At 59.7% G+C, this 279,560-nt stretch overlaps 4 protein-coding genes and 6 long non-coding RNA genes across 11 annotated transcripts; 2 read left to right on the top strand and 8 right to left on the bottom strand.

The window, feature by feature from the left end:
- Window positions 1-47,039: 47,039 nt before the first annotated feature.
- LOC118501416 lies at window positions 47,040-69,458 on the bottom strand. The gene is made up of 3 exons (XR_004904065.1): window positions 69,361-69,458; window positions 57,651-57,653; window positions 47,040-47,050 (listed from the first exon to the last, which is right to left on the bottom strand). It is a non-coding gene; the product is annotated as an uncharacterized LOC118501416 (long non-coding RNA).
- Window positions 65,509-79,176, top strand: LOC118501415. Its single transcript, XR_004904064.1, has 3 exons — window positions 65,509-65,679; window positions 73,317-73,320; window positions 79,166-79,176. It is a non-coding gene; the product is annotated as an uncharacterized LOC118501415 (long non-coding RNA).
- Window positions 79,177-91,380: 12,204 nt separating this feature from the next.
- LOC118501405 (butyrophilin subfamily 3 member A2-like) lies at window positions 91,381-100,675 on the bottom strand. The gene is made up of 6 exons (XM_036029849.1): window positions 100,587-100,675; window positions 95,715-95,847; window positions 95,155-95,496; window positions 93,286-93,567; window positions 91,830-92,030; window positions 91,381-91,619 (listed from the first exon to the last, which is right to left on the bottom strand). The coding sequence occupies exons 2-6, from the start codon at window positions 95,791-95,793 to the stop codon at window positions 91,585-91,587; spliced, it is 939 nt and encodes a 312-aa protein (XP_035885742.1). The 5' UTR covers window positions 95,794-95,847; window positions 100,587-100,675; the 3' UTR covers window positions 91,381-91,584.
- Window positions 100,676-102,546: 1,871 nt separating this feature from the next.
- On the top strand, window positions 102,547-105,008 carry LOC118501419. Its single transcript, XR_004904068.1, has 3 exons — window positions 102,547-102,756; window positions 103,392-103,520; window positions 104,917-105,008. It is a non-coding gene; the product is annotated as an uncharacterized LOC118501419 (long non-coding RNA).
- A 2,626-nt stretch (window positions 105,009-107,634) lies between these two features.
- On the bottom strand, window positions 107,635-136,189 carry LOC118501414. The gene is made up of 4 exons (XR_004904063.1): window positions 135,263-136,189; window positions 128,119-128,126; window positions 111,755-111,759; window positions 107,635-107,645 (listed from the first exon to the last, which is right to left on the bottom strand). It is a non-coding gene; the product is annotated as an uncharacterized LOC118501414 (long non-coding RNA).
- A 4,713-nt stretch (window positions 136,190-140,902) lies between these two features.
- On the bottom strand, window positions 140,903-145,248 carry LOC114499205 (butyrophilin subfamily 3 member A2-like). The gene is made up of 6 exons (XM_036027610.1): window positions 145,212-145,248; window positions 144,649-144,990; window positions 142,780-143,061; window positions 141,290-141,534; window positions 141,161-141,181; window positions 140,903-141,019 (listed from the first exon to the last, which is right to left on the bottom strand). The coding sequence occupies exons 2-6, from the start codon at window positions 144,947-144,949 to the stop codon at window positions 140,903-140,905; spliced, it is 966 nt and encodes a 321-aa protein (XP_035883503.1). The 5' UTR covers window positions 144,950-144,990; window positions 145,212-145,248.
- Window positions 145,249-160,687: 15,439 nt separating this feature from the next.
- LOC118501403 (butyrophilin subfamily 3 member A2-like) lies at window positions 160,688-270,957 on the bottom strand. Of its 2 annotated transcripts, XM_036029845.1 has the most exons (8): window positions 270,678-270,957; window positions 267,626-267,758; window positions 246,215-246,556; window positions 244,345-244,626; window positions 211,984-212,129; window positions 210,818-211,830; window positions 208,269-208,273; window positions 205,553-205,567 (listed from the first exon to the last, which is right to left on the bottom strand). In XM_036029845.1, the coding sequence occupies exons 2-6, from the start codon at window positions 267,702-267,704 to the stop codon at window positions 211,129-211,131; spliced, it is 1,551 nt and encodes a 516-aa protein (XP_035885738.1). In that variant the 5' UTR covers window positions 267,705-267,758; window positions 270,678-270,957; the 3' UTR covers window positions 205,553-205,567; window positions 208,269-208,273; window positions 210,818-211,128. The 2 variants fall into 2 exon arrangements, with proteins under 2 accessions (XP_035885739.1, XP_035885738.1); XM_036029846.1 differs by lacking the exons at window positions 205,553-205,567; window positions 208,269-208,273; window positions 210,818-211,830; window positions 211,984-212,129; window positions 246,215-246,556 and adding exons at window positions 160,688-160,757; window positions 243,142-243,347; window positions 267,071-267,412 and having other exon boundaries at window positions 270,678-270,897.
- LOC114499207 (butyrophilin subfamily 3 member A2-like) lies at window positions 188,055-205,288 on the bottom strand. The gene is made up of 9 exons (XM_036027609.1): window positions 205,113-205,288; window positions 200,909-201,039; window positions 200,352-200,693; window positions 199,163-199,444; window positions 197,855-198,193; window positions 197,588-197,651; window positions 191,602-191,675; window positions 188,294-188,464; window positions 188,055-188,113 (listed from the first exon to the last, which is right to left on the bottom strand). Exons 2-9 carry the CDS (start codon window positions 200,985-200,987, stop codon window positions 188,055-188,057), a joined length of 1,410 nt encoding a protein of 469 aa, XP_035883502.1. The 5' UTR covers window positions 200,988-201,039; window positions 205,113-205,288.
- On the bottom strand, window positions 213,619-215,888 carry LOC118501413. Its single transcript, XR_004904062.1, has 3 exons — window positions 215,798-215,888; window positions 215,243-215,584; window positions 213,619-213,653 (listed from the first exon to the last, which is right to left on the bottom strand). It is a non-coding gene; the product is annotated as an uncharacterized LOC118501413 (long non-coding RNA).
- On the bottom strand, window positions 220,502-226,262 carry LOC118501417. The gene is made up of 3 exons (XR_004904066.1): window positions 226,252-226,262; window positions 223,034-223,039; window positions 220,502-220,611 (listed from the first exon to the last, which is right to left on the bottom strand). It is a non-coding gene; the product is annotated as an uncharacterized LOC118501417 (long non-coding RNA).
- Window positions 270,958-279,560: the final 8,603 nt, after the last annotated feature.

The raw sequence follows: 279,560 nt of genomic DNA, 5'->3' as shown, positions 1-279,560 counted from the left end.
TCTACAGCATCTCTGAAAACTGCCCCACAACCTCTCTGAAAAATGCCCACTGTCTGTAAAATGCACCTCAGCATCTTTGAAAACTTCCACTCAGCCTCCCTTGAAACTATACCTCAGCCTCTGTGAAGACTGCCCCTCAGCCTTTGTGAAAACTGCCTGTCAGCGTCCATGAAAAGTGCCCCTCAAGCTCTGTCAAAACTGCCCCTCAGGTTAGCTGAAAACGGCCCATCAGGCATTCCAAAAACTGCCCCTGAGCCTCTCTGAAAAATGCCGCCTAACTGTATGCAAACTGCACCTCAGCATCTTTGAAAACTTCCATTCAGCCTACCTTAAAACACTACCTCAGCCTCTGTGAAAACTGCCCCTCAGCCTCTGTGAAAAATGCCCCTCAGTCTCCGTGAAAACTACACATCAGCCTCCCTGAAAACTTCCCCTCAGCCTCCCTGAAAACTACACCACAGCCTCTGTGAAGATTCCCCTCAGCCTTTGTGAAAACTGCCCCTCAGATCCCTGAAAACTGCCCCTCAGCCTCCCTCAAAACAGCCCTCAGCCTCTCTAAAAACTGCCCCTCAGACTCCATGAAAACTGCCCCACAGTCTCCCTGAAATCTGCACCTCAGCCTCTCTGAAAACTGCTCCTCGGGCTCTCTGAAAAGTTTCCCAAAACCTCTCTGAAACTTGCCCCACTGCTTCTGTGAAAAGTGCCCTTCAAATTCCTTGTAAACTGCCCCTCAGCTGGCCTGAAACCTGCCCCTCAGCCTCCCTGAAAACTGCCCCTCAGCCTCCCTGAAAACTGCTCTTCAGCCTCCCTAGAAACTGCCCCTCAGTCTCCGAGGAAACTACACCTCAGCCTCCCTGAAAACTGCCCCTCAGGTTCTCTTAAAACTCTCCCTCAGTATCCCTGAAAACTGCCCCTCAGCCTCTGTGAAAACTCGCCCTCAGCCTCCCTGAACACTCCCCTTCAGCCTTCCTGAAAACTGTCCCACAGGCTTCCCGAAAACTGCCCTCAGCCTACCTAAAAACCGCCCCTCAGCCTCTCTGAAAACTGCCCCTCAGCCTCCCAGACAACTGCCCCTCAGGCTCTCTAGAAACTGCCCCTCAGTCTCCAAGAAAACTATACCTCAGCCTGCCTGAAAACTGCTCCTCAGGTTCTCTTAAAACTCCCCCTCAGTGTCCCTGACAACTACACCACAGCCTTTCTGAAAACTGCTCCTCAGCCTCTTGAAAACGGTCGCACAGCCTCTCTGAAAACTGCCCCACAGCCTCCCTGAAAACTACCTCTCCGCCTCTCTGAAAACTGCCCCTCAGCCTCTCTGAAAACTGCCCCTCAGACTCCCAGACAACTGCCCCTCAGGCTCTCTAGAAACTGCCCCACAGTCTCTGTGAAAACTGCCCCTCAGCCTCTGTGAAAACTTCCTCTCCGCCTTTCTGAAAACTTCCCCTCAGTCTCACTGAAAACTACATTACAGCCTCTGTGAAAACCGCCCCACAGCCTCCCTGAGAACTGCCCCTCAGCCTTTGGGAAAATTGCCCCAAACGGCCACGAAAAGTGCCCCTCATCCTCTATGAAATCTGCCGCTATACATCTCTGAAAACTGCCTCCAATCCCTGGAAACTACCCTTCAGTGTCTCTGAAAACTGCCCTTCAGCCTCCCTGAAAACTGCCTCTCAGCTTCCCTGAAAACTGCCCTTGTCCACCTCACTGAAAAGTGCCCCCAAACTCTCTGAAAACTGCCCCTTGTACCCGTTGATAACTGCCACTCAGTGTCTGTGAAAACTGCCCCACAGCTTCTCTGAAAACTTCTCCTCAGTATGTCTGAAACCTGCCCCACAGCCTGACTGAAAACTGCCCCGGAGCCTCTCAAAAACTGCCCCTCAGCCTCTCTGAAAACTGCTCCTCAGCCTCCCTAGAAACTGCCCCTGAGGTTCTCTTAAAACTCCCCCTCAGTCTCCCTGAAAACTACACCGCAGCCTCTGTGAAGACTACGTGTCCGCCTCTCTCAAAACTGCCCTTCAGTCTACCTGAAAACCACACCTCATCCTTTGTGAAAACTGCCCCACAGACTCTGTGTAAACTGTTCCACAGCATCTCCGAAAACTTCCCCACAGCCTCTCTGAAAACTGCCCCTTAACTGTCTGCAAACTGCACCTCGGCATCTTTGAAACTTGCACTCAGCCTCCCTTGAAACTATACCTCAGCCTCTGTGAAAACGGCCCCTGAGCTTCTCTAAAACAGCCCCTCAGCCTTTCTGAAAACTGCCACTCAGAATCCCTGAAAACTACACATCAGCCTCCTTGAAAACTGCACCATAGTCTCCCTGAAAACTACAGCTCAGGCTCTGTGAAAACTGGCCCTCAGCCTCCCTAAAAACTGCTCCACAGCCTCCCTGAAAACTACCTCTCCGCCTCTCTGAAAACTGCCACTCAAACTCTCTGAAAACTGCCCCACAGCCTCTGTGAAGACAGCCCCACAGCATGTCTGCAACCTGCCCCACAGCCTCCCTGAAAACTGCCCCCCCAGCCTACCTGAAAACTACCTCTCCGCCACTCTGAAAACTGCCCCTCAAAATCTCTGAAAACTGCCCCACAGCCTCTGTGAAAACTGCCCCTCAGGCTCTCTGAAAACTGCCCCTCAGCCTCCCTGAAAACTGCCCCTCAGCCTCCCTGAAAACTGCTCCTCAGCCTCCCTAGAAACTGCCCCTCAGCCTCTTGAAAAAGGTCCCACAGCATCTCTGGAACCTGCCCCATAGCCTCCCTGAAAGCCACCCCTCAGCCTCCCTGTAAACTGCCTCACAGCCTCCCTGAAAACTGCCCCTCAGTCTACCTGAAAACCACACCTCATCCTCTGTGAAAACTGCCCCACAGCCTCTGTGTAACCTGTTCTACAGCATCTCTGAAAACTGCCCCACAACCTCTCTGAAAAATGCCCACTGTCTGTAAAATGCACCTCAGCATCTTTGAAAACTTCCACTCAGCCTCCCTTGAAACTATACCTCAGCCTCTGTGAAGACTGCCCCTCAGCCTTTGTGAAAACTGCCTGTCAGCGTCCATGAAAAGTGCCCCTCAAGCTCTGTCAAAACTGCCCCTCAGGTTAGCTGAAAACGGCCCATCAGGCATTCCAAAAACTGCCCCTGAGCCTCTCTGAAAAATGCCGCCTAACTGTATGCAAACTGCACCTCAGCATCTTTGAAAACTTCCATTCAGCCTACCTTAAAACACTACCTCAGCCTCTGTGAAAACTGCCCCTCAGCCTCTGTGAAAAATGCCCCTCAGTCTCCGTGAAAACTACACATCAGCCTCCCTGAAAACTTCCCCTCAGCCTCCCTGAAAACTACACCACAGCCTCTGTGAAGATTCCCCTCAGCCTTTGTGAAAACTGCCCCTCAGATCCCTGAAAACTGCCCCTCAGCCTCCCTCAAAACAGCCCTCAGCCTCTCTAAAAACTGCCCCTCAGACTCCATGAAAACTGCCCCACAGTCTCCCTGAAATCTGCACCTCAGCCTCTCTGAAAACTGCTCCTCGGGCTCTCTGAAAAGTTTCCCAAAACCTCTCTGAAACTTGCCCCACTGCTTCTGTGAAAAGTGCCCTTCAAATTCCTTGTAAACTGCCCCTCAGCTGGCCTGAAACCTGCCCCTCAGCCTCCCTGAAAACTGCCCCTCAGCCTCCCTGAAAACTGCCCTTCAGCCTCCCTAGAAACTGCCCCTCAGTCTCCGAGGAAACTACACCTCAGCCTCCCTGAAAACTGCCCCTCAGGTTCTCTTAAAACTCTCCCTCAGTATCCCTGAAAACTGCCCCTCAGCCTCTGTGAAAACTCGCCCTCAGCCTCCCTGAACACTCCCCTTCAGCCTTCCTGAAAACTGTCCCACAGGCTTCCCGAAAACTGCCCTCAGCCTACCTAAAAACCGCCCCTCAGCCTCTCTGAAAACTGCCCCTCAGACTCCCAGGACAACTGCCCCTCAGGCTCTCTAGAAACTGCCCCTCAGTCTCCAAGAAAACTATACCTCAGCCTGCCTGAAAACTGCTCCTCAGGTTCTCTTAAAACTCCCCCTCAGTGTCCCTGACAACTACACCACAGCCTTTCTGAAAACTGCTCCTCAGCCTCTTGAAAACGGTCGCACAGCATCTCTGAAACCTGCCCCACAGCCTCCCTGAAAACTACCTCTCCTCCTCTCTGAAAACTGCCCCTCAGCCTCTCTGAAAACTGCCCCTCAGACTCCCAGACAACTGCCCCTCAGGCTCTCTAGAAACTGCCCCACAGTCTCTGTGAAAACTGCCCCTCAGCCTCTGTGAAAACTTCCTCTCCGCCTTTCTGAAAACTTCCCCTCAGTCTCACTGAAAACTACATTACAGCCTCTGTGAAAACCGCCCCACAGCCTCCCTGAGAACTGCCCCTCAGCCTTTGGGAAAATTGCCCCAAACGGCCACGAAAAGTGCCCCTCATCCTCTATGAAATCTGCCGCTATACATCTCTGAAAACTGCCTCCAATCCCTGGAAACTACCCTTCAGTGTCTCTGAAAACTGCCCTTCAGCCTCCCTGAAAACTGCCTCTCAGCTTCCCTGAAAACTGCCCTTGTCCACCTCACTGAAAAGTGCCCCCAAACTCTCTGAAAACTGCCCCTTGTACCCGTTGATAACTGCCACTCAGTGTCTGTGAAAACTGCCCCACAGCTTCTCTGAAAACTTCTCCTCAGTATGTCTGAAACCTGCCCCACAGCCTGACTGAAAACTGCCCCGGAGCCTCTCAAAAACTGCCCCTCAGCCTCTCTGAAAACTGCTCCTCAGCCTCCCTAGAAACTGCCCCTGAGGTTCTCTTAAAACTCCCCCTCAGTCTCCCTGAAAACTACACCGCAGCCTCTGTGAAGACTACGTGTCCGCCTCTCTCAAAACTGCCCTTCAGTCTACCTGAAAACCACACCTCATCCTTTGTGAAAACTGCCCCACAGACTCTGTGTAAACTGTTCCACAGCATCTCCGAAAACTTCCCCACAGCCTCTCTGAAAACTGCCCCTTAACTGTCTGCAAACTGCACCTCGGCATCTTTGAAACTTGCACTCAGCCTCCCTTGAAACTATACCTCAGCCTCTGTGAAAACGGCCCCTGAGCTTCTCTAAAACAGCCCCTCAGCCTTTCTGAAAACTGCCACTCAGAATCCCTGAAAACTACACACCAGTCTCCCTGAAACTGCCCCATAGTCTCTCTGAAAACTACAACTCAGGCTCTGTGAAAACTGGCCCTAAGCCTCCCTAAAAACTGCCCCACAGCCTCCCTGAAAACTACCTCTCCGCCTCTCTGAAAACTGCCACTCAAACTCTCTGAAAACTGCCCCACAGCCTCTGTGAAGACAGCCCCACAGCATGTCTGCAACCTGCCCCACAGCCTCCCTGAAAACTGCCCCCCAGCCTACCTGAAAACTACCTCTCCGCCACTCTGAAAACTGCCCCTCAAAATCTCTGAAAACTGCCCCACAGCCTCTGTGAAAGCTGCCCCTCAGGCTCTCTGAAAACTGCCCCTCAGCCTCCCTGAAAACTGCCCCTCAGCCTCCCTGAAAACTGCTCCTCAGCCTCCCTAGAAACTGCCCCTCAGCCTCTTGAAAACAGTCCCACAGCATCTCTGGAACCTGCCCCACAGCCTCCCTGAAAGCCGCCCCTCAGCCTCCCTGAAAACTGCCCCACAGCCTCCCTGAAAACTGCCCCTCAGTCTACCTGAAAACCACACCTCATCCTCTGTGAAAACTGCCCCACAGCCTCTGTGTAACCTGTTCTACAGCATCTCTGAAAACTGCCCCACAACCTCTCTGAAAAATGCCCACTGTCTGTAAAATGCACCTCAGCATCTTTGAAAACTTCCACTCAGCCTCCCTTGAAACTATACCTCAGCCTCTGTGAAGACTGCCCCTCAGCCTTTGTGAAAACTGCCTGTCAGCGTCCATGAAAAGTGCCCCTCAAGCTCTGTCAAAACTGCCCCTCAGGTTAGCTGAAAACGGCCCATCAGGCATTCCAAAAACTGCCCCTGAGCCTCTCTGAAAAATGCCGCCTAACTGTATGCAAACTGCACCTCAGCATCTTTGAAAACTTCCATTCAGCCTACCTTAAAACACTACCTCAGCCTCTGTGAAAACTGCCCCTCAGCCTCTGTGAAAACTGCCCCTCAGCCTCCCTGAAAACTGCCCCTCAGCCTCCCTGAAAACTTCCCCTCAGCCTCCCTGAAAACTACACCACAGCCTCTGTGAAGATTCCCCTCAGCCTTTGTGAAAACTGCCCCTCAGATCCCTGAAAACTGCCCCTCAGCCTCCCTCAAAACAGCCCTCAGCCTCTCTAAAAACTGCCCCTCAGACTCCATGAAAACTGCCCCACAGTCTCCCTGAAATCTGCACCTCAGCCTCTCTGAAAACTGCTCCTCGGGCTCTCTGAAAAGTTTCCCAAAACCTCTCTGAAACTTGCCCCACTGCTTCTGTGAAAAGTGCCCTTCAAATTCCTTGTAAACTGCCCCTCAGCTGGCCTGAAACCTGCCCCTCAGCCTCCCTGAAAACTGCCCCTCAGCCTCCCTGAAAACTGCTCTTCAGCCTCCCTAGAAACTGCCCCTCAGTCTCCGAGGAAACTACACCTCAGCCTCCCTGAAAACTGCCCCTCAGGTTCTCTTAAAACTCTCCCTCAGTATCCCTGAAAACTGCCCCTCAGCCTCTGTGAAAACTCGCCCTCAGCCTCCCTGAACACTCCCCTTCAGCCTTCCTGAAAACTGTCCCACAGGCTTCCCGAAAACTGCCCTCAGCCTACCTAAAAACCGCCCCTCAGCCTCTCTGAAAACTGCCCCTCAGACTCCCAGACAACTGCCCCTCAGGCTCTCTAGAAACTGCCCCTCAGTCTCCAAGAAAACTATACCTCAGCCTGCCTGAAAACTGCTCCTCAGGTTCTCTTAAAACTCCCCCTCAGTGTCCCTGACAACTACACCACAGCCTTTCTGAAAACTGCTCCTCAGCCTCTTGAAAACGGTCGCACAGCATCTCTGAAACCTGCCCCACAGCCTCCCTGAAAACTACCTGTCCTCCTCTCTGAAAACTGCCCCGCAGCTTCTCTGAAAACTGCCCCTGAAAATCTCTGAAAACTGCCCCACGGCCTCTGTGAAAACTGCCCCTCAGCCTCTTGAAAACCGCCCCTCAGCCTCCCTGAAGACTGCCTCTCAGCTTCCCTGAAAACTGGCCCTTGGCCTCCCTGAAACCTGCCCCACAGTCTCTGTGAAAACTGCCCCTCAGCCCCTGTGAAAACTTCCTCTCCACCTTTCTGAAAACTGCCCTTCAGCCTCCCTTAAAACTGCCTCTCAGCTTCCCTGAAAACTGCCCTTGTCCACCTCACTGAAAAGTGCCCCCACACTCTCTGAAAACTGTCCCTCCTACTCCCTGATAACTGCCACTCAGTGTCTGTGAAAACTGCCGCTCAGCCTCTATGAAAACTACCTCTCCGCCTCTCTGAAAATTGCCCCTCTGTGTACCTGAAAACCACACCTCAGCCTCTGTGAAAACTGCCCCACAGCATCTCTAAAAACTATCCCACAGCCTCTCCAAAACCAGCCCTGCAGCCTCTCTGTAAACTGCCCCCTAACTGTCTGCAAACTACACCCCAGCCTCTGTGAAAACTGCCCCTCAGTCTCCCTGAAAACTGCCCCTCAGACTTTAGACAACTACTCCTCAGCCTCTCAAAAACTGCCCCACAGTCTCAGTGAAAACTGCACATCAGCCTCCGTGAAAACTGCACGATAGTCTCTCTGAAAACTGCAACGCAGGCTCTGTGAAAACTGCCCCACTGCCTCTTTGAAAACTACACCTCAGCCTCTCCGAAAACTGCCCCTCAGCCTCTTTAAAAACTGCCCCTCAGTCTCCGTGAAAACTACACCTCAGCCTTCCTGAAAACTGCCCATCAGGTTCTCTTAAAACTCCCCCTCTGTCTCCCTGAAAACTACACCACAGCCTCTGTGAAGACTGCCGTTAAGCTTCGCTGAAAACTGCCCCACAGCCTCCCTGAAATCTGCCCCTCAGTCTCCCTGACAATGGCCGCTCAGCCTCTGTAAAACTGGCCCTTGGCCTCTCGGAAAGCTGCCCCACAGCCTCTCTGAAAACTGTCCCTACAGCGTCCTTGAAATCTGCTGCACAGGCTCTCTGAAAACTGCCCCTCAAAATCTCTGAAAACTGCCCCTCAGCATCTCTGAAAACTGTCCCCACAGCCTCCTTGAAATCTGCCCCTCAGCCTCCCTGAAAACTGCCCCTCAGCCTCCCTGAGAACTGCCCCTGAGCCTCCCTGAAACTGCTCCTCAGCCTCTTGAAAAGGGTCCCAAGGCCTCCCTGAAAGCCGCCCCTCAGACTTTTGAAAACCTCCCCACAGCCTCTCAAAAACTGGCCCTTGGCCCCCCTCAAACCTGCCCCACAGTCTCTCTGAAAAGTTCCTCTCAGTCTCTCTGAAAACTGACCCTCAGCCTCTTTGAAAACAGGCCCTCAGTCTCCCGGAAAACTGTCCTACAGCCTCCCCGAAAACTTCCCTCAGCCTCCCTGAAATCCGCCCCTCAGCCTCTCTGAAACCTGCCCCACAGCCTCTGTGAAGACTGCCACAGCATCTGCGAAACCTGCCCCACGGCCTCCCTAAAAACTGCCCTGCAGCCTCCCTGAAAACTACCTTTCTACCTCTCTGAAAACTGCCCCACAGCCTCTGTGAAAGCTGCCCCTCAGCCTCTCGGAAAACTGCCCCAAAGCCTCTGAGAAACCTGCTCCTCAGCCGCCCTGAAAACTGCCCCAGAGCCTCCCTGAAAACTGCCCCTAAGCCTCCCTGAAACTGCTCCTCAGCCTCTTGTAAAAGGCCCCACAGCATCTCTAGAACCTGCCCCACAGCCTCCCTGAATGCCGCCCCTCAGCCTCTCTGAAAACTGTCCCCACAGCCTCCTTGAAAACTGCCCCTCAGCCTTCCTGAGAACTGCCCCTGAGCCTCCCTGAAACTGCTCCTCAGCCTCTTGAAAACGCTCCCAAGGATCTCTGGAACCTGCCCCACAGCCTCTCTGAAAACTGCCCCTCTGACTCCCAGACAACTGCCCCTCAGCCTCCCTAGAAACTGCCCCTTGGTCTCCGAGGAAACTACACCTCAGCCTCCCTGAAAACTGCCCCTGAGGTTCTCTTAAAACTCCCCCTCAGTCTCCCTAAAAACGACACCACAGCCTCCGTGAAGACTGCCCCACAGCATCTCTGAAAACTGCCCCACAGCCTCTCCAAAACCTGCCCGGCAGACTCTCTGTAAACTGCCCCCTAGCTGTCTGCAAACTACAGCTCATCCTCTGTGAAAACTGCTCCTCAGCCTCTTGGAAAACTCCCCCAGTCTCCTTGAAAACTACACCACAGCCTCTGTGAAGACTGCCGCTCAGCTTCGCTGAAAACTGCCCCACAGCCTCCCTGAAATCTGCCCCTCAGCCTCCCTGACAACGGCCCCTCTGCCTATGTAAAACTGGCACTTGGCCTCTCGGAAAGCTGCCCCACAACCTCTCTGAAAACTGCCCCTCAGCCTCTCTGAAAACTGTCCCCACAGCCTCCTTGAAATCTGCTGCACAGGCTCTCTGAAAACTGCCCCTCAAAATCTCTGAAAACTGCCCCTCAGCATCTCTGAAAAGTGTCCCTACAGCCTCCTTGAAACCTGCCCCTCAGCCTCCCTGAAAACTGCCCCTCAGCCTCCCTGACAACTGCCCCTGAGCCTCCCGGAAACTGCTCCTCAGCCTCTTGAAAACGGTCCCACAGCATCTCTGGAACCTGCCCCACAGCCTCCCTGAAAGCTACCCCTCAGCCTCTCTGAAAACTGCCCCTCACCCTCCCTAGAAACTGCCCCTCAGTCTCCGAGGAAACTACACCTCAGCCTCCCTGAAAACTGCCCCTGAGGTTCTCTTAAAACTCCCCTCTGTCTCCCTGAAAACTACACCACAGCCTCTGTGAATACTGCCCCTCAGCCTCTCTGAAAACTGTCCCCACAGCGTCCTTGAAATGTGCTACACAGTCTCTCTGAAAACTGCCCCTCAAAATCTGTGAAAACTGCCCCTCAGCCTCCCTGAAAACTTCCCCTGAGCCTCCCGGAAACTGCTCCTCAGCCTCTTGAAAAGGGTTCCAAGGCCTCCCTGAAAGCCGCCCCTCAGACTTTTGAAAACCGCCCACAGCCTCTCAAAAACTGGCCCTTGGCCTCCCTCAAACCTGCCCCACAGTCTCTCTGAAAAGTTCCTCTCAGTCTCTCTGAAAACTGACCCTCAGCCTCTTTGAAAACAGGCCCTCAGTCTCCTGGAAAACTGTCCTACAGCCTCCCCGAAAACTTCCCTCAGCCTCCCTGAAATCCGCCCCTCAGCCTCTCTCAAACCTGCCCCACAGCCTCTGTGAAGACTGCCACAGCATCTGCGAAACCTGCCCCACGGCCTCCCTAAAAACTGCCCTGCAGCCTCCCTGAAAACTACCTTTCCGCCTCACTGAAAACTGCCCCACAGCCTCTGTGAAACCTGCCCCACAGCCTCTCTGAAAACTGCCCCACAGCCTCTGTGAAAGCTGCCCCACAGCCTCTCAGAAACCTGCCCCTCAGCCTCCCTGAGAACTGCCCCACAGCCTCCCTGAAAACTGCCCCTCAGTCTCCGTGAAACTGCTCCTCAGCCTCTTGAAAAGGGTCCCACAGCATCTCTGGAACCTACACCACAGCCTCCCTGAAAGCCGCCCCTCAGCCTCTCTGAAAACTGGCCCTCAGACTCCCAGACAACTGCCCCTCAGCCTCCCTAGAAACTGCCTCTTGGTCTCCGAGGAAACTACACCTCAGCCTCCCTGAAAACTGCCCCTGAGGTTCTCTTAAAACTCCCCCTCAGTCTCCCTAAAAACGACACCACAGCCTCCGTGAAGACTGCCCCACAGCATCTCTGAAAACTGCCCCACAGCCTCTCCAAAACCTGCCCGGCAGACTCTCTGTAAACTGCCCCCTAGCTGTCTGCAAACTACAGCTCATCCTCTGTGAAAACTGCTCCTCAGTCTCTTGGAAAACTCCCCCAGTCTCCTTGAAAACTACACCACAGCCTCTGTGAAGACTGCCCCTCAGCTTTGCTGAAAACTGCCCCACAGCCTCCTTGAAATCTGCCCCTCAGCCTCCCTGAAAACTGCCCCTCAGCCTCCCTGAAAAGTGCCTCTGAGGTTCTCTTAAAACTCCCCCTCTGTCTCCCTGAAAACTACACCACAGCCTCTGTGAATACTGCCCCTCAGCCTCTCTGAAAACTGTCCCCACAGCCTCCTTGAAATGTGCTACACAGTCTCTCTGAAAACTGCCCCTCAAAATCTCTGAAAACTGCCCCACAGGCTCTGTGAAAACTGCCCCTCAGCCTCCCTGAGAACTGCCCCTGAGCCTCCCGGAAACTGCTCCTCAGCCTCTTGAAAACGGTCCCACAGCATCTCTGGAACCTGCCCCACAGCCTCCCTGAAAGCTACCCCTCAGCCTCTCTGAAAACTGCCCCTCAGCCTCCCTAGAAACTGCCCCTTGGTCTCCGAGGAAACTACACCTCAGCCTCCCTGAAAACTGCCCCTGAGGTTCTCTTAAAACTCCCCCTCTGTCTCCCTGAAAAGTACACCACAGCCTCTGTGAAGACTACCCCACAGCCTCTCCAAAACCTGCCTGGCAGACTCTGTGTAAACTGCCCCCTACCTGTCTGCAAACTACACCTCATCCTCTGTGAAAACTACCCCTCAGTCTCCGAGAAAAATATACTTTAGCCTCCCTGAAACTGCCCCACAGCCTCCCTGAATTCTGCCCCTCAGCCTCCCTGACAACGGCCCCTCAGCCTCTGTAAAACTGGCCCTTGGCCTCTTGGAAAGCTGCCCCACAGCCTCTCTGAAAACTGTCTCTACAGCCTCCTTGAAATCTGCTGCACAGGCTCTCTGAAAACTGCCCCTCAAAATCTCTGAAAACTGCCCCTCAGCATCTCTGAAAACTGCCCCACAGCCTCCTTGAAATCTGCCCCTCAGCCTCCCTGAAAACTGCCCCTCAGCCTCCCTGAACACTGCCCCTGAGTCTCCCTGAACTGCTACTCAGCCTCTTGAAAACGGTCCCACAGCATCTCTGGAACCTGCCCCACAGCCTCCCTGAAAGCCGCCCCTCAGCCTCTCTGAAAACTGCCCCTCTGACTCCCAGACAACTGCCCCTCAGCCTCCCTAGAAACTGCCCCTTGGTCTCCGAGGAAACTACACCTCAGCCTCCCTGAAAACTGCCCCTGAGGTTCTCTTAAAACTCCCCCTCAGTCTCCCTGAAAACGACACCACAGCCTCCGTGAAGACTGCCCCACAGCATCTCTTGAAACTGCCCCACAGCCTCTCCAAAACCTGCCCGGCAGACTCTCTGTAAACTGCCCCCTAGCTGTCTGCAAACTACACCTCATCCTCTGTGAAAACTGGTCCTCATACTCTGTGAAAACTGCCCCTCAGTCTCCGAGAAAAATATACTTCAGCCTCCTTGAAACTGCACCATAGTCTCTCTGAAAACTTCACCTCAGCCTCTGTGAAAACTGGCCGTCAGCTTCCCTGAAAAATGCCTCACAATCTCTCCAAAATCTTCCCCGCAGCCTCTCTGGAAACTGCCCCCTACCTGTCCGCAAACTACACCTCAGCCTCTGTGAAAACTGCTCCTCATCCTCTGTGAAAACTGCCCCTCAGTCTCCCTGTAAACTGCCTCACAGCCTCTTAAAGCCCCCCTCAGCCTCTCACAAACTAGCCCTAGGCCTCCCTGAAACCTGCCCCACAGCCTGTGTCAAAACTGCCCCTCAGCCTCCCTGTAAACTGCCTCACAGCCTCCTTGAAATCTGCCGCACAGTCTCTCTGAAAACTGCCCCTGAGCCTCCCGGAAACTGCTCCTCAGCCTCTTGAAAACCGTCCCACAGCATCTCTGGAACCTGCCCCACAGCCTCCCTGAAAGCCTCCCCTCAGCCTCTCTGAAAACTGCCCCTCTGACTCCCAGACAACTGCCCCTCAGCCTCCCTGAAAACTGCCCTTGAGGTTCTCTTAAAACTCCCCCTCAGTCTCCCTGAAAACGACACCACAGCCTCTGTGAAGACTGCCCCACAGCGTCTCCAAAACCTGCCCGGCAGACTCTCTGTAAACTGTCCCCTACCTGTTTGCAAACTACACCTCAGCCTCTGTGAAAACTGCTCCTCATCCTCTGTGAAAACTGCCCCTCAGTCTCCCTGTAAACTGCCTCACAGCCTCTTAAAGCCCCCCTCAGCCTCTCACAAACTAGCCCTTGGCCTCCCTGAAACGTGCCCCACAGCCTCTGTGAAAACTGCCCCTCAGCCTCTGTGAAAACTGCCTCTCAGCTTCCCTGAAAACTGCCCTTGTCCACATCACTGAAAAGTGCCCCCAAACTCTCTGAAAACTGCCCCTCGTACCCCTTGATAACTGCCACTCAGTGTCTGTGAAAACAGCCCCACAGATTCTCTGAAAACTTCTCCTCAGTATGTCTGAAACCTACCCCACAGCCTGACTGAAAACTGCCCCGGAGCCTCTCAAAAACTGCTCCTCAGCCTCCCTGAAAACTACGTGTCCGCCTGTCTCAAAACTGCCCTTCAGTCTACCTGAAAACCACACCTCATCCTTTGTGAAAACGGCGGACAGGACTAACACCTCCAGGGCCAGGTTTGGTGCTGGGAAGAAGGGCAGTCCCTCAATGAGGCCCCGCACAGGGCCGGGAGGAGCCCCAGCCAAAGAGTCAGAGAGGACGCCCTGGGACTGCAATTTGCTGGTCCGGACCAATGACCAGTTCCAAGCAGGCTTAGAGGAAGGGACTAGAGTGGACGGGCCGTGTGTTCCAGGCAGAGAGGACTGTCCTGCGAGTGACCCCAGGAGAAGGCAAGATGCTGACAAACTCAGCGTGACCACGGGACCCACGTAGCAACGCCAGCAAGAGTTTGGGACTTGAGGGGCAGGCTGGGGCTGGCAGTTCCCCTGAACAAATCAGGAATGGCAGGACCCTCCCCAGGGTGGGGTAAGGGTGGGTGGCGGGGAGGGTGGTGGCCAGATCTGTGCTCCCACCCCCAGTCCAGCTGCTAGTGGAGGAGACTGGACTCGGGGAGGCTGGAGGGGGCCAGAGTGGACGGAAGCTGAGTCACTGACTGGCAGCAGCATGGAGGGAGGCGGGGCCTAGGGGGCTGGGCACACAGGTCTGGGAGGGACATGGGACAGTCCCATCCTGTGGTACTGGGGAAGAGGGAGGAGATGCCTGTGGGGATGACGCCCAAGGGTCTGGACGGGACAGGCTGGCTGGAGTGGCGTGGACTTCGCCGAGGGACTGCGTGGGAGCTGAAGGTGCTCGATGCCCCATGGGAGTGCGGGGCCCCGGGTGGGCACCTCCAAGGACAGGTGCTGTTCGGGGTGAGTGAGAACAGGGCAGGGTGGGTGCGTTCTCAGGGGAGCGCTGGACGGATGGTGCTGCCATTCCCAGGGACAGAGGCCCGGGGGACACCACAACTCGGACAAGAGGCCACTCCAGCCTCTGGTCCCCGATTCGGGGCCCCACACCCACAAACCACACCCGAGGCTCCCCTGACTGTGTGCACCACGTCACCTTCCCAGGACAACACACCCGAAATTCTCCACCCAACAGGAATGAGGCAACACCATTTAGAATATAAATTTTACTGGGTGAAAAAAATTTTACAAATGTATACACACTATGTTACAGAAATTTTAACACAAATAAAACTGTAAAAGCACCTATGGTTAAATGTGTAAACAAGTGTACAAAGGCCTCCATAGCTGGCATGTGACAATAACTGTCCCCATGCCCTACCCCAGCTAACCTAGTGACAGCTGAGTGCCCGCTGGCTTGTCTGTCATGGAGTGACTTATAAGTGTCACCCAGCTATGGCACTCCCAAGTGGAATCCGGGACATCGCAGTGCCTGAGAGATTGACAAGAGAGCTGCTGGGGTCACACACAGGACCAGTCAGCCCTCCTGGCGTCTGTTTCTGGAGGAGACGACGGCTCGTGGGCCCACCGAGCACAGCCAGTGGGTCCCTTTCCAAGCAGCTCAGGGCCCCCGGAGTCCCCTGAGAGGCAGCCTGTAGGCCACATGGGCTGCAGGCAGAGGGGCCCCCGGCTTGCATGGTTCTCCCCATTGGAAGCTTCCAGAAGAAGCTCCTTGGACACGGAAGGGCTCCGTCCCACCTGTGAAGGCGCCCACGGGAAGGGACCTGGGGAAGGTCAGCACCCAGGATGCTGCTAAGTCACAGTCATTGCCCAAAGAGCTGACTCCAGTTTGGGGCTCTGCGTCCTCACGACCTAAGATACCTTCTGCAACCAGCTCGTTGGTAACATTCTCCAGACACTCCCGCAGCCGCATCTCACAGAGGGCCTCCATGAGCCTGCAAGGGGACGAGGCGCGCCCCAGCTCGCTTTGCCAGCGCGGCAGCATCCTGTGGTGCTGCTCCGCCAGGTTCCCCGGGTTCTCGTGCTCACAGATGACAATGTCGTTCTCCTCCAGTCCCGCGAGCCTCATGAACATCCTCCAGCTAGTTTTGGGAACCTCCTGCCCGAATTCAAAGTAGATCCTGTTCGTGGCTGAAAAGAGAAGATCACGGAGGGAGACTTGGCCTCGTCCCTGGAAGGCAGGTGTGGCGTGTACCGTGCGCTGTGAGGGTCCCAGCCGGCAACCAGGGCCAGGGTGGGGGGAGGCCCTGGGCACCCAGGCTGCCCTTGCAGAAGGGACCAGGTGTGGGGACAGGAGAGCGAGGTAGGACGGGACCTGGCCAGGGTCCTGACAGGCCTGACGCTCATTCATACGGAGCCAGGGAGCCTGGAAGAAGGGCCTGTGGGGCCCGAGGGGGGGAAGCCCCGGGGTGACGTGTCCACTGAGGCGGCCCCCTCCTGTCCAGCGGGACCACAGCGGCTGTGCGGGCAGTAGGGGCGAGGTCTGTAACCTTGCTGGGCTCCCGACTGTCTGACCTTTGGATCTGCCACGTGGGTGGTCTCCCTGAGCTGTCAGAGGACAAGAGTATAAGCAGCACGCGGCCTGTTGCTGGTGCCGTAGGAAACCCTCTCCCTTGTCCCACTGACAGCAGCTGCCAGCCCTTCGGGACTCAACAGACCAGGGTTTATTTATAGGGTTCCCGGGGTTCCTTCGGTGTATGGACTCTAACACCCCCTTGTGCACGGAGATCACAGCCCCTTCCCCACTGGGAGAGCCCACTGCCATGTGCTATCAGTGTCCCCATTTCTTCTCCAGGGCGCTTAGGACTGAAGAGGCTGAACTCACTGAGCAGAGGCTGAGATCCAGGTCCAGGGCAGCTGACGTGGTCACTAACAGGTCCTTGTCCACCCTGCAGGGAACAACGTGTGGAGTCAGTGACAATCTGACCAGGGACCCCAGGATGCACGGGGACGGGGATGGGGACGTACTGAGCTCGTCCTGCAGCGTCTCTGGACATAAACAGAAAAAGAAAAACCATCCAGGGGATGCAGAGAGGGTCCCGGTGTGGACGTGGGTGGGGCAGGGAGGTGGCGACCACCTGCAGCTGGGCCTTACCTTGGGCGCTTCCCTCCTGCTGCAGCTCTGCCCGCGCTGCTTCTCTCTCAGCTCCTACTCTCCCCTCCTCCTGGAACGGGGCCCGGATACTCCTCCGCCCTCGCCACAGCAAGTACCCCAAACGCAATAATAGGGGCCCCACAAGACACAGTGAGGCCAGGAAGAGCACCACCATCCAAAGCTTTGTGTACGAGGAAAAGGCACCTGTGAAGGGGTAGCGGCAGCCCCTGAAGGGATCTTCTGTCCCCAGAGCACCCAGACTATCCCTGTCACACAGTCAGGACGGTTTCCTGAAAGGTCCCCGCCCCCATGGGATGAGAGGGAGCACACGGACGCACACACAGTGTCCCTGACGTCCTCTCTGCACGCCCCCCAACACTGACTATCTGCCCCCAGTCAGCGGAGTCAGGTGACGAAGAACAGACTCTGGGGCTGGGGGCCTGGGTTCCAGTCCCGGGTCTCCTGCCCGACCAGCGCTGTGACCTTGAACTAATGACGTAACCATCTGTTGCTGCGTCCTGATCAGTGAGAGCATTAAGTTAGTGCTTATGCAGTGCCTGACGCAGGGTGAGTGCCACGCAGGTTTCATTCAGTTTTCAAAACTAAATACATTTTATTCTATCTTGTTTACAGCAAAATCAGCCCTTATGCACCTGGCGTACATGCTGTCGGTCTCGGCCTGTGTCTCGGTCACCTGCCTGCTGCAGCACAGCGAGCAGGCCTGTTCAAACCCAGGAGCACCAGCGTTTAAGGCACTGTCTCCCCACAGCCCGCCACCAGAGGGCCCCACCACCTCCTTTTTGCTTCTGCTGGCAATTTCCCAGGGGCAAAATATTTCCGATTCCTAAGATCTGGCGTCGTCCTGTGAGTTTTAACTTTCTCAGAACTCATGATTCCTGTTTTTGCTGTTTTATCCACCGTGTTCCTTTATATTGTAAAGAGATTACCCCTTTCACTGAGATTTGGGTTGTACCTACTTTCCCCTCCTGGTGTGTTTGCTCAACTTTTCCATCTGTCCCCATGTCCCACTGCCTGGCACCATGTGTGGCAGGAAGTGTTCAGAAGGTGTCTGTGACATAAACCGCTTCAGGCAAGAGGCCCTAGGTCCCTGCTCCGAGCCGTCTGTGCCCCCCAGGGACCCAGGTCAGCAGCTTTCTCCCAGGGGCACCTCAGAGCTCAGAGCAGGGGGCAGGGCACTCACCTGGGATGGAAAGCCTGGCTGACCTCTCCTGGCCAAGCAGGGGGTTTCTGATGACACAGGAGACCCCGTCCCCAGAGCCGTCTTCCAGGATCACAGAGGCTGAGGCTGCGTAAAGGCCCTGGGGGTCTGCAGCTGCAGACGCTGCCTCCGAGGGCAAGCTCTGTCCCCTGGCGTCTCTCCATTGGATCTGGATCTCACCTACCACCTGCAGCTCCACCTGGGCATTTTCAAAGAAGTCTCCATCTTGGAAATAACACAGGTAGGTTCCGTTGTCTGAAGCTCTGACATTGCGAATCCGGAGAGCAGCCTTCCCCGCAGTGACGTCCTCTCGTAAAATTGAAGTTCTCCCTCGATACTTCCCTGCCTGCGGGTCCTCCTGCCCGTGTGCGTACACGTGCACTACCTGCCTGGGGCTGGGTCACACCCACATCAAGTCCATGTCCTCAGCGCCCATCTCCGGGGACAGGTGACAGGGCAGGTCTGCATCTTCACCCACCATGGCCAGGATGGGCTCGGGGGGTCCGACCACAGCAAACTCAGCTGGGCATCAGAAGGGGGGCTCCATCAGAGTGAGCAGGCCCAGAGGGCCAGGGGGTATCCCAGGCAGGGAGGTGAGGTGACAGACACCTAGACGGGAACTCAGTCCTCACACAGGTGCGGTGTGGATGGGCCATACCGGGGTGTGGAGTGGGTGGAGTCCAGGGTTCTGGCTGGGCCCGAAGGGAAAGGATGCAGACACACAGACGCACAGCCGGTCCTACCTGAGCAGGGCTGAGCAGCTGGACCACGGCGAGGCACACAGGGAGGGCAGGCAGCTGGGGCACCAGGCACCTCCCCATCCTGAGCTGCTGTGCACAGAGAGGCCAGCAGGGGCTGGGCAGCAGGGACCACCTGGAAGGAGGAGGAGGATTCCACGTGGAGAGGCTGCCTGCCCAGGGCCGACCCGGCCACCACCGCCATCACTGGGGACCCGAGAGCCTCCTCTGCAAATGTCCCCTAGGGGTCTCATCACCTTGGATCCCACCATGGAAATCAGCCATGAAACGTGGGGCAGTAATGCAGGTACCTTATCCCTCGTCAGCAGGGAGCACCGGGCTTTCCTGGGGGAACCTGCTCAGAAGCCCCCTACTGGCCCACACTTCCCTTCCCCAGCTAGGTGCCCACCCCCAGACCACGTTCTGAAGAAGCCAGGCCCCTCTGCTCTGAGTCCCCTTTCCCGCTGCTGCCCCCTGCAGGCCAAGCTCTGCACAGTAGCCAGCGGGTCCTGCCCCGTCACCTCCTCCTGCTCAGCCCCTCCCAGGGGGTAAGAGTCATCCAGGGCAGAAGCCCAGGGCCTGGGGCCCCTGTGCTTTAAATTATCTGAATGCTCTAAAGTCTAAAATTTAGTTTACAGAGTGGGGAACACATTTCCACATATTTTGAAGGATATTTATTGCTTTTCATTCCTATCACAGACTATTTTAAAATATAAGCATAAAGGAATGAAATTTAAATAAATTAGAATGATAATTACATCCTGTCTCTCAGGTGAACGTGAACTCCTGTGTATGTATTTGGCCACATGTACTGAAGGGGCGACCCCAAAAGAGAATTTACTCATAAAAATTCTGCTTTTATTCTCACACCTTTACCCTTCGGTCCCCCTCACATGCTCCCCCCTAGATGGGGGACACCCGTGGGGACGCCCCTCCACCGCCCTGAACACTCTCTGGGCTTGGCGGCTCTGACGCCTCTTAGTGCTTCTGCCATTTTGTTTCACGTCTTACACGTCGGGATGTTTCCCTTTTTGGACTCTTTTCATGTGGTAAAGAAAAACAGTCACTCTGGGTCAGATCAGGGTATAGGCAGGGTGGGCACGTGTGTTTTTGGTCAGAAACTGCTCAACATTCTGCAGGTGTGGGCAGGTGGGCTGGTAAATCACCCGTCGTGAAATGGGCCAGTGCTCTGGGAGAGTCGTCAAAAAAATTCACTGAAGCCCAACACACCCTCTCACAACAACGCCAGCTGGTCACTGATGCACATGGGCTCCTGGAACTTTCACCTAGCGGTGGGAGTCTTGACTATAAGAGTCGCGCCCTCCAGAAGGTAGTTCCTGGGTTTTTTTTTTTTCCATTTTTGGTTCCGTCATTCCTGGTATACCAAATGTCCTGAAAAAGTTTTATCCTTAGCCCCACGGATTACATTGTCAGGAACTGCTGAATGGGCATTAACACAAAAATTCATATTCAATGCTGTTCATTATAGTAAAATCTACAAGAGCACTGTGTATAAATTGCATCCAATTTTGTTATAATTACTTATAAAAATGTGTTATTAAAAACATAATTCCTTCCGTGGCTGGTGTGGCTCAGTGGACCGAGTGCCAGACTGGGAAGCAAAGGGTCGCTGGTTTGATTCCTGGTCAGGGCACATGCCTGAGTTGTGGGCCAGGTCCTCAGTAGGAGGCGCATAAGAGGCAAGCACACACTGTCTCTCTGCCTCCCTTCCACTCTCTCTAAAAATAAATCTTTAAAAAAACCGCAATTTCATACAGTGACACAACACGCAAGGGTGAGAAGCCGAAAGCTCCCTCTCTCAGATCAGGAGGAAGACAGACGCCCACCCTCACCACCTCCCCGCACCAGAGTACTGGGAGTCCGACCAACAGCGGTCACGCGAGACAGAGACAAACAGCAAGCAAATCAGAGGGAGAAGGAGCCTTCGCACTGCTCGCAGACAGCAGGACGCGGTACGTAGGACCGTCTGAGGACCCGCAAACTCCCAAGAGAACGTGGAAATGAAGGCAGTGAGGTCGCAGGACACAACGTGGACACGGGTGCACTTCCGTGCAGCAGTGACGGGTAACCAGAGGGAGGTGTCATCAGCCCCTCCTGCAATTGCGTCCGAAAGCAGAAAACACCCGGGAACAAGGTCAACCAGAGAGCGGACAGCCTGCGCCCTGACGGCTGGAGGAACCGAGAAAGGAGACGAAAAGGGGACATGCGATGGGGGACACACTGAGCTCAGGGTCGGCAGGAGCAACACGGTCACACCAACCTCGCTGCCCACAGCCAAGCCCAGACTCAGGCTGTCCTTGTTGAAACGCTGATGGCCTTCCTGTCAGAAGGACAACAACGAATCCTGAAAAAATTTATTTTAAATCCCTGGCAGTTTATTCGTCACTGAGGCAGCCATGTCAGGGGGGAGTTTGCCGCCTTTCTGACTGGCCTGACCTCCTGCTCAGATTTAAGTCCCCCCGAAGTGCAGAGGACTGTGGGCAGAGGGTCACTGCCCCAGTGGCAGGAGTGCGGGGTAGGAAGCTGGCAGAACCCCAGCCTCTTCACAGATTTCGGGGCACCCAGAGGTGAGGGGTGAACCCTGTGGGTTCCACTCTCGACAGTGGCTCTGCATCCTGGGGGCCTCAGGGGGACCCTTTCACCACAGACACGTGTCATCCTCACAGACACGCATCCTGGCAGCCCGGTCTCCCTTTTCACCTGTGACACCCACACTTGGGGTTATTCCTAGGAGCAAGGAGGTTGCAGGGCGGGCTGTAGGAACCAACGGGCCCCCGCACCTCACTGCGCCCACTCACCCTCGTGGCACTCGGCACCCGGCGGGCACGCGGTCTCCCGGTTGCGGTGGGCAGTGAAGGAGCCGGTTCGCAGGGGCTGCACTCAGTGACACGGTCCAGGTCCTAGTCTCTGCTGACGAAGGAGCCTGTGAAGGGGGGCGCACAGAGGTGAGGTGGGGCCCAGAGCACAGACCCAACCTAGTCCCTGAGGCCTCTGCCTGAGGAGGTGCCACAGCACCTGGGGGCCTGTCCCCAGCACAGCACCAAACCCGCCCTCCTGCCTCCTTGAGACGTTCTTGACTGATTCCTGGGTCCATGTGCCCCAGGGACTGGGGACCTGACTCCCTCGGCTCTTCCAGACAAGCTGCAGCTTCGGGAAGAGGGGTGCCGAATGTGCACCCCGGAGCCTGCACCCAACGCTCACCCCGGGGCTGCTCCGTACCTTCCATGCCAGGGCTCAGGGCAGCCCTAGTCGTCGGAAACTGGAGTCTCCCCAGTCCCACCGGAGTTGATTTTTAGTAAATAAAAGACTGGCTTCTTAAATCTCCGCCCATGCCCGGAAGGGGTGGCTTTGGTTTTGGCAACACTAGTAACACCAACGTCCCAATTTCAGGTCCCTGCTCTTCCAGTCCCCACCCACACGCCCTGGGCTGGGAGCCACTGCTGCTCCCACCCAGAGTCCCGCACCTACACCCTGGGGTTGCAGCCCCGCTACTACCCACCCCCACCCGCGTCTGGTCCGAAAGGGGAATAGTGTTGTTCCCTCACCCTTTCTGTACAGTCAGGGCTCCGCCCGCCAGGCTCCAGGGAGGCCCGGGCAGAACGTGGGCAGTCTCCAGTCCCCCCAGAAAACTGTGGACCCACCTGAGGTGCCCCTCGCCAGTGTGACCTGCACCAGGGCGCGCACCCCACGGGCCGGTCCCTGTCCCGGTGTGTAAGAAACCGGGGCTCGACAGAAGGTGGCCTTGTGTCCGCCCCCGCCGGCCTCTCCCGCAGAGAATCTACGGTCCCGCAGGAATGGGAATCGGGCCGCCCCTGAGAGGGGAGAATTCCCAACACCAGCCCCTTGGACCCCAGTGCGCGGGTGCGGGGGGCGGAAGGGAAGGCGACAGGACTCCCTCCCCCCAAGCTGGGCCCCAGCCGGGCTCGGACCTCTCACATTGCCCCCCTTGTTGTCCAGCTCCAGGCGACACCTGCCCCACTGTCGGGATCTGCTCTGCCCGAGCTTCCCGCACCCACCCGCACCCCGACGGGGAGCAGCGGCAAAGTCGGGAGAGGGGAGGGAGCGCAGAGACCGGAGCGAGCCCCGCTCCAGAGCAGCGGCGGAGCCGGGTGCAATAGTTTCACTTACGCGGCAGCTTGTGTACGTCGTTCAGGCCGACGCAAAGTGGGAACAGCAGACCCGTCTAGGGCGGACTGGCTGCACAAGATTGCCTTCTGTAGGACTCCGCCCCTACAGGACAATGTGATTATGGCGTTGCCTCTGCTCTAGCTGCTTCCTGCGAGCACAGCCGGATCCCAGCGAGTCACCTGTGGCCAAGCCAGGACAAGGAAATGCTGAAAAAGCCTCACCTTTCAGATGGCCGAGGGGCCGATCATCCCTCAGCCTAGGGGCCTGGGGCTCAGCAGAGAAGCACCGGGGTGGCTGCCGGGCTGTTCCCCTTCGGGCGGCTCCGGGCGGGGGAGGGGCCGCAGCAGGGAGAACCCGGAAGACCCCGCAGAGGCCTGGCCCTGTCCTCACGCAGCGCCGGGACCCGCCCCCAGCCCGGGCTGTCACTCACTCTCCTCCAGGGGCTCCGACAGGGAGCGCGCACCATTGGGGGGCCTGCTGCACACGGGCTGGAATCCTCCGTCTTTTGGCTTCTTGACGTAGGCAACGATGATGATGATCGTGATGCCCAGACAAACACGAGGAAGATTAAACAGCTCCCGACCAAACCACCGCTGTCTGAGCTACGACTTCGGGAGAAACAGGAAACGTCTCAGTAAAGTCACATGCTGACATATTTTTCAGCAGACGCGAGACCAAGTCCAGACAGACCGACCCCACATGCACTCGTGAAGGACAACAAAACCCTTGGTTGAGGCACCTGCACCCTGCGTCCACGGCAGCACCGCTCACAAGGGGGAGACACCGACCCTCTTCAGTGAGATGCAGACAGATGGATGGACAGCGGCCCCCTGTGCGCACAGACACACGCACATGCACCCACTGGAACCCGTCACCACGGGAAGAAGGACCCCTGTCATCATAGGACCGTGGATGCACCGGGGGACGGGGGCTCCCTGAGGCACTGAGACAGAGACACCCCCAGGTGACCCCATGTCACATGGACCCCAAACTCCACCCACCATTGTGAGACGTCCCCTCTGACCCTCCAGGGGTTCTGTCGTCTTCAGACCGTGCGGGTGGGTCTTTGGGTCGTTGTGAGTTAGTGTCTGTGTCTGCTGTGACATGAGGGCACAACTCCTCCTGGGCCTGGGGACGTCCAGGGTCCCCAACACCACTAACTGAAAAGCTGTCCTTGTCACAGATGGGGCTCAGGGTCTGTTTGTTTAAAAGTGTCCCCGAGTCCCTGAGCAGGAGAGTGAACACCACCACACGTGTCTGTCTGCACCTACGTCTGAGTGTCCCTCGGCCACACAGAGAGGTGACACCCTGGCAGGTCCCACTGTGACCCAGGGGCTGGGGACACCAGCCAGAACCAGAGAAGCCGGGCACACAAGGCCACGTGTCATTCAGTTCTGTGTCTGTGACCCGTCCTGAACAGGGGGTCCGTCCCAGAAAGTAACTCAGGGTTGCTGGGGGCCGGGGGTGGGGGGGGCGCGCTGCTGGTCCCAGGGCTGATGGGAATGAACGGGAACGGCACTGACTCCCGTCAGACAGTTCGCCCCAGGGAACGGGGTTTTCAGATTATGGGATGCAGGTCCCAGTTTACAGACACGGGTCCTCTCCGTGTGACATTTGCTGTCCTAAAACAGTGCTGACATGTTTGAAGACCAGCGCCCTCTGATACCTTACCGCTACCAGTCCACTTCTGTCACCTGGATTCACGACGACATTTGAAGACCAATTCTCTGTTCTGCGCTTTAAAGAATTTTTGTTTCAACATCGATGTGGGAGAGAAACATTGACTGGCTGCCTCCTGTGCATGCCCTGAGTCGGGATCGAACCTGCAACCTTTTGGTGTTCGGGACAAAGACATGCTCCCGCCCCTGGGCCGCCCAGCCAGCGCAGCGCTCTCAGGGTTTGACTGACACAGAATGTGCCACGGGGTGTGCACAGGGCCCCAGCAGCCCTCCCACCCCAGGTACTCGGGTCCCGGTGGGCCTTCCTGGGACTGGACACACGACCTTCCGCAGAGGACATGTGTCACCCGCAGCTGAGGTCCCGCTGAAGGCTGCGTCCCGAGTGTTAAGCTATTAAATGAGGAAAAGTCTGGGGGAAAAAAGAATTTTCAAGTAATTTCATTATAGGTCGTGTGAGGCCAAATGTGCAAATTCAATTAACATAAGTTAAAGCAAAGAAAACTGACCACAACGGTGTTGAAAATATTTTAAACCTGAAGGTTGATTTCTCTCCGGACCAGATATTCAGAGGCACACTGAGTCACCACTTTCGAGCAAATATTCGGATTTAGTAAAATTGTGGCAAGTTCTAGACTTACCTCCCTAACACAGATACTTAAGAACCTTGTCTCAGCCCCCGCGGGTGCGGCTCAGCCCACCGAGCGCCCGACGGGAGAACGGAGAGGTCGCCGCCACTGGGATCCCGGCCTGTGCTGCGGCCCGTCGCCACTTGGGGGCGGGCGAGAGCCAAGCAGGGGAGGTTTCTCTCTTGGTTGTTTCCGTCTCTTTCTCCCTCTCTTACCCTCTATCTGAAAATAAATAAAATACGTATTTCCTTTTAAAGACTCATGTTTCCATTTACATCACATTTCAGAGGGCTCCGCACTGGGAGCCCGGCGCTGGGCGGCCGGGACGATCTGCCTCTGCGGGTTTCCCAGGACCCCAGAGCTCACACTTTGCTCCGGACTGCGTGCGGGGCGCGGCAAGTCCCCTCCCCGCGCGGCCTTCCCTCCCCGGAGCGGCCCGCCCCGCACGCCCACCTGCGCCCCCAACAGCAGCAGAGGCGGCGGAAGCGGCGACAACGGCGGCGGCGGCAGTCTCCCGAATCGCAGGGTCACGGTGCCAATGAGGCCTGTGACTGGGAAACTCCCTTTCCTAACCTGAGCTTTTGTAGAACAGCACGACCACGTCGCCCCTCCGGTGCGTTCCCGACTCGGGAGTGTGGGAACTTGGTCACCCGCCCGTTTCCGGGGGGGTCCACAGTTTTACGCAGCCGGCGCGCTGGTGGACCAGGTCACTTAAAAGCTGCACCTTTTCCGAAGGGACGGGTCGGCTCCCCCAGCACCACCACCGCGGCCTCCCCAGCCGCAGAGTTCACCCCTGGCAGAGGCAGGGGCAGCGGGGCGGCCCTGAGGGGGGTAAGCTTTTGTGTATTGTTCCCGCAGACGGAGTTCTGAAGTCGGGAGGGAAGGGAGGTGGAGCCGGGGGTTAAAGGAGGCAGAGCCGGGGGCACGGGAGGCTTAGGCCTGTTTTGTCAACTTTGGTAAAGACTCTCTAGGGAAACAGCTCATTGGTGGCCAGCAGGTGGGGGCTAGGGAGGGGACACTTTGGGGTGATGGCTGTGTTCATTCTCCTGCGCGGGTGGCTTCACGAGTGTGCACATCACAGCACCACACTGTACACAGCTGCCTCTCGTGTGCCCCCTACTGGGGACCTGGCCTGCGACCAGCCTGGAAATCCAACCTGCAATCCTTTGGTTCGCAGGCCAGCACTGAATCCACTGAGCCATACCAGCCTGGCCATACCAACTATGGCTGAAGGATTTTCATTTTTTTTTAAATTATTTATTTTTATTTTTATAGAGAGGGGAAGGAAAGGAGAGAGAGAAACATCAGTCTGTGGTTGTGTCTCACACATCCCCTACTGGGGACCTAGCTCACAACCCAGGCATATGCCCTGACTGGGACTCAAATCAGCAACCCTTTGGTTTGCAAGCCCGGTGCTCAACCCACTGAGCCACACCAGCCAGGGAAAGAATCTTCATTTCAAGAGGAAGTCATAGCATTATAACACTTGTGAGGACAAATGTTCAAGTTGAATGTTAATTTACATCGTTGAGTTACTATAAAACATCGTTGAAAAGTGCAATGTCAAGGTTGATTTCCCTCCAAACCACATGTTCATAGGTGAATGCAGTTACCAAGTTCAAGCAAACATTGACATTTACTAAAAAACCTTAAAGTCCTACTACTTATCAACCTAACAGAAAACCGCAGAGATTCTTGTTCCAATTTGTGTCACTTTCAAAAACTTTGCCCCAGGATTCCGGCTGCTGGGTGCTGCCGCGTCTGTCGCCAGCGGTTCCCGCACCCAGAACTGCCCCTGGCAGCTCCCAGCGCCAGCCGCCCGCGGGAGCCTTAGCAGAGCAGGCGGGGAAGGTGCTCCTGCCCCGCCCCTCCCCTGGGCCCCCTGGGCCAGCACAGCGCCTCCAGCCGGCGGGTCCCAGACACACACCCAGCTGTCTCGGGGCTGCAACCTCAGCCCTGGGACCACCCTGAGCCCCGCCGCTGTCCCTCCCTCTCGGCTCAGCGCACAAGGTCTTGCAGCCTCTGGGGAGGAACGATGGGGAGTGTTGGGGGGCAGTGAGGGCTTGGTGATGAGACAATACTCACAGGATCCTCCAGGGGGAGTGACCTCTCCTTCCAGAGGGTGACAGGCACAGCCCTGGCACAGCAGTGCAGAGCTCTACCCGCTTAATTTCCAAAATCTCCTCCAAGGACCCCCACCCCGGCCCACCGCCTGGGAGAGGAGGGACCCACAGCTGGTTGCCCAGTGCAAACAGACCCGGGACATTGTCACTTTTGGGCTGCTCAAGCTGGCAGAGGACACTGAGGAGAGCAGGGGGTCAGGCAGGGAGACGGGCAGGGAAGAAGCCAGCTTCATAGGCCCAAGGAGTCGTCACCCAGCGGGGGCGGGGTGGGGTGGGGAAGAGGCAGGACCACCCGCCTGGGGGGCAGACATGGAGAAATCACAAGGAGACGTGGCACCACAGTCCCGATCGAGGTGAAGATCCCTGTGGCCTAGGTGCTGCCAGCAGACCCCCACTGAGTCTGGGCCGCCCCCTCCCTCCCCTGGCTCAGACCTGTCCCCGCAGACTGACACACACACGTTCGTTCCACGGAGTGGGCCACGGAAGCAGGCCTGGTGTGCAGCTGTGCTGGGGGGATTGGCAGCCAGATCGTGAGGTGTGTGAGCACCCACTTTCCTAAGCCAAGGAATCTCCTTCAAGTTGCTGGGCTTAGGAAGGGAAGAGATGGGGGGACACAGGGCGGAGCTGGGAGGAGGTGGGGTGGCAGCTGTGGCCACTGTCATGGCAGCCTGGTGACTCAGCCAGACACTGGGGTGAGAGACACCCCGAGTGAGAGGCAAAGCCCTCTCTGTCCCTCAGGGCTCGGAGTGGCTCTCCAGTGTCCCCAGGCCATGGCAGGGAGCCCAGGGTTCCTTGTCCGCCACGAGATGGCCCGGTGGGGTCCGGCACCTCCACCCCATGCTCCCTTCCCGGACCCCACCGACGACAATTCGGCCATTGCGTGCTCCTCTTCTGGAATAGTCTGCCCAGGCCCACTCCCCAACATTTCCCGCACGTCCTTAGTGTAGTCCCTGGAGGCCTCAGAAGACCAGACTGGCAGCCAGGGTCACAAGGCCATGGCCTGCCGGGGTCCCGCACCCCTATGCCCACAGGATGCTCCCTTCCTGTGCCCCCGGATCCCAACAGGGCCATTGGGTAGAATCATGTTTCTGAAGCACATTCCCGAGCCCTCCCTGCACGTGCCTGAACGCTTCCTCGGGGGCCCCGGGTTCCCTCTGACGCCATCGACGCTGCCGTTAGCTCCCGGGCCACGGCCCCTCCGGCAGTGACTCTGTGTCTGGGACTGTCCCCAGGTCCTTCCCTTCACCTGACTTGTGCCCTCACACGTGTCCCTGCTGTATGACCCCTCACCTTCCCAGCCTGGTGTGGTCTCAGCTCTCCCGACAGCACCAAGAGGGGCCCTGGGTCCCGCCACCGCAGGGAGCGCAGCTCCGGCAGCCGTCGGAGTTAGCAACCCACACCCGTCCCTGGGTCCTGCAGAGAGGACCCGGCCAGCGACACCCTGGCTTCGGCTCAGCGAGAGCCCCGCGGGCTCCCACCCACAGAGACGCAGGGTGACAGTTGTGCGCTGTGTCAGGTCAGGAAGCGAGCGGTGGGTCATCACAGCGGCAAAACAACACCAGCGAGGCGAGGGCTCCGTGAGAACGCCGCAGGGAGGCAAACGGAGACCCGGGGGGTAAGCCGTGCGGCCTTGAATGCAGACGCAGCTCCACTGAGGAGTGACCGTTACTGCCAGCCCCGGCGGGATGGGTACCGGGGGCACACCGGGAACAGCCACAGTGGCGATGATGAGGAAGAACGGCCTTTCCCCAGGATGCACAGGGGACAGGAACCTCGGGGACCTCAGTGGCGGTCAGTGGTGGGTGTCCCTTTGCTGGACGTGGATTCCATTGCGTCACAGAAATTCCAGCGACCTCCATCTGCGTCTTTCACGCAACACTCCTGCTTCGCTAGGACCTGGAGGGGTGAAGGGGGAGGCCTGGGTCTGCTCTGTGCTCCCAGGTCACAGGGTGCGGTAGAAAGTGGCCGCTGGTCCCTTCTCGGCCCCGGGTGACGGGGTCACCGGGAATTCACCCCCTGGGCCACAGCGACCTGCAGAGCCAGTGCAGCGGTGGGCCGTGGCTCTGACAGTCGACCCTGAAGGATCCCAGTGGGGGTGGCCTTCAGTCACCTGCAGTGCCCTTTACCCTTGGTGCCCTGGGAAGGGACCCTCAGGGCTGCCCGTGACCCTGCCCAACGGGAACCGTCGGCAGCCAAGGGGCAGACGAGAGGGGAGTGAGGGGCGGGGGTGGGATGTCTCCCTGCAGCGCTGAATTCCGTGTGCGTTACCTATGTCACTTAACGTGGGCCTGCCTCAGTTTCCCACTTTCAGAATCGGGCTACGTCCCAGGGTGGCTGTGAGGGTGAGTGAGTGAGGTTCCCCTGGGCAGCTGGCACCGGTGCCCTGGAGTCACCTACCGGTGCAGCTAGGGCTGTCGGGAGCCGGCCGAGCCGGCTCAGGAAGGCTGATTCGGTCTGCACCCCGGGGCCCTCCTCTCCCAGGGAAAGACCGAGTGCGTGTTGGTGAAGCCCCCACTGAGTGTTTGTGGTGCGTGTTTTCTCGCTGCCTTGCTGTGCTGTGCAGGAGGCCGCCCTCGGCTGCAGGCAGGGCAGCGAGAAGCAGAGACGTTTCTTCAGCCTGAGGCCCCCATTCCCACCTGCTGAGCCCGGGACCACCAGGGTCTCCAGGGCGGGGCCAGGCCCTGGGTAACGTACCAGGGAAATAACCCCCCGTTGCTTTCCAGGGCAGACGCATGAGGGAGTCCCAGTCTGGACAGGGACCCTGGAGGTACCTGGGTCTGCAGTGCCGGCTCCCGGGTGACCACCTCCTGCAACTTGACACTGTCCTCAGAACCCTCAGAGGATGGCACGGATAAGCGCTGGTGTTCCGGCAGCAGCCGTGTGCTGTCCGCGCCACCAGCTGCTGGGCCACACTCTGCATCCCGGGACAGCAGACTCACCCTGGGCTGGGTGCCTCCCTGTGACTGAAGAACAAAGCCGTGACTTTTGGCGGCAGGGGCCTGCAGCGCAGCCCTCCCCAACCACTTCAGGGGAAATGCCACCTCGTCTGGCAGCTCAGCTGCGGCCGTGCCGAAGCAGAAAAAAGTACTTTGTGGGGTCAGGTGCAGCCTTGGCCAACACCACCAGGGCATCCCCAACGCGGGGGCTGTAGTTGAATCCAGCAAGACAAGTCTGCATCCAGACCCCTGGGACCTGGGAATGTGGCCTGGTTGGACATGGGGTCTTTGCAGAAAAGGGAGCCGCACTGGACGAGAGTGGGCCCTACGTCCAGTGCCCACTGAGGGTCATCGGGAGACAGACCCCCGGGGAAGAGGCCGGTGAGGACGGAGGCCGGTGCTGACTGATGGGCGCTCACACCAAGGAGCACCCGGGACAGCTGGCCACCCGAAACGAGGTGAGTGCGGGGGAGTGGTGGGACCCCACGCCAGGGCATTGGAGGAAGCCGGCCCCCCTACCCCCGACCTAACACCTGAATCAGACTTGTGGCCTCCACATCCGGGACACGGTCAGTTCTGTGTCTCTCAGCCCCGAGTTGGGGAGGACGTTTCGCAGCCCGGGGAAGCCGTACAAGCCCCGTGTCCTCTGCGCCCCCCTGTGCACCCCAAGGTCTAGGCCAGCAGAGTGGGGTCTTCCCCAGCACGGCCGCTCCAGGCTCTAGTGGGGGGAGCGGACGCCGCCCGAAAGGTTGAGCTGCGCACGCTGGGGACGCACAGGGACGGGGATGGGGGCTTACTGAGCTGGTTCTGCAGCGTCTCTGGACAGAAACAGAAAAAGGAAGTCCCGTCCAGGGGACACATAGGAGGATAAGGGGATTGGCGTACGTGGGGCAGCGAGGTGGCGACCACCTGCAGCTGGGCCTCACCTTGGGCGCTTCGCTGCCGCTGCAGCTCTGCCTGCGCTGCTTCTCTGTCAGCTCGTGCTCTCTCCAGAACAGGGCCTGAATGCTCTTCCGCCGTCGCCACAGCAAGCAGATCACACACAACAGGAGCACCGCAAGAACCACCAGGGTGAGGGACAGCAACAGAGTCCGAGGCTGTGTGTCCCTGAAGAAGGCATCTGCGAAGGGGTAGCGGCAGCCCCTGAAGGGATCTCTCTGTCCCCAGAGCACCCAGACTCTCACTGCCACACAGTCAGGACGGTTTTCCTGAAAGGTCTCCACCCCCATGGGATGAGAGGGAGCATGAGGACGCACACACAGTGTCACTGACGTCCCCTCTGCACCCCCGCCCCGACTACCTGTCCCCCTCAGTCAGCAAAGTCGGGTGACGAAAAACGGACTCTGGGGCTGGGGGCCTGGGTGCCAGTCCCGGGTCTCCTGCCCGACCAGCGCTGTGACCTTGAACTAATGACGTAATGCCTGTTGCTGCGTCCTGATCAGGGAGAGCATGAAGTTAGTGCTTATGCAGTGCCTGACGCAGGGTGAGTGCCACGCAGGTTTCATGAAGTTTTGAAAACTGAATAGTTTATTTCATCCTGTTTACAGCGAAAATACCCCTACGCAGCTGGTGTGCATGGTGTCCGTCCCGTCCTGTGTCTAGGTGACCTGCCTGCTCTAGCACAGCGAGCAGGCCGGTGTCTCTCCTGCAGGGCAGCGCCCACTGGGCACCAGGTCCCCTCTGGTGGGCACCCCAGGCTCTGCCATTTGTTACGGGGATCACTGGTTTAAAAATACCCAGTCACACGGATCACATCCCACCACTGCAGACTGGCCTGTCCAGTTGTCCCCAGAAGTGGGTTTTCCATCAGTGAGCAGTTCGGATGCAGATGGCCCTGCGCCCCCACAGCACGGGTGCCGACCCACACCAACACCATCCAACACCTGGAGCACAGACGGCTACGGGACTGTCCCCCCACAGCCCGCCAGCAGAGGGCGCCCACCGCCTTGTTTGTCCTGCTGCCGACAAATTCAAGATGGGAAATATTCCCCTGTTCCGTCAGATTCCGCATCCTCCTGGGAGTTTTACCTTCCTGGGAACTGATGATTCCCGTTTTTGTTCTTTTATCCACTGTGTCCCTTATGTTGTAAGGAGATTAGCCCTTTCACTGAGATTTGGGTTGTGTCTATTTTCCCTTCCTGATGTGTTTGCTGAACTTTCCCATCTGTCCAGATGTCCCACGGCCTGACACCGTGTGTGGCAGGCAGGAAGTGCTCAGAAGGTGTCTGTCACCTCAACCAATTCAGGGGAAGGAGCCCCAGGTCTCTGCTCTGTGCCCTCATGCCCTGCAGGGACCCAGGTCAGCAACAGACCACCACGCCTTCCCCCAGGAGCACCTCAGAACCCAGGACAGGGGGCAGGGCACTCACCTGAGATGGAAAGCCTGGCTGACCTCTCCTGGCCCAGCAGGGGGTTTCTGATGACACAGGAGACCCCCTCCCCAGAGCTGCCTTCCAGGATTACAGAGGCTGAGGCTGCATAAAGGCCCTGGGGGTCTGCAGCTTCTGTGACCACCTCAGCAGACAAGCTCTGTCCCCTGGCGTCTCTCCACTGGATCTGCGGCTGCGGGTACCAGCCGGCAGACGTGCAGTTCACACGGATCCCTCCAGCCTCGTAGCCCTTCATGTCAATGTGGGGATCAGAGCCCAGCGCTGGGGAGGAGAAGTGAGCCGAATCGTGGGGAGCCCTCTGTACTGGTGGGGTCTCCTCACCAGGGAGGGGCGCCCACACTGACGAGCCCAGCAGGGACTGACCAGGACCTGCTCCCAGCGTGTGCTGTGCAGCAGAGACTGATCCCCGAGGGGCCACTGCCTGGCCCTGGCTGGAACCTCATGCTGGATCCAGGGGGCTCTGGGCCAGAGCAGAGGCTGCTTCCGCCAAGTCCCCTTAGAGACTGCCACAGCCTCCCCTCCCCCCTGCCCCAGACAGGCTGGTCCCTGGCAGAGCCCCTCACCCCTCACTGGGCAAGCATGGAGGTGGTGTCCCTTAGCCTGAGTAGGTCACACCCCACTGCCCCTCGCCCTGCTGCCTGTCCAGTGGGGGCTGTGCGCTCCTGTGAGTAGGAGGAGATAGACGGTGTCCTGCTGCCGCCCGAGCGGGAACTCATATGCAAGGCCCCTCGGGAGGCTCCTGCTGCCCTCACTGCCAGGCTGCCCGGCTCTCCCTGCAGGGTCTCCCCCCGGAAGGGTCCACAGCGAGGCTGTGCAGAGGGGGACCTGTCCCACGGAAGACAGCGGACCCGGGGCCAGGAAGAGGGGAGCTACTGCCACCTGTCCCCACGCCCCTAAACACACGGAGGGGGAGGCAGCCCTCTGAGGACCTGAACACACAGGGTCCTGCAGGGGGGGCTCCGTCGGGGGAGCCGAGGTCTGCAGGAAGGGACAGCAGGCTGAGGAGGGACCATGCGGGGACAAGGCCAGGGGGCCGCGCCGCCCCTGCTCCACCAGCCCCCACGCACTGGAAGCCACAGGGCAGGGCTATGTCCGGGGAAGGAGAACTGATGCCCGGACACAGGCAAGTTTGTGGGGCAGCACCGCGGACAAGGTGCTTCCTCGCTGGGGTGGGTCACGGCCACGTCAAGGCCACTCAAGGGCGGGGTGACAGCACAGAGGAAACAGGAACCGTATGCAGTGATCCACCTCCCTGTGCCGGCTGTGAGTGACCAGTGACACCCGCACCATCCTGACCGCGTCCCGCCCAGAGCCCAGCGCTGCTTCCAAATCCCCCAAACCGTACCGAGTCCTCCCTGATGCCCCCTCTGAGACACCCCGGCTCCCCTGTCCCTAGGGGAGCGTCCTCCCTCGCTGCACCGAGGACGACACAACCTGTTCAACTGCAGCTGTGTTCCCGGGGGTGGGGCAGGGGAAGTGGACCCCACAGGAGTTGTCCTTGCAGCTCAGCCTCCTGGACCCACCACAGCGGGCGCCTGAGGGTCCCATGGCCACGGTCTCAATCACACTGAACCCAAACACCAGGTGGCACCCACTGTGGGGAGGTCTACTCCTCCTTCCTGTCCCCGACCTCCACTCCGCTCTGAGACTGGTGGGTGCCGTGGGGGTCTCTGTACTGGGTGCAGGAGCAAGTCACTTTGGGGGATCCCTGGGTGTGTCACGGGCCTCAGAGGCGCCGACATGGAGGCCAAGGGGGTGGATGCTGCTGAGCAGCCCACATGCTCTGGGGTAGGTCTGCAGCCTCTGCCCCCGCCCACGGAAAGGAGCATGGAACAAGTCTGACGCTCACCTGCCACCTGCAGCTCCACCTGGGCTTCTGCATAGAAGTCTCCATCTTGGAAATAACACAGGTAGGTTCCGTTGTCAGAGACGCTGACATTGCGAATCCGGAGAGTGGCCTTCCCCGCAGTGACGTCCTCTCGTGAAATCGAAGTTCTCCCTCGAAACTCCTCTGCCGGGGTGTCCTCCTGCCCGTGTGCATACACGTGCACTACCTGCCTAGGGCTGGGTCTCGCCCATGTCAGCTCCTTGTTCTCAGCGCTCATCTTCGGGGACAGGTGACAGGGCAGCTCAGCGTCTTCACCCACCATGGCCAGGATGGGCTCGGGGGGTCCGACCACAGCAAACTCAGCTGCTCATCAGAAGGGGGGCTCCGTCAGAGTGAGCAGGCCCAGAGGGCCACGGGGTGTCCCAGCAGGGAGAGTGAAGTGACAGACACCTAGACGGGAACTCAGTCCTCACACAGGTGCGGTGTGGACAGGCAGTGCAGGGGTGGGGGGCGGGCGGAATCCCGGGTTCTGGCTGGGCCCGAAGGGAAAGGACTCACACACACAGACGCACAGCAGGTCCTACCTGAGCAGGGGCTGAGCAGCTGGACCACGGCGAGGCACACAGGGAGGGCAGGCAGCTGGGGCACCAGGCACCTCCCCATCCTGACCTGCTGTGCACAGAGAGAGGCCAGCAGGGGCTGGGCAGCAGGGACCACCTGGAAGGAGGAGGAGGGTTCCACGTGGGGAGGCTGCCTTCCCAGGGCCGACCCCGGCACCACCGCCATCACTGGGGACCCGAGAGCCTCCTCTGCAAATGTCCCCTGGGGGTCTCTTCCCCTTGGATCCCTCCATGGAAATCAGCCATGACACATGGGGCGGTAATGCAGGTACCTTATCCCTCGCCAGCAGGGAGCAACGGCTCTCCTGTGGGAACCTGCTCAGAAGCCCCCCATTTGCCCACACTTCCCTGCCCCAGCCAGGTGCCTGCCCCCAGACCACCCTCTGAGGAAGGCAGGCCCCTGGGCTCTGAGTCTCCATCCGCTGCTGCCCCCTGCAGGCCGCTCTCTGCACAGCAGCCAGCACGATCCGCCCCCTCACCTGCGTCCTGGGCAGCTCCTTACAGGGGTCCTATGTCACCCAGGGCAGAAGACCAGGGCCTTGCTACCCTGTGCTTTAAAATGTCTGACTGTTTTAGGGAATGGCTGGGTTGGGGGGCATAGATCAGGGAAAATAGAGACAACTGTACTTAAACAACAATATAAATAAATAAATAAATAAATAAGGTAAAATCTGAAATTTTTTTCAACGGTATGGCTAACTTTTTTTAAAAAGATTTTTTAGTTATTTATTATTTTTGGAGAGGGAAGGGAGGGAGAAACAGAGACAGAGAGTCAAATCAATGTGCGGTTGCTGGAGGCCGTGGCCTACAACCCAGGCATATGCCCTGACTGGGAATCGAACCTGTGACACTTTGGTTTGCAGCCCACACTCAATCCACTGAGCTACGCCAGCCAGGGCAGTTTTTTAAATGATTTTCTTTGTTTACTGCTAGAGAGTGGAAGGGAGGGATAAAGAGAGGGAGAGAAACATCCCTCTGTGGCTGCCTCTAGCACACCCCTTCCTGGGGGCCTGGCGACAGCCCAGGCATGCGCCCTAGTCTGGGATTCCTCCAGCCACCCTTTGGGCCGATGGCCGGCGCTCAAACCACTGAGGCACACCAGCCAGGGATGGAAAAGTTTATCCTTAGTCCCATGGATCACACTGGTAGGAATTACTCTTAAAGAAAAACTGGCATTAACACAAAGCTTTATATTTAATTCTGCTCATTAGTAAAATCTACAAGAGCACAATGTATAGATTGCATCCGATTTTGTTAAAATTATGAATAAAAACATGTTATTAAAACCATAATTCCTGCCCTGGCTGGTGTGGCACAGGGGATTCAGCGCCAGCCTATAAACCAAAAGGTCATTGGTTTGATTCCCGGTCAGGACACAGGCCTGGGTTGTGGGCCAGGTCCCCAGTAGGGGGTGTGAAAGAGGCAGCCACACATTGATTTCTCTCCCCCTTTCTCCTTCCCTTCCCCTGTCTCTAAAGATAAATAAATCTTTGAAAAAATGTAATTCCTAGACACACAGTGACACAACACACAACAGCGAGAAGCCGAAAGCTCCCTCTCTCCGATCAGGAGGAAGACAGACCCCCACTCTCACCACCTCCCCGCACCAGAGCACTGGGAGTCCGAGCAACAGCGGTCACGCGAGACAGAGACAAACAGCAAGCAAATCCAAGGGAGAAGGAGCCTTCGCACTGCTCGCAGACGGCAGGACAAGGTACGTAGGACCGTTTGAGGACCCGCAAACTCCCATGAGAACGTGGAAATGAAGGCAGTGAGGTCGCAGGACACAACGTGGACACCGGGTGCACTTCCGTGCAGCAGTGACGGGGAACCAGAGGGAGGTGTCGTCAGCCCCTCCTGCGGTTGTGTCCGAAAGCAGAAACCACCCGGGAACAAGGTCAACCAGAGAGCGACAGCCTGCGCCCTGACGTCTGGAGTCACCAAGAAAGGAGACGAAGAGGGGACACTCGATGGGGGACACACTGAGCTCAGGGTCGGCAGGAGCAACACGGTCACACCGCCCTCGCTGCCTAAAGCCAAGCCCAGACTCAGGCTGTCCTTGTTGAAACGCCGATGGCCTTCTCCTCAGAAGGACAACAAGGAATCCTGAAATTTATAGGGAACCAAAAGGACACCACGTGGCCAGAAAAACATCTAAACAGAACAAAATTCAAGGCATCGCATCCTGATGTCACAGCGCTGGCAGAAAACAGACTCGCAGTCAATGTGACGGAACTGACAGCCGGACAGGAAGTGTCACCCACATGGACACTCATCTACAACAGAGGAGGCAAGGACATACAATGGGGGAAAGACAGTCTCTTCAAAAGACGTTGGGACAAGTGGACAGACACGTGCAGGAGACCGGGCTTGGGTCACCTCCTGACACCGCGTACAGGAAGGACCACAAACTGGTGAACGACGTGAATGGGACCCCAAACCAGAGCCCTGGAGGAAACACAGGCCGCGAACCCCAACGCCACCCCTCACACTGTCTCTCTGGGGGTGACCACTGGGGGCAGGTAGGAAATGGAAACCGAACAGATGGGGCCACGTGGAACTGCAGTGTCCGCACAGCAGCGGAAGCAGCAACGCAGGGAGAAGACAACTCAGAGACGGAAGAAGGCCTTGGCCGACCATACGATCAGCCAGGGGTTAGTATCCAAAACGGACAAAGAACACAGATCATTTAACACCAAAAAAATCCCCCCAAACAATCGGATTTTGCCAATGGACCAACCACCCGAACAGACATTTCTCCAAAGAACAGACACGCGGACTGGGGCCCCTCTGTGTTCAGACCGTGTGGCAGGTCCCGGCTCCAACGGACGTGTGTGTGCGTTGGTTCAGATTTGACGTTTTACAAATAACTGTGTCACAGACATCTTTACACGCACATCTTTAAGGCACACACCTGGTAACCCACCCCACTGTCTCTAACACCCTCTCTCAGCAGGTACAGAACGACCTGCCCACCTACATGTGACCGCAGGGACACAGCCCGTGTGCCCGAGAACTCCAGACACGGACTTCACAGGAACTGACTCCCACCCGCAGACATTCAGCTCCCAGACGCTTGCTGGCCTTGAACCAGCTGCCTGAACAGCCTGTGTTGCTTGCACACGGTCCCTCAATGCAGACCCCCAACACCCTCCCGTGCCAGTTTCTCAGGGTCTTTTCCCTTCCTTCTCCCTCCTTACGAAACCCCTGCCCGGAGTTTCCAGGCACTGGTGGGAGGAGTCCGAAGCTGTGTGGGGGCAGGCGGGTCACTCAACCCCTCTGAGCCTCAGGTTCTGGAAAAGCCCTGTCTGGTCCCTCGGGCCCTGGGCCCTCAGGAGATGCTGCACCTGCTGCTTGTTCGTCACTGAGGCAGACGTGTTGGCGGGGAGGCTGCGGCCTCTCTAACTGGCCTGGGCCCCTGCTCACATTTAAGTCTCCCCCCACCCCAGTACGGGGGACTGTGGGCTGGGTCACTGCCTGGGCGGGGGGAGCACTCGGTGGGAAGGTGGCAAAACCCACGCCCCCTCCCAGAGGGTGGGACACACAGAAGTACCGGTGAACCGGTCACCCTGTTCACCTGTGACACCTGCCCTTGGGGTGACTCCTAGGAGCCAGGTCACTGCAGGGCGGGCTGCAGAAACCAAAGGACCCCCACGCGTCACTGCCCACTCACCCTCCCGGCACTTGGCACATAGCAGGCACGCGGTCTCCCGGTTGTGGTGGGCCGTGAAGGAGTCCGGCTCGCACGGGCTGCACTGGGTGCCGTGGTCCAGGTCACAGTCTCTGCTGACGTAGGACGCTGTGAAGAGGGGCGCACAGAGGTGAGGTGTGGCTCAGAGCACAGACCCGACCTGGTCCCTGCTGCTTCTGCCTGAGGAGGCCACCTCTCCCCTCCTGCCCCCGTGGGACGTTTCAGACTGATTCTCGGCTCCATGTGTCCCAGGGACTGGGGACCTGACTCACCCTCGGCTCTTCACGACTTGCTGCAGCTCCGGGGTGAGGGGTGCTGACTGTGCACCCCGGAGTCTGTGCTCACCCCTCCCTCTGGGGGCCACTCCACAGCTTCCTGGCCAGGGCACAGGGGAGCCCAGGTCGTCCAGAAACCAGCATCGCCCCGTCCCGACGGGGTTGATTTTTAGCAAATAAAAGCCCCGGCTTCTTAAGACAAAATCTCCGCCCATCGCAGGAAAAAGGTGGCTTTGGTTTCGGCAACTACTGCAACCGGGCACCAGCGCCCAACTCCCTGTCCCTGCTCCGCCCCTGGAATCTCACCCCCAAGCCCAGGACTGTGAGCCACCGCTCCTCCCACCCGAAACCCGGCCCCTACGCCCCGGGGGTGCAGCTAGGGCTACTACCCACGTCCTCCCACTCGTGTCTGGTCAAATGGGGAAAAGCGTTCCTCTTCATCACACTCTGAACAGTCAGCGACTGTGCCTGCCAGGCTCCACGGAGGCCCGGGAAGACCGTGGACTTTCTCCAGTCCCTCAAGAAAAGTTAGGGCCCACCTCAGGTCCCCCTCGACAATGTGACCTGCACCAGGGCCCACACCCTGCAGACTGGAGGCAGCCCCGGCTGCCGCGGCCCTCGGCTCGGCAGGGCTAGGGGAGGACGGTCCAGGGGCCGCCCGAGCACTAGCTGCCCGGAGACCTGGGGTCTCCAGCCCCGAGGTGCGGACGGGTCCCTGTCCCGGCGTGTTAGGAACCCGGCCACGAGTTGAACTCGGCTGAGCTGCGCGTTCTGTCCCTCCACACCCCACCCCGGGCCTCTCTCGTCGAGAATCTGGGGTTCCGCAGGAGTGGGAAGTGAGGCCGCCCGTGCGCTGGGAGAATTCCCACCCTGAGCTGCTGGGACCTGCGGGTGCTCGGACCCCAGTGCATGGGGTGGGGGGGTGTCGAAACAGAATGCGCTGCTTTCTGCCTGCCCCACCTTCGCCCTGGCCGCGCTCCCAGCTCGCACTCTGTCCGTGAGGTTGTCCAGCCCCGGGCGACACCCGCCCCGCTGTCGGGGTCTGCCCTCCCCGAGGGCCCCACACCTACCCGCGCCCCGACGGGGAGCAGCTGCAAAGTCGGGAGAAGAGCGCGCAGAGACCGCAGGGAGCCCCGCTCCGGAGCAGCGGCGGAGCCGGGTGTACCAGTTACACTAACACCGCAGCCCAGGTGCGTCCCCCCGGCGCAAGGCGGCGGGAACCGCCCCGTCCAGGGCAGCCCGGCTGCAGGAGAGTGTCTTCCCTACGCCTCCGCCCCTAGTGGTCGACGCAATTACCGCCTTTCTTCTGATCTAGCTTCTTCCTTGGAGCACGCTGGGCTCTCAGCGAGTCCCCTGGAGCCAAGCAAGGAAAACAAAATGCTAAAAAAGCCTCACTTTTCAGATGGCGGAAAGGCAGATCGGGCCTTGGGCTCCACGGAGAAGCACCGTCCTGGCTGCCGGGAGGTTCCCCTTCCGGCAGCTCCGGATAAGGGAGGGGCCTCAGTGGGGAGAACTGGAAACCCCGGGTAGAGGCCCGGCCCCGTCCCAGCCCGGCGCCCGGCCCCCGGCCCCGCCCCCAGCCCGGGCTGTCACTCACTCTCCTCCAGGGGCTCCAACTCAGACCGCGCACCGCTGGGGGGCCCGCTGCACACGGGCTGGGATCCTCCGTCTTTTCCCTTCTTCATGAAGACACAGGTGATGATGGTGCCCAGACAAACCCGGGGAACATGAAACAGCTCCCGACCAAACCACCGCTGTCTGTGCTCTGACACCGGGAGACACAGGAAACGTGTCAGTGACACGGTGACATACTTTCCAGCAGCCGCGGGACTGAGTCCAGACACACCCCACGTGCGCTTGTGAAGGGTGTGAAAGCCCTCGGTCGGGGCACCTGCACCCCGAGTCCATGGCAGCACCGCTCAGGACGGGGAGACACGGAGCCCCTCAGTAAGATGCACAGACATACGGACAACTGAGTGGCCCTGTGTGCACACAGACACACGCACACACACCCACACGCACACACACCCACTGGAACCCGACACCACAGGAAGGAGGACCCTTGACCTCGTAGGACCGTGGACCCACCAGGGGACCAGGACTCTGTGAGGCACTGAGACAGAGACACCCCCCAGGTGACCCCATGTCACATGCACCCCAAACACCACCCAACGTCATGAGACATCCCCTCTGACCCTCCAGGGGTTCTGTCGTCTTCAGACCGTGCAGGTGGGTCTTTGGGTCGTTGTGAGTTTCTGTGTCTGCTGTGACGACACAGCCCAACTCCTCCCGGGCCTGGGGACGTCCAGGGTCCCCAACACCACTGACTGAAAAGCTGTCCTTGTCACAGAACAGTCAGGGCTCAGGGTCTGTTTGTTTAAAAATGTCCCCGAGTCCCTGAGCAGGAGAGTGAACACCACCACCGGAGTCACCGGTTTGGTTCCCAGTCAGGACACAGACCCGGTCCCGAGTTGTGGCTGCATGAGCGACAACCACGTATCTCTCAAACACTAGGGTTTCTCTCCTTGTCTCCCTGTCCCTCCATTCCCCTCTCTCCCCCTCCTTTCCCCTCTCTCTAAAAAAGGAAATAAATAAAATCATTAAAAAAATTAAAGACTACTGGAATGCAGAGTGGAGGCTGAGGCCCGATGCTCCCCAGCACCGTGGAGAGCTGGTCACCTGTGGTTGGCCCGCAGGTGCAGGGGTGAAGACGCCATGCCCCTCGCTGCTCCCAGCACCTGCGCCTGCATGTGGGGCTCGTTCAGGAGATCCCAGCACCTGGAGCCGGTAGGGGCGTCGTCTGGGAGTGAGGCAGCTGGGCCCGGGCCACCCTGCGGCAGGAGCCCTGGGTGGAGCAGGGCTGCCCTGCCCCCACCTGGGAACGCTTCCCTGGGGCCCAGTGGGGCCCGCTCTCCCCCGCACTTGCTGGATAAATGCCGCGGCAATACCTAGGCATGAGGCGTCTGCCCTCCGCTCCATGGCCAGTGCCATGGGGTGCGTGTACGCACCTGTGCGTGTGTGTGCGTGGACACGTGTGTGAGCACCCGCATGCGTAGGTGCACACGGAGCCTGAACTCAGTGTAACCGTGATGCCAGCCTGAGAAAGCTCCACCCGCCCCCTTTCTTAGAGCCACCGCTGAGGACGCTGACAGCTGGGGACACACGTCTCTCCCGCCCCTAGTGTCTCCCGGGGACCCAAAGCCACCGCTCCGGAGTGGCACCTGAGGGAAGACGGGCCGTGCCGTCTCTGGGAGGGCAGACTCCCACCTTCGGGGACCAGCCGTGCCGACTGGAGGGCCACAGCCCAGGGACACTCGCCAGCCCTCTGGGACCCCCGCTCCTGCCCGTCTCCACCGCCCGCCCCCTCTGCACAGGTCGGGCGGCGCTCAGCTCTTCTCCGCTGCCACAGCCAGTCCGGAGAACCCGTCCGCACCCCGAGCACGCCCGCGCGGCGCACCTCGGCATGGGCGGCTCGGGACCGGGCGAGCAGGCCCTGTGGCCGAGGGCGGGAGCCTGTCGGAGCTGCCCCTGGGCCGCCAGGCCAGCGGGGGTGTTACAGAACACAGGGGGCCAAGGGGGGCCGAAGGCAATATACTGTCACCCGAAAGGAACCCCCCAGGTCCGTCACGTCCGCCTCCCTAGAAGAAAGACGTCTCTCAATGCCAGAGATTCGTGACAAGGAAAGGAAATGTTTATTTAATGCTGTACAGACTTAAAGTAGTGACCTAATGTCTTCATCAAAATCCCAAGTTCCTTAAACACACCCACAAACACACACAGTCCTTCCTTCCCCCTTTGCCCAGTCTGGGGGACCATATCTGAGGGAAAGAAATATAAGTCCCTGGCTCAGACAGCCCCCCGTTCTTCCCAGTAATCTGTCTCAGCTGGTAGGCCTCCCTCGGTTCCCGGCACCATCTGCTGTGTCCCCGGAATCTCTGCTAAAGCCGGGTGGCGGTTCCCCCTTCTAAAGCTGCGGGGGTCCCCACTTTGGCAAAGCCACGAGGTTCTCCCTTCTATTGCCACAGCCGCGTGGTTCTCCCGGCACAATGGCTGCCGCATCTGGGTTTAAATCCCTGCACCAGTCTTCCTCTGCAGCCCCATTTCTGACTCCTCCTACAATCGGCTACACCTGCCGGCACTCCCATATCCTTCTAGCTTTACTGGGCAGCCATTGTGGGTCTGGGCAGGCGTGGCCCCGTGGCGTGGAGCCGGTCTTCTCCAAGCTCCCACGCAGGCACTTTAACTTGGAGCGCCTGCCCCCCAGTTACATCTTGGTGGGGAAGTTACTTCCATCCCCCTGGCTCAGAGCAAGTCCACAGCTATTTAACATATCTGTGCAACCATTAAAGGTTATAGATATGTTAAATGACCACACCAGAGTGGCTGACCCTCCCAAGGGTGCAGAGGACAGCTGCGAAGCTGTTGCTATGCAAAACAGCTCTCAAGGGCTGTGCTCCCTGTGTCCCTTCCCCCAACCCACACCTGTGGGAGGTGGTGAGGACATCCTAATATTTCCTGGACACCTTGAGTTCTGGGCCCCATTCCAAATCCCTATTTAGGGACCCCCTCTTGGGTGCACCCTGTTACAGGGGGAGCGACCCAGCCCGGCCCCTTTCCCACGGTTCCGTCAGAGCTAAAGGAACTACCGGAACAACCGGGTTTCCACGCAGCGTGTGGCCAAACACTCAAAGCACCAGAGGTGTCCTGGCACTAAGGAAATCGTGGGGGGAAGCTGCTGGGGGACACCCCCTGAGGCCAGCCCCCCCATGCATGGGGGGTGGGGGGCGGGCTCCCAATGACCCACGCCTGCTAAAGCGGGGAGCGTCAGTGCAAGGACACTCACAAGTGTCAGGGCCGCCAGGCTTGGGGCCAGCTCCCGGCAGCGCTGTCACCCCCACTCTGTCTCATCCGAGACACTGCATTCAGCCGGAGGGTCACCCGGGGAGTACCGCCCAGGTCCCCGCTGTCTGGGGCAGCCTGGGCCAGCCCCTGGGAGGGAGGCCAGGCTGGGGGAGGGGGCCACGGGGACCCATGGGGACCCACACCACAGGCTCAGGCTGGGAGGCAGGCGGCAGCAGGGTAACTGCAGTGGCTGCACCTGGTGCGTCTTGAGGAACCGGATCGAAACAGGTCGGCTCTCCAGGCACATGGGTTTGGGTCAGGCTGCGGCCCGGCCACCCGCCCGCCGGGCCGAGGTCACACAAGAGGCCCCCAGCCAGGACTCAGCTGCAGTGGCCCCCAAGCAAACTCCCGCCAGGCCACTGGAAGGGACATCCAGGTGGCCGGTCCACTGGCACTTCTGTCCGGAAACACGTCACGGACGGCCACCTCCTGATGGCAGGAACATCCTACGCGCAGTCGCACCGCCTGCCCAGAGAGCTGAGGCCTGCACAGAGCACGGACGGGATGCACTCGGACGCGGGGACCAGGGCGTCCCTCAGCAGAGGTGCCCAACCAAACTCGCCCCACCCCTGCCTAAGCCCAGGACAGGCTCCCTGAACCACCCCCACCCCCGGGCCCAGCACTGAACCCTGTGCACCTCCCCCTTCCACCCCCACCACCTGGCGCACAGTCCTCCGGTCTCCCCGCAACCCCACTTAGGGGGTCCTGGAGCCCCAGCAGCAGTGGAGCCCTGGGAGGCGCCCAGCAGCACCAGCCATGCCCACCTGGCCCCCCCGCCTCGCCTCCCACGCTCCACCACCTGCCCTGGCCCCCGCTGTCTTCTGCTGCTGCCCCTGCTGGGGGCCCTCAGCCCCCACGGGGGCTCCCCGAGCCGGGGCCCCACGTGCCCAGGTGGCAGGCTCTCCCAAGGGTTCTGAGACAGATACTTCCACAGCCTATCCCAGAGGGCGCAGGCACCCAGCTCTCCACCCGCTGGGCGATGCCACCCCTCCAGGACCCAGGGCCTCCCGACGGGCCCTCTCCTCCCAGCGCCCCCTCTATCCCCCACCCCCCTGCTGAGCACCAGCCCGAAGTCTATTTGTCACTTGTCCCCAGGGTGTCCCCAGGCATTGCATCTCAGTCCGAAGCTGGGCACCAGTCACTGGGAGTGGGTGGCTGTCGTCCCCCCTGGGGCTGAAGCAGGGCACCTCCATTTCTTGCCCCCGTTCTCGGCACCGACCACGGTGCTCCCAGCCTGCCCGGTGCTGGCTCCGGCTCCAGCCACTGCCACCGCGGGTCCTCCCTGTTCTCCCTGCCTCAGACACCTCTCCTCCCGCCCACCCTCCACGTCTGGGAGAGGCACATGACCCTTCCTTCCAATGGTCAAGGCAAGCCCGAAATCCCACAAACGGGCTCAAGGCCCTGCAGACCCAGCGCCCAGACCCATCTGCAGCCCCCCGCACCCTCCGGGCTCAGGAACTTTCTGGAAAGCGACGCAGTGCTCTCTGCCCGGACCCACACCTCTTCGCCCCTGGGCTCACCTGCCCTGCCCCTCCCTGCCACCCCCCCACTCCGAGAGTGCAGAGTGCTGGGGGAGGGCCCGGGTGGGGGCAGGGAGAGTCCCAGACCAGGTCCTCGCTCTCTGGCCCCTGGCTGGGGAGCAGGTTGGTCAGCAGGCCCGCCAACTGCAGAGCTCCCGAGAGGCCCCAGCACCGCATCCTGCCCCGGACGCCTGGCAGACGGTGCAGCCCAGGGGGAAGGGGCCTGTTCCCTGAACAACCTGGCCGGACCTGGCCCACCCAGCAGCACCCGCGCTCGGAAGTGAGTGACCAGATGGAGGCGCCCAGGTGACCTTTGACTTGAGGCTACAAACACGTGCTCTTCCTCTTTCTTTGGGAAATGTGGCCACCCTGTCCGCTTACCCTCGGCCGCCTCCCACTCTGGAAGGGGCCCTTGCTGTCACTCTGCAGACAGCCACCAAACGGAGCCGGGTCGTAGCTGGGCTCCCTGCTGCGGGCGACCAGCCCAGGCTGGAAGGCTGGGCCCTGTGACCGGCTGTGGCCTCGGCCAAGTCACGGAGCTTCTCTGACCCGCAGGCGTCTATCCAGGAGGGTAAGGGCCACACCCTCCACAGGAGGCCGCTAGGAGGGTCGCAGGCCATAACAGGTGTCACAAGCGTCCAGGACCTGCCACACACTCGTGCTGCCGGGTTACTGTGACGACCCTCGGAGGCAAACTGTGCCAGAAATGGAGCTGTGAGTCTGACCTAAGCAGCGGCCGCCAAAGGGCCCAGGGGCTGCAGGGCATGGCCTTAGAGAGGCGCTCCGGTCCCCAGGCCCTCAGAGAGGAGGCCCGCCCCCCTGGAGAGCCGCTCTCGCCTTCAAGCTAACAGGGAGGTTGTGCATGCGATGTCACCCTTGGGGACCACACACTCTGAGTCCCCTTAGGGAAAGTGACCCGAGACGGGACTACTATTCTAGATGGGGGCCTCTGGGGAAGTCTGCAGGGACGGTCACTTTGGGAACCAGCAGCCTTCGCACACTGGGGGCCAAGATGCTCCAGAACCCCGGTGGCTCTGTGCAGCCTGTCCCACCTCCCTGGAGCTCCCATCGTCCACACGGGGACACAGGGGGACCGGGAGTGCGGGTGGCAGAAGGGAGGAGTCTGTGGGCTGTGTCCTGGGAACCCGCATGGGGCCAGGAGATGCCCCAAGGTGAAGGGTCGGGTCAGGGAAGCCTGTCACTCATCGGGACCTCCCTGGTGGCGGGTCCTGCCCCAGGCCTCAGTACAAAACAGGGAGCTTCTCACCAAGACTCGGGAAAGCTGGAGTTCTGAAGCCACAAAAAAGGAATGAAAGACCACAGCAACGTGGTTCACGGTGAAACACGAACCAAGAACCCGCTTAACTGGAGAGACCACAGGAACCCAGCTGCCCTTTTCCACCCGGATGGCCTGTCCCGGGCCAGCGCCCCCTTAAGGCCTTTCTCTCACCCTGCTGCTGGGACCCAGCCCAGCCTGCCTGCACCCCAATTGGCTGTGAACCCCGGCTGTGGGTGGGAACAGCGCTGGCATCCAGGCACCCTTGTCTGTGGCGTGCCGGGTGCTCTGATGGTGGGTGCTGGAGTGGCTCAGCAGCCTGTCACCTGGGTGCCTCCCTGGTCACCGGGCCCCCACCTGGAGGCCCAGCACGCCCTCAGGGGCAGGGGGACCACAGGGGCCGAGGGCCTTCCACAGCTTGAACCGAGGTGCTTGGGGCTGCCGGCTGTCTCAGAGGAGCTGGCCTCTCATCTCCCCCAGCCAGGGGACACACCCACGTGCAGCGTGTGTCCTGAGGGAAGGTTGCCCCAGACTGTCAGAATCCGCGGGTCCCTGGGAACGAGCCTGCAGACGCCCCCGTCTACCCCAGTGATACCAGGGACTCCGTGGGCAGGGCTGCCAGGGCTGCTCACCCAACCCTCCCGGCCAATAAAGGGGTCCTGACGCCCAAATGCGCAGTTTGTCCGCCGCGAAGAATGCCGTCATAAAATCCCGGTCCTTTCTTTTTTTTTTTTTCTTTAAAGATTTTATTTATTTATTTATTTTTATAGAGGGAAGGGAGGGAGGGGGAGAGAAAGAGAGAGAAAGATTCAATGTGCGGTTGCTGGGGGTTCTGGCCTGCAACCCAGGAATGTACCCTGGCTGGGAATCGAACCTGGGACACTAAATCCTGGTCCTTTCATGTCAGCCGCATCCCCCCGGCTTCTGTGGCCCCATTTTCCTAAGTGCCAGGCTCGGGCGCCCTCCACCCACCCCCAGATGACACTGGGCCAGTCGGAGGACCAAGTACCCCTCACACTAGGCTTGTCCCTGTAGTCCAGCTGGGGCAGCTGGCCTGGCCCAGCTGGGGACACACAGGGCCATCATGGGTAGAGGCGCAAGAGGACACTGGCACAGCCCAAGGGGCGACTGAGGCTGGGCAGGCGATGGTCTCTCGGGGCAGGGCCTCAATCCCAAAAGGGTGTCACGAGCTCAGGCCCAGTCTGCTGGGGACAGGCGGTGTCCCCTCCGCCTCCTAGGCAGGCGTCTACCCGGAGTCTCCAGCCACACCGGGCCTGGAACCCGGGCCGCCAAGACACCGGAGGACTCAAGCCCGTCAGTACCGGGTGACCCCTGTCTGACCTGGGGCCAGCCCCTCCGGCTGGGGTCACCCCTCGAACACCCTGTTGTGAGCACTCACCCTGCTCCTGGGAACAACCCACTACCCTAGTAATCCTGGACCCCAAACCACAGGGACTCATTCCCAGAATCTGGTGCGCTTTGTGGGACTGAAAGTCCGGGCCCACCCCACCCAGCCCCTGGTTTGCTAGGGAACAGGTCCAGTCGCTAGACAACCGCCTCAGGCTTCAACACCAGCGTCCCCCCACATGCTGGGAGCTGTGGTGTATAGGTGGACGTGGCCGGCGCACTGGAGCCTTGTCCCTGGGATCACGCAGGGTGCTGGGAAGGACAGTCCCTCGATGAGGCCCCGCACAGGGTGAAGGGCAGAGGTCAAAGTCCCTCTGCGGAGATGCAGGCCTCAGGGACAGGTCATCTCGTGCATGGGTGTTGAAGTCAGAATGACCCCCGTGGTGTGGGGACAATCCCCAGCCAGATGGTCAGAGATCCGCCCCTGGGGCTGCAATGGGCTGGCTCCGACAGAAGACCAGTTCCAAGGAGGCTTAGAGGAAGGGACTGGGGGTGAATGGGGGGCGTGCATTCCAGGCCGAGTGGACTGTCCTGTGAATGACCTGAGGAGAAGGCAAGCTGCTGAGAAACTCAGCGTGACCACGGGACCCACGCAGCAACGTCAGCCAGAGTTTGGGACTTGAGGTGCGGGCTGGGGCTGCCAGTTCACCTAAACGAATCAGGAATGGCAGAGTCCCTCCCCAGGGTGGGGTAAGGGTGGGTGGCGGGGAGGGTGGGGGCCAGATCTGTGCTCCCACCCCCAGTCCAGCTGCTAGTGGAGGAGACTGGACTTGGGGAGGCCGGAAGGGAGCCAGAGTGGACAGAAGCTGAGTCAGTGACGGGCAGCAGTGTGGAGGGAGGCGGGGCCTGGGGGCTGGGCACACAGGTCTGGGAGGGCCAGGAGACCCTCACACCTTGGGGTGAGGGGGACTCGGGAGGAGATGCCTGTGGGGATGACGCCCAAGGGTCTGGATGGGAGGGGCTGGCTGGGGTGGCGTGGACTTCACTGAGGGACTGCGTGGGAGCTGAAGGTGCTCAGCGCCCCATGGTAGTGCGGGGCCCCGGGTGGGCACCTCCAAGGACGGGTGCTGTTCGGGGTGAGTGAGAACGGGGCAGGGTGGGTGCGTTCTCAGGGGAGCGCTGGACGGACGGTGCCGTCATTCCCAGGGACAGAGGCCCCGGGAACACCACAACCCGGACAAGAGGCCACTCCAGCCTCTGGTCCCCGATTCGGGGCCCTGCACCCACAAACCACACCCTCGGCTCCCCTGACTCTGTGCACCACGTCACCTTCCCAGGACAACACACCCAAAGTTGTCCCTGCACTGGGAATGAGAGGCAACACCATTTAGAATATAAATTTTACTGGGTAAAAGGTTTCTACAAACATGTGAATGTTGTAGAAAATCCACCCACATGCGGGGAGACAACGAAGCACAAACTTTATTACCGGGGGGCCCAGAGGGGGTGGTTAACATCCAAATCATCTGAGCACCGATCCTCACTCTCCTGGGGTTTAAACAGTCCCGGGCTCCCTACCTACGTGTCGAAGCAAGGTTACAGAGGCTGAATTCGGAAGTTAGGTCCAGCTACCTTATGTGGGAGACAAAGGGAAAACGCAGGAGGAATTTGCAGAAGCTACAGAGCACTGGAGCTTATCATGGGAGTCTGTGTTACGGCCTTCAGTAACTGGCCGTTGCTTTGGTTACGACTTGTCAGCTTCTACAGTCCTGTGTGAAATTTTGCAAGTGTTACAGATACAGAGCATAAGAAACTTTTGGAGCTTTCTTTTCCTGCCACATGAACACACTATGTAAGAAAAAATTTTTTTTTTAATATTTTATTTATTTATTTCTTAGAGAGGGAAGGGAGAGAGAAAGAGAGAGAAACATCAATGTGCGGTTGCTGAGGGCTGTGGCCCGCAACCCTGGCATGTGCCCTGACTGGGAATCGAACCTGCGACACTTTGGTTCGCAGCCCGCACTCAAGCCACTGAGCTACGCCAGCCAGGCTCAGAAAAATTTTAACATATAAAGAAAATTGTAGACTTCCGGCAAGATGGAGGAATAGGTGGACGCACCGAACCTCCTCACACAACCAAGATTAGAACAACAATAATTTACAGACAGAATAACGCCCAGAACCGACAGAGGATTTATCTGAATGGAAGTCAGGCAGCCAAGAAGTTGAAGTAGAAGCGTTCATCCGGACTGGTAGGAGAAGACGAGCCGGGCGGGCGCGGGGCGGGCGCGGGGCTGGCGCAGGTCGGCGGCGCTCGGAGGTCAGGGAAAGTTTGGTGCGAAATTGGCGCGACAGCCAACCGGGGCGCAAGAACACAGCGGGGGTCCCTGAGTACGCAAGCTGCAGCTGGTGGACCCAGTGGGGTAGCGATTGTGGACTAGGGCAGAACTCGCAGCCCGGGAGCCCAGAGAGGGGTCTGAACCCAGGAGAAAGGAACTATCGCCATTGTTTTCTCCCGCCCCACCCCCCACATATAACGTCACAATCTAGCGACTGGGGTGCCCAGCCCTGGTGAACACCTAAGGCTCCGCCTCCCACCATAACAAGAGCGACCACACCGGGGGTGGGGGGGGGGGAGGGAGAGACGGGAAAAATATGTTTTCAACAGAGCAGATCAGTCCCCCAGGACTCATCCTTTTGAGCGACCAAGAAATAGCCAGTCGATCAGATGCACAGTTGAAAACACAGGTGATCAGAAAGCTCACGGAATTGGTTGATTTTGGGCGCAATTTATATGAAAGGATGCAGGTTACCATAAAAGAGATGCAGGAAGATACGTGGAGGAGAGCCAATAGTGAAAGGAAGGAATCTGAGTCTCAAAACAATACAGTGGACCAGAAGGAAGATAGAATCAACCAAGCAGGAAAGCATGATGAAATAAGAATTCAAAAAATCGAGGAAAAGATTAAGAGCATCCAAGACACCTTTAAACGTTCCAATATCCGAATTATAGGTGTACCAGAATCGGAAGGGGAAAAGCAACAGATTGAGCACGTATTTGCACAAATAATAAAGGAGAACTTCCCCAATCTGGCAAAGGGAACAGTCTTCCAAGAGATCCAAGAAGCTCAGAGAGCCCCAAAGAAGTTGGACCCAAGAAGAAACACACCAAGGCACATCATAATTACATTAGCCAAGGTAAAAACGAAGGAGAGATCCTAGAAGCAGCAAGAGATAAGGGGACAGTCACCTACAAAGGAGTTCCCATCAGACTGTCAGCTGATTTCTCCAAAGAGACCTTACAGGCAAGAAGGGGCTGGAAAGAAATATTCCAAGTCATGAAAGACAAGGACCTACATCCCAGATTGCTCTATCCAGCAAAGCTCTCATTTAGAATGGAAGGGCAGATAAAGTGCTTCTCAGATAAGGTCAAGTTAAAGGAGTTCATCATCACCAAGCCCTTATTTTATGAAATGCTAAAGGGACTTATCTAAGAAAAGAAGATAAAGAAAAGACATGTATAGTAAAAGGACAGCAAACTCACAAATATTAACAACCACACCTAAAGCAAAACGAAAAGAAACTAAGTAAACAATTAGAACAGGAAGAGAACCACACAAATGGAGGGCACATGGAGGGTTAGCAGCAGGGGAGTGGGAGGAGCAGAGAGAGGGAAAAGGTATGGAGAATAAGTAGCATAGAATGCAGGTTGAAAATAGATAGGGGGAGGGCAAGAATAGTACGGGAAATGTAGAAGCTAAAGAACTCATAAGTATGCTACATGGACATGAACTAAAGGGGGGAAACGTGGGTGGGAGGGGGGTACAGGGTGGAGGGGAGAGAAGGGGGAAAATGGGACAACTGTAATAGCATAATCAATAAAATATTTTGAAAAAAAAGAAAGAAGAAAATTGTAAAAGCACATATGCTGAACTGTCTAAAGAAGAGTACAAAGGCCTCATAAAAGGGACCTGAGGAAGGTCAGCACCCAGGATGCTGCTAAGTCACAGCCATTGTCGAAAGAGCTGACACTAGTTCGGGGCTCTGCGACCTCACGACCTAAGATACCTTCCGCACCAGCTCGTTGGTAACATTCTCAAGACGCTCCCGAATTCGCATCTTACAGAGGGCCGCCATTTTTCAGGGCTGCTACTTTCTCAGCTTGAGCTGTCTTCTTCTTCTGGCACCCAGCCGGGATCCTCTTCTGCCGTTGCCACAGCAACCAGATCAAACACAACTGGAGCCCGGCAACAGTCAGCAGGGTCAGGGTGAGGAATGCTGTCCAAGGCAGTGTGTTTCCAAACAAGGCACCTGCGAAGGGGCGGCGTCAACTCCTGAAGGGAATCCTCCTGTCCCCAGAATGCCCAGACTCTCACTGTCACACAGTCAGGACGGTTTTCCTGAAACGTCTCCGCCCTCATGGGATTAGAGGGAGCATGAGGACGCACACACAGTGTCACTGACGTCCCTTCTGCACCCCCCGCCCCCCACTGACTACCTGCCCCCCAGTCAGCAGAGTCTGGTGACGAAGAACAGATTCTGGGGCTGGGGGCCTGGGTTCCAGTCCCGGGTCTCCTGCCCGAACAGCGCTGTGACCTTGAACTAATGACGTGACCATCTGTTGCTGCATCCTGATCAGTGAGAGCATTAAGTTAGTGCTTATGCAGTGCCTGATGCAGGGTGAGTGCCACGCAGGGTTCATTAAGTTTTGAAAACTAAATATGTTTTATTTTTTCTTGTTTACAGCAAAATCAGGCCCCTATGCGGCTGCTGTGCATGGTGGCCATCCTGTCCCGTGTCTCGGCGACCTGCCCGCTCCAGCACAGGGAGCAGGCCTGTGTCCCTCCCCCAGGGTAGTCCCCAAGGCCCAAAGGGTCCCATCTGGTGGGCAAGCTTATGCTCTGCCCTTTGTCCTGGGAATCACTGGTTTAAAAGTACCCAGTCACAGGGGTCACGTCCCACCGCTGCAGGCTGGCCTGTGGGGTGGTCCCTAGAAGTGGGTTTCGCATCAGTCAGTGAATCGGTTCGGATGCAGATGGCCCTGCGCCCCCACAGCACGGGTGCCGACCCCACCGACACCATCCAACACCGGGAGCCCAGACAGCTACGGGACTGTCTCCCCACAGTCCGCCACCAGAGGGCGCCCACCACCCTCGTTTCTCCTGCTGATGCCAAATTCACAGGTGGGAAATATTTCCCTGTTTGGTCAGATTTGTCACCCTCCTGTGTGTTTTACCTTCCTGGGAACTGATGATTGCCGTTCTTGCTTTTATCCACCGTGTTCCTTTATGTTGTAAGAACATTAGCCCTTTCGCTGAGACTTGGGTTTCCCTATTTTCCCCGCCTGATGTGTTTGCTGAACTTTCTTATCTGTCTCCACGTCCCATGGCCTGACTCCGTGTGTGGCAGGGATGAAGAGCTCAGAAGGTGTCTGTGACATAAACTGCTTCAGGGGAAGGGGCCCCAGGTCCCTGCTCTGTGCCCTCTCCAGCAGAGCAACCCAGGGACCCAGGTCAGCAGCAGACCACCAGGCCTTCCCCCAGGGGCAGCATGGAGCCCAGGGCAGGGGGCAGGGCACTCACCTGGGATGGAAAGCCTGGCTGACCTCTCCTGGAACAGTAGGGGGTTTCTGATGACACAGGAGACCCCCTCCCCAGAGCAGCCTTCCAGGATCACAGAGGCTGAGGCTGCATAAAGGCCCTGGGGGTCTGCAGACACAGATGCTGTCTCAGGGGACAAGCTCTGTCCCCTGGCGTCTCTCCACTGGATCTGGGGCTGCGGGTACCAGCCGGCAGACATGCAGTTCACACGGATCCCTCCAGCCTCGTAGCCCTTCATGTCAATGTGGGGATCAGAGCCCAGCGCTGGGGAGGAAAAGTGAGCTGAATCATGGGGATCCCCCTGTACTGGTGGGGTCTCCACAGCAGGGAGGGGCACACACACTGACGAGCCCAGCAGGGACTGACCAGGAGCTGCTCCCAGCGTGTGCTGTGCAGCAGAGACTGATCCCCGAGGGGCCACTGCCTGACCCTGGCTGGACCCTCGTGCTGGACCCAGGGGGCTCTGGGCCAGAGCAGAGGCTGCTTCCCCCAAGTCCCCTTAGAGACTGCCGCAGCCTCCCCTCCCCCCTGCCCAAGACAGGCTGGTCCCTGGCAGAGCCCCTCCCCCCTCCCTGTGCAAGCACGGAGGTGGTGCCCCTTAGTCTACCTGGGTCACACCCCACTGCCCCTGTCCGTGCTGCCTGTCCTGTGGGGTCTTGCCCTCCTGTGAGAAGGAGACACATGGTGTCCTGCGGCCACCTGAGCGGTGACTTGTATGCAAGGCCCCTCGGGAGGCTCCTGCTGCCCTCACTGCCAGGCTGCTGGGCTCTCCCACCAGGGTCTCCCCCCAGAAGTGTCCACAGCGAGGCTGTGCAGAGGGGAAACATTCCCACAGAAGACAGCGGACCCCGGGCCAGGAAGAGGGGAGCTACTGCCACTTGTCCCCACGCCCCTGAACACAAGGAGGGGGAGGCAGCCCTCTGAGGACCTGAACACACAGAGTCCTGCAGGGGGGGCTCCGTCGGGGGACCCCAGGTCTCCAGGAAGGGACAGCAGGCTGAGGAGGGACCATGCGGGGACAAGGCCAGGGGGCCGCACCGTCCCCGCTCCACCAGCCCCCACGCACTGGAAGCCACAGGGCAGGGCTGTGTCCGGGGAATGAGAACTGCAGTCCTGTTGCCCATACACGGGCACGTTTGTGGGACAGCACCTCGGACAACATGCTCGTCGCTGGGGTGGGTCAGGGCCACGTCAAGGTCACTCAAGGGTGGGGTGACAGCAGAGGAAAGAGGAACTGTATGCAGTGATCCACCTCCCTGTGCCAGCTGTGAGTGACCAGTGACACCCCGCACCATCCTAACCGCGTCCCACCCAGAGCCCAGCGCTGCTTGCACATCCCCTGAACTGCACAAAGTCCTCCCTGACGCCCCCTCTCTGACACACCCCAGTGTCCCCATCCCCAGAGGAGCGTCCTCCGTCACTGCACCGAGGACGGACACACCTGTTCAACTGCAGCTGTGTTCCCAGGGCTTTGGTGGGGGACATGGGCCCCACAGGTATTGTCCCTGCAGCTCAGCCTCCTGGGCCCACCACAGTGGGCCCCGGGGACGATGGCATTGGTCTGGATCACACTGAACCCAAACACCCATGTGCCACCCACTTCGGGGAGGTCTCTTCCTCCTTCCTGTCCCTGACCTGCACTCCCCTCTGAGAATGGTGGGCAGCATCGGGGACTCTGTCCTGGGTGCAGGAGGAAGTCACCCTGGGAGACACCTGGGTGTGTCAAAGGCCCCAGAGGCGGAGAGATGGAGGTGGGGACGGATGCTGGTGAGCAGCCCACATGCTCTGGGGTAGGTCTGCAGCCTCTGCCCCTGCCCCAGGGAAAGGAGCCTGGAACAAGCCTGAGGCTCACCTGCCACCTGCAGCTCCACCTGGGCTTTTGCATAGAAGTCTCCATCTTGGAAGTAACACAGGTAGGTTCCGTTGTCAGAGACGCTGACATTGTGAATCCGGAGAGCGGCCTTCCCCACAGTGACGTCCTCTCGTGAAATCGAAGTTCTCCCTCGAAACTGCTCTGCCGGCGTGTCCTCCTGCCCGTGTGCGTACATGTGCACTACCTGCCTGCGGCCGGGTCGCTCCCACATCAGCTGCAGGGTCTCAGCGTTCATCTTCGGGGAGAGCTGACAGGGCAGGTCTGCGTCTTCACCCACCATGGCCAGGATGGGCCCGGGGGGTCCGACCACAGCAAACTCAGCTGGTCATCAGGAGAGGGGGGCCACGTCAGACTGAGCAGGCCCAGAGGGACAGGGGGTGTCCTAGGCAGGAAGGGTGAGGTGACAGACACCTAGATGGGAACTCAGTCCTCATGCAGGTGCGGTGTGGACAGGCCTTGCAGGGTTGGGAGGAGTCCTGGGTTGTGGCTGGGCCCAAAGGGAAAGGAATCACACACACAGACGCACAGCCGGTCCTACCTGAGCAGGGGCTGAGCAGCTGGACCACGGCGAGGCACACAGGGAGGGCAGGCAGACGGGGCACGGGGCACCTCCCCATCCTGACCTGCTGTGCACAGAGAGAGGCCAGCAGGGGCTGGGCAGCAGGGACCACCTGGAAGGAGGAGGAGGATTCCACGTGGAGAGGCTGCCTGCCCAGGGCCGACCCGGACACCACCGCCATCACTGGGGACCCAGAGCCTCATCTGCAAATGTGCCCTGGGGGTCTCTTCCCCTTGGATCCCACCATGGAAATCACCCATGAAACATGGAGCAGTAATGCACGTATCATGTCTCTTGCCAGCAGGGAGCACCCAGCTCTCCTGTGGGAACCTGCTCAGAAGCCCCCCACTGTCCCACACTTCCCTGCCCCAGCCAGGTGCCCACCCGCAGACCACCCTCTGAGGAAGGCAAGCCCCTCTGCTCCTAGTCCCCTTTCCCACTGCTGCCCCCTGCAGGCCACAGTGCGCACAGCAGCCAGCGCATCCTGCCCCCTCACCTCCCTCCTCCTCAGACCCTCCCACGGGGTCCCCTGTCGCCCTGGGCAGAAGCCCTCGGACTTTGCACTCTGTGCTTTAAATTATCTGACTGCTTTAGGGGATAGCTTGGTTGGGGGGCAGTGGTTCAGGGAAAATGGAGAGAACTGTACTTGAACAGAATTAAAACTAATTAATTAATATTTAATAAGATAAATACCTCAATGATTTAAAGATTAAAAATTTCCAGAGTGGGGGACACATTTCCACAACATTTTGAAGGGCATTTACTGTTTTTTATTCCTATCGCACACCAACTTAAAATAAAACCTAAAGGAATGAAATTTAAATAACTTAGAATCGGAATTACATCCTTTGTCTCACGTGAACGTGAACTCCTGTGGATGCATTTGGCCACATGAACTCAAGGGGCGACTCAAAAACAGAATCTATTTATAAAAACTGTTTTTATTCTCACACTTTAGCCTTCGGTCACCCCCAAATGCTTCCCCCTGGATGGGGGACACCCGTGGGGACGTCCCTCCACCGCCCTGAACACTCTCTGCACTCGGCGGCTCTGACGCCTCTCAGAGCTTCTGCGTTTTGTTTCACGTCTTACACGTCAGGACGTTTCCGTTTGTGGACTCTTTTCACCCGGGAAAGAAAAACAGTCGCTCTGGGTGAGATTGGGGGAATAGGGAGGGTGGGGCACGTGGGTTTTTAGTCAAAAACTGCTGAACACTCAGCGCAGGTGGGCAGGTGGGCTGGTAAGTCACCCGTCGGGAAATGGGCCAGTGCTCTGGGAGAGAAGTAAAAAAAAATTCAGTAAAGCCCAACGCAGCCTCTCACAAGACCATCATCTGGTCACGGATGCAGATGGGCTCCTAGAACTTTCTCTCCTAGTGGGGAAGCCTGGACTGCAAGGGGCCCACCCTCCAGAAGGTAACTGCTGGTTTGTTTATTTTTTTTCCTGTTTCTGGTAGGGTCACTCCTTGTATACTAAATGCCCTGAAAAAGTTTTATCTGTAGCCCCAAAGATTACACTGGCAGGAATTGCTTTTAAAGAGAAACTGGCAATAATACAAAAATTCACATTTAATGCTGTTCATTATAGTAAAATCTGCAAGAGCACTGTGTATAAATTGCATCCAATTTTGTTATAATTCTGAATAAAAACGTGTTATGAAAAACATAATTCCTTCCCTTGCTTGTGGGGCTCAGTGTACTGAGAGCAGGGTTGGGAACCAAAGGGTCGCTGGTTCGATTCCCACTCAGAGCACAATCTTGGGTTGTGGGCCATGTCCTCAGTAGGGGGCGCATACCAGGCAACTACACACGGGTGCCTTTCTCTCCCTCCTTCTCCCTCCCTTTCCCTCTCTCTAAACAGAAATAAATCTTAAAAACAATGTAATTCCTACACACACACACACACACTGACACAACACCCAACGGTGAGAAGCCAAAAGCTCCCTCTCTCCGATCAGGAGGAAGACAGACGCCCACCCTCACCACCTCCCCGCACCAGAGTACTGGGAGTCTGAGCAACAGCGGTCACGCGAGACAGACACAAACAGCAAGCAAATCAGAGGGAGAAGGAGCCTTCGCACCGCTCGCAGACGGCAGGACGAGTACGTAGGACCATTTGAACCCTCCACCAAATCCCGAGAGAACGTGGAAATGAAGGCAGTGAGGTCGCAGGACACAACGTGGACACCAGGTGCACTTCCGTGCAGCAGTGACGGGTAACCAGAGGGAGGTGTTGTCAGCCCCTCCTGCGGTTGTGTCCGAAAGCAGAAAACACCCGGGAACAAGGTCAACCAGAGAGCGGACAGCCTGCTCCCTGACGGCTGGAGGAACCGAGAAAGGAGACGAAGAGGGGGCACTCGACGGGGGACACACTGAGTTAAGGGTCGGCAGGAGCAACACGGTCACACCGTCCTCGCTGCCCAAAGCCAAGCGCAGACTCAGGCTGTCCTTGTTGAAACGCCGATGGCCTTCCTGTCAGAAGGACAAGGAATGCTGAAATGTATTTATTTTCCATGCCTTGCGGTTTATTCGTCAGTGAGGCAGACACATCAGGGGGGAGGCTGCCGTCTTTCTACCTGGCCTGACCCCTGCTCAGATTTAAGTCCCCCCTCCAAGTGCTCGGGACTGTGGGCTGGGTCGCTGCCCCAGTGGTGGGAGCACGGGGTGGGAAGGTGGCAGAACCCCAGCCTCCTCCCAGACTACGGGGCACACAGAGGTGCGGGGTGAATCCATGTACGTTCCTCTCTTGGACAGCCGCTCTGAATCCCCGGGGAGCCTCAGGGGGACCCTTGCACCACAGACTCCATGTCATCCTTGCAGACATGCATCCTGCTCACCCCGTCGTCCTGTTCACCTGTGACTCCTGCCCTTGGGGTGATTCCTAGGAGCCAGGTCGCTGCAGGGTGGGCTGTAGGAATCAAAGGGCCCCCCAAGCTCACTGCGCCCACTCACCCTCCCAGCATTCAGCACAGGGCAGGCACGCCGTCTCTGGGTGTCGGTGGGTGGTGAAGGAGCCAGGCTGGCACGGGCTGTATTGGGTGACAAGGTCCAGGTCACAGTCTCTGCTGACGTAGGACCCTGTGGGGGGGAGGGGCGGACGCACAGCGGGGAGGCTGTGAAGGGACCCCAGTCTGGTCCCTGCGGCCTCTGCTTGAGAAGGTGCCACAGCACTTGGGGGCTTGTCCCCAGCGCAGCACCAACCCTCAGGGCGCACACGAGCCCAAGTCATCCCGAAACAGGCGTTTGCCCCTTCTCGTGAGAGTTAATTTTTGTTAAATAAAGGCCTTTTTAAAAAGATTTTATTTATTTATTTTTGGAGAGGGAATGGAGGAAGGGAGAGAGAGAGAAACATCAATGTGCAGTTGCTGGGGGCCATGGCCTGCAACCTAGGCATGTGCCCGGACTGGGACTCGAACCTGCGATACCTGGTTCGCAGCCCGCGCTCAAGCCAGGGTAAATAAAGGCTTCTTAAAAGAAAATCCCACCCCTGGCTGGCATAGCTCAGTGGATTGAGCGCGGGCTGGGAACCAAAGTGTCCCAGGTTTGATTCCCAACCAGGGTACATGCCTGGGTTGCAGGCCATAACCCCCAGCAACCGGACATTGATGTCTCTGTCTCTCTCTGTCTCTCTGTCTCTCTCCCTTCTCTCCCTCCCTCCCTCCCTCCCTTCCCTCTCTAAAAGTAAATAAATAAAATCTTTAAAAAAAAAAAAGAAAAGAAAATCCCTGCCCATACCCGGAAAAGGTGACTTTAGTTTTGGTTTTAGCAACACCTGAAACCGCACCCCTACACGCGGGTTCCTGCCCCTCCCCCTGCACTTCCAGGGGCACCCCCAGGGGTGGGAGCCACCGCTTCTCCCACCCCCAGCCCCGCCCCCACGCCCCGGGGTTACAGCCCCGGCTACTACCCCCACCCCCCACCCCCCTCCCCCCCGCCTCTGCTTAAATACCACAAGTGTCGGCTTCACCCCACTTTCTGCACAGTCAGGGCTGAGCCCGCCAGGCTCCTCGGAGGCCCGGGGAGAACGTGGACAGTGTCCAGTCCTGCCAGAAAGTCGTAGATCCAGTTCAGGTCCCCCTCGCCGGCGTGACCTGCACCAGGGCCCGCACCCCACGGGCCAGTTCCTGAACCGGCGTGTTCCGAACCGCGCACGAGGAAACTCGGCCTTGGGTTCCCCACCCCCGGCCTCTCCCGCAGAGAATCTGGGGTCCCGCGGGAGTGGGAATCGGGGCCGCCCCTGAGCTGGGACAATTCCCAACACGATCCGCTCGGACCCAGTGCGCGGGGGCGGGGGGCGGAAGGGAAGGCGGCAGGTCTCCCGGTCCCCACCCGGGCCCCGGCCCCCGGCCCGGCTCACAGCCCGCACGGTAGTTTCAGTCACGCCGCGGCGGGCGCGGGCCCTACACCCCGCGAAGGGGGGGCCTCCCCCACGACCGCGCCCCTAGCGGACGGCGCCTTCACGGACTCACTTCAGCTTCAGCTTCTCTTCCCCGGCTCCCAGCGAGTCCCCTGGAGCCAGAAAACACACAAACGCTGCAGACGCCTCACCGTTCAGACGGCCGAGGGGCAGGGCGGCCCTGAGCCCAGGGACCTGGGGCTCGCGGAGAAGCACCGTCAGGGTATCCACGCTGCTTCCCTTCGGGGCGCCTCCGGATGGACGAGGAGCACCAGGGACCAGAAACCGAAAACACCCGCAGAGGCCCCGCCCCGTCCTCTCACAGCGCGCAGACCCCGCCCCCAGCCCGGGCTTCACTCCCTCTCCTGCAGCGGCTCCAATTCAGAGCGCGCCCCGTTCGTGGGCCCGCGGCACACGGGCCGGAATCCTCCCCCTTTTGGTTTCTTGATGAGAGAGAGATGATGATCGAAGGAAACAGGGAACAGAGAAAGCCCCCGACCCACGAGGGCCGGCGTCTGCCCTCTGACAGCGGGAGAAACAGAAAGCGTCTCTGTCAGGGCAAAGCCGACCTGGTTCCCAGCAGCCGGGGGACCGAGTCCAGACAGACCGACCCCACGTGCGCTCGTGAAGGACGTGAAAGCCCTCGGTCGGGGCACCTGCACCCCGTGTGCACAGCAGCACCGCTCCTGAGGGGGAGACACGGACCCCCCTCCGTGAGATGCACCGACAGACCAACATGCGGCCCCCTGTGCGCACAGACACACGCACACCCACGCACTGGAACCCGCCAGCACAGGAAGGGGGACCCCTGCCATTGGAGGACTGTGGACCCACCGGGGACGGGGCCTCCCTGAGGCACTCAGACAGAGACACCCCCAGGTGACCCCATGTCACCACATGGGACCCAAACACCATCCAACGTGGCCAGTCGTCCCCTCTGACCCTCCAGGGGTTCTGTCATCTTCAGACCCTGCAGGTGGGTCTTTGGGTCGTTGTGAGTTAGTTTCTGTGTCTGCTGTGACCTGACAGCACAAGTCCTCCCGGGCCTGGGGACGTCCAGGGTCCCCAACACCACTGACTGAAAAGCTGTCCTTGTCACAGAGCGGTCCAGGCTCAGGGACAGTTTCTTTAGAAATGTCCCCGAGTCCCTGAGCAGGAGCGTGAACACCACCACACGTGTCTGTCCGCACCTACGTCTGCGTGTCCCTCGGCCACACAAAGAGGTGACGCCCTGGCAGGTCCCACTGACACCCAGGGGCTGGGGACACGAGCCTGAACCAGAGAAGCCAGACACACAGGCCACATATCATTGCATTCTGTGTCTGTGACCCGTCCTGAACAGGGGGTCCGTCCCAGAAAGTAACTCAGGGTTGCGGGGGCCGAGGGGGAGGGGCAAGTTGCTGGTTCCAGGGCTGATGGGAAGGAGTGGGAACTGCACCGCCCCCGTCAGACGGCTCCCCCAGGTCACGGGGTCTCCTCTCCTCAGACAGACCCCTTAACAACAGGACCCCCTCTCACCTGGACCGGGCGGGCCGCACACCGTGTCCGCCGTGGAGTTGCACTGCTGCAGGACCACTGTCCCCTCGGGACACCTGGGGGTGGGGGGACACAGCTTCACTGTTCCTGCTTCCACGTCTCTCCAGCCCCAGGCTCCCGGGTCAGCACTCTCAACAGCAGAAGGTGTCTCCGTGAGGCGCTCCCCCAGCCCCCTTTGGGGAGCACTGTGTGCTGTGATCACAGACCCCATGAAGGGCCCGGGGTCACAGGAAGCCCCAGCCTTACCCCAGAACCAGCCCTGGTCCCACGAGGAGGACAGTTGACCTGTTTACCCCCAATGGATGTCCATGGCTCTGTGTGTGGGCCTGGGAGCTGGAGGGGAGGGGTCTGTCCTGCTTTACCAAAGGCTGGGGACGCAGCTGCTCCCTCCTCCCTGTTGCCAGCTGAGGGCGCACCGTCAGTGCAGCGCGCTCTGATGTCCTGGGCAGGTTCACTCACGCCCAGGGAAGCAACTCACTCGCTGAGGACCCCATGTGGGTGCTCCTGGCCCGCCCGCACTGCATGGCAGGGCGGCACCCGTCCAAACTCTCAGTCACCGGCCTTGTGCTTCCTCCACCCCCGGGTCCCCACCTTCTTTCTGGGGAGCTCAGGGCTTATTCTTGGACCCCAAACTCCAGATCACAAAGGGAAAAATGGTAGAGACTCCTCCAGGTTCGACAGGTTTAGGAACCGAAAGCCCTAAAGGCAGTAGGGGGTGGGCGTGAGAGAGGCAACCACATGTTGAGCTCTCTCTCTCTCTTCCTCCCCCTCTTCCCCTCTGTCTAAAAATAAATACAATAAATATTTAAAGAAACATAATTCCTAGACACACAACACCCAACGGTGAGAACCTGAAAGCTCCCTCTCTCCGATCAGGAGGAAGACAGACGCCCATTCTCACCACCTCCCCGCACCAGAGGACTGGGAGTCCGAGCAAGAGTGGTCATGCGAGACAGAGACAAAAAAACCAGCAAATCCGAAGAAGAAGGAGCCTTCGCACTGCTCGCAGACGGCAAGACGCGGTACGTAGGGCCGTTTGAGGACCCACCAAAATCGTGTGAGAACGTGGAAATGAAGGCAGTGGGGTCGCAGGACACAACGTGGACACCAGGTGCACCTCCGTGCAGCAGTGACGGGTAACCAGAAGGAGGTGTCGTCAGCCCCTCCTGCCATTGCTTCCGAAAGCAGAAATTTCAGGATTCCTTGTTGTCCTTCTGAGGAGAAGGCCATCAGAGTTTTAATAAGGGCAGCCTGAGTCTGCACTTGGCTTTGGGCAGCGAGGCCGGTGTGACCGTGTTGCTCCTGCCGACGCTGAGTTCATTGTGTGCTCCATCGCGTGTCCCCTCTTCGTCTCCTCTCTCGGTTCCTACAGCCGTCAGGGCTCAGGCTGTCCGCTCTCTGGTTGCACGTCTTCCCAGAAGTTGTCACACTGTCCCTGCTGTCCAAAGCCAAGCCCAGACTCAGGCTGTCCTTGTTAAAACACCGATGGCCTTCTTCTCAGAAGGACAACAAGGAATCCTGAAATTTATAGGGAACCACAAAGGACACCACGTGACCAAAAAACCATCTAAGTACAGAACCAAATGAAATGCATTGCACCCCGATGTCACAGCACTGGCACAAAACAGACGCGCAGATCACTGGGACAGAGCAGACAGCCAGACACGAAGTGTCACCTACACGGACAATTCACCCACAGAGGAGGCAGGAACGTACAATGGGGGAAAGACAGTCTCTTCAAAAGAAGTTGGGACAACTGGACAGACACGTGCAGGAGACCGGGCCTGGGTCACCTCCTGACACCGGGTACAGGAAGGATCGTAAACTGGTGAACGATGTGAATGGGACCCCAAAGCAGAGCGCTGGAGGAAACACAGGCCCCGAACCCCGACGCCACCCCTCACACTGTCTCTCTGGGGGTGACCGCCCGGGGGGGGGGGGGCAGCAAACGGAAACCGAACAGACGGGGCCACGTGGAACTGCAGTGGCCGCACAGCAGAGGAAGCAGCAACGCAGGGAGAAGACAACTCAGAGACGGAAGAAGGCCTTGGCCGACCATACGATCAGCCAGGGGTTAGTATCCAAAACGGACAAAGGACACAGATCATTTAAAACCAAAAAAAAAAAAAAAAAAAAAGGCCCCTCAGTCTCCTGAAAACCGCCCCCTCAGCCTCTCACATACTAGCCCTTGGCCTCCGTGAAACCTGCCCCAAAGCCTCTGTGAAAACTGCCCCACAGCCTCCCTGAAAACTGCCCCAGAGTGTCTCTGAAAAGTGCCCTAAACCTGCCTGAAAACTGCCTCTGAGTCTCTCTAAAACTGCCCCTCAACCAATCTGAAAACTGCCCCTCTGACTCCCTGAAAACCGCCCCTCAACCCCTCTGAAAACTGCCCCTCTGACTCCCAGCAACTGCCCCTCAGCCTCCCTCGAAACTGCCCCTCGGTCTCCAAGGAAACTACACCTCAGCCTCCCTGAAAACTGCCCCTCAGTCTCCATGAAAAATATACTTCAGCCTCCCTGAAACTGCACCATAGTCTCTCTGAAAACTTCACCTCAGCCTCCGGGAAAACTGGCCGTCAGCCTCCCTGAAAACGACCTCTCCACATCTCTCAAAACTGCCCCGCCGCTTCTCTTAAAACTGCCCCACAGCCTCCCTATAAACTGCCCCTCAGTCTACCTGACCTAAGAAGGGCAGTCCCGCGATGAGGCCCCCCACAGGGCAGGGAGGAGCCCCAGCCAGAGTCAGAGAGGGCGCCCTGGGGCTACAATTTCCTGGTCTGGACCAATAACCAGTTCCAAGCAGGCTTAGAGGAAGGGACTGGGGTAGACGGGCCCTGTGTTCCAGACAGAGTGGACTGTCCTGCGAGTGACCCCAGGAGAAGGCAAGATGCTGACAAACTCAGCGTGACCACGGGACCCACGCAGCAACGCCAGCAAGAGTTTGGGACTTGAGGTGCGGGCTGGGGCTGCCAGTTCCCCTGAACAAATCAGGAATGGCACAGGCCCTCCCCAGGGTGGGGTAAGGGTGGGTGGCGGGGAGGGTGGTGGCCAGATCTGTGCTCCCACCCCCAGTCCAGCTGCTAGTGGAGGAGACTGGACTCAGGGAGGCCGGAGGGGAGCCAGATTGGACAGAAGCTGAGTCAGTGACGGGCAGCAGCGTGGAGGGAGGCGGGGCCTAGGGGGCTGGGCACACAGGTCTGGGAGGGACATGGGACAGTCCCATCCTGTGGTACTGGGGACTCGGGAGGAGATGCCTGTGGGGATGACGCCCAAGGGTCTGGACGGGACGGGCTGGCTGGAGTGGCGTGGACTTCGCTGAGGGACTGCGTGGGAGCTGAAGGTGTTCAGCGCCCCACGGGAGTGCAGGGCCTCGGGTGAGCACCTCCAAGGACGGGTGCTGTTCGGGGTGAGTGAGGAGGGCGCAGGGTGGGCACGTTCTCAGGGGAGCGCTGGACGGACGGTGCCGCCATTCCCAGGGACAGAGGTCCCGGGGACACCACAACTCGGACAAGAGGCCACTCCAGCCTCTGGTCCCCGACACGGGGACCTGCACCCACAAACCACACCCAAGGCTCCCCTGACTCTCTGTGCACCACGTCACCTTCCCAGGACAACACACCCAAAATTCTCCACCCAACAGGAATGAGGCAACACCATTTAGAATATAAATTTTACTGGGTGAAAAAAATTTTACAAATGTATACACACTATGTTAGAGAAATTTTAACACATAAACAAAACTGTAAAAGCACCTATGGTTAAATGTGTAAACAAGTATACAAAGGCCTCCATAGCTGGCATGTGACAGTAACTGTCCCCATGCCCCACCCCAGCTAACCTAGTGACAGCTGAGTGCCCGCTGGCTTGTCTGTCATGGACTGACTTATAAGTGTCACCCAGCTATGGCACTCCCACGTGGAAGCCAGGCACATCACAGTACCTGAGAGATCGACAACAGAACTGCTGGGGTCACACACGTGACCAGCCAGCCCTCCTGGCCTCTGTTTCTGGAGGAGGCCACAGCTCGTGGGCCCACCGAGCACAGCCCATGGGTCCCTTTCCAAGCAGCTCAGGGCCCCAGGAGTCCCCTGAGGAGCAGCGTGTTGGCCACACTGGCCACAGGCAGTACCCTGGACCTCTGCAGCGCTGGCAGAGGGCCCCTGGCTGCATGGTCCTCCCCATCGGAAGTTTCCTGAAGAAGCTCCTTGGACACGGAAGGGGCTCCCTCCCATCTGGGATCTGTGAAGGCACCCACGGGAAGGGACCTGGGGAAGGCCAGCACCCAGGATGCTGCTAAGTCACAGTCGCTGCCGAAAGAGCTGAGCCCACTTCGGGGCTCTGCGTCCTCACGACCTAAGATACCTTCCGCACCAGCTCGTTGGTAACATTCTCCAGGCGCTCCCGCAGCCGCATCTCATGGAGGACCGCCATGAGGCTGCAGGGGGACGCGGTGTGCCCCAGCTCGCTCCGCCAGCCTAGGAATATCCTGTGGGGCTGCTCCAACAGGGTCCCCAGGTCCCCGTGCTCACAGATGACAACGTCGTTCTCCTCCAGTCCCGAGACCTCATGAACATCCTCCAGCTAGATTCGGGAACCTCCTGCCCGAATTCGGAGTAGATCCTGTTTGTGGCTGAAAAGAGAAAATCACGGAGGGAGACTTGGCCTCGTCCCTGGAAGGCAGGCGTGGCGTGTGCTGTGCGCTGTGAGGGTCCTAGCTGGCAACCAGGTCCAGGGTGCAGGGAGGCCCTGGGGGCCCAGGCTGCCCTCACAGAAGGGACCAGGCAGGGGGACAGGAGAGCGCGGTAGGACACGACCTGGCCAGGCTCCTGACAGGCCTGACGCTCATTCACATGGAGCCAGTGAGCCTGGCAGAAGGGCCTTCGGGGCCTGAGGGTGGGAAGCCCCAGGGTGATGGGTCCACTGAGGTGGCCCCCTCCGGTCCAGCGGGACCAGAGCGGCTGTGCGGGCAGCAGGGACGAGGTCTGTAACCTCGCTGGGCTCCCGACTGTCTGACCTTTGGATCTGCCTCATGGGTGGTCTCCCTGAGCTGTCAGAGGAGACAGTACAAGCAGCACGTGGCCTGTTGCTGGTGCTACGGGAAACCCTCACCCCCGTCCCACTGACAGCAGTGCCGCAGCCCCCGGGGCCTCACCAGGCCTGGGTCACCCAGGCCTTCCTACCGGCCACTCACGTTCCTGCTCAAACACGTGGATGCGCAGTAACGCAGGGCCGCCTGCGTGTGTCCTCACGGCCAGAAGTGACACTGGACGGAGGCCCGTGTGCCCTCATGTCTGCAGTGAGTGTCGGACCGAGAGTCTGATGCCCACGGGACGTCGCTGAGCTGCCTGTGGGCCCAGGGGCCCGCTTCCCAGAAGGGAGGACGTTGGGTGGTGACATCACACCTTGACAGTCACTACAAAGGAAGGTTTTGGGGGACTTACCCTCAGGACACCGTCCTTCAAAACATACTTGTTCGTATTCCTGCAGAGAGAAGGGAATAAAACTTTCAGGAGGAGACTCCGGGGCGGCTTCCTAGTGGAATCTGCAGAAGCAGCTGCCCGAACTCGGGTGGGCGGGGTTGGTGGGGGCAGCGGGGCCTCCACACGCTGTCCGGTCAGTGTCTGGGGACGGGGCCCGGCCTCTCAGAAGGGGCAGAGAGCTCACAGCCCAGCCGCCCTCCGGGTCACACTCCCCAGGACATGGCCTGGGCCGGGGCAACACTGGGCTTCCCGCTGCCCTGCCCTGGAGGGACCCCAGCCTGCACTGGACGCTGGACATGCTCCCCACCCTTCTGACACCCTGCACACACCATCCCCCTTCCCGAAGGGTCCCTCTCCCGAGGGTCACGTAGGGAACATCTGGTCATCCCGTCAGGTCCTACTCAGCTGTCACGGCCTCGTTACAGCCCCCCATGGAGGGAGGACAGTGAGTGTCCTCTGGGCACAGCTGGGCATGGCGCCTGTGTCCGTCCCACAGGGACACGCGGTGCCGTGTGTGCGCCCTGCCTCCAGAACCCACGGCCACCAGGCCTGCCCACTCCCGATGACACACATGACACACGGGAGGCGCTGGGCTGGGAGACCTCGGGGGCTGGTGCGCGGTGGAGGCTGAGGGCACAGAGCCGGTGAGCCGGGCCTCCTCCAGGCAGCCCCCTCCCAGTGCTGGGACCTGGGAGAGCTTGGTCCCTGGGTCTCGGTGGCCCCACGGAGCCACTGTTCCCTCGGACAGCAGGTGTGGTGGGGCTGTCATGGGCTGCACTGTGTCCTCAAAGATGTGGGCGTCCTAAGCCCAGCAACCAGGCGTGCGGCCTTGTCTGGCAACTGGGTCGCTGCAGGTGTGACCTGTCCAGACGAGGCCCTAACACAACAAGACTGGTGTTCTCTTTTAGGGACACGGACTCGCACATGGGGACAATGCCATGGGAACTTGAACATCCGCCCCCAGCACAGGGAGACAGTGACATTCTGTCCTTTAAGCTGCCTGGTCTGTGGGGCTGCATCTCGGTCACCTGGGAAACTCGGACAGGAAGTTAGGGGACGCGGGCAGCACTGCGCACGCCCTGCACGCACACGGCACGTGTGCCACACATGCAGGTGTCCCTGCCGTCACACCCACCCAGATGACCCTCACCTGCTCCGACGTGTGGAGCGCGGCTGCCGCCCCAGTCTGGTCCCGGTTCCTGGAGGCACCTGGGTCTGCAGCTCCTGCACTGGGGTGGCCACTCCGACTGTGGGCACCACCTCCTGCAGCTCGACCCTGGCCTCAGGGTCCTCAGAGGGCACCACCGCTGTGCACTTCTGTTCCAGCAGTGGTCTGCTGTCCGCGCTGGGGGCTAGAGGGCTGCGCGCCACATCCCTGGGCAGTAGAATGGCTCTCTGCTGGGTGCTTCTCTGTGACAAGAACAAAGCCATGACTTTTGGTGGCAGGGTCCTGCAGCGCGGCCCTCCCCAACCACTTCTGGGAGAAAAGCCACCTCGGTTGACAGCTCAGCTGGGGCCGTGCAGTAACAGAGAAAAGTACTTTGTGGGGTCAGGTGCAGGCTGGGCCCACAAGTGTGAGGGGCATCCCAGACGCGGGGGCTGTAGTTGAATCCAGCAAGACAAGTCTGCATCCAGACCCCTGGGACCTGGGAATGTGGCCTGGTTGGACACGGGGTGTTTGCAGACGAGGGAGCCGCACTGGACGAGAGTGGGCCCTACGTCCAGTGTCCACTGAGGGTCATCAGGAGACAGACCCACGGGAAGAGGCCGGGTGAGAACAGAGGACGGTGCTGACTGATGGGCGCTCACACCAAGGAGCACCCAGGAGAGCTGACCACCCGAGACGAGCTGAGTGCAGGGGCGGGTGGGACCTGCCCCCAGGGCCTTGGACCAAGTCGGCTCCCCTACCCGCTACCTAACACCTGGATGAGACTTCTGGACTCCACATCCGGGAGCGGGTCAGTTCTCTGTATTTCAGCCCTGAGTTGGGGAGGACATTTCACAGCCCCGGGAAGCTGTACAAGCCCCATGCCCCCTGCACCCCCCTGTGCACCCTCTGGTCTAGACCAGCAGAGTGGGGTCTTCCCCAGCACGGCTGCTCCGGGCTCTAGTGGGGGGAGCGGACGCCGCCGGAAAGGCTAAGCTGGCCATCCTGGGGACCTGCACCCATGGGGGCTTACCGAGCTGGTCCTGCAGCGTCTCTGGAAATAAACAGAAAAAGGAAGTCCCATCAAGGGGAAGCAGAGGAGGATCTGGGTGGTGGGTGTAGGCAGGGCAGTGAGGGGGCGACCACCTGCAGCTGGGCCTCACCTTGGGTGCTTTGCTGCCGCTCTGCCCGCGCTGCTTCTCTCTCAGCTCGTGCTCTCTCCGGAACAGCACCTGGCTCCTCTTCCACCGTCATTGCCACAGCAAGCAGATCACACACAACAGGGACACCGCAAGAACCACCAAGGTCAGGGAGAGCAACAGAGTCCAAGGCTGTGTGTCCCTGAAGAAGGCACCTGTGAAGGGGTAGCGGCAGCCCCTGAAGGGATCTCTCTGTCCCCAGAGCGCCCAGACTCTCACTGTCACACAGTCAGGATGGTTTTCCTGAAATGTCCCCGCCCCCATGGGATCAGATGGAGCATGAGGACACACACACGGTGTCACTGACGTCCCCTCTGCACCCGCCCCCCTCCCCACTGACTATCTGCCCCCCAGTCAGCGGAGTCGGGTGACGAAGAACGGACTCTGGGGCTGGGGGCCTGGGTTCCAATCCCGGGTCTCCTGCCCGACCAGCGCTGTGACCTTGAACTAATGACGTAACCATCTGTTGCTGCGTCCTGATCAGGGAGACCATGAAGTTAGTGCTTATGCAGTGCCTGACGCAGGGGGAGTGCCACGCAGGTTTCATTCAGTTTTGAAAACTAAATATTTTATTTCATCTTGTTTACAGAGAAAACAGCCCCTATGTGGCTGGTGTGCATGCTGTCTCCTGTCCTCCTATGACAACAAACGTCTGAGGGACCGGCTCCCCACAGCCCGCCACCAGAGGGCGCCCACCACCTCGTTTGTCCTGCTGCTGCCAATTTCCTTTGTGGAAAGTATTCCCCTGTTCCCTCAGATTTAGCATCCTCCTAGGAGTTTTTCCTTCCTGGGAACTGATGATTCCCATTTTTGCTCTTTTGTCCACTGTCTTCCTGTATATTATAAGGACATTAGCCCTTTCACTGAGATTTGGGGTGTATGTATTTCCGCCTCCTGGTGTGTTTGCTGATCTTTCCCATCTGTCCCCACATCCCACTGCTTGGCTCCGTGGGTGGCAGGCAAAAAGTGCTTAGCAGGTGTCTGTGACATAAACCACTTCAGGGGAAGGGGGCCCAGGTCCCTGCCATGTGCCCTGCAGGGACCCAGGTCAGCAGCAGACCACTCACCTGCGATGGAAAGCATGGCTGACCTCTCCTGGCCCAGCAGGGGGTTTGTGATGACACAGGAGACCCCCTCCCTAAAGCCGCCTTCCAGGATCACAGAGGCTGAGGCTGCATAAAGGCCCTGGGGGGCTGCAGGCTTAAATTCTATCTTAGCAACCAATCTCTGTCCCCTGGCGTCTCTCCACTGGATCTGGGGCTGCGGGTACCAGCCGGCAGAAGTGCAGTTCACACGGATCCCTCCAGCCTCGTAGCCCTTCATGTCAATGTGGGGATCAGAGCCCAGTGCTGGGGAGGAGAAGTGAGCTGAATCATGGGGAGCCCTCTGTACTGCTGGGGTCTCCACAGCAGGGAGGGGCACCCACACTAATGAGCCCAGCAGGGACTGACCAGGAGCTGCTCCCAGCGTGTGCTGTGCAGCAGAGACTGATCCCCGAGGGGCCACCCCCTGACCCTGGCTGGACCCTCGTGCTGGATCCAGGGGGCTCTGGGCCAGAGCAGAGGCTGCTTCCCCCAAGTCCCCTTAGAGACTGCCGCAGCCTCCCCTCCCCGCTGCCCCAGACAGGCTGGTCCCTGGCAGAGCCCCTCACCCCTCCCAGGGCAAGCATGCAGGTGGTGCCCCCTAGTCTACCTGTGTCACACCCCACTGCCCCTGTCTGTGCAGCCTGTCCTGTGGGGGCCGTGCCCTCCCGTGAGCAGCAGGAGACACACCGGGGCCTGGCATACAAGTCACTGCAGCTGCTGGAGCAGTGACTCATGTACAAGGCCCCTCGGGAGGCTGCTGCTGCCCTCACTGCCAGGCTGCCCGGCTCTTCCTCCAGGGTCCCCCCGGAAGTGTCCACAGTGAGGCTGTGCAGAGGGGAACCTTTCCCATGGAAGATAATGGATCCATGGCCAGGAAGCAGGGAGTTACTACCATCTGTGCCCACGCCCCTGAATACACCGAGGGGGAGGCAGCCCTCTGAGGACCTGAACACACAGATTCCTGCAGGGGGGGCTCCGTCGGGGGAGGTGGGGTCTGCAGGAAGGGACAGCAGGCTGAGGAGGGGCCGTGCAGGGACAAGGGCAGGGGGCCCCACCGGCCCTCCTCCAACAGCCCCCACACACTGGAAGCCACAGGGCAGGGCTGTATCCGGGGCACTCGAACTGTAGCCCTGACACACAGACACGGGCACTTTCATGGGGCAGCAACTGAGACAAGGTGCTCCCTCACTGGGGTGGGTCAGGGCCACGTCAAGGCCACTCAAGGGTGGGGTGACAGCACAGAGGAAACAGGAACCGTGTGCAGTGACCCACCTCCCTGTGCCGGCTGTGAGTGACCAGTGACACCCGCACCATCCTGACCATGTCCCACCCAGAGCCCAGCGCTGCTTCCACACCACCTCCGAACCACACCAACTCCTCCCTGACGCCCCCTCTCTGAGACACCCCGGTGTCCCAGTCCCCAGGGGAGCGTCCTCCCTCGCTGCACCCAGGACGTCACAACCTGTTCAACTGCAGCTGTGTTCCCAGGGGTGTAGAAGCGGACATGGGTGCCACAGATGTTGTCCCTGCATGTCGGACCCCTGGACCCACTACAGTGGGCCCCTGGGGGTCCCACAGCTACAGCGCGGAACACGCTGAACCCAAACACCTATGTGCCACCCACTGCGGGCAGGTCTCCTCCTTCCTGTTACCGATATCCACTTCCCTCTGAGACTGGTGGGCGGCATGACGGACACTTTAGTGGGTGAAGGAAGAAGTCACCCTAGGGGATCCCTGGGTGTGTCACGGGCCTCAGAGGAGCAGAGATGGAGGTGGGGGGGCGGATGCTGGTGAGCAGCCCACGTGCTCTGGGGTAGGTCTGCAGCCTCTGCCCCCGCCCAAGGAAAGGAGCCTGGAACAAGCCTGAGCCTCACCTGCCACCTGCAGCTCCACCTGGGCTTTTGCAGAGAAGTCTCCATCTTGGAAATAACACAGGTAGGTTCCACTGTCAGAGGCTCTGACGTTGCGAATCCGGAGAGCGGCCTTCCCCACAGTGATGTCCTCCCGTGAAATCGAAGTTCTGCCTCGAAACTCCTCTGCCGGCGTGTCCTCCTGCCCGTGTGCGTACACGTGCACTACCTGCCTGCGGCTGGGTTGGTCCCACATCAGCTGCAGGGTCTCAGCGCTCATCTTCGGGGACAGGTGACAGGGCAGGTCTGCGTCTTCACCCACCATGGCCAGGATGGGCTCGGGGGGTCCGACCACAGCAAACTCAGCTGGTCATCAGAAGGGGGGGTCCGTCAGAGTGAGCTGGGCCAGAGGGCCAGGGGATGACCCAGCAGGGAGGGCGAGGTGACAGACACCTAGACAGGAACTCAGTCCTCACACAGGTGCGGTGTGGACGGGCCTTGCAGGGGTGGGTAGAGTCCAGGGTTCTGACTGGGCCCGAAGGGAAAGGATTCTCACACACACAGACGCACAGCCGGTCCTACCTGAGCAGGGGCTGAGCAGCTGGACCACGGCGAGGCACACAGGGAGGGCAGGCAGACGGGGCACCAGGCACCTCCCCATCCTGACCTGCTGTGCACAGAGAGAGGCCAGCAGGGGCTGGGCAGCAGGGACCACCTGGAAGGAGGAGGAGGGTTCCACGTGGAGAGGCTGCCTGGCCAGGGCCGACCCGGGCACCACCGCCATGCCTGGGGACCCGAGAGCCTCCTCTGCAAATGTCCCCTGGGGGTCTCGTCACCTTGGATCCCACCATGGAAATCAGCCATGAAACGTGGGGCGGTAATGCAGGTACCTTATCCCTCGCCAGCAGGGAGCACTGGGCTCTCCTGTGGGAACCTGCTCAGAAGCCCCCCACTGTCCCACACTTCCCTGCCCCAGCCAGGTGCCCACCCGCAGACCACCCTCTGAGGAAGGCAGGCCCCTCTGCTCTGAGTCTCCATCCCGCTGCTGCCCTCTGCAGGCCCCGCTCCGCACAGCAGCCAGCGGGTCCTGCTCCTTCACCTCCCTCCTGCTCAGCCCCTCCCAGAGGTCCAGTGTCACCCAGGGCAGAAGCCCAGGGCCTTGGCCCCCCTGTGCTTTAAAGTATCTGACTGTTTTAGGCGATGGGTAGGTTGTGGGGGCAGTGGTTCAGAGAAAATGGAGAGAACTGTACTTGAACAAAATTAAAAAATAATTAGTTAATTAATAATAAATTAAAATAATAAAGATATCTCAATGATTTAAAGACTAAAAATTTCCAGAGAGGGGAACACATTTCCACATATTTTGGAGGATATTTATTGTTTCTTATCCCTATCACAGACCATGTTAAAATATAAAACCTAAAGGAATGAAATTTAAATAACTTAGAATGGGAATTACATCCTGTGTTGCATGTGAATGTGAACACCTCTGGATGCATTTGGCCACATGTACTCAAGGGGCGACCCAAAAAGAGAATCTATTTATAAAAATTGCGTTTTTAGCCCTGGCTGGTGTAGCTCAGTTGATTGAGCGCGGGCTGGGAACCAAAGTGTCCCAGGTTCGATTCCCAGCCAGGGTACGTTCCTGGGTTGCAGGCCATAACCTCCAGCAACCGCACATTGATGTTTCTCTCTCTCTCTCTCTTTCTCTCTCTCCCTCCCTTCCCTCCCTAAAAGTAAATAAAATCTTAAAAAAAATACTTTCATTCTGCAAAAATAAAAAAAAATTGCATTTTTATTCTCACACCTTTACCCTTCGGTCACCTCACATGTTCCCCCCTGGATGGGGGACACCCGTGGGGACGCCCCTCCACCGCCCTGAACACTCTCTGGACTCGGTGGCTCTGACGCCTCTTAGTGCTTCTGCCATTTTGTTTCACATCTTAGATGTTGGGGTGTTTCCGTTTGTGGATTCTTTTCACATGGGAAAGAAAGGCAGTCACTGTGGGTGAGATCAGGTGAGTAGAGAGGATGGGGCACGTGGGGTTTTGATAAAAACTGCTGAACACTCAGCACAGGGAGGGCAGGTGGGCTGGTAAATCACCCATTGTGAAATGGGCCAGTGCTCTGGGAGAGTCATCAAAAATATTCAGTAAAGCCCAACACAGCCTCTTACAACGACACCAGTTGGTCAGTGATGCAGATGGGCTCCTAGAACTTTCTCTCCTAGTGGGGAAGCCTGGACTGCAAGGGTCCCGCCCTCCAGAAGGTAACTGCTGGTTTGTTTATTTTTTTTTCTCGTTTCTGGTTGGGTCACTCCTTGTATATCAAATGCCCTGAAAAAGTTCAATCCTTAGCACCACAGATTACACTGGCAGGCAGGAATTGCTTTTAAAGAGAAAGTGGCATTAGTGCAAAAATTTGCATTTAATGCTGTTCATTATAGTAAAATCTGCAAGAGCACTGTGTATACATTGCATCCAATTTTGTTATAATTCTGAATAAAAACGTATTATTCCGCAGTAGGAGGCCCATAAGTGGTAACCACACACGGATGTCTTTCTCTCTGTCTTTCTCTCTCCCTTCCTCTCTCTCTAAAATAAATAAAATAAATCTTTAAAAAAAAAACATAATTCCTAGACACACAGTGACACAACACACAACGGTGAGAAGCCGAAAGCTCCCTCTCTCCGATCAGGAGGAAGACAGACGCCCACCCTCACCACCTCCCCGCACCAGAGTACTGGGAGTCCGAGCAACAGCGGTCACGCGAGACAGAGACAAACAGCAAGCAAATCCGAGGGAGAAGGAGCCTTCGCACCGCTCGCAGACGGCAGGACGCAGTACGTAGGACCGTCTGAGGACCCACAAACTCCCGTGAGAACGCAGAAATGAAGGCAGTGAGGTCGCAGGACACAACGTGGACACCGGGTGCACTTCCGTGCAGCAGTGACGGGGAACCAGAGGGAGGTGTCGTCAGCCCCTCCTGCGGTTGTGTCCGAAAGCAGAAACCACCCGGGAACAAGGTCAACCAGAGAGCGGACAGCCTGCGCCCTGACGGCTGGAGGAACCGAGAAAGGAGATGAAGAGGGGACACGCGACAGGGGACACACTGAGCTCAGGGTCGGCAGGAGCAACTCTGTTACACTGTCCTCGCTGCCTGAAGCCAAGTGCAGCCTCAGGCTGTCCTTGTTGAAACACCGATGGCCTTCCTATCGGAAGGACAAGAAGGAATCCTGAAGTGTATTTATTTTAAATCCTTTGCGGTTTATTTGTCACTGAGGCAGACATGTCAGGGGGGAGTCTGTCGCCTTTCTAACTGGCCTGAGCCCTGCTGAGATTTAAGTCCCCCCCCCCCCCCGCCCAGTGCAGGGGACTGTGGGCTGGGTCACTGCCCCGGTGGTGGGAGCGTGGGGTGGGAAGGTGGCAGAACCCCAGCCTCTTCGAAGACTGCGGGACACACAGAGGTGCGGGGTGAACCCTCTGGGTTCCTCCTGGGGACAGCAGCTCTGAATCCAGGGGCCCCAGGTAGACCCTTTCACCACAGATGTGTGTCATCCTCACAGACACATGTCCTGCCTACCCTGTCACCCTCTTTAACTGTGACTACTGCCCTTGGGATGATTCCTAGGAGCAAGGTGGTTGCAGGGTGGGCTGTAGAGACCAACAGCTCCCCGCACCTCACTGCACCTACTCACCCTCCTGGCACTCAGGACAAGGCCGGCACGCGGTCTCCCGGTTGTGGTGGGCCATGAAGGAGCCCGGCTGGCTGGGGCTGCACTCGGTGACATGGTCCAGGTCCTAGTCTCTGCTGATGTAGGAGCCTGTGAAGGGGGGCGCACAGAGGTGATGGTGTGGCCCAGCGCACAGACCCAACCTGGTCCCGGCAGCCTCTGCCTGAGGAGGTGCCACAGCACCTGGCAGCCTGTTCCCACCACAGCACCAACCCTCACCTCCTGCCTCCTTGGAACCTTCTGGACTGATTCTCGGCTCCACTTGTCCCAGGAGGTGGGGACCTGACTCACCCTCGGCTCTTCCCGACATGCTGCAGCTTCGGGAAGAGGGGTGCAGAATGTGCACACCAGAGCCTGTGCCCACCCCTCCCCTGGGGGCCCGTCCGTAGCTTCCATGTCAGGGCTCAAGGGAGCCCAGGTCGTCGGAAACGGGCGTCTGCCCCGTCCCACAGGAGTTGATTTTCAGTAAATCAAAGACCTGGCTTCTTAAGAGAAAATCTCCGCCCATCCCCGGAAGGGGTGGCTTTGGTTTTGGCTTCGGCAACACCAGTAACCACGACTCAACGCCCCAGTTTCCGAATGCTGCTCCTCCCCCTGCAGTCCCACCCACATGCACTGGGCTGGGAGCCACTGCTGCTCCTTCCGCCCTGGGGTTGCAGCCACTGCTTCTACCCACTCCCACACGCGTCTGGTCCGAAAGGGGAATAGTGTTGTGTTTCCTCACACTTTCTGTACAGTCAGGGCTCCGCCCGCCAGGCTCCAGGGAGGCCCGGGCAGAACGTGGACAGTCTCCAGTCCCCCCAGGAAACCGTGGACACCTCAGGTTCCCCTCGGCAGCGAGACCTGCACCGGGCGCGCACCCCGCGGGCGGTCCCTGTCCCAGCGTGTTGGGAACCGGGCAGGACGGAACGCGGCCTTGCGTCCCCTACCCCCACCCCCGGCCTCTCCCGTAGAGCATCTGCGGTGCAGCAGGAGTGGGAGTCGGGACCGCCCCTGAGCTGGGAGAATTCCCAACAAGAGCTGCTCTCTCGGACCCCGGTGCGCGAGTGCAGAGGGCAGAAGGGAAGGCGGCAGGATTCCTCTTGCCCACCCCAGCCCCGGCTGGGCTCAGAGTTCTCAAGTTGCCCCCCTTGTTGTCTAGTCCCGGGTGACACCCACCCCTATATCGGGGTCTGCCCTGCCCCACCGCCCCGCTCCCACCCGCGCCCGGACGAGGAGCGGCGGCCAAGTCCAGAGAGGGGAGCGCAGAGACGGGAGCGAGACCCGCTCCGGAGCAGCCATAGAGGCCCGGTGTCATAGTTTCACTTACACAGCAGCCCGCCTGCGACCTCCAGACGGGCAGAATGGCGGCGGGAAGAGCAGACGAGTCTAGGGCGGACTGGCTATGCAAGGTCGCCTTCCGTACGACACCGCCCCTACGGGACGACGCAGTTACGGCCTTTCTTCTGATCTACCTGCTTCCTGCGCGCACGCGGGATCTCGGTAAATCACCTGGAGTCAAGCCAGGAAAAGGAAATGTTGAAAAAGCCTCACCGTTCAGATGGCCGAGGGGCTGATCGTCCCTCAGCCTAGGGGCCTGGGGCTCAGCGGAGAAGCACCGGGATGGCTTCCGGGCTGTTCCCCTTGGGGATGGGGAGGGGCCACAGTGGGGAGAATCGGGAAGAACCGGGAAGACCGGGCAGAGGCCCAGTCCTGTCCTCTTCCAGCGCCCGGACCGCCCCCAGCTCGGGCTGTCACTCACTCTCCTCCAGAGGCTCTAACTGGGAGAGTGCTCTGCTGGGGAGCCAGCTGCACACGGGCTGGAATCTCCCCTCTTTTAGCTTCTTGCCTTAGGCAATGATGATGATGATGATGATCATGCCCAGACAAACCCGTGGAAGATTAAACAGCTGCGGAGGAAACCACGGCTGTCTGCTCTCTGACGTCAAGAGAAACAGGAAACCTTTCAGTGAAGTCACACGCTGACATATTTTCAAGCAGCCAACAGACTGAATCCAGAGAGACCGACCCCACGTGTGCTCGTGAAGGACATGTAAGCCCTGGGTCAGGGCACCTGAACCCCACATCCAAGGCAGTACCACTCACGAGGGGGAGACACAGAACCCCCTCCATGAGATGCACAGATGGACGCACAGAGCTGCCGCGTGTCTGCACAGACACACACACACGCACTTACTGGAACCCATCACCACAGGAAGGAGGACCCCTGTCATCGTAGGACCGTGGATGCACCCGGATATGGGGGCTCCCTGTGTGGCAGGAAAAGAAACTGCTCTCTGTAACACTTGCAAGTTTTGTCGGAACAAAAGCTGAGTAAAAGTTATTTTTAGGTAAGGAGCCAGCTAGCAGAATTGCTAAGTAAGGTTATCTCAAGGTCACTAACCTTGCTCCTGCTTCTGAATGCTTGCTTTCAGCAGCTGGTCCCCCTCCCTTTCTGCCTGTGTAACTGCTATATAAAAAGGACCCCTAACCCAGCCTTTTTGGGGCTCAGGATTTGGAATTAACCCCTGAAGCCCCCCCCCGTAATAAAGTTTGTGCTTCATTATCTTCCCCTCGAATGTGACATTTATGCAACACCTGAGGCACTCAAAGAAACCCTGGGGTGACCCCATGTCACGTGGGTCCAAACTCCACCCAACATTGTGAGATGTCCCCTCTGACCCCTCTAGGGGTTTGGTCATTTCCAGACCGTGCAGGTGGGTCTTTGGGTCGTTGTGAGTTAGTTTCTGTGTCTGCTGTGACGTGACAGCCCAACTCCTCCAGGGCCTGGGGATGTCCAGGGTCACCAACACCACTTGCTGAAAAGCTGTCCTTGTCATGGGGTTGGGGGGGGGGGGGCTCAGGGTCTGTTTGTTTAAAAATGTCCCCGAGTCCCTGAGCAGGAGAGTGAACACCACCACACGTGTCTGTCTGCACCTACGTCTGAGTGTCCCTCAGCCACACAGAGAGGTGACACCCTGGCAGGTCCCATTGTGACCCAGGGGCTGGGAGACACCAACCAGAACCAGAGAAGCCAGGCACACAAGGTCACGTGTCATTGGATCCTGTGTCTGTGACCCATCCTGAATAGGGGATCCGTCCCAGAAAGTAACTCAGGGTTTGCCGGGTGCCAAGGGGAGGGGAGCGCTGCTGGTCCCAGGGCTGATGGGAAGGAGTGGTGCCCCGGTTCGGCCGCAGCTGGGTCCAGAGGCTCCTGAAAGGTGGGTAAGTCATCAGTGACGGGAGACAGACGACAACATGACTCAGAGGACGGTGAAGCTCTGTTCTGTTTATTGCAAGTACAAGCAGGTTTTTATACTCTCATTTTTGGTAGTGATTAACATTTATGGTTAGGTGAAGCAGAAAAAAATTAATACAAAGGTAACCAGGAAAAGTACGAAAGTTTCCATAGATTCAGTTATATTAAACAAAGATTGTTTTGACCAGGAGAGCCATAAATCAGACAATTAGAAATAGCTGTACATACAGAGTTTGAATGTCTTATTGTTTATTAAAATTCTCAGAATTTGTCATGGGGCAAAAGGATATGCTAGATTGAGTAGAGGTTATAGGAAATTTATTATAAGGCCCTTTTGATGTCTAAATTAGCTATCTATCTATCTTTTCTGTCTAAAATGTTTCTTTATGTACTATGGACTCTGACTCCCTGGTAACTGTTTCTACATGCTTAGTTTGTAATAGCTAACCAGCTTTTCTTATTTCTTTGCCTGTCTAATTGTAATTGATATATATTCCTATTTAAGGTAAAGGAGGGCCTGTTACTGCAACAACTTTTAGACATTCAGGGGCTATTTTATTACAGGGGATTTTGTTCTCTGGTCAAGAAATTATTTTGTACAACTTCATTGGAATTATGCGAATCAATAAACCTGAAATACAGATATCTAACAATCCCACCACCTTTTGATCTCCAAAACAAACATGTAAGGAGAGATAGACAGGAAATCCAGCCACAGTAAGTTCTTTCATGGGAACAATCGGGGATAGTTTCTTACTCAGGTCTACAAACACCTAGTTTAAACAATTTGGGCAGGGTTCAATAGGCTGGGGAGAACTAGTTGTCCCTTCAGAATTTCCCTCAAAGTTAATTGTTGACTCACTTCGAATCTTTTTCTCCTCATGGCCTGTTCTTATGGGGATCAGGGTACAAAGTAAGACCATGATTAATATCAGCAAGGAAATTATTAAGAGCAATCCGCAGAAAAATTACCGCCCCCCTTTGTATGCCATGTTCCCTTCTAGGAAGAATGATTCTTTGAATTCCTTCTTTCCACGTTCTGACCTTGTCAGACAACATGGTTGGAAGAGGACATGGCAGAGTGGGAACTGCACTGCTCCCGTCAGACGGCTCCCCTAGGTCACGGGGTCTCCTCTCCTCAGACAGACCCCTTAACAACAGGGACCCCCCCTCTCACCTGGACCGGGCGGGCCCCACACCGTGTCTGCCGTGGAGTTGCACTGCTGCAGGACCACTGTCCCCTCGGGACACCTGGGGGTGGGGGGGACACAGCTTCACTGTTCCTGCTTCCACGTCTCTCCAGCCCCAGGCACCCGGGTCCGCACTGTCACCAACAGAAGGTGTCTCCGTGGGGCACTTCCCCAGCCCACTTTGGGGAGCACTGTGTGCTGTGAACACAGACCCCACGAGGGGCCCGGGGTCACAGGAAGCCCCAGCCTCACCCCAGAACCAGCCCTGGTCCCACGAGGAGGACACTTGACCTGTTTCCCCCCATGGACGTCCATGGCCGTGTGTGTGGGCCTGGGAGCTGGAGGGGAGGTGTCCGTCCTGCTTTAACAAAGGCTGGGGACGCAGCTGCTCCCTCCTCCCTGTTGCCAGCTGAGGGCGCACCGTCAGTGCAGCGCGGTCTGACGTCTTGGCCAGGTTCGCTCAGGCCTGGGGGAGCGACTCACTCGCTGAGGCCCCTGTGTGGGTGCTCCCGGCCCCCCCGCACTGCATGGCCTTCCAGGCCTCTCAGTCACCAGCCCTGTCCCGAGCTTCCTCCACCCCCGGGTTCCCATGTTCCTTCTAGGGAGCTCGGGGCTTATTCTTGGACCCCAAACTCCAGATCACAAAGGGAAAAATGCTGGAGACTCCTCCAGGTTCAACAGCGTTTAGGAACTGAAAGCCCGTCCAGCCTGTCCCTTTGCTCTCCTGTGACCGAATGCAGCCTCGGAGAGGCTAGACATGGGAGTCCTGGACCCTCAGACACCATCGTTCCCCTGGGGTGAGGTGTCGGGCACTCAGTCAGCCACTGGGTGACTGTGGCTGACCAAGGACATTGGTGCGATGACCCAGGACTCTGCACACAGATGGCCAGCAGTCAAGAGGACAGAATAAATGTTTCTGAGAGACCCAATGACCCAAAGGCACCTGTTCCCAGGAGGTGACGTCAGGACCCTCCAGCAAACCAAAGGAGGGACCCAGACAGGGGGAGGCAGTGGGTGGAGCCCAGGAGGGCAGGGAGGGGAGGACGGGCCTGGGCTGCTGGGCACAGACTTGAGCTGGGGCCTCAGCTGGGGACCAGGGAGGGACACAAGCGCCAAGAGTGTAAGGAATACGAGGCTGAGGGGGAGCCCCACAGCCCCGAGACCCCGCCCACGGCACCCACACCCAGTCACCTATGTGCTACACCTCATGCAGAATTCCTCGACGCCAGGGGCTTTGTAGAAATGGCCTGGTCGGCACTGGCACCTCGTGTTGCTGGTGGCAGTGCACTCGGCCACCTCGTCTTGGTCTGCAGTTCAGGAAAGCCTGCGTCAGTCCTGGGGGACCCGCCCTGTCCTCGTGCACAGGGGCGCCTGCGAGGGGTTTGGGCGGGAGACCCTATGGCCTGGGAGGGAGCTCAGCCCGCCACGGCAGGGACCCTGGGCCAGTCAGAGGGTTGGGGTAACCCTGTGGGGAACGCCTCTGCCACTTGGTCCCATACCTGTCTCCCAGGGCCAATGCCCGGATTGGGGCACTGGCGCAGGAACAGGGTCACAAGGACACAGTTTGAACCACAGTCTCAAAGTGACCTCTGGGGGAGTTTCTTTTAAAAAATCCTAGCTTGCCTGACTGTCTTCACCAATATCGCGTGTCCACCTTTGTGGCTACAAGAAAATAAGTGTGTTTTTCCTGTGGGGTTGGCCACTTGTAACGCGTGTGTACAGAATCTGGGCCCACAGGAATGCTGAGGTTTCAGGGGTCACATGCAGTGGACCCCGGAGGGGAGGTCACCGTCGTCTGACTCTGAGTGAGGGGAGAATCCGGCCTCCGCCACACCCGGGGCGTCGGGGCAGTGGGGCGCGTGGGGGGAGTCTCCACCTCGCTCTCTGCAGGTGAACCACAGGGGACAGTTTCAAAGGAAAACGGGGTGACGGTCCAACCCAGTGTGGACTGGTGTTGGGGGTCACTGCTGGTTCCCCTGGGTGGGTGATGCACCCCTGGTGCGTGTAGGAAGTGTGGGAGGTGGCAAGATGGGGTGAAACACGGTGACATCTGCAGGTGACGGGGAAGGTTCTCACCCCCTCGCACACACAGAAAGACTTATGCACACAAATGCATGTGCACACACACTTCCGTCCACACTTGCGCACACACACGCACAGGTGATCAAACAGCACCAACTGTTAAATGGTGGGCGGCCTCTGTTCTACCCTGTCCCGTCCCCACCAGGGTGGAAGGGGCTGGTGACACGCAGTACCTCATCCCTGACTCCCTGAGGGGTGACGCCGACCCTGCTGCCTCTCCGTGTGTGTGTGCATGTGCGTGGGATTTCCCAGTTTCCCACATGGAACTGAGCACCTTCCCGTGTGAACACGGTGACTGAGAATAGACACGGGGCTGAGAATGTGGAACCAGAGTGGCTCTCTGGGTCCTGTCACTTTCGTGCTGTCACACTACGTGGGGACCGACGTGGGAACTGACGGACGTCTCCAGCCGCGTCTCTGCGGGGCTGTGAGCTCCGTACTAGGGGACCAGGATGTCCCTCCTTCACCCGAAGGCCCCACTTTCCCCTCACGTTTCTCAGCTGCACCGTGAGCGTCCCTGTGGACAAGTCCCGAGGCCCGACGTGAAGGTCCGGCCAAACAGGGTCAGGGACTGGCAGGTGAAGGTCAGGCAAGGTGCCCAGGGGAGACTCACCTGGGAGCAGGTGCCACACAGCAGGCAGGACCCCAGGCCGTTGGGGAACGCCGTGAACGTGCCTGGGTCACACTTGTCGCACTGCCCCCGGGTGTGGGGGCGGCTGCAGGGTTCACGGACATGCTCCCCTGTGCAGGAGGTGGGTGCTGTGGTCAGATCCGTCCAGGCTCAAGGGGCGTCCCTGTCGTGTGCCTGCCCACCCCGTCCTGGGGGCGGCCCCGCCAGTGGGAACAGGGAAACACTTCTGTCTGCAGTGTCGGAGCAAAGTGACCTCTGGACGTCACTCCTTCTTGGACATGAGGAAGCACAGACCTCCCGGGATCCCACCTTAGCCTCCTGTCCCTGTCCTGCACCCACCCCTCTGGCAGCTGTGCTGTGGGCTGCACAGGGACCCCGGCCCCCAACAGGCAGACACTGAGGCCCCAAGGACGATCTTCTTGTCCAGGGTCAGGGAAGGCAGCAGACCACGTCCCAGCGCTCTGCCTCCCAGCCAGGGCCACTACCAGCTGCCCCACCAGATCCTGGAGCAAGACCTCTGCCTGGGGGCCCAGGCTCAGCCTCCTGCAACGCTCCCACCAGTTCCCACCCACAGGGGTGTGCCCTTCAGGGCCCAGGAGCACCTCACTGGGCCAGCAGGTTCCTGCCACCCTCGCTGAGGGCAGACGGGGCTTCCTTCTACAAGGTGTCCCCTGGGGCCACGTCCCACCTCATGGGTGCTGCTAACCCGCCTCCCCCCCCACTGTCAGGAGAGGGCCCCTCCCCACGGCCTGACACACGTGGACTCTGCGGTCCCGCAGGGCAGACCCGTCCTGGACTCGCCCTCGGGGCAGAGCAGGCAGCAGTGGCCTGGGGACCAGGACTCGGGGGCCCGCAGCTGTCGGTGGGGCCGGGGCGCGCCGGGCTCCGCTGGGAAGTCCGGTGGGTGCGGGCGGTCCCCGTCAGCTGCAACAACAGGAGAGGTTCCGGGATTGTCCACCTGCCCTGTGCCCCGTGCAGCGGAAGGGGGTTCCTTCATCTCCGCCCATGGCTCAGCTCTGTGAATCCCTGCGTCCCCCTCAAGAGGCAGGAGCTGCCCCCTCCCCCCGACTCGGGCCAAGTCTGCATCCCAGACCCTCTCCCTGCAGAGCTGGGCCCCTCCCCGCACACGCCCCGGCCCTCGGAGAATGCACCCCTGGGCCCCCGCCCGGGCATTAGAGGCCGTGAGCTCACTGGCCCCACACGTGGGGTCAGGAAAGGGGCCTCCTCCCCCTCCGGTCCCCTGGGCTGGGACGAGTGACAATGCCCAGGTTTCAGGAGCAAGAGCAGGTAGTGACAGTGACACCGACCCCAGCAAGGACACATCTGGGGGCCCCAGCACACAAGGGGACCGAGGGCGTCTTCATGAACCGTCGCCCCGGCCTTCCCTCCCGCTTACGCCTTCCCGTCTCAGCTGTTGCTTTTCCTTCCAACCCAGTGTCACCTTCTCCCCCTCACACACAGGACTTCCCCGCTCGTCTCTGCAGCGGCACAGTCCCTCCCTGTTGTCCAGGCCGCACCGTACCCCTGCACCCTCGCTGGCTGCACAAGGGGACACCTTACCCATTTAAACCTGTGACATGCGCACACGGCCCAGCAGCACATGAAGCTGGAGCCACGTGGCACTGATACCACGTGAAAACAGGACGAGACCCACGTCTTCAGGATCAGGGGCTCCCCGTCCCTGTGTGGCGACCATACAGCGGTTCCCAAAGGCAGCAGAGGTGACGACAGGCACTCACTCAGGAGCAGCGGTCCCGAGCCTTTGAGCACCAGGGCCCGGTGTCGTGGGAGACACTTTTTCCACCGACGAGCGTGGGTCAGGGGATGGCTCCAGACGATTGAAGCACGTTACATATTTACTGTGCACTTGATTTCTACTAGTGCTGCACGGTGACACAAATGAAGTAACTCTACAAACTCACCATAGCGCAGAACCCCGGGGGCCCTGAGCTCCCCTCCCTGCCACTCACGGGGAGCACGGGCCCTACACCCTCCCCCGGGCAGTTCACAGCCTGGCTCCCACTCCCACGAGGATCTACTGCGGAAGGCGAACCACCTGGCGGGAGACATTGGGGCTCAGGCAGCACAGGGAGAGATGGGGGGCGGGAACCCCCGGCTGGAAGTGTGGGCGGGGCTTCGTTCCCTGGCCCGCAGCTCACCTCCTGCTGTGCGGCCTGGGTGCCAACAGGCAGGGACAGCACTGGTCTGTGGCTGGGGGTTGGAGACCCTGACACAGAGGACACTGAACGCTGTGACCTGGAGCCCACTGAGCCGTCACCCGGGTGTCATGAGCCCCCCACCCGCCCCCAGGTGGTCTCACGATTCTAGAACATCGGGTCCAGCTGGTGGGAAGTGAGAAGGGACAGCACAGCATTTGCTCCGGGTTCCGACTCCTGCTGCGTCCGCCGTGATTTGAACTCAGCCCGTCCTGAAACCTGTCACGACCATCTCGGGTCTCAGGTTGGGGGCCCAACAGTCTCGCCTGCGGCTCTTCCTCCTGCCGGGGTTCCACGGGCATCAAAGCCGTACCACGGGGCAACTCCCAGGCAGTCTTCCCCAGGAATATGGAAAATATTTTCGGTCCGCCTTTCCCCTGGTGGGGGGTGGAGGATGAGATGACAGAATTGCTGTGTTTTCACCCTTAGGAATTCTGGAGCATTCTATCCTTGGGTCTCCCTGGGCGATCATCCTAGGATTCTGTTCCTTTGCACAAGGAACCAGGGCATCCGCTGGAGTCACTGAAGTCGGATGGCCAACCGCCCGCCCCCCACCGCCACACCACTGCCCACTGGTGTGAGTCAACCAGGACTGACCTGCAGCGTGACCCGACCCTCCTTCAGAGAGGGCTTCTTCAGGACCCACCAAGATGCTTCTGGTCCTCCCCAGCATCCGGCTTTGGAAACCGCCTCTGGTCCTCACCCTGGACCAGGCCTAGAGAGAGAGTATTCATTCTAACAGCGAGGCTGGTTTTGGAAAAACCCCTGAGTCCTGGGCTGGACTCCTGGTCACGGCACTGGGGGACGCCCTTGTGCACAGTCCGCAGAGCCGCCCACCGGGGACTCTGAGGGGTGCGGCTGGGCCCGGAAAGGACCAGGTGGAAGGGCAGGGTCACACCTGGCTCTCACCCTCCTGCCCAGAAACTCCCTCGTGGTGGGCCAGGCTCTGGATGGCCGGCTTCCTCTCTGACTCTTCCTCACTCCCAGTGTGCACTTCGGGGTGGGGCACGCTGTGGCTGTGGCATTTGCGTCCAGGAGTAGGGGGCCAGGAACCAGGGAGAAGGCAGGGTGCGGCCAGGGAGGTTGCAAGAACCAGAGAGGGAGGACTCCCCAGGGCAGGGGAGGCCCGTGGGGCTGCAGGGAAGGGCAGCGTGTGGGCACAGGCAGCCCAGCGCTCACAGGGGAGCATCCCATCCAAGTTGGGAGGAGGGGCGGCCTGGCCGAGCCCCCCTGCTGCCTACTCTGTCCAGCCCCTGGAGGCCACTGAGGAGCTCCACTGGGGAGCTTCGGGCTGGGGAGGCCCTGGGACTTGTCAGTCGCTCACCCGCTCCTGGCGCTCATCCTCCGCAGAGGGAAGGCCGAGCCAGCCCGACCCGGGCTGCAAGAATTCCCCACCCTGAGGTGCTCCGGATCCTGGTGTGCTGGTCGTGCTGGATGCTTGGGTTTCCGTCCGGACCCCAGAGATCAGAAGTTGTGCATGCCCAAGATCGGCGTCCCACCCCTCCCAGACACCGTCACACCCACCCGCAGCCCGACCAGCGGCGGCTGCGGCGGGAGCAGGAGCTCACCCAAGAGTCAGAGCCCGGAGGGGGCCCAAGACCGGGGCGGGGCTGCACAGCTGGGAACCTGGAAGCCGAAAGCTGGTACCCTGGGAGGCGCGGGGGAATCTCCTCTGCGAGCTCGTTTGGACTGGTGAGGTGCTGGACAGAGATCGGCAATCTGAAGAGGCAGACCGCTGGTTCCCGGGTTTGGGGACCCAGCCTGGGTTCCCTGGGCGGGACTGCTGCGTGGGCGGGAACCTAGTCCCCTACCGGCTTTGGGATTGGCTCACTTACTCGCGACACTGCCCCGCCTCCGCCCTCCAGCGCATAGCCACGCCCCTTGTGCTCACGCGGTCAGGAGGCGCGGACCGGGATCCCCGCTCTGCGTCGGGGTCCGCCCAGGGGCGTGCGCTCGGCTCCCTGGGAGGGTCGGCGCGCAGTGCCCAGCCGCAGCGTTTTCACCTGAGAGAGGCAGTGGGGCAGCCCTGAGAGCGAGGAAGTTTTGTGCATTATTCTTGCAAACGGCAACTCTGGCATCATCGGGAAGGAGAGTAGGCGAGCGGGGAGGCGAGCCTGGAGGAAGGGAGGGGAACGGGGGGATGCGAGCCCGGGGGGAGGAACCTAGGAGAGCTTCCGCCACCCGTGGGAGGAGCCCCCAGCTGTGTGCCGGTAGGCGGGTCACTCAACCTCTCTGAGCCTCAGATTCTGGAAAAGCCCCGTCAGGTCCCTCGGGCCCTGGGCCCTCAGGAGATACTGCACCTGCTGCTTGTTCGTCACTGAGGCAGACGTGTTGGCGGGGAAGCTGCGGCCTCTCTAACTGGCCTGGCCCCTGCTGAGATTTAAGCCCCCCCACTCCCCCCCCCAGTGCGGGGGACTGTGGACTGAGGGTCGCTGGGGCAGTGAATAAAATCTTAAAGGAAAATAAAGACATTGTCTTTCTAGAGCTTCAAAGAATTTTCTTTTTTAAAGATGTTATATATTTATTTTTAGAGAGAGGGGAAGGGAGGGGAAGAGAGAAACATCAATGTGTGGTTGCCTCTCGTGCGCCCCCAACTGGGGACCTGGCCCACAACCCAGGCATGTGCCCTGACTGGGAATCAAACGGGTGACCCTTTGGTTCTCAGGCTGGTGCTCAACCCACTGAGCCGCACCAGCCAGGGCTAGAGAATTTTCATTTCAAGAGCAAGTTATAGAATTAGAAGACTCGTGAGGCTAAGTCTTCAAATTGAATATTAAATTTACATCATTGAATTAGTAAAAAAGACATTGTTGAAAAGTGCAATGTCAAGGCTGATTTCCCTCCAAACCACATGTCCATAGGTGAATGCAGTTACCACGTCCAAGCAAACATTCACATTTACTAAAATTTCAGAGTCCTAGTACTCGTCCACCTAACACAGAAGGCCGCTGAGAATCTTGATCCAATTTGTACGACGTTCAAAAACGTTGCCCCGGGATTCCGGCTGCTAGGTGCTGCCGCGTCTGCCGCCGGCGGTTCCCGCACCCAGAACTGCCCCTGGCAGCTCCCAGCGCCAGCCGCCCGCGGGAGCCTTAGCAGAGCAGGCCGGGAAGGTGCTCCTGCCCCGCCCCTCCCCTGGGCCCCCTGGGCCAGCACAGCGCCTCCAGCCGCCTGACCCCAGACACACACCCAGCTGTCTCGGGGCTGCGACCTCAGCCCCGGGACCACCCTGAGCCCCGCCGCTGTCCCTCCCTCTCCGTTCAGCGCACAAGGTCTTGTAGCCTCTGGGGAGGAACGACGGGGTGTGTGGGGGCCAGTGGGGGCTCGGCCAGGAGACGGTTCTCCCAGGATCCTCCAGGGGAAGTGACCTCTCCTTCCAGAGGGTGACCTGGCATAGCATGGGGGAGCTCTACCCCCTTAATTTCCAAAATCTCCTCCAAGGGCGACCACAGCCTGGGAGAGGAGGGAACGGAGCTGGTTCCCCAGTGCAAACAGGGCTGAGACATTTGTCACTTTTGGGCTGCTCAAGCTGGCAGAGGACACTGAGGAGAGCAGGGGGTCGCGCAGGGTGACAGTCGTGCGCTGTGTCAGGTCAGGAAGCAAGCGGTGGGTCATCACACGGCAAAGCAACACCAGCGTGGTGAAGGCTCCGTGAGAACGCCGCAGGGAGGCAAACGGAGACCCGGGGGGTAAGCCGTGCGGCCTTGAATGCAGACGCAGCTCCACGGAAGGGTGACCGTTACTGCCACCCCCGGCGGGATGCGTACCGGGGGCACACCGGGAAGAGTCACAGTGGCCATGATGAGGAAGAGCGGCCTTTCCCCAGGATGCACAGGGGACAGGAACCTCGGGGACCTCAGTGGCGATCAGCAGTGGGTGTCCCTTTGCTGGACGTGGATTCTACTGCATCAGAGATTCCAGTGACCTCCATCTGCGTCTTTCACGCAACACTCCTGCTTCGCTAGGACCTGGAGGGGTGAAGGGGGAGGGCTGGGTCTGCTCTGTGCTCCCAGGTCACAGGGTGCGGTAGAAAGTGGCCGCTGGTCCCTTCTCAGCCCCGGGTGATGTGGCCTGAGGAGCCGGAAGCCCACATCTGGGTCCCAGGGCCCACCCTCCCTCTCCCTGCAGCCCCCTCCTCCTGCCTGTGCCTCCCAGAGAGACCTGTGGACCCCAGGACGGCCACTGTCCCTGGTCCCTGGACTCGGTGCCGGTGGGCACACCTTTGAGACCTCAGGTCACCCACCACCCCAAAACTGTCCAAGTCAAGAAGGAACAGGGGCCCTTGGGGGTTGCCCTGGGGACACAGAGGGATCCACTCACCAGGATAGAAGAGGGCCATCTTCCACTCTGGAAGGAAGGGGACACAGACAAGGGAAGGTCATTCTTTCTGCCCTCCCCCCACCCACTGTCCCCCCTGAGCCTCTTCTCTCTCCTCCGTGTCCTCCAGTGTCCGCGTTCCTCATCGGCAGCTCTGCACACCAGGCTCAACCCTCTCCTGGTGCTGGGCTTCCCCCCAGCACGCTGGGGCCGCGGGGCCGTGACCGGGCTGTGCCGGGTGTGGGTGTGTGTGTCAGCAGGGTGAGGGGACGCTGCGTCTGGAAGGTCCCCTCTTGAGTGACCAGACAGGCAGCGGTGGTTCAGCCACAGCAAATGAGCCTCTGACCCGGGTGGGATTCCTGGTCGCCCAGCAGGACAAGGGGTGAAGCACTAACCACACAGGAGCCCGGGCACCAGAGCCCCAGACTCACTCACCTGCACAGGCCTGAGGCCGCTCCGCACCTGCAACAGAGACAGGCAGAGTCACCTGGACTGCCACACAGAGAGGGTTCCTTTCTCTCCCTTGTTCCTCACTCTCATCTCCCCATTCCCTTCTCTGCACCCCGCTCCCCTGTCCACCCGCTGCAGCTCAGGGCCCCCAGGCACCCTGCACGGGCCATCCCAGTGTCACCGCACAGCTGTCCTCCTGCACCTGTCTGTGCAGCAGCCACGGCTCATCCGCGGTTCTTCTTTGCAAAGTTTCAGTTCCCTTCTGCCAAAGACGCTGGGACAGTGTTACATGGGAAACTCCAGGGACACCCAGTTCACGAGTTTAGCCGCAATGAACTCTGAGCAGCGCCCTGCGGTCAGCTGGCGTCTTCCTCCCACCTGCCCCTCCCCAATCCCTGCTCAGTCCAGCCTGTCCACCGTGCGGACCGCCCCACCCCTAGTCACTGAGGAGCGTCTCTGTGACACGTGGATGGTGGCAGCATCGCAGCGCGGGGGTCCCAATCACCCTTCCTTTACTTAGTAACGGCCCCAACGCGCAAGACTTGGGACAGTGGCAATGCGGGTGTGCCCACGAGATGCCTTCCTTTACGTGAAAAGGAAAAAGCTCGTGAATTCAGGGTTTGGAAGGATCTGGGGTCAGTCTTCTATGGGGGGTACTGTACCTCATCCCCCTCGGATAAGGGGTGACCCCCACGGACCTGGGTCTCCCTGTGCTAGAATCCTTCCCACCCCATCTGTGTCACTCCTGCCCACGTCTGGGAACAATGGGCCATGTGATGAGAAATATCAGGTACTATTTTTTGACTAGTGATGATAAATTGGGGACAACTGTCACTGGCCTCTTCTCCTTTTAAGAGGCACTTCTCTCTCATGCTTTTCTTCCTGGATTCAGATTTGGGGAAGCAACCAGGAAGGGAAGGACTCACATACTGACTCCTCTCCCCACCCCCTCTCCTTTCCAGGGGCTCCCGGGGTGCCCCGGCTCCAGCGCCCCCCGATGGAGACACCACAGCCCCATCCCCACTGAGAGAGACCACTGCCTCGGCCCCCACCAGTGTCCCCGTCCTTCCCCTGGGTGACTAGGGGTGAGGGAGGGGCCTGACCTACCCGAGCAGAGAGGCTGAGATGCAGGTCCGGGTCACTCACCTGGTCGGTCCCAGCTCTTCGTCCACCCTGCAGGGAACAACATGAACAGTCAGGGACGCATGTCCCCAGGGACGCCAGGACGTGCAGGGACGGGGATGGGGACGTACTGAGCTGGTCCTGCTGCGTCTCTGGACATAAACAGAAAAAGAAAGTCCCGTCCAGGGGACGCAGAGGAGGATCTGGGTGGTGGGCGTGGGCAGGGCAGGGAGGTGGCGACCACCTGCAGCTGGGCCTCACCTTGGGCGCTTCGCTCCCGCTGCAGCTCTGCCCGCGCTGCTGCTTCCTCAGCTCGTGCTCTCCCCTCCTCCTGGAACAGGGCCTGGATCCTCTTCCGCCGTCGCCACACCAAGTACCCCACATGCAATAGGAGCCCCGCAAGAACCACCAGGGTCAGGGAGAGCAACAGAGTCCAAGGCTGTGTGTCCCTGAAGAAGGCACCTGCGAGGGGTAGCGGCAGCCCCTGAAGGGATCTCTCTGTCCCCAGAGCGCCCAGACTCTCCCTGTCACACAGTCAGGACGGTTTTCCTGAAACGTCTCTGCCCCCAAGGGATGAGATGGAGCATGAGGACGCACACACAGTGTCACTGACGGCCCCTCTGCACCCGCCCCCCACTGACTACCTGCCCCCTGGTCAGCGAAGTCGGGTGACGAAGAACAGACTCTATGGCTGGGGGGCCTGGGTTCCAGTCCCGGGTCTCCTGCCCGACCAGCGCTGTGACCTTGAACTAATGACATAACCATCTGTTGCTGCGTCCTGATCAGGGAGAGCATTAACTTATGCTTATGCAGTGCCTGACGCAGGGTGATTGCCACACAGGTTTCATTCAGTTTTGAAAAGTAAATATATTTTATTTCATCTTGTTTACAGCAAAAACAGCGCCTATGCGGCTGGTGTGCATGCTGTCCGTCCCGTCCTGTGTCTCGGCGACCTGCCCCCTCCAGCACAGCGAGCAGGCCCGTGTCTCTCCCACAGCGCAGTGCCCACTGCACACCGGGTCCCCTCCCGTGGGCACACCCAGGCTCTGCCCTTTGTCCCAGGATCACTGGTTTGAAAACACCCAGTCACAGGCGTCACATCCCACCGCTGAAGGCTGGCCAGTGGGGTTGTCCCCAGAAGTGGGTTTTGCATCAGCCAGTGAGCAGTTCGGGTGCAGACGGCCCTGCGCCCCCACAGCACGGATGCCAACCTACACCAACACCATCCAACACCAGGAGCACAGATGGCCTCGGGACTGTCTCCCCACAGCCCACCACCAGAGGGCGCCCACCACCTCGTTTGTCCTGCTGCTACCAAATTCACAGGAGGAAATAGTTCCCTGTTCCGTCAGATTTGGTATCCTCCTGGGAGTTTTACCTCCCTGGGAACTGATGATTCCTGGTTTTGCTCTTTTATCCACGGTGTCCTTTATGTTGTAAGGACATTAGCGCTTTCCCTGAGATTTGGGGTGTACCTATTTCCCCTCGTGGTGTGTTTGCTGAACTTTCCCATCTGTCCCCACGACCCACTGCCTGGCTCCATGTGTGGCAGGCAGGAAGTGCTCAGGTGTCTGTGACATGAACCACTTCAGGGGGAGGAGCCCCAGGTCCCTGCTCTGTGCCCTCATGTCCCCCAGACACCCAGGTCAGCAGCAGATCACTGCGCCTACCCCCAGCTCACCACCCTGGAGCCCAGGGCAGGGGGCAGGGCACGCACCTGGGATGGAAAGCCTGGGTGACCTCTCCTGGCCCAGCAGGGGGTTTCTGATGACACAGGAGACCCCCTCCCCAGAGCCGCCTTCCAGGATCACAGAGGCTGAGGCTGCATAAAGGCCCTGGGGGTCTGCAGCCACAGATGCTGCCTCCGAGGGCAAGCTCTGTCCCCTGGCGTCTCTCCACTGGATCTGGGGCTGCGGGTACCAGCCGGCAGACGTGCAGTTCACACGGATCCCTCCAGCCTCGTAGCCCTTCATGTCAATGTGGGGGTCAGAGCCCAGCGCTGGGGAGGAGAAGTGAGCCAAATCGTGGGGAGCCCTCTGTACTGGTGGGGTGTCCTCACCAGGGAGGGGCACCCACATGGACGAGCCCAGCAGGGACTCACCAGGAGCTGCTCCCAGCGTGTGCTGTGCAGCAGAGACTGATCTCCGAAGGGCCACTGCCTGACCCTGGCTGGACCCTCGTGCTGGATCCAGGGGGCTCTGGGCCAGAGCAGAGGCCACTTCCCCCAAGTCCCCTTGGAGACTGCCGCAGCCTCCCCTCCCCCCTGCCCCAGACAGGCTGGTCCCTGGCAGAGCCCCTCCCCACTCCCTGGGCAAGCATGGAGGTGGTGCCCCTCATCCTAAGTGGGCCATACCCCACTGGCCCTGTCTGTGCTGCCCGTCCTGTGGGGGCCGTGCCCTCCCGTGAGGAGGAGACATGTGGTGTTCTGTGGCCGCCCGCGCGATGACTCTATGCACGGCCCCTCGGGAGGCTGCTGCTGCCCTCACTGCCAGGCTGCTCGGCTCTCCCTCCAGGGTCCCCCCCGGAAGTGTCCACAGCGAGGCTGTCTAGAGGGGAAAACTTTCCCACGGAAGACAGCGGACACAGGGCCAGGAAGCGGGGAAGTTACTACCACCTGCCCCCACAACTCTGAACACACGGAGGGGGAGGCAGCCCTCTGAGGACCTGAACACACAGAGTCCTGCAGGGGGGGCTCAGTCGGGGGAGCCGAGGTCTGCAGGAAGGGACAGCAGGCTGAGGAGGGGCTGTGCGGGGACAAGGCCAGGGGGCCACACCGTCCCTGCTCCACCAGCCCCCACCCACTGGAAACCACAGGGAAGGGCTGTGTCCGGGGAACTTGAACTGCAGCTCTGATGTCCAAAAACGAGCACTTTCGTGTGGCAGCACCTCAGACAAGGTGCTTCCTCACTGGGGTGGGTCAGGGCCACGTCAAGGCCACTCAAGGGTGGGGTGACAGCACAGAGGAATAGGAACCGTGTGCAGTGACCCATCTCACTGTGCCGGCTGTGAGTGACCAGTGACACCTGCACCATCCTGACCGCGTCCCACCCAGAGCCCAGCGCTGCTTCCACATCCCCCGAGCCGCACCAAGTCCTCCCTGACGCCCCCTCTATGAGACACCCCGGTGTCCCTGTCCCCAGGGGAGCGTCCTCCCTGCTGAAATGAGGACGTCACAACCTGTCCAACTGCAGCTGTGTTCCTGGGGGTGGTGGGGACGTGGGCCCCCCAGGTGTTGTCCCTGCAGCTCAGCCTCCTGGACCCACCACAGTGGGCACCTGGGGGACCATGGCCACAGTGTGGATCACACTGAATTCAAACACCCATGTGCCACCACTGGGGGGAGGTGTCCTCAGCCTTCCTGTCCCCGACCTCCACTCCCCACTGAGACTGGTGGGCGGCGTGGGGGACTCTGTACTGGGTGCAGGACGAAGTCACCCTGGGGGACCCCTGGGGGTGTCACAGGCCTCAGAGGCGCAGAGATGGAGGCGGGGAGCCGGATGCTGGTATCAGCCCACGAGCTCTGGGGTAGGTCTGCAGCCTCTGCCCCCGCCCACGGAAAGGAGCCTGGAACAAGCCTGAGCCTCACCTGCCACCTGCAGCTCCACCTGGGCTTTTGCATAGAAGTCTCCATCTTGGAAATAACACAGGTAGGTTCCGTTGTCTGAGACCCTGACATTGCGAATCCGGAGAGCGGCCTTCCCCGCAGTGACGTCCTCTCGTGAAATCGAAGTTCTCCCTCGAAACTCCTCTGCTGGCGTCTCCTCCTGCCCGTGTGCGTACACGTGCACTACCTGCCTGTGGCTGGGTCGCTCCCACATCAGCTGCAGGGTCTCAGCGCTCATCTCTGGGGACAGGTGACAGGGCAGGTCTGTGTCTTCACCCACCATGGCCAGGATGGGCTCCGGGGGTCCGACCACAGCAAACTCACCTGGTCAGCAGAAGAAGAGGGGCTCCGTCAGAGTGAGCAGGCCCAGAGGGCCAGGGGGTGTCCTAGGCAGGGAGGGTGAGGTGACAGACAGCTAGACAGGAACTCAGTCCTGACACAGGTGCGATGTGGACAGGCCTTGCAGGGGTGGGCAGAGTCCAGGGTTCTGGCTGGGCCCGAAGGGGAAGGATTCACACACGCAGACGCACAGCCGGTCCTACCTGAGCAGGGGCTGAGCAGCTGGGCCACGGCGAGGCACACAGAAAGGGCAGGCAGTCGGGGCACCAGGCACCTCCCCATCCTGACCTGCTGTGCACAGAGAGAGGCCAGCAGGGGCTGGGCAGCAGGGACCACCTTGAAGGAGGAGGAGGATTCCACGTGGAGGGACTGCCTGCCCAGGGCCGACCCGGGCACCACCGCCATCACTGGGGACCAGAGAGCCTCCTCTGCAAATGTGCCCTGGGGGGTGTCTTCCCCTTGGATCCCTCCATGGAAATCAGCCATGACACATGGAGCAGTAATGCAGGTTCGTTATCCCTCGCCAGCAGGGAGCACCGGGCTCTCCTGTGGGAACCTGCTCAGAAGCCCCCCACTGGCCCACACTTCCCTGCCCCAGCTAGCACGTCCTGTCCCCTCACCTCCCTCCTGCTGAGCCCCTCCCACCGGTCCCCTGTCAGCCAGGGCAGGAGCCCAGGAACTTTGCACCCTGTGCTTTAAATTATCTGACTGTTTTAGGGGATGGCTGGGTTGGGGGGCAGTGATGCAGAGGAAATAAAGACTACTGTACTTAAAATAAAAATAAATAAATAAAAAATAAATAAAAATAATAAAAATATCTCTATGATTTAAACTTTAAAACTTTCCAGAGTGGGGAACACATTTCCACATATTTGGGAGGATATTTATTGCTTTTCATTCCCATCACAGACCATTTTAAAATATAAAGCATGAAGGAATGAAATTTAAATAGATTAGAATGGGAATTACATGCTGTGTTTCACGTGAACGTGAGCTCCCATGGATGCATTTGGCCACATGTACTCACGGGGCGACCCAGAAAGAGAATCTATTTATCAAAACTGTTTTTATTCTCACACTTTTCCCTTCAGTCACCCTCACATGCTCCCCCCTGGATGGGGGACACCCGTGGGGACGCCCCTCCACCGCCCTGAACACTCTCTGGACTCGCCAGCTCTGACGCCTCTTAGAGCTTCTGCCGTTTTGTTTCACGTCTTACATGTTGGGACGTTTCCCTTTTTGGACTCTTTTCACCCGGGAAAGAAAAACAGTCACTCTGGGTGAGATCGGGTGAGTAGGGAGGGTGGGGCACGTGGGTTTTTGGTCAAAAACTGCTCAACATTCTGCAGGTGTGGGCAGTGGGCTGGCAAATCACCCGTCAGGAAATGGGCCAATACTCTGGGAGAGTCGTCAAAAAATTTCACTGAAGCTCAGCACCGCCTCTCACAACAACGCCAGCTGGTCACTGGACCAGTGCCCACCCTCCCTACTCACCCAGAGTGATTGTTTTTCTTTCCCGCATGAAAAAGTCCACAAATGATAACATCCCAACATGTAAGATGTGAAACAAAACGGCAGAAGCTCTGAGAGGCGTCAGAGCCGTCGAGTCGCGAGGGCCAGTGGTCAATGCACCTGGGCTCCTGGAACTCTCGCCTGGTGGGGTAGCCTGCACTACAAGGGGCCCACCCTCCAGAAGGCAATTCCTGTGGTTTATTTTGGTCCTTCCTTGTATAGCAAATGCCCTGAACAAGGTTTTTTTTTTTTCATGACTTTATTTATTTATTTGTAGAGAGTGGAAGGGAGGGATAAAGAGAATCAGAAAAACATCCCTCTGTGGCTGCCTCTCGCATACCCCTCGCTGGGGGCCTGGCGCACAATCCAGGCATGTGCCCCAGACTGGGAATCCACCAGCCACCCTTTGGTTCCCAACCGGAGCTCAAACCAGTGAGCCACACCAGCCAGGGCTGAAAACATTTATCCTTACCCCCACGGATTACACTGGCAGGAGTTACTCTTAAAGAAAAACTGGCATTAACACAAAACTTTATATTTACTTGTGCTCGTTAGTAAAATCTACAATAGCAAAATGTATACACTGCATCCAATTTTGTTACAATTATAAATAAAAATGTGTATTCAAGACATAATTCCTGCCCTGGCTGGTGTGGCTCAAGGATTGAGCACCGGCCTACAAACCCAAAGGTCACTGGCTCAATTCCCATTCAGGGCACATGCCTGGGCTGTGAGCCAGGTCTTCAGCACGCGGCACATAAGAGGCAACCACACACTGTCTCTCTCTACCTGTCTTTCTCCCTCTCTTCGACTCTCTCTAAAAATAAATAAAATCTTTTAAAAAAACGTAATTCCTAGACACACTGTGACACAACACGCAACAGTGAAAAGCTGAAACCTCACCACCTCCCCGCACCAGAGTACTGGGAGTCCAAGCAACAGCGGTCACGCGAGACAGAGACAAACAGCAAGCACATCAGAGGGAGGAGGAGCCTTCGCACCGCTCGCAGACGGCAGGACGCGGTACGTAGGACTCTTTGAGGACCCACCAAATCCCGTGAGAACGTGGAAATGAAGGCAGTGAGGTCGCAGGACACAACGTGGACACGGGTGCACTTCCGTGCAGCAGTGACGGGGAACCAGAGGGAGGTGTCGTCAACCCCTCCTGAGATTGCGTCTGAAAGCAGAAACCACCCGGGAACAAGTGCAACCAGAGAGCGGACAGCCTGCGCCCTGACGGCTGGAGGAACCGAGAAAGGAGACAAAGAGGGGACACGCGACGGGGGACACACTGAGCTCAGAGTCGGCAGGAACAACACGGTCACCCCATCCTTGCTGCCTGAAGCCGAGCCCAGACTCAGGCTGTCCTTGTTGAAACGCCGATGGCCTTCTCCTCAGAAGGACAACAAGGAATCCTGAAATGTATTTATTTTAAATCTCTTGCGTGTTATTCCTCAGTGAGGCAGACATGTCAGCGGGGGAGGCTGCTGCCTTTCTACCTGGCCTGACCCCTGCTCAGATTTAAGTCCCTCACCCAGTGCAGGGGCTGTAGGCGGAGGGTCGCTGCCCCGGTGGGAGTGCGGGGTGCGAAGGTGGCAGAACCCCAGCCTCTTCTTGGACTGCAGGGCACCCAGAGGTGAGGGGTGAACCCATGTGCGTTCCTGTCTCGACAGCGGCTCTGCATCCCGGGGACCTCAGGTGGAACCTTTTACCACAGACGTGTGTCATCCTCACAGACACGCATCATGTCCGACCTGTCACCCTCCTCACCTGTGACACCCACACTTGGGGTGACTCCTAGGAGCCAGGTCACTGCAGGGCGGGCTGTAGAAACCAAAGGACCCCCGCACCTCACTGCGCCCACTCACCCTCGTGGCACTCGGCACCCGGCAGGCACGCGGTCTCCCGGTTGCGGTGGGCAGTGAAGGAGCCGGTTCGCAGGGGCTGCACTCAGTGACACGGTCCAGGTCCTAGTCTCTGCTAACATAGGACCCTGTGAAGGGGGGCGCACAGATGTGATGGTGGGGCCCAGGGCACCCACCCCACCTGGTCCCTGAGGCGTCTTCCTGAGATGCCACAGCACCTGGCGGCCTGTCCCCAACACAGCACCAACCCTCAGCCCCTGTCTCCTTGGAACCTTCTGGACTGATTGCCGGCTCCCTGTGTCCCAGGGACTGGAGACTCGACTCACCCTCGGCTCTTCCCTAGATCTTGAAGCTCCAGGAAGAGGGGTGCCGAAGGTGCACCCAGGAGCTTGTGCCCACCCCTTCCCCCGGGGCCGCTCTGCAGCTTCCCTGTCAGGTCACAGGGCAGCCCAGGAGTGTGCCCGGATCCACCGTTGATTTTTAGTAAAACAAAACAAACAAACAAACAAAAAAACCCCCCGGCTTCTTAAGATGAAATCTCACCCCTCCCCGGAAGGAGTGGCTTCGGTTTGGGCAACACCAGCAACCGGCCGTCAAGCCCCAGTTTCTGGTCCCTCCTCCTCTCTGAGCACTTACAGGGGTCATGTCCTGGGCTGGGAGCCACTGGTGCTCCCACCCAAAACGCTGTCTGTACGCCCTCGGGTTGCAGCCACGCTACTACCTGTTGGGAACAAGGAAATTAGGAACTAAATGTGACCTTAGTAAACAGGGACCACATTGTAGCTAAAAGGAACTAATAAGGGAGACAGAATGCAGGATGCAGTTACAGCAAAGATCATATGTCGGGCAGATGCTCTCCCCTGGGTAGGCTAGACAAGCAATGCTTTATTTAGTGTTAAAAATATGAATTTTACCCTGTTTCCGCGCGCGGTCTTTGTAAGCAAATTGCTAACTGCCACGACTGCTTCTGTATAACGCTTGCTTGCCCGCCCCTGTATAAGGACGTAGTTGTAAGCGCTCAGCGTGCCTCTCGTCTGCAGCCCTTGTGCGTACTGTGTCTCCGGACACTCTGAGAGTTCGCCCCTGCAACAGGTTAAAAGTTGGCCAATAAAATAACATCTTTGAAACCCTGAAAGTCTCCGAAATTTGTTCTCACGTTCGCTGGATGCTACACTACCCACCCCCACCCGTGTCTTGTACGAAAGGGGGATAGTGTTGTTCCCTCACCCTTTCTGTACAGTCAGGGCTCCGCCCGCCAGGCTGCAGGGAGGCCCGGGCAGAACGTGGACAGTCTCCAGTCCCCCCAGAAAACCAGGGACACCTCAGGTTCCCCTCGGCAGCGAGACCTGCACCGGGCGCGCACCCCGCGGGCGGTCCGTGCCCGGCGTGTTAGGAACCGGACCACCAGTGAGCTCGGGCTTGTGTTCCCCACGCCCTCCCCCGCCTCTCCCGCGGGGAATCTGGGGTCCCGCAGGAGTGGGAACCGAGGCCGCCCGTGCGCAGGGAGAATTCCCAGCCCGAGCCGCTGGGGACCCAGTGCGCGGGGGCGGGGGGCAGAAGGGAAGGCGGCAGGACTCCCCACCCCGGCCCCAGCCCCGCTCAGAGCTCGAACGTCGCCCCCCTTGGGGTCCAGCCCCCGGCGACACCCGCCCCGCTGTCGGGGTCTGCCCTGCCCCAGCGCCCCGCTCCCACCCGCGCCCGCGCCGGGACGAGGAGCGGCGGCAAAGTCCGGAGAGGGGAGCGCAGAGACCTGAGCGAGCGCCGCTCCGGAGCAGCCAGAGACGCGGGTGTCGGGGTCGTAGATTCACTTAAGCGGCAGCCCGCCCGCGTGCGCAGGGCCCGAGATATGGCGGCGGGAACAGCGGCCGGGTCTGGGGTGAATCCGCTACACGCGGTCGCCTTCAGTGCGACCCCGCCCCAGTGGACGACGTCATCGCCGCGTGTCTTCTGCTGGGGCTGCTTTCTCCAGCGCGCAGGCTCCCTGTGAGTCCCCTGGAGCCGCGCGGGAGAAGGAAATGCTGAAACAGCCTCACCGTTCAGCTGGCCGGGGGGCCGATCCTCCCTGAGCGCAGGGGCCTGGGGCTCAGCAGAGAAGCACCGGGGTGGCTGCCGGGCTGTTCCCCTGGGGGCGGGGGGGGCCTCTGGGTGGGGGAGGGGCCGCAGCGGGGAGAACGGGGAAGACCTGGCAGAGGCCCCGCCCCGTCCTCCCGCAGCGCCCGGACCCCGCCCCCAGCCCGGGCTGTCACTCCCTCTCCTCCAGGGGCCCGCAGCCTCTCTGTGAACTGCCCCCACGTGTCTGCAGACTACACCTCAGCCTCCGTGAAACCTGCCCCTCAGGCTCCCTGAAAACTGCCCCTCAGGCTCCCTGAAACCTGCCCCAAAGCTCTCTGAGGTCTGGCGGTCGCTGCCGGAAGCGGTGGAAACCTGCCGGGAGACTTTGCGTGGGACGGGTCGTGGCGGCGGCGAGTCACCCTGTGTTCAACTCGCTCACACCCCGCTCCAGCCCTGGGAGAGCCCTCGCACCGCGCTGACAGTTGCCCCCGCCGCTCCGACCCTGCGCCGTGCGGCCGACGTCCGCTCTCCCGCTGCCGCAGCCGCTGCTGCTCCGGGCGCAGGTGGGTCGGCGGGGCCCTGCAGGGCGACCCCCGACAGCGGCGGGGGCCTCGGGAGGGCTCGGACCCCGGGGGCCTGGAGCCGGGAGGGGAAGCCGTGCCGTTCGCGCCGGGCCCGGGGTCCCAGCCGCGGAGGCCGCCACCCTGCCGGAGCTCGCCGAGCGCAGCGGCGTCCCCTCCGCGGTCCCCGCGCCACCCGGGCCGGGGCTCCCTCCGCGCGGAGGCTCCCCCGGGGCCGCCGGGCTGGGCAGAGCGGGCAGCGGGGCGCACGGCCAGGCGGCTGGTCCTGAGCGTGGACGCGATGCTCGCGGCGGCCCCGCCAGCCGCGCGGGGACGGACCCTGGTGATGAAGCCTTTGCAGGTTGCGGGCGGTGGGGGGGGGCGGTTACAGCTTCAGGGGAATGACTGATCCCCGGCGAACTGCACGGTTGACCCGGAACCGGGTGGCCCTGGCTGGGTGGCCCCGGCGTCAGAGCGCCCCGTAGCCGGGCACCCTTTTGACTGCACCTCGGCCGGGGCCCAGGCGGGATCGCACCGGGGGAGAGGCATCGGTGGGTGGGGCAGCGGAGGGAGGTCTCCCCCCTCCCCCTCCCCCTGGCAAACCCGCGGTGTGCGGAGAAGCTCAGGGTGTAAATGGGGGAAAGTAACCAACAGGGGATTTGAGAGAAGACGGCGAGTGAGACGCGCAGGCGGAAGCGGGAGGGAAGGTCCGGAGGCTTCTGTACATGCAGGAGCCCTCGGCCCCCCAGATGTGTCCTTGCTGGGGTTGGTGTCACTGTCCCTACCTCCTCTCGCTCCTGAAACCTGGGCCTTGTCACCCGTCCCAGCCCAGGAGACGGGAGGGGGAGGAGACCCCTTTCCTGACCCCACGTGTGGGGCCAGTGACCTCACGGCCTCTGATGCCCGGGCGGGGCCCAGGGGTGGATTCTCCGAGCGCCCGGGCGTGTACGGGGAGGGGCCCCAGCTCAGCGGGGAGAGGGTCTGAAAGGAGAGCTGACCCCAGCTCCTGCCTCTGCAAGGGGACTCAGGGATTCACTGAGCTGAGCCGAGGGCGGAGCTGAGGGAACCACCCTCCGCCGAACCGGGCACAGGACGGGTGGGCAGTCCTGGAACGTCTCCTGTTCTGTTGCAGCTGACGGGGACCGCCCCCACCCACCGGACTTCCCAGCAGAGCCCGGTGCACCCGGGCCCCACCGACAGCTGCGGGCCCCAGGAGTACTGGTCCCCAGGCCACTGCTGCCGGCTCTGCCCCGCGGGTGAGTCCCGGGCGGGTCTGCCTGGTGGGACGGCAGAGTCCACGTGTGTCAGGCCGTGGGGAGGGGCCCTCTCCTGACAGTGGGGGGGGGGGGCTGGTTAGCAGCAGCCATGAGGTGGGACATGGCCCCAGGGGACACCTTGTAGAAGGAAGCCCCATCTGCCCTCAGTGGGGGTGGCAGGAACCTGCTGGCCCAGTGAGGTGCTCCTGGGCCCTGAAAGGCACACCCGACTCCTGTGGGTGGGAACTGGGCAGAGCTCCTCCCAGAGGCTGAGCCTGGGATCTGGCTGGGAGGCAGAGCGCTGGGACCTGCTCCTGCTGACAAGAGGCTCGTCCTCGGGGTCCTCAGTGTCTGTCGGTTGGGGGCCGGGGTCCCTGTGCAGCCCACAGCACAGCTGCCAGAGGGGCGGGTGCAGGGCAGGGACAGGAGGCCGAGGTGGGATCCCGGGAGGTCTGTGCTTCCTCCTGTCCAAGAAGGTGTGACGTCCAGAGGTCACCTTGCTCCGACACTGCAGACAGAAGTGTTTCCCTGTTCCCACTGGCGGGGCCGCCCCCAGGACGGGGTGGGCAGGCTGCACAGCAGGGACGTCCCTCGAGCCTGGAGGGGTCTGACCACAGCGCCAACCTCCTGCACAGGGGAGCATGTCCGTGAACCCTGCAGCCGCCCCCACACCCGGGGACAGTGCGACAAGTGTGACCCAGGCACGTTCACGGCGTTCCCCAACGGCCTGGGGTCCTGCCTGCTGTGTGGCACCTGCTCCCAGGGTGAGTCTCCCCCGGGCATCTTGCCTGACCTTCACCTGCCAGCCCCTGACCCTGCCGTGGTGGGACCTTCACGTCGGGCCTTGGGACTTGGCCACAGGGACGCTCACGGTGCAGCCGAGAAACGTGAGGGGAAAGCGGAGCCTTCGGGTGAAGGAGGGACGTCCCGGTCCCGCAGTGCGGAGCTCACAGCCCCGCAGAGACGTGGCTGGAGACGTCTGTCAGCTCCCACGTCGGTCCCCATGTAGCGTGACAGCAGGAAAGTGACAGGACCCAGAGAGCCACTCCGGTTCCACATTCTCAGCCCCGTGTCTATTCTCAGTCATCGTGTTCACACGGGAAGGCGCTCAGTTCCATGTGGGAAACTGGGAAATCCCACGCACACGCACACGGAGAGGCAGCAGGGTCAGCGTCACCCCTCAGGGAGTCAGGGATGAGGTACTGCGTGTCACCAGCCCCTTCCACCCTGGTGGGGATGGGACAGGGTAGCACAGAGGCCGCCGACCATTTAACAGTTGGCGCTGTTTGATCCCTTGTGCATGTGTGTGCAAGTGTGGACGAGTGTGTGCATGCACAAGTGCATTTCTGTGCACGTGTGCGCATAAGTGTGTGTTTTTGTGTGTGTGAGGCGGTGAGAACCACTTCCCAGTCACCTGCAGATGTCACTGTGTTTCACCCCAACTTGCCACCTCCCACACTTCCTACACGCACCAGGGGTGTGTCACCCACCCAGGGGAACCAGCAGTGATCCCCAACACCAGTCCACACTCGGACGGACCGTCACCCCGTTTTCCTTTGAAACTGTCCCCTGTGGTTCACCTGCAGAGAGCGAGGTGGAGACTCCCCCCACGCGCCCCGCTGCCCCGACGCCCCGGGTGTGGTGGAGGCCGGATTCTTCCCTCGCTCAGAGTCAGACGACAGTGACCTCTCCTCCGGGGTCCACTGCATGTGACCCCAAAACCTCAGTGTTCCTGTGGGCCCGGATTCTGTACACACGCGTTACAAGTGGCCAACCCCACAGGAAAAACACACTTATTTTTTGTAGCCCCAGAGGTGGACACGCGGTATTGGTGAAGACAGTCAGGCAAGCTAGGTTTTTTTAAAAGAAACTCCCTGGTAGCAGCATTTTGAGACTGTGGTTCAAACTGTGTCCATGTGTCCCTGTTCCTGCACCAGCACCCCCATCCGGGCATTGGGCCTGGGAGACAGGTGTGGGACCAGGTGGCAGAGGCGTCCCCCACAGGGTTACACGAACCCTCGGACCGGCCCAGATCCCTGCTATGGCAGGCTGAGCTCCGTCCCAGGCCATAGGGTCTCCACCCTAAACCCCACGCAGGCGCCCCTGTGCACGAGAACAGGGGGGTCCCCCAGGACTGACGCAGGCTTTCCTGAACTGCAGACCAAGACCAGGCAGCCGAGTGCACTGCCACCAGCAACACGAGGTGCCAGTGCTGACCAGGCCGTTTCTACAAAGCCCCTGGCGACAAGGAATTCTGCACGAGGTGTAGTACGTAGGTGACTGGGCATGGGTGCTGTGGGTGGGTTCACAGGGCTGTGGGGCTCCCCCTCAGCCTCATGTTTCTCATAGTCTTGGCGCTTGTGTCCCTCCCTGGTCCCCTGCTGAGGTCCCCAGTTCAAGTCTGGGCCCACCAGCCCAGGCAGGGACTCCCCTCTCCACCCTCCTGGGCTCCACCCACCGCCTCCCCCTGTCTGGGTCCCTCCTTTGCTTTGCTGGAGGGTCCTGACGTCACCTCCTGGGAACAGGTGCCTTCAGGTCATTGGATCTTTCAGAAACATTTATTCTGTCCTCTCGACTGCTGGCCGTCTGTGTGCAGAGTCCTGGGTCGTCGCACCAGTGTCCTCGGCAGCCACGGTCACCCAGGTGGCTGACCGAGTGCCCCACACCTCACCCCACGGGAACGACGGTGTCTGGGGGACCAGGACTTGCATGTCCGGCCTTTCCAGGGCTGCATTGGGTCCAAAGAAATGAAAGGGACAGGCTGGACGGGCTTTCGGTTCCTAAACGCTGTTGAACCTGGAGGAGTCTCCAGAGTTTTTCCCCTTTGTGATCTGGAGTTTGGGGTCCAAGAATAAGCCCCGTGCTCCCCAGAAAGAAGGTGGGGACCCAGGGGTGGAGGAAGCACGGGGCCCGTGACTGAGAGGCCTGTACAGGCCGTGCAGTGCGGGGGGCCGGGAGCACCCACACAGGGTCCTCAGCGAGTGAGTCACTGCCCCAGGCGAGAGCGAACCTGCCCAGGACGCCAGAACGCGCTGCACTGACGGTGCGCTCTCAGCTGGCAACAGGGAGGAGGGAGCAGCTGCGTCCCCAGCCTTTGTTAAAGCAGGACGGACCCCTCCCCTCCAGCTCCCAGGCCCACACACAGGGCCATGGATGTCCATCGGGGGGGACCAGGTCAACTGTCCTCCTGGTGGGACCAGGGCTGGTTCTGGGGTGAGGCTGGGGCTTCCTGTGACCCCGGGACCCTCGTGGGGTCTGTGATCACAGCACACAGTGCTCCCCAGAGTGGGCTGGGGGAGCGCCCCACGGAGACACCTTCTGTTGGTGACAGTGCGGACCCGGGAGCCTGGGGCTGGAGAGACGTGGAGGCAGGAACAGTGAAGCTGTGTCCCCCCCACCCCCAGGTGTCCCGAGGGGACAGAGGTCCTGCAGCAGTGCAACTCCACGGCGGACACGGTGTGCGGCCCACCCGGTCCAGGTGAGAGGGGGTCGCTGTTGTTAAGGTGTCTGTCTGAGGAGAGGAGACCCCGTGACCCGGGGGAGCCGTCTGACAGGGGCAGTTCAGTTCCCGCTCCTTCCCATCAGCCCTGGGACCAGCAGCGCCCCCTCCCCCTCAGCCCCCAGCAACCCTGAATTACTTTCTGGGTCGGACCCCCTGTTCAGGACGGGTCACAGACACAGAATCCAGTGACATGTGTCCTTGTGTGCCCAGCTTCTCTGTTTCAGGTCTGTGTCTCCCAGGCCCTGGGTCTCGGTGGGACCTGCCAGGGTGTCACCTCTCTGTGTGGCCGAGGGACACTCAAATGTAGCTGCAGACAGACACGTGTGGTGGTGTCCACTCTCCTGCTCAGGGACTCGGGGACACTTTTAAACAAACAGACCCTGAGCCCCGAATGCTCTATGACAAGGACAACTTTTCAGTCAGCGGTGTTGGGGACCCCACATGTCCCCAGTCCTGGGAGGAGTTGTGCCGTCCCATCACAGCAGACGCAGAAACTAACTCACAACGACCCAAAGACCCACCTGCAGGGTCTGAAGTCGACAAAACCCCTGGAGGGGTCAGAGAAGGCCTCTGACGATGATGGCAGGGGTCCACCTTCCTGTGGTGACAGGTTCCAGTGGGTGCGTGCGTGTGTCTGTGGGCACACGTGGACTCGGGGTGCAGGTGCCCCGACCGAGGCCTTTCCCGTCCTTCACGAGCGCACGTGGGGTCTGTTTGTCTGGACTCTGTCCCGCGGCTGCTGGAAACCAGGTCGGCTTTGACCTGAGGGAGACGCTTTCTTTCTCCCGTTGTCAGAGGGCAGACACCGGCTCTGGTTGGTTGGGATTATTTTCCATTTCTTGGTTGCTTCCATCACCTTCCATTTCTGCAACAAGAAGCCAAAAGACTGAGGATTCCAGCCCGTGTGCAGCGGGCCCCCCAACGGTACGCGCTCTGAGTTGGAGCCCCTGGAGGAGAGTGAGTGACAGCCCGGGCTGGGCGGGGGGCGGTCCGGGCACTGCGGGAGGACAGGGCCGGGCCTCTGCCAGGTCGTCCGGGTTCTCCCGGCTGAGGCTCAGCCCCCCACAGGGTGACCAGAAGGGAGAACAGCCTGGAAGCCATCTCCGTGCCATCCCTGCGGCACCCCGGCCTTTGGGGCTGAGGGACGGGCCTGGTAGATTTGGGGCCCTAAGGCGTCATCACTGTCAGCTCCGTCTCCAAGGCCCCCCTGGCCTGGCACAGGGGTGTCTGGCAGGGCCGTGGGGAAGATTCGGGGGGCTGCTGTGCTAGAGGGTGCTGGCTGTTCTGGGTGCAGAGAGACATAGTTTTGTTGGAAGGGTCCAGAAGTTGTGAAACTGGAAAATCGGGGAGGGGGATGGAGGACACCGGGCCCCCTCCTGCAGCTTCCCTGGTGGGGTCCTTGGCCTGGGGAGGGGTCTGTCACCTCCCAAGCCATCCTGTCACAGAGAGCGCCCTCCTGGCAGCCTCCCGTGACCACACTCCTCTGTCTGTGCCCACAGGACCCCGGGACCGAGGAGGAAGCCTGGTGAGTGCCCCCTGGGGCAGGGCCAGCTCTGGCCCTCCCCGAGAACTGCTCAGGCCCTGACCTGGCCTCCTGTCCAGGGCCGGCCAGCCCCACCTGGGGAGGCGGCTGCACCCCCTCCAGGGGCCCCTCTTTGCCCGACTGTTGACCAAACGGGGGCCCAGGGCCCTGAGCTGGGGGAGTCTCAGACCTGCTGGGGTTCTGTTCACAGGGGGGAAACTGAGGCCCCAACAGTCCTCTCGGAGCCTGGACCGAGGCCAGGGGAGCCAGCAGTGAGGGCAGAGCTGAGACCAGAGCCGGTCCCCTGAGCCTGGGGTCCTGGGCCCCTGTCCTTAGGGGCAACCCCTGCGCTGAGCCCCCCGAGAACCCCTCCTTGTGTTTTCAGGCCCCTGAGAGCTCAGTGTGCTGCGGCTCATCGCATGGGACCTGAGAGGCAGACCCTCCGGGCCCCACAGGGGACCAAAGCCTGTCTGTGTGCAGCCCTGGCCCTGGCTGGTGTGGCTCAGTGGACTGAGCGCTGGCCTGGGAGTCGCCGGTTCGGTTCCCAGTCAGGACACAGACCCGGTCCCCAGTTGTGGCTGCATGAGCGACAACCACGTATCTCTCAAACACTAGGGTTTCTCTCCTTGTCTCCCTGTCCCTCCCTTCCCCTCTCTCCCCCTCCTTTCCCCTCTCTGTAAAAAAGGAAATAAATAAAATCATTAAAAAAATTAAAGACTACTGGAATGCAGAGTGGAGCCTGAGGCCCGATGCTCCCAAGCACCGTGGAGACCTGGTCACCTGTGGGTGGCCCGCAGGTGCAGGGTGAAGATGCTGTGCCCCTCACTGCTCCCAGCACCTGCGCCTGCATGTCGGGCTCCTTCAGGAGATCCCAGGACCTGGAGCCGGTAGGGGCATCATCTGGGGCAGCTGGGCCCGGGCCACCCTGCCCCAGGAGCCCTGGGTGGAGCAGGGCTGCCCTGCCCCCACCTGGGAACGCTTCCACTGGGCCCAGCGGGGCCCCGCTCTCCCCCGAACTTGCTGGATAAACGCCGCGGCAATACCTAGGCATGAGGCGTCTGCCCTCTGCTCCGTGTCCAGTGCCACGGTGTGCGTGTGCGCACCTGTGCGTGTGTGTGCGTGGACACGTGTGTGAGCACCCGCACGCGTAGGTGCACACGGAGCCTGAACTCAGCTGTGGCCGTGTCCTCCGGGCTGATGCCCCATTTTCCGGTTTTTGTGCCCATGTCCCGGGTCCCTCCGCCCCCCAGTGTGGGGACAGGTCTGTGCTCTGACCCCTGAAATAAAGGAACACAGCCACTGGCTGTCGTCTTCTAGGGGGTGTTCTGGAAAGGAGGGGCGTGTTCCTGGGCACAGACTCCGTACCAGCAGGGGGCTGTCTGAGGCTGGAGGGCCCAGGGCAGGGGTCGGAGTTCATGAGGATGGAGGGGGCCCTGGGGAGGGTGGGCTGCAGTTATCGGGGAGCAGCGAGAAGCAGGCCCAGGAGGCAGGGGTCTGATCACCTGTCGGATGAGACCTCTGAGGGCACAGAGTGGCACTGCCCACTGGGACACTCTGGGGAGCCACAGGCCTAGGTGTCCCCGAGGTCCACAGTGCCTGGTCCCTTCCTCCCATGGACTGCCCCTCCCCGTCCTGCTATCCCGGCCCATCTCCTGCTCTCGTTCCTCTGGGACCATCGTCCTCAGTGCTCCGTCCCCAGGGCCAGAGTGGCAGCCTGCCTCTGCTGGGGCAGCCCAGAGTGCCAGTGAGGGAGGGTGGGGCAGCGGGCACAGACCCCACAGCCCGCTGCAGAGGGAGGCTGTGGCCCCCGAAAGACGGGGGAGAAGCGGGAGGGAGGAGGGCACAGGAGGGAACCTGGGGCACGGACGTCCATGTGTTCCCCCTGACCCCCAAGGCCCAGGGCAGGACAGGTGGGACAGGGTGCTCACCGGTGGGCACTTGGGCTGCTCCCAGCACTGGGCTCCTGTAAACTGTGCTGCTGTGAACGTGGGGAGCGGGGCACTTTTGGATTGGGGTTTCAGGGTTCCTAGGGTGTGACCCCCGCAGGGGGGTCACTGGGTCAGAGGCAGATCTCCTGTGAGCTCCCCGAGGACCCCCACACTATTCCCACGGGGGCAGCGCCCATCTGCGCCCCCGCCAGCAGAGCACAGGGTTGGCTCCCTCCGCCCCCACCGGGCCCGCCCCTGCTGTTGGAGACGTGCTGGTGCGGCCTGCTGGCCGGCGGGAGGTGGCCCCTCGCTGCTGCAGGACAACTCTGACCTGCGGGCACACCTGCCCCAGTGTGCGGAGGTCCCGCTGGGAACGACCCGGTTCCTTCCCATGTTGGAGGGGACTGGAGGAGGGGAGCCAGGGAGTTCGTGATGCAGCATTTGAAGTCTCACACAGTCCACTGGTGCCCAGTGACCCCGAGTGCAGAGTCTTCTTGAGTGGACCCCCTCAGAGAGCGAGCCCCTCGTGTTCTGGGGGAGGGGGAGCGGGGGAGGAGGGGGAGCCTGGATTAAATTCCTTGTTGCAGGAACAGCACAGACCCAGGCTCTCCGAACCGCACGCACCCCTGTTGCAGAGTCAGATCGTGTCCCTCCTTCCCGGGCATCTCTGGGGCTTCGTCGCAGGCAGCGCCTCCTTGCAGCGCCCCCAGGGCCAGCGGAAATGCAGGCTCATTGGAATTACACGGCAGGGAGCACACTGTCACTCACGCTCCACCTTCTACAGTCCCGCACCCTCTCCCCTTACCTTCGTGTCCATGGGGGGTTGTTAAAAATCCCTTTCTTATCAATGAATCAATTTATCTCCAAACAGTAAAAAAATAAAATAAAATAAAAACCCCCTCTTTGTCATTTTAGGGCGGACAACTAGCAGGCACCAGATACTTTTTTTAAAAAAAGATGTTATTTTCAGAAAGAGGGGAATGAAGGAGCGAAACATCAATGTGTGGTTGCCTCTTGCGTGTCCCGCACTAGAGAACCTGGCCCGCAACCCAGGCACGTGCCCTGACCGGGAACGGAACCCGTGCCCAACCCACTGAGCCACCAGCCAGGGCCAGATTCTTTCCCTTAACAAGGTATCTGGCAACTTTGTTCATGTATTTTCATATTCTTCGCTAATGCACTTCTCAGTAGCCCCACGGAATTTCACAATTGGACGAGCAATCCATCTAGTCACCACAATTTTCTGTACATTTGGATTCTTCTCCTTTCTCACGATCATGAAGGTCCATGTGATGACGTCCTCGTGCCTCTGACTGTGCTCCGAGGACACGATGTGACCCTTAAACATGGCAGCCGGCGTGGAGGGCGGGTGTCAGTCCACGCTTCTGACCCGAAGGGACCTCAGCCATCCAGCCACCCGTCCTCCCCGGGGAAGGCTGGGAGGAGAGCCCGAGGAGAACGGCTCCCTCCGGCCGTCGTGAACTCCCTTCCGGTCTGTCCCCACAAACAAACAGGAGTGAGAAACTTTCCAGGGCGGGGTGTGGGGGGCTGGGGGTGGGGGGGGCTTTCTCAGACGTTCCCGGCAGTAACCCCGCTGCTACTGGTGTTTAGAGACGCTGCGGCCCCAAAGCGGGTCTGCTGGGCAGTGTGCGTGCGGGGGCCTGGCACACGACGGAACTGCACGTGTTTCCCATGTGACGGGTTTGCACACGTGTGTTCACCCGAGGTACTACCGCCACAGGGGGTCATGAACATAATTGTGACATCTGAACATTACCTTTTCCTTTCCTCTTTTTAAAGTAAGAACGCTTTACATGAAATCTATGTTAACAACATTTTTTTAAAAAATTATTTTCAGAGAGGGAGAGAGGCAGAGAAACATCAATGTGAGGTTGCCTCTTGCACGCCTCCTACTGGGGACCTGGCATGTGCCCTGCCTGGGAATCCAACCAGAGACCCTTGGGTTCCCAGGCCGGCACTCAGTCCACTGAGCCACACCAGCCAGGGCCTAGCGACATTTTACGTGCACAACAGCACGTTGTTAACTACAGCTACTACCTCCTAGGTTGCCCCGAGTCTGTTCATGCTGCGCTCTACACACTCTGGACAGGGGGCCGACGTCACTGAGGAGGGGAGATGGCGGCCGTGTCAGTAACGTTGGAAGGGTCACCGCACAGCTGGTTCTGCAGGCACACAGGGCCACCGCCCTCTGCCTGGGCACCTGTGGGCTGTGTCCTGGGAAAGGACAGTGGCCGGGAAACACCCCAAGGTGAAGGGTCCGGACGGGGGGCCTGTCAGTCATCCAGACCTTCCCGGGTCCCACCCCAGGCCTCATGGTGTAAAACGGGGTGCCTCTCACCGAGGCTCAGAAAAGCTTGAGTTCTGAAGCCACAAAAGGGAACGAAACACCCCAGCAATGTGGTTCACGGTGAAACAGGAACCAAGAACCTACTTCCCTGGAGAGACGACAGGAACCCAGCTGCCCTTTTCCACCCGCAGAGCCTGTACCGGGCCCACCATCGCTGAGTCCTTTCCACCCCCTGCTGCTGATACCCAACCCACCCTGCCTGCTCCCCAATCCAGCTGTGAACCCGGGCTGTGGGTGCGGATGGCGCTGGCATCCAGGCACCCCTGTCCGTTGTGTGCTGGGTGCCCTGACAGTGGGTGCTGGAGTGGCTCAGCAGCCTGTCACCTGGGTGCCTCCCGCATCTCCAAGCCCCCACCTGGAGGCCCAGCGCACCCTCGGGAGCAGGGGGACCACAGGGGCCAAGGGCCTGAACTTGGGGCACTGGGGCTGTCTCAGAAGGGCTGGCCTCTCACTTCCCCCAGCCAGGGGACACACCCACGTGCAGCGTGTGTCCTGAGGGAAGGTTGCTCCAGACTGTCAGGAATCCGAGGGTCCCAGGGAACCAGCCTGTGGATACCCCTATCCACCCCAGTGATGCCAGGGACTCGGTGGGCAGGGCCACCAGGGCTGCTCACCGAATAAAGGGGTGCTGACGCCCAAATGCGCGGTTTGCCTGCCTCGAAGAACGCCGTCATAAAATCCCGGTCCTTTCATGTGAGCCGCGTTCCCCCGGCTTCCACGGCCCCATTTTCCTAAGTGCCCAGCTCGGGCTCCCTCCACCCACCCCCGGATGACACCCGGCCCTGCAGAAACCCAGACAGTCCTCAGGGTCAACCAGTCTCCGAGGTCCAGCTGGGGCAGCAGGGCGAGGCCCAGATGGGGCCACATGGAACCATCACGGGTAGAGGCGCAAGAGGACACTGGCACAGGGCAAGGGGCGACTGAGGCTGGACAGGCAATGGTCTCTCAGGGCAGGGCCTCAACCCCAAAAGGGTGTCACGAGCTCAGGCCCAGTCTTCTGCGGATAGGTCTCCCCTCTGGCTTCTAGGTAGGCGTCTACCCTGAATGTCTGGCCACACTGGGCCTGGAAGCCGGCCCACTAAGACCCAGGAGGACTCAGGCCCAACAGGACTGGGGGGACCCCTGTGTGACCCGGGGGCCAGCCCCTCTGGCTGGGGTCACCCCTCGAACATCCCATTGTGAGCAGTCACCCTGCTCCTTGGAGCAATCTGCTGTCTTAGTACTCCTGGATCCCAAACCATAGAGACTCATTCCCAGAATCTGGCAAGCTTTCTTGGTGGGACTGCAAGTCCTGGCCAGCCATGCCCCACCCTGACCCTGGTCGCCAAGGGGAACAGGTCTAGTTGGTACGCAACCAACTGCCTCAGGCTTCGACACCAGCATCCCCCGGCATGCTGGGAGTTGTGGTGTGTAGGTGGACGTGGCCGGCGCACTGGAGCCTTGTTCCTGGGATCACACAGGGTGCTGGGAAGGACACTACCTCGATGAGGCCCCGCATAGGGCGAGGGGCAGAGGTTGAAGTCCCTCTGCGGAGAGGCAGGCCTCAGGGACAGGTCATCTCGTGCATGGGTGCTGAAGTCAGCATTGCCTGACGACCAGTTCCAAGGAGGCTTAGAGGAAGGGACTGGGGTGGACAGGGGGCGTGCGTTCCAGACAGAGAGGATTGTCCTGCGAGTGACCCCAGGAGAAGGCAAGATGCTGACCAATTCAGCATGACCACGGGACCCACGCAGCATCGCCTGCCAGAGTTTGGGACTTGAGGTGCGGGCTGGGGCTGCCAGTTCCCCTGAACGAATCAGGAATGGCAGGACACTCCCCAGGGTGGGGTAAGGGTGGGTGGCGGGGAGGGTAGAGGCCAGATCTGTGCTCCCACCCCCAGTCCAGCTGCTAGCGGAGGAGACTGGACTCGGGGAGGCCGGAAGGGAGCCAGAGTGGACGGAAGCTGAGTCAGTGACGGGCAGCAGCGTGGAGGGAGGCGGGGCCTGGGGGGCTGGGCACACAGGTCTGGGAGGGACAGGGGACCCTCACACCCTGGGGCAAGGGGGACTTGGGAGGAGATGCCTGTGGGGATGATGCCCAAGGGTCTGGACGGGACAGGCTGGCTGGAGTGGCGTGGACTTCGCTGAGGGACTGTGTGGGAGCTGAAGGTGCTCAGTGCCATTCTCCAGACGCTCCTGTAGCTGCATCTCATGGAGGGCCACCATGAGTCTCAAGGGGGAGGTGGCGCGCCCCAGCTCGCTCTGCCAAAGCAGCAGAATCCTGTGGTGCTGCTCCGCCAGGGTCCCCAGGTCCCCGTGCTCACAGATGAAAATGTCGTTCTCCTCCAGTCCTGAGACCTCATGAACATCCTGCAGCTAGTTTTGGGAAGCTCCTGCCCAATTTCAGAGATTGTGGCTGAGAAAATAAAATCACAGAGGGAGACTTGGCCTCGTCCCTGGAAGGCAGGCGTGGCGTGTGCTGTGCACTGTGAGGGTCCCAGCTGCCCTCCAGGTCACACTCCCCAGGACATGGCCTGGGCCCAGACAACACTGGGCTTCCCGCTGCCCTGCCCTGGACGGACCCCAGCCTGCACTGGACGCTGGACAGGCTCCGCACCCTTCTGAGACCCTGCACACACTGTCCCCCTTCCTGAAGGTTCCCTCTTCCGAGGGTCACGTAGGGAATATCTGGTCATCCCGTTAGGTCCTACTCAGCTGTCACGGCCTTGTTACAGCCCCCCATGGAGGGAGGACAGTGAGTGTCCTCTGGGCACAGCTGGACGTGGTGCCTGTGTCCGTCCCACAGGGACACGTGGCGCCGTGTGTGCGCCCTGCCTCCAGCGCCCACGACCGCAGAACCTACCCCCTCCTGATGACACACATGGCACACAGGAGGCGTTGGGGCTGCTAGACCTCGGGGACCGGTGCGCAGTGGAACCCGAGGGGTCACTGCCCATGAGCCGGGCCTCCGCCAGGCAGCCCCCTCCCAGCTCTGAGACCTGGGAGAGCTTGGTCCCTGGGTCTCGGTGGCCCCAGGGAGCCACCGTTCCCTCGGACAACAGGTGTGGTGGGGGCTGTCACAGGCTGCACTGTGTCCCCAAAGATATGGGCGTCCTAAGCCCAGTAACCAGGAATGGGGCCTTGTCTGGCAACTGAGTCGCTGCAGCTGTGACCTGTCCAGTTGAGGCCCTAATGCAACAAGACCAGTGTTCTCTTTTAGGGACACGGACACGCACACGGGGACAACGCCACGGGAACCTGAACATCCGCCCCCAGCACAGGGAGACAGTGACATTCTGTCCTTTAAGCTGCCTGGTCTGTGGGGCTGCGTCTCAGTCACCCGGGAAACTCGGACAGGAAGTTAGGGGACACAAGGCAGCACTGCGCACGCCCTGCACGCACATAGTGTGTGCACCTCACACGCAGGCGCCCCACCTGTCATTCCCACCCAGACGCCCCTCACCTGGCCTGAGGTGTGGAGGGGATCTGCCCCCCCCAGAGGCACCTGGGTCTGCAGCGCCTGCTCTGGGGAAGCCCCGTCCCCTGCGGGCACCACCGCCTGCAGCTCGACACGGGCCTCAGAGCCGTCAGGGGACCGCACGGCTGCGCCCCGCTGCTCCAGCAGTGGCCTGGTGTCCGCGCCGGCAGCTGGTGGGCCGCGCTCTGCATCCTGGGGCAGCAGACTCACCCTGGGCTGGGTGCCTCCCTGTGACTGAAGAACAAAGCCGTGACTTTTGGTGGCAGGGGCCTGCAGCGCAGCCCTCCCCAACCACTTCAGGGGAAATGCCACCTCGTCTGGCAGCTCAGCTGGGGCCGTGCAGTAGCAGAGAAGAGTACTTTGTGGGGTCAGGTGCAGGGTGGCCCCCCAACTCTGCAGGGAGTTTGAGACATGGGGGTTGTGTTTGAATCCAGCAAGACAGGTCTGCATCCAGACCCCTGGGACCCGGGAATGTGGCCTGGTGGGACACGGGGTCTTTGCAGATGAGGGAGCCGTACTGGACGAGAGTGGGCCCTATGTCCAGTGCCCACTGAGAGTCATCAGGAGACGGACCCCCGGGGAAGAGGCTGCGTGAGGACTGAGGCTGGTGCTGACTGATGGGCGCTCACAACAGGGAGCACCCAGGACAGCTGGCCAGGCGAGACGAGGTGCGTGTATGGGCGGGGGGACCTGCCCCCAGGGCCTTGGAGGAAGCTGCCCCCCTACCCCCGACCTAACACCTGGATCAGACTTGTGGCCTTCACATCCGGGACATGGTCAGTTCTGTGTGTTTCAGCCCCAAGTTGGGGAGGACGTTTTGCAGCCCCGGGAAGCCGTACAAGCCCCGTGCCCTCTGTGCCCCCCTGTGCCCCCCGAGGTCTAGGCCAGCAGAGTGGGGTCTTCCCCAGCACGCCCGCTCCAGGCTCTAGTGGGGGGAGTGGACGCCGCCCGAAAGGCTGAGCTGCGCACGCTGGGGACGCGCAGGGACGGGGATGGGGGCTTACCGAGCTGGTCCTGCAGCGTCTCTGGACATAAACAGAAAAAGGAAGTCCTGTCCAGGGGACGCAGCGGAGGATCCGGGGGTGGACGTGGGCAGGGCAGGGAGGTGGCGACCACCTGCAGCTGGGCCTCACCTTGGGCGCTTCGCTGCCGCTGCAGCTCTGCCCGCGCTGCTTCTCTGTCAGCTCGTGCTCTTTCCGGAACAGGGCCTGGATGCTCTTCTGCCGTCGCCACAGCAAGCAGATCACACACAACAGGAGCACCGCAAGAACCACCAGGGTGAGGGACAGCAACAGAGTCCGAGGCTGTGTGTCCCTGAAGAAGGCACCTGCGAAGGGGTGGCGGCAGCCCCTGAAGGGATCTCTCTGTCCCCAGAGCGCCCAGACTCTCACTGTCACACAGTCAGGACCGTTCTCCTGAAAGGTCTCCGCCCCCATGGTATGAGAGGGAGCACGAGGACGCACACACAGTGTCACTGACGGCCCCTCTGCACCCCCACCCCGACTACCTGTCCCCCTCAGTCAGCGGAGTCGGGTGACAAAGAACGGACTCTGGGGCTGGGGGCCTGGGTTCCAGTCCCGGGTCTCCTGCCCGACCAGCGCTATGACCTTGAACTAATGACGTAACCGTCTGTTGCTGCGTCCTGATCAGCGAGAGCATGAAGTTAGTGCTTAGGCAGTGCCTGACGCAGGGTGAGTGCCACGCAGGTTTCACTCAGTTTTGAAAACTGAATAGTTTATTTCATCCTGTTTACAGCGAAAATACCCCTACGCAGCTGGTGTGCATGGTGTCCGTCCCGTCCTGTGTCTCGGCGACCTGCGCGCTCCAGCACAGCGAGCAGGCCCATGTCTCTCCCGCAGGGCAGTGCCCACTGCACACCGGGTCCCCTCTGGTGGGCACCCCAGGCTCTGCCATTTGTTACGGGGATCACTGGTTTAAAAATACCCGGTCACACGGATCACATCCCACCACTGCAGACTGGCCTGTCCAGTTGTCCCCAGAAGTGGGTTTTCCATCAGTGGGCAGTTCGGATGCAGACGGCCCTGCGCCCCCACAGCACTGGTGCCGACCCACACCAACACCATCCAACACCCGGAGCACAGACGGCTACGGGACTGTCCCCCCACAGCCGGCCACCAGAGGGCGCCCACCACCTTGTTTGTCCTGCTGCCGACAAATTCAAGATGGGAAATATTCCCGTTCTGTCAGATTTGGCATCTTCCTGGGAGTTTTACCTTCCGGGGAACTGATAATTCCCGTTTCGGCTCTTTTATCCACTGTGTCCTTTATGTTGTAAGGAGATTAGCCCTTTCACTGAGATTTGGGTTGTGTCTATTTTCCCTTCCTGGTGTGTTTGCTGAACTTTCCCATCTGTCCCCACGTCCCACGGCCTGACACCGTGTGTGGCAGGCAGGAAGTGCTCAGAAGGTGTCTGTCACCTCAACCAATTCAGGGGAAGGAGCCCCAGGTCTCTGCTCTGTGCCCTCATGCCCTGCAGGGACCCAGGTCAGCAACAGACCACCACGCCTTCCCCCAGGAGCACCTCAGAACCCAGGACAGGGGGCAGGGCACTCACCTGAGATGGAAAGCCGGGCTGACCTCTCCTGGCCCAGCAGGGGGTTTCTGATGACACAGGAGACCCCCTCCCCAGAGCCGCCTTCCAGGATCACAGAGGCTGAGGCTGCATAAAGGCCCTGGGGATCTGCAGCCTCGGTGACCACCTCAGCAGACAAGCTCTGTCCCCTGGCATCTCTCCACTGGATCTGGGGCTGCGGGTACCAGCCGGCAGACGTGCAGTTCACACGGATCCCTCCAGCCTCGTAGCCCTTCATGTCAATGTGGGGATGAGAGCCCAGCGCTGGGGAGGAGAAGTGAGCTGAATCGTGGGGAGCCCACTGTACTGGTGGGGTCTCCTCACCAGGGAGGGGCACCCACACTGATGAGCCCAGCAGGGACTCACCAGGACCTGCTCCCAGCGTGTGCTCTGCAGCAGAGACTGATGCCTGAGGCGGCCACTCCCTGACCCTGGCTGGACCCTCGTGCTGGATCCAGGGGGCTCTGGGCCAGAGCAGAGGCTGCTTCCCCCAAGTCCCCTTAGAGACTGCCACAGCCTCCCCTCCCCCCTGCCCCAGACAGGCTGGTCCCTGGCAGACCCCCTCACCCCTCCTTGGGAAGCATGGAGGTGGTGCCCCTTAGCCTCAGTGGGTCCCATGCCACTGCCCCTGTCTGTTCTGCCTGTCGTGGGGGGACCGTGCTGTCCCGTGAGCAGGAGGAGACACACGGTGTCCTGCAGCCACCTGAGCAGGGACTTATATGCACGGCCCCTCGGGAGGTTCCTGCTGCCCTCACTGCCAGGCTGCTGGGCGCTCCCTGCAGGGTCTCCCCCCGGAAGTGTCCACAGCGAGGCTGTGCAGAGGGGACCCTGTCCCACGGAAGACAGCGGACCCGGGGCCAGGAAGCGGGGAGTTACTGCCACCTGTCCCCACGCCCCTGAACACTCGGAGGGGGAGGCAGCCCTCTGAGGACCTGAACACCCAGAGTCCTGCAGGGGGGACTCCGTCGGGGGAGCCGAGGTCTCCAGGAAGGGACAGCAGGCTGAGGAGGGGCCGTGTGAGGACAAGGCCAGGGGGCCGCGCTGGCCCCGCTCCACCAGCCCCTACGAACTGGAAGCCACAGGGCAGGGCTGTGTCCGGGGAACTCGAACTGCAGCCCTGAAGCCCGGACATGAGCGCTTTCATGGGGCAGCACCTCAGACAAGGCGTTTCGTCACTGGGGTAGGTCAGGGCCACGTCAAGGCCACTCAAGGGTGGGGTGACAGCACAGAGGAAACAGGAACCGTGTGCAGTGACCCACCTCCCTGTGCCGGCTGTGAGTGACCAGTGACACCCCCCACTATCCTGACGGCGTCCCACGCAGAGCCCAGCACTGCCTCCACATCCCCCCAAACCGCAGCAAGTCCTCCCTGACGCCCCCTCTCTGAGACACCCCGGTGTCCCCGTCCCCAGGCGAGCATCCTCCCTCGCTGCACTGAGGACGTCACAACCTGTTCAACTGCAGGTGTGTTCCTGGGGGTTGGTGGGGGACGTGGGCCCCACAGGTTGTCCCTGCAGGTCAAACCTCTAACTCACAGCAGCAGACACCTGAGGCCCCACAGCCACGGTCTGAATCACACTGAACCCAACACCCGTTTGCTACCCACTGCGGGGAGGGCTCCTCCTCCTTCCCGTCCCCAACCTCCACTCCCCTCTGAGAATGGTGGGCGGCGTGGGGGACTCTGTCCTGGGTGCAGGAGGAAGTCACCCTGAGGGACCCCTGGGTATGTCACGGGCATCAGAGGAGCAGAGATAGAGGTGGGGACGGATGCTGGTGAGCAGCCCACGTGCTCTGGGGTAGGTCTGCAGCCTCTGCCCCCGCCCACGGAAAGGAGCCTGGAACAAGCCTGGGGCTCACCTGCCACCTGCAGCTCCACCTGGGCTTTTGCATAGAAGTCTCCATCTCGGAAATAACACAGGTAGGTTCCGTTGTCAGAGACACTGACGTTGTTAATCTGCAGAGCGGCCTTCCCCGCAGTGACGTCCTCTCGGGAAATCGAAGTTCTCCCTCGATACTCCTCTGCCGGCGTCTCCTCCTGCCCGTGTGCGTACCTGTGCACTACCTGCCTGCGGCTGGGTCGCTCCCACATCAGCTCCATGGTCTCAGCGCTCATCTCCGGGGATAGGTGACAGGGCAGGTCTGCGTCTTCACCCACCACGGCCAGGATGGGCTCGGGGGGTCCCACCACAGCAAACTCAGCTGGTCATCAGAAGGGGGGGGCTCCGTCAGAGTGAGCAGGCCCAGAGGGTCAGGGGGTGTCCCAGGCAGGGAGGATGAGGTGACAGACACCTAGACGGGAACTCAGTCCTCACACAGGTGCAGTGTGGACAGGCCTTGCAGGGGTTGGAGGGGGGCAGGGTTCTGGCTGGGCCCGAAGGGAAAAGATTCACACACACAGACGCACAGCCCGTCCTACCTGAGCAGGGGCTGAGCAGCTGGACCACGGCGAGGCACACAGGGAGGGCAGGCAGTCGGGGCACCAGGCACCTCCCCATCCTGACCTGCTGTGCACAGAGAGAGGCCAGCAGGGGCTGGGCATCAGGGACCACCTGGAAGGAGGAGGAGGGTTCCACGTGGAGAGGCTGCCTGCCCAGGGCCGACCCGGGCACCACCGCCATCACTGGGGACCCGAGAGCCTCCTCTGCAAATGTCCCCTGGGGTCTCTTCACCTTGGATCCCTCCATGGAAATCAGCCATGAAACATGGGGCGGTAATGCAGGTACCTTATCCCTCGCCAGCAGGGAGCACTGGGCTCTCCTGTGGGAACCTGCTCAGAAGCCCCCCACTGGCCGACACTTCCCTGCCCCATCCAGGTGCCTGCCCCCAGACCACCCTCTGAGGAAGCCAGGCCCCTGCGCTTTGAGTCTCAATCCCGCTGATGCCCCCTGCAGGCCTAGCTCTGCACAGCAGCCAATGGGTCCCGCCCCCTCACCTCCCTCTTGGGCCGCCCCTCCCAGCGGGTAAGAGTCATCCAGGGCAGAAGCCCAGGGCCTGGGCCCCCTGTGCTTTAAATTATCCGAATGCTCTAAAGTCTAAAATTTAGTTTCCAGAGAGGGGAACAGATTTCCACATCTTTTGGAGGATATTTATTGTTTTTCATTCCTACCACAGACCATTTTAAAATATAAAACATAAAGGAATGAAATTTAAATAACTTAGAATGGGAATTACATCCTGTGTTGCACGTGAATGTGAACTCCTGTGGATGCATTTGGCCACATGTACTCAAGGGGGGACCCAACAAGAGAATTTACTTATAAAAATTCTGTTTTTATTCGCACACCTTTACCCTTCGGTCACCCTCACATGCTCCCCCCTGGATGCGGGACACCCGTGGGGACGCCCCTCCACCGCCCTGAACACTCTCTGGACTCAGCGGCTCTGACGCCTCTCAGAGCTTCTGCTGTTTTGTTTCACGTCCTACACGTCGGGACGTTTCCGTTTGTGGACTCTTTTCACCCGGGAAAGAAAAACAGTTGGTCTGGGTGAGATCAGGTGAGTAGGGAGGGTGGGGCACGTGCGTTTTTGGTCAGAAACTGCTCAACATTCTGCAGGTGTGGGCAGGTGGGCTGGTAAGTCACCCGTTGTGAAATGGGCCAGTGCTCTGGGAGAGTCGTCAAAAAAATTCACTGAAGCCCAACACACCCTCTCACAACAACGCCAGCTGGTCACTGATGCACATGGGCTCCTGGAACTTTCGCCTAGCGGAGGGAGTCTTGACTATAAGAGGCGCGCCCTCCAGAAGGTAGTTCCTGGGTTTTTTTTTTTCCCATTTTTGGTTCCGTCACTCCTAGTATACCAAATGTCCTGAAAAAGTTTTATCCTTAGCCCCACGGATTACATTGTCAGGAATTGCTGAATGGGCATTAACACAAAAATTCATATTTAATGCTGTTCATTATAGTAAAATCTACAACAGCACTGTGTATAAATTGCATCCAATTCTGTTTTAATTACTTATAAAAATGTGTTATTAAAAACATAATTCCTTCCCTGGCTGGTGTGGCTCAGTGGACCGAGCACCGGAGTGGGAAACAAAGGGTCGCTGGTTTGATTCCTGGTCAGGGCACATGCCTGAATTGTGGGCCAGGTCCTCAGTAGGAGGCACATAAGAGGCAAGCAGACACTGTCTCTCTGCCTCCCTTCCACTCTCTCCAAAAATAAATAAAATCTTAAAAAAAAACGCAATTTCTAGACACACAGTGACACTACACGCAAGGGTGAGAGGAGCTCCCTCTCTCCACCCAGGAGGAAGACAGACGCCCACTCTCACCACCTTCCCCCACCAGAGCACTGGGAGTCCGAGCAACACTGGTCACGTGAGACAGACACAAACAGCAAGCAAATCCGAGGGAGAAGGAGCCTTCGCACCGCTCGCAGACGGCAGGACGCCATACGTAGGACCATTTTAGGACCCGCAAACTCCCAAGAGAACATGGAAATGAAGGCAGTGAGGTCGCAGGACACAACGTGGACGCCGGGTGCACTTCCGTGCAGCAGTGACGGGGAACCAGAGGGAGGTGTCGTCAGCCCCTCCTGCGGTTGCGTCTGAAAGCAGAAACCACCCGGGAACAAGATCAACCAGACAGCGGACAGCCTGCGCCCTGACGGCTGGAGGAACCGAGAAAGGAGCCGAAGAGGGGACACGTGATGGGGGACACACTGAGCTCAGGGTCGGCAGGAGCAACACGGTCACACCGTCCTCGCTGCCCAAAGCCAAGCCAAGACTCAGGCTGCCCTTGTTGAAATACCAATGGCCTTCTCCTGAGAAGGACAACAAGGAATCCTGAACTATATTTATTTTCCATGCCTTGCGGTTTATTCGTCAGTGAGGCAGACACATCAGGCAGGAGGCTGCCGCCTTTCTACCTGGCCTGACCCCTGCTCGGATTTAAGTCCCCCCTCCAGTGCTCGGGACTGTGGGCTGGGTTGCTGCCCCGGTGGTGGGAGCACGGGGTGGGAAGGTGGCAGAACCCCAGCCTCCCCCCAGACTGTGGGACACGCAGAGGTGCGGGTGAACCCGTGTGTGTTCCTCCCTCAGACAGCGGCTCTGAATCCCCGGGGGCCTCAGGGGGACCCTTGCACCACAGACTCCATGTCATCCTTGTAGACACGCGTCCTGCTCACCCCGACATCCTGTTCACCTGTGACACCTGCCCTTGGGGTGATTCCTAGGAGCCAGGTCGCTGCAGGGCGGGCTGTGGGAATCAAAGGGCCCCCCAAGCTCACTGCGCCCGCTCACCCTCCCGGCATTCAGCACAGGGCAGGCACGCCGTCTCCGGGTGTCGGTGGGTGGTGAAGGAGCCAGGCTGGCACGGGCTGTACTGGGTGACAAGGTCCAGGTCACAGTCTCTGCTGATGTAGGACTCTGTGGAGGGGGACGCACAGAGGTGAGGCTGTGAAGGGACCCCGACCTGGTCCCTGCGGCCTCTGCTTGAGGAGGTGCCACAGCACCTGGCCGCCTGTCCCCAGCACAGCACCAACCCTCAGGGCGCACACGAGCCCAAGTCATCCCGAAACAGGCGTTTGCCCCTTCTCGTGAGAGTTAATTTTTATTAAATAAAGGCCTTTTTTAAAAGATTTTATTTATTTATTTTTGGAGAGGGAATGGAGGAAGGGAGAGAGAAACATCAATGTGCAGTTGCTGGGGGCCATGGCCTGCAACCTAGGCATGTGGCTGGACTGGGACTCGAACCTGCGAAACCTGGTTCGCAGCCCGCGCTCAAGCCAGGGCAAATAAAGGCTTATTAAAAGAAAATCCCCGCCCATCCCCGGAAAAGGCGACTTTGGTTTTGGTTTTAGCAACACCAGCAACCGCACCCCTACACGCGGGTCCCTGCTCCTCCCCCTGCACTTCCAGGGGCACCCCCAGGGGTGGGAGCCACCGCTTCTGCCACGCCCAGCCCCGCCCCCACGCCTCCGGGTTGCAGCCGCCGCTACTACATCCCTCTCCCCGGACTCAGCTCAGAAACGAAAAGTGTTGGCTTCAGCACACTTTCTGCACAGTTAGGGACTCCGCCGCCAGGCTCCTCGGAGGCCGGGGGAGGACGTGGACAGTGCCCACCCCTCCCAGGAAGTCGTAGATCCAGTTCAGGTCTCCCTCGCCGGCGTGACCTGCACCAGGGCCCGCACCCCACGGGCCAGTTCCTGAACCGGCGTGTTCCGAACCGCGCACGAGGAAACTCGGCCTTGGGTTCCCCACGCCCGGCCTCTCCCGCAGAGAATCTGGGGTCCCGCGGGAGTGGGAATCGGGGCCGCCCCTGAGCTGGGACAATTCCCACCCGGAGCCGCTCCGACCCAGTGCGCGGGGGCGGGGGGCGGAAGGGAAGGCGGCAGGTCTCCCCGGCCCCCACCCGGGCCCCAGCCCCCGGCCCGGCTCACAGCCCGCACGGTAGTTTCACCCACGCCGCGGCGGGCGCGGGCCCTACACCCCGCGAAGGGGGGGCCTCCCCCACGACCGCGCCCCTAGGGGACGGCGCCTTCACGGACTCACTTCAGCTTCAGCTTCTCTTCCCCGGCTCCCAGCGAGTCCCCTGGAGCCAGAAAACACACAAACGCTGCAGACGCCTCACCGTTCAGACGGCCGAGGGGCAGGGCGGCCCTGAGCCCAGGGGCCTGGGGCTCGGCGGGGAAGCACGGTGAGGGCATCCAGGCTGTTTCCCTTCGTTGCGCCTCCGGATCGACGAGGGGCACCAGCGCCCAGAAACGGAAAACTGCCGCCGAGGCCCCGCCCCGTGCTCCCAGACCCCGCCCCCAGCGCAGCCTGACACTCACTTGCCAGCACCGGCTCCAACTCGGCGGAGCGCGCATGCCTGGGGAGCGCGCAGCTTGTGGGGTGGAATCCTCCCTCTTTTGGGTTTCTGATGAGAGAGAGATGATGATGGAAGGAAACAGGGAACAGAGAAAGCTCCCGGACCCGCCAGGGCCGGCGTCTGCCCTCTGACACGGGAGAAACAGAAAGCGTGTCCCTCCGGTCAAAGCCGACCTGGTTCCCAGCAGCCGGGGGACCGAGTCCAGACAGACAGACCCCACGTGCGCTCGTGAACGACGTGAAAACCCTCGGTCGGGGCACCTGCACCCCGTGTGCACAGCAGCACCGCTCCTGAGGGGGAGACACGGACCCCCTCCGTGAGATGCACCGACAGACCAACATGCGGCCCCCTGTGCGCACAGACACACGCACACCCACGCACTAGAACCCGCCAGCACAGGAAGGAGGACCCCTGCCATTGGAGGACTGTGGACCCACGGGGGACGGGGACTCCCTGAGGCACTCAGACAGAGACGCCCCCCAGGTGACCCCATGTCACCACAAGGGACCCAAACACCATTCAACGTGGCCAGTCGTCCCCTCTGACCCTCCAGGGGTTCTGTCATCTTCAGACCCTGCAGGTGGGTCTTTGGGTCGTTGTTAGTGTCTGTGTCTGCTGTGACCTACAGCCCAAGTCCTCCTGGGCCTGGGGATGTCCAGGGTCCCCAACACCACTGACTGAAAAGCTGTCCTTGTCACAGAGCGGTCCGGGCTCAGGGACAGTTTGTTTAGAAATATCTCTGAGTCCCTGAGCAGGAGAGTGACCACCAGCACACGTGTCTGTCTGCACCTACGTCTGAGTGTCCCTCGGCCACACAGAGAGGTGACGCCCTGGCAGGTCCCACTGTCACCCAGGGCCTGGGAGACACAAGCCAGAACCAGAGAAGCCGGGCACACAAGGTCACATTTCATTGGATTCTGTGTCTGTGACCCGTCCTGAACAGGGGGTCCTTCCCAGAAAGTAACTCAGGGTTGCCGGGGGCCGGGGGGGAGGGGCAAGTTGCTGGTCCCAGGGCTGATGGGAAGGAGCGGGAATTGCACCGGCCCTCGTCAGGCAGCTCCCCCGGGTCACGGGGTCTCCTCTCCTCAGACAGACCCCTTAACAACAGGACCCCCTCTCACCTGGACCGGGCGGGCCGCACACCGTGTCCGCCGTGGAGTTGCACAGCTGCAGGACCACTGTCCCTTCAGGACACCTGGGGGTCGGGGGGACACACCTTCACTGTTCCTGCTTCCATGTCTCTCCAGCCCCAGGCACCCGGGTCCGCACTGTCACCAACAGAAGGTGTCTCCGTGGGGGACTTCCCCAGCCCCCTTTGGGGAGCACTGTGTGCTGTGATCACAGACCCCACGAGGGGCCCGGGGTCACAGGAAGCCCCAGCCTCACCCCAGAACCAGCCCTGGTCCCACCAGGAGGACAGGTGACCTGTTTCCCCTCATGGACGTCCATGGCCGTGTGTGTGGGCCTGGCAGGTGGAGGGGAGGGGTCCGTCCTGCTTTAACAAAGGCTGGGGACCCAGCTGCCCCCTCCTCCCTGTTGCCAGCTGAGGGCGCACCGTCAGTGCAGCGCATTCTGGCGTCCTGGGCAGGTTCGCTCAGGCCCGGGGCAGTGACTCACTCGCTGAGAACCCCGTGTGGGTGCTCCCGGCCCGCTTGCACTGCATGGCAAGGAGGCACCTGTCCAGGCCTCTCAGTCACCGGCCCTGTGCTTCCTCCACCCCCGGGTCCCCACCTTCTTTCTGGGGAGCTCAGGGCTTATTCTTGGACCCCAAACTCCAGATCACAAAGGGAAAAATGGTAGAGACTCCTCCAGGTTCGACAGTGTTTAGGAACCGAAAGCCCGTCCAGCCTGTCCCTTTGCTGTCCTGTGACCGAATGCCACCTCGGAGAGGCCGGACATGCAAGTCCTGGACCCTCAGATACCGTCGTTCCCCTGGGGTGATGTGTCAGGCACGGGGTCGGCCACCTGGGTGACCGTGGCTGACCGAGGACACTGGTGCGATGACCCAGGACTCTGCACACAGACGGCCAGAAGTCGAGAGGACAGAATAAATGTTTCTGAGAGACCCAATGACCCGAAGGCACCTGTTCCCAGGAGGTGACGTCAGGACCCTCCAGCAAAGCAAAGGAGGGACCCCAGACAGGGGGAGGTGGTGGAGCCCAGGAGGGCAGGAGGGGAGGCCCTGCCTGGGCTGCTGGGCACAGACTTGAGCTGGGACCTCAGCTGGGGACCAGAGAGGGACACAAGCGCCAAGAGTGTAAGGAACACGAGGCTGAGGGGGAGCCCCACAGCCCTGTGACCCCACCCACAGCACCCACGCCCAGTCACCTACGTGCCACACCTCATGCAGAATTCCTTGTCGCCAGGGGCTTTGTAGAAACGGACTGGTCGGCACTGGCACCTCGTGTTGCTGGTGGCAGTGCACTTGGCCGCCTCGTCTTGGTCTGCAGTTCAGGAAAGCCTGCGTCAGTCCTGGGGGACCCGCCCTGTCCTCGTGCACAGGGGCGCCTGTGGGGGATTTGGGCTGGAGACTGTGTGGCCTGAGATGGAGCTCAGACCACCATGGCGGGGACCCTGGGCTGGTCCGAGGGTTCGTGTAACCCTGCGGGGGACACCTCTTCTGCCTGGTCCCACATCTGTGTCCTTAGGGCCAATGCCCGGATGGGGGCGCTGGTGCAGGAACAGGGTCACACGGACACAGTTTGAACCACAGTCTCAAAATGCCTCTACCAGGGAGTTTCTTTTAAAAAAACCTAGCTTGCCTGACTGTGTCTTCACCAATACCGCGTGTCCACCTTTGTGGTTGAAAAAAAATAAGTGTGTTTTTCCTGTGGGGTTGGCCACTTGTAACGCGTGTGTACGGAATCCATGCCCACAGAAACACTGAGGTTTCGGGGTCACATGCAGTGGACCCCGAAGGGGAGGTCACCGTCGTCTGACTCTGAGCGAGGGGAGAATCCGGCCTCCGCCACACCCGGGGCGTCGGGGCAGCGGGGCGCGTGGGGGGAGTCTCCACCTCGCTCTCTGCAGGTGAACCACAGGGGACGTTTTCAAAGGAAAACGGGGTGACGGTCCGTCCGAGTGTGGACTGGTGTTGGGGATCACTGCTGGTTCCCCTATGTGGGCGACACACCTTGGGTGTGTGTAGGAAGCGTGGGAGGTGGCGAGTTTTGGTGAAACACGGTGACATCTGCAGCTGACTGGGAAGTAGTTCTCACCCCCTCACACACACAAAAAACACACTTATGCACACACATGCACACAAATCCACATGTGTGCACACACACTCGTCCACACTTAACACACGCACACGTGATCAAACAGCACCAACTGTTAAATGGTCAGCGGCCTCTGTTCTACCCTGTCCCGTCCCCACCAGGGTGGAAGGGGCTGGTGACACTCAGTACCTCATCCCTGACTCCCTGAGGGGTGACGCCGACCCTGCTGCCTCTCCGTGTGCGTGTGCGTGGGATTTCCCAGTTTCCCACATGGAACTGAGCACCTTCCCGTGTGAACACGATGACTGAGAATAGACACGGGGCTGAGAATGTGGAACCGGGGTGGCTCTCTGCGTCCTGTCACTTTCCTGCTGTCACGCTACATGGGGACCGACGTGGGAGCTGACAGACGTCTCCAGCCCCGTCTCTGCGGGGCTGTGAACTCCGTACTAGGGGACTGGGATGTCCCTCCTTCACCCGAAGGCCCCGCTTTCCCCTCACGTTTCTCGGCTGCACCGTGAGCGTCCCTGTGGCCAAGACCTGAGGCCCGATGTGAAGGTCCGGCCACGGCATGGTCAGGGGCTGGCAGGTCAAGGTCAGGCAAGGTTCCCGGGGGAGACTCACCCTCCCGGCAGGTGCCACACAGCAGGCAGGACTCCAGGCCGTTGGGGAACGCCGTGAACGTGCCTGGGTCACACTTGTCCCACTGTCCCTGGGTGTGGGGGCGGCTGCAGGGTTCACGGACATGCTCCCCTGTGCAGGAGGTTGGCGCTGTGGTCAGACCCCTCCAGGTGTGTGGGACATCCCCACTGTCCGGCCTGCCCACGCCGTCCTGGGGGCAGCCCTGCCAGTGGGAACAGAGATACAGTTCTGTCCGCAGTTTCTGATCAAAGTGACCTCTGCATGTCACTCCTTCTTGGACATGAGGAAGCATAGACTGACCAGGATGCAGCTTGGCCTCCTGTCCCCGCCCTGCACCTGCCCCTCTGGCAGCTGTGCTGTGGGCTGCACAGGGACCCCGGCCCCCAACCAGCAGACACTGAGGACCCCGAGGACGGGCCTCTTCTCCAGGGTCAGGGAAGGCAGCAGGAGCACGTCCCAGCGCTCCGCCTCCCAGCCAGGGCCACCACCAGCTGCCCCACCAGATCCTGGAGCAAGACCTCTGCCTGGGGGCCCAGGCTCAGCCTCCTGCAATGCTCCCCCAAGATCTCACCCACAGGGGACATGTGCTCCGTAGAGGACGCAGGAGCACCTCACTAGGCCTGCTTGTTCCTGTCACCTTCCCTGAGGGCAGATGGGGCTTCCTTCTAGAAGGTGTCCCTGTGGGTGGGGGCGGTTCCCGTCAGCTGGAACAGAACAGGAGACCTTCCTGGACTGCCCACCTGTCCTGTGCCCTGAGCAGCGAAGGGTGGTTCCCTCAGCTCCGCCCACGTATCAGCTCTGTGAATCCCTGCATCCCCCCAAGGGAAAGGTGTTGTCCCCTGACTCGGGCCAGGTCTGCTTCCCAGACCCTCTCCCTGCAGAGCTGGGGCCCCTCCCCGCACACCCCCCGGCCCTCGGAGAATCCACCCCTGGGCCCCCGCCCGGGCATCAGAGGCCGTGAGCTTGCTGGCCCCACACGTGGGGTCAGGAAAGGGGCCTCCTCCCCGTTCCCGTCCCCTTGGCTGGGACGGGTGACAATGCCCAGGTTTCAGGAGCGAGAGCAGGTAGTGACAGTGACACCGACCCCAGCAAGGACACATCTGGGGGCCCCAGCACACAAGGGGACCGAGGGCGTCTTCATGAACCGTCGCCCCGGCCTTCCCTCCCTCCCGCTTACGCCTTCCTGTCTCAGCTGTTGCTTTTCCTTCCAACCCAGTGTCACCTTCTCCCCCTCACACACAGGACTTCCCCGCTCGTCTCTGCAGCGGCACAGTCCCTCCCTGTTGTCCAGGCCGCATCGTACCCCTGCACCCTCGCTGGCTGCACAACGGGACACCTTACCCATTTAAACCTGTGACATGCGCACACGGCCCAGCAGCACATGAAGCTGGAGCCACGTGGCACTGATGCCGCGTGAAAACACGACAAGACCCACATCTTCAGGATCAGGGGCTCCCCGTCCCCGTGTGGCAATCATACAGCGGTTCCCAAAGGCAGCAGAGGTGACGACAGGCACTCACTCGGAGCAGCGGTCCCGAGCCTTTGAGCACCAGGGCCCAGTGTCGTGGGAGAAACTTTTTCCACAGACCAGCGTGGGTCAGGGGATGGTTCCAGACGATTGAAGCACGTTACATATTTACTGTGCACTTGATTTCTGCTAGTGCTGCACGGTGACACAAATGAAGTAACTCTACAAACTCACCATAGCGCAGAACCCTGGGGGGTCCTGTGCTCCCCTCCCTGCCACTCACGGGGAGCACGCGCCCTACACCCTCCCCCGGGCAGTTCACAGCCTGGCCCCCGCTCCCACGAGGATCTACTGCGGAAGGCGACCCAACTGGCGGGAGACTTTGGTGCTCAGGCAGCACAGGGAGATACATGGGGCGGGGGCGGCTGGAAGTGTGGGCGGAGCTTCGCTCCCTGGCCCCCAGCTCACCTCCTGCTGTGCGGCCTGGGTGCCAACAGGCAGGGACAGCACTGGTCTGTGGTGGGGGCTGGAGACCCTGACACAGAGGACACTGAACACTGTGACCTGGAGCCCACTGAGCCGTCACTCGGGTGTCATGCGCCCCCCACCCGCCCCCAGGTGGTCTCACGATTCTAGAACGTCGGGTCCAGCTGGTGGGAAGTGAGAAGGGACCGCACAGCATTTACTCCGGGTTCCGACTCCTGCTGCGCCCACCGTGATTTGAACTCAGCCCATCCTGAAACCTGTCACGACCATCTCGGGTCTCGGGTTGGGGGCCCAACAGTCTCGCCCGCGGCTCTTCCTCCTGCCGGGGTTCCACGGGCACCAAAGCCGTACCACGGGGCAACTCCCAGGCAGTCTTCCCTAGGAATATGGAAAATATTTTCAGTCCGCCTTTCCCCTGGTTGGGGGAGGAGGATGAGATGACAGAATTGCTGTGTTTTCACCCTTAGGAATTCTAGAGCATTCTATCCTTGGTTCTCCTGGGCGATCATCCTAGGATTCTGTTCCTTTGCACAAGGAACCAGGGTGTCCGCTGGAGTCATCGAAGTGGGACCATCCCACTGTGGCTGTGGCATTTGCGTCCAGGAGTCGGGGGCCAGGAACCAGGGAGAAGGCAGGGTGCGGCCAGGGAGATTGCAAGAACCAGAGAGGGAGGACCCCCCAGGGCAGGGGAGGCCCGTGGGGCTGCAGGGAAGGGCAGTGTGTGGGCACAGGCAGCCCAGCGCTCACAGGGGAGCATCCCATCCAAGTTGGGAGGAGGGGTGGCCTGGCCGAGCCCCCCCCCCCACTGCCTACTCTGTCCAGCCCCTGGAGGCCACTGAGGAGCCCCACTGGGGAGCCTCGGGCTGGGGAGGCCCTGGGACTTGTCAGTCGCTCACCCGCTCCTGGCGCTCATCCTCCGCAGAGGGACTGCTGAGCCAGCCGGACCCGGGCTGCGAGAATTCCCCACCCTGAGGTGCTCCGGATCCTGGTGCGCTGGTCATCCTGGATGCTTGGGTTTCCGTCCCGACCCCAGAGATCAGAGGTTATGCATGCCCAAGATCAGCGTCCCACCCCTCCCCCACACCGTCTCACCCACCCGCAGCCGGAACAGCAGCGGCGGCTGCGGCGGGAGCAGGAGCTCACCCAAGAGTCAGAGCCCGGAGGGGGCCCAAGACCGGGGCGGGGCTGCACAGCTGGGAACCTGCAAGCCGAAAGCTGGTACCCTGGGAGGGGCGGGGGAATCTCCTCTGCGAGCTCGTTTGGACAGGTGAGGTGCTGGACAGAGCCCCCAGCTGTGTGCCGGTAGGGGGGTCACTGAATCCCTCTGAGCCTCAGGTTCTGGAAAAGCCCCGTCAGGTCCCTCGGGCCCTGGGCCCTCAGGAGATGCTGCACCTGCTGCTTGTTCGTCACTGAGGCAGACGTGTTGACAGGGACGCTGTGGCCTCTCTAACTGGCCTGGGCCCCTGCTGAGATTTAAGCCCCCCCACTCCCCCCCTCAGTGCGGGGGACTGTGGGCTGAGGATCGCTGCGGCAGTGACTAAAATCTTAAAGAAAAATAAAGACGTTGTATTTCTAAAGCTTCAAAGAATTTCCTTTTTAAAAAGATTTTATATATTTATTTTTAGAGAGAGGGGAAGGGAGGGGAAGAGAGAGAAACATCAATGTGTGGCTGCCTCTCCTGCGCCCCCAACTGGGGACCTGGCCCACAACCCAGGGGTGTGCCCTGACTGGGAATCAAACGGGTGACCCTTTGGTTCTCAGGCTGGTGCTCAACCCACTGAGCCACACCAGCCAGGGCTAGAGAATTTTCATTTCAAGAGCAAGTTAATAGAATTAGAAGACTTGTGAGGCTAAGTCTTCAAATTGAATATTAAATTTACATCATTGAATTCCTAAAAAAGACATCGTTGAAAAGCACAATGTCAAGGCTGATTTCCCTCCAAACCACATGTCCATAGGTGCATGCAGTTACCACGTCCAACCAAACATTCACATTTACTAAAATTTCAGAGTCCTAGTACTCGTCCACCTAACACAGAAGGCCGCGGAGAATCTTGTTGCAATTTGTGTCACTTTCAAAAACGTTCCCCCGGGGTTCAGGCTGCTCGGTGCTGCTGCCGCGTCTGCCGCCGGCGGTTCCCGCACCCAGAACTGCCCCTGGCAGCTCCCAGCGCCAGCCGCCCGCGGGAGCCTTAGCAGAGCAGGCGGGGAAGGTGCTCCTGCCCCGCTCCTCCGCTGGGCCCCCTGGGGCAGCACAGTGCCTCCAGCCGGCGGGTCCCAGACACACACCCAGCTGTCTCGGGGCTGCGACCTCAGCCCTGGGACCACCCTGAGCCCCGCCGCTGTCCCTCCCTCTCCGCTCAGCGCACAAGGTCTTGTCGCCTCTGGGGAGGAACGACGGGGTGTGTGGGGGCCAGTGGGGGCTCGGCCAGGAGACGGTTCTCCCAGGATCCTCCAGGGGAAGGGACCTCTCCTTCCAGAGGGTGACCTGGAACAGCCCTGGCACAGCAGGGGGGAGCTCTACCCCTTTAATCTCCAAAATCTCCAAGGATGCCCACGCCGGCCCACAGCCTGGGAGAGGAGGGATGGCAGCTGGTTGCCCAGTGCAAACAGAGCCAGGACGTTGTCACTTTTGGGCTGCTCAAGCTGGCAGAGGCCACTGAGGAGAGCAGGGGGTCAGGCAGGGAGACGGGCAGGGAAGCAGCCAGCTCCATAGGTCCAAGTGTTGCCCAGAGAGACCTGGTTCTTGCTGATGCATGTAAAGAATGACATATCAGCAAATCTAGTAGTATGTAATCAGTTTATTAATGGCCCGTTCCCATGGAAGAGAACAGGACCAGGTAGAGTAGGGGGTGAAACGCAAAGTTTCAGGGCACAGCAGGGTGAGGAAAGCAAGAGCAGCTGAAGACCAGGGTCACAAGCCCCTGGGCAGCCTGAGGCCAGGTGGCCAGAGGCCCTGCGGCCCATGAACCAAGAGCCCCCTGAGCCCCCGGGGCCGGGGGGAGGGAGAGACCTTTGTTCTGAGGACTTATGTAGTTGGTGGGATAGGTTACATACTGATGAACGGGTAAATGTGGCGCCAGCTTTCCTGGGGGAACGTGACTACCCAAACTTAGGGATGAATGGGGGTCTGTCTGCCCAAATCCCTATCTTGCTGCAGACCCCATTTGGTCATCCTGTTGTAAAACACATACGTAACAGGAAGCAGTTAATTAAAATTGGGGCACTTTCCAAAGTTACTTACGGGCTCTTTCTGTAAGCATCAGGGACTCCTTGCTGAAACAGGTAGTGACCAGAGGTAGGGAATTCACCAAAGTTGTTTTATGGGCTCTTTCTTCGGGCACCGGGGACCCTCTGCCACATTCAGGTCTTGGGATGAAAGCATAGTTTCAAGGCTTTCTTTCCCAGATACTGGAAATGTTACATAGAATGTCAAGGACTTTCCTTCTTTCTTGCTAATACAGTGTTTCTTGTGATGTTGGAGCACCTGGCCATAAAATCAGACCAGGCTCAGGACTGCTGAGTTAGCGTGTGAGACTTGTCTCCTTCCTCCTCCCTGCCTCGGTTTACTATTTATTCTACCTAATTGGTAAAAGGCGTTTCTTGGCAACCAGGGTGCTAACTGCTGGCCAGTGACAGTGTTGCAGTCTCAGAGTTCCTCCTATGCTTCACAAGGAGTCATCACCCAGCCGGGGTGGGGTGGGGTGGGGAAGAGGCAGGACCACCCGCCTGGGGGGCAGACATGGAGAAATCGCAGGGAGACGTGGCACCACAGTCCTGATCAAGGCGAAGGTCCCTGTGGCCTGGGTGCAGCCAGCAGACGCCCACTGAGTCTGGGGTGCCCGCTCCCTCTCCCAGCTCAGACCTGTCCCCGCAGACTGACACGCACGTTCCACAGAGTGGGCCACAGAAGCAGGCCTGGTGTGTGCCTCGGGGCAGGTGGCGGGGTGTGGTGCATGAACACACGCTTTCCAAAGCCAAGGAATCTCCTTCCAGTTGCTGGGCTTAGGGAGGGAAGGGATGGGGGGACACAGAATGGACTGGGAGGGGGCATGACGTGGTAAGGGTGGAGGCAGATGGCAGCTGCAGCCACTGTCACGGCAGCCTGGTGACTCAGTCAGACACTGGGGTGAGAATCGTGAGGAGTCGTGAGCACCCGGAGTGAGGCAAAGCCCTCTCTGTCCCTTGGGGCTGGGGGGTGGCTCTCCAGTGTCCCCAGGCCATGGCAGGGACCCCAGTGTTCCTTGTCTGCCACGAGAAGGCCCAGTGTGGTCTGGCACCCCCACACCCACCCCATGCTCCCTTCCCGGACCCCGCAGACCGCAATTCGGCCATTTCGTGTGCCTCTTCTGGAATGATCTACCCAGACCCATTTCCCAACATTTCCCGCACTTCCTTAGTGTTTCCCTGGAGGCCTCAGAACACCAGACTGGCAGCCAGGGTCACAAGGCCACGGCCTGCCCAGCCGGAGGCCCATGGCAGCTAACGGAACTGGCTCTGTCCTTCTGTGACAGGGTGCAGCCAAGGGGGGCCCAAATGGGGATCTGGAATGCGGTCCAGAACTCAGGGTGTCCAGGAAATATTAGAAAATAGTATCTATATGTAGGATGTCCTTACCCCACACGTCTGAGCTGGGGGATGACACCGTGGGGCAGGGCCATGCAGAGCTGTGTTGTACAGAGCAGCTTTGCGGCTGACCTCTGGCGTGGGCATTTAACATGTCTATAACCTTTAACCGGTTTCACGGATGTGTTAAATAATGTGGCCAGGCTCTGAGCCAGGGGGATGGAAGTGACTTCCCCCCAAGATGTAACTGGGAGGCAGCTCCCTCTGGTTACAGCGCCTGCATGAGAGCCTGGAGGAGACTGGCTCCACGCCACGGGACCACGCCTGCCCGGACTCACGATGGCAGCCCAGTACAGCCGGGAGGATCCGGGAGTGCTGGCGGGTGTCACTGATTGTGGGGAGGCGGAAATGGGGCTGCAGAGGAAGACTGGTGCTGGGACTAAAACCCAGGCTTTGGGGTGCTGCCTTTTGCCACGTGGCTTAGGAAGCAGGAGAGGCTTTGCCTGGAAGAAAAGGGGTGAAAGGACTCTTGCTGCTGGGCCATGGGAAGGTGCCGCCTGCCTGGTTTGGGATTAACTGGAGATGGCGGCGAGATAAGGCTGATGGTGCCAGAACCCGGGGCTGCCTGAGCCACGGACTTCTACTTCTTCTCCTGAGATGCGGTACCCAGGACTGGGCAGAGGGACTGTGTGCGTCTGTGGGGATTCTAAAGGACTTTAGTATTTGAATGAAGACATTAAGTCATAATTCTTAAGTTTGTACAACTTTGGAAAACATAATTCCTTTCCTTTTCACCAGTCTCGGGCATTGAGAGATGTCTTTCCCCTGGCGGCGGGCAGGCTGAACCCAGTGGGGGGTCCTTTCCAGAACAGTATATTGTTCCCCCCCCCCCCCCCGCCCCATTCTGTACCACTTGCACTGGTCAGCCGGTCAAGGTCCTCGATGCTGCCGACAGCTCATGGGCAACGGCCCCCCCCCCCCCCCCGCAGTGACTCCAAGGCTGGGACTGTCCCCAGGTGCTTCCCTTCACCTGACTTGTGCCCTCACACGTGTCCCTGCTTGCCATGCCCTCTTCCAACCGTGTTTTTTGACAAGGTCTGAACATGGAAAGAGGGCATTCAAGGAATCCATCTTCCTGGAAGAGAGCGTGGCATACAAAGGGGGGCGGTAATTTTTCTGGGGATTGCTTTTAATAATTTCCTTGCTAATATCAATCAGGTCTTACTTTGTACCGATTCCCATAAGAACAGAACATGAGAAGAAAGAGGCTCGAAAACAGTCAATGATTGATTTTGAGGGAAATTCTGAAGGGACAACTAGTTCTCCCTAGACTATTGAATCATGCCCAGATTGTTTTAAATAAAGTGTTTACAAACCTGAGTAAGAAATTATCCCCAATTGTTCCCATATAAGAATTCATAAATCAGTTACAATAGGTTGAATTATTGGCAGACTTTCCCACACCTGTTCCTTACCCATAGATACAAAGATCTTTCTAGAAAAGAAGAAAAAACTATATAGACCCTTACCCACAGCCCAGGGATACCCCTGGGTAGCATATTACATTATTGGCAAATTATGGTATCCCCCAAAAGGAGCTAATGGTCTCCAGAGGGTTCCAGGTCTCCCATTGCCTCATACAGGAGCATATAATGAGGGTGACATTAGAATGGTCAATTAGGATGAAGTTCAAGTGTTTTATGATAGTCTAAATTTCATGGAAAGGCTAGCTCGAAGCAGACCTCCCTGGTGTTTATTAACTAAGAAATAAAAAGAGTTTATTGCAGCTGAATTTCCTGTTTATCTCTCCTTACCTGTTTGTTTTGGAGATTAAAAGGTGGTGGGATTGTTAGATATCTGTATCTCAGGTTTATTGATTTGCATAATTTCAATGAAATTGTATAAAATAATTTCTTGACCAGAGAATAAAATCCCCTCTAATGAAATAGCCCCTGAATGTCTAAAAGTTGTTGGAGTAACAGCCCCACCTTTACCTTGAATAGGAATATATATCAAATAGAATTAGACAGGCAAAGAAGTAAGAAAAGCTGGTTAACTATTATAAATTAAGCACGTAAAAACAGTTACCAGGGAGTTAGAGTCCATGGTACATAGAGAAATATTTTAGACAGAAAAGGTAAATAGGTAAGTTAGACATCACAAAGGCCTTGTAATAAATTTCCTATAACCTCTGTTCAATGTAGCATTTCCTTTTGCCCCATGACAAATTCTGAGAATTTTAATAAACAATAAGACATTCAAACTCTGTACGTACAGCTATTTCTAATTGTCTCATTTATGGCTCTCGTGGTTATAATAATCTTTGTTTAATATAACTGAATCCATGGGAATTTTTGTATTTTTCCTGGTTACCTTTGTATTAATTTTTTTCTGCTTTACCTAATCCCAAATGTCCATCACTGCTAAAAATGAAAGTATAAAAACCTGCTTGTACTTGCAATAAACGGAACAGAGCATCACTGTCCTCTGAGGCGTGCTGTCGTCTGTCTCCCATTGCCGACGCCTTCCCCACCTTTCAGGAAACCCTGGACCTAGCTGCGGCTGGACCGTGGCACCTGCTGAAGGACCCCTCACCTTCCCAGCCTGGCGTGGTCTCAGCTCTCCTGACAGCACAAAGAGGGGCCCTGGGTCCCGCCACTGCAGGGAGCGCAGCTCCGGCAGCCGTCGGAGTTAGCAACGCACACCCGTCCCTGGGTCCTGCAGAGAGGACCCGGCCAGCGAGACCCTGGCTTCGGCTCTGCCAGAGCCACGCAGGCTCCCACCCACAGAGACGCAGGGTGACAGTCATGCGCTGTGTCAGGTCAGGAAGCGAGCGGTGGGTCATCACAGCGGCAAAGCAACACCAGCGCGGCGAGGGCTCCGTGAGAACGCCGCAGGGAGGCAAACGGAGACCCGGGGGGGTAAGCCGTGCGGCCTTGAATGCAGACGCAGCTCCACGGAAGGGTGACCGTTACTGACACCCCCGGCGGGATGGGTACCGGGGGCACACCAGGAACAGTCACCGTGGCGATGATGAGGAAGAGCGGCCTTTCCCCAGGATGCACAGGGAACAGGAACCTCGGGAGCCTCAGTGGCGGTCAGCGGTGGGTGTGCCTCTGCCGGACGTGGATTCTACTGTGTCACAAAAATTCCAGCGACCTCCATCTGCATCTTTCACGCAACACTCCTGCTTCGCTACGACCTGGAGGGGTGAAGGGGGAAGGCTGGGTCTGCTCTGTGCTCCCAGGTCACAGGGTGCGGTACAAAGTGGCCGCTGGTCCCTTCTCGGCCCCGGGTGATGTGGTCACCGGGAATTCATCCCCTGGGTCACGGCGGCCTGCAGAGCCAGTGCAGCGGTGGGCCGTGGCTCTGACAGTCGTCCCTGAAGGATCCCAGTGGGGGTGGCCTTCAGTCACCTGCAGTGGCCTTTACCCTTGGTGCCCTGGGAAGGGACCCTCAGGGCTGCCCGTGACCCTGCCCAACGGGAACCGTCGGCAGCCAAGGGGCAGACGAGAGGGGAGGGAGGGACGGGGGTCGGACATCTCCCTGTAGCGCTGAATTCCGTGTGCGTTACCTATGACACTTAACGTGGGCCTGCCTCAGTTTCCCACTTTCAGAATCGGGCTACGTCCCAGGGTGGCTGTGAAGGTGAGTGAGTGAGGTTCCCCTTGGGCGGCCAGCAGCTGTGGGGGCTGTGGGGAGCCGGCCGAGCCGGCTCAGGAAGGCTGATTGGGTCTGCACCCCGGGGCCCTCCTCTCCCAGGGAAAGACCGAGTGCGTGTTGGTGAAGCCCTCACTGAGTGTTTGTGGTGCGTGTTTTCTCGCTGCCTTGCTGTGCTGTGCAGGAGGCCGCCCTCGGCTGCAGGCAGGGCAGCGAGAAGCAGAGACGTTTCTTCAGCCTGAGGCCCCCATTTCCCACCTGCTGAGCCCGGAGCCGCCGGGGTCTCCAGGGCGGGGCCAGGCCCTGGCTGAGGCACCGGGGAAGTAACCCCCGTTGCAGACGCACGAGGGAGTGGGCCCCCGAGTCCAAGTCTTTTCAAACAGGCCTCAGAGGCCCGGGAAGGGGGTGCGGGAAGGTGCACGGACGGCCTGCAGAAGGGACCTCCTGCACCCGAAGTCCAGGAAACCCCCACCCTCTCGGGGGGTTCACATTTGTCAGGGAGGTCTGTGGGCCCATGAGAGCCCGGTGGTCACTCCCAGGATACCGCCCCACTGCCCAGAACCCACTCTCAGGGGCCGGCGTCACCGAGCCTGTCCTCTCCACGCTCCCCCTGCACACCCGAGGGGACAGTGCCCATGAGCCGGGCCTCCTCCAGGCAGCACCCTCCCAGCGCGGGGACCTGGGAGACCTCCGTCCCTGGGTCTCGGTGGCCCCGGGGAGCCACCGTTCCCTCGGACAGCAGGTGTGGTGGGGTTGTCACAGGCTGTACTGTGTCCCCAAAGATGTGGGCGTCCTAAGCCCAGCAACCGGGAGTGCGGCCTTGTCTGCCAACTGGGTCGCTGTAGACGTGACCTGTCCAGTTGAGGCCCTAACTCAACAAGACTAGTGTCCTCTTTTAGGGACACGGACACGCACACGGGGACAACGCCACGGGAACTTGAACATCCGCCCCCAGCACAGGGAGACAGTGACATTCTGTCCTTTAAGCTGCCTGGTCTGTGGGGCTGCGTCTCCGTCACCTGGGAAACTCGGACAGGAAGTTAGGGGACGCAGGGCAGCACTGCGCACGCCCTGCACGCACACGGCACGTGTGCCCCACACGCAGGCGTCCTTGCCGTCACACCGGCCCAGATGACCCTCACCTGCTCCAGGACGTGGAGGGGGCTGCCGCCCCAGCCTGGACCGGGTCCTTGAAGGCACCTGGGTCTGCAGAGCCTGCTCCTGGGTGGCTACGCCCCCTGCAGACACCACCACCTGCAGCTCAACACTGGCCTCAGAATCCTCAGAGGGCGCCACCGATAAGCCCTGGTGTTCCAGCAGCAAGGTGCTGTCCACGCCGCTGTCTGTCGAGCTGTGCTCCATGTCCCCAGCCAGCAGATTCACCCTGGGCTGGGTGTCTCTCTGTGACGGAAGAAGAAAGCCGTGACTTTTGGTGGCAGGGGCCTGCAGCCAGCCCTCCCCAACCACTTCTGGGGGAGATGCCACTTCGTCTGCCAGCTCAGATGGGGCCGTGCGGTAGCAGAGAAAAATACTTTGTGGGGCGAGGTGCAGCCTTGGCCCCCAACACCACCGGTCATCCCAGACGGGGGGAAGGGGGGGCTGGAGTTGAACCCAGCAAGACAGGTCTGCATCCGGACCCCTGGGACCTGGGAATGTGGCCTGGTTGGACACGGGGTCTTTGCAGACGAGGGAGCCGTACTGGACGAGAGTGGGCCCTACGTCCAGTGCCCACTGAGGGTCATCAGGAGACAGACCCACGGGGAAGAGGCCGGATGAGAACAGAGGCCGGTGCTGACTGATGGGCGCTCACTCGAAGGAGCACCCAGGAGAGCTGGCCACTGGAGATGAGATGACTGCAGGGGCGGTGGGACCCCACCCCAAGCCTTGGAGGAAGCCAGCTTGCCCCACCCCTAAATAACACCTGGATCAGACTTGTGGCCTCCACATCCGGGAGCTGGTCAGTTCTGTGTCTTTCAGCCCCGAGTTGGGGAGGACGTTTCGCAGCTCCGGGAAGCCATACAAGCCCCGTGTCCTGTGCACCCCCTGTGCACCCCGAGGTCTAGGCAAGCAGAGTGGGGTCTTCCCCAGCACACCCGCTCCGGGCTCTAGTGGGGGAAGCAGACACCGCCCCAAAGGCTGAGCTGCGCACGCTGGGGACGCGCAGGGACTGGGATGGGGGCTTACCGAGGTGGTCCTGCAGCGTCTCTGGAAATAAACAGAAAAAGAAAGTCCCATCAAGGGGACACATAGGAGGATCCAGGGGTGGACGTGGGAGGGGAAGGGAGGTGGCGACCTCCTGCAACTGGACCTCACCTTGGGTGCTTTGCTGCTGCTGCAGCTCTGCCCGCGCTGCTCCTCCCTCAGCTCGAGCTGCTTTTCTCTCAGCTCACGCTGCTTCTTTCTCAGCTTCCGCTTTATCTCCTTCTTCTGGGACAGGGCCTGGATCCTCTTCTGCTGTCGGTGCAGCAAGCACCCCACACCCAACAAGAGCCCCACAAGAGACAGCAGGGTCAGTGAGAGCACCACCATCCGAGGCTGTGTGTCCCTGAAGAAGGCACCTGCGAAGGAATAGTGTCAGGTCCTGAAGGGACCTCTCTGTCCCCAGAGCGCCCAGACTCTCACTGTCACACAGTCAGGACGGTTTTCCTGAAACGTCTCCACCCCCATGGGATCACATGGAGCATGAGGACGCACACACAGTGTCACTGACGTCCTGTCTGCACCCCCCCCCACTGACTATCTGTCCCCCAGTCAGCAGAGTCTGGTGACGAAGAACGAACTCTGGGGCTGGGGGCCTGGGTTCCAGTCCCGGGTCTCCTGCCCGACCAGCGCTGTGACCTTGAACTAATGACGTAACCGTCTGTTGCTGCGTCCTGATCAGGGAGAGCATTAGGTTAGTGCTTATGCAGTGCCTGACGCAGGGTGAGTGCCACGCAGGTTTCATTCAGTTTTGAAAACTGAATAGTTTATTTTATCCTGTTTACAGCGAAATCAGGCACCTATGCAACTGCTATGCACGGTGTTCGTCCCGTCCTGTGTCTCGGTGACCTGCCCGCTCCAGCACAGCGAGCAGGCCCGTGTCTCTCCCCCAGGGCAGCGCCCACTGCGCACTGGGTCCCCTCTGGTGGGCACCCCAGGCTCTGCCCTTTGTCCCGGGGATCACTTCTTTAAAAATACCCGGTCACAGGGGTCACATCCCACCACTGCAGGCTGGCCCGTCGGGTGGTCCCCAGAAGTGGGTTTTGCATCAGCCAGTGAGCCGTTCCGGTGCAGACGGCCCTGCGCCCCCACAGCACGGGTGCCAACCCACACCAACACCATCCAACACCGGGAGCACAGACGGCTACGGGACTGTCTCCCCACAGCCCGCCACCAGAGGGCGCCCACCACCTCGTTTGTCCTGCTGCTGCCAAATTCCCAGGAGGAAATAGTTCCGTTTTGTCAGATTTGGCATCTTCCTGGGAGTTTTACCTTCCTGGGAACTGATGATTCCTGTTTTTGCTCTTTTATCCACCGTGTTCCTTTCTATTGTAAGGACATTAGCCTTTCACTGAGATTTGGGGTGTATGTATTTCCCCTCCTGGTGTGTTTGCTGAACTTTCCCATCTGCCCCCATGTCCCACGGTCTGGCAGCGTGTGTGGCAGGCAGGAAGTGCTCAGAAGGTGTCTGTGACATAAACTGTTTCAGGGGAAGGAGCCCCACATTCCCGCTCTGTGCCACACAGGGACCCACTTCAGCAGGAGAACCCACTGCCTTCCCCAAGGGGCACCAAGCAGGCCAGGGCAGGGGGCAGGGCACTCACCTGGGATGGAAAGCCTGGCTGACCTCTCCTGGCCCAGCAGGGGGCTTCTGATGACACAGGAGACCCCCTCCCCAGAGCCGTCTTCCAGGATCACAGAGGCTAGGGCTGCATAAAGGCCCTGGGGGTCTGCAGCCGCAGATGCTGCCTCCGAGGACAAGCTCTGTCCCCTGGCGTCTGTCCACTGGATCTGGGGCTGCGGGTACCAGCCGGCAGACATGCAGTTCACACGGATCCCTCCAGCCTCGTAGCCCTTCATGTCAATGTGGGGATCAGAGCCCAGCGCTGGTGAGGAGAAGTGAGCTGAATCGTGGGGAGCCCTCTGTACTGGTGGGGTCTCCTCACCAGGGAGGGGCGCACACACTGACGAGCCCAGCAGGGACTGACCAGGAGCTGCTCCCAGCGTGTGCTGTGCAGCAGAGACTGATCCCCGAGGGGGCCACTGCCTGACCCTGGCTGGGCCCTCGTGCTGGATCCAGGGGGCTCTGGGCCAGAGCAGAGGCTGCTTCCCCCAAGTCCCCTTAGAGACTGCCGCAGCCTCCCCTCCCCCCTGCCCCAGACAGGCTGGTCCCTGGCAGAGCCCCTCACCCCACCCTGGGCAAGCATGGAGGTGGTGCCCCTTAGCCTGAGTAGGTCACACCCCACTGCCCCTTGCCCTGCTGCCTGTCCAGTGGGGGCTGTGCGCTCCCGTGAGTAGGAGGAGACACACGGTGTCCTGCTGCCGCCCGAGCGGGAACTCATATGCAAGGCCCCTCGGGAGGCTCCTGCTGCCCTCACTGCCAGGCTGCTGGGCTCTCCCTGCAGGGTCTCCCCCCGGGAGTGTCCACAGCGAGGCTGTGCAGAGGGGAACCTGTCCCACGGAAGACAGCGGACCCGGGGCCAGGAAGAGGGGAGCTACTGCCACCTGTCCCCATGCCCCTGACCAACGGAGGGGGAGGCAGCCCTCTGAGGACCTGAACACACAGAGTCCTGCAGGGGGGCTCCGTCGGGGGAGCCAAGGTCTGCAGGAAGGGACAGCAGGCTGAGGAGGGACCATGCGGGGACAAGGCCAGGGGGCCGCGCCGTCCCTGCTCCACCAGCCCCCACGCACTGGAAGCCACAGGGCAGGGCTGTGTCCGGGGAAGGAGAACTGATGCCCGGACACAGGCAAGTTTGTGGGGCAGCACCGCGGACAAGGTGTTTCCTCACTGGGGTGGGTCATGGCCACGTCAAGGCCACTCAAGGGTGGGGTGACAGCACAGAGGAAACAGGAACTGTATGCAGTGATCCACCTCCCTGTGCCGGCTGTGAGTGACCAGTGACACCCGCACCATCCTGACCGCGTCCCGCCCAGAGCCCAGCGCTGCTTCCACATCCTCCGAACCGCACCGAGTCCTCCCTGATGCCCCCTCTGAGACACCCCGGCTCCCCTGTCCCTAGGGGAGCGTCCTCCCTCGCTGCACCGAGGACGACACAACCTGTTCAACTGCAGCTGTGTTCCCGGGGGTGGGGCAGGGGAAGTGGACCCCACAGGAGTTGTCCCTGCAGCTCAGCCTCCTGGACCCACCACAGCGGGCGCCTGAGGGTCCCATGGCCACGGTCTCAATCACACTGAACCCAAACACCAGGTGGCACCCACTGTGGGGAGGTCTACTCCTCCTTCCTGTCCCCGACCTCCACTCCGCTCTGAGACTGGTGGGTGCCGTGGGGGTCTCTGTACTGGGTGCAGGAGCAAGTCACTTTGGGGGATCCCTGGGTGTGTCACGGGCCTCAGAGGCGCCGACATGGAGGCCAAGGGGGTGGATGCTGCTGAGCAGCCCACATGCTCTGGGGTAGGTCTGCAGCCTCTGCCCCCGCCCACGGAAAGGAGCCTGGAACAAGTCTGACGCTCACCTGCCACCTGCAGCTCCACCTGGGCTTCTGCATAGAAGTCTCCATCTTGGAAATAACACAGGTAGGTTCCGTTGTCAGAGACGCTGACATTGCGAATCCGGAGAGCGGCCTTCCCCGCAGTGACGTCCTCTCGTGAAATCGAAGTTCTCCCTCGAAACTCCTCTGCCGGGGTGTCCTCCTGCCCGTGTGCATACACGTGCACTACCTGCCTAGGGCTGGGTCTCGCCCATGTCAGCTCCTTGTTCTCAGCGCTCATCTTCGGGGACAGGTGACAGGGCAGGTCTGCGTCTTCACCCACCATGGCCAGGATGGGCTCGGGGGGTCCGACCACAGCAAACTCAGCTGGTCATCAGAAGGGGGGCTCCGTCAGAGTGAGCAGGCCCAGAGGGCCACGGGGTGTCCCAGCAGGGAGAGTGAAGTGACAGACACCTAGACGGGAACTCAGTCCTCACACAGGTGCGGTGTGGACAGGCAGTGCAGGGGTGGGGGGCGGGCGGAATCCCGGGTTCTGGCTGGGCCCGAAGGGAAAGGATTCAGACACACAGACGCACAGCCGGTCCTACCTGAGCAGGGGCTGAGCAGCTGGACCACGGCGAGGCACACAGGGAGGGCAGGCAGCTGGAGCACCAGGCACCTCCCCATCCTGACCTGCTGTGCACAGAGAGAGGCCAGCAGGGGCTGGGCAGCAGGGACCACCTGGGCTGCCTGCCCAGGGCCGACCCGGGCACCACTGCCATCACTGGGGACCCAAGAGCCTCCTCTGCAAATGTCCCCTGGGGGTCTCTTCTCCTTGGATCCCTCCATGGAAATCAGCCATGACACATGGGGCGGTAATGCAGGTACCTTATCCCTCGCCAGCAGGGAGCACCGGGCTCTCCTGTGGGAACCTGCTCAGAAGCCCCGCCGCTGCCCCCACTTCCATGCCCCAGCCAGTTGCCCACCCCCAGACCACCCCCTGAGGAAGTCAGGCCCCCTGGGCTCTGAGTATCCATCCCCCTGCTGCCCCCTGCAGGCCGCACTCTACACAGCAGCCAACGAGTCCTGCCCCCTCACCTCCCTCCTGGGCAGCTCCTTACAGGGGTCCTATGTCACCCAGGGCAGAAGACCAGGGCCTTGCTACCCTGTGCTTTAAAATGTCTGACTGTTTTAGGGAATGGCTGGGTTGGGGGGGCATAGATCAGGGAAAATAGAGACAACTGTACTTAAACAACAATATAAATAAATAAATAAATAAATAAGGTAAAATCTGAAATTTTTTTCAACGGTATGGCTAACTTTTTTTAAAAAGATTTTTTAGTTATTTATTATTTTTGAAGAGGGAAGGGAGGGAGAAACAGAGACAGAGAGTCAAATCAATGTGCGGTTGCTGGAGGCCGTGGCCTGCAACCCAGGCATGTGCCCTGACTGGGAATCGAACCTGCGACACTTTGGTTCGCAGCCCACACTCAATCCACTGAGCTACACCAGCCAGGGCAGTTTTTTAAATGATTTTCTTTGTTTACTGCTAGAGAGTGGAAGGGAGGGATAAAGAGAGGGAGAGAAACATTCCTCTGTGGCTGCCTCTAGCACACCCCTTCCTGGGGGCCTGGCGACAGCCCAGGCATGCGCCCTAGTCTGGGATTCCTCCAGCCACCCTTTGGGCCGATGGCCGGCGCTCAAACCACTGAGGCACACCAGCCAGGGATGGAAAAGTTTATCCTTAGTCCCATGGATCACACTGGTAGGAATTACTCTTAAAGAAAAACTGGCATTAACACAAAGCTTTATATTTAATGATGCTCATTAGTAAAATCTACAAGAGCACAATGTATAGATTGCATCCGATTTTGTTAAAATTATGAATAAAAACATGTTATTAAAACCATAATTCCTGCCCTGGCTGGTGTGGCACAGTGGATTCAGCGCCAGCCTATAAACCAAAAGGTCATTGGTTTGATTCCCGGTCAGGACACAGGCCTGGGTTGTGGGCCAGGTCCCCAGTAGGGGGTGTGAAAGAGGCAGCCACACATTGATTTCTCTCCCCCTTTCTCCTTCCCTTCCCCTGTCTCTAAAGATAAATAAATCTTTGAAAAAATGTAATTCCTAGACACACAGTGACACAACACACAACAGTGAGAAGCCGAAAGCTCCCTCTCTCCGATCAGGAGGAAGACAGACCCCCACTCTCACCACCTCCCCGCACCAGAGTACTGGGAGTCCGAGCAACAGCGGTCACGCGAGACAGAGACAAACAGCAAGCACATCAGAGGGAGAAGGAGCCTTCGCACTGCTCGCAGACGGCAGGACGAGTACGTAGGACTGTTTGAGGACCCGCAAACTCCCGTGAGAACGTGGAAATGAAGGCAGTGAGGTCGCAGGACACAACGTGGACACCATGTGCACTTCCGAGCAGCAGTGACGGGGAACCAGAGGGAGGTGTCGTTAACCCCTCCTGCAGTTGTGTCCAAAAGCAGAAAACACCCGGGAACAAGGTCAACCAGAGAGCGGACAGCCTGCGCCCTGAGGGCTGGAGTAACCAAGAAAGGAGACGAAAAGGGGACACTCGATGGGGGACACACTGAGCTCATGGTCGGCAGGAGCAACACGGTCACACCGTCTTCGCTGCCTAAAGCCAAGCCCAGACTCAGGCTGTCCTTGTTAAAACGCCGATGGCCTTCTCCTCAGAAGGACAACAAGGAATCCTGAAATTTATAGGGAACCCAAAGGACACCACGTGGCCAGAAAAACATCTAAACAGAACAAAATTCAAGGCATCGCATCCTGATGTCACAGCGCTGGCAGAAAACAGACTCGCAGTCAATGTGACGGAACCGACAGCCGCACAGGAAGTGTCACCCACATGGACACTCATCTACAACAGAGGAGGCAAGGACATACCATGGGGGAAAGACAGTCTCTTCAACAGATGTTGGGACAACTGGACAGGCACGTGCAGGAGACGGGGCCTGGGTCACCTCCTGACACCGCGTACAGGAAGGACCACAAACCGGTGAACGACAGGAATGAGACCCCAAACCAGAGCCCTGGAGGAAACACAGGCCCCGAACCCTGATGCCACCCCTCACACTGTCTCTCTGGGGTGACCGCCCAGGGCGGGGCAGCAAACGGAAACCGAACAGATGGGGCCACGTGGAACTGCAGTGTCCGCACAGCAGAGGGAGCAGCAACGCAGGGAGAAGACAACTCAGAGACGGAAGAAGGCCTTGGCCGACCATACGATCAGCCAGGGGTTAGTATCCAAAACGGACAAAGAACACAGATCTTTTAACACCAAAAAAATCCCCCCAAACAATGGGATTTTGCCAATGGACCAACCACCCGAACAGACATTTCTCCAAAGAAGAGACACGCGGACTGGGGCCCCTCTGTGGTCAGACCGTGTGGCAGGTCCCGGCTCCAACGGACATGTGTGTGTGTTGGTTCAGATTTGACGTTTTACAAATAATTGTGGCACACACATCTTTACACGCACATCTTTAAGGCACGCACCTGGTAACCCGCCCCACTGTCTCTAACACCCTCTCTCAGCAGGTACAGGATGACCTGCCCACCTACATGTGACGGCAGGGACACAGCCCGTGCGCCCGAGAACTCCAGACACGGACTCCACAGGAACTGACTCCCACCCGCAGACATTCAGCTCCCAGACGCACGCTGACCTTGAACCAGCTGCCTGAACAGCCTGTGTTGCTTGCACACGGCCCGTCAATGCAGACACCCAACACCCTCCCGTGCCAGTTTCTCCTGCTCTTTTCCCTTCCTTCTCCCTCCTTACAAAACCCCTGCCCGGAGTTTCCGGGCACTGGTGGGAGGAGTCCGAAGCTGTGTGCGGGCAGGCGGGTCACTCAACCCCTCTGAGCCTCAGGTTCTGGAAAAGCCCTGTCTGGTCCCTCGGGCCCTGGGCCCTCAGGAGATGCTGCACCTGCTGCTTGTTCGTCACTGAGGCAGACGTGTTGGCGGGGAGGCTGCGGCCTTTCTAACTGGCCTGGGCCTCTGCTCACATTTAAGTCTCCCCCCACCCCAGTACGGGGGACTGTGGGCTGGGTCACTGCCTGGGCGGGGGGAGCACTCGGTGGGAAGGTGGCAAAACCCACGCCTCCTCCCAGAGGGTGGGACACGCAGAAGTACCGGTGAACCGGTCACCCTGTTCACCTGTGACACCTGCCCTTGGGGTGACTCCTAGGAGCCAGGTCACTGCAGGGCGGGCTGCAGAAACCAAAGGACCCCCACGCGTCACTGCGCCCACTCACCCTCCCGGCACTTGGCACATAGCAGGCACGCGGTCTCCCGGTTGTGGTGGGCCGTGAAGGAGTCCGGCTCGCACGGGCTGCACTGGGTGCCGTGGTCCAGGTCACAGTCTCTGCTGACGTAGGACGCTGTGAAGAGGGGCGCACAGAGGTGATGATGTGGCTCAGAGCACAGACCCGACCTGGTCCCTGCTGCTTCTGCCTGAGGAGGCCACCTCTCCCCTCCTGCCCCCGTGGGACGTTTCAGACTGATTCTCGGCTCCATGTGTCCCAGGGACTGGGGACCTGACTCACCCTCGGCTCTTCACGACTTGCTGCAGCTTCGGGGTGAGGGGTGCTGACTGTGCACCCCAGAGTCTGTGCTCACCCCTCCCCCTGGGGGCCACTCCACAGCTTCCTGGCCAGGGCACAGGGGAGCCCAGGTCGTCCAGAAACCAGCATCGCCCCGTCCCGACGGGGTTGATTTTTAGCAAATAAAAGCCCCGGCTTCTTAAGACAAAATCTCCGCCCATCGCAGGAAAAAGGTGGCTTTGGTTTCGGCAACTACTGCAACCGGGCACCAGCGCCCAACTCCCTGTCCCTGCTCCGCCCCTGGAATCTCACCCCCAAGCCCAGGACTGTGAGCCACCGCTCCTCCCACCCGAAACCCCGCCCCTACGCCCCGGGGGTGCAGCTAGGGCTACTACCCACGTCCTCCCACTCGTGTCTGGTCAAATGGGGAAAAGCGTTCCTCTTCATCACATTCTGAACAGTCAGCGACTGTGCCTGCCAGGCTCCACGGAGGCCCGGGAAGACCGTGGACTTTCTCCAGTCCCTCAAGAAAAGTTAGGGCCCACCTCAGGTCCCCCTCGCCAATGTGACCTGCACCAGGGCCCACACCCTGCGGACTGGAGGCAGCCCCGGCTGCCCCGGCCCTCGGCTCGGCAGGGCTAGGGGAGGACGGTCCAGGGGCCGCCCGAGCACTAGCTGCCCGGAGACCAGGGGTCTCCAGCCCCGAGGCGCGGACGAGTCCCTGTCCCGGCGTGTTAGGAACCCGGCCACGAGTTGAACTCGGCTGAGCTGCGCGTTCTGTCCCTCCACACCCCACCCCGGGCCTCTCTCGTCGAGAATCTGGGGTTCCGCAGGAGTGGGAAGTGAGGCCGCCCGTGCGCTGGGAGAATTCCCACCCTGGGCCGCTGGGACCCGCGGGTGCTCGGACCCCAGTGCATGGGGTGGGGGGTGTCGAAACAGAATGCGCTGCTTTCTGCCTGCCCCACCTTCGCCCTGGCCGCGCTCCCAGCTCGCACTCTGTCCGCGAGGTCTTCCAGCCCCGGGCGACACCCGCCCCGCTGTCGGGGTCTGCCCTCCCCGAGGGCCCCACACCTACCCGCGCCCCGACGGGGAGCAGCTGCAAAGTCGGGAGAAGAGCGCGCAGAGACCGCAGGGAGCCCCGCTCCGGAGCAGCGGCGGAGCCGGATGTACCAGTTACACTAACACCGCAGCCCAGGTGCGTCCTCCCGGCCGGCGCAAGGCGGCGGGAACCGCCCCGTCCAGGGCAGCCCGGCTGCGGGAGAGTGTCTTCCCTACGCCTCCGCCCCTAGTGGTCGACGCAATTACCGCCTTTCTTCTGATCTAGCTTCTTCCCTGGAGCACGCTGGGCTCTCAGCGAGTCCCCTGGAGCCAAGCAAGGAAAACAAAATGCTAAAAAAGCCTCACTTTTCAGATGGCGGAAAGGCAGATCGGGCCTGGGGCTCCACGGAGAAGCACCGTCCTGGCTGCCGGGAGGTTCCCCTTCCGGCAGCTCCGGATAAGGGAGGGGCCTCAGTGGGGAGAACTGGGAACCCCGGGTAGAGGCCCGGCCCGGTCCTAGCCCGGCGCCCGGCGCCCGGCCCCGCCCCCAGCCCGGGCTGTCACTCACTCTCCTGCAGGGGCTCCGACTCAGACCGCGCACCGCTGGGGGGCCCGCTGCACACGGGCTGGGATCCTCCGTCTTTTCCCTTCTCATGAAGACACAGGTGATGATGGTGCCCAGACAAACCCGGGGAACATGAAACAGCTCCCGACCAAACCACCGCTGTCTGCGCTCTGACACCGGGAGACACAGGAAACGTGTCAGTGACACGCTGACATACTTTCCAGCAGCCGCGGGACTGAGTTCAGACACACCCCACGTGCGCTTGTGAAGGGTGTGAAAGCCCTCGGTCGGGGCACCTGCACCCCGAGTCCATGGCAGCACCGCTCAGGACGGGGAGACACGGAGCCCCTCAGTAAGATGCACAGACACACGGACAACTGAGTGGCCCTGTGTGCACACAGACACACGCACACACACCCACTGGAACCCGACACCACAGGAAGGAGGACCCTTGACCTCGTAGGACCGTGGACCCACCAGGGGACCAGGACTCCGTGAGGCACTGAGACAGAGACACCCCTCAGGTGACCTCATGTCACATGCACCCCAAACACCACCCAACGTCATGAGACGTCCCCTCTGACCCTCCAGGGGTTCTGTCGTCTTCAGACCGTGCAGGTGGGTCTTTGGGTCGTTGTTAGTTTCTGCGTCTGCTGTGACGACACAGCCCAACTCCTCCCGGGCCTGGGGACGTCCAGGCTCCCCAACACCACTGACTGAAAAGCTGTCCTTGTCACAGAGCCATCAGAGCTCAGGGTTTGTTTGTTTAAAAATGTCCCCGAGTCCCTGAGCAGGAGAGTGAACACCACCACACGTGTCTGCCGGCACCTACGACTGAGAGTCCCTCGGCCACACAGAGAGGTGACGCCCTGGCAGGTCCCACTGTGACCCAGGGGCTGGGGACACGAGCCTGAACGAGAGAAGCCGGGCACACAAGGACACATATCACTGGGTTCTGTGTCTGTGACCCGTCCTGAACAGGGGGTCCGTACTAGAAAGTAACTCGGGGTTGCTGGGGCTGGGAGGGGAGGGGAGGGGAGAGGGGTGCTGCTGGTCCCAGGGCTGATGGGAAGGAGCGGGACCGGCACTGCCCCCGTCAGATGGCTCCCCCGGGTCACGGGGTCTCCTCTCCTCAGACAGACCCCTTAACAACAGGGACCCCCTCCCTCCTGGACCGGGTGGGCCGCACACCGTGTCCGCCGTGGAGTTGCACAGCTGCAGGAGCACTGTCCCCTCGGGACACCTGGGGGTGGGGGTGACACAGCTTCACTGTTCCTGCTTCCATGTCTCTCCAGCCCCAGGCTCCCGGGTCCACACTGTCACCAACAGAAGGTGTCTCCGTGGGGCGCTCCCCCAGCCCACTTTGGGGAGCACTGTGTGCTGTGATACAGACCGAATGAGGGGCCTGTGGTCACAGGAAGCCCCAGCCTCACCCCAGAACCAGCCCTGGTCCCACCAGGAGGACAGTTGACCTGTTCTCCCCCCCGATGGACGTCCATGGCCGTGTGTGTGGGCCTGGGAGCTGGAGGGGAGGGGTCCGTCCTGCTTTAACAAAGGCTGGGGACCCAGCTGCTCCCTCCTCCCTGTTGCCAGCTGAGGGCGCACCGTCAGTGCAGCGCGTTCTGGCGTCCTGGGCAGGTTCGCTCAGGCCCGAGGTGGGGAGGAGTGATTCACTAGCTGAGGAAGTCATGTGGGTTTCTCCCAGCACTCCCCCACCCCCGCAGGGCAGGGCGGCACCTATCCAGGACCCTCAGCTCTGTGTTTCCTCCAACCCCGGATCCCCACCTTCTTTCTGGGGAGCTTGGGGCTTATTCTCGGACCCCAAACTCCAGATCACAAAGGGAAAAACACTGGAATTTCTTCCAGGTTCAACAGCGTTTAGGAACTGAAAGCCTGTCCAACCTGTCCCTTGGCTCTCCTGTGACCACTGCAGGGAACACGAAGAACACGGGTCCAGCGTGGTTAGAATTCAGCTGTGGAGCCAGGGTGTGGTCTTTTTAGAAAGAACTGCGGCTCCTGTTCCCTCTGCCCACCCATTTATTCCAACCCAGAAAGCACCTAGAGAGGCAGAGACAGGCTCCCCAAGGCAGTTTCCTGCTTTGCTCTCTGCTGAGGGCGCAGCTGGGACAGAGCAGCGTTAACCCTTGCCACCCGGGGCATTTTAGTCTTAGGTCACAGTTCCCAACCACCCCCTCCACCCCCGTGACCCACTGAGTCACCTGGAGTCCCGCCAAAGAAATGTGAGGAAAGTCCCCCCAGCGCCCGGGAGGGGCGGTGTTCACACAGTGAGAAGCAGGCCCAGGAGGCAGGGGTCCCATCCGCTGTCCCAGGAGCCAGCTGAGGACGTGGACCCACAGGGCCTGGGTGGCCCCACCGACTGCCCCTCCCTGCCCTGCTCCCCGGCCCTTCTCCTGCTTCCGTTCCTCTGGGACCACTGTCCCCAGTGCTGCGTCCCCAGGGCCAGAGTGGGCGGCCTGCCTCTGCTGAGACAGCCTGGGGTGCCAGGAGGGAGGGTGGGGCAGCAGGCACAGACCCCATAGCCCGCTGCAAAGGGAGGCCGTGGCCCCCGCCCACAGCTCAGGAAGACGGGGGGAGAAGCGGGAGTGAGGAGGGCACAGGCGGGACCCTGGGGCCCGGACGTCCACGTGTTTCCCCCTGACCCCCAAGGCCCAGGGCAAGACGGGTGGGACAGGGTGCTCACCGGTGGGCACTTGGGCTGCTCCCAGCACTGGGCTCCTGTAAACTGTGCTGCTGTGAACGTGGGGGGCAGGGCGCTTTTGGATTTGGGTTTCAGGGTTCCTAGGGTATGATCCCCGAAAGGGGGTCGCTGGGTCAGAGGCAGATCCCCTGACAGCTCCCTGAGGATCCCCACACTGTTTCCACAGGGGCCAGCGCCCGTCTGCGCCCCCGCCAGCAGGGCAGGGGGATGGCTCCCTCCGCCCCCCACCGCGCCCGCCCCTGACATTGGTGGACGTGCTGGTGCGGCCTACTGGCCGGCGGGAGGGGGCCCCTCGCTGCTGCGGGACAACTCTGACCTGCAGGCACACCTGCCCAAGTGTGCGGAGGTCTCGCTGGGAATGACTGGGTTCCTTCCCGTGTTGGAGGGGACTGGAGGGGGGGAGCCAGGGACTGTGTGATGCAGCATTTAAAGTCTCACGCAGTCCACTGGTGCCCAGTTCTCTGAGTGCAGAGCCTTCTTGAGTGGACCCCTCAGAGAGCGAGCCCCTCGTGTTCTGGGGCAGGGGGAGCGGGGTGGGGGGGAGAGTGAGCCTGGATTAAGTTCCTTGTTGCAGGAACAGCACAGACCTGGGCTCTCCGAACCGCACGGACCCCTGTTGCAGAGTCAGATCGTGTCCCTCCTTCCCGGGCATCTCTGGGGCTTTGTCGCAGGCAGCGCCTCCTTACAGGACCCCCGGGGCCGGCGGACATGCAGGCTCATTGGAATTACACGGCAGCGAGCACCCTGTCGCTCACTCTCCATCTTCTAAGGTCCTACACCCTCTCCCCTTACCTTCGTATCCACGGGCGGTTATTTAAAAATCCCTTTCTTATCAATCGATGAATCAATTTATCTCCAAACAGTAAAAAAATAAAATAAAAACACCCTTTTTGTCATTTTAGGGTGGACAACTAGCAGGCACCAGATACTTTTTTTGTTAAGATTTTATTTATTTATTTTTAGACAGAAGGGAAGGGAGGGAGAGAAACATCAATGTGTGGTTGCCTCTTGTGCACCCCCTACTGGGGTCCTGGCCCACAACCCAGGAATGTGCCCTGACTGGGAATCGAACCAGCGACCCTTGGGTTCCCAGGCCAGCACTCAGTCCACTGAGCCACACCAGCCAGGGCCAAGTGACATTTTACGTGCACAACACCACGTTGTTAACTACAGCTACTACCTCCTAGGTTGCCCCGAGTCTCTTCATGCAGAACTCTACACACTCTGGACAGGGGGCCGACGTCACTGAGGAGCCGGAGGTGGTGGCCGTGTCAGTAAAGTCGGAAGGGTCACTGCCCAGCTGGTTCTGCAGGCACACAGGGCCACCGCCCTCTGCCCGGGCACCTGCGGGCTGTGTCCTGGGAAAGGACAGTGTCTGGGAGTTGCCCCAAGGCGAAGGGTCCAGACGGGAAGCCTATCAGTCATCCAGACGTCGTGGGTCCCACCCCAGGCCTCATGGAGCACAACAGGGCACCTCTCATTAAGGCTCAGAAAAGGTCAAGTTCTGAAGCCACGAAAGGGAACGAAACACCCCAGCAACGTGGTTCACGGTGAAACAGGAACCAGGAACCCGCTTCACTGGAGAGACAACAGGAACCCAGCTGCCCTTTTCCACCCGGACAGCCTGTCCGGGCCCACCATCGCTGAGGCCTTTCCGCCCCTTGCCGCTGGGGCCCAGCCCAGCCTGCCTGCTCCCCAATCCTGCTGTGAACCCCGGCTGTGGGTGTGGACGGCGCTGGCATCCAGGCACCCCTGTCCGTGATGTGCTGGGTGCCCTGACGGTGGGTGCTGGTGTGGCTCAGCAGCCTGTCACCTGGGTGCCTCCCAGGTCTCCAAGCCCCCACCTGGAGGCCCAGCACGCCCTTGGGAGCAGGGGGACCACAGGGGCCGAGGGTGTTGCACAGCCTGAACTGGCGACACTGGGGGGTGGCTGGGGGTGTCTCAGAAGGGCTGGCCTCTCATCCCTGCCAGCCAGGGGACACACCCACGTGCAGCGTGTGTCCTGAGGGAAGGTTGCCCCAGACTGTCAGGAATCCGAGGGTCCCAGGGAACCAGCCTGCGGACACTGCCGTCTACCGCAGTGACGCCAGGGACTCGGTGGGCAGGGCCGCCAGGGCTGCTCGCCCAACCCTCCCGGCCAATAAAGGGGTCCTGATGCCGAAATGCGAGGTTTGCCCACTGCGAAGAACGCCGTCATAAAGTCCCGGTCCTTTCATGTGAGCCACGTCCCCCGGGCTTCTGCGGCCCCATTTTCCTAAGTGCCAAGCTCGGGCTCCCTCCGCCCACCCCCAGATGACACCCGGCCAGAAGGAGGACCAAGTACCCCTCATGCTCGGCCTGTCCCCGAGGTCCAGCTGGGGCAGCAGGGTGAGGCCCAGATGGGGCCACATGGGACCATCACGGGTAGAGGCGCAAGAGGACACTGGCACAGCCCAAAGGGCGACTGAGGCTGGGCAGGCGATGGTCTCGCGGGCAGGGCCTCAGTCCCAAAAGGGTGTCCCGAGCTCAGGCCCAGTCTGCTGGGGACAGGCGGTCTCCCCTCCACCTCCTAGGCGGGTGTCTACCCCGAGTCTCCGGCCACACCGGGCCCGGAAGGGGCCCACCAAGACCCCGGAGGACTCAGGCACCACAGGACCGGGGTGAACCCTGTCAGACCTGGGGGCCAGCCCCTCTGGCTGGGGTCACCTCTCAAACGCCCTGTTGTGAGCACTCACCCTGCTCCTGGGAGCAACCTGCTGTCTTAGTACTCCTGGACCCCAAACCACAGGGACTCATTCCCAGAATCTGGTGCGCTTGGTGGGACTGAAAGTCCTGCCCCACCCCGCCCCGCCTCTGGTTCGCCTACTGGAACAGATCCGGTCACTAGGCAACCGCCCCAGGCTTCAACACCAGCGTCCCCCCGCATGCTGGGAGTTGTGGTGTGTAGGTGGATGTGGCCGGCGCACTGGAGCCTTGTCCCTGGGATCACGCAGGGTGCTGGGAAGGACAGTCCCTTGATGAGGCCCCGCACAGGGCGAGGGGCAGAGGTCGAAGTCCCTCTGTGTGGAGACGCAGGCCTCAGGGACAGGTCATCTCGTGCATGGGTGTTGAAGTCAGCATGACCCCTGTGGTGGGGGGACAACCCCCAGCCAGATGGTCAGAGATCAGCCCCTGGGGCTGCAATGGGCTGGCTCCGACAGAAGACCAGTTCCAAGCAGGCTTAGAGGAAGGGACTAGGGGTGGACGGGGGGCGTGCGTTCCAGGCAGAGAGGACTGTCCTGCGAGTGACCCCAGGAGAAGGCAAGCTGCTGACAAACTCAGCGTGACCACGGGACCCACGCAGCAACGTCAGCCAGAGTTTGGGACTTGAGGTGCGGGCTGGGGCTGGCAGTTCACCTGAACAAATCAGTAATGCCAGAGACGCTCCCCAGGGTGGGGTAAGGGTGGGTGGCAGGGAGGGTGGAGGCCAGATCTGTGCTCCCACCCCCAGTCCAGCTGCTAGCGGAGGAGACTGGATGAGGGGAGGCCGGAGGGGAGCCAGAGTGGACAGAAGCTGAGTCAGTGACGGGCAGCAGCGTGGAGGGAGGCGGGGCCTAGGGGGCTGGGCACACAGGTCTGGGAGGGACAGGGGACCCTCACACCCTGGGGTGGGGGGGACTTGGGAGGAGATGCCTGTGGGGATGACGCCCAAGGGTCTGGACGGGACAGGCTGGCTAGAGTGGCATGGACTTTGCTGAGGGACTGCGTGGGAGCCGAAGGTGTTCGGCACCCCACGGGAGTGTGGGGCCCCCGGTGAGCACCTCCAAGGACGGGTGCTGTTTGGGGTGAGTGAGGAGGGGGCAGGGCGGGCGCGTTCTCAGGGGAGCGCTGGACGGACGGTGCTGTCATTCCCAGGGACAGAGGCCCCGGGGACACCACAACCTGGAGAAGAGGCCACTCCGGCTTTTGGTCCCCGTTTCGGGGTCCTGTACCCACAAACCACACCCGAGGCTCCCCTGACTCTCTGTGCACCACGTCAGCTTCCCAGGACAACATACCCGAAATTCTCCACCCAACAGGAATGAGGCAACACCATTTCGAGTATAAATTTTACTGGGGTAAAAAAGTTTCTACAAACATGTGACCACACTATGTAAGAGGAATTTTAACACATAAATAAAACTGTAAAAGCACCTATGCTAAAGTGTCTAAAGAATAGTACAAAGGCCTCCATAGCTGGCATGTGACTGTCCCCATGCCCCACCCCAGATAACCTAGTGACAGCTGAGTGCCCGCTGGTTTGTCTGTCATGGACTGACTTATAAGTGTCACCCAAGTATGGCGCTCCCAAGTGGAAGCTGGGGGACATCACAGTGCCTGAGAGATCGACGAGAGCTGCTGGGGTCACACACGTGACCAGCCAGACCTCCTGACCTCTGTTTCTGGAGGAGGCCCTGGCTCCTGGGGCCACCGAGCACACCCAGTGGGTCCCTTTCCAAGCAGCTCAGGGCCCCAGAGTCCCCTGAGGGGCAGCGTGTTGGCCACATGGGCTGCAGGCAGAGGGGCCCCCACCTTGCATGGTCCTCCCCATCGGAAGCTTCCAGAAGAAGCTCCTTGGACACGGAAGGGGCTCCGTCCCATCTGGGATCTGTGAAGGCGCCCACGGGAAGGGAGCTGGGGAAGGTCAGCACCCAGGATGCTGCTAAGTCACAGCTGTTGCCGAAAGAGCTGGCTCCAGTTTGGGGCTTTGCGTCCTCACGACCTAAGATACCTTCCGCACCAGCTCGTTGGTAACATTGTCCAGACGCTCCCGCAGCCGCATCTCACGGAGGGCCGCCACGAGCCCGCAGGGGGACTCGGTGCGCCCCAGCTCCCTGTGCCAGCGCAGCAACATCCTGTGGGGCTGCTCTGTCAGGGTCCCCGGGTCCCCGTGCTCACAGATGACAAGGTTGTTCTCCTCCAGTCCCGTGAACCTCATGAACATCCTCCAGCTAGATTTGGGAACCTCCTGCCTGAATCTGGAGTAGATCCTGTTCGTGACTGAAAAGAGAAAACCACAGAGGAAGACTTGGCCTCGTCCCTGGAAGGCAGGCGTGGCGTGTGCTGTGCGCTCTGAGGGTCCCAGCTGGCAACCAGGTCCAGGGTCCGCAGGAGGCGCTGGGGGCCCAGGCTGCCCTCACAGAAGGGACCAGGCAGGGGGACAGGAGAGCGAGGTAGGACGTGACCTGGCCGGGCTCCTGACAGGCCTGACGCTCATTCACCTGGAGCCAGTGAGCCTGGCAGAAGGGCCAGCGGGGCCCGAGGTGGGAAGCCCCGGGGTGAGGTGTCCACTGAGGCGGCCCCCTCCTGACCAGCGGGACCAGAGCGGCTGTGCGGGCAGCAGGGACGAGGTCTGTAACCTCACTGGGCTCCCGACTGTCTGACCTTTGGATCTGCCACGTGGGTGGTCTCCCTGAGCTGTCAGAGGACGAGAGTACAGGCAGCACACGGTCTGTCGCTGGTGCCGCAGGAAACCCTCACCCCCGTCCCACTGACAGCAGCGCCGCAGGCCCCGGGGCCTCACCAGGCCTGGGTCACCCAGGCCTTCCTACCGGCCACTCACGTTCCTGCTCAAACCGGTGGATGCGCAGTAACGCAGGGCCACCTGCGTGTGTCCTCACGGCCAGAACTGACACTGGACGGAGGCCCGTGTGCCCTCGTGTCTGCAGTGAGTGTCGGACCGCGAGTCTGATGCCCACGGGACATCCCTGAGCTGCCTGTGGGCCCAGGGTCCGGAGTCCCAGAAGGGAGGACGTTGGGTCGTGACGTCACACCTCAACAGTCACTACAAAGGAAGGTTTTGGGGGACTTACCCTCAGGGGACCCGTCCTTCAAAACATACTTTTGTTCATATTCCTGCGGAGAGAAGGGAATTAAACTTTCAGGAGGAGACACAGGGGCGCCTTCCTAGTGGAATCTGCGGAAACAGTCGCCGAGTTCGGGTGGGCGGGGCCGGCGGGGGCAGCGGGGCCTCCACACGCTGTCCGGTCAGTGTCTGGGGACGGGGCCCGGCCTCTCAGAAGGGGCAGAGAGCTCACAGCCCAGCCGCACGCTGGGTCACACTCCCCAGGACACGGCCTGGGGCGGGGCAACACTGGGCTTCCCGCTGCCCTGCCCTGGAGGGACACCAGCCTGCACTGGACGCTGGACAGGCTCCGCACCCTTCTGACACCCTGTGCACACTGTCCCCTTCCTGAAGGTTTCCTCTCCTGAGGGTCCCGAAGGGGACGTCTGCTTGTCCATCAAGTTCTACTCAGCTGTCACGGCCTCGTTACAGCCCCCCATGGAGGGAGGACAGTGAGTGTCCTCTGGGCACAGCTGGATGTGGCGCCTGGGTCCATCCCACAGGGACACGCGGTGCCGTGTGTGCGCCCTGCCTCCAGCGCCCATGGCCACCAGGCCTGCCCACTCCCGATGACACACGTGACACACGGGAGGCGCTGGGCTGGGAGACCTCGGGGGCCGGTGCGCGGTGGAGGCTGAGGGCACAGAGCCGGTGAGCCGGGCCTCCTCCAGGCACCGCCCTCCCAGCGCTGGGACCTGGGAGAGCTTGGTCCCTGGGTCTCGGTGGCCTTAGTGGGCCACCGTTCCCTCAGACAACAGGTGTGGTGGGGGCTGTTACAGGGTGCACTGTGTCCCCAAAGATGTGGGCGTCCTAAGCTCAGCAACTGGGAGTGGGGCCTCGTCTGGCAAGTGGGTTGCTCTAGACGTGACCTGTCCAGATGAGGCCCTAACACAACAAGACTAGTGTCCTCTTTTAGGGACACGGACTCGCACACGGGGACAACGCCACGGGAACCTGAACATCCGCCCCCAGCACAGGGAGACAGTGACATTCTGTCCTTTAAGCTGCCTGGTCTGTGGGGCTGCGTCTCCGTCACCGGGAAACTCGGACAGGAAGTTAGGGGACGCAGGGCAGCACTGCGCACGCCCTGCACGCACACGGCACGTGTGCCCCACACACAGGCGTCCTTGCCGTCACACCGGCCCAGACGCCCCTCACCATGTTTGAGGTGTGGAGGGGATCTGCCCCCCCCAGAGGCACCTGGGTCTGCAGCGCCTGCTGTGGGGTGGCCCTGCCCCCTGCGGGCACCACCGCCTGCAGCTCCACACGGGCCTCAGAGTCCTCAGGGGACCGCACGGCTGCGCCCCGCTGCTCCAGCGGTGGCCTGGTGTCCGCACCGGCAGCTGGTGGGCCGCGCTCTGCATCCTGGGGCAGCAGACTCACTCTGGGCTGGGTGCCTCCCTGTGACTGAAGAACAAAGCCGTGACTTTTGGTGGCAGGGGCCTGCAGCACAGCCCTCCCCAGCCACTTCTGGGGGAAATGCCCTCATCTGGCAGCTCAGTGGGGCTGAGCGGTAGCGGAGAAAACTACTTTGTGGGGTCAGGTGCAGGGTGGCCCCCCAACTCTTCAGGGAGTCTGAGACATGGGGGCTGTGTTTGAACCCAGCAAGACAGGTCTGCATCCAGACCCCTGGGACCCAGGAATGTGGCCTGGTTGGACACGGGGTCTTGTAGACGAGGGAACCATACTGGACGAGAGTGGGCCCTACGTCCAGTGCCCACTGAGGGTCATCAGGAGACGGACCCCCGGGGAAGAGGCCGGTGAGGACTGAGGCCGGTGCTGACTGATGGGTGCCCATGCCAAGGAGCACCCAGGACAGCTGGCCACCCGAGACAAGGTGAGTGCAGGGGCGGGGGGACCTGCCCCCAGGGCCTTGGAGGAAGCTGGCCCCCATATCTCCCACCTAACACCTGGATCAGACTCGTGGCCTCCACATCCGGGACATGGTCAGTTCTGTGTCTTTCAGCCCCGAGTTGGGGAGGACGTTTCGCAGCCCCGGGAAGCCGTAGAAGCACCGGGCCCTCTGCGCCCCCCTGTGCACCCCGAGGTCTAGGCCAGCAGAGTGGGGTCTTCCCCAGCATGGCCACTCCAGGCTCTAGTGGGGGGAGCGGACGTGGCCCGAAAGGCTGAGCTGCTCACGCTGGGGACACGGACGCAGAGGAGGATAGGGGGGTGGGCGTGGGTGGGGCAGGGAGGTGGCGACCTCCTGCAGCTGAGCCTCACCTTGGGCGCTTCCTCCCCCCGCCCCCGCAGCTCTTGCCCGCTGCTTCCTTCTCACCTCGTGCTCTCTCTCCTCATCCTGAGACGGGGCCTTGTTCCTTTTCCATTGCCTCAGCAAGTACACCACCACCACTACCACCACGACCAGCACAATACCCAGCACGATCATGAGCACCATCGTCCAATGCAGTGTGTCCTTGAAGAAGGCCCCTGCGAAGGGGTAGTGGCAGCCCCTGAAGGGATCTCTCTGTCCCCAGAGCACCCAGACTCTCACTGTCACACAGTCAGGACGGTTTTCCTGAAACGTCTCCGCCCCCATGGGATCACATGGAGCATGAGGACGCACACACAGTGTCACTGACCTCCTCTCTGCACCCCCCCACACTGACTACCTGCCCCCCCTCAGTCAGCGGAGTCTGGTGACAAAGAACGAACTCTGGGGCTGGGGGCCTGGGTTCCAGTCCCGGGTCTTCTGCCCGACCAGCGCTGTGACCGTGAACTAATGACGTAACCGTCTGTTGCTGCGTCCTGATCAGGGAGAGCATGAAGTTAGTGCTTATGCAGTGCCTGACGCAGGGTGAGTGCCACGCAGGTTTCATTCAGTTTTGAAAACTGAATAGTTTATTTCATCCTGTTTACAGCCAAAACAGCCCCTATGCGGCTCCTGTGGATGGTGTCCGTCCCGTCCTGTGTCTTGGCGACCTGCCCGCTCCAGCACAGCGAGCAGGCCCGTGTCTCTCCTGCAGGGCAGCACCCACTGTGCACTGGGTCCCCTCTGGTGGGCACCCCCAGGCACTGCCCTTTGTCCTGGGGTCATTGGTTTAAAAATAACTGGTCAAGAGGTCACGTCCCACCGCTGCAGGCTGGCCCGTCAGGTGGTCCCCAGAAGTGGGTTTTGTATCAGTCAGTGAGCCGTTCGGATACAGACGGCCCTGCGCCCCCACAGCACTTGTGCCGACCCACACCAACACCATCCAACACCCGGAGCACAGACGGCTACGGGACTGTCTCCCCACAGCCCGCCACCAGAGGGCGCCCACCACCTCGTTTGTCCTGCTGCTGCCAAATTCCGAGGTGGAAATATTTCCGTTTGGTCAGATTTGGCATCTTCCTGGGAGTTTTACCTTCCTGGGAACCGATGATTCTTGTTTTTGCTCTTTTATCCACCGTATTCCTTTCTATTGTAAGAACATTAGCCCTTTCACTGAGATTTGGGTTGTCCCTATTTTCCCCACCTGGTGTGTTTGCTGAACTTTCCCATCTGCCCCCATGTCCCACGGCCTGACACCGTGTGTGGCAGGCAGGAAGTGCTCAGAAGGTCTCTGTGACATAAACTGTTTCAGGGGAAGGAGCCCCACATTCCCGCTCTGTGCCACACAGGGACCCACTTCAGCAGGAGAACCCACTGCCTTCCCCAAGGGGCACCAAGCAGGCCAGGGCAGGGGGCGGGGCACTCACCTGGGATGCAAAGCCTGACTGACCTCTCCTGGCCCAGCAGGGGGTTTCTGATGACACAGGAGACCCCCTCCCCAGAGCCGCCTTCCAGGATCACAGAGGCTGAGGCTGCATAAAGGCCCTGGGGGTCTGCAGCCACAGATGCTGCCTCCGAGGGCAAGCTCTGTCCCCTGGCGTCTGTCCACTGGATCTGGGGCTGCGGGTACCAGCCGGCAGACGTGCAGTTCACGCGGATCCCTCCAGCCTCGTAGCCCGTCATGTCAATGTGGGGATGAGAGCCCAGCGCTGGGGAGGAGAAGTGAGCTGAATCGTGGGGAGACCTCTGTACTGGTGGGGTGTCCTCACCAGGGAGGGGCGCCCACACTGACGAGCCCAGCAGGGACTCACCAGGAGCTGCTCCCAGAGTGGGCTGTGCAGCAGAGACTGATCCCCGAGGGGCCACTGCCTGACCCTGGCTACACGCTCGTGCTGGATCCAGGGGGCTCTGGGCCAGAGCAGAGGCTGCTTCCCCAAATCCCCTTAGAGACTGCCGCAGCCTCCCCTCCCCGCTGCCCCAGACAGGCTGGTCCCTGGCAGAGCCCCTCACCCCTCCCAGGGCAAGCATGGAGGTAGTGCCCCTTAGCCTAATTGGGTTGCACCCCACTGCGCCTGTGCGAGCTGCCTGTCCTGTGGGGGCCGTGTCCTCCTGTGAGCAGGAGGAGACACACTGTGTCCTGTGGCTGCCCGAGCGGTGACTCGTATGCCAGGCCCCTTGGGAGGCTCTTGCTGCCCTCACTGCCAGGCTGCCCGGCTCTCCCTCCAGGGTCTGCCCCGGAAGTGTCCACAGCGAGGCTGTGCAGAGGGGAACCTGTCCCATGGAAGACAGCGGACCTGGGGCCAGGAAGAGGGGAGCTACTGCCACCTGTCCCCCATGCCCCTGAACACACGGAGGGGAGGCAGCCCTCTGAGGACCTGAACACACAGAGTCCTGCAGGGAGGGCTCCGTCGGGGGAGCTGAGGTCTGCAGGAAGGGACAGCAGGCTGAGGAGGGGCCGTGCGGGGACAAGGCCAGGGGGCCACACCGTCCCTGCTCCACCAGCCCCCACGCACTGGAAGCCACAGGGCAGTGCTGTGTCCGGGGAACTCGAACTGCAGCACTGAAGCCCGGACACGGGCTCGTTGGTGGGACAGCACCTCAGACAAGGCGCTTCGTCACTGGGGTGGGTCAGGGCCACGTCAAGGCCATGGAAGGGTTGGGTGACAGCACAGAGGAAACAGGAACCGTGTGCAGTGACCCACCTCTCTGTGCTGGCTGTGAGTGACCAGTGACACCTGCACCATCCTGACCGACTCCCACCCAGAGCCCAGCACTTCTTCCACACACCCCCAAACTGCACCAAGTCCTCCCTGACGCCCCCTCTCTTGAGTCACCCCGGTGTCCCCGTGCCCAGGGGAGCGTCTTCCCTCGCTTCACCGAGGATGGACACAACCTGTTCACCTGCAGCTGTGTTCCCGGGGGTTTGGTGGGGGACGCGGGCCCCACAGATTGTCCCTGCAGGTCAGACCCCTGGACTCACAGCAGCGGGCACCTGAGGCCCCACAGCCAGGGTCTGAATCACACTGAACCCAAACACCCATGTGCCACCCACTGCAGGGAGGGCTTCTCCTCCTTCCAGTTCCCGACCTCCTCTCCCCTCTGAGACAGGTGGGCGGCATGGGGGACTCTGTACTGGGTGCAGGAGGAAGTCACCCTGGGGGACCCCTGGGTGTGTCCCGGGCCTCAGAGGCGCAGAGATGGAGGCAGTGAAGGGCCGATGCTGGTGAGCAGCGCACGTGCTCTGGGGTAGGTCTGCAGCCTCTGCCCTCGCCCAGGGAAAGGAGCCTGGAACAAGCCTGAGGCTCACCTGCCACCTGCAGCTCCACCTGGGCTTTTGCATAGAAGTCTCCATCTTGGAAATAACACAGGTAGGTTCCATTGTCAGAGACGCTGACATTGCGAATCTGGAGAGCGGCCTTCCCCGCAGTGACGTCCTCTCGTGAAATCGAAGTTCTCCCTCGAAACTCCTCTGCCGGCGTGTCCTCCTGCCCGTGTGCGTACCTGTGCACTACCTGCCTGCGGCCCGGTCCCACCCACATCAGCTGCAGGGCCTCAGCGCTCATCTCCGGGGACAGGTGACAGGGCAGGTCTGTGTCTTCACCCACCATGGCCAGGATGGGCTCGGGGGGTCCGACCACAGCAAACTCAGCTGCTAATCAGAAGGGGGGGCTCTGTCAGACTGAGCAGGCCCAGACACCCAGGGGGTGTCCCAGGCAGGAAAGGGGAGGTGACAGACACCTAGATGGGAACTCAGTCCTCACACAGGTGCGGTGTGGACAGGCCTTGCAGGGGTGGGCGGAGTCTGGGTTCTGGCTGGGCCCGAAGGGAAAGGATTCACACACACAGACGCACAGCCGGTCCTACCTGAGCAGGGGCTGAGCAGCTGGACCACGGCGAGGCACACAGGGAGGGCAGGCAGTCGGGGCACCAGGCACCTCCCCATCCTCACCTGCTGTGCACAGAGAGAGGCCAGCAGGGGTTGGGCAGCAGGGACCCCCTGGAAGGAGGAGGAGGGTTCCACGTGGAGAGGCTGCCTGCCCAGGGCCGACCCGGGCTCCACCGCCATCACTGGGGACCCGAGAGCCTCCTCTGCAAATGTCCCCTGGGGGTCTCTTCTCCTTGGACCACACCATGGAAATCAGCCATGAAATGTGGGGCGGTAATGCAGGTACCTTATCCCTCGCCAGCAGGGAGCACTGGGCTCTCCTGTGGGAACTTGCTCAGAAGCCCCCCACTTGCTCACACTTCCATGCTCCAGCCAGTGCGCACCCCCAGCACCACCCTCTGAGAAGGCAGGGGACTCTGCTCTGAGTCCCCTTTCCCACTGCTGCTCCCTGCAGGCCGCTCTCCACACAGCAGCCAGCTTGTCCTGCCCCCTCACCTCTGTCCTGCTCAGCCCCACAGGGTCCATGTCACCCAGGGCAGAAGCCCAGGGCCTTGGCACCCTGTGCTTTAAATTATCTGAAAGTTCTAAAGTATAAAAGTTTCCAGAGTGTGGAACACATTTCCACATCTTTTGGAGGATATTTATTGTTTTTCATTCCTACCACAGACCATTTTAAAATATAAAACATAAAGGAATGAAATTTAAATAACTTAGAATGGTAATTACATCCTGTGTCTCGTGTGAATGTGAACTCCTGTGGATGCATTTGGCCACATGTACTCAAGGGGGGACCCAAAAAGAGAATTTACGTATAAAAATTGTGTTTTTATTCTCACACCTTTACCCTTCAGTCACCCTCACATGCTCCCCCTTGGATGGGGGACACCCGTGGGGACGTCCCTCCACCGCCCTGAACACTCTCTGGACTCGGCGGCTCTGACGCCTCTTAGAGCTCCTGCCGTTTTGTTTCACGTCTTACACGTTGGGACGTTTCCCTTTGTGGACTCTTTTCATGTGGGAAAGAAAAATAGTCCCTCTGGGTGAGATGGGGGGAATAGGGAGGGTGGGGAACGCAGGTTCGGTGAACAACTGCTCAACATTCTGCAGGTGTGGGCAGGTGGGCTGGTAAATCACCTGTCGGAAAATGGGCCACTGCTCTGGGAGAGTCGTCAAAAAAATTCACTGAAGCCTAACGCAGCCTCTCACAACAACGCCAGCTGGTCACTGATGCAGATGGGCTCCTAGAACTCTTGCCCTAGAGGGGGGAGTCTGGAGTATAAGGGACACACCCTCCAGAAGGTAGTTCCTGTGTTTTGTTTTGTTTTTTTCGTTTTTGGCTCTGTCCCTCCAGGTATACCAAATGTCCTGAAAAAGTTTTATCCTTAGCCCCACAGATTATATTAGCAGGAATTGCTTTTAAAGAGAAACTGGCATTGACACAAAAATTCACATTTAATGCTGTTCATCTACAATACTAAAATCTACAAGAGCACAGTGTATAAATTGCATCCAATTTTGTTATAATTACTTTTTTAAAGATTTATTTATTTCTTTTTAGAGAGGGAAGGGAGGGAGGAAGAGAGAGAGAAACATCAATGTGCGGTTGCTGGGGGCTGTTGCCTGTAACCCAGGCATATGCTATGGCTGGGAATCGAACCTGCGACACTTTGGTTCCCAGCCCGCGCTCAATCCACTGAGCTATGCCAGCCAGGGCTTTGTTATAATTATTAATAAAAATGTGTTATTAAAAACATAATTCCTTCCCTGGCTGGTATGGCTCAGTGGTCCCAGCGCCGGACTGGGAAGGAAACGGTCACTGGTTCGATTCCTGGTCAGGGCACATGCCTGAGCTGTGGGCCAGGTCCTCAGTAGGAGGCACAGAAGAGGCAACCACATACTCATGTGTCTGTACCTCTCTTTCTCCCTCCCTTCCACTCTCTCTAAAAATAAATAAAATCTTTAAAAAAACTAATTCCTAGGCACACAGACACACAACACGCAACGGTGAGAAGCCGAAAGCTCCCTCTCTCCGATCAGGAGGAAGACAGACGCCCACTCTCACCACCTCCCCGCACCAGAGTACTGGGAGTCCGAGCAACAGCGGTCACGCAAGACAGAGACAAACAGCAAACACATCAGAGGGAGAAGGAGCCTTCGCACCGCTCGCAGACGGCAGGACGCGTTACGTAGGACCGTTTCAGGACCCAAAAATCCCGTGAGAACGTGGAAATGAAGGCAGTGAGGTCGCAGGACACAACGTGGACACCACGTGCACTTCCGTGCAGCAGTGACGGGTAACCAGAGGGAGGTGTCGTCAGCCCCTCCTGCGGTTGCGTCCGAAAGCAGAAAACACCCGGGAACAAGGTCAACCAGAGAGCGGACAGCCTGCGCCCTGACGGCTGGAGGAACCGAGAAAGGAGACGAAAAGGGGACATGCGACGGGGGACACACTGAGCTCAGGGTCGGCAGGAGCAACACTGTCACCCGGTCCTTGCTGCCCAAAGCCAAGCCCAGACTCAGGCTGTCCTTGTTGAAACGCCGATGGCCTTCTCCTCAGAAGAACGAGGAACCCTAAAATATATTTATTTTACATGCTTTTCGGTTTATACCTCACTGAGGCAGAGACGTCAGGGGAGAGGCTGCCGCCTCTCTAACTGGCCTGACCCCCTGCTCAGATTTAAGCCCCCTCCCCCCAGTGCAGGGGACTGTGGGCGGAGGGTCGCTGCCCCGGTGGCAGTGCGGGGTGGGAAGGTGGCGGAACCCCAGGCCCCTTCACAGACTGTGGGGCACACAGAGATGCAGGGTGAACCCTGTGCGTTCCTCTCTCGGACAGCTGCCCTGAATCCGGGGGGGCCTCAGGGGGACCCCTTCACCACAGACACATGTCATCCTCGTAGACACGTGTCCTGGCAGCCCGGTCACCCTGTTCACCTGTGACACCTGCCCTTCAGGTGATTCCTAGCAGCAAGGTAGATGCAGGGCAGGCTGCAGAAACCAAAGGACCCCCGCACCTCACTGCGCCTACTCACCCTCCTGGCACTGGGCACATGGCAGGCACGCCGTCTCTGGGTTGCAGTGGATGGTGAAGGAGCCAGGTTTGCCCAGGCTGCACTCCGTGAGTTGGTCCATGCCGAAGGCTGCTGGCTTAGGGGCCTGTGGGGTTGTGGGGAAGGTACAGAGGTGATGATGTGGCCCAGGGCACAGACCTCCCCTGATCCCTGCCGCCTCTGCCTGAGGTGCCACAGCACCTGGGGGCCTGTCCCCAGCACAGCACCAACCCTCAGCTCCTGTCTCCTTGGAACCCTCTGCACGGAATCCCGGCTCCATGTGTCCCAGGGACTGGGGACCTGACTCACCCTCAGCTCTTCTTAAGATGCTGCAGCTCTGGGAAGAGGGGTGCTGAGTGGGCACCCCAGAGCCCACGCCCACTCCTCCCCCCAGGGCCTCTCTGCAGCTTCCGGCACGGGCGCAGGGGCAACACTGGTCGTCCAGAAACAGGCGTCCGCCCCGTCCCATCAGAGATGATTTTTAGCAAATAAAACACCCGGCTTCTTAAGAGAAACTTTCCGGCCACCCTCCAAGGGGTGGGTTTGGGTGTGGCAGCACCTGCAACTCCGTCCCTACGCCCCGCCCCGGGCTCCGGCCTGGCTCCTCCGTAGGCAATCCCGTCCCCACGCCCTGGACTCACAACCACCCTTCCCCCACAGACACCCCCAAAGACCCGCAGGCAAGGAGTCCGCAGACAGGCTCCACAGAGGCCCGAGCAGAACGTGGATAGTCTCCAGTCCCCTCAGAAAACTGGGGACCCCCCTGAGGTTCCCCAGCGCCACCATCACCTGCAGCAGGGCCGGCACCCAGCCGAGCAGAGGCAGCCCCCGCCCCGGGCACCTGGGACCCTCGGCTCAGCAGGGCTGGAGGAAGGCGCTCCGCGACCGCCCGAGCACTGGCTGCCCGGAGACCAGGGGTCCCCAACCACCGGCCGAGGACCGGTCCCATTACGGGGCGTGTTAGGAACCCGGCTACTGGCAAAGCTGAGCTGAACTCCGCGTTCTGTTCCCCACCCCCACCCGGGCTCTTCCATAGAGCATCTGGGGTCCGGAGGTCAGAACAGAACGCGGCGGGTCTCCCCCTCCCCCACCCCCGCCGGACGCCGCTCAGAGCGCTCACTTTGCCCGCGAAGTTGTCCACCCGGGGCAACACCGGCCCGGCTGTAGGGGTTGCCCTCCCCGAGCGCCCCGCACCCACCTGCGCCCGGACGAGGAGCGGCGGCCAAGTCGGGAGAGGGGAGCGAGGAGATCGGAGCGAGCCCCGCTCGGGAGCAGCGGCGGAGCCGGGTGTCCTGGTTTCAATTACGCGGCTGCCCGCGTGGGTCCTCCAGGTCGGATCAACGGCAACGGGAATCACAGACCGGTGTAGGGCGGACAGGCTGCACGAGAGCGCCTTCCGTACGACTCCGCCCCTAGGGCCGCAACTGGGGCATTACTTCTGTTCCCGCACGCGGGTTTCCCACGGAGTCACGTGCAGCCAAGACAGGAAGCGGATGCTAAAAAAAAAAAAGCGCGCCACTCTTTAGATGGCCCGGGGACCGATCGTCCCTGAGCGCAGGGGCCTGAGACTCAGCGGAAAAGCACCGGATGGCTTCTGGACTGTTCCCCTTCGGGGCGGCTCCGGGTGGGGGAGGGGGCGCAGCGGGGAGAACCCGGAAGACCCGGCAGAGGCCCCCCCCCCCCCCCCCCCCCCCGGGGCGCCCGGACCGCCCCCAGCCCGGGCTGTCACTCACTCTCCTCCAGGGGCTCCGACTAGTAGCTCGCACCGCTCGGGGGCCCGCTACACACGGGCTGGGATCTTTCGACTTGTTGAGAAGACACAGGTGGTAGACAGACCGGGGAACGTGAAACAGCTCGCGACCAAACCACCGCTGTCTGCGCTCTGGCGTCGGGAGAAACAGGAAACGTGTCAGTGAAGTCACACGCCGACAGAGTTTCCAGCAGACACCAGACCAAGTCCAGACAGACCGACCCCCCCCCCCGTGCGCTCAGGAAGGACAAGAAAGCCCTCGGTCGGGGCACCTGCACCCCGCAACCACGCCAACACTGCTCACGAAGGGGAGACAGGGACCCCCCTCAGTGAGATGCACAGACGGACAGAGCAGCCGTGTGTGCGCACAGACACATGCACACCCACCCACTGGAACTCGTCACCACAGGACGGAGGACCTCTGCCATCGTAGGACTGTGGACACACCGGGGGAACAGGACTCAGTGAGGCACGGAGACAGAGACACCCCCCAGGTGACCCCATGTCACATGCACCCCAAACACCACCCAACATCATGAGACGTCCCCTCTGACCCCACCAGGGGATCTGTCGTCTTCAGACCGTGCAGGCGGCTCTTGGCTCATTGTGAGTTAGTTTCTGCATCTGCTGTGACATGACCGCACAACTCCTCCTGGGCCTGGGGACGTCCAGGGTCCCCAACACCACTTACTCAAAAGATGTCCTTGTCACAGATGGGGTTCAGGGTTTGTTTGTTTAAAAGTGTCCCCGAGTCCCTGAGCAGGAGAGTGAACACCACCACACGTGTCTGTCTGCACCTACGACTGAGTGTCCCTCGGCCACACAGAGATGTGACGCCCTGGCAGGTCCCACTGTGACCCAGGGCCTGGGAGACACAGACCTGAAACAGAGAAGCCGGGCACACAAGGACACATGTCACTGGATTCTGTGTCTGTGACCCGACCTGAACAGGGGGTCCGTCCCAGAAAGTAACTCGGGGTTGCTGGGGGCCGAGGGGGAGGGGGCGCTGCTGGTCCCAGGGCTGATGGGAAGGAGCGGGAACGGCACCGGCCCTGTCAGACGGCTCCCCCGGGGTCACGGGGTCTCCTCTCCTCAGACAGACCCCTTAACAACAGGACCGCCTCTCACCTGGACCGGGTGGGCCCCACACCGTGTCCGCTGTGGAGTTGCACTGCTGCAGGACCACTGTCCCCTCGGGACACCTGGGGGTGGGGGGACACAGCTTCACTGTTCCTGCTTCCACGTCTCTCCAGCCCCAGGCTCCCGGGTCCGCACTGTCACCAACAGAAGGTGTCTCCGTGGGGTGCTCCCCCAGCCCACTTTGGGGAGCACTGTGTGCTGTGATCACAGACCCCACGAGGGGCCCACGGTCACAGGAAGCCCCAGCCTCACCCCAGAACCAGACCTGGTCCCACCAGGAGGACGGTTGACCTGTTTCCCCCCGATGGACGTCCATGGCCGTGTGTGTGGGCCTGGGAGCTGGAGGGGAGGGGTCCGTCCAGCTTCAACAAAGGCTGGGGACCCAGCTGCTCCCTCCTCCCTGTTGCCAGCTGAGGGCGCACCCTCAGTGCAGCGCGGTCTGACGCCCTGGGCAGGTTCGCTCAGGCCTGGAGGAGCGACTCACTCGCTGAGGACCCTGTGTGGGTGCTCCCAGCCCCCCCCCCCCCCCCCCCGCACTGCACAGCAGGGTGGCACCTGTCCAGGCCTCTCAGTCACCGAACCTGGGCTTCCTCCAGCCCCAGGTTCCCACCTTCCTTCTGGGGAGCTCAGGGCTTATTCTCGGACCTCACACTCCAGATCACAAAGGGAAAAACGCTAGAGACTCTTCCCGTTTCAACAGGGTTTAAGGAACCGAAAGCCCGTCCAGCCTGTCCCTTGGGTCTCTTGTGACCGATGCGGGGACCACGGAGAAGAGGGGTGCAGCGCGGCTAGAATTTGATGTGGAGCCGAGGTGTGTGTAAGGTTCTCTTAGACCCCGCCGAGGAAATAAACAGCCAATTAGCCATGGAAAGAGGCAGATGAGCTTTATTTTGGAAGTTTGTGCTCCCGGGCGACGTTTCCCCATCCGGAGAAGGGGCTAAGAAAAGACCGCGGGCGAGAAGGGAAAGGCTGGGAATTTTATATGACTGGAATTCTCGGGGGAGCCAAGGATTGGGTCTTGGTGAACAAAGAAGCAACTTAGCATTGGTGGCTCCTGGTCTGACGTCAGTCACCTCTTCTGGGTCAGAGTTCAGTTGCCATATTACTTGTAGTCCAAATGGTGGCCATATTTGTAGTCCAAAATGCTAATTGTAACTAGATTCCCACTTGTCCTACCCTGCCCATCCTGACAGTGTGGTCTTTTTAGGAGGAATTGCCAGCTCCTGGTCCCTCTGCCCACCAACCCCCCACCCCAGCCCCGCCGAGCTCAGAAAGCACCTTGAGAGGCGGATCCAGGCTCCCCAAGGCAGTTTCCTGTTTTGCTCTCTGCTGAGGGCGCAGCTGGGACAGAACAGGGTTAACCCTTGCATCCGGGGCATTTCAGTCTTAGGTCAAAGTTCACAACCACCCTTCCAGCCCCATGACCCACTGAGTCACTTGCAGTCCTGCCAAAGACATGTGAGGAAAGTACCCCCAGCTCCCGGAGGGGCAGTGTTCACACAGTAAGAAGCAGGCCCAGGAGACAGGGGTCCCATCCACTGTCCCCGAAGCCAGCTGAGGACGTGGACCCACAGGGCCTGGGTGGCCCGACCGACTGCCCCTCCCTGCCCTGCTGCCTGGCCCATGTCCTGCTGTGGTTCCTGTGGGACTGTTACAGGGTGCAGCCAAGAGGGGGACCCCAACTAGGCATTTGAAATGGGATCCAGAACTTAAGGTGTACAGGAGATTTTAAGATGTCTTCACCCGGACCCACCAGGTGTGGGTTGGGGGAAGGGACAAGTGGAGCAGGGCCAATGAGAGCTCTTTCACATAGCAACAGCTTTGTAGCTGACCTCTGGTGTGGTCATTTAACATATCTACAGCTTTTGACTGGTCGCTTAGATATGTTAAATAGCTGTGGCCAAGCTGTGAGCCAGGGGAATGGAAGTAACTTCCCCACCAAGAGGTAACTGGAGGGCAGGTCCCCCGAGTTACAGCACTTGCGCGGGAGCTTGGAGATGAATGGCTCCGAGACATGGGGCCACACCTGCCCAGACTCAGGATGGCAGCCCTGTAAAGCTGGAAGGGTATGAGTTCTGGCATGTGAAGCCGAGTGTGGGAGGAGTCGGAAATGGGGCTGCAAAAGAAGACTGGCACGGGGATTTAAACCCAGATGCAGCAGCCATTGAGGGAGAACCACGCAGCCCTGCAAGAGAGAATCACCATGCGGCTTTAGCAGAGAACCGCCACACGGCTTTGGCTGAGTGGTGCCCCCTGCCCCCCCTGCAACCATTGTGCAGGGGGAGAAGCACATGGTTTTGGCTGAGTGGGGGGGACTCCTGTCGCCCTGGGAGAGAGGACCATGTGCCTTTGCCAGAGTGGGGACCTCCTCAGCTTTAGAAGGGGGAACCACCACTTGGTTTTAGCAGAGATCCCGGCGACTCAGCTGAGGGTGCCAGGCACCCAGCGAGGTCTCAATAACCAGAGGACTGCCTGAGCCATGGACTTCTATTTCCTTTCCTGAGATACGGTACTCTGGACTGGGCAAAGGGGGAAGGAAGAAAGGACTGTGTCTGTTTGTGGGTGTTGTAAGGAACTTTAGGATTTTTGATGAAGACATTAGGTCACTACTTTAAGTTTGTACAGCATTAAATGAACATTTCCTTTCCTTTTCACAAATCTCTGGCATTGAGAGACGTCTTTCCTCTGGCGGCGGACATAACCGACATGGGGGCATCTTTCAATAATAGTATATCGTCCCAGACCCCCTTGTTTGTTCTGTAACAGGACCACCATCCCCAGTGCTCTGTCCCCAGGGCCAGAGTGGGCAGCCTGCCTCTGCTGGGGCAGCCCGGGGTGGCAGTGAGGGAGGGTGGGGCAGCGGGCACAGACCCTACAGCCCGCTGCAGAGGGAGGCCGTGGCCCCCGCCCATGGCTCAGGAAAGACAGGGGAGAAGCGGGAGAGGAGGGGACAAGAGGGACCCTGGGGCCCGGACGTCCACGTGTTTCCCCCTGACCCCCAAGGCCCAGGGCAGGACGGGGTGGGACAGGGTGCTCACCGGTGGGCACTTGAACTGCTCCCAGCACTGGGCTCTTGTAAACTGTGCTGCTGTGAACGTGGGGAGCAGGGCACTTTTGGATTGGGGTTTCAAGGTTCCTAGGGTGTGGTCCCCGCAGGGGGGGCGCTGGGTCAGAGTCACATCCCCCGTCAGCTCCCCAAGGACCCCCACACTGTTCCCACGGGGGCGGTGCCCGTCTGCGCCCCCACCAGCAGGGCACAGGGTTGGCTCCCTCCGCCCCCCACCGGGCCCGCCCCTGCTGTTGGTGGGCATGCTGGTGCGGCCTGCTGGCCGGCGGGAGGCGGCCCCTCACTGCTGCGGGACAATTCTGACCTGCGGGCACACCTGCCCCAGTGTGCGGAGGTCCCGCTGGGAACGACCCGGTTCCTTCCCGTGTTGGAGGGGACTGGAGGAGGGCAGCCGGGGGCTTCGTGATGCAGCATTTAAAGTCTCACCCTTTTCCTTCAGCGGGGTCGCAGAGAAGTTGGGTGAAAGCAAAGAACAAGTGACGGGTGAGTTCCCAGAGGGCCCCCAAGGGCCCCTGTCAGCCCCAGGTGCTCTGGACCCCAGCCCGCCGCCGACTCAGTACAGAACCTGGAAATCAAACCCGGGCGGAACCGCCGGCGGGGAGCAGGTCGGCCCCCCGGGGGGGCTGCTGTGTCTCTGGAAGGGGACTTGGGAGAAGTCCTCCTCTCTCTCAGCTGACTGAAAACTCGGTGTGCTCCTCACTCACGGGAACGGGGCAGAGAAACCCCGAGAAGAGAGATGTCTGTTCACCTGGGAGAGTCCGGCAGCAGACTCACCCAGTGACGCTCCTTCCCAACCAGGACTGCCGACCAACCACACTCACTGTGACAGGTGGAGAAAGGAACGGAAAAGAGGAAGCACAAGCCATCAGGAAGACCGAGGGGAAGAGCAAAGGCGGGAGCAGCGGCAGGTCACAAGTAAGTAAGAAACCACTGAGAGACCCCAGACCCCACTTTAGAATCTGAGGACGGACGGGAGCCACCACCTTGAAGAACAGCTTCACCGGCTGAGCGAGCCGTGGCAGGGGGATCGTCAGCTACCTTGAAACACTGAAGTATGACACCGCCTGGGGGCCCTCGTGTCCGAGGGACGCTGGTGCAGGTGTGGGGGAAGACGGCCGTGGGGGTCGGACACGGAGACACCGGGATGGCGGCGGGTCTCCCCCACTGGAGGGGGGCCCAGTGGGACAGGGAGGCCGCGCCCCCCGCCCCGGCACAGGACGGTGCGGTAGCGAGTCGCTGGGGACAATCGCTCCATCCTACGTCCCGAGTTCCCAGGAGGACAGACGTGTGTTTAGGACGAGAACAGACTGCAGAAGCTGCTTCCTCTGAAAGGAGAGTGTCGTCATGGCGCAGGAACCCGGACAGAGGACAGACGGCCCGAGGGGGGGCGGGAATGCCAATGCCACTGGCTTTGTGGGGGGCACGCGGTGCTGGGACGGAGGGGTCTGCGTGTCCCCAGGATCTGTCCTACTCTAGGGAGCGACCGCTGGGGACTGAACGTGACCTGAGCTGACTCTTGTTCGGAGGGCATCTGCCATGGGGACGCCAAGCAACCCATGAGCTCTGACCATCACGCTGCCCACAGGGGCCCCCAAATGCAGGTGGGGGTTGGAAGGCTGTGCGGACCCCAGGTACGTCACAGAAGCTCAGCTGGGAGAACGTGGGCCGGGCATTGTGGCCCCTGACCGCGTCGACAAACAGGGATGGGACTCAACCTCATGACACCCGAGGACTCAGGACCTGGGGACCCCCGAAACCAGACTTTATGAACAGAAGCCATGCCCCTCTGTGACAGTGGCAGGAAACCCTCACACCTCTGCTACGAAGCCAGCGTGGGCTTCAGGCTCAGAGTTGGTCCAGTGTTTCCCGCCCAGGGAGTGAGAATAGAGTCGGCGGCCTCGGCGGAGCTGACCTGTGACACGAGAAATCAGGGTGCCGACGGCCCCCCACCCCGTGGGAACGGCTTTGGCCCGCGCTCTGTTCCGGGCACAACCATCGGGCTTTGCGTTTCCCTCTGTGCTCTGTTCCTGCTGCTGACCGCACGGTCTGGGAGCCAGCTGTGTGGGCCTGGAGGCAGCACTTCAGGAAACAAACTAATGAAACCAAATCTCACGGATCCACTGGTGCCTGGTGACCCTGAGTGCAGACCCTTCTTGAGTGGACCCCCTCAGAGAACGAGCCCCTATTGTTCTGGGGGAGGAGGAACGGGGGAGGAGAGTGAGCCTGGATTAAGTTCCTTGTTGCAGGAACAGCACAGACCCGGGCTCTCCGAACCGCACGGACCCCTGTTGCAGAGTCAGATCGTTTCCCTCCTTCCCGGGCATCTCTGGGGCTTTGTCGCAGGCAGCGCCTCCTTGCAGCGCCCCCGGGGCCAGCGGACATGCAGGCTCATTGGAATTACACGGCAGCGAGCACACTGTCGCTCACTCTCCATCTTCTGTGGTCCTGCACCCTCTCCCCTCACCTTCGTGTCCACGGGGGTTGTTTATAACCCCCTTCGTGTCATTGTAGTGTGGGTAATGGGCGGGCACCGGATTCCTCCACTTAACAAGGCGCCTGACAAACACCCACGTACAGTGATGTCTGAGCCACTGCACTTCTCAGTAGCCACGCAGCTCGCTCTGCCAGCGCAGCAGCATCCTATGGTGCTGTTCCGCCACGGTCCCCGGGTCCCTGTGCTCACAGATGACAAGGTCGTTCTCCTCCAGTCCCGAGAACCTCATGAACCTCCTCCAGCTAGTTTCGGGAACCCCCTGCCCGAATTTGAAGTACATCCTGTTCGTGGCTCAAAACAGTAAATCATGGAGGGAGCCCTGGCCTCGATCCTGGAAGGCAGGCGTGGCGTGTGCTGTGCGCTGTGACTGCTCCAGCTGGCAACCTGGGCCCACGGTGGGGAGAGGCCCTGGGCACCCAGGACGATCTCAGTGAAGTATCCTACCGGGACAGGAGTTGCAGGTAGCATCTGACGTGGCCGGGCTCCCGACAGGCCTGGGGATCATTCATGTGGAGACAGTGAGCCTGGCAGAAGGGCACCCAGGGCCCGAGGGTGACTGGTGAGTTAAAGCCGCCCCCTCCTGTGCAGCGGGACCAGAGCGGCTGGGCGGGCAGCAGGGGCGAGGTCTGTAACCTCGCTGGGTTCCTCCACTTAATAAGTCTGACCTTTGGATCTGCCACATGGGTGGTCTCCCTGAGCTGTCAGAGGACGAGAGTACAAGCAGCACCCGACTGTCACCTCAGCTGCAGGAAACCCCACCCTCGTCCCACTGACAGCAGCGCCGCAGCCCCCGGGGCCTCCCTCACCAGAGGAGGATATTTTTCCAGGGATTCTGGGGGTGTCCGGGCCTCATGTCCCCTACTGGAGAGAAACCGCAGCCCCTTCCCCACTGAGAGAGTCCACTGCCTGGTGCCACTAGTGTCCTCATTTCCTCCCCTGGGCGGTCAGGGGTGAGGGAAGGGGCTGAACTCACCTATCATACCCATCTTCATTCTGGTCCCGGTACAAAGGTTTTTGGTACCTGGGCTTTCTCTGCCCTGCAGGGAACCACGTGTGGAGTCAGTGACAATGTCACCAGGGACCCCAGGACACACAGGGACGGGGATGGGGACTTACGGAGCGCATCCTGCAGCCTCTCTGGAAATAAAGAGAAGAAGGAAGTCCCATCAAGGATATGCAGAGGAGGAGCCGGGTGGTGGGCGGGGCAGGGAGGTAGGGACCACCTGCAGCTGGGCCTCACCTTTGATGAGTCGCTGCAGCTGCCACTCCACCTGCAGCTTTGCCAGTGCTACATCTCTCTCAGCTTCTGCTCTCTTCTTCTGGGACAGGGCCTGGATCCTCTTCCGCCGTTGGTGCAACAAGCACGCCACGCCCACCAGGAGCTCCCCAAGAACCAGCACCATCACTGTGAGCACCACCTTCCAAGGCAGTGTGTTTCCAAAGAAGGCACCTGTGAAGGGGTGGCGTCAGCCCCTGAAGGGATCTCTCTGTCCCCAGAGCGCCCAGAATCTCACTGCCACACAGTCAGGACGGTTTCCTGAAACGTCTCCGCCCCCATGGGATGAGAGGGAGCATGAGGACGCACACACAGTGTCACTGACGTCCCCTCTGCACACCCCCGAATACCTGCCCCCCAGTCAGCGGAGTCAGGTGACGAAGAACAGACTCTGGGGCTGGGGGCCTGGGTTCCAGTCCCGGGTCTCCGGCCCCACCAGCGCTGTGACCTTGAACTAATGACACAACGATCTGTTCCTGGCGTCCTCATCAGTGAGAGCATTAAGTTAATGCTTATGCAGTGCCTGACGCAGGGTGAGTGCCACACAGGTTTCATTCAGTTTTGAAAACTAAATATAGTTAATTTTTATCTTGTCTGCAGCAAAAACAGCTCCTATGAGCTGGTGTGCAAGCTGTCTCTTCTGGGACAACAAACGTCTGAGGGACTGTCTCCCCACAGCCCGCCACCAGAGGGCGCCCACCCGTCGTTTGTCGTGGTGCTGTCAATTTCCCTTGTGGAAAGTCTTGCCCTGTTCTGTCAGATTTGGCATCTTCCTGTGAGTTTTACCTCCCTGGGAACTGAGGATTCCCGTTTTTGCTCTTTTATCCACTGTGCTCCTTTATGTTGTAAGGAGATTAGCCCTTTCACTGAGATTTGGGGTGTACCTATTTCCCCCTCCTGGTGTGCTTGCTGACCTTTCCCATCTGTCCCCATGTCCCACTGCCTGGATCCGTGTGTCGCACGCAGGCAGGAAGAGCTCAGAAGGTGTTTGTGACATGAACCGCTTCAGTGGAAGGGTCCCCAGGTCCCTGTTGTGTGCCCTCTGTGCCCCGCAGGGACCCAGGTTAATAGAAGACCACTGCTTCTTCCCCCAAGGCAGGGGGCAGGGCACTCACCTGAGACGGAAAGCCTGGCTGACCTCTCCTGGCCCAGCAGGGGGTTTCTGATGACACAGGAGACCCCCTCCCCAGAGCCGCCTTCCAGGATCACAGAGGCTGAGGCTGCATAAAGGCCCTGGGGGTCTGCAGCCTCAGATGCTGTCTCCGGGGACAAGCTCTGTCCCCTGGCGTCTCTCCACTGGATCTGGGGCTGCGGGTACCAGCCGGCAGACGTGCACTCCAGGCGGATCCCTCCAGCCTCGTAGCCCGTCATGTCAATGTGGGGATGAGAGCCCAGTGCTACGGAGGAGAAGTGAGCTGAATCGTGGGGAGCCCTCTGTACTGGTGGGGTGCCCTCACCAGGGAGGGGCGCCCACACTGATGAGCCCAGCAGGGACTGACCAGGAGCTGCTCCCAGTGTGTGCTGTGCAGCAGAGACTGATCCCCGAGGGGCCACTGCCTGACCCTGGCTGGACCCTCGTGCTGGATGCAGGGGGCTCTGGGCCAGAGCAGAGGCTGCTTCCCCCAAGTCCCCTTAGAGACTGCCACAGCCTCCCCTCCCCCTGCCCCAGACAGGCTGCTCCCTGGAGGAGCCCCTCACCCCTCCCAGGGCAAGCATGGAGGTGGTGCGCCTCGGCCTAAGTGGGTCACACCCCACTGCCCCTGTCTGTTCTGCCTGTTGCGTGGGGGGTGCAGGGTGCCCTCCTGTGAGAAAGAGACACACATGGTGTCTTGCAGCCACCCGAGCAGTGACTCACATGCACGGCCCCTCGGGAGGCTGCTGCTGCCCTCACTGCCAGGCTGCTGGGCTCTCCCTGCAGGGTCTCCCCCGGAAGTGTCCACAGCGAGGCTGTGCAGAGGGGAACCTGTCCCACGGAAGACAGCAGACCCGGGGCCAGGAAGCGGGGAGCTACTGCCACCTGTCCCCATGTCCCTGAACACACGGAGGGGGAGGCAGCCCTCTGAGGACCTGAACACACAGAGTCCTGCAGGGAGGGCTCTGTAGGGGGAGCCGAGGTCTCCAGGAAGGGACAGCAGGCTGAGGAGGGGCCGTGCGGGGACAAGGCTAGGGGGCTGCACGGTCCCTGCTCCACCAGCCCCCACGCACTGGAAGCCACAGGGCAGGGCTGTGTCCGGGGATCGCGAACTATAGCCCTGACCCCCAGACATGAGCACTTCATGGCGCAGCACCTCAGACAAGGCACTTCCTCATTGGGGTGGGTCAGGGCCACGTCAAGGCCACTGAAGGGTTGGGTGGCAGCACAGAGGAATCATGAACTGTGTGCAGTGACCCACCTCCCTGTGCCGGCTATGAGTGACCAGTGACACCCCCACCATCCTGACCGCGTCCCACTCAGAGCCCAGCACTGCTTCTACACCCCCCTGAACCGCACCGAGTCCTCCCTGACGCCCCCTCTCTGAGTCACCCTGGTGTCCCTGTCCCCAGGTGAGCGTCCTTCCTCGCTGCACCGAGGACGACACAACCTGTACAACTGCAGCTGTCTTCCCGGGGGTGTGGCAGAGGACCTGGGCCCCACAGGAGTTGTCCCTGTAGGTCAGAGCCCTGGACCCACGGCCTTGGTCTGGAATATGCTGAACCCAAACACCCATGTGCCACCCACTGCGGGGAGGTGTCCTCAGCCTTCCCGTCCCCCACCTCCACTCCCCGCTGAGACTGTTGGGTGGCGTGGGGGACTCTGTACTGGGTGCAGGAGGAAGTCACCCTGGGGGACCCCTGGGTGTGTAACAGGCCTCAGAGGAACAGAGATGGAGGTGGCAAAGGGCCGATGCTGGTGAGCAGCCCACGTGCTCTGGGGTAGGTCTGCAGCCTCTGCCCCCGCCCAGGGAAAGGAGCCTGGAACAAGCCTGAGCCTCACCTGCCACCTGCAGCTCCACCTGGGCTTTTGCAGAGAAGTCTCCATCTTGGAAATAACACAGGTAGGTTCCGCTGTCTGAGGCTCTGACATCGCGAATCCAGAGAGCGGCCTTCCCCGCAGTGATGTCCTCTCGTGAAATCGAAGTTCTCCCTCGAAATTGCTCTGCCGGCGTGTCCTCCTGCCCGTGTGCGTAGCTGTGCACTACCTGCCTGCGGCCGGGTCGCACCCACATCAGCTCGATGTTCTCAGCACTCATCTTCGGGGACAGGTGACAGGGTAGCTCAGCGTCTTCACCCACCATGGCCAGGATGGGCTCGGGGGGTCCGACCACAGCAAACTCAGCTGGTCATCAGAAGCGGGGATCCATCAGACTGAGCAGGGCCAGAGGGCCAGGGGGTGTCCCAGGAAGGGAAGGGGAGGTGACAGACACCTAGACGGGAACTCAGTCTTCACAGAGGTGCGGTGTGGACCGGCTTTGCGGGGGTGGGCGGAGTCCCGGGTTCTGACTGGGCCCGAAGGGAAAGGACTCACACACAGACGCACAGCCGGTCCTACCTGAGCAGGGGCTGAGCAGCTGGACCACGGCGAGGCACACAGGGAGGGCAGGCAGCCGGGGCACCAGGCACCTCCCCATCCTGACCTGCTGTGCACAGAGAGAGGCCAGCAGGGGCTGGGCAGCAGGGACCACCTGGAAGGAGGAGGAGGGTTCCACGTGGAGAGGCTGCCTGCCCAGGGCCGACCCGGGCACCACTGCCATCACTGGGGACCCGAGAGCCTCCTCTGCAAATGTGCCCTGGGAGTCTCTTCACCTTGGATCCCTCCATGGAAATCAGCCATGAAACATGGGGCGGTAATGCAGGTACCTTACCCCTCGCCAGCAGGGAGCATCGGGATCTCTGTGGGAACCTGCTCAGAAGCCCCGCCGCTGCCCCCACTTCCATGCCCCAGCCAGTTGCCCACCCCCAGACCACCCTCTGAGGAAGGCAGGCCCCTGGGCTCTGAGTCTCCACCTGCTGCTGCCCCCTGCCGGCCGCGCTCCACACAGCAGCCAGCAGGTCTCGCCCCCTCACCTCCCTGCTGCTCAGCCCCTCCCCCGGGGTCCCCTGTGTCACCCAGGGCAGAAGCCCAGGGCCTTTGCATCCTGTGCTTTGAATTATCTGAAAGTTCTCAAGCCCAAAAGTTTCCAGAGAGGGGAACAGATTTCCACATCTTTTGTAGGATATTTATTGTTTTTCATTCCTATCACAGACCATTTTAAAATATAAAGCATGAAGGAATGAAATTTAAATAACTTAGAATGGGAATTACATCGTGGGTTTCACGTGAATGTGAACTCCTGTGGATGTGTTTGGCCACATGTCCACAAGGGGCGACCCAAAAAGAGAATTTATTTATAAAAATCTGCTTTTATTCGCACACCTTTGCCTTCGGTCCCCCTCACATGTTCCCCCCTGGATGGGGGACACCCGTGGGGACGTCCCTCCACCACCCTGAACACTCTCTGGACTCAGCGGCTCTGACGCCTCTTAGAGCTTCTGCTGTTTTGTTTCACGTCTTACATGTTGGGATGTTTCCGTTTGTGGACTCTTTTCACCCGGGAAAGAAAAACAGTCGCTCTGGGTGAGATCCGGGGAATAGGGAGGGTGGGCACGTGGGTTTTGGTCAAAAGCTGCTCAACATTCTGCATCCTGTGTGTGGACGGGTGGGCTGCTAAATCACCTGTTGGGAAATGGGCCAATGCTCTGGGAGAGTCGTCAAAAAAATTTCACTGAAGCCCAGCACCACATCTCACAACAATGCCAGCTGGTCACGGATGCAGATGGGCTCCTGGAGCTCTCGCCTGGGATGGGGGAGCCTGGACTACAAGGGGCTCACCCTCCTGAAGGTAATAACTGTGGTTGTTTTTGGTCTTTCCTTGTATACCAAATGCTCTGAACATGTTTTTCTTTATGACTTTATTTATTTATTTTTAGAGAGTGGGAGGGAGGGATAAAGAGAAACAGAAAAACATCCCTCTGTGGCTGCCTCTCGCATACCCCTCCCTGGGGGCCTGGCGCACAACCCAGGCATGTGCCCCAGACAGGAATCTACCAGCCACCCTTTGGTTCGCAACCGGAGCTCAAACCACTGAGCCACACCAGCCAGGGCTGAAAACATTTATCCTTGCTCCCACGCATTACACTGGCAGGAGTTACTCTTAAGGAAAAGCTGGCATTAACACAACACTTCATATTTAATTCTGCTCATTAGTAAACTCTACAATAGCAAATTGTACACATTGCATCCAATTTTGTTACAATTATAGATAAAAATGTGTATTAAAGATATAATTGCGCCCTGGCTGGCATAGCTCAGTGGATTCAGCGCGGGCTGGGAACCAAAGTGTCCCAGGTTCGATTCCCAGCCAGGGTACATTCCTGGGTTGCAGGCCATAACTCCAAGCAACCGCACATTGATGTTTCTCTCTCTCTCTCTCTCTCCCTCCCTGCCTTCCCTCTCTAAATAAATAAATAAATAAATATTAAAAAAAAAAAAAAAGATATAATTGCTGCCCTGGCTGGTATGGCTCAAGGATTGAGCGCCAGCCTACAAACCAAAAGGTCACCGGTTCAATTCCCATTCAGGGCACACGCCTGTGTTGTCGGCCAGGTCCCCAGTAGGGGGCGTGCGAGAGGCAAGCACTGGTTGATCTGTCTCTCTTTCTCCCTCCCTTTCGGTCTCCCTAAAAATAAATAAAATAAATCCTTTAAAAAACATAATTCCTAGACACACAGTGACACAACACCCAACGGTAAGAAGCCGAAAGCTCCTTTGCCACGCCCTCTTCCAACCTTGTTTTTTGACAAGGTCTGAACGTGGAAAGAGGGCATTCAAGGAATCCATCTTCCTGGAAGAGAGCGTGGCATACAAAGGGGGGCGCTAATTTTTCTGGGAATTGCTTTTAATAATTTCCTTGCTAATATCAATCAGGGTCTTACTTTGTACCCTGATTCCCATAAGAACAGAACATGAGAAGAAAGAGGCTCAAAAAGAGTCAACGATTGATTTTGAGGGAAATTCTGAAGGGACAACTAGTTCTCTCTAGACTATTGAATCATGCCCAGATTGTTTTAAATAAAGTGTTTATAAACCTGAGTAAGAAATTATCCCCAATTGTTCCCATAAAAGAATTTATAAATCAGTTACAATAGGTTGAATCATTGGCGGACTTTCCCACACCTGTTCCTTACCCATAGATACAAAGAGTCTTTCTAGAAAACAAGAAAAAAAAACTATATAGACCCTTACCCACAGCCCAGGGACACCCCTCGATAGCATATTAGATTATTGGCAAATTATGGTATCCCCCAAAAGGAGCTAATGGTCTCCAGAGGGTTCCAGATCTCCCATTGCCTTATACAGGAGCATATAATGAGGGTGGCATTAGAATGGCCAGTAAGGATGAAGTTCAAGTGCCTTATAATAGTCTAAATTTCATGGAAAGGCTAGCTCAAAGCAGACCTCCCTGGTGTTTATTAACTAAGAAATAAAAAGTTTACTGTAGCTGAATTTCCTGTTTATCTCTCCTTACCTGTTTTGTTTTGGAGATTAAAAGGTGGTGGGATTCTTAGATATCTGTATCTCAGGTTTATTGATTTGCATAATTCCAATGAAGTTGTATAGAATAATTTCTTGACCAAAGGATAAAATCCCCTCTAATGAAATAGCCCGAGTGTCTAAAAGTTGTTGGAGTAACAGCCCCACCTTTACCTTGAATAGGAATATATATCAAGTAGAATTAGACAGGCAAAGAAATAAGAAAAGCTGGTTAACTATTATAAATTAAGCACGTAGAAACAGTTACCAGGGAGTTAGAGTCCATGGTGCATAGAGAAATATTTTAGACAGAAAAGGTAAATACGTAGGTTAAACATCACAAAGGCCTTATAATAAATTTCCTATAACCTCTATTCAATTTAGCGTATCCTTTTGCCCCATGACAAATTCTGAGAATTTTAATAAACAATAAGACATTCAAACTCTGTACGTACAGCTATTTCTAATTGTCTGATCTATGGGTCTCCTGGTTAAAATAATCTTTGTTTAATATAATTGAATCTATGGGAATTTTTGTATTTTTCCTGGTTATTTTTGTATTAATTTTTTCTGCTTTACCTAATCGCAAATGTCAATCACTGCTAAAAATGAAAGTATAAACACCTGCTTGTACTTGCAATAAACGGAACAGAGCATCACTGTCCTCTGAGGCGTGTTGTCGTCTGTCTCCCATCGCCGACGCCTTACCCACCTTTCAGGAAACCCTGGACCTAGCTGCAGCTGGACCGCGGCAGTCCTTCTCTCTGATCACAAGTGAGACAGACCCCCACTCTCACCACCTCCCCGCACCAGAGTACTGGGAGTCCGAGCAACAGCGGTCACGCGAAACAGAGACAAACAGCAAGCAAATCCGAGAGGGAGAAGGAGCCTTCGCACTGCTCGCAGACGGCAGGATGAGGTAGGTAGGACCGTTTGAGGACCCACCAAAATCCCGAGAGAACGTGGAAATGAAGGCAGTGAGGTCGCAGGATACGACGTGGACACCGGGTGCACTTCCGTGCAGCAGTGACGGGTAACCAGAGGGAGGTGTCGTCAGCCCCTCCTGCCATTGCGTCCAAAAGCAGAAAACACCCGGGAACAAGGTCAACCAGAGAGCGGACAGCCTGCGCCCTGACGGCTGTAGGAACCGAGAAAGGAGACGAAGAGGGGACACGCGACGGGGGACACACTGAGCTCAGGGTCGGCAGAAGCAACTCTGTCACACCGTCCTCGCTGCCCAAAGCCAAGCCCAGACTCAGGCTGTCCTTGTTGAAACATCGATGGCGTTCCTGTCACAAGGACAACAAGGAATCCTGAACTATATTTATTTCAAATCCCTTGTAGTTTATTCGTCAGTGAGGCAGACATGTCAGGGAGGAGGCTACGGCCTTTCTAAGTGGCCTGAGCCCTGCTGGGAATTAAGTGCCCCGCCCCAGTGCAGGGGACTGTGGGCGGAGGGTTGCTGCCCGGGGGTGGGAGCACTAGGTGGGAAGGTGGCGGAACCCGAGCCTCCTCCCAGACTTCGGGGCACCCAGAGGTGGGGGTGAACCTGTTTGTGTTCCTCTCTCGGACAGCGGCCCTCCATCCCGGGGGTCTCAGGGGGGCCCTTGCACCACAGACACGTGTCATCCTGGGAGACACTTGTCCTGGCCTCCCTGTCACCCTGTGCATCTGTGACATCCGCGCTTGGGGTGATATCTACCAGCCGGGTTGACGTGGGGCGGGCTGCAGAAACCAAGGAGCCCCCCGCACCTCCCTGCGCACCCTCACCCTCCCGGCACTCGGCACACGGCAGGGATGCGGGCTCCAGGTGGCGGTGGGCCAAGGAGCACCCAGGCTCGCTCAGGCTGCACTCCGTGACGCCGTCCAGGTCTCAGACTCTGCACACATAGCAGCCTGTGAAGGGGGGCGCACAGAGGTGATGGTGGGGCCCAGGGCACAGACCTCCCCTGCTCCCTGCGGCCTCTGCCTGAGGAGATGCCACAGCACCTGGGGGCCTGTGCCCAGCACAGCACCAACCCTCAGCTCCTGGCTCCTTGGAACCTTCTGTACTGATAACCTGGATCCATGTGTCCCAGGGACTGGGGACCTGACTCACCCTCGGCTCTTCTCAAGATGCTGCAGCTCCAGGAAGAGGGGTGCTGAGTGTGCACCCGGAAGCCTGCGCCCACCACTACCCCGGGGGGCGTTCTGTAGCTTCTGGGCCAGTGCGCAGGGCAGCCCAGGTCGTACACAAACTGGTGTCGGCCACATCCAGCCAGTTGATTTTTAGTAAATAAAAGACCTGACTTCTTAAGAGAATACCTCTGCTTATCCCCTGAAGGGGTGGCTTGGGTTTAGGCCAAGTATGCCCAAAGCTCCAGTCCCTGCTCCGCCCCCTGCAGTCCCACCAGCCCGCCCTGCCCAGGGCTGGAAGCTACTGCTCCTCCCACCTCCCACCCACAACCCTGCCCCCACGTCCTGGGCTTGCAGCCGCCACTACTACCCACCCCCACCCGCCTGTGGTCCGAAAGTGGCAGTGTTCACACTTGTCACACTTCCGGGACAGTCAGGGACTGAGCCCGCCAGGCTCCACGGAAGCCCCGACAGAACGTGGGCAGTCTCCAGTCTCCCCAGAAAAATGGGGACCCACCTCAAGTCCCCCTCGCCGGCGTGACCTGCACCAGGGCGCACACCCCGCGGACGGGTCCCGGTCGTGTCGTGTTAGGAACCGGACCACCAGTGAACTCAGCCTTGTGCTCCCCACGCCCTCCCCCGCCTCTCCCGCAGGGAATCGGGGGTCCCGCGGGAGTGGGAAACGGGGCCCGCCCGTGCGCTGGGAGAATTCCCACCCAGAGCCGCCGGGACCCCAGTGCGCCGGTGCGGGGGGGCGGGACAGAACGCGCTGGCCTCCCACTCGCTAACCCTGCCCCAGCCCCGCTCGGAGTTCGCAGTTTGCCCGGGGTGTGGTCCAGCCCCGGGCGACAACCGCCCCCCTGTCGGGGTCTGCCCTCCCCGAGCGCCCCGCACCCACCTGCGCCCCGACGAGCAGCAGCGGCAAAGTCGCGAGAGGGGAGCTCAGACACGGGAGCGAGCCCCGCTCGGGAGCAGCGGCGGAGCCGGGCGCCGTAGTTTCACTCCCGCCGCAGCCCGCGCGGGTCCTCCAGCCCGGCCAGCGGCAGCGGGAAGCCCAGAGCAGTCTGGGCGCGGACCGCCCTCCCCAAGGCACCTGCCGTGCTACTCCGTGGTTAGCGGACGGCGCAACTACAGCGTCTCTTCTGCGGGAGCTTCTCCCGGGAGCGCAGCGGCTGCCAGTGCGTCTCCTGGAGCCAAGCCAGGAGACGGAAATGCTGAAGAAAGCGCCTTCAGATGGCCGGGGGCCAGGCCGTCCCTGAGCGCAGGGTCCTGGGGCTCCGCGGGGAGAACCCGGAAGACCGGGCAGAGGCCCCGCCCGGTCCTCCGGCAGCGCCCGGACCCGCCCCCCAGCCCCGGCTGTCACTCACTCTCCTCCCGGCGCTCCAGCTCCGAGCGCGCGCCGCTGGGGGGCCCGCTGCACTCGGGCTGGAATCTCCGGTCTTTTCCCTTCTTCGTGAACACACAGGTGATGATGGTGATGCCCAGACAAACCCGAGGAAGATGAAACAGCTCCCGACCAAACCACCCCTGTCTGCGCTCTGACGCCGGGAGACACAGGAAACGTGCCAGTAAAGTCACACGCTGACAGAGTTTCCAGCAGCCGTGGGACCGAATACAGACAGACCGACCCCACATGCTCTCGAGAAGGACACGAAAGTCTTCGGTTGGGGCACCTGCACCCCGCGACCACAGCAGCACTGCTCACAAGGGGGAGACACGGACCCCCTCAGTGACATGCACACATGGACAGAGCCACCACGTGTGCGCACAGACACACGCACGTGCACCCACTGGAACCCGTCACCACAGGAAGGAGGACCCCTGTCATTGTAGTGTCACAGGTGGGCACAGGTAACCAGGTTCTTAGTGATCGGGACAAAGAATTGAACCAAACACCCAGAGTTCATAGAGGAGAACATGGGAGCAGGCCAGCTCCAAGCAAAGATTGGCCTCAAGGGCCGGAGGGACTCTATTCTTGTAGGGTGGACCCTTCCTGGCTAGTTGTGGTGGGCTTTTACTGAGCACGTACAAGTAGTTGCATTACTTTAAAGCTACTGTGCAGGTGGTTTCCCATGATCCTCCCCGACTGGCCAGCAGGGAAGAGGGGCCCACAATGCTAGGGAATTAATCCCCGTTTCTCCTGGGGTCCCCCTGTACTAGGTTCACCTTTCTCTAAGCCAGAGAATTATAGCTCTCCATGCCAGAGATTGGTGAAAAAGAAAAGAGTTATTTATTCAAATTATACAGACTAAAAGTAATGACTTAATGTCTTTGTTAAAATCCCAAAATCCCTTGAAACACCCACAAACACACACAGTCCTTCCTTCCCTCCTTTGCCCAGTCTGGGGTACCGTGTCTCAGGAGAAGAAATAGAAGTCCGTGGCTTAGGCAGCTCTCGGTTTTTCCTAGTAATTTGTGCTCAGCTGGCAGGCCTTCCTTAGTTCCCAGCATCACTGGTTGTGTTGCCAGGATCGCCAGCTAAAGCCACGTGGTGATTCTTCTCATGGCTGCGGAGGGGGGGGGATCTCCCTTTCTGGGAGAGCGATGGCAGCTGTGGCAGCAGCAGCAGCAGCACTGAGAGGGCTAGCGTGCAGCTCATGGTGTCCTGGCCAGACCAGAGCAGGTGGCTGCAATGTTAGCTGAGCCCGAGAGTGGTGACAGCCCGGGCGCAGCTTGCAGAGGCCTGGCGGTGGCTGCGGCGGCCGGGCAGTGACCCGGTGCTCCCGAGTCACTTACTGGTGGCCTTTTCTCGCGCCTCGGCTGTAGAGCCGGCTGGGGGAGGAGCCGCAGGTGGCTGCATCCCGGACGGTGTCTGCACGGCTGCGGAAGTCCCCACTCTGCTAAAGCCGCATGGTTCTCTCCTCAATGGCCTCCAAGTCTCGGTTTTAAATCCCGCGCCCATCTTCTTCTGCAGCCCCATTTCCGACTCCTCCCACACTAGGCCTCACATGCCAGAACTCTCAAAGCCTTCCAGCTTTACTGGACTGCCATTGTGGGTCTGGGCAGGTGTGGCCCCATGTCTTAGAACCAATCATTTCCAAGTTATCACGCAGGTACAGGCGCGGTAACCAGGGGGAGTTGCCTCCCAGGCTCTGTAACTAGGGAAAGTTACTTCCATTTCCCTGGCTTAGAGCTTGGCCACAGCTGTTTAACATATCTATGCAACCAGCCAAAGGCCATAGATATGTTAAAAGACCACGCCAGAGGGTAGCTGCAAGGCTGTTGCTATGGGAAATAGCTCTCAATGGCCCTGCTCCATTTGTCCCTTCCCCTGGGGTGGGGGGTGAGGACATTCTATATATTTTTCTAATATTTCCTGGATACCTTGAGTTCTGAACCCCATTCCAAATCTCTATTTGGGGACCCTTTGGCTACACCCTCCTACAAAGGTGTCCAGGAGATTTTAAGGTGTCTTCACCCCTTCCCCCACAGGTGTGAGTTTGGGGAAGGGGCACACAGAGCAAGAACATGCAGGGCAGCTTTGCAGCTAATCCATGGCATGGTCATTTAGCATACCTATAGCCTTTGGCTGGTCACTTAGATATGCTAAATAGCTGTGGCCATGCTCAAGGCCAGGGGGATGGAAAGGGACCTTCCCCCCAAGATAGGACCTGGGAGGCAGGTCCCCTGAGTTACAGCGCCTGCCTGGGAGCTGGGAGAAGATTGGCTCCATGACATGGGGTGACACCTGCCCAGACCCACAATGGCGACCAGAAAAGCTGGAGAAGACAGCAGATTGAGGGCAAGTGTGCTCAAGTGTAGGAGGAGTCGGAAATGGGCTGCAGAAGAAGATTGGCGCGGGGGATTTAAACCCAGACATGGTAGCCATTGGGAGAGAGCCACGCGGCAGCCCTGGAGGAGAGAACCATGCAGTTTTGGCAGAGTGGGGGCTCTCCCTTCCTGCAGCCCTGAGAGAGAGGACCACGTGCCTGGCAGAGTGGGGACCCCCACAGCTTTAGAAGGGGGAACCACCACCTGGTTTTAGCAGAGATCCTGGCGACTCAGCCGAGGGTGCCGGGAATCCAGGGAGGTCTCCCAGTTGAGAGGGAGTACTAACTGGGAAGAACCAGAAGACTACCTAAGCCATGGACTTCTATTTCCTTTCCTGAGATACGGGACTCTGGACTGGGCAAAGGGGGAAGGAAGGAAGGACTGTGTGTTTGTCGGTGTTTTTAGGGACTTTAGGATTTTTTTGATAAAGACATTAGGTCACTACTTTAAGTTAGTATAGCATTGAATAAACATTCCCTTTCCTTTCACAAATCTCTGGCATTGAGAGACGTCTTCCTGTGGCGGCGGACATAATGGACCCGGGGCCTTCTTTCCATAATAGTATATCATCCCAGGCCCCCCCACACCTTGTGTGTTCTCTAACAAGATGACACCCTGGCAGGTCCCACTGTGACCCAGGGGCTGGGGACACGAGCCTGAATCAGAGAAGCCAGACACACAGGCCACGTGTCATTCAATTCTGTGTCTGTGACCCGTCCTGAACAAGGGGTCCATCCCAGAAAGTAACTCGGGGTTGCCGGGGGGGCTGAGGGGGAGGGGCGCGCTGCTGGTCCCAGGGCTGATGGGAAGGAGCGGGAACGGCACTGCCCCCATCAGACGGCTCCCCCAGGTCACGGGGTCTCCTCTCCTCAGACAGACACCTTAACAACAGGACCCCGCTCACCTGGACCGGGCGGGCCGCACACCGTGTCCGCTGTGGAGTTGCACTGCTGCAGGACCACTGTCCCCTCGGGACACCTGGGGGTGGGGGGGACACAGCTTCACTGTTCCTGCTTCCACGTCTCTCCAGCCCCGGGCACCCGGGTCCGCACTCTCACCAACAGAAGGTGTCTCTGGGGGACTTACCCAGCCCACTTTGGGGAACACCGTGTGCTGTGATCACAGACCCCACGAGAGGCCCGGGGGCACAGGAAGCCCCAGCCTCACGCCAGAACCAGCCCTGGTCCCACGAGGAGGACAGGTGACCTGTTCCCCCCCCCCCCCCATGGACGTCCATGGCGGTGTGTGTGGGCCTGGGAGCTGGAGGGGAGGGGTCCGTCCTGCTTTAACAAAGGCTGGGGACGCAGCTGCTCCCTCCTCCCTGTTGCCAGCTGAGAGCGCACCGTCAGTGCAGCGCGTTCTGGCGTCCTGGGCAGGTTCGCCCACGCCCGGGGGGGGGGGGGCGACTCACTTGCTGAGGACCCCGTGTGGGTGCTCCCGGCCCCTGGCACTGCTGGGCAGGGTGGCAACTGTCCAGGACTCTCGGTCACTGGCCCCGTGCTTCCTCCACCCCCAGGTCCCCACCTTCCTTCTGGGGAGCTCGGGGCTTATTCTCGGACCCCAAACTCCAGATCTCAAAGGGAAAAAGGCTGGAGACTCCTTCAGGTTTGACGGGTTTAGCAACTGAAAGCCCAACCAGCCTGTCCCTTTGCTGTCCTGTGACCGCTGCGGGGACATGGAGAAGAGGGGTACAGCGTGGCTAGAAGGGGCTGTGGAGCCGAGGTGTGGTCTCTTTAGGAGGAACTGCCGCTCCTGGTCCCTCTGCCCACCCATTTCTGCCCCAGCCATCTCCCCCACCCCCACCCCCACCCCAGAAAGCAGCTAGAGACGCAGAGACAGGCTCCCCAAGGCAGTTTCCTGTTTTGCTCTCTGCTGAGGGCGCAGCTGGGACAGAGCAGCCTTAACTGTTGCCACCCGGGGCATTTTAGTCTTAGGTCACAGTTCCCAACCACCCCCTCCACCCCCGTGACCCACTGAGTCACCTGGAGTCCCACCAAAGAAATGTGAGGCAAGTCCCCCCAGCGCCCGGGAGGGGCGGTGTTCACACAGTGAGAAGCAGGCCCAGGAGGCAGGGGTCCCATCCGCTGTCCCAGGAGCCAGCTGAGGACGTGGACCCACAGGTCCTGGGTGGCCCCCACCGACTGCCCCTCCCTGCCCTGCTACCCCGGCCCATGTCCTGCTTTGGTTCTTCTAGGACCACCATCCCCAGTGCTCCGTCCCCAGGGCCAGAGTGGGGGCCTGCCTCTGCAGGGACAGCCTGGGGTGCCAGTGAGGGAGTGTGGGGCAGCAGGCAGAGACCCCACAGCCTGCTGCAGAGGCAGGCCAGGGCCCCCGAAAGACGGGGGAGAAGCGGGAGGGAGGAGGGCACAGGAGGGACCCTGGGGCCCGGACTTCCAAGTGTTTCCCCCTGACCCCCAAGGCCCAGGGCAGGACGGGGTGGGACAGGGTGCTCACTGGTGGGCACTTGGGCTGCTCCCAGCACTGGGCTCCTGTAAACTGTGCTGCTGTGAATGTGGGGGGCAGGGTGCTTTTGGATTGGGGTTTCAGGGTTCCTAGGGTGTGATCCCCGCAGGGGTCGCTGGGTCAGAGGCAGATCCCCCGTCAGCTCCCCGAGGACCCCCACACGGTTCCCACGGGGGCGGCCCCCGTCTGCGCCCCCGCCAGCAGGGCACAGGGTTGGCTCCCTCCGACCCACACCACGCCCGCCCCTGCTGTGGGTGGGTGTGCTGGTGCGGCCTGCTGGCCGGCGGGAGGCGGCCCCTCGCTGCTGCGGGACAACTCTGACCTGCGGGCACACTTGCCCGAGTGTGCGGAGGTCCCGCTGGGAACAACCCGGTTCCTTCCTGTGTTGGAGGGGACTGGAGGGGGGCAGCCGGGGGCTTCGTGATGCAAGATTCAAAATCTCACCCTTTTCCTTCAGCGCGGTTGCCGAGAAATTTGGTAAAAGAAAGAACAAGTGACGGAGGAGTTCCCAGAGCGCCCCCGAGTGCACCTGTCAGCCCCGGGTGCTCTGGACCCCAGACCGCCTTCCCAGACGGACAGGAACCACCGCCTTGAAGAACAGCTTCACCGTCTGAGCTAGCCGTGGCAGGGGGATCGTCAGCTACCTTGAAACACTGAAGTATGACACCGCCTGGGGGCCCCGCATCCGAGGGATGCTGGTGCAGATGTGGGGGAAGACGGCGGTGGCGGTCGCACACGGAGACACCGGGATGGTGACGGGTCTCCCTACTGGAGGGGGGGCTCAGTGGGATGAGGAGGCCGCAGCGCCCCCCCCCAGGCAGAGGACAGTGCGGTAGCGAGTCGGTGGGGACAACCGCTGCATCGTACGTCCCGAGTTCCCAAGGAGGACGGATGTGTACTTAGGACGAGAACAGACTGCAGAAGCTGCTTCCTCTGAAAGGAGAGTGTCGTCACGGCGCAGGAACCCGGACAGAGGACAGACAGCCCGAGAGGGGGGCGGGAGTGCCAATGCCAAGGGCTTTGTGGGGGGCACGCGGTGCTGGGACTGAGGGATCTGTGTGTCCCCAGGATCTGTCCTACTCTAGGGAGCGACCGCTGGGGACTAAACGTGACCTGATGCCACGCCCTCTTCCAACCGTGTTTGTTGACAAGGTCTGAACGTGGAAAGAGGGCATTCAAGGAATCCATCTTCCTGGAAGAGAGCGTGGCATACAAAGGGGGGCGGTAATTTTTCTGGGGATTGCTTTTAATAATTTCCTTGCTAATATCAATCAGGGTCTTACTTTGTACCCTGATTCCCATAAGAACAGACCATGAGAAGAAAGAGGCTCGAAAAGAGTCAACGATTGATTTTGAGGGAAATTCTGAAGGGACAACTAGTTCTCCCCAGACTATTGAATCATGCCCAGATTGTTTAAATAAAGTGTTTATAAACCTGAGTAAGAAATTATCCCCGATTGTTCCCATAAAAGAATTCATAAATCAGTTACAATAGGTTGAATTATTGGCGGACTTTCCCACGCCTGTTCCTTACCCATAGATACAAAGAGTCTTTCGAGAAAACAAGAAAAAACTATATAGGCCCTTACCCACAGCCCAGGGATACCCCTGGGTAGCATATTAGATTATTGGCAAATTATGGTATCCCCCAAAAGGAGCTAATGGTCTCCAGAGGGTTCCAGATCTCCCATTGCCTTATACAGGAGCATATAATGAGGGTGGCATTGGAATGGTCAATAAGGATGGAGTCCAAGTGCCTTATAATAGTCTAAATTTCGTGGAAAGCCTAGCTCGAAGCAGACTTCCCTGGTGTTTATTAATTAAGAAATAAAAAGAGTTTATTGTAGCTGAATTTCCTGTTTATCTCTCCTTATATGTTTGTTTTGGAGAATAAAAGGTGGTGGGATTCTTAGATATCTGTATCTCAGGTTTATTGATTTGCATAATTCCAATGAAGTTGTATAAAATAATTTCTCGACCAGAGAATAAAATCCCCTCTAATGAAATAGCCCCTGAATGTCTACAAGTTGTTGGAGTAACAGCCCCACCTTTACTTTGAATAGGAATATATATCAAGTAGAATTAGACAGGCAAAGAAATAAGAAAAGCTGGTTAACTATTATAAATTAAGCACGTAGAAACAGTTACCAGGGAGATAGAGTCCATGGTACATAGAGAAATATTTTAGACAGAAAAGGTAAATAGGTAAGGTAGACATCACAAAGGCCTTATCATCAATTTCCTATAACCTCTGTTCAATTTAGCGTATCCTTTTGCCCCATGACAAATTCTGAGAATTTTAATAAACAATAAGACATTCAAACTCTGTACGTACAGCTTTTCTAATTGTCTGATTTATGGCTCTCCTGGTTAAAATAATCTTTGTTTAATATAACTGAATCTATGGGAATTTTTGTATTTTTCCTGGTTATTTTTGTATTAATTTTTTCTGCTTTACCTAATCGCAAATGTCAATCACTGCTAAAAATGAAAGTATAAACACCTGCTTGTACTTGCAATAAACGGAACAGAGCATCACTGTCCTCTGAGGCGTGTTGTCGTCTGTCTCCCATCGCCGACGCCTTCCCCACCTTCCAGGAACCCCTGGACCTAGCTGCGGCTGGACCGCGGCAACCTGAGCTGACGCTTGTTCAGAAGGCGCTGCCATGGGGACGCCAGACAGACCCATGAGCTCTGACCCTCAGGCCACCCGCTGGGGGCCCCCAATTGCAGGTGGGGGTTTGAAGGCTGTGCGGACCCAGGGGACGTCACAGAAGCTCAGCTGGGAGAACGTGGGCCGGGCATGAGTCGGTCCAGTGTTTCCCGCCCAGGGAGTGAGAATAGAGTCGGTGGCCTCGGTGGAGCTGACCTGTGACACGAGAAATCAGGGTGCCGACGGCCCCCCACCCCGTGGGAACGGCTTTCGCCCGCGCTCCGTTCCGGGCGCAACCATCGGGCTTTGCGTTTCCCCTCTGTGCTCTGTTCCTGCTGCTGACCGCACGGTCTGGGAGCCAGCTGTGTGGGCCTGGAGGCAGCACTTCAGGAGACAAACTAATGAAACCAAATCTCACACAGTCCACCGGTGCCCGGTGACCCCGAGTGCAGAGCCTTCTTGAGTGGACCCCCTCAGAGAGTGAGCCCCCCCTCCCCCGTGTTCTGGGGCAGGGGGAGCAGGGGAGGAGAGTGAGCCTGGATTAAGTTCCTTGTCGCAGGAACAGCACAGACCTGGGCTCTCCGAACCGCACGGACCCCTGTTGCAGAGTCAGATCGTGTCCCTCCTTCCCGGGCATCTCTGGGGCTTCGTCGCAGGCAGCGCCTCCTTGCAGCGCCCCCGGGGCCGGCGGAAATGCAGGCTCATTGGAATTACACGGCAGCGAGCACACTGTCGCTCACTCTCCATCTTCTGTGGTCCTGCACCCTCTCCCCTTACCTTCGTGTCCACGGGGGGTTGTTTATAACCCCCTTCGTGTCATTGTAGTGTGGGTAATGGGCAGGCACCGGATTCCTCCACTTAACAAGGCATCTGGCAAAGTCGTCCTCATATCCTGATGTATGGGCCACTGCGCTTTTCAGTAGCCACGTAGCTGTCTCTGCCAGTGTGGCAGCGTCCTGTGGTGCTGCCCCGTCAGGATCCCCGGGGCCTCATGCTCACAGATGACAAGGTGGTTCTCCTACATTCCTGTGGACCTCATGAACCTCCTCCAGCTAGTTTCGGGAACCCCCTGCCCGAATTTGAAGCACATCCTGTTCGTGGCTCAAAAAAGTGAATCACGGAGGGAGCCTTGGCCTGGATCCTGGAAGGCAGGCGTGGCGTGTGCTGTGCGCTGTCACTGCTCCAGCTGGCAACCTCGGCCCACGGTGGGGACAGGCCCTGGGGGCTCAGGATGATCTCGCGGAAGTGACCAACCGGACCAGGAGTAGGAGGTAGGATGTGACCTGGCCGGGCTCCCGACAGGCCTGAGGATCATTCATGTGCAGACAGTGAGCCTGGCAGAAGGGCACCCAGGGCCTGAGGGTGACTGGTGAGCTAAAGCTGCCCTTCCCGATCCCCAGGACCAGAGCGGCTGTGCTGGCACCAGGAGCGAGGTCTGTAACCTCGCTGGGCTCCCGACTGTCTGACCTTTGGGTCTGCCACGTGGGTGGTCTCCCTGAGCTGTCAGAGGACAAGAGTATGAGCAGCACCCGCCTGTCACCTGAGCTGCAGGAAACCCCCACCCCCGCCCCACTGACAGCAGTGCCGCAGCCCCCGGGGCCTCCCTCACCAGAGGAGGATATTTTTCCAGGGATTCTGGGGGTGTCCGGGCCTCGTGTCCCCTAGTGAAGAGAAACCACAGCCCCTTCCCCACTGAGAGTCCACTGCCTGGTGCCACTAGTGTCCTCATTTCCTCCCCTGGGCGGCCAGGGGTGAGGGAAGAGGCTGAGCTCACCAATCACACAGGTCTTCATTCAGGTCCCGGTCCAAAGGTGCTCGGTACCTGGGCTTTCTCTGCCCTGCAGGGAACCACGTGTGGAGTCAGTGACAATGTCACCAGGGACCCCAGGACACACAGGGACGGGGATGGGGACTTACGGAGCGCATCCTGCAGCCTCTCTGGAAATAAAGAGAAGAAGGAAGTCCCATCAAGGATATGCAGAGGAGGAGGCGGGTGGTGGGCGGGGCAGGGAGGTAGGGACCACCCGCAGCTGGGCCTCACCTTGGATGCTTCGCTGCAGCTGCCACTCCTGCCGCAGCTGTGCACGCGCTGCTTTTCTGTCAGCTCGTGCCGCTTCTCTCTCAGCTTGTGCTGCTTCTCTCTCGGCTTGTGCTGCTTCTCTCTCAGCTTGTGCTGCTTCTCTCTCAGTTCGTGCTGCTTCTCTCTCAGCTTGTGCTGCTTCTTTCTCGGCTCGCTCTATCCCCCTCTCCTGGGACAGGGCCTGGATCCTCTTCCGCCCTTGGTGCAGCCAGCACGCCACCCCCACCAGGAGCTCCCCAAGAACCAGCACCATCACCGCGAGCACCACCACCCAAGGCTGTGTGTCCCTGAAGAAGGGACCTGCAGAGGGATTGCGTCAGCCCCTGAAGGGATCTCTCTGTCCCCAGAGCGCCCAGACTCTCCCTGTCACACAGGACGGTTTTCCTGAAACGTCTTCGTCCCCATGGGATGAGAGGGAGCATGAGGACGCACAGACAGTGTCACTGACGACCCCTCTGCACCCTGCCCCCCCCGACTACCTGCCCCCCTCAATCAGAGGAGTCGGGTGACAAAGAACAGACTCTGGGGCTGGGGGCCTGGGTGCCTGGGTGCCAGTCCCGGGTCTCCTGCCCGACCAGCGCTGTGACCGTGAACTAATGACGTAACCGTCTGTTGCTGCGACCTGATCAGTGAGAGCATGAAGTTAGTGCTTATGCAGTGCCTGCTGCAGGGTGAGTGACACGCAGGTTTCATTAGGTTTTGAAAACTAAATATACTCAATTTTATCTTGTCTGCAGCAAAAACAGCTCCTATGAGCTGGTGTGCATGCTGTCTCCTCTCTTCTGTGACAACAAACCTCGGAGGGACCAGCTCCCCACAGCCCGCCACCAGAGGGCGCCCACCCCCTCGTTTGTCCTGCTGCTGCCAATTTCCCAGGTGAAAATATTTCCCTGTTCCATCAGATTTGGCATCGTCCTGCGAGTTTTACCTTCCTGGGAACTGATGATGCCCGTTTTGCTCCTTTATCCACCGTGTTCCTTTATGTTGTAAGGACATTAGCCCTTTCACTGAGATTAGGGTTGTACCTATTTTCCCCTGCTGGTGTGTTTGCTGAACTTTCCCATCTGTCCCCACGTCCCACTGCCTGGCACCATGTGTGGCAGGCAGGAAGTGCTCAGAAGGTCTCTGTGACATAAATCACTTCAGGAAAAGGAGCCCCAGGTCCCTGCTCTGCGCCCTCTGTATCCCCCAGGGACCCAGGTCAGCAGCAGACCCCGAGCCTTCCCCCAGGGGCACTGAGGAGCCCAGGGCAGGAGGCAGGGCACTCACCTGCGATGGAAAGCCTGGCTGACCTCTCCTGGCCCACCAGGGGGTTTCTGATGACACAGGAGACCCCCTCCCCAGAGCCGCCTTCCAGGATCACAGAGGCTGAGGCTACATAAAGGCCCTGGGGGTCTGCAGCCGCAGATGCTGCCTCCGAGGACAAGCTCTGTCCCCTGGCGTCTCTCCACTGGATCTGGGGCTGCGGGTACCAGCCGGCAGATGTGCAGTTCACACGGATCCGTCCAGCCTCGTAGCCCGTCATGTTAATGTGGGGATCAGAGCCCAGCGCTGGGGAGAAGTGAGTTGAATTGTGGGGAGCCCTCTGTACTGGTGGGGCTCCCACAGCAGGGAGGGGCTCACATACTGACCAGCCCAGCGGGGACTGACCGGGAGCTGCTCCCAGCGTGTGCTGTGCAGCAGAGACTGATCCCCGATGGGGCCACTGCCTGACCCTGGCTGGGCCCTCGTGCTGGATCCAGGGGGCTCTGGGCCAGAGCAGAGGCTGCTTCCCCCAAGTCCCCTTAGAGACGGCCGCAGCCTCCCCTCCCCCCTGCCCCAGACAGGCTGGTCCCTGGAGGAGCCCTCACCCCTCCCTGGGCAAGCATGCAGGTGGTGCCCCTTAGCCTAAGTGGGTCCCACCCCACTGCCCCTGCCTGTCCTGTGGGAGCCTTCCACATCACCTCGACCCTCATCAGGTTCTCCCTGATGCCCCCTCTTTGAGACATCCCGGTGCTCTCGTCCCCAGAGGAGCGTCCTCCATCGCTGCACCGAGGATGGACACAACCTGTCCAACTGCAGCTGTGTTCCCGGGGGTGTGGCTGAGGACATGGGCCCCACAGGTGTTGGCCCTGCAGCTCAGCCTCCTCGACCCCCACAGTGGGTACCTGGAGGCCCATGGCCTTGATCTGGATCACACTGAACCCAAACACCCATGTGCCACCCACTGCGGGGAGGTCTCCGCCTCCTTCCTGTCCCCAACCTCCACTCCCCTGCTGAGACTGGTGGACAGCATGGGGGACTCTGTACTGGGTGCAGGAGGAAGTCACCCCAGGGGTCCCCTGGATCTGTCACCAGCCTCAGAGGAACAGAGATGGAGGTGGGGGTGGATGCCGGTGAGCAGCCCACGTGCTCTGGGGTAGGTCTGCAGCCTCTGCCCCTGCCCAGGGAAGGAGCCTGGAACAAGCCTGAGGCTCACCTGCCACCTGCAGCTCCACCTGGGCTTTTGCATAGAAGTCTCCATCTTGGAAATAACACAGGTAGGTTCCATTGTCAGAGACGCTGACACTGTGAATCCGGAGAGCGGCCTTCCCCGCAGTGACGTCCTCTCGTGAAATCGAAGTTCTCCCTCGAAACTGCTCTGCCGGTGTCTCCTCCTGCCCGTGTGCGTACACGTGCACTACCTGCCTGCGGCTGGGTTGCACCCACATCAGCTGCAGGGCCTCAGCACTCATCTTTGGGGACAGGTGACAGGGCAGGTCTGCGTCTTCACCCACCATGGCCAGGATGGGCTCGGGGGGTCCGACCACAGCAAACTCAGCTGGTCATCAGAAAGGGGGGCTCTGTCAGAGTCAGCAGGCCCAGGGGGCCAGGGGGTGTCCCAGCAGGGAGGGTGAGGTGACAGACAGCTAGATGGTATATCAGCCCTAACACAGGTGCAGTGTAGACGGTCCTTGCAGGGGTGGGTGGAGTCCAGGGTTCTGGCTGGGCCCAAAGGGAAAGGACTCACACACACAAACGCACAGCGGGTCCTACCTGAGCAGGGGCTGAGCAGCTGGACCACGGCGAGGCACACAGGGAGGGCAGGCAGACGGGGCACCAGGCACCTCCCCATCCTGACCTGCTGTGCACAGAAAGGCCAGCAGGGGCTGGGCAGCAGGGACCACCTGGAAGGAGGAGGAGGATTCCACGTGGAGAGGCTGCCTGCCCAGGGCCGACCCGGGCACCACCGCCATCATTGGGGACCCGAGAGCCTCCTCAGCAAATGTCCCCTGGGGGTCTCTTCTCCTTGGATCCCTCCATGGAAATCAGCCATGAAACAGGGAGTGGTAATGCAGGTACCTTATCCCTCGCCAGCAGGGAGGCCCGGATTCTCCTCTGCAAATCTGCTTAGAAGTCCCCACTTGCCCACACTTCCCTGCCCCAGCCAGGCGCCTGCCCCCCTGCACCATCCTCTGAGGAAGGCAGGCCCCTCTGCTCTGAGTCCTCTTTCCCGCTGCTGCCCCCTGCAGGCCGCACTCTGCACAGCAGCCAGCGCATCCTGCCCCCACACCTGCCTCCTGCTCAGCCCCTCCCATTGGCTCCTGTGTCATGCAGGGCAGAAGGCCATGGCCTTGGCCGCCTGTGCTTTAAATTATCTGACTGTTTTAGGGGACGGCTGGGTTTGGGGGGTGTAGCTCAGGGAAAATGGAGACAACTGTACTTAAACAATAATATAAATAAATAAATAAATAAATAAATAATAAAATAACATAATACAATTATCTGAATGGTCTAAAGTTCAAACACTTCCAGAGTGAGGAATATATTTTCACATACTTTGGAGAATATTTATTGTTTTTTATTCCTATCACAGACAATGTTAAAATATAACACCTAAAGCAATGAAATTTAAATAACTTAGAATGGTAATTACATCCTTTGTTTCATGTTAATGTGAACACCTGTGGATGCATTTGGCCACATGTACTCAAGGGGTTACCGAAAAAGAGAATCTGTTTATGAAAAGCGTGTTTTTATTCTCACGCCTTTACCCTTCGGTCACCCTCACATGCTCTCCCCTGGATGGGGACACCCGTGGGGACGTCCCTCCACAGCCCTGAACACTCTCTGGACTCGGTGGCTCTGACACCTCTTAGTGCTCCTGCCGTTTTGTTTCACGTCTTACACATCAGGATGTTTTCGTTTGTGGACCCTTTTCATGTGGGAAAAAAAAAACAGTCGGTCTGGGTGAGATCGGGGGAATAGGCAGGGTGGGCACGTGGGTTTTTGGTCAAAAACTGCTCAACATTCTGCAGGTGTGGACAGGTGGGCTGGTAAATCACCTGTTGGGAAATGGGCCAAATCTGGAAGAGTCATCAAAAAATTCACTGAAGCCCAACCCAGCCTCTCACAACAACACCAGTTGGTCACTGATGCAGATGGGCTCCTGGAACTCTCGCTTGGTGAGGAAGCCTGAACTACAAGGGTCCCACCCTCCTGTAGGTAACTCCGGTTTTTTTTTTCTTTTGTTTTTGGTTTTTGGGTCCCAATGCCCTGAAAAAGTTTTATCCTTAGCCCCATGGATTACACTGGCAGCAACTGCTCTTAAAGAGAAACTGGCATCAACACAAAGGTCCATATTTAATGCTGCTCATCAGAGTAAAATCTTCAAGAGCACAATGTATAGATTGCACCCAATTTTGTTATAGTTATGAATAAAAATGTTACTACAAACATAATTCCTTTCCTGGCTGGTGTGGTTCAGTGAACTGAGCACCGGCCTATGAACCAAAGGGTCAGTGGTTCGATTCCTGGTCAGGGCCCATGCCTGGGTTGTGGGCAAGGTCTACAGTGGGGGGGCACATAAGAGGCAAGCACACGTTGATATCTCTGTCCCTCTCTTTCCCCCCCCCCAAAAATAAATAAATCTTTTCAAAACCCCGCAATTCCTAGACACACAGTGACACAACACCCAACGGTGAGAAGCTGAAAGTTCCCTCTCTCCGGTCAGGAGGCAGACAGACCCCCACTCTCACCACCTCCCCGCACCAGAGCACTGGGAGTCCGAGCAACAGCGGTCACGCGAGACAGAGACAAACAGCAAGCAAATCAGAGGGAGAAGGAGCCTTCGCACCGCTCGCAGACGGCAGGACGCGGTACGTAGGACCGTTTGAGGACCCGCAAACTCCCGTGAGAACGTGGAAATGAAGGCAGTGAGGTCGCAGGACACAACGTGGACACGGGTGCACTTCCGTGCAGCAGTGACCGGTAACCAGAGGGAGGTGTCGTCAGCCCCTCCTGCGGTTGTGTCCGAAAGCAGAAACCACCCGGGAACAAAGTCAACCAGAGAGCGGACAGCCTGCGCCCTGACGGCTGGAGGAACCAAGAAAGGAGATGAAGAGGGAACACGCGATGGGGGACACACTGACCTCAGGGTTGGCAGGAGCAACACTGTGACACCGTCCCCGCTGCCCAAAGCCAAGTGCAGACTCGGGATGTCCTTGTTAAAATGCCGAAGGCCTTCCTGTCAGAAGGACAACAAGGAATCCTGAAATATATTTATTTTAAATCCCTTGTAGTTTATTCCTCAGTGAGGCAGACATGTCAGGGGGGAGTCTGTCACCTTTCTACCTGGCCTGACCCCTGCTCGGATTTAAGCACCGGCCTTCCCCCCAACCCCCCTCACCCAGTGCAGGGGACTGTGGGGGTAGGGTCGCTGCCCTGGTGGCAGGAGCACTGGATGGGAAGGTGGCAGAACCTGAGCCTCCTCCCAGACTGCGGGGCACCCAGAGGTGCAGGGTGAACCTGTGTGTCTTCCTCTCTCAACAGTGGCTCTGAATCCCGGGGACGTCAAGGGGACCCTTTCACCACAGACACATGTCATCCTGGGGGACACTCGTACTGGCCACCGCGACACCCTGTCACCTGTCACATCTGCACTTCAGGTGATTCCTGCCAGCCGGTTGACCTGGGGTGGGCTGCAGAAACTGAGGGCCCCCCATGCCTCCCTGCGCCCCCTCACCCTCCCGGCACTTGGCACATGGCAGGGATGCGGGCTGCAGGTGGCGATGGGCCAAGGAGGACCCAGGCTCGCTCAGGCTGCACTCCGTGACGCCGTCCAGGTCTCAGACTCTGCACACGTAGGAGCCTGTGAAGGGGGGCGCACAGAGGTGAGGTGGGGCCCAGGGCACAGACCTCCCCTGGTCCTTGCGGCCTCTGCCTGAGTAGGTGCCACAGCACCTGGTGGCCTGCCCCCAGAACAGCACCAGCCCTCAGCTCCTGGCTCCTTGGAACCTTCTGGACTGATTCCTGGCTCCATGTGTCCCAGGGGCTGGGGACCTGACTCACCCTCGGCTCTTCTGAAGTCGCTGCAGCTCTGGGAAGAGGGGTGCTGAGTGGGCACCCGGAAGCCCATGGCAACCCCTCTGCCTGGGGCAGCTCCGTAGCTTCCCCGCCAGTGCTCTGGGCAGTCCAATCGTACAGAAACCGGCTGGCCCGGCCAGAGTTGATTTTCAGTAAATGAAAGAGCGGGATTCTTAAGAGAAACTCTCCGCCCATCCCCGGGAGGGGTGGCTTGGGTTTAGGCAACCAAAGCTCCTGGCTCTGGTCCCTGCTCCGCCCCCTGCAATCCCACTGACAGGCCCCGGGGTTGGGAGCCACCCCTTCTCCCACCTCCCACCCGCAACCCCGCCCCCACGCCCTGGGGTTGCAGCCACCGCTACTACCCACCCCCACCCGGCTCTGGTCGGAAGGTGGCAGTGTTCCGCTTCCTCACACTTTCGGAACAATCAGGGACTCCGCCCGCCAGGCTCCACAGAGGCCCCGACAGAACGTGGGCAGTCTCCAGTCTTCCCAGAAAACTGGGGACCCACCTCAGGTCCCCCTCGCTAGCGTGACCTGCACAGGGGCGCACACCCTGCGGACGGGTCTGGGTCACGTCGTGTTAGGAACCGGACCACCAGTGAACTCGGCCTTGTGCTCCCCACGCCCTACCCCGCCTCTCCCGCAGGGAATCTGGGGTCCAGGGGAGTGGGAAACGGGGCCGCCCGTGCGCTGGGAGAATTCCCACCCCGAGCTGCTGGGACCCCAGTGCGTGGGGGCGGGGGGCGGAACAGAACGCTCTGGTCTCCCCCTGCCCCAGCCCCCGCCGGCACCCTGCTCGGAGCTCCCAAGTTGCTCGCGATCTCGTCCAGCCCCGGGGGACAACGGCCCCGGCCCCGCTGTCGGGGTCTGCCCTCCCCGAGCGCCCCGCACCCACCTGCGCCCCGACGAGCAGCAGCGGCAAAGTCCGGAGAGGGGAGCACAGACACGGGAGCGAGCCCCGCTCGGGAGCAGCGGCGGAGCCGGGCGCGGTAGTTTCACTCCCGCCGCAGCCCGCGCGGGTCCTCCAGGCCGGCCGGAGGGCAGCGGGATGCCCAGAGCAGTCTGGGCGCGGACCGCCCTCCCCAAGGCACCTGCCGTGCTACTCCGCGGTTAGCGGACGGCGCAACTACAGCGTCTCTTCTGCGGGAGCTTCTCCCGGGGGCGCAGCGGCTCCCAGTGCGTCTCCTGGAGCCAAGCCAAGAAACGGAAATGCTGAAGAAAGCGCCACCCTTCAGATGGCCGGGGGCCAGACTGTCCTTAAGCCCAGGGTCCTGGGGCTCCTTGGGGAGAACCCGGAAGACCCGGCAGAGGCCCCAGCCTCGCGCAGCACCCGGACCGCCCCAGCCTGGGCTGTCACTCACTCTCCTCCAGGGGTCCAAGTCGGAGCCCACACCGCTGGTGGGCCGCACTGCACACCGGCTGGAATCCTCTTGTGTTTTGGCTTCTTGACGTAGGCAGTAATGATGATGATGGTGATGCCCAGACAAACCCGAGGAAGATGAAACAGCTCCCGACCAAACCACCCCGGTCTGCGCTCTGACGTCAGGAGACACAGGTAACGTCTCAGTGAAGTCACACGCCGACAGAGTTTCCAGCAGCCGTGGGACCGAATACAGACAGACCGACTAAGCGTGCGCTCGTGAACGACATGAAAGGCCTCGGTCGGGGCACCTGCACCCCTAGTCCACAGCAGCACCGCTCACAAGGGGGAGACACGGACCCCCTCAGTGAGATGCACAGACGGATGGACAGAGCCACGATGTGTGAGCACAGACACACGCACACACACCCACTGGAACCCGACACCACAGGAAGGAGGACCCCTGTCATCGTAGGACCAGGGACCCACAGGGGGACGGGGGCTCAGTGAGGCACTCAGACACCCCCCCCAAGTGACCCCATGTCACCACGTGGGCCACAAACTCCACCCAACGTCATGAGACGTCCCCTCTGACCCTCCAGGGGTCCTGTCGTCTTCAGACCGTGCAGGTGGGTCTTTGGGTCGTTGTTAGCGGAAACTAACGCTGGAGTTAGCTTCCACGTCTGCTGTCATGTGAGGGTCCAACTCCTCCTGGCCCTGGGGACGTCCAGGGTGGTCAACACCACTGACTGAAAAGCTGTCCTTGTCACAGAGCAGTCGGGGCTCGGGGTCTGTTTGTTTAAAAGTGTCCCCGAGTCCCTGAGCAGGAGAGTGAACACCACCACTCGTGTCTGTCTGCACCTACGTCTGAGTGTCCCTCGGCCACACAGGTGACGCCCTGGCAGGTCCCACCAAGACCCAGGGGCTGGGGACACGAGCCTGAACCAGAGAAGCCAGACACACAGGCCACATATCATTGCATTCTGTGTCTGTGACCCGTCCTGAACAGGGGGTCCGTCCCAGAAGGTAACTCGGGGTTGCTGGGGGCCGAGGGGGAGGGGCGAGCTGCTGGTCCCAGGGCTGGTGGGAAGGAGCGGGAACAGCACTACCCCCATCAGAAGGCTCCCCCAGGTCACGAGGTCTCCTCTCCTCAGACAGACCCCTTAACAACAGCGACCCCCTCTCACCTGGACCGGGCGGGCCGTACACCATGTCCGCCATGGAGTTGCACAGCTGCAGGACCACTGTCCCCTCGGGACACCTGGGGGTGGGGGGACACAGCTTCACTGTTCCTGCTTCCACGTCTCTCCAGCCCCAGGCTCCCGGGTCCGCACTCTCACCAACAGAAGGTGTCTCCGTGGGGTGCTCCCTCAGCCCACTTTGGGGAGCACTGTGTCCTGTGATCACAGACCCCATGAGGGGCCCGGGGTCACAGGAAGCCCCAGCCTCACCCCAGAACCAGCCCTGGTCCCACCAGGAGGACAGTTGACCTGTTTCCCCCCCCATGGACGTCCATGGCCGTGTGTGTGGGCCTGGGAGCTGGAGGGGAGGGGTCCGTCCTGCTTTAACAAAGGCTGGGGACGCAGCTGCTCCCTCCTCCCTGTTGCCAGCTGAGGGCGCACCGCCAGTGCAGCACGTTCTGGCGTCCTGGGCAGGTTCGCTCAGGCCCCAGGGAGCGACTCACTCGCTGAGGACCCCGTGTGGATGCTCCCGGTTCCCCTGGCACTGCCCGGCAGGGTGTCACCTGTCCAGGCCTGTCACCGACCCCGTGCTTCCTCCACCCCGGGGTCCCCACCTTCTTTCTAGGGAGCTCGGGGCTTAGTCTCGGACCCCAAACTCCAGATCACAAAGGGAAAAACGCTGGAGACTCCTCCAAGTTCGACAGAGTGTAGGAACTGAAAGCCCATCCAGCCCGTCCCTTTGCTGCTCTGTGACTGCTGCGGGGACCACGGAGAACACGGGTACACTGTGGCTACTATGTGGCTGTGGAGCCAAGGTGTGGTCTTTTTAGGAGGAACTGCAGCTCCTGGTACCTTTGCCCAACCTGCCCCCCCACCCAAAGCAGCTGGAGAGGCGGAGCCAGCCTCCCCCAAAGGCAGTTTCCTGTTTTGCTCTGTGATGAGGATACAGCTGGGACACAGCAGCGTTAACCCTTGCCACCCTGGCAATTAGTCTTAGGTCAAAGTTCGCAAACACCCCTCCACCTGTGAGACCCACTGAGTCACCTGGAGTCCTGCCAAAAAAATTTGAGAAAAGTCCCCCCAGTGCCCGGGGGGGGGCAGTGTTCACATAGTGAGAAGCAGGCCCAGGAGGCAGGGGTCCCATCCGCTGTCCTGGGAGCCAGCTGAGGACGTGCACCCCCAGGGCCTGGGTGGCCCACACCAGAGGCGGCCCCTCGCTGCGGCACAACTCTGACCTGCGGGCACACCTGCCCGAGTGTGCGGAGGTCCAGCTGGGAACGACCCGGTTCCTTCCCGGGTTGGAGGGGACTGGAGGGGGGGAGCCGGGGGACTTCGTGATGCAGCATTTAAAGTCTCACACAGTCCACTGGTGCCCAGTTCTCTGAGTGCAGAGCCTTCTTGAGTCCACCCCCTCAGAGAGTGAGCCCCCCTCCCCCGTGTTCTGGGGGAGGAGAAGCGGGGGAGGAGAGTGAGCCTGGATTAAGTTCCTTGTCGCAGGAACAGCACAGACCCGGGCTCTCCGAACCGCACGGACCCCTGTTGCAGAGTCAGATCGTGTCCCTCCTTCCCGGGCATCTCTGGGGCTTTGTCGCAGGCAGCGCCTCCTTGCAGCGCCCCCGGGGCCAGCGGAAATGCAGGCTCATTGGAATTACACGGCAGCGAGCACACTGTCGCTCACTCTCCATCTTCTGTGGTCCTGCACCCTCTCCCCTCACCTTCGTGTCCACGGGGGGTTATTGAAAAGCCCCTTCTTGTCATTGTAGTGCAGGTAATGGGCAGGCACCCACCAGTTTCCTCCACTTAACAAGGCGTCTGGCAAACGGGCCGACGTATTCTGATATCTGGGCCCCTGTGCTTTTCAGTAGCCACGCAGCTTGCTCTGCCAGCGCGGCAGCATCCTGTGGTGCTGCTCCGCCAGGTTCCCCGGGTCCTCGTGCTCACAGGTAAAATGTCGTTCTCCTCCAGTCCCGTGGACCTCATGAACATCCTCCAGCTAGTTTTGGGAACCTCCTGCCTGAATTCAAAGTAGATCCTGTTCGTGGCTGAAAAGAGAAAATCACGGAGGGAGCCTTGGCCTCGTCCCTGGAAGGCAGGCGTAGCGTGTGCTGTGCTCTGTGAGGGTCCCAGCTGGCAACCAGGTCCAGGGTCCGCAGGAGGCCCTGGGGGCCCGGGCAGACTTCGTAGAAGGGACCAGGCAGGGGGACAGGAGAGCGCGGTAGGACACGACCCGGCCGGGGTCCTGACAGGCCTGACGCTCATTCACACGGAGCCAGGGAGCCTGGCAGAAGGGCCTGCGGGGCCCGAGGGTGGGAAGCCCCGGGGTGAGGTGTCCACTGAGGCGGCCCCCTCCTGACCAGTGGGACCAGAGCGGCTGTGCGGGCAGCAGGGGCGAGGTCTGTAACCTCGCTGGGCTCCCAACTGTCTGACCTTTGGATCTGCCTCATGGGTGGTCTCCCTGAGCTGTCAGAAGACGAGAGTATGAGCAGGACGCGGCCTGTTGCTACAGGAAACCCTCACCCCCATCCCACTGACAGCAGCGCCGCAGCCCGCGGGGCCTCACCAGGCCTGGGTCACCCAGGCCTTCCTACCGGCCACTCACGTTCCTGCTCAAACCCGTGGATGCGCAGTAATGCAGGGCCGCCTGCGTGTGTCCTCACGGCCAGAAGTGACACTGGACGGAGGCCCGTGTGCCCTCATGTCTGCAGTGAGTGTCGGACCGAGAGTCTGATGCCCATGGGACGTCGCTGAGCTGCCTGGGGGCCCAGGGTCCCCCTTCCCAGAAGGGAGGACGTTGGGTCATGACGTCACACCTCGACAGTCACTACAAAGGAAGGTTTTCGGTGATTTACCCTCATGAGACCCGTCCTTCAAAACACACCTGTTCATATTGCTGCGGAGAGAAGGGAATAAAATTGTTCCAGGACGAGACACCAGGGCAGCTTCCTGGCAAAATCCCGAGGAAACAGAACCACCCAAGTTTGGGTGGGCAGAATGGGTGGGGGCAGCGGGGCCTCCACACGCTGTCCGGTCAGTGTCTGGGGACGTGGCCCGGCCTCTCAGAAGGGGCAGAGAGCTCACAGCCCACCCACCCTCCGGGTCACACTCCCCAGGACACGGCCTGGGCCGGGGCTGCACTGGGCTTCCCGCTGCCCTGCCCTGGAGGGACCCCAGCCTGCACTGGACACTGGACAGGCTCCCCACCCTTCTGAGACCCTGCGCACACTGTCCCCCTTCCCGAAGGGTCCTCCTCCCCAGGGTCCTGTAGCGAACGTCGGCTCGTTCCGTCGAGTCCCACTCAGCTGTCACGGCCTCGTTACAGCCCCGGATGGAGGGAGGACAGTGAGTCTCTCCCAGGCACGGCTGGACGTGGGGCCAGCTTCAGTCCTGCAGGGACACGCGGCGCTGTGTGCGCACCCTGCCTCCAGGCCTACCCTCTCCCGATGACACACGGGGCACACGGGAGGCACTGGGGCCACAAGACCTCGGGGGCCGATGCGTGGTGGAGGCTGAGGGCACAGAGCCGGTGAGCCGGGCCTCCTCCAGGCAGCGCCCTCCCAGCACTGGGACCTGGGAGAGCTCGGTCCCTGGGTCTCGGTGGCCCCAGGGAGCCACCATTCCCTCGGACAACAGGTGCGGTGGGGCTGTCACAGGCTGCACTGTGTCCCCAAAGATGTGGGCGTCCTAAGCCCAGCAACCGGGAGTGCAGCCTTGTCTGGCAACTGGGTCTCTGTAGACGTGACCTGTCCAGATGAAGCCCTAACACAACAAGACTAGTGTCCTCTTTTAGGGACACGGACACGCACACGGGGACAATGCCACAGGAACCTGAACATCCGCCCCCAGCACAGGGAGACAGTGACATTCTGTCCTTTAAGCTGCCTGGCCTGTGGAGCTGCGTCTCAGTCACCGGGAAACTCGGACAGGAAGTTAGGGGACACAAGGCAGCACTGCGCACGCCCTGCACGCACATAGTGTGTGCACCACACACACAGGCGTCCTTGCTGTCACACTCGTCCAGACGCCCCTCACCTGCTCTAAGGTGTGCAGGGGGGCTGCCACACCCTGGAGGCACCTGGGTCTGCAGCGCCTACGGTGGGGTGGCCCTGCCCCCTGCGGGCACCACCGCCTGCAGCTCCACACGGGCCTCAGAGTCCTCAGGGGACCGCACGGCTGCGCCCCGCTGCTCCAGCAGTGGCCTGGTGTCCGCACCGGCAGCTGGTGGGCCGCGCTCCGCATCCTGGGGCAGCAGACTCACCCTGGGCTGGGTGCCCCCCTGTGACTGAAGAACAAAGCCGTGACTTTTGGTGGCAGGGGCCTGCAGCACAGCCCTCCCCAGCCACTTCAGGGGAAATGCCACCTCGTCTGGCAGCTCAGCTGGGGCCGTGTGGTAGCAGAGAAAAGTACTTTGTGGGGTCAGGTGCAGGGTGTCCCCCCAACTCTGCAGGGAATCTGAGACATGGGGGCTGTGTTTGAACCCAGCAAGACAGGTCTGCATCCAGACCCCTGGGACCCAGGAATGTGGCCTGGTTGGACACGGGGTCTTTGCAGACGAGGGAACCATACTGGACGAGAGTGGGCCCTACGTCCAGTGCCCACTGAGGGTCATCAGGAGACGGACCCCCGGGGAAGAGGCCAGTGAGGACTGAGGCCGGTGCTGACTGATGGGTGCCCACCCGAAGGAGCACCCAGGACAGCTGGCCACCCGAAACGAGGTGAGTGCATGGGGTGAGTGGGACCTGCCCCCAGGGCCTTGGAGGAAGCTGCCCCCCTACCCTCCGACCTAACACCTGGATCAGACTTGTGGCCTCCACATCCGGGACATGGTCAGTTCTGTGTCTTTCAGCCCCGAGTTGGGGAGGACGTTTCCCAGCCCCGGGAAGCTGTACAAGCCCCGTGCCCTCTGTGCCCCCCTGTGCACCCCGAGGTCTAGGCCAGCAGAGTGGGGTCTTCCCCAGCACGGCCGCTCCGGGCTCTAGAGGGGGGAGCAGATGCCGCCGGAAAGGCTGAGCTGCGCACACTGGGGACGTGCAGGGACGGGGATGGGGACTTACCGAACTGGTCCTGCAGCGTCTCTGGACATAAACAGAAAAACGAAGTCCCGTCAAGGGGACGCAGAGGAGGATCTGGGTGGTGGGCATGGGCAGGGCAGGGAGGTGGCAACCTCCTGCAGCTGGGCCTCACCTTGGCGCTTCCCCCCCCACCCCGCAGTTCTGCATCCTTCTCACCTCGTGCTCTCTCTCCTCATCCTGAGATGGCACCTTGTTCCTTTTGCAGTGTCGCAACAGCAAGTACACCACCACCACAATAAATAGCACCAGCACCAGGACAGGCAGCAACACCGTCCAAGGCTGTGTGTCCCTGAAGAAGGCACCTGCAAAGGGATGGCGTCATCCCCTGAAGGGATCTCTCTGTCCCCAGAGCGCCCAGACTCTCACTGCCACACAGTCAGGACGGTTTTCCTGAAACGTCTCCGCCCCCATGGGATGAGAGGGAGCTCGAGGACGCACACACAGTGTCACTGACGTCCCCTCTGCACCCTCCGAATACCTGCCCCCCAGTCAGCGGAGTCAGGTGACGAAGAACAGACTCTGGGGCTGGGGGCCTGGGTTCCAGTCCCGGGTCTCCGGCCCCACCAGCGCTGTGACCTTGAACTAATGACACAACCATCTGTTCCTGGCGTCCTGATCAGGGAGAGCATGAAGTTAGTGCTTATGCAGTGCCTGTCGCAGGGTGAGTGCCACGCAGGGTTCATTCAGTTTTGAAAACTGAATAGTTTATTTCATCCTGTTTACAGCGAAATCAGGCCCCTATGTGGCTCCTGTGGACGGTGTCCGACCCGTCCTGTGTCTCCGTGACCTGCCCGCTCCAGCACAGCGAGCAGGCCGGGGTCTCTCCCACAGGGTAGCGCCCACTGCACACCGGGTCCCCTCCGGTGGGCACCCCAGGCTCTGCCCTTTGTCCTGGGGATCACTGGTTTAAAAATACCCGGTCACAGGACTTACATCCCACCACTGAAGGTTGGCCCGTTGGGTGGTCCCCAGAAATGGGTTTTGCATCAGTCAGTGAGCAGTTCCGGTGCAGACGACCCTGCGCCCCCACAGCACGGGTGCCGACTCACACCAACACCATCCAACACCCGGAGCACAGACGGCTACGGGGCTGTCTCCCCACAGCCCGCCACCAGAGGGCGCCCACCACCTCGTTTGTCCTGCTGCTGCCAAATTCACAGGAGGAAATAGTTCCCTGTTCCGTCAGATTTTGCATCCTCCTGGGAGTTTTACCTTCCTGGGAACTGAGGATTCCCGTTTTTGCTCTTTTATCCACCGTGTTCCTTTATATTGTAAGGATATTAGCGCTTTCACTGAGATTTGGGTTGTAACTATTTTCCCCTCCTGGTGTGTTTGCTGAACTTTCCCATCTGGCCCCACGTCCCACTGCCTGGCAGTGTGTGTGGCAGGCAGGAAGTGCTCAGAAGGTGTCTGTGACATAAATCACTTCAGGGGAAGGGGCCCCATATTCCCGCTGTGTGCCACACAGGGACCCACGTCAGCAGCAGAACGCAGTGCCTTCCCAGTGGGGCACCTCAGAGCCCAGGGCAGGGGGCAGGGCACTCACCTGGGATGGAAAGTCTGGCTGACCTCTCCTGGCCCAGCAGGGGGTTTCTGATGACGCAGGAGACCCCCTCCCCAGACGTCTTCCAGGATCAAAGAGGCTGAGGCTGCATAAAGGCCCTGGGGGTCTGCAGCCGCAGATGCTGCCTCTGAGGGCAAACTCTGTCCCCTGGCGTCTGTCCACTGGATCTGGGGCTGCGGGTACCAGCCGGCAGATGTGCAGGTCACACAGATCCCTCCAGCCTCGTGGCCCGTCATGTCAATGTGGGGGTCAGAGCCCAGCGCTGGGGAGGAGAAGTGAGCTGAACCGTGGGGAGACCTCTGTACTGGTGGGGTCTCCTCACCAGGGAGGGGCACCCACACTGATGAGCCCAGCAGGGACTGACCAGGAGCTGCTCCCAGCGTGGGCTGTGCAGCAGAGACTGATCCCCGATGGGGCCACTGCCTGACCCTGGCTGCACCCTCGAGCTGGAGGCAGGGGGCTCTGGGCCAGAGCAGAGGCTGCTTCCCCCAAGTCCCCTTAGAGACTGCCGCAGCCTCCCCTCCCCCTGCCCCAGACAGGCTGGTCCCTGGCAGAGCCCCTCACCCCTCCCTGGGCAAGCATGGAGGTGGTGCGCCTCGGCCTAAGTGGGTCCCACCCCACTGCCCCTGTCCGTGCTGCCCGTCCTGTGGGGGCCGTGCCCTCCCGTGAACAGAATACACACACAGTGTCCGGTGGTCACCCTAGCAGTGACTCGTACTCCAGGCCCCTCGGGAGGCTCCTGCTGCCCTCACTGCCAGGCTGCTGGGCTCTCCTTCCAGGGTCTCCCCCCGGGAGTGTCCACAGCGAGGCTGTGCAGAGGGGAACCTGTCCCACGGAAGACAGCAGATGCAGCGCCAGGAAGCGGGGAGCTACTGCCACCCGTCCTCACGCCCCTGAACACATGGAGGGGGAGGCAGCCCTCTGAGGACCTGAACACACAGAGTCCTGCAAGGAGGGATCCGTCGGGGGAGCCGAGGTCTGCAGAAAGGGACAGCAGGCTGAGGAGGGGCCGTGCGGGGACAAGGCCAGGGGGCCACACCGTCCCTGCTCCACCAGCCCCCACGCACTGGAAGCCACAGGGCAGGGATATGTCTGGGGAAGGAGAACTGATGCCCGGACACAGGCAAGTTTGTGGGGCAGCACCGCGGACAAGGTGTTTCGTCACTGGGGTGGGTCAGGGCCACGTCAAGGCCATGGAAGGGTTGGGTGACAGCACAGAGGAAACAGGAACCGTGTGCAGTGACCCACCTCGCTGTGCCAGGTGTGAGTGACCAGTGACACCCGCACCATCCTGACCGTGTCCCACCCAGAGCCCAGCACTTCTTCCACACACCCCGAAACCGCACCAAGTCCTCCCTGACGCCCCCTCTCTTGAGTCACCCTGGTGTCCCCATCCCCAAGGGAGCGTCCTCCCTCACTGCACCGAGGATGGACACAACCTGTTCACCTGCAGCTGTGTTCCCGGGGGTTTGGTGGGGGACGCGGGCTCCACAGGTTGTCCCTGCAGGTCAGACCCCTGGACTCACAGCAGCGGGCACCTGAGGCCCCACAGCCACGGTCTGAATCACACTGAACCCAAACACCCATGTGCCACCCACTGCGGGGAGGGCTTCTCCTCCTTCCTGTCCCCGACCTCCTCTCCCCTCTGAGACGGGTGGGCGGCGTGGGGGACTCTGTAATGGCTGTAGGAGGAAGTCACCCTGGGGGACCCCTGGGTGTGTCACAGGCCTCAGAGGAACAGAGATGGAGACGGGGGGACGGATGCTGGTGAGCAGCCCACGTGCTCTGGGGTAGGTCTGCAGCCTCTGCTCCCGCCCAGGGAAAGGAGCCTGGAACAAGCCTGAGGCTCACCTGCCACCTGCAGCTCCACCTGGGCTTTTGCATAGAAGTCTCCATCTTGGAAATAACACAGATAGGTTCCCTTGTCAGAGACGCTGAGGTTGCGAATCCGGAGAGCGGCCTTCCCCTCAGTGACGTCCTCTAGTGAAATCGAAGTTCTCCCTCGAAACTGCTCTGCCGGCGTGTCCTCCTGCCCGTGTGCGTACACGTGCACTACCTGCCTGCGGCTGGGTCACTCCCACATCAGCTGCAGGGTCTCAGCGCTCATCTTCGGGGACAGGTGACAGGGCAGGTCTGCGTCTTCACCCACCATGGCCAGGATAGGCTCGGGGGGTCCGACCACTGCAAACTCAGCTGGTCATCAGAAGGGGGCGCCGTCAGACTGAGCAGGGCCAGAGGGCCAGGGGGTGTCCCAGGCAGGGAGGTGAGGTGACAGACACCTAGACAGGAACTCAGTCCTCACACAGGTACGGTGTGGACGGGCCTTGCAGGGGTGGGCAGAGTCCAGGGTTCTGGCTGGGCCCGAAGGGAAAGGATGCAGACACACAGACGCACAGCCGGTCCTACCTGAGCAGGGGCTGAGCAGCTGGACCACGGCGAGGCACACAAGGAGGGCAGGCAGACGGGGTACCAGGCACCTCCCCATCCTCACCTGCTGTGCACAGAGAGAGGCCAGCAGGGGCTGGGCAGCAGGGACCACCTGGAAGGAGGAGGATGGTTCCACGTGGAGAGGCTGCCTGCCCAGGGCCGACCCGGGCACCACTGCCATCACTGGGGACCCGAGAGCCTCCTCTGCAAATGTCCCCTGGGGGTCTCTTCACCTTGGATCCCTCCATGGAAATCAGCCATGAAACGTGGGGCGGTAATGCAGGTACCTTATCCCTCGCCAGCAGGGAGCACCGGGCTCTCCTGGAGGAACCTGCTCAGAAGCCCCCCACTTGCCCACAGTTCCCTGCCCCAGCCAGGTGCGCACCCCCAGACCACCCTCTGAGGAAGGCAGGACCCTGGGCTCTGAGTCTCCATCCCGCTGCTGCCCCCTGCAGGCCGAGCTCTGCACAGTAGCCAGTGGGTCCCAACCCCTCACCTCCCTCCTGCTCGGCCCCTCCTAGGGGGTCCTGTGTCACCCAGGGCAGAAGCCCAGGGCCTTGGCCCCCTGTGCTTTAAGTTACCTGAATGGTCTAAGTCTAAAAGTTTCCAGAGAGGAGAACACATTTCCACATATTTGGGAGGATATCTATTGCTTTTCATTCCTATCACAGACCATTTTAAAATATAAAGCATGAAGGAATGAAATTTAAATAACTTAGAATGGTAATTACATGCTGTTTTTCACACGAACGTGAACTCTTGTGGATGCATTTGGCCACATGTACACAAGGGGCGACCCAAAAAGAGAACTTACTTATAAAAACTGAGTTTTTATTCTCACACCTTTACCCTTTGGTCCCCCTCACAGGCTCCCCCTGGATGGGGGACACCCGTGGGGACGTCCCTCCATCGCCCTGATCACTCTCTCCACTTGGCAGCTCTAAGGCCTCTTAGAGCTTCTGCCGTTTTGTTTCACGGACTACAGGTCCGGATGTTTCTTTTCTTTTGTGGACTCTTTTCACTCAGGAAGGAAAAACAGTCACTCTGGGTGAGATCGGGGGAATAGGGAGGATGGGGCATGTGGGTTTTTAGTCAAAAACTGCTGAACACTCAGCGCAGGTGGGCAGGGGGACTGGTAAGTCACCCGTTGTGAAATGGGCCAGTGCTCTGGAAGAGTCGTCAAAAAAATCAGAGAAGCACAACGCAGCCTCTCACAATAACGCCAGTTGGTCACGGATGCAGATGGGCTCCTGGAACTCTCACCTAGTAGGGAATCCTAGCTTCAAGGTGCCCGCCCTCCAGAAGGTAATTCCTACGTTTTTCTTCGGTCCATTGTTGCATACTAAATGCCCTGAACAAGTTTTTTTGTTTTTATGATTTTGTTTATTTACTTTTAGAGAGTGGAAGGAAGGGATAAAAAGAGGGAGAGAAACATCCCTCTGTGGCTGCCTCTTGCACGCACCCTAGACATGTACCCAGGCATGTGTCCTAGACTGGGGATCCTCCAGCCACCCTTCAGTTTGCAGGCCGGCGCTCAAACCACTGAGCCACACCAGCCAGGGCTGAACAAGTTTATCCTTAGTCCCATGGATTACACTGGCAGGAATTATTCTCAGGAAAAGCTGGCATTAACACAAAGGTTCGTATTTAATTCTGTTCATTAGTAAAATCTACAATAGCAAAATGTATACATTGCATCCAATTTGTTATAATTGTAAATAAAATGTATGTTAAAGACATAATTCCTGACCTAGATGGTGTGGCTCAGTGACTGAGCACCCGCCCGGGACCCAAAAGGTGGTTAGTTTGATTCCCACTCAGGGCACATGTCTGGGTTGTGGGCCAGGTCCCCAGTAGGGGGTGGGCGTGAGAGGGAGCCACATGTTGAGCTCTCTTCCCGTCTTCGTCCCCCCCTTCCCCTCTGTCTAAAAATAAATAAAATAAATATTTAAAGAAACATAATTCCAGCCCTGGCTGGCATAGCTTAGTGGATTGAGCGCGGGCTGGGAACCAAAGTGTCCCAGGTTCGATTCCCAGCCAGGGTACATGCCTGGGTTGCAGGCCATAACCCCCAGCAACCGCACATTGATGTTTCTCTCTCTCTCTCTCTCTCTCTATCTCCCTCCCTTCCCTCTCTAAAAATAAATAAATAAAATCTTAAAAAAAAAACCATAATTCCTAGAGACACAACACCCAACAGTGAGAAGCCGAAAGCTCCCTCTCTCCGATCAGGAGGAAGACAGACTCCCACTCTCACCACCTCCCCGCACCAGAGTACTGGGAGTCCGAGCAAGAGCGGTCACGCGAGACAGAGACAAAAAACAAGCAAATCAGAGGGAGAAGGAGCCTTCGCACCGCTCACAGACGGCAGGACGCAGTACATAGGACCATTTGAGGACCCACCAAAATCCCATGAGAACGTGGAAATGAAGGCAGTGGGGTCGCAGGACACAACGTGGACACCGGGTGCACTTCCGTGCAGCAGTGACAGGGAACCAGAGGGAGGTGTCGTCAGCCCCTCCTGCGGTTGTGTCCAAAAGCAGAAATTACAGGATTCCTTCTTGTCCTTCTGACAGGAAGGCCATCAGTGTTTTAACAAGGACAGCCTGAGTCTGCACTTGGCTTTGGGCAGCGAGGACAGTGTGACAGAGTTGCTCCTGCCAACCCTGAGTTCAGTGTGTCCCCCTTCGCGTGTCCCCTCTTTGTCTCCTCTCTCGGTTCCTACAGCCGTCAGGGCTCAGGCTGTCCGCTCTCTGGTTGCACTTCTTCCCAGAAGTTGTCACACTGTCCCTGCTGTCCAAAGCCAAGCCCAGACTCAGGCTGTCCTTGTTAAAACACCGATGGCCTTCTTCTCAGAAGGACAACAAGGAATCCTGAAATTTATAGGGAACCACAAAGGACACCACATGACCAAAAAACCATCTAAATACAGAACCAAATGAAATGCATTGCACCCCGATGTCACAGCACTGGCACAAAACAGACGCGCAGATCACTGGGACAGAGCAGACAGCCAGACACGAAGTGTCACCTACACGGACAATTCGCCCACAAGAGAGGAGGCAAGGGCATACAATGGGGGAAAGACAGTCTCTTCAACAGACGTTGGGACAACCTGACAGACACGTGCAGGAGACCGGGCCTGGGTCACCTCCTGACACCGTATACAGGAAGGACCACAAACTGGTGAATGATGTGAATGGGACCCCAAACCAGAGCCCTGGAGGAAACACAGGCCCCAACCCCTGACGCCGCCCCTCACACTGTCTCTCTGTGGGTGACCACCGGGGGGGGGGCAGCAAATGGAAACCGAACAGATGGGGCCACGTGGAACTGCAGTGTCCGCACAGCAGAGGATGCAGCAACGCACGGAGAAGACAACTCAGAGACGGAAGAAGGCCTTGGCCGACCATGCGGTCAGCCAGGGGTTAGTATCCAAAATGAACAAAGAACACAAATCACCCTGGCTGGCGTAGCTCAGTGGATTGAGCGCGGGCTGGGAACCAAAGTGTCCCAGGTTCGATTCCCAGCCAGGGTACATTCCTGGGTTGCAGGCCAGAACCTCTAGCAACCGCACATTGGTGTTTCTCTCTCTCTCTCTCTCTCTCTATCTCCCTCCCTTCCCTTTCTAAAAATAAATAAATAAAATCTTTAAAAAAAAAGATTTTCTTAAAAAAAACAACAAAAACAAAAAACAAAGAACACAAATCATTTAAGATTAAAAAAATCCCCCCAAACAACCGGATTTTGCAAATGGACCGACCACCTGAACAGACATTTCTCCAAAGAAGAGACACATGGTCTGGGGCCCCCTCTGTGGTCAGACCGTGTGGCAGGTCCCGGCTCCAACGGACGTGTGTGTGTGTGTGTGTGTTGGTTTAGATTTTTATGTTTTACGAATAATTGTCACAGACATCTTTACATGCACATCTTTAAGGCACGCACCTGGTAACCCGCCCCACTGTCTCTACCACCCTCTCTCAGCAGGTACAGGACGACCTGCCCACCTAGATGTGACCGCAGGGACACAGCCCGTGTGCCCGAGAATTCCAGACCCGGACTTCACAGGAACTGACTCCCACCCGCAGACATTCAGCTCCCAGACGCTTGCTGGCCTTGAAGCAGTCGTGGGCACAGCCTGTGTTGCTTGCACACGGCCCCTCAGTGCAGAACGCTCAGCACCTCCCGTGCCAGTTTCTCAAGTTCTTTTTCCTTCCTTCTCCCTCCTTACAAAACCCCTGCCCAGAGTTTCCGGCCACAGGTGGGAGGAGTCCCCAGTTGTCTTCGGGTAGGCCGGTCACTCAACCTCTCTGACCCTCATGTTCTGGAAAGGTTCCCTCAGGTCCCTTGTGCCCTGGGTCCTGAGGAGGTACTTGCTGCTTATTCGTCACTGAGGCAGACATGTGTGCTGGGGGGAGGCTGCGGCCTTTCTAACTGGCCTGATCCCCTGCTTGGATTTAAGCCCCCCAACCCTGTGCAGGGGACTGTGAGTGGAGGGTCGCTGCCAAGGTGGCAGGAAATGCGGGAGTGGGAAGGTGGCAAAACCCTAGCCTCCTCCACAGACTCAGGGCACCCTGGCCACCTAGACACTCTGTTCACCTGTGACACCTGCCCTTGGGGTGATTCCTATCAGCTGGGTGGACACGGTGCGGGCTGCAGAAACCAAGGGGCCCCCAAGCCTCACTGAGCCCACTCACCCTCCTGGCATTCAGCACATGGCAGGCACGAGGTCTCCTGGTTGCAGGGGGCCGAGAAGGAGCCAGGCTCGCACGGGCTGCACTCCGGGACTCGGTCTCTGTACACACAGGAGCCTGAGGGAGGGGTGGGACAGAGGTGAGGTGGGGGCCAGGCCACAGACGGCACATGGTCCCTGCAGCCTGTGCTTGAGGAGGTGCCAGAGCACCTGGTGGCCTGTCCCCAGCACAGCACCAACCCTCAGCTCCTGGCTCCTTGGAACCTTCTGTACTGATAACCTGGCTCCATGTGTACCAGGGGCTGGGGACCTGACTCACCCTCACCTCTTCTCAAGACGCTGCAGCTCTGGGAACAGGGGTGCTGAGTGTGCACCCCAGAGCCCCTGCCCACCCTCCTCTCCAGGGCCCTCTGCATCTTCCCGGCCAGTGTGCAGGGCAGCCGAGTGGTCCAGATACCGACGTCTGCCCTGTCTCACCGGAGTTGATTTTTAGCAAATAAAACACCAGGCTTCTTAAAAGAAACTTTCCGGCCACACTCGATGGGGTAGGTTTGGCTGTAGCAGCACCTGCAACTGCGCCCCTAAGCCCAGAGCACCGGTCCTGCTCCTCCTCCCAGCCTCCTAACCCCCCCCCCCCCCCCCCCCCCCCCAGCGACTCGCAAGCAGGGAGTCTGCAGACAGGCTCCACCGAGGCGCGAGCGGAATGCGGGCAGTCTCTAGTCCCCTCGGAAAACTGGGGGCCCCCCTCAGGTTCCCCAGGGCCAGCGTCACCTGCACCAGGGCGCGCACAACGCAGAGCGGAGACAGCCCCAGCCTGGTTGCCCGGAGCCTTCTGCTCCGCAGAGCTGGGGGAAGGCGATCCCGGGCCGCCCGACCACTGGCTACCCGGAGACCGGGGTCGCCAGGCCCCGCCGACAACCGGTCGGTTACGGGCGTGTTAGGAACCGGGCTACTAGCGAAGCTCAGCTGAGCTCCGCGTTCTGTTCCCCACCACGGCCTCTCCCGTAGAGCACCTTCGGTCCGGCCAGAGTGGGACGCGGGGCCACTCGTGTGTTGGGAGAATTCGCACCCTGAGCCGTTCTCACCCAGGGCGCGGGTGCGGGGGGTGGAACACAACAGGACTGGTCTCCCCTTCCACCACCCCCGTCCCGGCTCCTCTCAGAGCTCGCACTTTGTCCGCGATGTTGTCCAGCCCCGGGCGACCCCCGCCCCGCTGTCGGGCTCTGCCCTCCCCAAGCGCCTGGCACCCACCTGCGCCCCGACAAGAAGCGGCGACAGAGTCGGGAGTAGGGAGCGCAGAGACCGGAGCGAGCCCCGCTCCGGAGCAGTAGCAGAGCCGGGTGCGGTAGTTTCACTTACGCGGCACCCCAAGCGGGTCCTCGGGGCGGGCCACTGGCGGCGGGAACCGCCCCAGGGCAGCCGGAACCGCGGGGTCTGGCGAGGACGGGCTGCCCCAGGGGCCCTTCCCTACAACTGCGCCCCTAGCGGACGATGCAATTACCTCGTTTCTTCTGCTCCAGCTTCTTCCCGGGAGCACACGGGCTCTCAGGGACCCAACTGGAGCCAGGGAACGGAAATGCCAAAAAAAGCGCGCCACCCTTCAGATGGCCGAGGGGCAGGTCGTCCCTGAGGCCAGGTGCCTGGGGCTCAGCGGAGACAGCACCGTGACGGCTTCCAGGCTGTTCTCCCTTCAGGTCACCCTGTGGGGAACTGAGCCTCAGCGGGGAGAACCGGGAAGACCCCGCAGAGGCCCTGCCCGGTCCTTACGCAGTGCCCGGACCTGCCCCCAGCCCGGGCTGTCACTCTCCTCCAGTGGCTCCAACTCAGAGTGCGCCCCGCTGGGGGTCCACTGCTCACGGGCTGGAATCCTCCGTCGTTTGGCTTCTTGACCTTGGCAACAATGATGATGCCCAGACTGACACGGGGAAGATTAAACAGAATGAAGAGAGCTGGTGTGTGCTCTCTGGAACTGGGAAAAGGAGAGAATTTCTGTCAGGTCAAAGCCGACCTTGCTTCCAGCAGCCGCAGGACTGAGTACAGACAGACCCGCCTCAGTGAGATGCACAGACAGAAGGACAGAGTGGCCGCGTGTACACACAGACACAGACACCAACTGGAACTCGTAACCACAGGAAGGAGAACCCCTGTCATTGAAGTACCGTGGATGCACAGGGGACAGGGGCTCCCTGAGGAACTCATACACAGACACCACCAGGTAACCCATGTCACCTAGGCTCCAAACTCCACCCACCATCATGAGACGTCCCCTCTGACCCTCCAGGGCCTTTGTTGTCTTCAGACCTTTCAGGTAGGTCTTTGGGTCGTCGTGACTTCATTTCAGCATCTGCCGTAACATGAGGGCCCAACTCCTCCTGGGCCTGGGGACGTCCAGGGTCCCCAACACCACTTACTGAAAAGTTGTTTTTCTCATAGAGCGGTCGGGGCTCAGGATTTGTTTCTTTAAAAATGTCCCCGTGTCCATGAGCAGGAGAGTGAACACCACCCCGCTTGTGTGTCTGCACCTACATCTGAGTGTCACTCGGCCACACAGAGAGGTGACGCTCTGCCAGGTCCGACCGTGACCCAGGGGCTGGGGACAACAGCCAGACAAAGAGAAGCCGGACATACAAGGCCATATTTCATTGGTTGGTGCCTGTGATACCTTTGACTGCCTCTGGGAAAACTGCTGCCCTGTGATCCGAAAAACTGCCCCTTACCTGTATGAAAAATACCACTCTCCATTCCTGAAAACTAGCCCTCACCTCCTTAAAAACTGCCAGTGTACCTCTCTGGAACGGAATGAGCCTACGTGAAAACTACACGACTATATCCCTGAAAACTGCCCCTCTGACTTCTTGGAAACTGGGAATCAGCCAGCCAGAAAATTGTCCCTGAGCTTAATTGAAAACTCCAATCAGCATCCCTAAATACTGATCATTGGCCTTTGTGAAAACTGTCCCTAAGCGTCCCTGAAAACTGCCACACAGTATCTCTAAAAAGTGCAACACAGTCGCTGTGAAAATTGTCCCTCAGCAACCTTGAAAACTACACCTCAGCCTCTGTGAAAACTGGCCCTCAGCCTCCCTGAAAACCGTCCTTCAGCTCCTCAAAAACTTGCCCTTAGAATCCTGAAACCTACCCCACAGCCTCCCTGAAAACTGCCCCTCAGCCTCTCTGAAAACTGCCCCTCAGCCTCTGTCAAAACTGCCCTTCAGCCTCCCTGAAAACTGCCCCTCAGCCTCTCAAAAACTGGCCCTTGGCCTCCCTGAAACCTACCCCACAGCCTCTGTGCAAACTGCCCCTGAGCTTCACTGAAATCTGCCCCTCAGTCTCCCTGAAAACTGACCCTCAGGCTCCATGAAAACTGTGCGAAGGCTCCATGAAAACTGTGCGAAGCCTCCCTGAATCTGCACCACACTGTCTCTAAAAAGAGCCGCTCAGTCTCTCTGAAAATTGCCCCTCAGCCTCCCTGAAAACTGCTCTTCAGCCTCCCTAAAAACTGCCCCTCAGTCTCCAAGGAAACTACACCTCAGCCTCCCTGAAAACTGCCCCTCAGGTTCTCTTAAAACTCTCCCTCAGTATCCCTGAAAATTGCCCCTCAGCCTCTCTGGAAACTCTCCCTCAAACTCTGTGAAAACTGGCCCTCAGCTTCCCTGATAACTGCCCCACAGAGTCTCTGAAGAAGGCCACTCAGCCTCTCTGAAAACTGCCCCTCAATGTACCTGAAAGCCACACCTCAGCCTCTGTGAAAACTGCCCCTCAGCCTCTGTGAAAACTGCCCCTCAAGCCCTGGCTGGCGTAGCTCAGTGGATTGAGTGCGGGCTGGGAACCAAAGTGTCCCAGGTTCGATTCCCAGCCAGGGTACATTCCTGGGTTGCAGGCCATAACCCCCAGCAACCGAACATTGATGTCTCTCTCTCCCCTTCCCCCCTTCCCTCTCTAAACATAAATAAATAAAATCTTTAACAAAAAAAAACCAACAAAACTGCCCCTCAGCCTCTAGAAAACTGCCCCTCAGTCTCCGTGAAAACTACACCTCAGCCTCCCTGAAAACTGCCCATCAGCTTCTTAGAACTCCCCAATCTCCCTGAAAAGCACACCACAGCCTCTGTGAAGACTGCCCCTCAGCATCTTGAAAACCACAACTCAGCCTCTCACAAACTGGCCCTTGGCCTCCCTGAAACCTGCCCCAAGCCTCTCTGAAAAGTGCCCCTCAAACTCTCTGAAAACTGCCCCACAGCCTCTCTGAAAACTGCCCCTCAGCCTCTCTGAAAACTGCCCCGCAGCTTCCCTAAAAACTGCCCCTCAGCCTCTCTGAATACCACACCTCAGCCTCTGTGTAAACTGCGTCACAGCAACTCTGAAAACTGCCCCATAGGCTCTCTGAAAACTGCCCCCTAACTGTCTGCAAACTGCACTTCAGCATCTTTGAAAACTACTACTCAGCCTCCCTTAAAACTATACCTCAGGTTCTGTGAAAACTGCCCGTGAGCTTCTCTAAAACTTCCCCTCAGCCTCTCTGAAAACTGCCCCCAATCTCTATGAAAACTGCCCTGCCTTACTCGCTGAAAAATGCCACTCAGTGTCTGTGCAAACTGCCTCTCAGCCTCCCAAAAAACTGCCACTCAGTGTGTCTGAGAACTGTCCCTAAGCCTCTCTGAAAACGTCCCCTCATCCTCCCTCAAAACTGCCCGTTGGCCTCTCTAAACGCTGCCCCTCAGGGTCCCTGACAACTGCCAGTTTCTCTTAAAACAGCCCGTCAGCCTCTCTGAAAACTACCCCTCTGGCACTTTAAAAACAGCCCATCGGCCTCTGTAAAAACTGCCCCTCGGCCTCTCTGAAACCTGCCCCACAGCCTCTCTGAAAACTACATGTCCGCCTCTCTCAAAACTGCCCTTCAGTCTACCTGAAAACCACACCTCATCCTTTGTGAAAACTGCCCCACAGACTCTGTGTAAACTGTTCCACAGCATCTCCGAAAACTTCCCCACAGCCTCTCTGAAAACTGCCCCTTAACTGTCTGCAAACTGCACCTCGGCATCTTTGAAACTTGCACTCAGCCTCCCTTGAAACTATACCTCAGCCTCTGTGAAAACGGCCCCTGAGCTTCTCTAAAACTGCCACTCAAACTCTCTGAAAACTGCCACTCAGAATCCCTGAATACACACCAGTCTCCCTGAAACTGCCCCATAGTCTCTCTGAAAACTACAACTCAGGCTCTGTGAAAACTGGCCCTAAGCCTCCCAAAAAACTGCTCCACAGCCTCCCTGAAAACTACCTCTCCACCTCTCTGAAAATTGCCCCACAGTTACCCCGAAAACTGCCACTCAAACTCTCTGAAAACTGCCCCACAGCCTCTGTGAAGACAGCCCCACAGCATGTCTGCAACCTGCCCCACAGCCTCCCAGAAAACTACCTCTCCGCCACTCTGAAAACTGGCCCTCAAAATCTCCGAAAACTGCCCCACAGCCTCTGTGAAAGCTGCCCCTCAGCCTCTCTGAAAACTTCCCCTCAGCCTCCCTGAAAACTGCCCCTCAGCCCCCCTGAAAACTGCTCCTCAGCCTCCCTAGAAACTGCCCCTCAGCCTCTTGAAAACAGTCCCACAGCATCTCTGGAACCTGCCCCACAGCCTCCCTGAAAGCCGCCCCATCAGCCTCCCTGAAAACTGCCCCTCAGCCTCCCTAGAAACTGCCCCTGAGGTTCTCTTAAAACTCCCCCTCAGTCTCCCTGAAAACTACACCGCAGCCTCTGTGAAGACTGCCCCATAGCCTCTCTGAAAACTGTCCCCACAGCCTCCTTGAAATCTGCTGCACACTCTCTCTGAAAACTGCCCCTCAAAATCTCTGAAAACTGCCCACAGCCTCCTTGAAATCTGCCACACAGTCTCTCTGAAAACTGCCACACAGCCTCTCAGAAATCTGCCCCTCAGCCTCCCTGAAAACTGCCCCTCAGCCTCCCTGAAAACTGCTCCTCATCCTCTGTGAAAACTGCCCCTCAGTCTCCGTGAAAAATATACTTCAGCCTCCCTGAAAACTTCACCTCAGCCTCCCTGTAAACTGCCTCACAGCCTCTTAAAGCCCCCCTCAGCCTCTCACAAACTAGCCCTTGGCCTCTCTGAAAACTGTCCCACAGCCTGTGTCAAAATTGCCCCTCTGCCTCTGTGAAAACTGCCCCTCAGCCTCCCTAAAAACTGCCCTGCAGCCTCCCTGAAAACTACCTTTCCGCCTCTCTGAAAACTGACCCTCAGACTCCCTGAAAACTGCCCCAAAGCCTCTCTGAAAACTGCCCCTCAGCCTCCTTGAAATCTGCCCTTCAGCCTCCCTGACAACGGCCCCTCAGCCTATGTAAAACTGGCCCTTGGCCTCTCGGAAAGCTGCCCCACAGCCTCTCTGAAAACTGCCCCTCAGCCTCCCTGAAATCTGCCCCCCAGCCTCCCTGACAACGGCCCCTCAGCCTATGTAAAACTGGCCCTTGGCCTCTCGGAAAGCTGCCCCACAGCCTCTCTGAAAACTGCCCCTCAGCCTCCCTGAAATTTGCCCCTCAGCCTCCCTGACAACGGCCCCTCAGACTATGTAAAACTGGCCCTTGGCCTCTCGGAAAGCTGCCCCACAGCCTCTGTGAAAACTGCCCCTCAGCCTCCCTGAAATCTGCCCCTCAGCCTCCCTGAAAACGGCCCCTCAGCCTATGTAAAACTGGCCCTTGGCCTCTCGGAAAGCTGCCCCACAGCCTCTCTGAAAACTGTCCCCACAGCCTCCTTGAAATCTGCTGCACAGGCTCTCTGAAAACTGCCCATCAAAATCTCTGAAAACTGCCCCTCAGCATCTCTGAAAAGTGTCCCTACAGCCTCCCTGAGAACTGCCCCTGAGCCTCCCTGAAACTGCTCCTCAGCCTCTTCAAAACGGTCCCACAGCATCTCTGGAACCTGCCCCACAGCCTCCCTGAAAGCTACCCCTCAGCCTCTCTGAAAACTGCCCCTCAGCTTCCCTAGAAACTGCCCCTCAGTCTCCGAGGAAACTACACCTCAGCCTCCCTGAAAACTGCCCCTCAGGTTCTCTTAAAACTCTCCCTCAGTATCCCTGAAAACTGCCCCTCAGCCTCTGTGAAAACTCGCCCTCAGCCTCCCTGAACACTCCCCTTCAGCCTTCCTGAAAACAGTCCCACAGGCTTCCCAAAAACTGCCCTCAGCCTACCTAAAAACCGCCCCTCAGCCTCTCTGAAAACTGCCCCTCAGACTCCCAGGCAACTGCCCCTCAGGCTCTCTAGAAACTGCCCCTCAGTCTCCAAGAAAACTATACCTCAGCCTGCCTGAAAACTGCTCCTCAGGTTCTCTTAAAACTCCCCCTCAGTGTCCCTGACAACTACACCACAGCCTTTCTGAAAACTGCTCCTCAGCCTCTTGAAAACGGTCGCACAGCATCTCTGAAACCTGCCCCACAGCCTCCCTGAAAACTACCTCTCCTCCTCTCTGAAAACTGCCCCGCAGCTTCTCTGAAAACTGCCCCTCAAAATCTCTGAAAACTGCCCCACGGCCTCTGTGAAAACCGCCCCTCAGCCTCCCTGAAAACTGCCTCTCAGCTTCCCTGAAAACTGCCCTTGTCCACCTCACTGAAAAGTGCCCCCACACTCTCTGAAAACTGCCCCTCGTACCCGTTGATAACTGCCACTCAGTGTCTGTGAAAACTGCCCCACAGCCTCTGTGTAACCTGTTCTACAGCATCTCTGAAAACTGCCCCACAACCTCTCTGAAAAATGCCCACTGTCTGTAAAATGCACCTCAGCATCTTTGAAAACTTCCACTCAGCCTCCCTTGAAACTATACCTCAGCCTCTGTGAAGACTGCCCCTCAGCCTTTGTGAAAACTGCCTGTCAGCGTCCATGAAAAGTGCCCCTCAAGCTCTGTCAAAACTGCCCCTCAGGTTAGCTGAAAACGGCCCATCAGGCATTCCAAAAACTGCCCCTGAGCCTCTCTGAAAAATGCCGCCTAACTGTATGCAAACTGCACCTCAGCATCTTTGAAAACTTCCATTCAGCCTACCTTAAAACACTACCTCAGCCTCTGTGAAAACTGCCCCTCAGCCTCTGTGAAAAATGCCCCTCAGTCTCCGTGAAAACTACACATCAGCCTCCCTGAAAACTTCCCCTCAGCCTCCCTGAAAACTACACCACAGCCTCTGTGAAGATTCCCCTCAGCCTTTGTGAAAACTGCCCCTCAGATCCCTGAAAACTGCCCCTCAGCCTCCCTCAAAACAGCCCTCAGCCTCTCTAAAAACTGCCCCTCAGACTCCATGAAAACTGCCCCACAGTCTCCCTGAAATCTGCACCTCAGCCTCTCTGAAAACTGCTCCTCGGGCTCTCTGAAAAGTTTCCCAAAACCTCTCTGAAACTTGCCCCACTGCTTCTGTGAAAGTGCCCTTCAAATTCCTTGTAAACTGCCCCTCAGCTGGCCTGAAACCTGCCCCTCAGCCTCCCTGAAAACTGCCCCTCAGCCTCCCTGAAAACTGCTCTTCAGCCTCCCTAGAAACTGCCCCTCAGTCTCCGAGGAAACTACACCTCAGCCTCCCTGAAAACTGCCCCTCAGGTTCTCTTAAAACTCTCCCTCAGTATCCCTGAAAACTGCCCCTCAGCCTCTGTGAAAACTCGCCCTCAGCCTCCCTGAACACTCCCCTTCAGCCTTCCTGAAAACTGTCCCACAGGCTTCCCGAAAACTGCCCTCAGCCTACCTAAAAACCGCCCCTCAGCCTCTCTGAAAACTGCCCCTCAGACTCCCAGGCAACTGCCCCTCAGGCTCTCTAGAAACTGCCCCTCAGTCTCCAAGAAAACTATACCTCAGCCTGCCTGAAAACTGCTCCTCAGGTTCTCTTAAAACTCCCCCTCAGTGTCCCTGACAACTACACCACAGCCTTTCTGAAAACTGCTCCTCAGCCTCTTGAAAACGGTCGCACAGCATCTCTGAAACCTGCCCCACAGCCTCCCTGAAAACTACCTCTCCTCCTCTCTGAAAACTGCCCCGCAGCTTCTCTGAAAACTGCCCCTCAAAATCTCTGAAAACTGCCCCACGGCCTCTGTGAAAACCGCCCCTCAGCCTCCCTGAAAACTGCCTCTCAGCTTCCCTGAAAACTGCCCTTGTCCACCTCACTGAAAAGTGCCCCCACACTCTCTGAAAACTGCCCCTCGTACCCGTTGATAACTGCCACTCAGTGTCTGTGAAAACTGCCCCACAGCCTCTGTGTAACCTGTTCTACAGCATCTCTGAAAACTGCCCCACAACCTCTCTGAAAAATGCCCACTGTCTGTAAAATGCACCTCAGCATCTTTGAAAACTTCCACTCAGCCTCCCTTGAAACTATACCTCAGCCTCTGTGAAGACTGCCCCTCAGCCTTTGTGAAAACTGCCTGTCAGCGTCCATGAAAAGTGCCCCTCAAGCTCTGTCAAAACTGCCCCTCAGGTTAGCTGAAAACGGCCCATCAGGCATTCCAAAAACTGCCCCTGAGCCTCTCTGAAAAATGCCGCCTAACTGTATGCAAACTGCACCTCAGCATCTTTGAAAACTTCCATTCAGCCTACCTTAAAACACTACCTCAGCCTCTGTGAAAACTGCCCCTCAGCCTCTGTGAAAAATGCCCCTCAGTCTCCGTGAAAACTACACATCAGCCTCCCTGAAAACTTCCCCTCAGCCTCCCTGAAAACTACACCACAGCCTCTGTGAAGATTCCCCTCAGCCTTTGTGAAAACTGCCCCTCAGATCCCTGAAAACTGCCCCTCAGCCTCCCTCAAAACAGCCCTCAGCCTCTCTAAAAACTGCCCCTCAGACTCCATGAAAACTGCCCCACAGTCTCCCTGAAATCTGCACCTCAGCCTCTCTGAAAACTGCTCCTCGGGCTCTCTGAAAAGTTTCCCAAAACCTCTCTGAAACTTGCCCCACTGCTTCTGTGAAAAGTGCCCTTCAAATTCCTTGTAAACTGCCCCTCAGCTGGCCTGAAACCTGCCCCTCAGCCTCCCTGAAAACTGCCCCTCAGCCTCCCTGAAAACTGCTCTTCAGCCTCCCTAGAAACTGCCCCTCAGTCTCCGAGGAAACTACACCTCAGCCTCCCTGAAAACTGCCCCTCAGGTTCTCTTAAAACTCTCCCTCAGTATCCCTGAAAACTGCCCCTCAGCCTCTGTGAAAACTCGCCCTCAGCCTCCCTGAACACTCCCCTTCAGCCTTCCTGAAAACTGTCCCACAGGCTTCCCGAAAACTGCCCTCAGCCTACCTAAAAACCGCCCCTCAGCCTCTCTGAAAACTGCCCCTCAGACTCCCAGGCAACTGCCCCTCAGGCTCTCTAGAAACTGCCCCTCAGTCTCCAAGAAAACTATACCTCAGCCTGCCTGAAAACTGCTCCTCAGGTTCTCTTAAAACTCCCCCTCAGTGTCCCTGACAACTACACCACAGCCTTTCTGAAAACTGCTCCTCAGCCTCTTGAAAACGGTCGCACAGCATCTCTGAAACCTGCCCCACAGCCTCCCTGAAAACTACCTCTCCTCCTCTCTGAAAACTGCCCCGCAGCTTCTCTGAAAACTGCCCCTCAAAATCTCTGAAAACTGCCCCACGGCCTCTGTGAAAACTGCCCCTCAGCCTCTTGAAAACCGCCCCTCAGCCTCCCTGAAAACTGCCTCTCAGCTTCCCTGAAAACTGCCCTTGTCCACCTCACTGAAAAGTGCCCCCACACTCTCTGAAAACTGCCCCTCGTACCCGTTGATAACTGCCACTCAGTGTCTGTGAAAACTGCCCCACAGCTTCTCTGAAAGCTTCTCCTCAGTATGTCTGAAACCTGCCCCACAGCCTGACTGAAAACTGCCCCGGAGCCTCTCAAAAACTGCTCCTCAGCCTCCCTAAAAACTGCCACTCAGCGTCTCTGAGAACTGCCCCTCAGTCTCTCTGAAACCTGCCCCACAGCCTCTCTGAAAACTACATGTCCACCTCTCTCAAAACTGCCCTTCAGTCTACCTGAAAACCACACCTCATCCTTTGTGAAAACTGCCCCACAGACTCTGTGTAAACTGTTCCACAGCATCTCCGAAAACTTCCCCACAGCCTCTCTGAAAACTGCCCCTTAACTGTCTGCAAACTGCACCTCGGCATCTTTGAAACTTGCACTCAGCCTCCCTTGAAACTATACCTCAGCCTCTGTGAAAACGGCCCCTGAGCTTCTCTAAAACTGCCACTCAAACTCTCTGAAAACTGCCACTCAGAATCCCTGAATACACACCAGTCTCCCTGAAACTGCCCCATAGTCTCTCTGAAAACTACAACTCAGGCTCTGTGAAAACTGGCCCTAAGCCTCCCAAAAAACTGCTCCACAGCCTCCCTGAAAACTACCTCTCCGCCTCTCTGAAAACTGCCACTCAAACTCTCTGAAAACTGCCCCACAGCCTCTGTGAAGACAGCCCCACAGCATGTCTGCAACCTGCCCCACAGCCTCCCTGAAAACTGCCCCCCCAGCCTACCTGAAAACTAACTCTCCGCCACTCTGAAAACTGCCCCTCAAAATCTCTGAAAACTGCCCCAAAGCCTCTGTGAAAGCTGCCCCTCAGGCTCTCTGAAAACTGCCCCTCAGCCTCCCTGAAAACTGCCCCTCAGCCTCCCTGAAAACTGCTCCTCAGCCTCCCTAGAAACTGCCCCTCAGCCTCTTGAAAACAGTCCCACAGCATCTCTGGAACCTGCCCCACAGCCTCCCTGAAAGCCGCCCCTCAGCCTCGCTGAAAACTGCCCCACAGCCTCCCTGAAAACTGCCCCTCAGTCTACCTGAAAACCACACCTCATCCTCTGTGAAAACTGCCCCACAGCCTCTGTGTAACCTGTTCTACAGCATCTCTGAAAACTGCCCCACAACCTCTCTGAAAAATGCCCACTGTCTGTAAAATGCACCTCAGCATCTTTGAAAACTTCCACTCAGCCTCCCTTGAAACTATACCTCAGCCTCTGTGAAGACTGCCCCTCAGCCTTTGTGAAAACTGCCTGTCAGCGTCCATGAAAAGTGCCCCTCAAGCTCTGTCAAAACTGCCCCTCAGGTTAGCTGAAAACGGCCCATCAGGCATTCCAAAAACTGCCCCTGAGCCTCTCTGAAAAATGCCGCCTAACTGTATGCAAACTGCACCTCAGCATCTTTGAAAACTTCCATTCAGCCTACCTTAAAACACTACCTCAGCCTCTGTGAAAACTGCCCCTCAGCCTCTGTGAAAAATGCCCCTCAGTCTCCGTGAAAACTACACATCAGCCTCCCTGAAAACTTCCCCTCAGCCTCCCTGAAAACTACACCACAGCCTCTGTGAAGATTCCCCTCAGCCTTTGTGAAAACTGCCCCTCAGATCCCTGAAAACTGCCCCTCAGCCTCCCTCAAAACAGCCCTCAGCCTCTCTAAAAACTGCCCCTCAGACTCCATGAAAACTGCCCCACAGTCTCCCTGAAATCTGCACCTCAGCCTCTCTGAAAACTGCTCCTCGGGCTCTCTGAAAAGTTTCCCAAAACCTCTCTGAAACTTGCCCCACTGCTTCTGTGAAAAGTGCCCTTCAAATTCCTTGTAAACTGCCCCTCAGCTGGCCTGAAACCTGCCCCTCAGCCTCCCTGAAAACTGCCCCTCAGCCTCCCTGAAAACTGCTCTTCAGCCTCCCTAGAAACTGCCCCTCAGTCTCCGAGGAAACTACACCTCAGCCTCCCTGAAAACTGCCCCTCAGGTTCTCTTAAAACTCTCCCTCAGTATCCCTGAAAACTGCCCCTCAGCCTCTGTGAAAACTCGCCCTCAGCCTCCCTGAACACTCCCCTTCAGCCTTCCTGAAAACTGTCCCACAGGCTTCCCGAAAACTGCCCTCAGCCTACCTAAAAACCGCCCCTCAGCCTCTCTGAAAACTGCCCCTCAGACTCCCAGGCAACTGCCCCTCAGGCTCTCTAGAAACTGCCCCTCAGTCTCCAAGAAAACTATACCTCAGCCTGCCTGAAAACTGCTCCTCAGGTTCTCTTAAAACTCCCCCTCAGTGTCCCTGACAACTACACCACAGCCTTTCTGAAAACTGCTCCTCAGCCTCTTGAAAACGGTCGCACAGCATCTCTGAAACCTGCCCCACAGCCTCCCTGAAAACTACCTCTCCTCCTCTCTGAAAACTGCCCCGCAGCTTCTCTGAAAACTGCCCCTCAAAATCTCTGAAAACTGCCCCACGGCCTCTGTGAAAACTGCCCCTCAGCCTCTTGAAAACCGCCCCTCAGCCTCCCTGAAAACTGCCTCTCAGCTTCCCTGAAAACTGCCCTTGTCCACCTCACTGAAAAGTGCCCCCACACTCTCTGAAAACTGCCCCTCGTACCCGTTGATAACTGCCACTCAGTGTCTGTGAAAACTGCCCCACAGCTTCTCTGAAAGCTTCTCCTCAGTATGTCTGAAACCTGCCCCACAGCCTGACTGAAAACTGCCCCGGAGCCTCTCAAAAACTGCTCCTCAGCCTCCCTAAAAACTGCCACTCAGCGTCTCTGAGAACTGCCCCTCAGTCTCTCTGAAACCTGCCCCACAGCCTCTCTGAAAACTACATGTCCGCCTCTCTCAAAACTGCCCTTCAGTCTACCTGAAAACCACACCTCATCCTTTGTGAAAACTGCCCCACAGACTCTGTGTAAACTGTTCCACAGCATCTCCGAAAACTTCCCCACAGCCTCTCTGAAAACTGCCCCTTAACTGTCTGCAAACTGCACCTCTGCATCTTTGAAACTTGCACTCAGCCTCCCTTGAAACTACACCTTACCCTCTGTGAAAACTGCCTCTGAGCCTCTTAAAACTGCTCCTCAGCCTCTCTGAAAACTACCTCACAGCCTCTCTGAAAACTGCCCCTCAGCCTCCTGAAAACTGGCCCTTCGCCTCCCTGAAACGGAACCCACAGCCTCTGTGAAAACTGCCCCTCAGCCTCTCTGAAAACTACCTCACAGCCTCTCTGAAAACTGGCCCTCGGCCTCCTGAAAACTGGCCGTTCGCCTCCCTGAAACGGAACCCACAGCCTCTGTGAAAACTGCCCCTCAGCCTCTCCGGAAACTCTCCCTCAAACTCTGTGAAAACTGGCCCTCAGCTTCCCTGATAACTGCCCCACAGAGTCTCTGAAAAGAGCCACTCAGCCTCTCTGAGAACTGCCCCTCAGTGTACCTGAAAGCCACACCTCAGCCTCTGTGAAAACTGCCCCTCAGCTCTGTGAAAACTGCCCCTCAAGCCCTGGCTGGCGTAGCTCAGTGGATTGAGTGCGGGCTGGGAACCAAAGTGTCCCAGGTTCGATTCCCAGCCAGGATACATTCCTGGGTTGCAGGCCATAACCCCCAGCAACCGAACATTGATGTCTCTCTCTCTCTCTCTCCCCCTCCCCCCCTTCCCTCTCTAAACATAAATAAATAAATATTAAAAAAAAAAACCTGCCCCTCAGCCTCTAGAAAACTGCCCTTCAGTCTCAGTGAAAACTACACATCAGCCTCCGTGAAAACTGCACGATAGTCTCTCTGAAAACTACACCTCAGCCTCTCCGAAAACTGCCCCTCAGCCTCTTTAAAAACTGCCCCTCAGTCTCCGTGAAAACTACACCTCAGCCTCCCTGAAAACTGCCCATCAGCTTCTTAGAACTCCCCAATCTCCCTGAAATGCACACCACAGCCTCTGTGAAGACTGCCCCTCAGCATCTTGAAAACCGCACCTCAGCCTCTCACAAACTGGCCCTTGGCCTCCCTGAAACCTGCCCCAAGCCTCTCTGAAAAGTGCCCCTCAAACTCTCTGAAAGCTGCCCCACAGCCTCTCTGAAAACTGCCCCACAGCCTCTCTGAAAACTGCCACTCAGCCTCTCTGAAAACTGCTTCAAAAACCTTCTAAAAGTTGCCCCACAGCTTTTGTGAAAAGTATCCTTCAGCCACCCTGAAAACTGCCCATCCACCTCCCTGAAATCTGCTCCCAACATCTCTGAAACAGCCCTTCACCCTCTCTGAAAACTACCTGAACTTCCCTGAAAAATGCTTGTCCGCCTCACTGAAAACTGCCCCTCAGCCTCCCTGAGCACTGGACCTAGGCCTCCCTAAATAGTTCCCATGACTCCTCTAATAATTGGCCCTCAGCCTGGGTGAAAAGTGATGAATATCGTGGCTGAAAACCTCCCCTTAGCCTAGCTGATGTCCTCTGAGCCTCCGTGATTAGTACCCTCAGCTTCCCTAAATAGTGCCGATGGCCTCTCTAAAAGCGGAACCTCAGCCTTGCTGAAAACTGACCCTATCCTCCATGAAATCCTCCCCTCAGCCTCCATGAAATCTGCTCCTCAGCCTCCTTGGAGACTGCCTCTCAGCCTCCCTGAAAAGTGCCCCTCAGCCTCCCTGAAAATATCCCTTCTTCCTGAAGGGAAAACTACCCCTCAGTGTCCCTGAAATGGGCCCTCAGCCTCAGTGATAACTGCCCCTGAGCCTCCCTGGAGCTCGAGGAGAGCGGCTGCATCCCGCCGTTGGCAACTCCTTCCAGGTCTGTCCGCACAAACCAATCTGACTGACAAACTCTTTCCGGGGCGGGGTGGGGGGGGGCGGGGGGAGGGGGGCAGGGCGGGGGGGCATTCCCAGACATCCCGGGCGGTAACCAGGCTGCTGGTGTTTAGAGTCGCTCTGGTCCCAAAGTGTGTCTGCCGGGCAGTGTACCTGTGGGGGCCTGGCACTGCATGTGTTTCACGTATACAATATGACAGGTTTGCACATGTGTGTTCTCCCGTGGTACTGCCACCACAGGGTGTCATAAACATACCCGGGACCTCTGAATGTTACCCTCTACTTTCCCCTTTTCTTAGCGTAAAAAAGCTTTACATGAAATCTACCTTAACATTTTTTTAAAAAATTTTTATTTTTAGAGAGAGAGAAATTGAGAGAAACATCAATGTGTGGCTGCCTCTTGGGTACCCCCTACAGGGGACCCGGCTGGCAACCCAGGCATGTGCCCTGACTGGGAATCCAACCAGCGACCCTTGGGTTCCCAGGCCGGGATTCAGTCTACCGAGCCACACCAGCCAGGGCCTAGCGACATTTTACGTGCACAACACCACGTTGTTAACTACAGCTACTACCTCCTAGGTTGCCCCGAGTCTCTTCATGCTGAACTCCACACACTCTGGACAGGGGGCCGACGTCACTGAGGAGCCGGAGGTGGCGGCCGTGTCAGTAACGTCGGAAGGGTCACCGCCCAGCTGGTTCTGCAGGCACAAAGGGCCACCGCCCTCTGCCTGGGCACCTACGGGCTGTGTCCTGGGAAAGGACAGTGTCTGGGAGATGCCCCAAGGTCAAGGGTTCGGACAGGAAAGCCTGTCAGTCATCCAGAACTCCTGGGTCCCGCCCCAGGCCTCATGGTGTAAAACAGGGCGCCTCTCCCCAAGGTTTGGAAAAGCTCAAGTTCTGAAGCCACAAAAAGAAACAAAACACCACAGCAACGTGGTTCACGGTGAAACAGGAACCAAGAACACGCTTCACTGGAGAAATGTCAGGAACCCAGCTGCCCTTTTCCACCCGGACAGCCTGTCCCGGGCCCTCCATCGCTGAGGCCTTTCCGCCCCCTGCTGCTAGGACACAGCCCACCCTGCCTGCACCCCAATCCGCCTGTGAATCCGGCTGTAGGTGAGGATGGCACTGGCATCCAGGCACCCCTGTCCGTGGTGTGCTGGGTGCCCTGACGGTGGGTGCTGGTGTGGCTCAGCAGCCTATCACCTGGGTGCCTCTCGAGTCTCCAAGCCCCCACCTGGAGACCCATCACGCACTTGGGAGCAGGGGGACCACAGGGGCCTAGGGCGTTGCATAGCCTGAACTGGGGGCACTGGGGGGCTGGGGGTGTCTCAGAAGGGCTGGCCTCTCATCTCTGCCAGCCAGGGGACACACCCACGTGCAGTGTGTGTCCTGAGGGAAGGTTGTCCCACACTGTCAGGAAACCACGGGTCCCAGGGAACCAGCCTGTGGACGCCCCATCTACCCCAGTGACTTCAGGGACTTGGTGGGCAGGGCCACCAGGGCTGCTCACCCAACCCTCCCGGCCAATAAAGGGGTCCTGACACCCAAATGAGTGGTTTGGCCGCTGCAAAGAATGCCGTCATAAAATCCCGGTCTTTTCATGTGAGCCCTGTCCCCCGGGCTTCCGCGGCCCCATTTTCCTAAGTGCCAAGCTGGGGCTCCCTCCGCCCACCCCCGGATGACACCCGGCCAGGCGGAGGACCAAGTACCCCTCACGCTCGACCTGTCCCCGAGGTCCAGCTGGGGCAGCAGGGCGAGGCCTGGATGGGGCCACAAGGGACCATCATGGGTAGAGGCGCAAGAGGACACTGGCACAGCCCAAGGGGCAACTGAGGCTGGGCAGGCGATGGTCTCGCGGGGCAGGGCCTCAATCCCAAAAGGGTGTCCCGAGCTCAGGCCCAATCTGCTGGGGACAGGCAGTCTCCCCTCCGTCTCCTAGGTGGGCGTCTACCCTGAGTCTCCGGCCACACCGGGCCCGGAAGCTGGCCCACCAAGACCCCGGAGGACTCAGGCCCAACAGGACCAGGGTGACCCGTCTGACCCAGGGGCCAGCCGCTCTGGCTGGGGTCACCCCTCAAATGCACTGTTGTGAGCACTCACCCTGCTCCTGGAAGCAACCCACTACCCTAGTAATCCTGGACCCCAAACCACAGGGACTCATTCCCAGAATCTGGTGAGCTTTGTGGAACTGAAAGTCCTGCCCCACCCTGCCCCGCCCCTGGTTCGTCTAGGGAACAGGTTCAGTCACTAGGCAACCACCGCCCCAGGCTTCAACACCAGTGTCCCCCGGCATGCTGGGAGTTGTGGTGTATAGGTGGACGTGGCTGGCGCACTGGAGCCTTGTCCCTGGGATCACACAGGGTGCTGGGAAGGACAGTCCCTCGATGAGGCCCCACACAGGGCGAGTTGCAGAGGTCGAAGTCCCTCTGTGCGGAGACGCAGGCCTCAGGGACAGGTCATCTCGTGCATGGGTGTTGAAGTCAGCATAACCCCAGTGATGTGGGGACAACCCCCAGCCAGATGGTCAGAGATCAGCCCCTGGGGCTGCAATGGGCTGGCTCCAACAGAAGACCAGTTCCAAGGAGGCTTAGAGGAAGGGACTGGGGGTGGACGGGGGCCGTGTGTTCCAGACAGAGTGGACTGTCCTGCGAGTGACCCCAGGAGAAGGCAAGATGCTGACAAACTCAGCGTGACCACGGGACCCACGCAGCAACGCCAGCCAGAGTTTGGGACTTGAGGTGCGGGCTGGGGCTGCCAGTTCCTCTAAACAAATCAGGAATGGCAGGACCCTCCCCAGGGTGGGATAAGGGTGGGTGGCGGGGAGGGTGGTGGCCAGATCTGTGCTCCCACCCCCAGTCCAGCTGCTAGTGGAGGAGACTGGACTTGGGGAGGCCGGAGGGGGCCAGAGTGGGCAGAAGCTGAGTCAGTGAGGGGCACCAGCATGGAGGGAGGCGGGGCCTAGGGGGCCGGCACACAAGTCTGGGAGGGACAGGGGACCCTCACACCCTGGGGTCAGGGGGAGGAGGGAGGAGATGCCTGTGGGGATGACACCCAAGGGTCTGGATGGGACAGGCTGGCTGGAGTGGCGTGGACTTTGCTGAGGGACTGCATGGGAGCCGAAGGTGCTCGGTGCCCCACGGGAGTGCGGGGCCCCAGATGAGCACCTCCAAGGATGGTGCTGTTCGGGGTGAGTGAGGAGGGGAAAGGGCGGGCACGTTCTCAGGGGAGTGCTGGACGATGGTGCTGTCATTCCCAGGGACAGAGGCCCCGGGGACATCACAACCTGGACAGGAGGCCACTCCAGCCTTTGGTCCCCAATTCGGGGCCCTGCACCCACAAACCACACCCTCGGCTCCCCTGACTCTCTGTGTACCACGTTACCTTCCAAGGACAACACACCCGAAGTTGTCCACCCAACAGGAATGAGAGGCAACACCATTTAGAATACAAATTTTGAGACTTCCAGCAAGATGGAGGCATAGGTGGACGCACCGTACCTCCACGAACAACCAAGATTAGAACAACAATTTACAGGCAGAATAACACCCAGAACTGACAGAGAATTTATCTGAATGGAAGTCGGACAGCCAAGAAGTTGAAGTACACCCGTTCATCCAGACCGGTGGGAGGGGCGAAGAAAAGCAGCAGCCGGCGCTGGTTGCGGAGAACAGGGAGAACCAGGCGCAGCGTGAGCCATCTGTAGGCCATCCGGGGCACGCAGGATGGAAGTAGGTGGACACTGAGTACGCGAGCGGCGACTGGCGGACCCAGTGAGGCTGCGATTGTGAACCAGGGCAGAGCACACAGCCCAGGATCCCAGGGAGGGGACTGGGATCCCGGGAGAGTAGAGCTACCGCCGTTGTTCCCTCCAGCCCCCGCCCCCACAACGTCACAATCTAGTGACTGGGGTGCCCAGCCCCGGTGAACACCTAAGGCTCCGCCCCTCACTGTAACAGGAGCGACCTGTCTCAAACAGAAAAACAGATCAATGGCCCAGGGATCATCCCATTGAGCGACCAAGAGATTGCCAATCTATCGGATGCACAGTTCAAAACACTGGTGATCAGGAAGCTCACAGAAATGGTTGATTTTGGGCACAAATTACATGAGAAAATGAAGGTTACCATAAAAGAGATGAAGGAAGATGCACGGAAAACCAATAAGGATGGGAAGGAAACTGGGACTCAAAACAATAGAGTAGACCAGAAGGAAGAAGAAAAAAACAAGCAGGAAAGAATGAAGAAATAATTCAAAAAAATGAGGAGAAGCTTAGGAACCTCCAGGACATCTTTAAATGTTCCAACGTCCGAATTATAGGGGTACCAGAAGGGGAAGAGGAAAAGCAACAGATTGAGCACATATTTGAACAAATAATAAAGGAGAACTTCCCCAGTCTGGATAAAGAAATAGACTTCCAGGAAATCCGGGAAGCTCAGAGAGCCCCAAAGAAGTTGGACCCAAGAAGAAACACACCAAGGCACATCATAATTACATTAGCCAAGGTAAAAATGAAGGAGAGAACCCAAGAAGCAGCAAGAGATAAGGGGACAGTCACCTACAAAGGAGTTCCCATCAGACTGTCAGCTGATTTCTCAAAAGAGACCTTACAGGCAAGAAGGGGATGGAAAGAAATATTCCAAATCATGAAAGACAAGGACCTACATCCCAGATTGCTCTATCCAGCAAAGCTTTCATTTAGAATGGGAGGGCAGATAAAGTGCTTCCCAAATAAGGTCAAGTTAAAGGAGTTCATCATTAACAAGCCCTTGTTTTATGAAATGTTAAAGGGACTTATCTAAGAAAAGAAGATAAAGAAAAAACATGTATAGTAAAAGGACAGCAAACTCACAATTATTAACAATCACACCTAAAGCAAAACCAAAAGAAACTAAGCAAACAACTAGAACAGGAACAGAACCACAGAAATGGAGATCACATGGAGGGTTAGCAACAGGGGAGTGGGAGGAGGAGAGAGGGGGAAAAGGTACAGAGAATAAGTAGCATAGATTGTAGGTAGAAAATAGATAGGGGGAGGGTAAGGATAGTACGGGAAATCTAGAAGCTAAAGAACTCATAAGTATGACCCATGGACATGACTAAAGAGGGGGATGTGGGTGGGAGACGGGGTATAGGGTGGAGGGGAGTGAAGGGGGGAAATGGGACAACTGTAATAGTATAATCAATAAAATATATTTAAAAAACTCTTTAAAAAATAAAAAAATATATGAATTTTACTGGGTAAAAACATTTCTACAAACGTAAACACACTATGTAATAGAAATTTTAATACATAAAGAAAATCGTAAAAGCACATATGCTGTACTTTCTAAAGAACTGTACAAAGGCATTTAAACCTGGCATGAGACTGTCCCCATGCCCCACCCCAGCTAAACTAGTGACAGCTGAGTGGCCACTAGTTTATCTGTCATGGACTGACTTGTGTCACCCAGGTATGGCGCTCCCAAGTGGAAGCCGGGGGACACCGCAGTGCCTGGGAGATCAAGGACTGAGCTGCTGGGGTCACACACAGGACCAGCCACCCATCCTGGCCTCCATTTCTGGAGGAGGCCCCGGCTTGTGGGCCCACCGACCACAGCCCGTGGGTCCCTTTCCAAGCAGCTCAGGGTTCCCTGAGGGGCAGCCTGTAGGCCACATGGGCTGCAGGCAGAGGGGCCCCTGGCCGCATGGACCTCCCCATCGGAAGCGTCCCGAAGAAGCTCCTTGGACACGGAAGGAGCTCTGTCCCATCTGGGATCTCTAAAGGCGCCCACGGGAAGGGACCTGGGGAAGGTCAGGACCCAGGATGCCACGAAGTCACAGCCGTTGCCCAAAGAGCTGGCTCCAGTTTGGGGCTCTGCGTCCTCACGACCTAAGATACCTTCCACACCAGCTCGTTGCTAACATTCTCCAGATGCTCCCGCAGCCGCATCTCACGGAGGGCCGCCACGAGCCCGCAGGGGGACGCGGTGCGCCCCAGCTCGCTCTGCCGGCGCAGCAGCATCCTGTGGTGCTGCTTCGCCAGGGTCCCCGGGTTCTCGTGCTCACAGATGACAACGTCGTTCTCCTCCAGTCCCGAGACCCTCATGAACATCCTCCAGCTAGATTTGGGAACCCCCTGTCCGAATTCGGAGTAGATCCTGTTCGTGGCTGAAAAGAGAAAATCACGGAGGGAGACTTGGCCTCGTCCCTGGAAGGCAGGCGTGGCGTGTGCTGTGCTCTGTGAGGGTCCCAGCTGGCAACCAGGTCCAGGGTGCAGGGAGGCCCTGGGGGCCCGGGCAGACCTCAAAGAAGGGACTAGGCAGGGGGACAGGAGAACACGATAGGACACGACCTGGCCGGGCTCCTGACAGGCCTGACGCTCATTCACATGGAGCCAGTGAGCCGGGCAGAAGGGCCTGCGGGGCCCGAGGGTGGGAAGCCCCGGGGTAAGGTGTCCACTGAGGCGGCCCCCTCCTGTCCAGCGGGACCAGAGCGGCTATGCGGGCAGCAGGGACGAGGTCTGTAACCTCGCTTGGCTCCCGACTGTCTGACCTTTGGATCTGCCACGTGGGTGGTCTCCCTGAGCTGTCAGAGGAGACAGTACAAGCAGCACACGGCCTGTCGCTGGTGCTACAGGAAACCCTCACCCCCGTCCCACTGACAGCAGCTGCCAGCCCTTGCCGACTCAACAGACCAGGTTTATTTATGGGGTTCCCTGGGTTCCTTCGGTGTATGGACTCTAACACCCCCTTGTGCACGGAGATCGCAGCCCCTTCCCCACTGGGAGAGCCCACTGCCATGTGCTATCAGTGTCCCCATTTCTTCCCCTGGGCGCTTAGGACTGAAAAGAGAGGCTGAATTAACAGAGCAGAGGCTGAGATGCAGGTCCAGGACAGCTGATGTGGTCACTACCAGGTCCTTGTCCACCCTGCAGGGAACGTGTGGAGTCAGTGACAATGTGACCAGGGACCCCAGGATGCACGGGGATGGGGATGGGGACTTACTGAGCTCGTCCTGCAGTGACTCTGCACATAAACTGAAAATAAAGTCCCGTCCAGGGGATGCAGAGGAGGATCCGGCGGGTAGGTGTGGGTGGGGCACGGAGGTGGCGACCACCTGCAGCTGGGCGTCACCTTGGGCGCTTCGCTGCCGCTGCAGCTCTGCCTGCGCTGCTTCTCTCTCAGCTCCTACTGTCCCCTCCTCCTGGGACGGGGCCGGGTCCTCTTCCGCTGTCGCCACAGCAAGTACCACCCACCGAACAGGAGCCCCGCAAGGAGCAGCAGCAACAGGGTAAGGATGAAGGCCACTTTCCAAGGCTGTGTGTCCCTGAAGAAGGCACCTGCGAAGGGGTAGCAGCAGCCTCTGGAGGGATCTCTCTGTTCCCAGAGCACCCAGACTCTCACTGTCACACAGTCAGGACGGTTTTCCTGAAAGGTCTCCGCCCCCATGGGATCAGATGGAGCACGAGGACGCACACAGTGTCACTGACGTCCCCTCTGCATCGCCCCCCCACTGACTACCTGCCCCCCAGTCAGCAGAGTCGGGTGATGAAGAACAGACTGTGGGGCTGGGGACCTGGGTTCCAGTCCCGGATCTCCTGCCCGACCAGCGCTGTGACCTTGAATTAATGACGTAACCGTCTGTTGCTGCGTCCTGATCAGGGAGAGCATGAAGTTAGTGTTTATGCAGTGCCTGACGCAGGGTGAGTGCCACGCAGGTTTCACTCAGTTTTCAAAACTAAATATATTTTATTCTATCTTGTTTACAGCGGAATCAGCCCTTATGCACCTGGTGTTCATGCTGTCGGTCTCAGCCTGTGTCTCGGTCACCTGCCCGCGCCAGCACAGCGAGCAAGCCCGATCAAACCCAGGAGCACCAGCGTTTAAGGAACCGTCTCCCCACAGCCCGCCACCAGAGGGCCCCACCACCTCGTTTCTCCTTCTGCTGGCAATTTCCCAGGGGCAAAATATTTCCGATTCCTAAGATTTGGCATCGTCCTGTGAGTTTTAACTTTCTCAGAACTCATGATTCCTGTTTTTGCTGTTTTATCCACCGTGTTCCTTTATGTTGTAAGGACATTACCCCTTTCACTGAGATTTGGGTTGTACCTACTTTCCCCTCCTGGTGTGTTTGCTCAACTTTTCCATCTGTCCCCATGTCCCACTGCCTGGCTCCGTGTGTGGCAGGAAGTGCTCAGAAGGTGTCTGTGACATAAACCGCTTCAGGCAAGAGGCCCCAGGTCCCTGCTCCGTGCTGTCTGTGCCCCCCAGGGACCCAGGTCAGCAGCCTTCTCCCAGGGGCACCTCAGAGCTCAGAGCAGGGGACAGGGCACTCACCTGGGATGGAAAGCCTGGCTGACCTCTCCTGGCCCAGCAGGGGGTTTCTGATGACACAGGAGACCCCCTTCCCAGAGCCATCTTCCAGGATCACAGAGGCTGAGGCTGCATAAAGGCCCTGGGGGTCTGCAGCCGCAGATGCTGCCTCCGAGGGCAAGCTCTGTCCCCTGGCGTCTCTCCACTGGATCTGGGGCTGCGGGTACCAGCCGGCAGACATGCAGCTCACACGGATCCCTCCAGCCTCGTAGCCCTTCATGTCAATGTGGGGGTCAGAGCCCAGCGCTGGGGAGGAGAAGTGAGCTGAATCGTGGGGAGCCCTCTGTACTGGTGGGGTCCCCTCACCAGGGAGGGACGCACACACTGACGAGCCCAGCAGGGACTCACCAGGAGCTGCTCCCAGCGTGTCCTGTGCAGCAGAGACTGATCCCCGATGGGGCCACTGCCTGACCCTGGCTGGACCCTCGTGCTGGATCCAGGGGGCTCTGGGCGAGAGCAGAGGCTGCTTCCCCAAGTCCCCTTAGAGACTGCCGCAGCCTCTCCTCCCCCTGCCCCAGACAGGCTGGTCCCTGGTAGAGACCCTCACCCCTCCCTGGGCAAGCATGGAGGTGGAGCCCCTTAGCCTAAGTGGGTCCCATGCCACTGCCCCTGTCAACACTGCCTGTCCTGTGGGGGCCGTGCCCTCCCATGAGGAGGAGACACACACAGTGTCCTGCGGCCACCCGAGCAGTGACTCGTACACCAGGACCCTCGGGAGGCTCTTACTGCCCTCACTGCCAGGCTGCTGGGCTCTCCCTGCAGGGTCTCCCCCCAGAAGTGTCCACAGCGAGGCTGTGCAGAGGGGAACCTTTCCCACGGAAGACAGCGGACCCGGGGCCAGGAAGAGGGGAGCTACTGCCACCTGTCCCCACGCCCCTGAACACACGGAGGGGGAGGAAGCCCTCTGAGGACCTGAACACAGAGTCCTGCAGGGGGGGCTCCGTCGGGGGAGCCGAGGTCTGCAGGAAGGGACAGCAGGCTGAGGAGGGGCCATGCGGGGAAAAGGCCAGGTGGCTGCACCGTCCCTGCTCCCCAGCCCCCACGCACTGGAAGCCACAGGTCAGGGCTGTGTCCGGGGAACTCGAACTGCAGCCTTGAAGCCCGGACACGAGCGCTTTCATGGGGCAGCACCTCGGACAAGGCGCTCACTCACTGGGGTGGGTCAGGGCCAAATCAAGGCCACTCAAAGGTGGGGTGACAGCACAGAGGAAACAGGAACCATGTGCAGTGACCCACCTCCCTGTGCCGGCTGTGAGTGACCAGTGACACCCCCCACCATCCTGACGGCGTCCCACGCAGAGCCCAGCGCTGCCTCCACATCCCCCCAAACCGCAGCAAGTCCTCCCTGACGCCCCCTCTCTGAGACACCCCGGTGTCCCCGTCCCCAGGCGAGCATCCTCCCTCGCTGCACCGAGGACGTCACAACCTGTTCAACTGCAGGTGTGTTCCTGGGGGTTGGTGGGGGACGTGGGCCCCACAGGTTGTCCCTGCAGGTCAAACCTCTAACTCACAGCAGCAGACACCTGAGGCCCCACAGCCATGGTCTGAATCACACTGAACCCAACACCCGTTTGCCACCCACTGCGGGGAGGGCTCCTCCTCCTTCCCGTCCCCGACCTCCACTCCCCTCTGAGAATGGTGGGCGGCGTGGGGGACTCTGTCCTGGGTGCAGGAGGAAGTCACCCTGAGGGACCCCTGGGTATGTCACGGGCCTCAGAGGCGCAGAGATGGAGGCTGGGGACGGATGCTGGTGAACAGCCCATGTGCTCTGGGGTAGGTCTGCAGCCTCTGCCCCCGCCCAGGGAAAGGAGCCTGAAACAAGCCTGGGGCTCACCTGCCACCTGCAGCTCCACCTGGGCTTCTGCAGTGAAGTCTCCATCTTGGAAATAACACAGGTAGGTTCCGTTGTCAGAGACGCTGACGTTGTGAATCTGCAGAGCGGCCTTCCCCGCAGTGACGTCCTCTCGGGAAATCGAAGTTCTCCCTCGATACTCCTCTGCTGGTGTCTCCTCCTGCCCGTGTGCGTACCTGTGCACTACCTGCCTGTCGTTGGGTCGCCACCACATCAGCTCCATGGTCTCAGCGCTCATCTCCGGGGACAGGTGACAGGGCAGGTCTGCGTCTTCACCCACCATGGCCAGGATGGGCTCGGGGGGTCCCACCACAGCAAACTCAGCTGGTCATCAGAAGGGGGGGGCTCCGTCAGAGTGAGCAGGGCCAGACACCCAGGGGGTGTCCCAGGCAGGGAGGATGAGGTGACAGACACCTAGACGGGAACTCAGTCCTCACATAGGTGCAGTGTGGACAGGCCTTGCAGGGGTTGGAGTGGGGCAGGGCTCTGGCTGGGCCCGAAGGGAAAGGATTCACACACACAGACGCACAGCCCGTCCTACCTGAGCAGGGGCTGAGCAGCTGGACCACGGCGAGGCACACAGGGAGGGCAGGCAGTCGGGGCACCAGGCACCTCCCCATCCTGACCTGCTGTGCACAGAGAGTGGCCAGCAGGGGCTGGGCAGCAGGGACCACCTGGAAGGAGGAGGAGGGTTCCACGTGGAGAGGCTGCCTGCCCAGGGCCGACCCGGGCACCACCGCCATCACTGGGGACCTGAGATCCTCCTCTGCAAATGTCCCCTGGGGGTCTCTTCTCCTTGGATCCCTCCATGGAAATCAGCCATGAAACGTGGAGCGGTAATGCTTGTACCTTATCCCTCGCCAGCAGGGAGCACTGGGCTTTCCTGTGGGAACCTGCTCAGAAGCCCCCTACTGGCCCACACTTCCCTTCCCCATCCAGGTGCCTGCCCCCAGACCACCCTCTGAGGAAGCCAGGCCCCTGCGCTTTGAGTCTCAATCCCGCTGATGCCCCCTGCAGGCCGAGCTCTGCACAGCAGCCAATGGGTCCCGCCCCCTCACCTCCCTCTTGGGCCGCCCCTCCCAGGGGGTAAGAGTCATCCAGGGCAGAATCCCAGGGCCTGGGCCCCCTGTGCTTTAAATTATCCGAATGCTCTAAAGTCTAAAATTTAGTTTCCAGAGTGGGGAACACATTTCCACATCTTTTGGAGGATATTTATTGTTTTTCATTCCTACCACAGACCATTTTAAAATATAAAACATAAAGGAATGAAATTTAAATAACTTAGAATGGGAATTACATCCTGTGTTGCACGTGAATGTGAACTCCTGTGGATGCATTTGGCCACATGTACTCAAGGGGCGACCCAACAAGAGAATTTACTTATAAAAATTCTGTTTTTATTCTCACACCTTTACCCTTTGGTCCCCCTCACATGCTCCCCCCTGGATGCGGGACACCCGTGGGGACGTCCCTCCACCGCCCGGAACGCTCTCTGGACTCAGCGGCTCTGACGCCTCTCAGAGCTTCTGCTGTTTTGTTTCATGACCTACACGTCCAGACGTTTCCGTTTGTGGACTCTTTTCACCCGGGAAAGAAAAACAGTCGGTCTGGGTGAGATCGGGGGAGTAGGGAGGGTGGGGCACGTGCATTTTTGGTCAGAAACTGCTCAACATTCTGCAGGTGTGGGCAGGTGGGCTGGTAAGTCACCCGTCCGGAAATGGGCCAGTGCTCTGGGAGAGTCGTCAAAAAAATTCACTGAAGCCCAACACACCCTCTCACAACAACGCCAGCTGGTCACTGATGCACATGGGCTCCTGGAACTTTCGCCTAGCGGAGGGAGTCTTGACTATAAGAGGCGCGCCCTCCAGAAGGTAGTTCCTGGGTTTTTTTTTTTCCATTTTTGGTTCCATCACTCCTAGTATACCAAATGTCCTGAAAAAGTTTTATCCTTAGCCCCACGGATTACATTGTCAGGAATTGCTGAATGGGCATTAACACAAAAATTCATATTTAATGCTGTTCATTATAGTAAAATCTACAACAGCACTGTGTATAAATTGCATCCAATTCTGTTTTAATTACTTATAAAAATGTGTTATTAAAAACATAATTCCTTCCCTGGCTGGTGTGGCTCAGTGGACCGAGCACCGGAGTGGGAAACAAAGGGTCGCTGGTTTGATTCCTGGTCAGGGCACATGCCTGAGTTGTGGGCCAGGTCCTCAGTAGGAGGCACATAAGAGGCAAGCACACACTGTCTCTCTGCCTCCCTTCCACTCTCTCCAAAAATAAATAAAATCTTAAAAAAAAACACAATTTCTAGACACACAGTGACACTACACGCAAGGGTGAGAGGAGCTCCCTCTCTCCACCCAGGAGGAAGACAGACGCCCACTCTCACCACCTTCCCCCACCAGAGCACTGGGAGTCCGAGCAACACTGGTCACGCGAGACAGACACAAACAGCAAGCAAATCCGAGGGAGAAGGAGCCTTCGCACTGCTCGCAGACGGCAGGACGCCATACGTAGGACCATTTGAGGACCCGCAAACTCCCAAGAGAACATGGAAATGAAGGCAGTGAGGTCGCAGGACACAACGTGGACACGGGTGCACTTCCGTGCAGCAGTGACGGGGAACCAGAGGGAGGTGTCGTCAGCCCCTCCTGCGGTTGCGTCCGAAAGCAGAAACCACCCGGGAACAAGGTCAACCAGAGAGCGGACAGCCTGCGTCCTGACGGCTGGAGGAACCGAGAAAGGAGCCGAAGAGGGGACATGTGATGGGGGACACACTGTGCTCAGGGTCGGCAGGAGCAACTCTGTGACACCGTCCTCGCTGCCCAAAGCCAAGCCAAGACTCAGGCTGCCCTTGTTGAAATACCAATGGCCTTCTCCTGAGAAGGACAACAAGGAATCCTGAACTATATTTATTTTCCATGCTTTGCAGTTTATTCGTCAGTGAGGCAGACACGTCAGGCAGGAGGCTGCCGCCTTTCTACCTGGCCTGACCCCTGCTCGGATTTAAGTCCCCCCTCCAAGTGCTCGGGACTGTGGGCTGGGTTGCTGCCCGGTGGTGGGAGCACTGGGTGGGAAGGTGGCAGGACCCCAGCCTCCCCCCAGACTGTGGGACACGCAGAGGTGCGGGGTGAACCCTGTACGTTCCTCCCTCGGACAGGGGCTCTGAATCCCCGGATGCCTCAGGGGGACCCTTGCACCACAGACTCCATGTCATCCTTGTAGACACGCGTCCTGCTCACCCCGTCGTCCTGTTCACCTGTGACACCTGCCCTTGGGGTGATTCCTAGCAGCCAGGTCCTGCAGGGGGGCTGTGGGAACCAAAGGGCCCCCCAAGCTCAGTGCGCCCACTCACCCTCCCGGCATTCAGCACAGGGCAGGCACGCCGTCTCTGGGTGTCGGTGGGTGGTGAAGGAGCCAGGCTGGCACGGGCTGTACTGGGTGACAAGGTCCAGGTCACAGTCTCTGCTGACGTAGGACCCTGTGGAGGGGGGGCGGACGCACAGAGGTGAGGCTGTGAAGGGACCCCGACCTGGTCCCTGCGGCCTCTGCTTGAGGAGGTGCCACAGCACCTGGCCGCCTGTCCCCAGCACAGCACCAACCCTCAGCTCCTGCCTCCTTGGAACCTTCTGGACTGATAACCTGGCTCCATGTGTACCAGGGGCTGGGGACCTGACTCACCCTCGGATCTTCCCGACCTGCTTCAGCTCTGGGAAGAGGGGTGCTGAGTGTGCACCCTAGAGCTTGCGCCCACCCCTACCCCTGTGGGCCCCTCCGCAGCTTGCGGGCCAGGGCGCAGACGAGCCTAAGTCATGCAGAAACTGGCGCTCGCCGGGTCCCGCGAGAGTTGATTTTTATTAAATAAAGGCTTCTTTTTGTTAGATTTTATTTATTTATTTATTTATTTATTTATTTATTTATTTTTAGAGAGGGAAGGGAGAGAAGGAGAGAGAGAAACATCAATGTGTAGTTGTTGGGGGCCATGGCCTGCAACCTAGGCATGTGCTCTGACTGGGAATAGAACCTCAGATACATGGTTCACAGCCCGCGCTCCATCCGCTGAGGTACGCCAGCCAGGGCAAATAAAGGCTTCTTAAAAGAAAATCCCCGCCCATTCCCAAAAAGGCGACCTTGTTTAAGGTTTTAGCAACGCCAGCAACCGCCCCCTACGCGCAACTGTCTGCTCCGCTCCCTGCAGTCCCACCCAAAGACCCGCCGCCACAGCGACGGCTCAAAAACCACAAGTGTCGGCTTCACCCCACTTTCTGCACAGTCAGGGACTCCGCCGCCAGGCTCCCCGGAGGCCCGGGGAGGACGTGGACAGTGTCCAGTCCTCCCAGAAAGTCGTAGATCCAGTTCAGGTCCCCCTCGCCGGCGTGACCTGCACCAGGGCCCGCACCCCACGGGCCAGTTTCTGAACCGGCGTGTTCCGAACCGCGCACGAGGAAACTCGGCCTTGGGTTCCCCACGCCCGGCCTCTCCCGCAGAGAATCTGGGGTCCCGCGGGAGTGGGAATCGGGGCCGCCCCTGAGCTGGGACAATTCCCAACACGAGCCGCTCCGACCCAATGCGCGGGGGCGGGGGGCGGAAGGGAAGGCGGCAGGTCTCCCGGTCCCCCACCCGGCCCCGGCCCCCGGCCCGGCTCAGAGCTCGCACGCTGCCGGCCTCCCGCCTCGTTGTACATCCCCGGGCGACATCAGACCCTCTGACGGGGTCCGCCCTCCCCGAGCGCCCCGCCCAGGAGCGCGGCAGAGTCCGGAGCGCAGAGCGCAGAGACGGAGCGAGCCCCGCACCGGAGCAGCGGCGGAGCCGGCGCCGGAGTTTCACCCACGCCACGGCGGGCGCGGGCCCTACACCCCGCGAAGCGGGGGCCTCCCCTACGACCGCGCCCCTAGCGGACGGCGCCTTCACGGACTCGCTTCAGCTTCAGCTTCTCTTCCCCGGCTCCCAGCGAGTGCCCTGGAGCCAGAAAACACACAAACGCTGCAGACGCCTCACCGTTCAGACGGCCGAGGGGCAGGTCGGCCCTGAGCCCAGGGGCCTGGGGCTCGGCGGGGAAGCACCGTCCGGGCGTCCAGACTGTTCCCTTTCCGGGTCGGGGAGGGGCCCCAGCGCCCAGAACCTAGAAGACCAGCAGAGGCCCCGCCCCGTCCTCCCTCAGCGCCCAGAGCCCGACCCCAGCCCGGGCTGTCACTCACTATCCTCCAGCGGCTCCAACTCGGAGCGCGCCCGCTGGGGTGCCCGGGACACATGGGGTGGAATCCTCCCTCTTTTGGCTTCCTGATGAGAGAGAGATGATGATGGAAGGAAACAGGAAACAGAGAAAGCCCCCGACCCGCCAGGGCCGGCGTCTGCCCTCTGACAGCAGGAGAAACAGAAAGCGTCTCTGTCAGGTCAAAGCAGACCTGGTTCCCAGCAGCCCGGGGACCGAGTCCAGACAGACCGACCCCACGTGCGCTCGGGAAGGACGTGAAAGCCCTCGGTCGGGGCACCTGCACCCCGTGTGCACAGCAGCACCGCTCATGAGGGGGAGACACGGACCCCCCTCTGTGAGATGCACCGACAGACCAACATGCCGCCCCCTGTGCGCACAGACACACGCACATGCACGCACTAGAACCCGTCAGCACAGGAAGGAGGACCCCTGCCATCGGAGGACTGTGGACCCACCGGGGACGGGGGCTCCCTGAGGCACTCAGACAGAGACACCCCCCAGGTGACCCCATGTCACCACAAGGGACCCAAACACCATCCAACGTGGCCAGTCGTTCCCTCTGACCCCTCCAGGGGTTCTGTCATCTTCAGACTGTGCGGGTGGGTCTTTGGGTCATTGTGAGTTAATTTCTGTGTCTGCTGTGACCTACAGCCAAAGTCCTCCCGGGCCTGGGGACGTCCAGGGTCCCCAACACCACTGATTGAAAAGCTGTCCTTGTCACAGAGCGGTCCGGGCTCAGGGACAGTTTGTTTATAAATGTCCCCAAATCCCTGAGCAGGAGAGTGAACACCACCACACGTGTCTGTCTGCACCTACATCTGAGTGTCCCTCGGCCACACAGAGAGGTGACGCCCTGGCAGGTCCCACTGAGGCCGAGGGGCTGGGGACAAGAGCCTGAACCAGAGAAGCCAGACACACAAGGTCACATGTCACTGGATTCTGTGTCTGTGACCCGTCCTGAACAGGGGGTCCATCCCAGAAGGTAACTCGGGGTTGCTGGGGGCCGAGGGGGAGGGGCGAGCTGCTGGTCCCAGGGCTGATGGGAAGGAGCGGGAACTGCACCGCCCCCGTCAGACGGCTCCCCCGGGTCACGGGGTCTCCTCTCCTCAGACAGACCCCTTAACAACAGGACCCCCTCTCACCTGGACCAGGCGGGCCGCACACCGTGTCCGCAGTGGAGTTGCACAGCTGCAGGACCACTGTCCCCTCGGGACACCTGGGGGTGGGGGGACACAGCTTCACTGTTCCTGCTTCCACGTCTCTCCAGCCCCAGGCACCCGGGTCCACACTGTCACCAACAGAAGGGGTCTCCGTGAGGCGCTCCCCCAGCCCACTCTGTGTGCTGTGATCACAGACCCCACGAGGGGCCCGGGATCACAGGAAGCCCCAGCCTCACCCCAGAACCAGCCTGGTCCCACAAGGAGGAGAGGTGTCCTTTTTCCCCCCGATGGAGGTCCATGGCCGTGTGTGTGGGTCTGGCAGCTGGAGGGGAGGGGTCTGTCCTGCTTTAACCAAGGCTGGGGACGCAGCTGCTCCCTCCTCCCTGTTGCCAGCTGAGAGCGCACCGTCAGTGCAGTGCGTTCTGACGACCTGGGCAGGTTCGCTCAGGCCCCGGGGAGCGACTCACTTGCTGAGGACCCCGTGTGGGTGCTCCTGGTTCCCCTGGCACTGCCCGGCAGGGTGTCACCTGTCCAGGCCTGTCACCGACCCCGTGCTTCCTCCACCCCCGGGTCCCCACCTTCTTTCTGGGGAGCTCGGGGCTTATTCTTGGACCCCAAACTCCAGATCACAAAGGGAAAAATAGTAGAGACCCCTCCAGGTTCGACTGCGATTAGGAACCAAAAGCCCGTCCAGCCTGTCCCTTGGCTCTCCTGTGACTGAATGCAGCCCTAGAGAGGCCAGACATGCAAGTCCTGGTCCCCTAGACACCGTCGTTCCCCTGGAGTGAGGTGTCCGGCACGCGGTCAGCCACCTGGGTGACCGTGGCTGACCAAGGACACTGGTGAGATGACCCAGGACTCTGCACACAGATGGCCAGCAGTCGAGAGGACAGAATAAATGTTTCTGAGAGATCCAATGACCTGAAGGCACCTGTTCCCAGGAGGTGACGTCAGGACCCTCCAGCAAAGCAAAGGAGGGACCCAGACGGGGGGTGGGGGGAGGCAGTGGGTGGAACCCAGGAGGGCCGGGAGGGGAGGCCCAGCCTGGGCTGCTGGGCACAGACTTGAGCTGGGGCCTCAGCTGGGGACCAGGGAGGGACACAAGTGCCAAGAGTGTAAGGAACACGAGGCTGAGGGGGAGCCCCACAGCTCTGTGACCCCGCCCACGGCACCCACGCACAGTGACCTACGTGCTACACCTCGTGCAGAATTCCTCGTCGCCAGGGACTTTGTAGAAACAGCCTGGTCGGCACTGGCACCTCCTGTTGCTGGTGGCAGTGCACTCGGCCACCTCGTCTTGGTCTGCAGTTCAGGAAAGCCTGAGTCAGTCCTGGGGGACCCGCCCTGTCCTCGTGCACAGGGGCGCCTGTGGGGGATTTGGGCTGGAGACCCTATGACCGGGATGGAGCTCAGCCCGCCACCGCGGGGACCCTGGGCCAGTCCGAGGGTTCATGTAACCCTGTGGGGGATGCCTCTGCCACCTGGTCCCACACCTGTCTCCCCAGGGCCAACACACGGATGGGGGCACTGGTGCAGGAACAGGGTCACACGGACACAGTTTGAACCACAGTCTCAAATGCTGCCAGCAGGGAGTTTCTTTTAAAAAACCTAGCTTGCCTGACTGTGTCTTCCCCAATACTGTGTATCCACCTTTGGGTCTACAAAAAATAAGTGTGTTTTCTGTGGCATTCACCACTCATAAAGCCTGTGTACAAAATCTGTGCCCACAGGGACACTGAGGTTTCGGGGTCACATGCAGTGGACCCCAGAGAGGAGGTCACCGTCGTCTGACTCTGAGTGAGGGAAGTATCCAGCCTCCGCCACACCCGGGGCGTCGGGGCAGCGGGGCGCGTGGGGACAGTCTCCACCTCGCTCTCTGCAGGTGAACCACAGGGGACAGTTTCAAAGGACAACGGGGTGACGGTCCGTCTGAGTGTGGACTGGTGTTGGGGGTCACTGCTGGTTCCCCTGGGTGGGTGACGCACCCCTGGTGCGTGTAGGAAGCGTGGGAGGTGGCGAGCTGGGGTGAAACACGGTGACATCTGCAGGTGACTGGGAAGTGGTTCTCACCCCCTCACACACACAAAAAACACACTTATGCACATGTGTGCACACAAATGCACTTGTGCACACACACACTCGTCCACACTTGCACACACACACACAGGTGATCAAACAGTGCCAACTGTTAAATGGTCAGCGGCCTCTGTCCTACCCTGTCTGGCCCCCACCAGTGTGGAAGGGGCTGGTGACACGCAGTACCTCATCCCTGACTCCCTGAGAGGTGACGCTGACCCTGCTGCCTCTTCTTGTGTGTGTGCGTGGGATTTCCCAGTTTCCCACATGGAACTGAGCACCTTCCTGTGTGAACACAATGAGTGAGAATAGACACGTGGCTCAGAATGTGGAACCGGAGTGGCTCTCTGGGTCCTATCACTTTCCTGCTGTCACGCTACGTGGGGACCGACGTGGGAGCTGACAGACGTCTCCAGCCACGTCTCTGCGGGGCTGTGAGCTCCGCACTGCGGGACCGGGACGTCCCTCCTTCACCCGAAGGCTCCGCTTTCCCCTCACGTTTCTCGGCTGCACCGTGAGCGTCCCTGTGGCCAAGTCCCGAGGCCCCACGTGAAGGTCCGGCCACGGCAGGGTCAGGGGCTGGCAGGTCAAGGTCAGACAAGATGCCCGGGGGAGACTCACCTGGGAGCAGGTGCCACACAGCAGGCAGGACTCCAGGCCGTTGGGGAACGCCGTGAATGTGCCTGGGTCACACTTGTCGCACTGTCGCCGGGTGTGGGGGCGGCTGCAGGGTTCACGGACATGCTCCCCTGTGCAGGAGGTGGGTGCTGTGGTCAGACCCCTCCAGGCTCGAGGGGCGTCCCTGCTGTGCGGCCTGCCCACCCCGTCCTGGGGGCGGCCCCGCCAGTGGGAACAGGGAAACACTTCTGTCTGCAGTGTCGGAGCAAGGTGACCTCTGGACGTCACTCCTTCTTGGACATGAGGAAGCACAGACCTCCCGGGATCCCACCTCGGCCTCCTGTCCCTGCCCTGCACCCGCCCCTCTGGCAGCTGTGCTGTGGGCTGCACAGGGACCCCAGCCCCCAACCAGCAGACACTGAGGACCCCCAGGACGCACCTCTTGTCCAGGGTCAGGGAAGGCAGCAGGAGCACGTCCCAGTGCTCCGCCTCCCAGCCAGGGCCACCACCAGCTGCCCCACCAGATCCTGGAGCAAGACCTCTGCCTGGGGGCCCAGGCTCAGCCTCCTGCAATGCTCCGCCCAGTTCCCACCCACAGGGGTGTGCCCTTCAGGGCCCAGGAGCACCTCACTGGGCCAGCTGGTTCCTGCCACCCTCGCTGAGGGCAGACGGGGCTTCCTTCTACAAGGTGTCCCCTGGGGCCATGTCCCACCTCATGGGTGCTGCTAACCCGCCTCCCCCCCTCACTGTCAGGAGAGGGCCCCTCCCCACGGCCCGACACACGTGGACTCTGCGGTCCCACCAGGCAGACCCGTCCCGGACTTGCCCGCGGGGCAGAGCAGGCATCAGTGGCCTGGGGACCAGGACTCGTGGGGCCCGCAGCTGTCGGTTGGTCCGGGGTGTGCTGGCTCTGTGGGAAGTCCGGTGGGCGGGGGCGGTCTCCGACAGCTGGAACAACAGGAGAGGTTCCGAGACTGCCCACCCGTCCTGTGCCCGGTTCAGCGGAGGGTGGTTCCCTTAGCTCCGCCCACATCTCAGCTCTGTGAATCCCTGCGTCCCCCTCAAGAGACTGGAGCTGCCCACCCACCCCACCAACTCTGGCCAGGTCTGCATTCCAGACCCTCTCCCTGCAGAGCTTCGGCCCCTCCCCATACACGCCCCGGCCCTCGGAGAATGGACCCCTGGGCCCCCGCCCGGGCATCGAAGGCCGTGAGCTCACTAGCCCCACACGTGGCATCAGGAAAGGGGCCTCCTCCCCCTCCTGTCCCCTGGGCTGGGACGGGTGACAATGCCCAGGTTTCAGGAGTGAGAGGAGGTAGTGACAGTGACACCGACCCCAGCAAGGACACATCTGGGGGCCCCAGCACACAAGGGGACCGAGGGCATCTTCATGAACCGTCGCCCCGGCCTTCCCTCCCTCTTACGCCTTCCCGTCTCAGCTGTTGCTTTTCCTTCCAACCCAGTGTCACCTTCTCCCCCTCACACACAGGACTTCCCCGCTCGTCTCTGCAGCGGCACAGTCGCTCCCTGTTGTCCAGGCCGCATCGTACCCCTGCACCCTCGCTGGCTGCACAACGGGACACCTTACCCATTTAAACCTGTGACATATGCACACGGCCCAGCAGCACATGAAGCTGGAGCCACGTGGCACTGATACCACGTGAAAACAGGACAAGACCCACGTCTTAAGGATCAGGGGCTCCCCGTCCCCATGTGGTGATGGTACAGCGGTTCCCAAAGGCAGCAGAGGTGACGACAGGCACTCACTCAGAGCAGCGGTCCCGAGCCTTTGAGCACCAGGGCCCGGTGTCGTGGGAGACACTTTTTCCACGGACCAGCGTGGGTCAGGGGATGGTTCCAGACGATTGAAGCACATTACATATTTACTGTGCACTTGATTTCTACTAGTGCTGCACGGTGACACATGATGAAGTAACTCTACAAACTCACCATAGCGCAGAACCCGGGGGCCCTGAGCTCCCCTCCCTGCCACTCATGGGGAGCACACGCCCTACACCGAAGTGGGACCATCCCACCCCCCCTCCACTGCCCCCTGGAGTGAGTCCACAGGGCAGCTGACCTGCAGCGTGACCCCGACCCGCGTTCAGAGAGGGGCTTCCTCAGGACCCACCAAAACACTAGTGGTCCCCTGCATCCTCAGGTTTGCACACCGCCTCTGGTCCTCGCCCTGGACCAGGCCTAGTGAGAGAGTATTCATTCTGACATCGACGCTGGTTTTGGAAAAACCCCTAAGTCCTGGGCTGGACTCCTGGTCACGGCACTGGGGGACGCCCTTGTGCACAGTCCGCAGAGCCACCCACCGGGGACTCTGAGGGGTGCGGCTGGGCCCGGAAAGGACCAGGTGGAAGGGCAGGGTCACACCTGGCTCTCACCCTCCTGCCCAGAAACTCCCTCGTGGTGGGCCAGGCTCTGGATGGCCGGCTTCCTCTCTGACTCTTCCTCACTCCCAGTGTGCACTTCGGGGTGGGGCACGCTGTGGGGTTTGCACCCAGGAGTAGGGGGCCAGGAACCAGGGAGAAGGCAGGGTGCGGCCAGGGAGGTTGCAAGGAGAACCAAAGAGGGAGGACCCCCCAGGGCAGGGGAGGCCCGTGGGGCTGCAGGGAAGGGCAGCGTGTGGGCACAGGCAGCCCAGCGCTCACAGGGGAGCATCCCATCCAAGTTGGGAGGGGGGGCGGCCTGGCCGAGCCCCCCGCTGCCTACTCTGTCCAGCCCCGGAGGCCACTGAGGAGCCCCACTGGGGAGCTTCGGGCTGGGGAGGCCCTGGGACTTGTCTGTCGCCCGCCCGCTCCTGGCGCTCATTTGGGTGGCAGGAGCAGGAGCTCACCCAAGAGTCAGAGCCCGGAGGGGGCTGAAGACCCGGGCGGCGCTGCACATCTGGGAACCTGGAAGCCGAAAGCTGGTACCCTGGGAGGCGCGGGGGAATCTCCTCCCGGAGCCCGTTTGGACGGGTGAGGTGCTGGCCATACAGCAGCAATCTGAAGAGGCAGGCCGCGGGTTCGCTGGTTTGGGGACCCAGCCTAGGTTCCCTGGGCGGGACTGCTTCGTGGGCGGGAACCTAGTCCCCTACCGACTTTGGGATTGGCTCACTTACTCGCGACACTGCCCCGCCTCCGCCCTCCAGCGCATAGCCACGCCCCTTGCGCCCACACAGTCTGCAGGCGCCGACCAGGATCCCGGCTCCGCGTCGGGGCCCGCGGAGGGTCGGCGGGCAGTGCCCAGCCGCAGCGTTTTCACCTGAGAGGCAGTGGGGCGGCCCTGAGACGGAGGAAGTTTTGTGCATTATTCTTGCAAACGGCAACTCTGGCATCATCGGGAAGGAAGGAGGGGCAGCTGGGAAGGAGAGTAGGCCAGCGGGGAGGCGAGCCTGGAGGAAGGGAGGGGAACTGGGGGAAAGGAGGCGAGCCCGGGGGGAGGAACCTAGGAGAGCTTCCCCCACAGGTCGGAGGAGCCCCCAGCTGTGTGCCGGTAGGCGGGTCACTCAACCTCTCTGAGCCTCAGGTTCTGGAAAAGCCTCCTCAGGTCCCTCGGGCCCTGGGCCCTCAGGAGATGCTGCACCTGCTGCTTGTTCGTCACTGAGGCAGACGTGTGTGTGGGGGGGGGGGGGAGGCTGCGGCCTTTCTAACTAGCCTGGGCCCCTGCTGACATTTAAGCCCCACTACTGCCCCCACCCAGTGAGGGGGACTGTGGGCTGAAGTTCGCTGTCGCAGTGAATAAAATCTTAAAGGAAAATAAAGACATTGTCTTTCTAGAGCTTCAAAGAATTTCCTTTTTTAAAAGATTTTATATATTTATTTTTAGAGAGAGGGGAAGGGAGGGGGAAAGAGAAACATCAATGTGTGGATGCCTCTCGTGCGCCCCCGACTGGGGACGTGGCCCACAACCCAGGCATGTGCCCTGACTGGGAATCAAACGGGTGACCCTTTGGTTCTCAGGCTGGTGCTCAGTCCTGTGGGCCACACCAGCCAGGGCTAGAGAACTTTCAAGAGCAAGTTATAGAATTAGAAGACTCATGAGGCTAAGTCTTCAAATTGAATATTAAAGTTACATCATTGAATTCCTAAAAAAGACATTGTTGAAAAGTGCAATGTCAAGGCTGATTTCCTCCAAACCACATGTCCATAGGTGCATGCAGTTACCACGTCCAAGCAAACATTCACATTTACTGAAATTTCAGAGTCCTAGTACTCGTCCACCTAACACAGAAGACGGAGATGAGAATTGTTCCAATTTGCGTCACTTTCAAAAACGCTGCCCCGGGATTCCGGCTGCTGGGTGCTGCCGCGTCTGTCGCCGGCGGTTCCCGCACCCAGAACTGCCCCTGGCAGCTCCCAGCGCCAGCCGCCCGCGGGAGCCTTAGCAGAGCAGGCGGGGAAGGTGCTCCTGCCCCGCCCCTCCCCTGGGCCCCCTGGGCTAGCACAGCGCCTCCAGCCGGCGGACCCCAGACACACACCCAGCTGTCTTGGGGCTGTGACCTCAGCCCTGGGACCACCCTGAGCCCCGCCGCTGTCCCTCCCTCTCCGCTCAGCGAACAAGGTCTTGTCGCCTCTGGGGAGGAACGACGGGGTGTGTGGGGGCCAGGGGGGGCTCGGCCAGGAGACGGTTCTCCCAGGATCCTCCAAGGGGGAGTGACCTCTCCTTCCAGAGGGTGACCTGGCAAAGCCCTGGCACAGCAGTGCAGAGCTCTACCCGCTTAATCTCAAAATCTCCAAGGACGCCCACCCTGGCCCACAGCCTGGGAGAGGAGGGACCGGCAGCTGGTTCCCCAGTGCAAACAGGGCCGGGACCTTGTCACTTTTGGGCTGCTCAAGCTGGCAGAGGACACTGAGGAGAGCAGGGGGTCGGGCAGGGAGCCGGGCAGGGAAGCAGCCAGCTCCATAGGCCCAAGGAGTCGTCACCCAGCGGGGGCGGGGTGGGGTGGGGAAGAGGCAGGACCACCTGCCTGGGGGGCAGACATGGAGAAATCGCAGGGAGATGTGGCACCACAGTCCCGATCGAGGCAAAGGTCCCTGTGGCCTGGGTGCTGCCAGCAGACCCCCACTGAGTCTGGGCCGCCCCCTCCCTCCCCTGGCCCAGACCTGTCCCCGCAGACTGACACCCATGTTCCACAGAGTGGGCCACGGAAGCAGGCCTGGTGTGTGCCTCGGGGCAGGTGGCAGGGTGTGGTGCATGAACACCCACTTTCCAAAGCCAAGGAATCTCCTTCAAGTTGCTGGGCTTAGGGAGGGAAGAGATGGGGGGACAGGGCAGAGCTGGGAGGGGGCGGGGTGGCAGCTGCAGCCACTGTCATGGCAGCCTGGTGACTCAGCCAGACACTGGGGTGAGAGTCGTGAGCACCCTGAGAGGCAAAGCCCTCTCTGTCCCTCGGGGCTGGGGGGTGGCTCTCCAGTGTCCCCAGGCCTGGCAGGGAGCCCAGGGTTCCTTGTCCGCCACGAGATGGCCCGGTGGGGTCTGGCACCCCCACGCCCACTCCATGCTCCCTTCCCAGACCCCACAGACCGCAATTTGGCTATTGCGTGCGCCTCTTCTGGAATAGTCTGCCCAGACCCATTTCCCAACATTTCCCGCACGTCCTTAGTGTTTCCCTGGAGGCCTCAGAAGACCAGACTGGCAGCCAGGGTCACAAGGCCACGGCCTGCCTGGGTCCTGCACCCCTATGCCCACAGGACGCTCCCTTCCTGTGCCCCCCGGATCCTAACCAGGCCATTGGGTAGAATCATGTTTCTGAAGCACATTCCCGAGCCCTCCCTGCACGTGCCTGAACGCTTCCTCGGAGCCCCGGGTTCCCTCTGACGCCATCGACGCTGCCGTTAGCTCCCGGGCCACGGCCCCTCCGGCAGTGACTCCGTGTCTGGGACTGTCCCCAGGTCCTTCCCTTCACCTGACTTGTGCCCTCACACGTGTCCCTGCTGAATGACCCCTCACCTTCCCAGCCTGGCGTGGTCTCAGCTCTCCCGACAGCACAAAGAGGGGCCCTGGGTCCCGCCACCGCAGGGAGCGCAGCTCTGGCAGCCGTTGGACTTAGCAACCCACACCCGTCCCTGGGTCCTGCAGAGAGGACCCGGCCAGCAAGACCCTGGCTTCGGCTCCGCCAAAGCCACGCGGGCTCCCACCCACAGAGACGCAGGGTGACAGTCGTGCGCTGTGTCAGGTCAGGAAGCGAGCGGTGGGTCAGCACACGGCAAAGCAACACCAGCGCGGTGAGGGCTCCGTGAGAACGCCGCAGGGAGGCAAACGGAGACCCGGGGGGTAAGCCGTGCGGCCTTGAATGCAGACGCAGCTCCACTGAGGAGTGACCGTTACTGCCAGCCCCGGCGGGATGGGTACTGGGGGCACACCGGGAACAGTCACCGTGGCGATGATGAGGAAGAACGGCCTTTCCCCAGGGTGCACAGGGGACAGGAACCTCGGGGACCTCAGTGGCGGTCAGCGGTGGGTGTCCCTTTGCTGGACGTGGATTCCATTGCGTCACAGAAATTCCAGCGACCTCCATCTGCGTCTTTCACGCAACACTCCTGCTTCGCTAGGACCTGGAGGGGTGAAGGGGGAGGCCTGGGTCTGCTCTGTGCTCCCAGGTCACAGGGTGCGGTAGAAAGTGGCCGCTGGTCCCTTCTCGGCCCCGGGTGATGGGGTCACCGGGAATTCACCCCCTGGGCCACAGCGACCTGCAGAGCCAGTGCAGCGGTGGGCCGTGGCTCTGACAGTCGACCCTGAAGGATCCCAGTGGGGGTGGCCTTCAGTCACCTGCAGTGGCCTTTACCCTTGGCGCCCTGGGAAGGGACCCTCAGGGCTGCCCGGGACCCTGCCCAACGGGAACCGTCGGCAGCCAAGGGGCAGACGAGAGGGGAGGGAGGGGCGGGGGTCAGACGTCTCCCTGCAGCGCTGAATTCCGTGTGCGTTACCTATGACACTTAACATGGGCCTGCCTCAGTTTCCCACTTTCAGAATCGGGCTACGTCCCAGGGTGGCTGTGAGGGTGAGTGAGTGAGGTTCCCCTGGGCAGCTGGCACCAGTGCCCTGGAGTCACCTACCGGTGCAGCTAGGGCTGTCGGGAGCCGGCCGAGCCGGCTCAGGAAGGCTGATTGGGTCTGCACCCCGGGGTCCTCCTCTCCCAGGGAAAGACCGAGTGCATGTTGGTGAAGCCCCCACTGAGTGTTTGTGGTGCGTGTTTTCTCGCTGCCTTGCTGTGCTGTGCAGGAGGCCGCCCTCGGCTGCAGGCAGGGCAGCGAGAAGCAGAGACGTTTCTTTACCCTGAGGCCCCCATTTCCACGAGAAGAGCCCGGAGCCGCCGGGGTCTCCAGGGCGGGGCCAGGCCCTGGGTGAGGCACCAGGGAAATAACCCCCCGTTGCTTTCCAGGGCAGACACATGAGGGAGTCCCAGTCTGGACAGGGACCCTGGAGGTACCTGGGTCTGCAGTGCTGGCTCCCGGGTGACCACCTCCTGCAACTCGACACTGTCCTCAGAACCCTCAGAGGACGGCACGGATAAGCGCTGGTGTTCCGGCAGCAGCCGTGTGCTGTCCGCGCAGGCAGCTGGCGGGCTGTGCTCCATGTCCCGGGGCAGCAGACTCACCCTGGGCCGGGTGCCTCCCTGTGACGGAAGAAGAAAGCCGTGACTTTTGGTGGCAGGGGCCTGCAGCGCAGCCCTCCCCAACCACTTCTGGGGGAGATGCCACCTCGTCTGACAGCTCAGCTGCGGCCGTGCCGAAGCAGAAAAAAATACTTCGTGGGGTCAGGTGTAGCCTTGGCCACCACCACCAGGGCATCCCAGACTCGGGGGCTATAGTTGAACCCAGCAAGACAGGTCTGCATCCAGACCCCTGGGACCCAGGAATGTGGCCTGGTTGGACACGGGGTCTTTGCAGACGAGGGAGCCGTACTGGACGAGAGTGGGCCCTATGTCCAGTGCCCACTGAGGGTCATCAGGAGACAGACCCACGGGAAGAGGCCGGGTGAGGACGGAGGCCGGTGCTGACTGATGGGCGCTCACAACAGGGAGCACCCAGGACAGCTGGCCACCCAAGACGAGGTGAGTGCAGGGGCGGGGGGACCTGTCCCCAGGGCCTTGGAGGAAGCTGGCCCCCATATCTCCCACCTAACACCTGGATCAGACTTGTGGCCTCCACATCCGGGACATGGTCAGTTCTGTGTCTTTCAGCCCCGAGTTGGGGAGGACGTTTCGCAGCCCCGGGAAGCCGTAGAAGCACCGGGCCCTCTGCGCCCCCCTGTGCACCCCGAGGTCTAGGCCAGTAGAGTGGGGTCTTCCCCAGCACGGCCACTCCGGGCTCTAGTGGGGGGAGTGGACGTGGCCCGAAAGGCTGAGCTGCTCACGCTGGGGACACGGACGCAGAGGAGGATAGGGGGGTGGGCGTGGGTGGGGCAGGGAGGTGGCGACCTCCTGCAGCTGAGCCTCACCTTGGGCGCTTCCTCCCCCCGCCCCCGCAGCTCTTGCCCGCTGCTTCCTTCTCACCTCGTGCTCTCTCTCCTCATCCTGAGACGGGGCCTTGTTCCTTTTCCATTGCCTCAGCAAGTACACCACCACCACCACGACCAGCACAATACCCAGCACGATCATGATCACCATCGTCCAATGCAGTGTGTCCTTGAAGAAGGCACCTGCGAAGGGGTAGTGGCAGCCCCTGAAGGGATCTCTCTGTCCCCAGAGCGCCCAGACTCTCACTGTCACACAGTCAGGACGGTTTTCCTGAAACGTCTCCGCCCCCATGGGATCACATGGAGCATGAGGACGCACACACAGTGTCACTGACCTCCCCTCTGCACCCCCCCACACTGACTACTTGCCCCCCCTCAGTCAGCGGAGTCTGGTGACGAAGAACAAACTCTCGGGCTGGGGGCCTGGGTTCCAGTCCCGGGTCTCCTGCCCGACCAGCGCTGTGACCGTGAACTAATGACGTAACCGTCTGTTGCTGCGTCCTGATCAGGGAGAGCATGAAGTTAGTGCTTATGCAGTGCCTGACGCAGGGTGAGTGCCACACAGGTTTCATTCAGTTTTGAAAACTGAATAGTTTATTTCATCCTGTTTACAGCGAAAACAGCCCCTATGCGGCTCCTGTGGATGGTGTCAGTCCCATCCTGTATGTCAGTGACCTGCCCGCTCCAGCACAGCGAGTAGGCCCGTGTCTCCCCCCCAGGGCAGCGCCCACTGCCCACCGGGTCCCGTCCGGTGGGCACACCAAGGCACTGCCCTTTGTTCCGGGGTCACTGGTTTAAAAATACCCGGTCACAGGACTCAGGTCCCACCACTGCAGGCTGGCCCATCAAGTGGTCCCAGAAGTGGGTTTGGCATCAGTCAGTGAGCCTTTCGGATGCAGACGACCCTGCGCCCCCACAGCACTGGTGCCCACCCACACCAACACCATCCAACACCGGGAGCACAGACGGCTACGGGACTGTCTCCCCACAGCCCGCCACCAGAAGGCGCCCACCACCCCGTTTGTCCTGCTGCTGCCAAATTCCCAGGTGCAAATAGTTCCCTGTTTGGTCAGATTTGGCATCTTCCTGTGAGTTTTACCTTCCTGGGAACTGATGATTCCCGTTTTTGCTCTTTTATCGACCGTGTTCCTTTCTATTGTAAGGAGATTAGCGCTTTCACTGAGATTTGGGGTGTATGTATTTCCTCCTGCTGGTGTGTTTGCTGACCTTTGCCATCTGTCCCCACGTCCCACTGCCTGGCTCCGTGTGTGGCAGGCAGGAAGTGCTCAGAAGGCGTCTGCGACATGAACCACTTCAGGGGAAGGGGCGCCATATTCCCACTCTGTGCCACACAGGAGCCCACTTCAGCAGGAGAACGCAGTGCTTTCCTGGACGGGCACCGAGCAGCCCAGGGCAGGGGGCAGGGCACTCACCTGCGATGGAAAGCCTGGGTGACCTCTCCTGGCCCAGCAGGGGGTTTCTGATGACACAGGAGACCCCCTCCCCAGAGCAGCCTTCCAGGATCACAGAGGCTGAGGCTGCATAAAGGCCCTGGGGGTCTGCAGCTGCAGATGCTGCCTCTGAGGGCAAGCTCTGTCCCCTGGCGCCTCTCCACTGGATCTGGGGCTGCGGGTACCAGCCGGCAGATGTGCAGGTCACACGGATCCCTCCGGCCTCGTAGCCCTTCATGTCAATGTGGGGATCAGAGCCCAGCGCTGGGGAGGAGAAATGAGCTGAATTGTGGGGAGCCCTCTGTACTGGTGGGGTCCCCTCACCAGGGAGGGGCGCACACACTGACGAGCCCAGCAGGGTCTCACCAGGAGCTGCTCCCAGCGTGTGCTGTGCAGCAGAGACTGATCCCCGAGGGGCCACTGCCTGACCCTGGCTGGACCCTTGTGCTGGATCCAGGGGGCTCTGGGCCAGAGCAGAGGCTGCTTCCCCCAAGTCCCCTTAGAGACTGCCGCAGCCTCCCCTCCCCCCTGCCCCAGACAGGCTGGTCCCTGGCAGAGCCCCTCACCCCTCCCTGGGCAAGCATGGAGGCGGTGTCCCTTAGCCTAAGTGCGTTGCACCCCACTGCCCCTGTCCGTGCTGCCCGTCCTGTGGGGGCCGTGCCCTCCCATGAGCAGGAGACACACACAGTGTCCGGTGGCCACCCTAGCAGTGACTCATATGCACGGCCCCTCGGGAGGCTCTTGCTGCCCTCACTGCCAGGCTGCCCGGCTCTCCCTGCAGGGTCTCCCCCCGGGAGTGTCCACAGCGAGGCTGTGCAGAGGGGAACCTGTCCCAAGGAAGACAGCGGACCCGGGGCCAGGAAGCGGGGAGCTACTGCCACCTGCCCCCACGCCCCTGAACACACGGAGGGGGAGGCAGCCCTCTGAGGACCTGAACACAGAGTCCTGCAGGGGGGGCTCCGTCGGGGGAGCCGAGGTCTGCAGGAAGGGACAGCAGGCAGAGGAGGGGCCGTGCGGGGACAAGGCCAGGGGGCCGCACCGTCCCTGCTCCACCAGCCCCCACGCACTGGAAGCCACAGGGCAGGGCTGTGTCCGGGAACGAGAACTGCAGCCCTGAAGCCCCACCACGGGCACGTTCGTGGGACAGCACCTCAAACAAGGTGCTTCGGCACTGGGGTGGGTCAGGGTCACATCAAGGACACTCAAGGGTGGGGTGACAGCACAGAGGAAACAGGAACCGTGTGCAGTGACCCACCTCCCTGTGCCGGCTGTAAGTGACGGGTGATACCCGCACCATCCTGACCACATCCCACCCAGAGCCCAGCGCTGCTTCCACACCCCCCGAACCGCACCGAGTCCTCCCTGACGCCCTCTCTCTGAGACACCCCGGTGTCCCCGTCCCCAGGGGAGCGTCCTCCCTCGCTGCACCGAGGATGGACACACCCTGTCCAACTGCAGCTGTGTTCCCGGGGGTTTGGCAGAGGACCTGGGCCTCACAGGAGTTGTCCCTGCAACTCAGCCTCCTGGACCCACTACAGCGGGGCCCTGGGGCCCCTCGGCCTTGATCTGGATCACACTGAACCCAAACACCCATGTGCCACCCACTGGGGGGAGGTGTCCTCCACCTTCCCGTCCCAGTCCCCCACTCCCCTGCTGAGACTGGTGGGCGGCATGGGGGACTCTGTACTGGGTGCAGGAGGAAGTCACCCTGGGGGACCCCTGGGTGTGTCACGGGCCTCAGAGGAGCAGAGATGGAGGCGGGGGACGGATGCTAGTGAGCAGCCCACCTGCTCTGGGGTAGGTCTGCAGCCTCTGCCCCCGCCCAAGGAAAGGAGCCTGGAACAAGCCTGAGGCTCACCTGCCACCTGCAGCTCCACCTGGGCTTTTGCAGAGAAGTCTCCATCTCGGAAATAACACAGGTAGGTTCCGTTGTCAGAGACGCTGACGTTGCGAATCTGGAGAGTGGCCTTCCCCGCAGTGATGTCCTCTCGTGAAATGGAAGTTCTTCCTTGATACTCCTCTGCCGGCGTGTCCTCCTGCCCGTGTGCGTACACGTGCACTAACTGCCTGCGGCTGGGTCGCCACCACATCAGCTCCATGGTCTCAGCGCTCATTTCCGGGGATAGGTGACAGGGCAGGTCTGCGTCTTCACCCACCATGGCCAGGATGGGCTCGGGGGGTCCGACCACAGCAAACTCAGCTGGTCGTCATAAGGGGCGTCTGTCAGAGTGAGCAGGCCCAGAGGGCCAGGGGATGACCCAGAAGGGAGGGTGAGGTGACAGACACCTAGACAGGAACTCAGTCCTCACACAGGTGCTGTGTGGACGGGCCTTGCAGGGGTGGGAGGGGTGCAGGGTTCTGGCTGGGCCCGAAGGGAAAGGATTCACACACACAGACGCACAGCTCGTCCTACCTGAGCAGGGGCTGAGCAGCTGGGCCACAGCGAGGCACACGGGGAGGGCAGGCAGACGGGGCACCAGGCACCTCCCCATCCTGACCTGCTGTGCACATAGAGAGGCCAGCAGGGGCTGGGCAGCAGGGACCACCTGGAAGGAGGAAGAGGGTTCCAGGTGGAGAGGCTGCCTGACCAGGGCCGACCCGGGTACCTCCACCATCACTGGGGACCCAGAGCCTCCTCTGCAAATGTCCCCTGGGGGTCTCTTCACCTTCGATCCCACCATGGAAATCAGCCATGAAACGTGGGGTGGTAATGCTTGTACCTTATCCCTCGCCAGCAGGGAGTACCGGTCTCTCCTGTGGGAACCTGCTCAGGAGCCCCCCAACTGGCCCACACTTCCCCACCCCAGCCAGGTGCCCGCCCCAGACCACCCTCTGAGGAAGGCAGGTCCCTCTGCTCTGAGTCCCCTTTCTCCCTGCTGCCGTGTGCAGGCCACGCTCCACACAGCAGCCAGCTCGTCCCGCCCCCTCACCTCCCTCCTGCTCAGCCCCTCCCACAGGGTCCAAGTCACCCAGGGCAGAAGCCCAGGGCCTTGGCACCCTGTGCTTTAAATTATCTGAAAGTTCTAAAGTATAAACGTTTCCAGAGTGGGGAACACATTTCCACATCTTTTGGAGGATATTTATTGTTTTTCATTCCTACCACAGACCATTTTAAAATATAAAACATAAAGGAATGAAATTTAAATAACTTAGAATAGTAATTACATCCTGTGTGGCACGTGGATGTGAACTCCTGTGGATGCATTTGGCCACATGTACTCAAGGGGGGACCCAAAAAGAGAATTTACTCATAAAAGTTGTGTTTTTATTCTCACACCTTTACCCTTCGGTCACCCTCACATGCTCCCCCCTGGATGGGGGACACCCGTGGGGACGCCCCTCCACCGCCCTGAACCCTCTCTGGACTCGCCAGCTCTGACGCCTCTTAGAGCTTCTGCATTTTGTTTCATGTCTTACACGTCGGGACGTTTCCCTTTGTGGACTCTTTTTATGTGGGAAAGAAAAATAGTCGCTCTGGGTGAGATCGGAGGAATAGGGAGGGTGGGGAACGCAGGTTCGGTGAAAAACTGCTCAACATTCTGCAGGTGTGGGCAGGTGGGCTGGTAAATCACCTGTCGGGAAATGGGCCATTGCTCTGGGAGAGTCGTCAAAAAAATTCACTGAAGCCAAACACAGCCTCTCACAACAACACCAGCTAGTCACTGGTGCAGCTGGGCTCCTGGAACTCTTGCCCTAGAGGGGGGAGTCTGGACTATAAGGGACACGCCCTCCAGAAGGTAGTTCCTGTGTTTTGTTTTGTTTTTTTCGTTTTTGGTTCTGTCCCTCCTGGTATACCAAATGTCCTGAAAAAGTTTTATCCTTAGCCCCACAGATTATATTAGCAGGAATTGCTTTTAAAGAGAAACTGGCATTGACACAAAAATTCACATTTAATGCTGTTCATCTACAATACTAAAATCTACAAGAACACAGTGTATAAATTGCATCCAATTTTGTTATAATTATTTTTTTAAAGATTTATTTATTTCTTTTTAGAGAGGGAAGGGAGGGAGGAAGAGAGAGAGAAACATCAATGTGCGGTTGCCAGGGGCCATTGCCTGCAACCCAGGCATATGCCATGGCTGGGAATTGAACCTGGGACACTTTGGTTCCCAGCCCGCGCTCAATCCACTGAGCTACACCAGCCAGGGCTTTGTTATAATTATTAATAAAAATGTGTTATTAAAAACATAATTCCTTCCCTGGCTGGTATGGCTCAGTGGTCCCAGCGCCGGACTGGGAAGGAAACGTTCGCTGGTTCAATTCCTGGTCAGGGCACATGCCTGAGCTGTGGGCCAGGTCCTCAGTAGGAGGCACAGAAGAGGCAACCACATACTCATGTGTCTGTACCTCTCTTTCTCCCTCCCTTCCACTCTCTCTAAAAATAAATAAAATCTTTAAAAAAACTAATTCCTAGGTACACAGACACACAACACGCAACAGTGAGAAGCCGAAAGCTCCCTCTCTCCGATCAGGAGGAAGACAGATGCCCACCCTCACCACCTCCCCGCACCAGAGTACTGGGAGTCCGAGCAACAGCGGTCATGCGAGACAGAGACAAACAGCAAGGAAATCCGAGGGAGAAGGAGCCTTCGCACTGCTCACAGACGGCAGGACGGGGTAGGCAGGACCGTTTGAGGACCCACCAAATCCCGTGAGAACGTGGAAATGAAGGCAGTGAGGTCGCAGGACACAACGTGGACACCAGGTGCACTTCCGTGCAGCAGTGACGGGTAACCAGAGGGAGGTGTCGTCAGCCCCTCCTGCGGTTGCATCCAAAAGCAGAAAACACCCGGGAACAAGCTCAACCAGAGAGCGGACAGCCTGAGCCCTGACGGCTGGAGGAACCGAGAAAGGAGACGAAGGGGGCACACGCGACGGGGGACACACTGAGCTCAGGGTCGGCAGGAGCAACACTGTCACACCGTCCTCGCTGCCCGAAGCCAAGCCCAGACTCAGGTTGTCCTTGTTGAAACACCGATGGCCTTCCTGTCAGAAGGACAACCAGGAATCCTGAAATATATTTATTTTAAACCCCTTGCGGTTTATTCCTCACTGAGGCAGACACGTCAGCGAGGGAGTCTGCCGCCTTTATACCTGGCCTGACCCCTGCTCGGATTTAAGTCCCCCACCCAGTGCAGGGGACTGTAGGCGGAGGGTCGCTGCCCCGGTGGGAGTGCGGGGCGGGAAGGTGGCAGAACCTGAGCCTCTTCGCAGACTGTGAAGCACCCAGAGGTGGGAGGTGAACCCATGTGCTTCCTGTCTCGTCAACGGCTCTGCATCCCGGGGACCTCAGGGGGATCTTTCACCACAGATGAGTGTCATCCTCACAGACATGCATCATGTCCGACCTGTCACCCTCCTCACCTGTGACACCCACACTTGGGGTGATTCCTAGGAGGAAGGTGGTTGCAGGGCGGGCTGTAGAAACCAAAGAACCCCCGCACCTCACTGCGCCCACTCACCCTCGTGGCACTCGGCACCCGGCAGGCACACGGTCTCCCGGTTGCGGTGGGCAGTGAAGGAGCTGGTTCGCAGGGGCTGCACTCAGTGACACGGTCCAGGTCCTAGTCTCTGCTGACATAGGACCCTGTGAAGGGGGGCGCACAGAGGTGATCGTGGGGCCCAGGGCACCCACCCCACCTGGTCCCTGAGGCGTCTTCCTGAGATGCCACAGCACCTGGCAGCCTGTCCCCAGCACAGCACCAACCCTCAGCTCCTGTCTCCTTGGAACCTTCTGGACTGATTGCCGGCTCCATGTGTTCCAGGGATTGGGGACCCGACTCACCCTCGGCTCTTCCCTAGATCTTGAAGCTCCAGGAAGAGGGGTGCCGAAGGTGCACCCAGGAGCCTGTGCCCACCCCTCCCCCCGGGCCCACTCTGCGGCTTCCATGTCAGGTCACAGGGCAGCCCAGGAGTCTGCCCGGATCCACAGTTGATTTTTAGTAAAAAACAAAACAAACAAACAAACAAAAAAAACCCCCGGCTTCCTAAGAGGAAATCCCCGCCCCTCCCCAGGAGTGGCTTTGGTTTCAGCAACACCAGCAACCGGCCCTCAAGCCCCAGTTTCCGGTCCCTCCTCTTCTGCCAGCAACTTACAGGGGTCACGACCTGGGCTGGGAGCCACCGGTGCTCCCGCCCAAAACCCTGTCTGTACGCCCTCGGGTTGCAGCCACGCTACTACACACCCCCACACGCCTCTGGTCCGAAAGGGGAATAGTGTTGTGTTCCCTCACCCTTTCGGGACAGTCAGGGCTCCGCCCACCAGGCTCCAGGGAGGCCCGGGCAGAACGTGGACAGTCTCCAGTCCCCCCAGAAAACCGTGGACACCTCAGGTTCCCCTCGGCAGCGAGACCTGCACCGGGCGCGCACCCCGCGGGCGGTCCGTGCCCGGCGTCTTAGGAACCGGACCACCAGTGAGCTCGGGCTTGTGTCCCCCACGCCCTCCCCCGCCTCTCCCGCAGGGAATCTGGGGTCCCGCAGGAGTGGGAATCGGGGCCGCCCCTCCCTGGGAGAATTCCCAGCCCGAGCCGCTGGGACCCCAGTGCGCGGGTGCGGGGGGCAGAAGGGAAGGCGGCAGGACTCCCCACCCCGGCCCCAGCCCCGCTCAGAGCTCGCACGTCGCCCCCCTTGTGGTCCAGCCCCCGGCGACACCCGCCCCGCTGTCGGGGTCTGCCCTGCCCCAGCGCCCCGCTCCCACCCGCGCCCGCGCCGGGACGAGGAGCGGCGGCAAAGTCCGGAGAGGGGAGCGCAGAGACCTGAGCGAGCGCCGCTCCGGAGCAGCCAGAGACGCGGGTGTCGGGGTCGTAGTCTCACGTAAACGGCAGCGCGCATGGGCAGGGCCCGAGATATGGCGGCGGGAACAGCGGCCGGGTCTGGAGTGAATCGGCTACACGCGGTGGCCTTCAGTGCGACCCCGCCCCAGTGGAGGACGTCATCGCCGCAGGTCTTCTGCTGGGGCTGCTTTCTCGAGCGCGCCGGCTCCCTGTGAGTCCCCTGGAGCCGCGCGGGAGAAGGAAATGCTGAAACAGTCTCACCGTTCAGATGGCCGGGGGGCCGATCCTCCCAGAGCGCAGGGGCCTGGGGCTCAGCAGAGAAGCGCCGGGGTGGCTGCCGGGCTGTTCCCCTTCGGGGGGCCTCCGGGTGGGGGAGGGGCCGCAGCGGGGAGAACCGGGAAGACCCCGCACCGCCCGGCCCTGTCCTCCCGCAGCGCCCGGACCGCCCCAGCCCGGGCTGTCACTCCCTCTCCTCCAGGGGCCCGCAGCCTCTCTGTAAACTGCCCCCACCTGTCTGCAGACTACACCTCAGCCTCTGCGAAACCTGCCCCTCAGGTTCTCTTAAACCTGCCCTCAGGCTCCCTGAAAACCACACCTCAGCTTCCGGGAAACCTGCCCCTCAGCCTCTTGAAAGCGATCCCTCCGCCTCCCTGCACCCTGCCCCGAAGCTCTCTGAGGTCTGGCGGTCGCTGCCGGAAGCGGTGGAAACCTGCCGGGAGACTTTGTGTGGGACGGGTCGTGGCGGCGGCGAGTCACCCTGTGTTCAACTCGCTCACACCCCGCTCCAGCCCTGGGAGAGCCCTCGCACCGCGCTGACAGTTGCGGCGGCCGCTCCGACCGTGCGCCGTGCGGCGGACGTCGGCTCTCCCGCCGCTGCCGCCGCCGCTGCTGCTCGGGGCGCAGGTGGGTCGGCGGGGTCGTGCAGGGCGACCCCCGACAGCGGCGGGGGCCTCGGGAGGGCTCGGACCCCGGGGGCCTGGAGCCGGGAGGGGAAGCCGTGCCGTTCGCGCCGGGCCCGGGGTCCCAGCGGCGGAGGCCGCCACCCTGCCGGAGCTCGCCGAGCGCAGCGGCGTCCCCTCCGCGGTCCCCGCGCCACCCGGGCCGGGGCTCCCTCCGCGGGGAGGCTCCCCCAGGGCCGCCCGGATGGGCAGAGCGAGCAGCGGGGCGCACGGCCAGGCGGCTGGTCCTGAGCGTGGACGCGATGCTCGCGGCGGCCCCGCCAGCCGCGCGGGGACGGACCCTGGTGATGAAGCCTTTGCAGGTTGCGGGCGGTGGGGGGGGGGGGCGGTTACAGCTTCAGGGGAATGACTGATCCCCGGCGAACTGCACGGTTGACACGGAACCGGGTGGCCCTGGCTGGGTGGCCCCGGCGTCAGAGCGCCCCCCGCATCGCACCCTTTTGACTGCACCTCCGCCGGGGCCCAGGCAGGATCGCCCCGGGGGAGGGGCATCGGTGGGTGGGACAGCGGAGGGAGGTCTCCCCCCTCCCCCTCCCCCCTCGCCCTCCCCCTGGCAAACCCGCGGTGTGCGGAGAAGCTCAGGGTGTAAATGGGGGAAAGTAACCAACAGGGGATTTGAGAGAAGAGGTGAGTGAGACGCGCAGGCGGAAGCGGGAGGGAAGGTCCGGAGGCTTCTGTACATGCAGGAGCCCTCGGTCCCCCAGATGTGTCCTTGCTGGGGTTGGTGTCGCTGTCACTACCTCCTCTCGCTCCTGAAACCTGGGCATTGTCACCCGTCCCAGCCCAGGGGACCGGAGGGGGAGGAGGCCCCTTTCCTGACGCCACGTGCGGAGCCAGTGAGCTCCTGACCTTAGATGCCCGGGCGGGGGCCCAGGGGTGGATTCTCCCAGGGCCCGGACGTGTGCGGGGAGGAGCCCCAGCTCTGCAGGGAGAGGGTCTGGGAAGCAGATCTGGCCGGAGCCGGGGTGTGGGGGTGGGAGGGGCAGCTCCTGCCACTTGCAGGGGACTCAGGTATTCACTGAGCTGAGCCGTGGTCGGAGATGAAGGAACCCCCCTCCACTGCACGGGGCACAGGACCGGTGGGCAGTCCGGGAACCTCTCCTGTTGTTCCAGCTGACGGGGACCGCCCGCACCCACCGGACTTCCCAGCAGAGCCCGGAGCGCTCCGGCCCCACCGACACCTGCGGGCCCCACGAGTACTGGTCCCCAGGCCACTGCTGCCGGCTCTGCCCCGCGGGTGAGTCCGGGCCAGGTCTGCCTGGAGGGACCGCAGAGTCCACGTGTGTCGGGCCGTGGGGAGGGGCCCTCTCCTGACAGTGGGGGGGGGGGAGGCGGGTTAGCAGCACCCATGAGGTGGGACGTGGCCCCAGGGGACACCTTGTAGAAGGAAGCCCCGTCTGCCCTCAGCGAGGGTGGCAGGAACCAGCTGGCCCAGTGAGGTGCTCCTGGGTCCTGAAGGGCACACCCCTGTGGGTGGGAACTGGGCGGAGCTCCTCCCAGAGGCTGAGCCTGGGCCCTGGCTGGGAGGCAGAGTGCTGGGACCTGCTCCTGCTGACAAGAGGCGTGACCTCCGGGTCCTCAGCGTCTTCCAGTTGGGGGGCTGGGGTCCCTGTGCAGCCCACAGCACAGCTGCCGAAGGGGCGGGTGCAGGGCAGGGACAGGAGGCCCAGGTGGGATCCCGGGAGGTCTGTGCTTCCTCATGTCCAAGAAGGAGTGACGTCCAGAGGTCACTTTGCTCCGACACTACAGACAGAAGTGTTTCCCTGTTCCCACTGGCGGGGCTGCCCCCAGGACGGGGTGGGCAGGCCGCTCGGCAGGGACGCCCCTCCAGCCTGGAGGGGTCTGACCGCAGCGCCCACCTCCTGCACAGGGGAGCATGTCCATGAACCCTGCAGCCGCCCCCACACCCGGGGACAGTGGGACAAGTGTGACCCAGGCACGTTCACCGAGTTCCCCAACGGCCTGGAGTCCTTCCTGCTGTGTGGCATCTGCCGGGAGGGTGAGTCTCCCGGGCACCTTGCCTGACCTTGACCTGCCAGCCCCTGACCCTGCCGTGGCCGGACCTTCATGTGGGGCCTCGGGACTTGGCCACAGGGACGCTCACGGTGCAGCCGAGAAACGTGAGGGGAAAGCGGGGCCTTCGGGTGAAGGAGGGACGTCCCGGTCCCGCAGTGCGGAGCTCACAGCCCTGCAGAGACGCGGCTGGAGACGTCTGTCAGCTCCCACGTCGGTCCCCACCTAGTGTGACAGCAGGAAAGTGACAGGACCCAGAGAGCCACTCCAGTTCCACATTCTCAGCCACGTGTCTATTCTCAGTCACCGTGTTCACACGGGAAGGTGCTCAGTTCCATGTGGGAAACTGGGAATCCCACGCACACGCACATGGAGAGGCAGCAGGGTCAGCGTCACCCCTCAGGGAGTCAGGGATGAGGTACTGTGTGTCACCAGCCCCTTCCACCCTGGTGGGGACGGGACAGGGTAGAACAGAGGCCGCCGACCATTTAACAGTTGGTGCTGTTTGATCACCTGTGTGTGTGTGTGTGCAAGTGTGAACGAGACTGTGTGCGCACAAGTGCGTTTGTGTGCACACGTGTGCATAAGTGTGTGTTTTCTGTGTGTACGAGGGGGTGAGAACCTTACCAGTCAGCTGCAGATGTCACCGTGTGTCACCCCAGCTCACCACCTCCCACACTTCCTACACGCACCAGGGGTGCATCACCCACCCAGAGGAACCAGCAGTGATCCCCAACACCAGTCCACACTCAGACGGACTGTCACCCCGCTGTCCTTTGAAACTGTCCCCTGTGGTTCACCTGCAGAGAGCGAGGTGGAGACTCCCCCCACACGCCCCGCTGCTGCGATGCCCCGGTTATGCCGGAGGCCGGGTTCTCCCCTCGCTCCGAAAATGGTGACCTCCCCTCTGGGGTCCACTGCATGTGACCCCTGAAACCTCAGTGTTCCTGTGGGCATGGATTCCGTACACATGCTTTACAAGTGGCCAACCCCACAGGAAAAACACACTTATTTTTTTTCAACCACAAAGTTGGACACGTGGTATTGGTGAAGACAGTCAGGCAAGCTAGGTTTTTTTAAAAGAAACTCCCTGGTGGCGGCATTTTGAGACTGTGGTTCAAACTGTGTCCATGTGACACTCTTCCTGCACCAGCGCCCCAATCCGGGCATTGGCCCTAAGGACACAGGTGTGGGACCAGGAGGCAGAGGCATCCCCCACAGGGTTACACGAACCCTTGGACCAGCCCAGGGTCCCCACCATGGCGTACTGAGCTCCATCCCGGGCCACACAGTCTCCAGCCCAAATCCCACGCAGGTGCCCCTGTGCATGAGGACAGGGGGGTCCCCCAGGACCGACTCAGGCTTTCATGAACTGCAGGCCAAGAGGAGGTGGCCGAGTGCACTGCCACCAGCAACACGAGGTGCCAGTGCCGACCAGGTCATTTCTACAAAGCCCCTGGCGACGAGGAATTCTGCACGAGGTGTAGCACGTAGGTGACTGGGCGCGGGTGCCGTGGGCGGAGTCACAAGGCTATGGGGCTCCCCGTCACCCTCGTGTTTCTCATAGTCTTGGCGCTATGTCCCTCCCTGGTCCCCAGCTGAGGTCCCCAGTTCAAGTCTGTGCCCAGCAGCCCAGGCAGGTCCTCCCCTCCTGCCCTCCTGGGCTCCACCCACCGCCTCCCCCTGTCTGGGTCCCTCCTTTGCTTTGCTGGAGGGTCCTGACGTCACCTCCTGGGAACAGGTACCTTCAGGTCATTGGGTCTTTCAGAAACATTTATTCTGTCCTCTCGACTGCTGGCCGTCTGGGTGCAGAGTCCTGGGTCATCGCACCAGTGTCCTTGGTCAGCCACGGTCACCCAGGTGGCTGACGGAGTGCCCGACACCTCACCGCAGGGGAACGACGGTGTCTGTGGGACTTGCACGTCCAGCCTCTCCTGGGCTGCATTTGGTCACAGGAGAGCCAAGGGACAGGCTGGGCGGGCTTTTAGTTCCTAAACGCTATTGAACCTGGAGGAGTCTCTGCCGGTTTTCCCTTTGTGATCTGGAGTTTGGGGTCTGAGACTAAGCCCTGAGCTCCCCAGAAAGAAGGTGGGGACTTGGGGGGGTAGAGGAAGCATGGGCCGGTGACTGAGAGGCCTGGACAGGTGCCACCCTGCCATGCAGTGCGGGGGGGGGGGGGGGGCCGGGAGCCCCCACACGGGGTCCTCAGCGAGTGAGTCGCTCCTCCGGGCCTGAGCGAACCTGCCCAGGACGCCAGAACGCGCTGCACTGACGGTGCGCTCTCAGCTGGCAACAGGGAGGAGGGAGCAGCTGCGTCCCCAGCCTTTGTTAAAGCAGGACGGACCCCTCCCCTCCAGCTCCCAGGCCCACACACACGGCCATGGATATCCATCGGGGGGAAACAGGTCACCTGTCCTCCCTGTGGGACCAGGGCTGGTCCTGGGGTGAGGCTGGGGCTTCCTGTGACCCTGGGCCCCTCATGGAGTCTGTGATCGCAGCACACAGTGCTCCCCAAACTGGGCTGGGGAAGCGCCCCACGGACACACCTTCTGTTGGTGAGAGTGCGGACCCGGGTGCCCGGGGCTGGAGAGATGTGGAAGCAGGAACAGTGAAAGCTGTGTCCCCCACCCCCAGGTGTCCCGAGGGGACAGAGGTCCTGCAGCAGTGCCACTCCACAGCGGACACGGTGTGCGGCCCACCCAGTCCAGGTGAGAGGGGTCCTGTTGTTAAGGGGTCTGTCTGAGGAGAGGAGACCCCGTGACCCGGGGGACCCGTCTGACGGGGGCGGTGCCGTTCCCGCTCCTTCCCATCAGCCCTGGGACCAGCAGCGCCCCTCCCCCTCGGCCCCCAGCAACCCCGAGTTACTTTCTGGGCCGGACCCCCTCTTCAGGACGGGTCACAGACACAGAATCCAGTGACATGTGGCCTTTTATGCCCGGCTTCTCTCATTCATGCTCGTGTCCCCAGCCCTGGGTCTCGGTGGGACCTGCCAGGGCGTCACCTCTCTGTGTGGCCGAGGGACACGCAGTCGTAGGTGCAGGCAGACAGTGGGGTGGAGTTCACTCTCCCGCTCAGGGACTCGGGGACATTTTTAAACAAACAGACCCGGAGCCCTCACTGCTCTGTGACAAGGACAACTTTTCAGTCGGTGGTGTTGGGGACCCTGGACGTCCCCAGGCCCAGGACGAGTTGGGTCGTCACGTCACAGCAGACACAGAAACTAACTTACAACGACCCAAAGACCCACCTGCACGGTCTGAAGATGACAGAACCCCTGGAGGGTCAGAGGGGACGTCTCGCAACATTGGGTGGTTTTGGGTTCCACGTGACATGGGGTCACCTCGGGGATGTCTCTCTGAGACTAGTCTCACCTATCCCCTGTCCCCCAGTGCATCCACGGTCCTACAATGGCAGGGGTTCTCCTTCCTGTAGTGACAGGTTCCAGTGGGTGCGTGTGCGTGTGTCTGTGGGCACACGTGGACTCGGGGTGCAGGTGCCCCAACCGAGGGCTTTCATGTCCTTCACCAGCGCAGCTGGGGTTGGTCTGTGTGGACTCTGTCCGGCGGCAGCTGGGAACCAGGTCGGCTTTGACCGGAGGGACACGCTTTCTGTTTCTCCCGTTGTCAGAGGGCAGACGCCGGCTCTGGTTGGTCGGGAGCTTTGTGATCTTGTCCGCGGTTCTTCTGGGCATCACCATCGTCACTGCCTGCAATAAGAAGCCAAAATTCGGGAGATTCCAGCCCGTGTGCAGCGGGCCCTGCAACGGTGGGCGTGCTCCGAGTTGGAGCCCCTGGAGGAGAGTGAGTGACAGCCCGGGCTGGGGGCGGTCCAGGCGCTGTGGGAGGACAGGACCGGGCCCCTGCCAGGTCATCCGGGTTCTCCCCGCTGAGGCTCAGCCCCCCACAGCGTGACCAGAAGGGACAACAGCCTGGAAGCCATCTCGGTGCCATCCTGCTGCACCCCGGCCTCTGGGGCTGAGGGACGGGCCTGGTAGATTTGGGGCCCTAAGGCGTCATTAATCATACCGTCAGCTCCGTCTCCAAGGCCCCCCTGGCCTGGCACAGGGTGTCTGGCAGGGCCGTGGGGAAGATTCGGGGGGCTTGCTGTGCTAGAGGGTGCTGGCTGTTCTGGGTGCAGAGACATAGTGTTGTTGGAAGGCTCCAGAAGTTGTGGAACTGGAAAACCGGGGAGGGGGATGAGGACACTGGGCTCCCTCCTGCAGCTTCCCTGGTGTGGTCCTTGGCCTGGGGAGGGGTCCGTCACCTCCCAAGCCATCCCGTCACAGAGAGCGCCTTCCTGGCAGCCTCCCTTGACCACACTCCTCTGTCTGTGCCCACAGGACCCCGGGATGGAGGAGAAAGCCTGGTGAGTGCCCCCTGGGGGCGGGGCAGCTCTGGCCCTCCACCGAGAACTGCTCAGGCCCTGATCCGGCCTCCTGTCCAGGGCCAGCCAGCCCCACCTGAGGAGGCGGCCACACCACCTCCAGGGGCCCCTCTCTGCCCGACTGCCAAGCAACAGGGGCCAGGGCCCAGAGCTGGCGGAATCTCAGACCTGCTGGGGTTCTGTTCACAGTGGGGAAACTGAGGCCCCCACAGTCCTC

Source organism: Phyllostomus discolor, chromosome 6 (assembly GCF_004126475.2).
Source record: "Phyllostomus discolor isolate MPI-MPIP mPhyDis1 chromosome 6, mPhyDis1.pri.v3, whole genome shotgun sequence".
Lineage (NCBI taxonomy): Eukaryota > Metazoa > Chordata > Mammalia > Chiroptera > Phyllostomidae > Phyllostomus > Phyllostomus discolor.
Note: the sequence above shows the minus strand (reverse complement) of the source record. Positions and strands in the feature narration are given on the sequence as shown.

Bases quoted from the DNA above. Each gene is read 5' to 3' on its own strand.
- LOC118501405 (XM_036029849.1), bottom strand. From the start codon at position 95,793: ATGGGGAGGTGCCTGGTGCCCCGACTGCCTGCCCTTTCTGTGTGCCTC. The intron at 95,497-95,714 runs GTAGGACCGGCT...TCTGCTGACCAG, and splicing joins GCTGCTCAGCCCCTGCTCAG to GTGAGTTTGCTGTGGTCGGA. The intron at 93,568-95,154 runs GTGAGGCTCAGG...TCTCCTCCCCAG, and splicing joins GGTGGAGCTGCAGGTGGCAG to CGCTGGGCTCTGACCCCCAC.
- LOC114499205 (XM_036027610.1), bottom strand. From the start codon at position 144,949: ATGGTGGGTGAAGACGCAGACCTGCCCTGTCACCTGTCCCCGAAGATG. The intron at 141,535-142,779 runs GTGAGTGCCCTG...ATTCCTTCGCAG, and splicing joins AGCCAGGCTTTCCATCCCAG to GTGCCTTCTTCAGGGACACA. The intron at 141,020-141,160 runs GTAAGCCCCCAT...CGGGGTGCACAG, and splicing joins GACGCTGCAGGACCACCTCG to GGGGTGCACAGGACACGGGG.
- LOC114499207 (XM_036027609.1), bottom strand. From the start codon at position 200,987: ATGGGGAGGTGCCTGGTGCCCCGTCTGCCTGCCCTCCCTGTGTGCCTC. The intron at 200,694-200,908 runs GTAGGACCCGCT...TCTGATGACCAG, and splicing joins GCTGCTCAGCCCCTGCTCAG to CTGAGTTTGCTGTGGTCGGA. The intron at 188,114-188,293 runs GTGAGTGACAGC...GCTTGGCTCCAG, and splicing joins GCTGGAGCGCCGGGAGGAGA to GAGACGCACTGGCAGCCGCT.
- LOC118501403 (XM_036029845.1), bottom strand. From the start codon at position 267,704: ATGGGGAGGTGCCTGGTGCCCCGTCTGCCTGCCCTCCCCGTGTGCCTC. The intron at 244,627-246,214 runs GTGAGCCCCAGG...TCTCCTCCCCAG, and splicing joins GGTGGAGCTGCAGGTGGCAG to CGCTGGGCTCTGACCCCCAC. The intron at 211,831-211,983 runs GTGAGAAGGATG...GTTTATGTCCAG, and splicing joins ATGAGGAGAGAGAGCACGAG to AGACGCTGCAGGACCAGTTC.